Source organism: Lotus japonicus, chromosome 3 (assembly GCF_012489685.1).
Source record: "Lotus japonicus ecotype B-129 chromosome 3, LjGifu_v1.2".
NCBI classification, from domain to species: domain Eukaryota; kingdom Viridiplantae; phylum Streptophyta; class Magnoliopsida; order Fabales; family Fabaceae; genus Lotus; species Lotus japonicus.
In genome coordinates, this window is record NC_080043.1 from 95,975,187 (window position 1) to 96,255,797 (window position 280,611).

General features: G+C 35.4%; 35 protein-coding genes, 1 long non-coding RNA gene and 1 pseudogene across 52 annotated transcripts; 17 read left to right on the forward strand and 20 right to left on the reverse strand.

Annotated features, from left to right (window-relative positions):
- The first annotated feature begins 1,758 nt into the window (after positions 1 to 1,758).
- LOC130747840 (origin of replication complex subunit 3) lies at positions 1,759 to 12,228 on the forward strand. The gene is made up of 17 exons (XM_057600889.1): positions 1,759 to 2,044; positions 2,539 to 2,757; positions 2,923 to 3,097; positions 3,280 to 3,449; positions 3,550 to 3,680; positions 4,021 to 4,294; positions 4,427 to 4,501; positions 5,136 to 5,203; positions 5,297 to 5,387; positions 6,933 to 7,141; positions 7,267 to 7,336; positions 8,527 to 8,612; positions 9,392 to 9,481; positions 10,154 to 10,229; positions 10,947 to 11,074; positions 11,401 to 11,577; positions 12,010 to 12,228. Exons 1-17 carry the CDS (start codon positions 1,982 to 1,984, stop codon positions 12,113 to 12,115), a joined length of 2,208 nt encoding a protein of 735 aa, XP_057456872.1. The 5' UTR covers positions 1,759 to 1,981; the 3' UTR covers positions 12,116 to 12,228.
- Positions 12,229 to 13,034: 806 nt separating this feature from the next.
- LOC130743082 (protein PARTING DANCERS) lies at positions 13,035 to 15,619 on the reverse strand. 4 transcript variants are annotated; one of them, XM_057595199.1, is made up of 8 exons: positions 15,478 to 15,619; positions 14,562 to 14,686; positions 14,381 to 14,469; positions 14,169 to 14,264; positions 13,973 to 14,067; positions 13,859 to 13,899; positions 13,668 to 13,742; positions 13,035 to 13,376 (listed from the first exon to the last, which is right to left on the reverse strand). In XM_057595199.1, exons 1-8 carry the CDS (start codon positions 15,533 to 15,535, stop codon positions 13,308 to 13,310), a joined length of 648 nt encoding a protein of 215 aa, XP_057451182.1. In that variant the 5' UTR covers positions 15,536 to 15,619; the 3' UTR covers positions 13,035 to 13,307. The 4 variants fall into 4 exon arrangements, with proteins under 4 accessions (XP_057451182.1, XP_057451181.1, XP_057451180.1 ...); XM_057595198.1 differs by having other exon boundaries at positions 13,036 to 13,376; positions 13,668 to 13,751; XM_057595197.1 differs by having other exon boundaries at positions 13,037 to 13,401.
- Positions 15,620 to 27,896: 12,277 nt separating this feature from the next.
- On the forward strand, positions 27,897 to 30,898 carry LOC130747841 (probable tocopherol O-methyltransferase, chloroplastic). Of its 2 annotated transcripts, XM_057600891.1 has the most exons (7): positions 27,897 to 28,090; positions 28,287 to 28,557; positions 28,901 to 29,070; positions 29,388 to 29,492; positions 29,782 to 29,985; positions 30,209 to 30,311; positions 30,479 to 30,898. In XM_057600891.1, exons 2-7 carry the CDS (start codon positions 28,356 to 28,358, stop codon positions 30,595 to 30,597), a joined length of 903 nt encoding a protein of 300 aa, XP_057456874.1. In that variant the 5' UTR covers positions 27,897 to 28,090; positions 28,287 to 28,355; the 3' UTR covers positions 30,598 to 30,898. The 2 variants fall into 2 exon arrangements, with proteins under 2 accessions (XP_057456874.1, XP_057456873.1); XM_057600890.1 differs by lacking the exon at positions 27,897 to 28,090 and having other exon boundaries at positions 28,148 to 28,557.
- A 5,541-nt stretch (positions 30,899 to 36,439) lies between these two features.
- Positions 36,440 to 39,339, forward strand: LOC130747846 (uncharacterized). The gene is made up of 4 exons (XM_057600895.1): positions 36,440 to 36,653; positions 37,049 to 37,280; positions 37,454 to 37,558; positions 38,480 to 39,339. The coding sequence occupies exons 2-4, from the start codon at positions 37,097 to 37,099 to the stop codon at positions 39,211 to 39,213; spliced, it is 1,023 nt and encodes a 340-aa protein (XP_057456878.1). The 5' UTR covers positions 36,440 to 36,653; positions 37,049 to 37,096; the 3' UTR covers positions 39,214 to 39,339.
- A 1,073-nt stretch (positions 39,340 to 40,412) lies between these two features.
- On the forward strand, positions 40,413 to 43,558 carry LOC130747842 (disease resistance protein RPP13-like). The gene is made up of 2 exons (XM_057600892.1): positions 40,413 to 43,058; positions 43,152 to 43,558. Exons 1-2 carry the CDS (start codon positions 40,643 to 40,645, stop codon positions 43,436 to 43,438), a joined length of 2,703 nt encoding a protein of 900 aa, XP_057456875.1. The 5' UTR covers positions 40,413 to 40,642; the 3' UTR covers positions 43,439 to 43,558.
- A 1,988-nt stretch (positions 43,559 to 45,546) lies between these two features.
- LOC130747845 (embryogenesis-associated protein EMB8) lies at positions 45,547 to 49,456 on the forward strand. The gene is made up of 8 exons (XM_057600894.1): positions 45,547 to 45,975; positions 46,405 to 46,533; positions 46,633 to 46,764; positions 47,331 to 47,473; positions 47,573 to 47,670; positions 47,759 to 47,853; positions 48,275 to 48,328; positions 48,989 to 49,456. The coding sequence occupies exons 1-8, from the start codon at positions 45,565 to 45,567 to the stop codon at positions 49,193 to 49,195; spliced, it is 1,269 nt and encodes a 422-aa protein (XP_057456877.1). The 5' UTR covers positions 45,547 to 45,564; the 3' UTR covers positions 49,196 to 49,456.
- A 151-nt stretch (positions 49,457 to 49,607) lies between these two features.
- On the reverse strand, positions 49,608 to 51,413 carry LOC130747844 (cytochrome P450 89A2-like). Its single transcript, XM_057600893.1, has 2 exons — positions 50,985 to 51,413; positions 49,608 to 50,818 (listed from the first exon to the last, which is right to left on the reverse strand). Exons 1-2 carry the CDS (start codon positions 51,411 to 51,413, stop codon positions 49,706 to 49,708), a joined length of 1,542 nt encoding a protein of 513 aa, XP_057456876.1. The 3' UTR covers positions 49,608 to 49,705.
- Positions 51,414 to 52,615: 1,202 nt separating this feature from the next.
- LOC130747847 (DNA topoisomerase 1 alpha-like) lies at positions 52,616 to 60,566 on the reverse strand. Its single transcript, XM_057600897.1, has 16 exons — positions 60,409 to 60,566; positions 58,320 to 59,532; positions 57,976 to 58,170; positions 57,296 to 57,376; positions 57,028 to 57,087; positions 56,785 to 56,879; positions 56,510 to 56,666; positions 56,267 to 56,392; positions 55,412 to 55,492; positions 55,155 to 55,245; positions 54,937 to 55,070; positions 54,357 to 54,425; positions 54,166 to 54,255; positions 53,946 to 54,049; positions 53,699 to 53,867; positions 52,616 to 52,933 (listed from the first exon to the last, which is right to left on the reverse strand). The coding sequence occupies exons 2-16, from the start codon at positions 59,487 to 59,489 to the stop codon at positions 52,865 to 52,867; spliced, it is 2,691 nt and encodes an 896-aa protein (XP_057456880.1). The 5' UTR covers positions 59,490 to 59,532; positions 60,409 to 60,566; the 3' UTR covers positions 52,616 to 52,864.
- A 2,509-nt stretch (positions 60,567 to 63,075) lies between these two features.
- Positions 63,076 to 66,077, reverse strand: LOC130747848 (probable receptor-like protein kinase At2g39360). Its single transcript, XM_057600898.1, has one exon. The coding sequence runs from the start codon at positions 65,753 to 65,755 to the stop codon at positions 63,284 to 63,286; it is 2,472 nt and encodes an 823-aa protein (XP_057456881.1). The 5' UTR covers positions 65,756 to 66,077; the 3' UTR covers positions 63,076 to 63,283.
- A 2,917-nt stretch (positions 66,078 to 68,994) lies between these two features.
- Positions 68,995 to 73,795, reverse strand: LOC130747850 (maltose excess protein 1, chloroplastic-like). 2 transcript variants are annotated; one of them, XM_057600900.1, is made up of 9 exons: positions 73,420 to 73,795; positions 73,037 to 73,210; positions 72,265 to 72,555; positions 71,996 to 72,085; positions 71,208 to 71,309; positions 70,991 to 71,109; positions 70,229 to 70,291; positions 70,069 to 70,130; positions 68,995 to 69,395 (listed from the first exon to the last, which is right to left on the reverse strand). In XM_057600900.1, the coding sequence occupies exons 1-9, from the start codon at positions 73,621 to 73,623 to the stop codon at positions 69,298 to 69,300; spliced, it is 1,203 nt and encodes a 400-aa protein (XP_057456883.1). In that variant the 5' UTR covers positions 73,624 to 73,795; the 3' UTR covers positions 68,995 to 69,297. The 2 variants fall into 2 exon arrangements, with proteins under 2 accessions (XP_057456883.1, XP_057456884.1); XM_057600901.1 differs by having other exon boundaries at positions 73,037 to 73,203; positions 73,420 to 73,793.
- Positions 73,796 to 74,827: 1,032 nt separating this feature from the next.
- Positions 74,828 to 80,023, reverse strand: LOC130747849 (RNA polymerase sigma factor sigA). The gene is made up of 10 exons (XM_057600899.1): positions 79,826 to 80,023; positions 78,617 to 79,428; positions 77,627 to 77,825; positions 77,453 to 77,545; positions 77,122 to 77,250; positions 76,650 to 76,703; positions 76,482 to 76,559; positions 76,288 to 76,350; positions 75,700 to 75,812; positions 74,828 to 75,127 (listed from the first exon to the last, which is right to left on the reverse strand). Exons 2-10 carry the CDS (start codon positions 79,306 to 79,308, stop codon positions 75,019 to 75,021), a joined length of 1,530 nt encoding a protein of 509 aa, XP_057456882.1. The 5' UTR covers positions 79,309 to 79,428; positions 79,826 to 80,023; the 3' UTR covers positions 74,828 to 75,018.
- A 5,472-nt stretch (positions 80,024 to 85,495) lies between these two features.
- On the reverse strand, positions 85,496 to 89,196 carry LOC130747851 (putative glycerol-3-phosphate transporter 1). The gene is made up of 3 exons (XM_057600902.1): positions 89,038 to 89,196; positions 86,582 to 87,645; positions 85,496 to 86,412 (listed from the first exon to the last, which is right to left on the reverse strand). Exons 2-3 carry the CDS (start codon positions 87,588 to 87,590, stop codon positions 85,859 to 85,861), a joined length of 1,563 nt encoding a protein of 520 aa, XP_057456885.1. The 5' UTR covers positions 87,591 to 87,645; positions 89,038 to 89,196; the 3' UTR covers positions 85,496 to 85,858.
- Positions 89,197 to 95,270: 6,074 nt separating this feature from the next.
- Positions 95,271 to 97,756, reverse strand: LOC130747852 (uncharacterized). Of its 2 annotated transcripts, XR_009022527.1 has the most exons (4): positions 96,415 to 97,756; positions 96,231 to 96,309; positions 95,942 to 96,032; positions 95,271 to 95,599 (listed from the first exon to the last, which is right to left on the reverse strand). It is a non-coding gene; the product is annotated as an uncharacterized LOC130747852 (long non-coding RNA). The 2 variants fall into 2 exon arrangements; XR_009022526.1 differs by having other exon boundaries at positions 96,231 to 97,756.
- A 748-nt stretch (positions 97,757 to 98,504) lies between these two features.
- On the reverse strand, positions 98,505 to 101,104 carry LOC130747854 (heat shock 22 kDa protein, mitochondrial-like). The gene is made up of 2 exons (XM_057600904.1): positions 100,749 to 101,104; positions 98,505 to 99,102 (listed from the first exon to the last, which is right to left on the reverse strand). Exons 1-2 carry the CDS (start codon positions 100,963 to 100,965, stop codon positions 98,639 to 98,641), a joined length of 681 nt encoding a protein of 226 aa, XP_057456887.1. The 5' UTR covers positions 100,966 to 101,104; the 3' UTR covers positions 98,505 to 98,638.
- A 1,333-nt stretch (positions 101,105 to 102,437) lies between these two features.
- On the forward strand, positions 102,438 to 103,101 carry LOC130747855 (aspartyl protease family protein At5g10770-like; annotated as a pseudogene).
- A 623-nt stretch (positions 103,102 to 103,724) lies between these two features.
- LOC130747853 (F-box/kelch-repeat protein At3g23880-like) lies at positions 103,725 to 105,132 on the reverse strand. Its single transcript, XM_057600903.1, has 2 exons — positions 104,536 to 105,132; positions 103,725 to 104,451 (listed from the first exon to the last, which is right to left on the reverse strand). The coding sequence occupies exons 1-2, from the start codon at positions 105,019 to 105,021 to the stop codon at positions 103,837 to 103,839; spliced, it is 1,101 nt and encodes a 366-aa protein (XP_057456886.1). The 5' UTR covers positions 105,022 to 105,132; the 3' UTR covers positions 103,725 to 103,836.
- Positions 105,133 to 109,811: 4,679 nt separating this feature from the next.
- On the reverse strand, positions 109,812 to 111,114 carry LOC130747856 (heat shock 22 kDa protein, mitochondrial-like). 2 transcript variants are annotated; one of them, XM_057600905.1, is made up of 2 exons: positions 110,828 to 111,114; positions 109,812 to 110,409 (listed from the first exon to the last, which is right to left on the reverse strand). In XM_057600905.1, exons 1-2 carry the CDS (start codon positions 111,036 to 111,038, stop codon positions 109,946 to 109,948), a joined length of 675 nt encoding a protein of 224 aa, XP_057456888.1. In that variant the 5' UTR covers positions 111,039 to 111,114; the 3' UTR covers positions 109,812 to 109,945. The 2 variants fall into 2 exon arrangements, with proteins under 2 accessions (XP_057456888.1, XP_057456889.1); XM_057600906.1 differs by having other exon boundaries at positions 110,831 to 111,113.
- Positions 111,115 to 112,398: 1,284 nt separating this feature from the next.
- LOC130747857 (conserved oligomeric Golgi complex subunit 7) lies at positions 112,399 to 118,351 on the forward strand. Its single transcript, XM_057600907.1, has 10 exons — positions 112,399 to 112,780; positions 113,086 to 113,175; positions 113,268 to 113,387; positions 113,470 to 113,571; positions 113,659 to 113,939; positions 114,205 to 114,350; positions 114,821 to 115,019; positions 115,352 to 116,018; positions 117,003 to 117,329; positions 117,788 to 118,351. Exons 1-10 carry the CDS (start codon positions 112,496 to 112,498, stop codon positions 118,067 to 118,069), a joined length of 2,499 nt encoding a protein of 832 aa, XP_057456890.1. The 5' UTR covers positions 112,399 to 112,495; the 3' UTR covers positions 118,070 to 118,351.
- Positions 118,352 to 122,068: 3,717 nt separating this feature from the next.
- LOC130747859 (small ribosomal subunit protein S13, mitochondrial-like) lies at positions 122,069 to 123,291 on the reverse strand. The gene is made up of 3 exons (XM_057600909.1): positions 123,135 to 123,291; positions 122,830 to 123,063; positions 122,069 to 122,468 (listed from the first exon to the last, which is right to left on the reverse strand). The coding sequence occupies exons 1-3, from the start codon at positions 123,192 to 123,194 to the stop codon at positions 122,316 to 122,318; spliced, it is 447 nt and encodes a 148-aa protein (XP_057456892.1). The 5' UTR covers positions 123,195 to 123,291; the 3' UTR covers positions 122,069 to 122,315.
- A 2,138-nt stretch (positions 123,292 to 125,429) lies between these two features.
- LOC130747858 (uncharacterized) lies at positions 125,430 to 128,460 on the reverse strand. Of its 3 annotated transcripts, XR_009022529.1 has the most exons (9): positions 128,297 to 128,460; positions 128,063 to 128,191; positions 127,656 to 127,695; positions 127,028 to 127,103; positions 126,731 to 126,931; positions 126,351 to 126,557; positions 125,871 to 126,270; positions 125,712 to 125,773; positions 125,430 to 125,618 (listed from the first exon to the last, which is right to left on the reverse strand). XR_009022529.1 is itself a non-coding variant. In XM_057600908.1 (7 exons), exons 1-7 carry the CDS (start codon positions 128,337 to 128,339, stop codon positions 125,932 to 125,934), a joined length of 1,035 nt encoding a protein of 344 aa, XP_057456891.1. In that variant the 5' UTR covers positions 128,340 to 128,460; the 3' UTR covers positions 125,631 to 125,931. The 3 variants fall into 3 exon arrangements, 1 of the variants encoding a protein (XP_057456891.1); XR_009022528.1 differs by lacking the exon at positions 125,430 to 125,618 and having other exon boundaries at positions 125,631 to 125,773; XM_057600908.1 differs by lacking the exon at positions 125,430 to 125,618 and having other exon boundaries at positions 125,631 to 126,270.
- Positions 128,461 to 130,192: 1,732 nt separating this feature from the next.
- On the forward strand, positions 130,193 to 136,818 carry LOC130747860 (altered inheritance rate of mitochondria protein 25). Of its 2 annotated transcripts, none has more exons than XR_009022530.1 (11): positions 130,193 to 130,727; positions 131,419 to 131,505; positions 131,641 to 131,682; positions 131,797 to 131,841; positions 131,950 to 132,015; positions 132,864 to 132,920; positions 133,013 to 133,074; positions 134,582 to 134,702; positions 135,017 to 135,105; positions 135,836 to 135,913; positions 136,005 to 136,064. XR_009022530.1 is itself a non-coding variant. In XM_057600910.1 (11 exons), exons 1-11 carry the CDS (start codon positions 130,410 to 130,412, stop codon positions 136,341 to 136,343), a joined length of 1,014 nt encoding a protein of 337 aa, XP_057456893.1. In that variant the 5' UTR covers positions 130,193 to 130,409; the 3' UTR covers positions 136,344 to 136,818. The 2 variants fall into 2 exon arrangements, 1 of the variants encoding a protein (XP_057456893.1); XM_057600910.1 differs by lacking the exon at positions 135,017 to 135,105 and adding an exon at positions 136,313 to 136,818 and having other exon boundaries at positions 136,005 to 136,111.
- Positions 136,819 to 137,654: 836 nt separating this feature from the next.
- Positions 137,655 to 138,930, forward strand: LOC130747861 (peroxisomal membrane protein 11B). Its single transcript, XM_057600911.1, has 2 exons — positions 137,655 to 137,991; positions 138,139 to 138,930. The coding sequence occupies exons 1-2, from the start codon at positions 137,798 to 137,800 to the stop codon at positions 138,641 to 138,643; spliced, it is 699 nt and encodes a 232-aa protein (XP_057456894.1). The 5' UTR covers positions 137,655 to 137,797; the 3' UTR covers positions 138,644 to 138,930.
- Positions 138,931 to 139,875: 945 nt separating this feature from the next.
- Positions 139,876 to 142,843, forward strand: LOC130747863 (cell number regulator 6-like). The gene is made up of 5 exons (XM_057600913.1): positions 139,876 to 140,024; positions 140,122 to 140,273; positions 140,356 to 140,470; positions 141,297 to 141,574; positions 142,318 to 142,843. The coding sequence occupies exons 2-5, from the start codon at positions 140,160 to 140,162 to the stop codon at positions 142,549 to 142,551; spliced, it is 741 nt and encodes a 246-aa protein (XP_057456896.1). The 5' UTR covers positions 139,876 to 140,024; positions 140,122 to 140,159; the 3' UTR covers positions 142,552 to 142,843.
- Positions 142,844 to 148,624: 5,781 nt separating this feature from the next.
- On the reverse strand, positions 148,625 to 149,368 carry LOC130745097 (putative disease resistance protein At3g14460). Its single transcript, XM_057597242.1, has one exon. The coding sequence runs from the start codon at positions 149,366 to 149,368 to the stop codon at positions 148,625 to 148,627; it is 744 nt and encodes a 247-aa protein (XP_057453225.1).
- Positions 149,369 to 164,288: 14,920 nt separating this feature from the next.
- LOC130745098 (mannan endo-1,4-beta-mannosidase 5-like) lies at positions 164,289 to 168,040 on the reverse strand. The gene is made up of 5 exons (XM_057597243.1): positions 167,684 to 168,040; positions 166,557 to 166,751; positions 166,330 to 166,452; positions 165,668 to 165,870; positions 164,289 to 164,676 (listed from the first exon to the last, which is right to left on the reverse strand). Exons 1-5 carry the CDS (start codon positions 168,038 to 168,040, stop codon positions 164,289 to 164,291), a joined length of 1,266 nt encoding a protein of 421 aa, XP_057453226.1.
- A 4,141-nt stretch (positions 168,041 to 172,181) lies between these two features.
- LOC130747864 (putative nitric oxide synthase) lies at positions 172,182 to 177,725 on the forward strand. Its single transcript, XM_057600914.1, has 13 exons — positions 172,182 to 172,601; positions 172,878 to 173,063; positions 173,597 to 173,683; positions 173,807 to 173,886; positions 174,140 to 174,221; positions 174,825 to 174,845; positions 175,199 to 175,244; positions 175,717 to 175,835; positions 175,934 to 176,047; positions 176,126 to 176,233; positions 176,342 to 176,431; positions 177,041 to 177,150; positions 177,287 to 177,725. The coding sequence occupies exons 1-13, from the start codon at positions 172,236 to 172,238 to the stop codon at positions 177,534 to 177,536; spliced, it is 1,659 nt and encodes a 552-aa protein (XP_057456897.1). The 5' UTR covers positions 172,182 to 172,235; the 3' UTR covers positions 177,537 to 177,725.
- Positions 177,726 to 177,865: 140 nt separating this feature from the next.
- On the forward strand, positions 177,866 to 180,179 carry LOC130747865 (probable aquaporin TIP5-1). Its single transcript, XM_057600915.1, has 3 exons — positions 177,866 to 178,574; positions 178,942 to 179,192; positions 179,516 to 180,179. Exons 1-3 carry the CDS (start codon positions 178,439 to 178,441, stop codon positions 179,891 to 179,893), a joined length of 765 nt encoding a protein of 254 aa, XP_057456898.1. The 5' UTR covers positions 177,866 to 178,438; the 3' UTR covers positions 179,894 to 180,179.
- Positions 180,180 to 183,070: 2,891 nt separating this feature from the next.
- Positions 183,071 to 185,512, reverse strand: LOC130743083 (uncharacterized). The gene is made up of 2 exons (XM_057595200.1): positions 185,437 to 185,512; positions 183,071 to 184,838 (listed from the first exon to the last, which is right to left on the reverse strand). The coding sequence occupies exon 2, from the start codon at positions 184,832 to 184,834 to the stop codon at positions 183,305 to 183,307; it is 1,530 nt and encodes a 509-aa protein (XP_057451183.1). The 5' UTR covers positions 184,835 to 184,838; positions 185,437 to 185,512; the 3' UTR covers positions 183,071 to 183,304.
- Positions 185,513 to 189,746: 4,234 nt separating this feature from the next.
- Positions 189,747 to 190,307, reverse strand: LOC130745099 (GRAS family protein TF80-like). Its single transcript, XM_057597244.1, has one exon. The coding sequence runs from the start codon at positions 190,305 to 190,307 to the stop codon at positions 189,747 to 189,749; it is 561 nt and encodes a 186-aa protein (XP_057453227.1).
- A 23-nt stretch (positions 190,308 to 190,330) lies between these two features.
- On the reverse strand, positions 190,331 to 191,012 carry LOC130745100 (GRAS family protein TF80-like). Its single transcript, XM_057597245.1, has 2 exons — positions 190,458 to 191,012; positions 190,331 to 190,360 (listed from the first exon to the last, which is right to left on the reverse strand). Exons 1-2 carry the CDS (start codon positions 191,010 to 191,012, stop codon positions 190,331 to 190,333), a joined length of 585 nt encoding a protein of 194 aa, XP_057453228.1.
- Positions 191,013 to 193,342: 2,330 nt separating this feature from the next.
- On the forward strand, positions 193,343 to 202,321 carry LOC130747866 (probable inactive purple acid phosphatase 27). The gene is made up of 13 exons (XM_057600916.1): positions 193,343 to 194,011; positions 194,512 to 194,599; positions 197,582 to 197,848; positions 197,959 to 198,067; positions 198,729 to 198,843; positions 199,143 to 199,275; positions 199,391 to 199,578; positions 200,159 to 200,345; positions 200,435 to 200,502; positions 200,908 to 200,998; positions 201,085 to 201,273; positions 201,439 to 201,519; positions 201,861 to 202,321. The coding sequence occupies exons 1-13, from the start codon at positions 193,653 to 193,655 to the stop codon at positions 201,912 to 201,914; spliced, it is 1,929 nt and encodes a 642-aa protein (XP_057456899.1). The 5' UTR covers positions 193,343 to 193,652; the 3' UTR covers positions 201,915 to 202,321.
- Positions 202,322 to 206,464: 4,143 nt separating this feature from the next.
- LOC130747868 (protein JINGUBANG) lies at positions 206,465 to 208,194 on the forward strand. Its single transcript, XM_057600918.1, has one exon. The coding sequence runs from the start codon at positions 206,595 to 206,597 to the stop codon at positions 207,834 to 207,836; it is 1,242 nt and encodes a 413-aa protein (XP_057456901.1). The 5' UTR covers positions 206,465 to 206,594; the 3' UTR covers positions 207,837 to 208,194.
- Positions 208,195 to 209,444: 1,250 nt separating this feature from the next.
- LOC130747867 (ubiquitin carboxyl-terminal hydrolase 24) lies at positions 209,445 to 214,649 on the reverse strand. Its single transcript, XM_057600917.1, has 7 exons — positions 214,261 to 214,649; positions 213,377 to 214,027; positions 212,990 to 213,177; positions 212,161 to 212,408; positions 211,746 to 211,891; positions 210,805 to 210,981; positions 209,445 to 209,934 (listed from the first exon to the last, which is right to left on the reverse strand). The coding sequence occupies exons 1-7, from the start codon at positions 214,273 to 214,275 to the stop codon at positions 209,746 to 209,748; spliced, it is 1,614 nt and encodes a 537-aa protein (XP_057456900.1). The 5' UTR covers positions 214,276 to 214,649; the 3' UTR covers positions 209,445 to 209,745.
- Positions 214,650 to 242,097: 27,448 nt separating this feature from the next.
- LOC130747874 (protein IQ-DOMAIN 11-like) lies at positions 242,098 to 245,872 on the forward strand. Of its 3 annotated transcripts, none has more exons than XM_057600926.1 (6): positions 242,098 to 242,672; positions 242,986 to 243,091; positions 243,175 to 243,498; positions 244,157 to 244,375; positions 244,639 to 244,773; positions 245,133 to 245,872. In XM_057600926.1, the coding sequence occupies exons 2-6, from the start codon at positions 243,017 to 243,019 to the stop codon at positions 245,694 to 245,696; spliced, it is 1,317 nt and encodes a 438-aa protein (XP_057456909.1). In that variant the 5' UTR covers positions 242,098 to 242,672; positions 242,986 to 243,016; the 3' UTR covers positions 245,697 to 245,872. The 3 variants fall into 3 exon arrangements, with proteins under 3 accessions (XP_057456909.1, XP_057456908.1, XP_057456907.1); XM_057600925.1 differs by having other exon boundaries at positions 242,098 to 242,667; positions 242,979 to 243,091; XM_057600924.1 differs by having other exon boundaries at positions 242,099 to 242,667.
- Positions 245,873 to 257,379: 11,507 nt separating this feature from the next.
- LOC130747875 (cytokinin dehydrogenase 6-like) lies at positions 257,380 to 261,480 on the forward strand. Its single transcript, XM_057600927.1, has 6 exons — positions 257,380 to 257,732; positions 257,984 to 259,353; positions 259,778 to 259,905; positions 260,000 to 260,260; positions 260,516 to 260,778; positions 260,872 to 261,480. The coding sequence occupies exons 2-6, from the start codon at positions 258,729 to 258,731 to the stop codon at positions 261,191 to 261,193; spliced, it is 1,599 nt and encodes a 532-aa protein (XP_057456910.1). The 5' UTR covers positions 257,380 to 257,732; positions 257,984 to 258,728; the 3' UTR covers positions 261,194 to 261,480.
- Positions 261,481 to 262,633: 1,153 nt separating this feature from the next.
- Positions 262,634 to 268,498, forward strand: LOC130747876 (putative calcium-transporting ATPase 11, plasma membrane-type). 2 transcript variants are annotated; one of them, XM_057600928.1, is made up of 8 exons: positions 262,634 to 262,816; positions 263,398 to 263,452; positions 263,536 to 263,895; positions 264,154 to 265,748; positions 265,835 to 265,993; positions 266,275 to 266,446; positions 266,528 to 266,832; positions 267,721 to 268,498. In XM_057600928.1, exons 1-8 carry the CDS (start codon positions 262,643 to 262,645, stop codon positions 268,027 to 268,029), a joined length of 3,129 nt encoding a protein of 1,042 aa, XP_057456911.1. In that variant the 5' UTR covers positions 262,634 to 262,642; the 3' UTR covers positions 268,030 to 268,498. The 2 variants fall into 2 exon arrangements, with proteins under 2 accessions (XP_057456911.1, XP_057456912.1); XM_057600929.1 differs by having other exon boundaries at positions 262,643 to 262,816; positions 263,398 to 263,482; positions 263,548 to 263,895.
- Positions 268,499 to 271,172: 2,674 nt separating this feature from the next.
- Positions 271,173 to 275,709, reverse strand: LOC130747877 (zinc finger CCCH domain-containing protein 53-like). 4 transcript variants are annotated; one of them, XM_057600931.1, is made up of 10 exons: positions 275,548 to 275,709; positions 273,962 to 275,063; positions 273,706 to 273,885; positions 273,444 to 273,623; positions 273,265 to 273,353; positions 272,929 to 273,177; positions 272,653 to 272,812; positions 272,265 to 272,480; positions 271,964 to 272,042; positions 271,173 to 271,841 (listed from the first exon to the last, which is right to left on the reverse strand). In XM_057600931.1, exons 2-9 carry the CDS (start codon positions 274,888 to 274,890, stop codon positions 271,979 to 271,981), a joined length of 2,067 nt encoding a protein of 688 aa, XP_057456914.1. In that variant the 5' UTR covers positions 274,891 to 275,063; positions 275,548 to 275,709; the 3' UTR covers positions 271,173 to 271,841; positions 271,964 to 271,978. The 4 variants fall into 4 exon arrangements, with proteins under 4 accessions (XP_057456914.1, XP_057456915.1, XP_057456916.1 ...); XM_057600932.1 differs by having other exon boundaries at positions 275,461 to 275,709; XM_057600933.1 differs by lacking the exon at positions 275,548 to 275,709 and adding an exon at positions 275,194 to 275,355.
- Between the last annotated feature and the right edge of the window lie 4,902 nt (positions 275,710 to 280,611).

Consider the following 280,611-nt stretch of genomic DNA (forward strand, 5'->3'; position numbering starts at 1 on the left):
TTTCATTCTGAAGAGGAACCTTATAAAGATCGTATTGACTTGTGAGTGTGCTATTAATTCATTACAAAGGGACCACAATTACAACACTTGAAACTCATAAGGACCAACTAATAAACTTTCTAAAACTTAAGGACCTATTCTGAATTATCATTTAATTCCAATGCAACTAGTTTAGAAGTTTATTTTTTTGGGTTCAAAAGTCTTAGAAGCTACATAATTCAAACTCTCCCTTAAAGTCACTATGGAGAATCACCTAGCATTGAAATCAACTTCACGCCAAATGAATTGATGGGTGTAATGGGGCGCAAGTCAGCATCAATTTGGAAAGGGAAGCGAGCCGCTTCTAGATGCTGTCGCCAAACATTCTGCTGTTGCTCCATCTGGGCCTGGCAGAAAGGGGGTAAATGCAGACGATCGAGAAGATTGGTGAAGAGCCCACAAAAAGAGATAGAAAGTGAGTGAAAGAGTTTGATGGAATGACCGGATGGAAAAAAGAAGAAGAAACTCGGGTGAACAATTGAGATAAAGGTAAAGGTAAAGACATTAAGATTTAAGGCAGTGGGAACAATTGAGTCTCTATGAAACACACACGAGATGAAATGAACTCACTTAGCAATTAATAATTAATAATGAGACTAATCTTGTAAAAATTTATAAATCATATTAAGCGACTTGAAAATCATAACTAGTTGGTGTCTGACTCTCACTGCCTCTCCATTCTCTCCCTCCAAAATTAACCTGACTCTTTAAATCGGGAGTTAGATTTCCCACCCCTGTTTTAGAATTGCCACCCCATTTAAAAGTGGGGAAAAACCAAAATTGCCCCTCCGTGTTTTAGTCCAGAGGTTGAACATTCGGACTCCTCCAGAGGTTGAAAATTCGGACTCCTCCAGAGGTTGAAAATTCGGACTCTGCTAATATTAGAACAGAACAATCAATTCAGATTCACTTTTAGAACATAACAGAACATCAACACTCGGAGCTTTCAATACATGTGACCCAGAAGCGATACTGAGGTACCCATATCCGACCAAGAATCGCGACCAAGACCAAGAATCACGACACTGAGCTCTCAATACGTGTGACCCAGAAGCGATACTGAGGTACCCATATCCGACCAAGAATCGCGACCAAGACCAAGAATCACGACACTGAGCTCTCAATACGTGTGACCCAGAAGCGATACTGAGGTACCCATATCCGACCAAGAATCGCGACCAAGACCCATGTCCCATATTATTGTCACTGCATTTTCATGTTTCTGTCTTTGTGACAGTATCTGGTTTAAGAGATCCGAATCTTGAAGTTTCATTTTAATCCAGTTTTTCAACTCTCGGACGTCTTAAAAAGGGGGGTGGTAAATTTAATTATCAATCAGTCCGAACCTTATAGTCCTGGAGAGATCCAAAACTTATAGTCCTGGATTGATCCGAAACTTAAAGTCCTGGATCACTCTTACCAAATGCAGCATAATGCAGTAAGTTAAGACCAAACCAAATGCATATTCCTCAATTAAAATCTCAACCACCATCACTGCCTATCACACAACCAACTCTGACCACCATTAATCTTCACCACCAACCCCACCACCAGCTCCATTACTCATTCATCCTACACCATAAATCCCTTTACTTCCTATATTAGTCCCCTATGCACCAAAGACATCCTACACCATTACATTATTTATGTATTGTAATTTTGTTTAAATTGGATTATGTAACTTTTAAATTTTAAAGTCATGTTATTTTTGCTGCAATTGGACTAAAGTCATGTTATTTCAACTGTAATTAAAGAATCCGAACTTATAACTCTCGTACTAGTCCAAAACATCAACCTCTGGACTGGTATAGAGGTTTAAGTCCCGGAGGGTAGTCCCGACATTTTTTTAAAAAGACTAGGGTGGCAATTCTAAAAGAGGGGGTGGGAAATCTAATTCCCTTTAAATCCTCTCCCTCCAACGTTCGTCGTCGATCTCACCGCCATGGCCACCGCTTCATCGAGCGCCGCGTCTCTGGGCGCAACACCCGCAGAGAGAGATCTTCAGGTTCCTCTCTCACCTACCTTCTTCTCGTAACTCACTCTCATGATGTAGTAGATAACTCAAATTAACACTGTTCTACTTCACCATTTTCGGACATTGCTTCGATTCCAATCTTGTTGATGAACCCTATGCGCTTCTGTCTTTGATTTTGATTTCAACTGCTCTGGCTATATATTTTGTATCTAGTGAGAGAACAATAGTGTCGCTGCCAATCGCGTCTGTTCAACCATTCAATTGCTCACTAGGTTTTTCATTGTTTGCCATTTTAAACTTATTACGAATGTCCATAAGAACAATTAGAATAATCGAGCCTCTGTAATCCATTGCAGCAATGCTAGTTAGTGGGCTTCATTTTTTGTTTATATAATGAAGGAAGACAGATAAGAAAGAACCAGTGCATATGTGGAAGTTCGTTCGGTTAAGTTTTTTATTGATTTTCCTCCAAGCTATTACCGGCAGAGTGCTGATTTAGTCCTCATCTGGGTTCCTTTTGATAGCCATTCTTTGTTCTTCATAAAGCGTCAACCGGAAGAAAAGATAGAACGTCGAATGGGCAGGGGAAATTGCGCAAGAGAAACGAGCCGTCTTCATCGTCGCCAAAATGCGGAAAGAAACTGGAAGGAAGTATGTCTGAAGGAGGTGATCGCCTTTTGTTTGAGCAACAGCAGGTTGAAGCTTTTGACATTGTTTGGGCAAAGATTGAATCTACCATTAAGGTCCTCTATTTATCCTCCCCCGTGTTTTGTTTCTTACTAATATTGGTTATTGGTTTTGCTGTATGTTCATGTAGAGATTAGACTTTTATTTATCTATTTATTTTGCATTCTTCACCTCAGCATGATCCAGTAAGAATATTATGAAGAGTCTTCTTTTTATTGCAGGACGTTTTGAGAGATCAAAATGCTAGTGTATTTAACAATATACAACAATGGGTTCTGGAGTGCTTCAATGCTACCAGACTGCTTGGAGAACCTAGCATTGCTGAAGCAACTAGGTCTTTTCCTGTTCTAAATAATACTACTCCCGGGCAGCTGTTCACTGCATTAGTTATTACCAGTAAGTGTTTGTGTTCACATTCTTGGTAAATCCTCTGAAAGCTTTCATTATTGGAAACTGGGAATAATTAAGATTAAGATAGATGTTCATCAATTCTCTCTGCAGCTAAATTGAGTTTCTTTTCATCATCATACTCTATTATGAGGAATGAAAGCTTCCTGAGATTGAATTATAATTGGCAGGAAACATGGAGTTTGTTGATGATATATTGACATTTGAAGAGCTAAGCCATTGCTTGAAATCCCATGGATGCCATGTGGCTATGCTTTCATCACTGGAGTTTTCGTTAAAAAATGGGATTGCTGGTTGCTTGAAAGCTTTATTGCGAGAGTTTCTAGGGTGTGCTATTGACGTGGGTGCTTCTGTGAACTTATTATCTATAATTAAATTAATTTTATCTACTTCCACTGTCTCCTTTACTTATTCCTTTTCTTTATGCTAATGGTAAGCAGACAGCCGATATATCAATCTTAGCATCATGGTATAGAGAACAAGACAGCTACAATAAACCATTGGTGCTGATCATTAATGATTTGGAAAGATGTTGTGGATCAGTCTTAACTGATTTTATCCTGATGTTAAGGTATGTTTAAGCATCTTCTGTAAGAATGTCTGCATGCATATTTGTAATATGATTTTTCATATGTGCGCCTTGAACATTTTATTTGGTTATTCTATTGCTTAGGTCACCTATGGTTGAGGCCTGTCCATGTACATACAATAACAACAACTAACACCTTTTCCTAGTAGGTGGGGTCGGTTACATGTATTCAATGACTTTATTGTGTTCTGCCCCAAACCATTGAGACCTCACCTTGCATATGTTTATTGCTATTATTTGTTTTCTTGTTTCATTGTATAATTGTGAATTTTAGTTAGATGATGTGAATTGGCTTTCATCTTCTTCCACTTTTTTCTGCCAGTGAATGGGTTGTCAAGGTGCCAATTATCTTAATATTTGGAGTTGCAACAACGGTGGATGCTCCAAGAAACATTCTGCCATCACATGCTCTTGAGCATTTGTGCCTCTCTAAGTTTATGCTTGGAGCACCAGCTGAGAGAATGGATGCAATTGTTGAAGCTGTTCTTGTGAAACATTGCACCACATTTAATATAGGTTATAAAGTGGCACTCTTCCTTCGAAACTACTTCATCAACCAGGATGGGACAGTAACATCTTTTATAAGGGCTTTGAAGGTTATTAATATGGTTTTTGCCCTTTTGATTTACTGACTGTTATCTGTATTATCGTTTTATGAATTCCATACACAGTGATGGGAAGTATGACATGGGCTCTTACATGCCATATTCTTTTACTAAATCTTTCAGGTGGCATGCTTATTACATTTCTCTATGGAACCTCTGAGTCTCATACATGGGCAAATACTTGCTGAAGACCAAAAGGTCTCTCTAAAACTCTTCTAATTTTGGAATTGTCTTTCCTGAATTTGCTTTTTCAAATCTGACTTGCTTACAACTTTTATAGCTTTGAAGTTTACTTTTTTACTATGTATTTAACATTTAGCCCAAATTGTTCTTGTTTTTAGTTAGTTTTGTGTTTCATCTGTGCTTCTCGGGACTTAAATTTACACAGTTCAACATATGGATGCGGGTATTTCATCTAAGGTTCAAAGTGCTGGGTGTTCTTGTTAATTAACATTTTTAGCAATACAAACGTCACTATCTCCTTGGTACTCCATTGATTAATTGTAATCAAGCCATAATTGATAGACTGGGTCCAATCTATACATGCAATTTTCTCCCAAACACTATTTCAACATATTGATTGGAGTACTTACTTCCTTCTTCTTCAATCAATACCAATATATGAATCAAATGATCTATCACATTTTGAGTTTTATGGAATTAAATGGAAGTTCATTAGAATTAGGTCCATGGAGAATTACCTTCATTATTTGTTCATATATTTTATTCATCAGAAACTTGCCTAGAAGTCTTTTTTTGTATTTTTTAATAACTCTTAACATTTTTTTTTCTTTTTTATTATGTTAATGGTTTGTTATAAATGGGTTCTCAGGAGGGAAAGTCTGCATTTCTGCCTGAAACTATGTTGAAATACATGGATGAACTTCCATCGTATGCAAGGTATTTATTTATGGTGTACAAATTTCCATGTTCTGGTTTAGATTTTCTTAATGGATATGACAATAAATTCACCTTTTGCTTAAAATTATCTAGGAATCAAATGGATGATCAGACTAAAGAGAGCATGGCTAAGGGTTTGTCAGAATTGGTGACAGTGCAGAAGCTTTGGAGCACTGTGGTTCTCGTAAGATTTAGGAATTGCTTTTAAATCCTTGTGCACTTATAGTCCATTCTTATTGGTCAAATTCCTTTTATTTTTAAGGTCGTTTGATAATCTTTTGTATTATAATTGATAAATTGATCAGCGTAGAAATCTAAACAATCCGATTACTAGCTTTTCAGTACATTATATAATTACTACTGAATAATTTCAAATACAAGAAAAACTAATAAAAAGGGGTACATGCCACCCGATTATAAGGGTCACATTCTTCTTCCCCGTAGAATAACTGACTTCCTCTAGTCCTCTTCAAAGATGTGGTTGCCAAGATGCTAGTCAAAGTGTCAAACTAATGCATTCTTATGAAGATTTGTTATTGGTAGTGGATGCTACCCGTTTGGATCACGAAAAAGAATTATGCACATGACTGGTCCAATGTCGCCTAATAGATACATTTGGTTGAGAAAAGGTATTCTCACGTACTGACAGTGTTTGGAAATTTGTGTAGTTTAGAATATGCATCCTCATCTTTGCTGTATCATCATTGTGAATTTCACACATCAGAGTTTAGGTTTTCTAGGGTAATCATGGATCGAAAAGGGAAGATTGAAGGTTCATCATGTTTATGTGAGGTAAGGGGAGCTGTAGGATTGTGGCTTTAGGTTGAATTGATGGCTGTTTGGATACTATGAATGATACCTGGGGGATTAATGTTTTGGGATTTGACCAGTTAGGGAAAAGGAAGAATGAACTAGGATGCCCTTATATTAATGTATGTCATAGTTTTTTTTGAAAGTGGAAAATATATATATTAATAAATCAAGGTCTGAGAGCATGCCTCTCGAATAGGACAACCAAACGAAACTGATCTGCTACAGAAAAAAGAGCAAATCATCACAAAGACCATGACAAAAATGCCCAAAATGACAAAAGAGATCAAATCTAACAGCCCAGGCAAAAACCACCCTAAACAACACCAAAGCCCAAAAACGAATAAAAGACCTACGCCAAACACCCTCGAACCCGCAAGCAGGATCAAACCAAAGAACCAAGCACCCAACACAAAGCACCAAGACCACTAAGAACCTCCATTTAACCTCGGATGGTTAGATATGAGATGATCAACATAGCTCTGAAGGACTTCATCATCGGTCCCCTTGAAAACAACTCCAACCTGTTTGGCAACTATCAAATCCCTCCTAGATCTCGTCATAATGTATGTATGTCATAGTTATTTGATGATGTTATGATATTACATTATCATGGACGCATCATGTGCCGGCTGCTGATCTTTAATTTTATTTTTGTATGTTTGAGGTTCTTCTCATCTCCCTTTGATGATACTTTTTTCTTGATAATCCCTTTTTTGTGGTGGATGGAAATTCTATTATATTCACCTTGCAAGTAGCTATGCCAGATTGCTAGTGAATTTCATCTGCCTATAAAACGTTGGAAAATGTTCTGTGTTCATTTTGACCTGCCTACTCTGCTAATAAAGTTATTTGGTAATTGGTAGCTCCTTACTTGCCTAAGTGGGAGCTCATGAAACCGATTTTTCCTTTTGTTCAGTGCCTATATGAAGCTGGAAAATATAGCAAAGTGCAATTACTGGATTTGTTGTGTGAAGCACTCAATAAAGATTTGTACCCATTAAGGGATTCAAGTTGTCAGGAGGGGGATGAAAAAGATAATGGAGTGTCCTTGACAAATGAACCCTGTCAACAATATTCTATCATGCAAAGCAATGGTTTTATTTGCCAGATAGGACGCAAAGTGAGGTAGCTAAGAATATGATACTTTGCTAAACTTAACCATCAACTTGTTAACTATGTCACATGAATATATTTTTGTTGTTGGTTTGGTTTAATTCATATATGTAGACTTCTGATTCAAAATTATACAGGGACCTCCCAACAGGAATGCTATATCGGTTGATTGAGAGTTGGGAAAAACTTACTGCAGATATTCCAGAGGTATGTTTACACCTGAACATATGCTTGCTGCGTTAATTTTTTCCAAATTTGATTTTTTTCTTGCGGAGACCATTTTTTTGGAGAAATTTGGATCCAATTGTTGATTATTGGCATCTTGAATGATGAAGTTACTGTTGCCCTCTTTTTAGTGGCTGTCAACAAGAGTTGAGCACGTTAATGTTGAGATATGGTCAAACTAGAGCTGATAAAGGCTTAGGCAATCCTAATTCCTCACCTCATGAGCTAGCTTTTGAGGTTAAGCTAGGCTGAGTCCGCGAGTCCAAATTCTAAGATGGTATTAGACTCTACCATAGATATGGTATTGGACCTGAATTTGTGCCATCATTGTGGAGTGTGGTCCCCTAGCCGCCTTCATTACGGCCATTCCCTGAATTTTCGCCTTCATTGCAGGCCCTTAAGTGCCTTTGTTGCAGCCAAACTAGGCCGCCTACGTTGCAGCCTTCAGTTCTACGAACTCAATGCTCCAGATGTTCAATCTTGAGTGTGACAGAGTGTTAAGATCCCACATCGCCTAGATATATGGGCATATTAGGACTTATAAAGGTTTCGACAATCCTCACCTCATAGCTAGCTTTTAGGGTTGAGTTAAGCCGAATCCAAATTCTATGATTTAGGGTGCCCCATTGACCTTAGCTTGCTGCAATTAATTTGCTGTCAAAGAGAATAAATCTTGTTCTGTTCTGTCCATGTGCCAAAGATTTCTTTGGTGAGCTCCTTCTTTCCATAGTGTGTGAACAAATCTGTGTTGATTGTTATATAATTTGTGGGAGTGGCAAGGACGGTAAATGATTTTGCTTTATACATTGTATAACTTGACTGATTGGTTTGTTTTGCTTCCATATCACTAATTCAAAGGTTTCTGGATTGCTTTCATTTATGATATTTCTTCCTTTATCACAAAATATATTGGGTGGTCAGTTATATTTTATACTTAAGATATATTCTAGACGTTAAGGAGTTAATTTATAAGTTATGTAGGTAATATTTTTGTGATGTAGAGAATAACTGATTTTACGCTTGTGTTTGAAATGACAACTCTAACAATCTTCTATCTGTTTATTTCGTTTTCCCAATTCCTTATTGTAGTCTTTGGGATAGCAAATGCTCAAATTTTCTACAACTTGATTCCTGGTCAAAGCTAATACTTACCGAATACCAATTTGTTGCAGATTCATCAGAAACTGAAAAAGTTGCAATCTTCAGTAGCACGTGAAGGTGGAAAGAGTCCCCGCAAGAGTTCCAAGGACATTTCCAAGTAAGAAACTACTCCTTGTGCTTTATTATTTCCTTGTAGGTTTCTGGGGGCTATACAGCAAGAATGGGAGGTTAAGGGATCCAAGAACTGAGTTATTAGAAAAGAAAGAACTACTAGTATTATTGAATCAAGGGGAATTTCCCTTAACAAACTTAGGAGATAGTCTCTGAGGTTCAAACCCAAATAATGATTAAAGCTGTCTTTATTTTCCGCAAAGACTTCTATATATACTTCTATTCCTAATTAACCCTAACTAATTTCTAACAGACCTACAGCAGTTTTCCTCTTCTGCCCTTCAAGCACGTTTCTTTTTCTTCTTTGTATAAACGATCCACTCTCTTTTGAGGCATCATCATCATTCACATTTTATGGAATATTGAACATTTTGGTGTTAAGTTGTGACTTTTCTAACTATTAAATTACAAGGCACATTTGCTGCTATCAACATTTCCTCATGCTTTGAAGGCATAAACTCATTGATGGGATATACTTATTTTGCCTTTTTCTGGCTGGGTTTTATCAAGTGCCTCTTCTGGGGGGGGGGGGGGGGGGCGTAATTTTGTTGTGTGTGAGAAGGACTGGAAGGTCCTTACTCCTTAATAGCTGCTGTATCGTCTTTTTCGCTTTAGGTTGTCAAGAAGGATTCCTTGTTTAACACTTGCATAATTTTTTTTCTCTAATGGAGTCTTCTTTTAATTATTTTTTTAATGCATGCATGATTAGGCTTCTAGGTTGTTTTTCCTTTTGCGTTAATTATGGCTAACTATTTATATTTTCAGGAGATATACGTCCAGAGTTTCAGTTAACACCGACAAGGACTCAAGAACATTAAACTCCCAAGCTGGTACATTTCTTGATTATTTAATTAGGTAAGGTTTTGCATTGTAACTGTGTTTCATTTCATGTTTAGGCTGATTGATGAAGGAAAACTAGATACGCAATCTTTTATGCTGAATCTATTATCTATATAATATGTTATTGTCAAATACCTGCCTTATCTGCATAATACTAAATATATAAAAGGAAAGGCATACATTGCTACAAAAAGGGCTTGAGTTTTGATCTTCAATAACTGAATGGATTGTTTTTGTTGACATCATTATAATGGTTCTATGCAGAGCTTTACTTATTGCCTTCCTCATGCTGTATAGCTTTGCCCAGAAGTATAATAGAAAAACACCCCTTTTATTGTTATGTATTAATCTGGCATTTCCTCGTTGCTGGTTATAAATTATTGTTAGGAGTTGTTATTAGAACACATGAGTACACAGTACTCGAGTGTATTTTTGCTGACCTCATTGGGTCCTTTAGGGGCAGTTAGCCAGCTGCACAAGTTAGTTATCTAGCTGTTTGTGTTAGTTCTAGTTAGTTAGTAGCTTGTTGTGTAAGCTACTCCTTCAGCTCTATATTAAGAGAACTTCCTTTGTAAATCTGTTAATCATAATACAATTCAGTTAGATTCCCTCTCCCTCTCTCTCTCTCTCTCTCTCTCTGTACCAGTTCTAAGTTTCTAACAGGAGTCATTCTTTTTCATGGAACAGAAATTTTTTGAGGCCCATTGAAGGAATGCCTTTCCATGAATTTTTCTGCTTCAAGAATGTTGAGAAGCTTCAATTGGTAAGAGATCTATATTTTTCACTGTACTGAGCTTCCAGTTTACTCACCCAATTACAGTTGGGATTTATTTTGTGGCCTGATATTACTTTTTGACCCTGCCAGATCATACACTACTCTGACTAACTTATGAATTACTGCAGTTTATCAGAACCTTTCTCTTGTATCACAACTTCTGATTCGTAAATCTTACTTATACGACTAGTACTAGAGTATTAATCCTAATTTGTTTGTTCAGAAATGCAGCTCACTATCATTTGCTGATAGCCTGGATAGAATGATAATATAAATTTTACAACCATGAAATTGTATTTACTCTGTATTAATGTTTTGAATAACTCTGCTCTTTTGTTGGCAACATGTTAACTGTATTCGATATTTTCTACACGTACTTGAGAATTCATTTCTTTTCCAAAGAGTTAGATCACCAAAGCTTTTCACTGTTTCCATGCTCATAAGGTTCCATTTGTTGAGAACTGAGATTCCTTAGCTTAATTTAAGCACTGACTTGCCTTGACTACATTTCATTTTTCTTGAGCATGTTTGATGCATCATGAATGAGACAGAGGTACAGAATGTCCATCTATTTTCACCCTTTTGAAAATGGGTATTTTGGGTCCAGATCTGTATTTAAACTGCAAATAATAAGATTCTATTCCTGCACAGATTTGAAGTTCTTTAGAATCTTTTTAATAAACTTCTTGTTCTTGCTTATTGTAGGTTTTGAATGGGGATCCAAGAAAAAGGATTCAAGTTGATCTGTTGGAGTTCCACAAGATTTTAGGGTGCAGTTGCTGTTACAAGAGTGGCAATGCCCTATTGTCATCCTGGCATGATTCCTCAATTATGTAAGTGTGTGCGTGTGTAATAAAGTGCTTGCTTATGGCATGCTAAAAACTTGTTACTTTTCTTTCTTGGGAGGGTGGGAGTTCGTTCCCAAGTTCAATCAAATCCTATTCCTTCTTACTTACATACTACTGACTTTATAAATCTCTTCTATGTCTTGCTTGGTACTTAGTGGTTGACTTTATTTAACCTGTTCTGCTGTCTTGTATATATGCCTAAATCATGGATATAGAGAGTATGCTTAGACCAACATGGAACTGAGATTTCTTTCATTCAGCTTTGAAGTTCCTAATGGAAGGGTGGAATTGATGTTAATATTTTTGTTCAGGTATTCCCTAGGTCAAGAGCATGGAGATCTTATCAATCTTCATGACTGGTTCCAAGCTTTTAAAACAATTGTTCTTCAAAATACAAATAAAAGGAAACAAAAATCAAAGCAATCCCAGCTCCCAAAGAAGAGAAAGGATATGAATGGATCTGGAAACGAAAATGAAGCATCAATTCAGTATCCTTTATATTTTCTATTTTACAGAGCATCTTTGATAAGCATTAGGCATAACACTTCAGATTTGTGCCATTTATTATTGCATAGACATATGCATTTGAACACGTGAAGAAACTGAAAGATTTGCTTTTTGTTGCGAAATTCTTGATGGAAAAAGTTCAACTTAACAGCTCCATGGCTGAAGTGCATTTGGGTCTGGGGAACTTTAAAAATGTGATCATTTTTGTTAATGTTTGATGAAATATTTGACTGAAAGACCAAGATGAACACTTTAAAACAGTTTAGCAATTGTGCTGCTTGTTTAAATGAGTGAGCATGACTCAGTTTGAGTGGGTAAGTTAGACTTTTCATTTATATATTTCAGTTTTCTATCTTCTCCATCCTATATTGCAATGCATTTTGGTCAAAATCCTTAACCTTGGTTTGTCACAGAGCACGCTTTTGCAGGGCAATAACAGAGCTACAGATCACTGGGCTTATTAGAATGCCCAGCAAAAGACGCCCAGATTTTGTACAAAGAGTAGCATTTGGACTCTGAATCCATGTTTCCCTGATTTAATTTCTTCTTTTGGTATGCTAATTTTATCATTAGAAAAATGTAATATAATATTCTTATATTATCTAATTCATGCTGATTATCTATCTGGATAATTGATACGCCTAATACAAGACCAAACAGAAAAAGAACTGGAATATACAAACTGTCTGCGTGACATTAAGGTTCTACTTAGAAAATCGCTTCATACCAGTGTCTTAGCCCTTAGGCCTACTTCTTTTTATCTAAAGAAGAAAAGAGGCTCCTTCACATACAGAAATTCTATATTATTTTTCTTTTCCCTTTTCTTTGTCTCAATCAATGCGTCTCTTTGAATTTGTGAACTAATGTATATCAATCAATTTTGAAAGAGTAAAAAGCTATTTGGCACCGGTAATTCATAGACGAAGCAGACTGATGGTTTATATTCAATAAGAACTAGAAACAATGCAATGAAGTTGGAAAAAGAAACATAAATGTTACACGTTCAATCAAGTCGTGCATTATGTGGAGGCGATCCATCGTGTCACATAGATTTTTTCATAATGAAGTGACAATTGATCATCACAATTAGGCCACATAGCTTTTTCCATTATGAAATGACAAATAGCCAACTAGGCATATCAATGGGGAGAATGTCGTTTACTTATGTGTTGAGATGCAAATTAGGTAGCACATTTCTTGTCCAAGCATTGTCTCATTCTGATGAGTCTTGGTTTGATTATTATTTACCCTTAAGAATTAAGATTCCAATCTTTGTAATTGCTGATGCTATCCCGGTTTCTAGTTAATGAAATTTGTATTTTCTGTAAATAAAAAAAAAGGCATGTCAATGGGGTGGGAAGGTCGGAAATTAGTTTATGAATAAACTTTTATATCTGCAAATAACATAATTTTAACATTTTTGAATAAGTTTCTTAAATTAGCTTTTGATCTGCTTGTGTCTGTCATGGGAGACAAGATAATAGGGCGTGTTATCACTTATGATGAAACATTAGATAAGATTGGAACTACGAGTCCCTTCATACAGAAGTTAACAAGACCAAGAAAAAATAACAGACCCTACATGAAAACAGTGTAAAGAGCTGCTTATTTTTCAACAAAGTAAAAATTACACCCTGGATTCCAATTTTTCTCTGCCATCAGTTGATCTTAGGACGCAAGTAAAACTCTGGGTCCCTGAGAAACCTTGAAACTATTTCTGCCTTGTCAGTAGAAAGATCAGTGTTTGCCAGAATTTGCTCTTTTGATGCCTTGGCAATTCCTTGGACAGAACCAATAGCACTAAGCTGAATTGAACAATAAGAATAACAAAATAACTCAAACCATATACATGGCTACCATGGTTGCACACATGAAAAATTATTCATGTGTGTACTATCCTCGATAACTAGGAAGAGTAGCACAATCCTAATATGACATCAAAACTTTGTGACGAGTGCAATAATCTATAAATATACAAGACGAATGTACAAACTGTATGTAGCTGTTATGCCTTGGCGAGTTTAAATAGGAAAACTGAATTAAAGAGTTGCCTCATAAGAGAGGAATTTACCGCATTTGCATCATGATTGTCAATGCCAGGGATGCCTGTAACGGCTTTGAGGTAAAAGTCCATTCCTTGCACCAACTGCTTCCTCTTCAAAACAAAAACAAAGTTTGTACATTGATATGCTAGTTTCATACTTCTATTTCGCAAGGGCTCATAGTTGTTAAGTTGTGTGCACTTAGAATCAATCAACTGACCTCAGCTTTCAATTTTTCTCCAATTCTCTCCTGCTTGTATACTGCAATTTGTTGGATAATGAGAAATATGAATTGGAACAGCACATTAAGTTAGTTTAAAGTTTCAGTTTCTACCTCCAGAAGAATGAGCTATTTTTACTATCTTCTCAAACCCCATTTCCAAGTCCTTAACAGGTACAAATGTAGGCTTGCCAATCACCATCCCAAATCTTTACATATCCATAAAAATGGTCCTTGTTTATTCGTTATGCAAGCCATGGATAGCAATTAGCATAATATAACCAACCAGAAGAGTAGTAACAAAACTCACTTGAAATATGATTGAGTAAATGAATCAATTTGTTCTTTTGCTGGGAGTGTGACAACAACATAAAAACGTGAAAATTGAGTCTTCAGTTTCTGAACTCTGCATGAGAAAATTCGAATCAGAGATAAAACAAATCACTCTTAGTCTTTACTCAGTACAAATACTACTCAAACATAAACCAAGGCTAATGACTCCGAAAGAAACAGCTTGGTAACCTGTTGAAGATTGGAGCGACGCAGTTGCAGTCCCAGTTTGTTACAAAAATGAAGGCTACTGACAACCCTCCACAATTGAAAATAAAGTCCTGCAAGGAAACTCCTCAAATTTGAGTGGTGAACCAGTATTTGAAAGAAATGAAAAAAGAAGCCAAAAAAAAAAGCATTAACAGGCTATTACTGGGGCAATTGGCACAAAATTAAGGCGAAAGGAATTGGCACAGAGGAAACTGGAGATAAAATTGATGAAGGATGGATGTTGATCCTCTTTCCATGCATTTCTCATCAGACAGACTCCAGCTGGACCTACAATAATAATGGCCTCATTCTAAACAAGTTAGCAAGAGAATGCATTTACACATGAAACAAAACTCAGCATCAAGCGATCATTAATAAGTAGGGTTAAAACATCATATCTAAGAAGCTAATGCATTAAGACAAGGATCATAAGAATTATTGCAGAGTTTCCACAATAAGTGATCGTTTTAAATCCAGCTTCCACACAGGCACATAGTACACCAGATCCTAGGATCAATCTAATAAGAGTAGCTCTCTTTAGAACATTATTCCTAAAATATGCTCAAATGCCTCATTACAACCCATCTTCCAGTCAAATATTACTTAAGAACATCATATTCGAAGAATGAAAATCGAAATCTAACACGGAGTAAGAGCAATAGATCCCTTCCTCTCAAAAAAATCCAAAATCAAGCCCAAATATTCTTCTACCTAAGATTTTCCTACTTCATTTTCTCCTTTCTTCTTCCCCAAATTAAATCGAAGGGAAAATATAGGTACAAATACAATAGTATGAACTTCTTCGTCAAGTTAGAATCACCGCATAATAAATAAATCCGATTCAAAACTTTGTCAGAGAATCAAAGCAGATCATAAACACTGCCTGCACACACATATAATTACAACAGAGAGAGAGAGAGAATTGATTCGAACTGATTCAGATCTGATTGATTATACATTAAGCGATTCAAACCTAAACCGTTTTCAATCGATGATTATAACTCCTAGTGAAGCAGTATAACTCTTGAGATGAGCGAAATCAACAAATGAAAACCTAATTAAGAAATCTGATTCGGTACCGGAGAATGCGGCATGCGACGGAGTAGAGGTTGTTGAGTCTCTGAGGGATGCTTCCATGCCGACGGCGGAAGGAGGCTGCTGCTACGGCGGCACACGGAGTAGGTAGGTGGTGTTTGTGTTTCCTTTCCCGCGGATATCAGATTTTGTATATATACCCCTCTCTCTCTCTCTCTTCCCGCTCCGTCAACATTTTTTGAATTTTAGTATTCTTTTTTGAAGGAAATAAATAAAAATATTCCAGAAAATAATTTTAGAATGGGAAATAAGGGTAATGTTTCACACCAATTTTTTCTTTTATCTCAGTTTTATTCATTTTTTTTATATGGCATTACTTATTGTATCACTTACTTTTCTTTTTTGTCTTCCAATCTCATATATATAGTTGATGCATTTTAGATAGATAGGAAAATATTAGATTTTCACTTTCAATTTCACCTTACACTTATATAGAGAGATAATGACATAAAAAATGTGATGGGTGTCCTTATGGAAAAAGAATAGAGATTACGAAAGAGAAATTGGCTTGATGGAGAATTATGATCCTCTCAATTGTTAAAAAAAACTTAATTATATAGATGAAGTGAGCTTCAAAGTGAGACTAAATGCTTATGATCCTCTTATACTTGTAGTGCTTTAAATGAATATTTTCCTAAAATTTCAAACCATTGCAGTATATATATATATATATATATATATATATATTTCCTTATAACTTATGCAATATTATCATAAAAACACACGCTCAAGAGATTTTTAAGCATCTTAGATTTAACACCAATGTGTAAAATCAATCACCGGACCATAGAAGATTTCTTTGCTGAATTTAAATGATCTCAAAAGATTAAACAAATCAAGTAGTTTATAATTAATATTAATTTCCATTAGGTTTTTTTTAAGTAGGCAGTGATTTATTAAATCCTAGCACAAGGGGTGCTAGATCCCAATGGCGTATATGAGAAGAAGTCAGTATATGAGAGGGTTGTCACATCTGTGTTGTCAAACTCAGGAGGATTCTACTTTTTATATGGCTATGGTGGAACCGGAAAGACTTTTGTCTGGAACACTTTATCCGCGTCACTTAGATCCAGATGACTAATTGTTCTTAATGTTGCTTCCAGTGGCATAGCATCATTACTCTTGCCTGGAGGCAGAACAGCTCATTCTAAGTTCTGCATTCCATTGGATGCTACAGAGACCTCGACATGTAATATAAAGCAAGGAAGTCTACGAGCAAAGCTTCTACTTGAAACAAGCCTTATCATATGGGATGAAGCTCCAATGTTGAAAAAGTTTTGTTTCGAAGCTCTAGACGTTACACTTCGAGATTTAATGAGGTCGAAAAATGAAGACAACGCTCATAAGCCTTTTGGAGGAAAAGTAGTAATACTTGGAGGTGATTTTAGACAAATACTACCTGTAATAGCTAGAGGAAGCAGACAGGAAATCGTGGAAGCTACTGTAAACTCTTCGTCATTGTGGAAGCATTGCAAAGTTATGAAATTGTCTAAGAACATACGGCTAACCGCAGCTGAGACGGCTGATGAAGCAAAAGATATTAAAGAGTTTGCAGATTGGATACTTAAAATTGGAAATGGCGATCATCCTGATTCCGGCGCAGGAAAGTATGAAGTTCAAATCCCGCCAGATCTGCTCATCCAAATTAGTCCTAACCCATTAATGGAATTTATTAGATATACATATCCTGACCTTTCGGGCAAAATGAAACACCCTCAATTCTTTCAAGATAGAGCAATATTGGCCCCAACACTGGAGGCTGTAGAAATGATAAACACTTACATGCTTGGGATGATAGATGCACCAGAACATGAATATCTGAGCTCCGACTCTGCCTTGCGATCTGATGAGGATTCTGAAATTCAAGGTGAGTGGTTTACCACAGAATTTTTGAATGACACTAAAAGTTCAGGAATGCCTAACCACAAACTTTTATTGAAAGTTGGTACTCCAATCATGCTTTCGAGAAATATAGACCAAGCAGCAGGCTTATGCAATGGAACCAGGTTAATTGTGGATTAACTTGGTGAACGTTTTATTGGTGCAACTGTTATGACGGGAACAAATGTCAATGACAAAGTGCACATTTTAAGAATGGACTTGGTTCCTTCTGATTCCAAATTTCCAATTAAATTCAGAAGAAGACAGTTTCCAATTGCAGTGTGCTTTGCTATGACCATAAACAAAAGTCAAGGATAAACATTATCTCAGGTTGGGCTCTTCCTTCCGAGGCCTGTCTTCACTCATGGTCAGTTATATGTAGCTCTCTCAAAGGTACACTCAAGAAAAGGTCTTAAACTTTGTATACTTGATGAGGCGGGCAAACAACAGACCAGTACTGTAAATGTGGTGTTTAAAGAAGTTTTTGGAAATGTTTGATATAAACAACACAATTTCAATTCATTATTTCATTTTGCTCTACATATATCTTTACACGGTTAGCTTATACAAAAATTACTTATTGATTTATTAAAAAATTACAACATATACTTTCCGTGCAACGCACGGGTACCAGCACTAGTATTATCATAAAAACACACGCTCAAGAGATTTTTAAGCATCTTAGATTTAACACCAATGTGTAAAATCCATCACCGGACCATTGAAGATTTCTTTGCTGAATTTAAATGATCTCAAAAGATTAAACAAATCAAGTAGTTTATAATTAATATTAATTTCCATTAGGTTTTTTTTAAGTAGGCAGTGATTTATTAAATCCTAGCACAAGGGGTGCTAGATCCCAATGGCGGAGCCACGTTGGGGTTGGCCCTCCGAAGGTTCAATTAATATTTGTATATATATGCAACGTTGCAATGACATGAGATTAAAAAATAGAAAAAATGAAAAAGTATATTTCTAACATTATTAATATAACTTAAATACTTATAATACATTTTCAATGAGTCTATAAATTAGTTTAATTATTATTTTGGCCCCCTCATACTATTTTTTCTGGTTCAGTCATTGCTAGAACCCAATACAAAGATTAATTTCCATTAGTCGATATTATTAAAATCAAGGCTTAATTCCACTTTGAGCCCCTGATGTTTCAAAAAGGTGCGGTCTACACCCCCCGTGTATAAAACTTGCGGTCAAGGTCCCTCATGTTTCAAAAACGTGATAACGGTACCCTTCTGTTAGCTTCCGTTAGTTGACCAAACGGAAGTTGCTTCATTAATCCTACGTGGCATTTATTTTTAATTAAGAATTTTTTTCCCCCAAATATTCCCCCCCCCCCCAATTCGACAAACCCGACTCCCCCCAAATCTAACCCTAATTTCACCCAATTATTAAATTCATTAATTCTGAAAAGCAAATTAGTGACGGAAATAATCCGTCACAAACGAAAATGATGATTACCACTGTTCTTCTTCCTTGTCGTCCTCTACCTGAGCCGCAACCACCCATAAACTCAACCCCAACCCCACCCCAGTAAATACAACAACCAGAGATGAAGGAGGAAATGTGTGAGAGAAACAGATCGGGAGTCAGGATGAAGAGGAAAGGTGTGAGAGAAACCCACAACGAGATAACCCTAGAGACCAGATCGAGATCCAGAATGAAGGAGGAAAGGTGCGAGCTTTGAAGCATTCGGGTTCTGGACTCTCGCTCTCTGATAATCTTCATGGCGGTTGAGAAAGGACTAGGTCAATCCTCAATTTCGTGCTTCCTTCATGTTCGACAGATAACTGTTCATTGTCCTCGTTCGATGCAGATGAAAAAAGAGCAAAAAATTGCTTCTGGGTTTCTCTAAATTGCAGCTATGTTTCTCTCATTTTTGGATTCTCCATCTTCTGATTCTGGTTCTGGAATTTTGTTATGGATTCTGGGTGGGAAGAAGATGGTGGGATTGAAGATTTTTTTTGGTTACATCTCGTTCTTTTGGTTTGATTCTGTAAATAACAGAGATGATTTTTGTTTTCAGTAAAAGAAGAAAGTTGAAGATGAAGAACAGAGAGGTAGAGGGAAGGTTCTGGAAAAAGAAGAAGCTTGAAGATGAAGAACATAGACTCTTTAGAGAGAATTTTTGCTTTTACTACTCCCATGGCATTCCTCTGTTTCCTTTGTGACGGATTATTTCCGTCATTGATGAATTTAATAATTCTGTTTTTATTAGAAAATGAATGTTTTTATTAATTAAAGGGTGCCTCGTCAGCATTTCCGTTTGGTCAACTAATGGAAGTGGACGGAAGGGCCCAAAGTTAACGTTTCTGTAACGTTAGGGGCCCTGACCGCACATTTTAAATACGGGGGATGTCAATCGCACATTTTAAAAACATCAGGGGCTCAAAGTGGAATTAAACCTAAAATCAAACATTACACATTCTAATTAATTTATTAATGTTAAGTTGTTAACGCTTGTCTTCTTCTGCGGAGTCTGAGTATGATCTTGATCACTATGAAAATTGAAAAACGGTGGTCTTCTTGACAATTTCAACAACTTGTGCTCATTGGAAGTTAGTTTGATCATTAATGCTTTGTCCGGTGAAAGGCTTAGATCATCTACATTCATCATACTAACTAAAATATCTACACATCATTTTTTCAATTTTCCATAATATCACATTATCTATCCCATTTTACTAACTTTTTACTCCAACTCAACAATTTAAAAGTTTCTATAATGGATCCCACCATCAACATCACATTTGTATATTTTATTATTTATCTCTATTTTAATTAATTGTAAGTGCTTGTAATAAATACAAGCTCACATTTCAAGTCTAGTGTGGAGTATCTATTCCCACATACTCATCTTTGCCATGTTGGAATTGAATTTGTACTCCAATGGTAATAAATACTATATGAGTATGTATTTAACATTAGATACTATCATTGGAGATGCTCTTATAATATCAAACTTATTTTGAATTGAGACATTTACAATGCAAATTAAAAACAACTTTCAAGAATTAATTGTATGGTCTTGCTGTTCCTGGCAATTTTGCAATCCTCCAAGTCCAAGGTGTGGTGATTGTCAGATACCACAATTAGTCGCTGTCTAGCAGTTAATCAATGCGTGCCAAGAACGGCATCAGCACTTAGCTCGATCGGTGCATATGGTCCATGGCTGCTACATTGTCAGTGTCATAAGAATCATAACAACAACATCTCCATCATTAAAACTTTACACCGTGATATAGAACACTACACTGGACAAGGTTAATGCCGATCACTGAATTATCTTTTCATATTTTCATCTTATATAGCTAGCTTACATGAAGGCTAGAATTAGTTGTTTTATTATAACAATTTCTTTTCTTTTTACGGGTTATAATTAATTAATTGATAATTTTATTTTCTATTAGAGGCTATGTTCTATAACTATTACCTTTGTCGGATGGTTTTCTTAATGAAGGGTCCGTGTAAAGTTAATAGTATAAGTTTTTATTATTGTAGCTAACGTTTTCAACAAATGCTTTTCCTAAAATTCAAATTTATATAATCATCTTAACATGAGTCTAACTTGTTTATCATCACATCAAACACTTTATTAGTGAAATTTTCAACTTTCACTTCGAAAAAACTAAAAAGGTGCATAGTTAATTTATATTATTAAAGTATAAAAGTTAAAATAAATCATACACTTGCTATTTTTTTGGTAAGATATTTTTTTAATAAAAATTTCAGAAGTGAGAGAAAATACTAACACCTTCAAATTATATCGTGTATGACATCAGTGACATTTTAGAAAGATCAACAAATGCTCACACTTTTAGTAGGAGCATCAGATAATCTTCTTAACGAGAATTGTTCACCAACTGTTTTATTTTCAAGTTGAAAGTATTTTCCAACTCAATAAAAAAAATTCACTTCTACTTTTTCTGCTTTAAAAATGCACAAAGTGAGTTAAAAATAAACGAACTGATAAAATCTAAACATAACTTTAAGGCTATGTTTGGTTGGGGGAAATGAAAGTTGGAAGGAAAGAAAACACGGAAATTAAGGATGAATTATTATTCATCCCTCGATTTCCGTGTTTTCTTTCCATCCAACTTTCCTTCCCCCAACCAAACATAGCCTAAATAGGGATGGAGATGAGATTTGGATGATAAATAAAAAAATATTTCTTATTAAAAAAAAACACTTTTGCCCCGTGAAAACAATTATTATTATTTTGTCATGACCCCACTTTATGACCTTAGTATCAACTATCAAGGACGAATTAGTACAAAAATATAAAAAAGCTCAATAGCTGGCCACTTTCTTTGCAATTTGTGAAGATGCCTAAAAGTGTGTGGGTCCCGCGAGTTTACTTTCTTTGCTTCGGTGGAATACACTAACACATAAATGCATGTCATTTCTCTAGTCACGGTCTCTTCTTCCTCTTCCTCTCACCAATACCAAACATTAACAATGCGTTAAACACGAGTTATCTCAAATAAAAATAAATCTCACATATTTTGTTTTTGTCTTGATTAAAGTATGCTCTCAACCAATAATTATATGATTAATTTTTTGCCGCACAGTAAATATATTAAGTAGTAAGTGTTGATTATTGACTTTTTTTCATCATAATATTTTTAGGCTAATAACATGCCTATCTAAGGTTTTACAAATATGATTACTATAAAAAATTGAGTAAACAGCCATTTTGGTCCTTGGTTGTGTATAGCTGTGACGGAATGGTCCTCAGCTTTTAAAAATGGTCGTTTTTAATCCTTGAATGTGTTGACGTCGGTCAAGTTAGTCCTTTTTTCAATTTTCCGTTGGTCCCTGAGACGGAAAATGTCAAATGTCACGTTTTTTTACACGTTGGCATCCTACGTGGCTCTCCAATGGTTAGAATGAAAGTAAGTAAACACATTCAGGGACCAAAATGACGGTTTACTTCAAAAAATCACTTAACCATAATCTTCAACCTCATCTTCCCTTCATCCTCAATCTCACCTTCTTCTTTCATCATTTCCATAAAACAAACACAAAATCCTCAAATCTTCATCCTCCATCATCTTGACATAAAACTAAAATCATACCCAAAATAATCTCAATTCTTGTTCGAATCAAACTAAAAACCATACCCAAAATAAAACAAAAAATGAATTAACCATTAAATTGACATAAATCAAACAACATATGCCAACGGAATTTGAATTACACTTGTACAGATTTTTTAAAGTAGACTCGCATAAAAAAAGGGAAATAAAAGATCAAACAGGGGTCAAAAGCCATGAACTTTAAAGTCGTGTGCTAATAACTGGCACAAAATAGTCAGATCAAAGACAAGAAAAAAAAACTTTCTTATTCAATTTTGCTGCAAATTCATTCAATTTTTCCATCCCCAAAAGCTTGGAATAATTTTGTTGTTTGACTTCATCCCCTAAAGCTAAAGCTAGGGGTGCGCGACCTTTCCTTTTTACTTCTCCAAATTTAAGGAACCCAGAAAATGTCATAAACTCTATCTCCCAATTAAACACAAATTTCGTTGTTTGACTTTACCTTCTTTCTCACTTCTCCAATTTCTGAAACCCTAACATCATGAACCAGATCAGCCCACACTACTAGATCTGAAATCACTCGCTAAAAAATGAAGTAGAAAGAGGACCTGTTGAAGGAGCGCATCATCATAACCGGGCCACCACGCCTCCTACCACCGTGCCTGCAACCCCACGTTCTCAGTCCTGTAATGCACCACCTTCTCGCCGAATTTCCAATCAAACCCATCAACGAACCTGCGAGGAGTTTGATGGTGAAAGTGAAATTGTTGTTGGGGGAAATGGGGGTAGGGTTTGGAATTGGGTTCCAGAGGGTGAAATTAGGGTTTGATTCTGGGATTGAAGATGGGAGACAGGATTGGTGGAAGGTGTAGAAGATTAATGCGGCGAGGGAGATGAGGATCAGTGGGAGCATGTGCCTAACCCTAATCCCACCATTGTCCATTGGTAAGGGTTGAAGAAACACTGACAACAAAAAAATAATGAATAAAAAGACCCAAAAATGAAGAATAAGAGATGAGTAACATGAAGTTGAAGAAACACTTTTTTTGGGTTTTTAAAGTTTAATGGTTGAATATGGAAAAATATGATGGAGGATGAAGATTTGGGGATTTTGTGTTTGTTTTCTGGAAATGATGAAAGAAGAAGGTGAGATTGAGGATGAAGGGAAGATGAGGTTGAAGATTATGGTTAAGTGATTTTTTGAAGTAATTCGTCATTTTGATCCCTGAATGTGTTTACTTACTTTCATTCTAACCATTGGAGAGCCACGTAGGATGCCAACGTGTAAAAAAAACGTGACATTTGACATTTTCCGTCTCAGGGACCAACGGAAAATTGAAAAAAGGACTAACTTGACCGACGTCAACACATTCAAGGATTAAAAACGACCATTTTTAAAAGCTGAGGACCATTCCGTCACAGCTATACACAACCAAGAACCAAAATGGCTGTTTACTCATAAAAAATTTCACAATATGGAGTATTAGTATATGTGTGCAGGGGTGCCCGCGCATTAATTTAGTGGAATTGCCTATTTGTACACAAATTTATTTATTCTTACATTGTAAGATCTGAAAACTTTGCTTAAGTAAAAAGTTCAATCTATAGTAGATACATTCTTAACGAGACATTTAATATTTATATCACCCAAATTTAAATTGGGAAAACAATTCAACACACAAACTTTTTATAATAAAATATTGACTACAATATTCAATACACCAACAGGTACCGATTATCCTATTGACCAACAAAAACTTATGTTCTCACTTTTTTAATATTTACTAGTTTGATAGAGTAATGATATATACACACCTCATTTTTTAAACACTCTATTTCTACCTCTTTTTATTTTTATCTCTCTAATTTTATCATCTATCACATCTCATATTTTCTCTCTCTTACTTCTTCTTTTCTTCATATCTCTTTCACCATTCCAACTCTCCACCTCAAAATAGAGGTGTGGATGAAACATTATTCAGTTTGATAATATCAATCAATTTTCATTTATCTATATAACATAAGTACAGTAAAAACCGCAAGAAAGAACGTACATAAGTTACAATTTATTGGCTGTAGCTTGTGAAATCTCTCTCTACATATAGTATGGGCTCTTGTATCCCCACGTTTACTATAATACTACAACTAAAACTTATCAGGATGGGACACACACATGGACATGGGATGTGTCATAATACAACGTAGACTCATGGCAGAGAATCATACTGCAAATTGGAGTAACAAACAAATTAAATAAATAAGATAGATGCACACACGGGAAGTTTGGGACCGAGCTAGAGAGAAGGCATACCACAGTAGTAACAGAAGTTTTTTGTTTTTTTGGAAATAATAACAGACGAAATTACCTGGAAGAAGAAAATTGTTAAGGGTAAAAAGTTTTTAAAAATTGATATATTTGAATTTTTTGTTATACTAAAAGTTAAATTTATAACTTCCATATCTTAATCCCTTTAAATTGAGGAAGTGAATTATAAAGGATAACACACTAATTAACAACAGAGTTTCAAAAAAAAAAACTAATTAACAACAATATATCAATAAAATAGATAGAAGGAAGTTCAAATTATAAAACACAATTCCATCCATTAAAACCCGTTTGTTTTTACTAAAAAAAGGTGATTATGAAACATAATTCATTTATGTTTGTTTACAAATGTAATTAGTGATTTTACTTTAAAAGTGATTTCAAACTATTTGGATATAAATCCATAAAACTACTTTTTCATATAAAATTAAATTAAATATAAAAAATATTTTCATATTAATTTATAAACTCATGGGTTGAATTGAATGTAGATGGGTTTGCTTCTCAATTGGGTGATGAGATAGCAGCAATCCTCAACTCTTTCACCTGAAATGAAAGATGTTGTTGATTCATGCATCTAGAAGTTTTAAGGCATAAGTGGCAGATAAATTGATAAAATTGGCTCAATGGACAATGTTAAATTTGTGTTATGTGACTAATGTGAGACTATCATTATTTACTATTATCGTTTCTGATAGGATAGTTATTCAAAGGATTGTTTTTTATATCTATCTCCTTTGAAGAAAGAAAAAAAAGAAGAGAGAAACAAGCCTAATTCCTAGCTTGCATTGATCCATCCTTTTCACCAATTTCTTCCCCATGTTTACATCAATTCAAGTAAAGCTTAACCCAATACAATAGTTACACTGAAACTCTAGTAAGCTTAGCAGAGTGTATACTATTTAAGAAAGAGATATTTAATCTTACATTATTAGATCCGCATTAGACTTGAGGTTCTAAAGGTATTTTGGTTCAAATTTTTACTTAGTTCATAATATATTTATTAGCTTGATAATATCGTTCAAATTTTTTTAACAGGTATCATGTTATAATTGAAGAATAGTAAAATTTGCAGCAAAGAACCGTACATAGTTTCCAAATTTTTTTGGCTTAGCTTGTGAAATCTCTCTCTACATATAGTATGGTAAAAACATTGTGTTCACACATCATCTTGATGCGAAAGAAGGTGAAAAGATTAAAAAGAGAAAAAATATGAGATATGACATGTGATGTGATATGAAAGAATGAGAAAGATATAAATAAAATTAAATGAAAATAGAGTGGAAAATATTTAAAATGTGAATGAGTAAAAAATTATATAGTATGCACTCTTATAATCCACATTTATTATACTACTAAAACTTATCAGGGAGGGGTCATACGCATGGGAATGAGATAGAGAGAAAAAAGTAAATTAGTCTTGATAGATGATTTGGTTAAAAAAGAAGAGAAAAATATATAGAAAATAAAAGGTGAAAAAATAATGAAAATGTTAATCAATCACGACTCTAACAATTATTAGCACTAATGGCAGAGAAGCATACTGCAAATTGGAGTAACAGACAAATTAAATAAATAAGATAGATGCACACAGGGGAAGGTTGGGACCGAGCTAGAGAGAAAGGCATACCACAAAAGTAACAAAAGTTTTTTTTGTCCTTTTGGAAATAATAACAGAACGAGAAGAAATTACCTGAAAGAATTGTTAAGGGTAAAAAGTTAAAAAAATGGTTACATTCGTTTTTTTTAATATACAAAGAGTTAAATTTATAACTATATATCTTTTTTTTTAAAGGAACTAAACAAATAAAACAGTAATTCCGTCTTAATCTCTTTAAATTGAGGAGGAGAAAAATGAGGATCACAAACTAACAACAGAATATATCAATAAAATAAATAGAACTTCATTCCGTTTTAATCTCTTATTTAGTTCAAATCATAAAACACAATTCCGTCCATTAATTATAGAACGCCTTTGTTTTTACTAAAAACAATTGATTTACCTTTTGCAAAAAAAATCTTATTTTAAGTGATTTTTTGAAAACATAAATCATTTTATGCTTACAAATGTAATTATTAAGTGATTTTTATTTTTAAAAATGATTTTTTTACAAAAGAAGGCAAACTGTTTGGATATAAAACCATAAAATTACTTTTCATTTAAAATTATATTAAAAGGGAAGTGATTTTTATATTAATTTATAATTTTTAGGTGGCATAAAATTAAGCAGAAATAAGTGGGTCTCTGGGTTAAATTGAATACAGATGACAGACAACAGATGGCAGATGACAGTAACCTTCCTTCTCCAGGTGTGTGCTCAACTGGTGGTGTTGTGAGGGCACTGATGACTCTTCTGGTTTGCTTCTCATTTAGGTGATGAAGATGTTTTCCTTACTGAGATAATGGTCATAAAACCGGGCATGTCTTTTCGCTAGTAGAGAGAGTTCAAGAAGGTTTAGTGTGAGTGTGATTGCTCTAAGGTTTGTAGATCTCCTTTCGTCATGGTGGGTTGGGTGCCATTCCGATTTGAAGTGTAGAGATAGCATTGATCCTCAACTATTTCACTTGGATTGGTAGGTGTTGTTGATTCATGCATCTAAAAGTTGCAAGGTAGTAGTAGATAAACAGGTAGAGTTGGCTCATAGACAATGTTCTGAGAGACCCATCCTTCTTCTGTATTTACTATTATTACTTCTGATAAGATAGAGAGGCTCATCCTTCTGCTTTGTTTATTATTATCAGTGATAAGAGAGAGACTCATCCTTCTGTTGTGTTTACTATTATCACTTCTGATAAGACGGTTAGTCAGAAAACTCTAAATAATCTGAAAAAGTTGGCCTCATAAACAATGTTGAGTTTGTGTTTTGGGAGACTCATCCTCCTTCTACTGTGGTTACTATTATTACTCATGATAAGAGAGTTAATCAGGAAACTTTTTTCAATTTATTTTGTTTTGCATGTATCTCTTTTGAAGAAAAAAAAAACCTAAATTCCTAGGGTTTCACCAATTTAAGTAAAGCTTAACTCAACACATTAGTTACAATGAAACTCTAGTAAGCTTAGGAAGAGTGTACACATTACTCTTTAAGAAGGGGAGAAGGGGGTAGATAGATACGTATTAGAGTTGAAGTTGTAAGATATAGTCTGGCCCCCAAAATCAAAGTTTTACTAAGTTGAGCAAGAAGTAAATGTGAAATTCCCACCCACCAAACTTGTCACTAAGCACCTATTAAGTATCCTCAATCAATTGGAATATCCTTTGCTGTTCAATTTTCTTGACTTGGAAAACTGCAACTCCATCCATCGAGATAAGATTTGCTAAATTAAAGCAGGTACCGTTGAGCTCCTTTAATTTATTATATATATTCCTTTCCTTTTTTTAATAAAATTATCGCTTTGGTGGTGGCCACTTGCTGGCAAAGCATGGCCACGATGATGATGTCAATTTTTCCACCACCACCAAGCGTGGCTTCATTATTTATACTATCACACTGCACTCACACAATTCGTGTACAATCAACAACGCAGTTCACAGGTTTTTCTATAAGAACCAGAACACGTGATTGTAGTAGAATTCTGTTAACAGAAGAACGAGAAATGGCGGTGATGGAGGAGAAGAAGCTTTTGCAGACCGGAATCGCTGAGTTCTACGACGAGTCGTCCGGGTTATGGGAAGACATGTGGGGAGACCACATGCATCACGGGTTTTACGAGCAGGATGTCACCGTCTCTGTTTCAGACCACCGTGTTGCTCAGATCCGAATGATTGAAGAGTCTCTTCGTTTTGCTGCACTTTCTGGTAATCTTTCTTATGTGTTTGGTTTTCAGTTTAGAAGTTCCTTTGAGATGTTAAAATTCAATATTAAAATTTGAGATCTCACATTCTATTGCCTTAAATCTGAAAGTAGTTTTGAACCTTCCATCTAATGAAAACACTTTTAAATTGAAAACCAAACATGCATGCATGTAGTACTAAATCTGATTTGATTTGATTTGATTCCATTAATTAAACATTTGTGATTTGATTTGATTGATGAGATGTATGTTTATTTTATTTAATGGTTTGAAATGGAGTGAGGGAGTGAAACTGACACGTAGTAATGATCTGAATCTGTTGTTTGTTTCTGAATGTCTGGTTTCAGAGGATCCAGCTAAAAAGCCAGAGAGTATAGTGGATGTTGGGTGCGGCATAGGAGGCAGTTCTAGGTACCTAGCTAAGAAATTTCAGGCAAAGAGCGTTGGTATCACTCTGAGTCCTGTTCAAGCTCAGAGAGCAAATGCTCTTGCTGCTTCTCAAGGCTTAGCTGACAAGGTCATTCACTGCCATTTTTACTTTTTCATCGCTCTAAAATTCTCAAATTCATTCAGGGACACCTGCACAATGTCACACAATAGACTCTCCAATTAATTACATTATCAGAAATATGATTTTTATGTTACATTATATTCTGAAAATTAGTTTCTTTAATGTAATTTTTGGAGGGTTTACTGATTATGACACTGTGAGTGCATAGGTGTCCACTATATGTCTAGCATTCTCTTTATAAAACTATTCATGTAAACTGAACAAATTTGGGCTTCTACAAAAGTGGCTAATTAATGTTGGCATTCATGTTCATGTGATGGCAGGTTTCCTTTCAAGTTGCTGATGCTCTAGAGCAACCATTCCCTGATGGTCAGTTTGATCTGGTGTGGTCCATGGAGAGTGGAGAGCATATGCCTGACAAACCTAAGGTTTCAATATTTCTCTTAAACACCATTAATTTGTGGTAGAACTGAATATTAATGTTTAAATTGCTTTAACGTAATGCATTTTTGGTGTATATACACCAAAATGAAGAGGATATGAGAAATAAGTGATAAATGTAATATATGAATATGATATATAAGAAAACGGAGAGAAAAACTTGAGTGTTTAGGAAGTGTTGATAATGTTGGCTGAATTGTTCTATAACTTCTGTTTTGTAAGCTGGTAATGTGATCTCACTATCTCAGTTTGTCTGCTTCACACAAAAATTTATAGTTTGTTGGCGAGTTAGCTCGGGTGGCAGCACCAGGTGGGACCATAATAATTGTAACATGGTGCCACCGGGATCTTGGACCAGCTGAAGAATCCCTGCAGCCATGGGAGCAGAATCTCTTGAAGAGGATATGCGATGCATTTTACCTTCCAGCATGGTGCTCAACTGCTGATTATGTCAAATTGCTGGAATCCCATTCACTTCAGGTACACCAAATCAAAAATCCAAAACTCAACTATTTTCAATACATGTTTGGATATACAATGGAAAATCACGGTAGACATAAACATATTTTCTTAGTTTTTGCGAACTATTCACCATAATTTTGACACCCCCTTTGATTTTTCACAATTTATTCAAACATGCACTTAATAGTATTACACACCAAATTGCTTTTAATTAACATGCTGAATATCAATTTCTACTTAGGACATCAAATCAGCAGATTGGTCTCCCTTTGTTGCTCCATTTTGGCCAGCTGTGATACGCTCAGCATTTACATGGAAGGGTCTCACTTCACTGTTGCGCAGTGGTATATATATAACCTCAACATTCACATATATTGTATTCAATCTCATTTTTATTTAAACATTTAACCAGGAACAATACCCTATATATCCATCTTATTCTTCTCTCAAATACCCATCTCCTACTATATAGCACAGGTGTTGATTTGTATGTTGTTATATTTCTGGGCAGGAATGAAAACCATAAAAGGAGCTTTGGCTATGCCATTGATGATAGAAGGATTCAAGAAGGGTGTCATCAAGTTTGCCATTGTTACATGTAGAAAGCCTGAAAATGTGGAGATAGAATAATTTATAGTATTTAATGACTCGAGTTTCCCATTGGTGATTGTTGATGAATAATATATAGTTCAAATATTAGAGGAAGAATAAGATAGAATAAGTAACAGAGGATGAGAATTGTTGACGATAAAACAAGATGTTATTGCTTCTACCAAGTCAAAACCTTTTGGGGGTTATTGGGGTGAGTGAAAATCAAGTGATGCAAGTCAGTTCATGTTGGGGAGCCTGCAATTAAACTAATGTAAGGTCCATTTCTTTAAGATGTTATTGCTTTAGCCTTAAGAGGTGGCAAAATACATTCTTTTCGTCAGATTTGGTTTTTGTTTTAAAGAAAGAAAGAATTTGGTTATTTACTAGGAAGTGGTATCATATGGAATATTGGTTAAATATATAAATAAAATTGGAAAATGATGTAATATAAAGTATATAATAAAATAATAATAATAATAGTAATAATAAACATCTTGTAACCAAAAAAATATTATAATAATGAACTAAAATAAAAGTTAGAGATGTTGAGTAATATGTTGAATTAATGTTTAGTGGAAAGCTATGCATTTAGTGATTAGTGGAGTAATTATGCACGCATTAAATAAGTAGTGGTGACTCTTTGATTATTGTAACATACACATAAGTAATGTGTATGGGATGCTGAAGAAACAAGAAAGTACAAAAAGATTTAGCCCATAACACTTTCTTTTACCCTAATTTTATGTTAAATTATGCAGTAGATATAGCACATATACTATATTTCTCTGTGCGTGTAAGTCTCTATTTCCACCTCTAGAATACCACAAACAAAATTTTTTATTGATAGTTCTCAATTATCTCACTAATTTGATAATTATGAAAAATACAAGTATTTACTTTTAATTGTACTTTTGGTCCCTCTATTTATTTTCACAATTTGGGCCTTCTACTTTAGTGGCTATGCTACTTTGATCTATTTTATTTCTCATTACAATTTAATTTGGGTGCCCAAATTTAGTGATTCACAATATTAATCCCCCTATTTTTTCAATTGTGCAAATATATTCTCATTTCTAACTCTTTATCCAATATTTAATGTAAAGTAGAGGGACCAAAGTAATAAAATTGCAAAAAAAAGCAAGAGGGACTGAAATTGCTGAATAAAATGAGAGGACTAAAATTATGAAAAATATAGTCAAAATCATAGAATTACTAAACTGCAAAACCAAAAGTATAATTTTTTTTTTAGGGTCAACTTCTGTTTCTCATTCAAGAAGAAGCAGATGAAACTGCTGGAGATACATCAAGATTGATCAAGTTTGAGGTCCCAGGGGGATCTTCCTCAATCCAACATTGATCACTAACAGTGAAAGCAAAATGTGCAAGATAATCAGCAACTCTGTTGCCAGACCTCTTGACATGTGAAACAGAGAAAGGATGAAAATTCAAAGACATTGTCCTACAACTTCTAATTACATCATGCAAATATGAGTCTCCTAGTCTATTGCTCTTCCACTGCTGCACTAGGACAAGGGAATCGGTTTCTAGAGCTATCTGTGTGAAGCCAATCTGTCTTGCCCACTCTAGAGCCCACTTAGCCCCAAGCGCTTCAGCCATTGTTGGGTCTTCTTGTGCTTGCCAAACACGGGTAGCTGCAGCCATAGTTTCCCCTTTCTCATTTCTGATAATTGCCCCAAAAGCAGTACCTGTTTGCCGATTTGCCGCATCCACATAGGGCTGAGCACCAAACCCGTTCCGACCCACACCCGATCTACCCGAAGCAAAAAAAGACGAAACAGGCGGATTTTAACGGATAACGGGTTTAGTCGAAACACTGTAGCAGTTTGTAGCGGGTGTATATGGTCGGTATCGGGTGTGGTTAAGAACTTCCATCGGTACCCGAACCAACCCTATACAATATATATATTAGCTAGCTGCACCTATATACTCTATATCTCTCTGACTCTGTGCTTTATGCGTGCCACTAGTATAACATTATGACTTATGCACGGTGTCCAATGTTAATAGTCTCATCAAATGTCATAATTCAATTTACATTTTTTATGAAAAATGTGGAATTACTAGAGCCATGCATCTCGATGTGTCTAATCCAATGGTTCATGTGTCTAAAATTTAAATTTTTAAATTAATTTGAAATGCAGTGTTTGCATTTATGACTCTATCAGTTTATTCCCATCTCACACCACACCCTTTTTATTTCTCTCCCTCTGACGCTCACATATGACATTTCCACCACTGTAATTTTTATTTTCTCCTTCCTCCTTCCTCTCCACCTCTGGGAGACTCGGACAACACCAACTTCACCTTCCACCACTCCAACTTCTTCATTGCCTTGTCCATCACCCTAAGTCATGCCACCATGAAACTGTGACTCACGGCTGCCCTGATGTCGCGAAGGGAGCACCATTTCTTCTTTCCCTCTTCTTCATTTCTCCATGGCGCATAGGCATAGTGAACGTGAAAGCGGTAGATCTGGGACTGTGGGCCTCAATTTTGCACTTGCTAACATCAGATCTGAACATTAGGTGGCAGATTTAAAGAGAGATGCAGTGGATCTCAAATTTGCACTTTGCGATAGTGGATCCGAATCAATCCGCTCGAGGAAACCGTGCAACCGTATAACCCGAAACCGACTCACCCGAAGCATGCCACGGTCGGAAACAAATAGAAATGTTATCTGTTCGGTTACAGTCGGTTGAGACCTTTTTGGCCCGAATTCGACCGTAACCGACCCGTGCTCAGCCCTACATCCACATTCAGCTTGTATTCATTCTGGTCAGGGGGTTTCCAAGTACTAGGCGATTCCTCAATGAAGAAATCATCATGCTTCTGTTCACGGCTGATACAAATCCTTGCTGCCTTCAACAATGTTTGGTAAATGTCCCATAGCTGTCTCTCAAACACCCAAGTGTCGCGTCTTTTCCAAATTGTCCAGGCCAGGTTTAGGACATCAACTTTAATTTCTTGGCTGGGATGTTGGAGAATTTCTTCCAGCCATGCTTTAAAGTTGTCATTAAGGTTTTGGGGTACCTGGAATTCCTAGGTGAGATCCGAACCATATTCTGCATGTTCTGGTACAAGAGAGCAGGGCATGTGTAGTAGTTTCATCTCTTTCTCCACAGAGTTGGCAAGTGGTTTCAAGTTCAATTCCCCTGCGTTTGAGGTTTGTGTAGACCGGCAGCACATCCTTACAAGCCCTCCAAATGAATTCCTTGCAACTTGGTAACACCTCCACAACCCAAATTTTCTTCCACAACTGTGATCCACATGAGTTTGAAGGTCCCGCATCTGCTTGTTCTTGGCCAATCTCTCGCAGTATCTTGTAGCCCCCTTTCACGCTATATTAAACCAAAAGTATAATTAAACCAAATATTTAACGGAAAAAAATCTCATTTAAAAATATATATATATATAATTAAGACTTTATAATTGGAGCAAAGTTATTTCGAATTTTTTTTACCACTTAGAGGGTTTAACTCTCACATCCTCATATATGGATGATTCGAATCTCATTATGTTCAATAAAATCTTAGTTGGTGAGCAATCATTCCCAAAAAGATCTCATATGCTTCCACGATCCTACATTCTTTTTTTTGAAACAATACAATCCTACTTAAATGGGAGTCTCCGCTAATCTCCTCAAATTATTTCAAGGTGTTTCTATCTGTTCTACTTTTTAAAATAATAATAGAGGAAAATGTTGCACATGAGGCACACTATTGATAGAAGCAAGCTCAGAACATTTGCTCTCCAACAATTCAATTGTCATCGTTGTCCTGTACAGCCTGTTCACACCAAGTCGGCAAACTCTTCCTTCTCCCTTGCGGCGATGCAAACCTGAAATAATGTACCCCTAATTTCAAATTCGGATTAACTATAAAATGTTTATGTTTCACACAAAATGAACCAAAAAAAGAAGGAAACTTGTAGCACTTTCCAGGTTTCCCCCACGTTTTGGCAGTGACTGCTGCCTGCAAGAGTATCCATGCCCTTCTACACATTTACTATTATGTGTATCAAACAATAATAAATGTGCATTACTGCATTTAGTTCTTTTTTAAATTTACAAACTTCTTTTTTACGTCAATTAGAGCATCTCCAATTAGGGATGGCACCCGCGCGGGGCGGGGGCGGGGAGTGGCCCCCCATCCCCGTCCCCGCATCTCTCTTTTGTCCCCATCCCCATCCCCATTTTCCACGGCGGGGTAAATTTTTACCCCATCCCCAATCCCCACCTCCCCACGGGTCTCCATGGGGACCATTAACACACCATTAAAAATATAATAAAACTAAATTAAATATAAAAAATACACAAATTTCTTCCTAGACTACAAATGTATAGAAACCACGAATGAGAATAGAACATGTCAAATTCCATGAAAATGTATATTGAAGTTCAAATAACATTGATCAAAATTCATAACATTAAGTCTACAAATAAGAAAATTGACATATAAAATTCAACATTCAATCCAAAAAAATGTGAAGTCTATCATCCAAAATATCTCAAAAGTCAACGCCGAAAAAAAGGTATTATTTCAACATTCAATCCAAAATATTTTTTTTTGAACTCTATATAATTGACTATGATACTTTATATTTTTTATTACCTACTTGACTTTGATTACTAAAGGTATTATTAATTTTTTACATATATATACGGGGCGGGGTCCCCGCGGGGCGGGGAGGGTGATCCCCATCCCCAAATTTGTTTCGGGGGGATTTTTGTCCCCACCCCCACCCCCACAGGGAAAAATTCCCTAGGATCGGGGCCTCAAACGGGGCAGTCCCCACGGGGATCCCCATATACAGGTGGAAATTGTCATCCCTATCTCCAATGCTAGTTCTTATTTCTTAGTTCTTAGCACTATTCATGTGAGCCCGTACTGCCACATGTGCTTAAGCAACTCTTTGCAAATTTTGCTCCAACCATGAGTTCTTAGTTCTTAGTTCTTAGTTCTTAGCATTATTCATTTGGTCCCACAATATCATTATATTAGTAATATTTTTTACTTTCATATAATTTTGATTTAAATTAAAATGCTAATTCAATACCTAAATTAAATCAATTGATGAATGAGAGAGAAAAAATTAACTTTTCATGCTAAGAACTCAAAAAGTAAAACATCTTATATAAGAACCTAGTTCTTATTTTTAAGAACTAAGAACTCCACGTCATCTCCTCCAGTGGTTAAGAACTCAGTTTTTAGTTCTTAACTCAAAAATAAGAACTAAAAACCTTGCATTGGAGATGCTCTTACAAACCAGCCTTATTCTAGGCAAAAACTTCAGAACTTTCATTTCATTTCTCTTCTCATATGCCAATAATGATTTTAAAATTTTGGGGGAAAAACAACCACTTGAACTTGGTTTATAAAAAGCATGTGTGTAGCACGCCGAATAAAGCATGTGTGTTTTTTGATGTGGTTGTTCTGTTGGTAGGAGCCTGGATTCAGAAGCTATAACCATAATATTCTTCTTCTTTTTCGCATCTTTTATTCCTTTTATTTACTCCTATAAGATAATAATTCACACACACTACACTTATCCAATTTTTTCACTCAAATTTTTTTCCTATTTTCATATCACATTACCTATAATATCACACATTTTATCTCTTTACTTCTTATCTCGCTTTTAATCTAATCAGTGAAAATTGAGTGTAGACCAAACATTATTCTCTCGGTGTAAAGACAGAAGCCCCTTATGAAATAATCGTATTCAAGTCAAGAACTCCACATCTTGACGCAGCTAGCTCATTCAATGATATTTTTTTCATCTATAAGACTCCAACACGCGATATTATTTATGGTGAATATTTTGTTTGTTTTCTCTTTAGTTAGCAGTCAAATAATTCATTTTTGTGAAACACAATACTCACACTTTTTTCTCAGCCTCTCTCTTTAACACATTCCATTCCACACACACACAACACAGTGTCTCTTGACTCAGTTCGTTAGCCGCATTTCATACCATAAACAAACCCTTTCTCTGCCTCCTCCGTCGACTCACCATGTCCACCGTCGACTACCACGGCGCCACCGTGCTCCCCTAGACTTCCGCCGTTACCCCAGGTGCACTTCCCGTTCTACCTTCTCTTTTGACTCCTTTTCATTTTTCTGCTTAATTCATTGTTATTGTCGTTCGATTATTAGTATTTTGAAACTGCTATTGCTTTTTGAGTGGTGCTTTTCTCGATTCACTCGCTGTGGATGATGATGTTTGATCTGAGTCAGGAACAGATGAGAAGGGTTTAAGTAGTTTAGATCCTTTTGAGGGTTCTGTGTTTTGTATTCATCGTTTTAATGTTACCCCAAAAATTAGAATCTGATTGAATGATTTTGTTGATGTTTAAATGGGTAGAAATGCGGTTTGATAATTGAAATTTTAACATATACTTTGTGTGCATTGCTGAGCCATGTATGTTTTTCATGTGGTTGAAATGATAATTTGGGTGTTGTTTCTGCAGGTTGTTCCTGGGAACATTTTGTTTTGTTCTGTTGTTTTAACTCTTGAAATGAAACCGCAAAGCAATGGGGTGTCTAGGGTTCATAAGGCAAATAATATTCAAGTTGAAGGGCCTAACTGGATGCTCATTGCTGCTGGTGCTTTGTTGAGTACGTTGTCGGTTCGCCTTGGTTACAAATTGAAGCAGGCACTTGACTCCAAGCCCAAGCAGAATGCAACTACTGTTCAGAAAGGTACTTATGGGAGGATTCCAATCTTCCTGCTTTTTTATGTCTACTTTCTTTATTTAATTCTTTATCCAAAAGTGATAACAATGTTATACTCAAAATGGTTCTGTGATTTGAATGGTTCAGATTTGTCCTTTGTCTTTAGTGGATTCTAACTTTATGTTTTTTTGTAACTACAGGCAATGTAAAATCCTTCAATGCCAGGAAATCTGCAGATTGCTATATGCAGCCCAATGGATTTTCCCAAACACAAGATAATCACGGGTGCTACAGTTTCAATGCAGGTTAATTTGTGCTTTAAAGATGTTTTAGATTTGCCGAGTCTTAAGTTTGAAGTTTGAACAGCTAGTTGTAGTATGTTCTCTGATACCTTTCTTTCTTATTTAGAAATATCTCTTTCTATCACAGGAAATTGCTTTTGAATTTTGAATCATGTTTGAAGTCTATAATAATATCTGCTTATATAATGTTAATTTTTCCTCATATAGTAAAAATGACTTGGGTTTTTCACTGCTTTCCCTATCTTAGTGTACTTGTTCTGTATGAAGTGTTAGCGAGCCTTATTCCACCAATGTGTTATGTTCATCTCTTTACTTGCCTATATTTCTGGAGTTTCATTTTGTCTTATTTACTTCCAGTTGTGCATCACTACTGGCACTTCTATCGAATATCATTGTTGTATGTGCTAAAATACACAGAAATATTGCATAAAGTTAGAGATGTTGGAACTGGTGTGCAGATGCAACTTATTATCTGTACTGGTAAAGTGGGGTAGGAATTGACATGAGGAAATGTTCTAATCAAGCAGATAGGTTTCTGAATGAAATTCTTTAGCTCAGCAATCTAGGACATCTAATATATGATCTTGTCTTTATTGGGAATAATTACATTTGTGAAGATAAAATCGTTTAATTGGTATCAGCAGGTGTAATCCCTTTTGGTTACCAGCATTGATAGGCATACTATACAAATAACTCTGACATACAAACCTGGATTTACTTATATTCCTAAATATGTTTGAGTTGATGAAAAAAGCTTGTCTACTTTGGGGAGTCATTCACAAATTATTAGTAATTATATTTATGGTAGAAAAAATTGGTGATTGCAGTTGGTAAATCTGATACCAATCCCTTCAATGTTTGAGCTTGTTCTGCTATGTTATGTATCTGACCTAGATTTTGTGTCTGTAATAATGTTTTGGACAGGAACTGGAGGTGCTATGGAGCTGAAGTGCCCACCAAATGGCCAGACGCTGAGCGAATTTGATGGGGCCCTCCCTTTGGTGACTGTTCCTGCTGCTGAATTTAGCAAGGAAAATGTTGTCTGGGCATGTTCTCCTGACCGTCTTGAATTGCCTTCAAAGCCATTCCACCATTCAAACTGCTCAGATTCACCATGTGTATCTGAATCTGGTTCTGATATTTTTAGTAAGCGGGAAGTCATACAGAAATTGCGGCAACAATTGAAGAGAAGGGATGATATGATACTGGAAATGCAAGATCAAATATCTGAATTGCGAAATTCACTCAATGGTCAGATGGGGCTTTCTTCTCATTTGCAATTGCAGCTAGATGCTGCAAATAGGGACTTATTTGATGCTGAGAGAGAGATCCAACGGCTAAGGAAAGCGATTGCAGATCATTGTGTTGGACAGGTTCCCATTGACAAATCTTCCACGGTCACAAATTGGTCTTCTGAGACTAGAAATGGCCATTCAAATGGGCATCTTGATGGGGAGAATAATTTAGAGCCCCCCGAAAAAGTGAGGGATGGTGAGGAGAGAGTTGAAATGCTGAAAAGGCAAGTGGGAGAGTTGAAAGAGGTGATAGAAGGAAAAGAATACTTGCTTCAGAGCTACAAAGAGCAAAAGACAGAACTCTCTCTGAAGATCAGAGAATTGCAGCAGAGATTGGATTCTCAGCTGCCTAATATTTTGTAGAAGATGTCAAGTTTGTGAATACTTTGCTTCTTCACTTTTGACAATTCTTCACTTCCTCATTCTTTATTTTCTCACTGTAATTAGCTCAACTTTGATTGTTTGGTATCATATTTTGAGTTTTTGAAATGTGTGCTGCCGAGGAATGAATTAACCGGAGTGCTGGGCATTCAAAATGGCGAGAAGAATCCATATTGGTCTTAGAAATAGAAAATGTTTCTCATTTTCTTAATATTATTTCAACTTTAAAGTACCACTACTATTTATGACAAAATGACCTTTCCCCCTACCTTTGTCTGTTCTTAGGATTGATTGATCATGTGACTGAGAGCTTCATGTTGCTTGTCAAGGATAGTTCATCTGTTCAAGATGGAGTCGTGGTGGGACGAGATTCTCTTGAGTAACATGACCACAGGAGAGATTTCAGTCATCCAAAATATTTTTATTTTTCTTTCAATATATTTGAGATGGCTGAGATCTCTTTCCGATGGTCGAGATGATCCAATCCTGGCTTGTGGTTCTTAGGCATTTTGTCATGTTAATTTTAGGTGGAAAAGGAGATAAACCTGCCAACAAAGAAATGAGCAAATTTTATCCTTTTGTTGTCTGCTAAAATAATGCTTGGCCTTCTTTTGATGTAATCATACCATTGAGCTCTGGCACGTTAGTATTGATTATATACTAACCTGCTAAAAGAAGGTTTGGAGTTTATTCCTAGGATAGCATTGGTAATCTTGTCTGTACCGCTTTTCCTGATTCATTTTGTGCTTATTGCTAATTTCATGTATTCTGAAGCTTTAGGAAGCACTAATGTAACCTGTATCGGGTGGTACTAGGTGCATGATTGTATACATGATATAAAATCACAATAAGCCAACAAAAGTAATTTCATTTTAATTTTTGTGGTTGTACACTAGTGTTTTTAACTTCATAGTGGTTTTTCTACCGTGTATGCAAACATGACCGTCAGCAACTTTATACACAAAGGGATTGACTTCCCATGAAAAACAAGAATTAGTATAATGAGAAAACTTTAGAAAGGCAAATCAAAATAAAAAAGAAAGTGATTAAAGGCAAATAAGTGGAAGGTGCAATTAGGTACCTAACTGGAAGGTGGCATGAAACTTTGTTGTTGACGCAGAGGAGAAAAAAACAAAAGCTTGACCCCAAGTCTTTCTGAACTATTGAGGCACAATTACTTCATAGTTTCCATACAATTTCCCAGATTCCATTTGTGCCTTCCAGCTCCAACCAAACCGTGTTCAAACCTCAGGGAAAATAGATTATATAACTCGTTGCACTGCAGAAATATTGAACAACTCACTAAACATGTTCAGTTTCTCTTCAATTCATCAACCATCAATTTATACTTTCTAAGCAAACAGACACATCTACTCCTCACTCAGTCTTTACACTTGAATTGATCCCTGCAATGGCGGATAGTGTGGTTTGCTTTCTTCTAGAAAACCTGTCTCAATTGCTGGCACATGAAGCTAACTTGCTGTGTGGAGTGGAAGATAGAGTTAGATCCCTCCACAATGAGCTAGAGATTATTAAAGCATTCCTTAAAACCTCTGAAGGGAAGAACAAGAACAACAAGAGAGAGGTTGAACAAAAAGTTATCAGTCAAATCAGAGATGTCGCCCACGTACCAGAGGATGTCATAGACACATTCATCACTAAAATTGCTACGCACAAGAGGAGAAGCGTCATGGGAAAGATGTTCCACGGTGTTGACCACGCAAAGCTGCTCCATGATGTAGCTGAGAAGATAGACAGGATCAAAACCACCATCAATGATATCCATGACAACAGAGTCAAGTATGACTTTGCAGAAAGCATCAATGAACAATCAGCAGCAGCAGTAACAGAGAAGGAGGAGAGGGGGCGGTTGCTGCACAATCGCAGAAGAAAAGTGGAGGAGAAAGATGTTGTGGGGTTTGTCCATGACTCTGAGGTTGTCATCAAAAGGCTCGTGGAAGGTGGTTCGCGATGCAAGGCTGTTTCAATAATTGGTATGGGTGGGTTGGGCAAGACCACCCTTGCCAGAAAAGTCTATAACAGCAACGAGGTGAAGGGACACTTCAATTGTAGAGCATGGGTTTATGTGTCAAACGAGTGTAGAGCTAAGGAGCTTTTGCTTGGCCTTCTTAAGCATTTGATGCCAAACACTGAATATCAATGTAGGAGAGCCAAAAAGAAGGTTAAGAAACACAAGGATGTTGATATGCTTGTAGATTTTTCTAGCTTGAGTGAGGATGAGCTGAAGCAGAAGGTGAGGGAATGCTTGAAGAGGAAAAGGTATCTGCTGGTGCTCGACGACTTGTGGAAAAATCAAGATTGGGATGAGGTGCAAGATGCATTCCCAGACGATAGCAGAGGTAGCAGAATACTAATCACGAGTCGTTTGAAAGAGGTAGCCTTACACACCAGCCAAGATCAAGATCCTCCTTACTACCTTCAATTTCTCACTGAAGAACAAAGTTGGGAGCTTTTCTCCACAAAATTGTTTAGGGAAGATGAGTGCCCTTCTAATCTCGAGCCTCTCGGCAAAGAGATAGTTAAAGGTTGTCGCGGTTTGCCACTTTCAATAGTGGTGCTTGCAGGGCTTCTAGCAAACAAGGAGAAATCACATAGAGAATGGTCCAAGGTGGTAGCCCAAGTCAATTGGTATGTTACTCAGGATGAGACCCAAGTCAAGGACATAGTGCTCAAACTGAGCTATGACAACTTGCCTGCAAGATTGAAGCCATGCTTCCTGTATCTTGGCATATTCCCTGAAGACTTTGAAATCCATGTTAGGCAATTGGTGCAACGTTGGGTTGCCGAGGGATTTATACAAGAAACAAGGAGCCGAGACCCGGATGACGTTGCAGAGGACTACTTGTATGAGCTCATTGATCGTAGCTTGATCCAGGTAGCTGGAGTGAAAAGTAGTGGAGATGTGAAGACATGTCGCATCCATGATCTTCTTCGAGACCTCTGCATATCTGAGAGCAAAGAGGATAAATTTCTCGAGGTTTGCATGGATAATAACATTCTAATCTCGACGAAACCTCGCCGAATGTCCATCCAATGTGGCATGTCTCAATATATTTCTTCAAGCAACAATGGTCATTCATGTGTTCGTTCTTTGTTCTGCTTTGACACGCACTACTATGTTGCTCAGAGTGAGTGGAAATGGCTTTCGAAAGGCTTCAGATTGGTTCGAGTGTTAGATCTGGCAGGGGAGTGCTGCAGAAATATTCCCTCTAGCATGGGGGACTTTATCCACTTAAGGTATTTGAGAATAGAGTCAAAATTTATTAGAAGGATTCCAACATCTATATGCACCCTACGAAATTTACAAACCTTAGACATGGGACCCTCGATCATGATTCACTTAATATCTTTCCCTGGAGATATATGGAAGCTCAAGAATTTAAGGCATCTGCTTACATATGGGCCTATCATGCTACGTGGTCACCACTCAAAAACAAGTGGTGAAGTTATGTGGAATCTTCAAACCATCTCTTTCATTGAACTCAATAGAAAAGCAATATCTCTAATTGAGAAAGGAATGTTCCCCAAACTAAGGAATTTGGGGTTGTGTATCTCCTCAAACTGTGAGGGAAATGTGCCCAAATTGCTGTTGAGCCTCCAACAATTAGACCATTTGAAAAAGTTAAAAATCTCCATCCAAACGAAGGAGTTGGAAGGGAAGAAGATCGGTTCTTGTAGCCCTCGAGAAATGTTACAAAATCTAGAGCATTTGAGTCATTTGAGTGTGTTAAAAATTTATCAAGCCAAGGACCTTCCAATGAATGCAACCTGGTTTCCTCCAAACATTAGGAAGTTAACATTGACAGGTATTAGTAGTTTGAATAATGTATGGATAAATGCTCTGGGAAATCTCACCAAACTCCGAGTTTTAACCTTATCAGGGGGATTTGGTTTTACAGATAAATTTGACCTTGATTGCACAAGTGGGTTCGCTCAACTGCAAGTGTTTCGAATGGAAATTTTGGCAATCCAGAGCTGGAAATTAACCAATGGAGCAATGCCACGCCTTGAAAACATAGTCATCGACAGATGTTATGTTTTGGATAGTCTCCCAAACGAGTTGTGGTCTTTGACTTCTTTAAGAAAAGTGTTGGTCACTAATCCCTCAGAAACAATGGCTCACATGCTAAGGAATTCGGAAATGAAGAATGGATCTGATTATGAACTTGTAGTATATGATAATTGAAACTAAGGTTTGTTCAAGTGAAAAATGTTAGCTACAAAGTTTTTGGTGTATTTTGTTATCAAGGTGTTGTAATCGTAAATTCTAATGATTCTTAATGAATGTTAAAAGATGTTAATCTAAGCTTTAGGGGAGTTGGGTTTGGGGCCCCCCCTATGGGGCTCCGCGCCCCACCTCTTTTTTTTTAACCCATAAATGCCCTACGGAACTTAAACTTCCGTATTCTATAAAATAGAATACGGAAGTTAAAATTCCGTATTATAACTCTGACAGTCATCACCTTTTCCACCATTACTCCTCCCTCCACCAACCCCTCCACCATTACTCCTCCGTCACCAACCCCTCACCAGCCCCCTTAACCCCCTCAATGCCTCCAGACCACCCTCTCTCTCACCCTCTCCTACCTCACTTTCATCCTCACTTCCATTCTTCCTACCACCACCACCAACTCCTTCATTGGCAAGCTCTCCACCATTGGATGCAAAAAGATAGCATTTGAGGTAAGTGTTGTTAGTTGTTTGTTGTATGTTGTTAGTTTAAGTAGTTGAAGTTGTTAGATTAAGTAGTTAGATTAAGTAGATTAAGTAGTTAGAATGATGATTTTCTGAATTCTGAGATGTGTTAAAATACGGAATATAAAGTTTCGGAGTCTATACGGAAATTCATATACCGTATTCAATACGAATTATAAATTTCCGTATTAAATACGAATTATAAAGTTCCGTATTCAATATGGATAATAAAGTTCCGTATTCTCTTCCAGGGATGACAGAATCATTTTTATTTCATGAATCCCAATTGATTGAAGTTGGATTGAACAATGCTCAACCTGAAGAGGTGCCACCACCAGCATTTGTACCCCCGTGTATAAGTATAGATGTCTCGCATTTATTTACAACTGATCAGGTATTCTTTGAACAGATTTTTGCATTGTTTTGAAAGTGTAATATATCAATTCTTATTATGTCTTGATCACCCTTGTTTATGCCTTGTTTGTGTGTTGGGTATGCATCATTGAACAGATTTTCCCTACCCGCGGAGTAGGAACTCGATCAGTAGGCTCAACTGGAGCTGGAGCTGAAGCCTCTACCATGGGCGACTGCATAGAATCAACTGGAGCTGGAGCTGAAGCCTCAACCGCGTGAGAGGTCGCAGCTTGATCGCCGCGCCGGCTAGAAGCATGTAATCGCCGGTGTCTATCCTCTGTAGGCCCCGCATCCTCACTAGCTCGAGACCTCTTTCTGTTCTTCATTCTCACTATATATTCAGAGCAAACATTTTCTAAATAAATTCACTGAATAAATTATACTCGCTCAATTACTAAATTTCTCAATTAAATCTCTAAATAAAATCACTAAATAATTCACGATGTTTATAACTAAATTAAAAACATTTTATAAATTAACTAAGCTAATTAGATTAGGTTTTATAAATAAACTAAGCTAATTATATTAAGTTTTATAAAAACATTTTATAAATTAAGTTTATAACTCTAAACAGACACCAAATACGGAACATTAAGTTTCATATCCAATACGGAACATTAAGTTTCGTATCCAATACGGAACATTAAGTTTCATATTGAATACGGAACATTATGTTCCGTATCGAACCAGAGATCCATTAACGACATTGCATGAATGGAACTCGCCCCAAAGGCCAATTTATACACAATTTCAGCCAACATAACATCTACTTAAGCATAAATCGACTACCCTAGGGTTGCAAGATTCCATAATTCCAAGTTAAATGGTGAATTCAAGTTGAAATCCAAACTTACTTACCTCTAGGTTCAATGCAATGAATGGGGAGAATGGGTTTGATGATGGAGACGATGGTACACTTTCCAGATGATGATTGAGGCAAGGAGATCGTCGGTCTCGAAGATTGGAGAGCAAGGGTTTGAAATGTTTTGGAGCGCTGAAATGGGTTTTGGAAAAACCCCTGTCATTTACATAGTAATATAATACGGAACTTTATATTCCGTATTGAATACGAAATTTAATATTCCGTATTCTTGTAAAGGGGGTTTTTCCGTAATTTCCCCACTTTAAGTGGGGCGCGGAGCCCCATAGGGGGGCCCCAAACCCAACTCCCAAGCTTTAGTTTCCCAACAATAAGGCTTTAACATGGCAAAGTCAGTGATGGCCTCCACGCCATTCCTTTCTTGTCCTCCTCCATACAACAATGCACTAATCAGATCCCTCCACTTGTCTCCTCCTCCTTCTTCCTCTTTCTTCGCCGTAACCATGTCCACCACCACCATCCCACACCCACACCCCTCCTTCGAAATCCTCGGAGGCGCACGTGACCGTTTCCTCCCTGCTCTCCCCTTCTTGGCTCGTCCCTACCACCCTTTCCCCTTCCTTGCTTGGAACCGCCACATAGAGACCATCTTCGCCTCCTTCTTCCGCTCCACCCCCGACGTCAAGCTCCGCCGTCAGTGCCTCAGAACCCAGGACGGCGGCGCTGTCGCTCTTGACTGGGTTTCCGGTGATGACCCAAGTTTACCCCCCGATTCTCCTCTCCTCATTCTGCTGGTTAGTCATAACCCACAAATAATTCGGTATTTGAAAATTGTAGTAATGGGTTTTTATTGCTGGTTTAGCTCAGTGTTAGTTAATTCAGTTTGTTCATTTAGTTATCCTATGCTTACTGTTATAGCTGTTAAAGATGTTAGTTTTGATTCAGCTCAGTGTCAGTTAATTCAGTTGGTCCAGTGAATTATGCTATAGCAGGTGTTAGATTTAATTCAGTTATGGGTTTAGCTCAATTCAGTTAGTTCAGTTAGTCATGATTATCATATATGCACTGCGTATTAGTTGTAGACTTATAGCTGTTTAAGGTGTATGTTTTAATGTTTTTTTTCTGGTAGCTCACAACTGAGTGGATCAGTTTTTTGTCCTTGTATATAGTAGAGATCAGTTTCAGTGACGACTAACACACAAAATTCTCATCATTTCATGCAGCCAGGCCTGACTGGAGGTAGTGGGGATTCTTATGTGAGGCACTTGTTAGCTAGAGCTCGGAGTAAAGGGTGGCGTGTTGTGGTATTCAATAGTCGTGGTTGTGGAGATAGCCCTGTTACCACTCCTCAGGTGAATATTGCTGTTAATCCTGCACAGGGTGTTTTGAATCTGGGTAGAGACCTTCTTTGTTTGTGACACTGACAGTAATGTGTGAACAATGATATGCAGTTCTATTCAGCTTCGTTTTTAGGGGATATGCATGAGGTTGTTTCCCATGTCTCTGCTAGATATCCCGAGGCCAATTTATATGCTGTTGGTTGGTCACTAGGGGCAAACATTCTAGTTCGTTACTTGGGTCAGGTAACACACTCTGCATCAGTAAACCTAATTTCATTTTGGCTAAAGGTTCTGAGATTTATCCTTGTTTATTAATAGATTTATGTATTAAAGATGGATGTTTGTTTTGAGGAGTGAAAATCACCTCACACTTACTAGTTACAACAAAAATTGGGAAAAGGCCATTCAAATTGCACCTCACCATGACAAATTTTGAATACTCCTAGAGCATGAATGAGAGTTTGAAGTGATTTTCCACCCGCTGTCAAGGAAAAGTTAGTGAGAGTTCAAACATTTCTATGATCTATCCCGCTGCACTTTCACTTTCTTTATTTCTCCTTCGTATTTTACACCTGCTCAAACAAGCTTAGCCGCAAATGTGCTAAAAATATTATTTTTAACTTAACCTAATCAAATTGGAAACAAGCATATGCTTTCATTTTATTCACCTGGTTTGTGTTTAATATCTTCTGCTTGTCTTCTCACTTCTAATAACCACGACGAATTAATTTTAGGTAGATCACCTTTGCCATCATCCATTAAATACCACTTCTACCATTGTATTTATAGTTTCCATGTGCTACTTTCAGGAATCCCTCAACAGCCCTATTTCTGGTGCTGTATCATTGTGTAATCCTTTCAATTTGGTTGTGGCAGATGAGGACTTCCGAAAGGGCTTTAACATTGTTTATGACAAGGCTCTTTCAAAGGCTCTCTGCAAGATTTTCAAAAAGTATATACTATTGGTGGTTATTGCAGCTGCTTATTGATGATTCCAATTGCTGGACACGACTGAATCAATAACGAGTCCTATTTTTCTTTTTGGGTGCAGGCATGCTTTACTCTTTGAAGATATAGGTGGTGATTATAATATTCCTATGGCAGCGAACGCCAAGTCTGTTAGGGAGTTTGATGATGGATTGACTCGTGGTATGTGCCCCTACCTAATCGAACTGGATAGATATATCATACTTGTGAACTATTATCTGCTCAGATACTCATCTATAGGGCTTTACAGTTTCTTTTGGATTCAAGTCCGTGGATGAATACTATTCTAATTCAAGCAGCTCGGATTCCATAAAACATGTCCAAACCCCTCTGCTTTGCATCCAGGTAACAAGTTTTGACTTATAAATGTTATTTATGTTCGTATAGTTGTTTAGTTTCATAAAATTGGGTTAACTCCATTTATAGATCAATTTTTGCTTTTATCTCCTAAGTTAATATGATACGGTGTTACCTTTAACGATAATAGCACACTACCTAAATTTCATCAGGCTGACAATTGCCATCCAAAAAATTCTACTTATTTTGGCAATGATTTCATTTTCATAGTGCTGATTCTGCTTTATGTTACAATAAAAAATTAGACGGGACTAAAGACAATGAAGTGTATACAAATTATGAAGTCAATTTGAGCTTTTAGCCCAAGTGGCACTAACCCTAATCTTTAAGACCTGGGGCTTCTTCCACCTCCCCTTGTAAAAAGATAAATAAATTGTTGAACTCAAACAAATCTCTTTCTTTTTTACAGGCAGCCAATGATCCGATTGCTCCAAATAGGGGCATTCCTCGTGAAGATATCAAGGTATGACTGTATGAGTTGGGATTATGAAATTAGTGTTACCACTTACCATTCTATACGTGTTTTGTACTGGTGTATGGTAGATAGGAAAATAGGAAGGGAACAATGGATGGAGATGAAAATATCTCTCTTTTTTTTAACTTCATTTATTGATACATGGACCAAAATTTGGAATTCAAATGCCAACAAACACTATTTCCTTAACACTCCCTTTTGCTACTTTTTTTACTCCCATACTCTGTATTATACTACCAACTACCAAGCATGTGATGATACTTAAGAGCCCGTTTGGATATGGGCTTATTGCTTATCTCATAGAAAAGGCACTAAATAAGCTCCAATATGTGCTCTATGGTTTGCATTTATTCAATCCTCACTCTCTCATATGTGCCAAGCACATTTTTGAGGTTGGGTTACATTGTCATGCCATTTATACAAAAGCATGTGCACAATCTATCTATCAATTAAGTAAGGCTACATGTTAATTTTTACTCTATTTTATTATATATTGTTTGTTTCGAAATCCTTCTACAATTGATTCTAAAGTCATAACCAACTCTGGGGAGGAGTTTATGTATGTAGCTTCTTGGTTTCAGAATTGATTATGTGGAAAAAGAAGCTCTTCCAAACATACTATATAACGGATGCTGTTTATTATGCCAGGAAAATCCAAACTGCTTGTTAATAGTGACACCTAATGGTGGCCATTTGGGATGGGTTGCTGGTGATGAAGCTCCAGTTGGAGCCCCTTGGACTGATCCTCTAGTAATGGATTTTCTTCAACATCTAGAAAATAGAGAAGCAGTTAAAGCCCCAAACACCTCTAGTAACAAAGGAGATAAAGAGACCTTGTACCACCTGCAAGTGTAGTGTGGCGCTTAGCACTTTGCAGGGTGTATATTTCATTTTTTATACATGGAATTCTTGAATATTCTTCAACATATTTGTAGTCCCCGGAAGCAACAGGGATTCTAGCAGAACATGGATGCTCAGAGAAAGTAAATAGAAATAATAATTGTGGAACAAGCTTAGTGCTGTAATTGGCTTAACATTCATTACCTGTAATTTATTTATGGAATTTTCTAAATTGTATTACCTGATTTGTTTTATGAAACTTTATTATTACACTTCTGTAACATTTTTTTATTTTGTGGTTACTGGGATTTCACTCATCACACTGGCTGAAACTGCATGTAGTATTTTATAAATGTGAACGTCCTCACTTTGCCAACCTTTACAACAGGGTTACTTCATAGAAAGAAAAGTAGGTCTTTGAATTAGCCATGACCAATGTAAAGACTTCAGAAGTTTGGAAATTTACACCTTAAACAATGGCAGATTTTTTGTTATGAGCAAAATGATACCGATGACTGAAAATAACTAAAGTCTGGGTAATAATTGAACTTTCAGAGGACTCTTCATCACCACTGTGAATTGCAGCTCTTCTGACAGATCAATGTCATCTCCGTCCATAGCCTTCCACTCAAAATTCCAAACCAAATTGGCTACAAGGTACTCTAAGTGCAGCAATGCCAAACCATAGCCAGGGCACATTCTCCTCCCTGCCCCAAATGGCATCATCTTTATCTCTTTGCTTCCCATTATATCAAAACCTGTGCCTCCATTTTGCTCACTCTTGTCCATGAACCTTTCTGGCTTAAAGGCCAAAGGGTCATCCCAAGCTGTTGGATCTCTCCCAATCTCTGCAACCAAGAAATTAATAGAGGCATAGGTAGGCACCAAAAAGCCATTCAAAATAACATCCTTTGTTACTCTATGAGGAGCCACAAAGTGTAGTGGCGGGTGGCGCCGCAAACCTTCCAAGATCACAGCTTTGAGATATGGCAACTTCTGCAAATCTTCTTCCTTGATTTCATTCTCCTCTCTACCAACCATGACCCCTCTAATTTCCTCCACAAGCCTTTCTTGTATATCCGGGTATTTCACCAAGTTTGCCATGACCCATTCCAATGCTGTTGAAGTAGTATCTGTTGCAGCATTTAGAAACTCTGAGCATAAGGTACAAATTTTACCATCATCCAGTTTTATCCCTTTCTCTTCCTCCTCCAATGCTTCAAAATCCAACAAAGTATCCACATATGACAGAACAAACTCATCTCTACCATTGCTTTGTCTCTCTTCCTTGGCTTTCCTTCGCGCGTTAATATAAGGAATCAACACAGCCTCCTGGTCTCTTCTTAGCTGCAAGAACTCCTTCCACCGATTCCTGAACAATATCCTAGTAATTGGAGGCCAAAAGTTCAAAACATTGTACCTGGAAAAGCTCAAAAGCATAACACGTTGACTATCCCCAATTTCCTGTATTTGCTTCTCATCCAATTTGTCTCCTAAACACATCAAAACCAGCAAGCTGAACATGCCATGTTGAAAATGGTCAATGACTCTTGTGGAGTTTCCATCATGTGATGAAGATTTGAGGCGTTCTAGGAGCATGTCCAACACCCATTTGCGGGCAGGTGCGTAGGACTTGACCTGCGGAGCAAATTCTCAATACTCATGTAATACTGAAGACTCGATCACAATGGGACAATTATCTTCTTTTTTTCGTTGAAATTGGAAATAACTTACCATACATATCAGGTGTTATGCTAAAAGATGGGGGAGTATGTACTACAAGACTACTGAAAAATTTGCTGACCTGTGATGGGTGAAGGATTCTTGAAGTGAGGTTGCGTCGAAGGAGGCGCCAAACGGGGCCATAGAAGCTGAATAGAATGTCATGTTGGTTGCTGCTAATGATCTTTTTTGTGGGAATGGCCTTGGGACGATCTGCAAAGATGGTGCCATTTTGGATCAATGCTTGATGTGCAAGGAATCTGTTGGCAATGAAAATGTCTGTGTCAGAGCCTATGTGAAGAGTGAAGATTGAACCATATTTGGCATGGAGATTTTGAAGAAGTGTTTTAGGATCTTTAGTGAATTGGTGCAGCAATGAAAAGGTGCTAATGATGGGCAATTTGTGAGGCCCTGGAGGGAGTGGAGTATGGGGAAATAGGAGGTTATGAATGACTTTGAGAATATATGAAAGGCAAAGACATGTAATAGTGATGATGAACCAGATCTCCATGTAACTATTCAGCATCAGCAGGTTCTACTCTATTTTGTGATTGAGAAAAAAACACAAGGGTATAGAGGAAGAAAAATACTAGAAGTTACAACAAGAAACGTAAGAAGAGATAGTTATCACCTACGGCTATATCAACACTTGTATTTTTTGTAACGTTCGTAACATTCCTTTGTAACATATAACATTGTTGATAGGGGAAATCTAAAAGGGGTTACTAGAAATTTGAGTGTTACTTTCATGTGTGCTTATAATCTAACAACTATAAACTGATAACATAAACGTTAGGCTTAGCATAGAATTGAATGCTAATGTGTATGTTTACTTAATTGTTTTTCACAAAAAAGGTTTAGCAAGTACTTCGTAACAAGGCAGTATAGACAAACCTCATTAAGGTTATAATTACTATTATAACTCATGATATATCCTAAGATATACACATCGAAATATAATTAGAAAACGTTTATGTCTGAAAAAATTACTTTTTTAATTAAGGAAACCATTTTCTAAATTTTTTTAGGTTTTTGTTTCAGCTTTTGAAAAAAATCATTATTTAAAAAAAATGAAATCAGATTATTTGTAAAAACTACTTTAATTTGCGTATCTGAAAGATCTATCTATTATAATAATAAAAGACTTCAATTAATGTAAAATACACAAATCACTTTATGTTTTTCCTTGATATCTCTAAAATAACTTTTTTTCCAAGACATCTAATTTTTTTTTATTTTTTACTCCGAAATAAAGTCTTAATTAAAAGTTTAAGTTGGATTGTCGTATTCACATTAATTTAGGACACATTATTAATTAGTCGAGTGTACAAATTTTGTGAAAACGACCGTGTATGATGAAATGAGAAAAAAGACACTCAACTAAAAAGTGAGGATGCTAATAAACAAAACTAAAAGGAAAATAATAGATCAAAAAGTTAATTAACTGATTTCTGTATTTTTTTTATAAAGTTTCAGTTATACTTCGACGATTAAATATGATGGTGCACATTTGAACATTAAAAAAATTTACAATCTCATTGAATTGGCAAACCCAAGGTCCATGGTTAGCAAGTGTTTGTGACAACCCTAGGTGGCTCCGCAACTACAACCTTATGACACTTGTATACACGTGATGTGAACAATGTTCATCAGGTTTTAATTAATTAAAAAAATATAATGTAAACAAAATCACATGATAACAACGAAATAAAATGAAACTAAAAAAACTTCACCTCATTTTCCACATTTGGCAATGGGTATCACATTAATATCATATTTATGAATTGTTGAATGTTTAAGCAGAAAACAGGTAAATGGGGAAGGGGCAACTCACCCCCATAATTAGATTAGATGAACTTACAACGTCAGATTTCCGCTAGACTCAACAAAACAGGGAAAAAAAAATTATAAAAAAAGAAATGAGTAAAAAAAGAAATGTTTTATGCCTCCATTCTACAGATCTCAGAATCTGAAGTCAGGGTCCACATCCATAGCCCAAGTGAACTTTGCCAGCAGAGACTTGTTGAAAATCTGAAATCCCAGGTAATTAAGTGCAACAGATTAGTAACAAAAAGAGATGCAGCTAATCAAGCATCAGATCAAAGCTATGTCAGTTTGACCACACATGAGAGCAAGAATGAATATGCAGTATCCAGCCCAATCCTATGAAGTTACTGCTCCAGGCACATATACTTAGGCTGGAAGAGCTTATTTGAGCTAATCTTAAGCAAATGTTTGGATAAGCTTATGAAAATAGCTTATGGCATACCTATAAGCTGTTTTGAGGTTATTTTTATGAATAAGTGCTTATGTGTCCGTTCGGAAGAGCTTGTTATAACTAATCTCATAGCATAAGTGCTTATGCAAGTATTTTGGAGAACTTATGTAAATAGCTTATGACGTATGTATAAGATGTTTTGAACAAGCTCTTATACCTACGTATAACTTATTTGAGCTTATTTCTATAAGCTTATCAAATTAGCTTATGAATAAGTGCTTATGCAATAAGGTTTAATTAACCTGTAACCCAAACACACCCTATATCTACCTATAAGATGTTTTGAGCTTATGAATAATACTTAGGTGATAGGTGCTTACTGCCACTAAGCTATCTACCCAAATGCACACCCATCAGTAAGGAAGTACACAGAGAGTCCTGGACCTCATGCTCTCCAATCCTTGATACTTTTATTTGTTTGTTTTTCTCGGTTCAAGATAAGCAGACATAATCCAAAAAAAGATTGTAACTTCACAGAATACCAATCACTTTAATCTAAAAAGTGAAGAAGCCAACACCTTTTCAATAGGAACCTCGTGTCTCTTGCACCAGGCGACTGTAATCCTGGGATCAAGGTAGTTTATCTTGGATGTGCCTAATGCCACAGTTTTGAGATCTTCTTTTGTCTTCATATCACGCTGCATTTTCTCAATCTTTGCATTGGTTTGAGATATCTTTTTCTCTAGCCTGTATATTGCATAAACCACAATCATACATCACCTTTAAACATGAAATGGTAAAAGGAAGTTAAGAAAGATAAGTTACGCTTCGGAAGACAAGTTCTTCTTCTTCTTTCCATCTGGACTCTTTGAAGGGGGCTTTCCTTTCCTAGCCCTGTCCAAATCCGTTCTTAGCTCCTTCAGAACAGCCTACAACCAAAAGATTAAGCCACCTCCAATAATATGTTAAAAGGTCTTAAAAACCAAATCAACTCTAAATTCAATCATCCAACCCAAGGTTAACAATTTTCAGATATTCTCGTTACCTGAAGTTCATCAAGCTTTTCATTTAACCTTGTCATTTGTGTATCGTGAGATTTTGAAACGCTACGTTGATGATTACAAATGATTGCAACCTGTTATGGAAAAGGCAAGTTGTTACAACTTGAACACAAACAATTAAAATGCCAGAATGCAATATGGTAGGTATAATAAAGCAATAATTAAAGCCAATTACCTGTTTATTTGCATGCTGATAAACAACAATCTTTTCCCCAACATCTCCATCTTTAGTGTCCTTATTCAACTGTTATTACACAAGTCCAGGAAAAATAAATATACAAGTCTATATAATATATGACCCGATAAAATAAAGGATTTATCAAAGCGTTTCAGGGGAGCATAACAATATAGAGGCAAGTAACAATATTGCATTTGTGCTGTCATTATATTGTACATGGATATGTGTACAAAAGTTTTAAATAACCCTACACAGATACAAAGGTAGATCTAATGTTGCACAAACAAATGTGCATTTGGAATATTTAATTCTAATAGAACAGTTGAATCATGGGTATGAACACTATATATGACTCCAATCCTAAATTTGATGATATTGAATATTTCAAATCTAACTAAGGTACACTTTCTTAAATTTGGTGTTGCCATGTCAACCACATTCAACATACAAAGCATTAACAGTTTACACTGACAGTATATAAAAGAACAAAAGAAAAAGACCTAGGAAATAATCCTTTTCTTTTTTCTTTTCCAAGGAATGTGAATTTCAGGATTGTTTAAGCTAAATCTATTTTTACCATATCATCCAATGTGATAGATGCATTGAATGTACGGAAGACTTTTGCTGTTAGACCAGGCATGAGTTCCTTCAGATGTGCATTTAATTTACTTGTATCCAACATGTCAAAAAGATCATCACCACCCTTTTTATCTGAAAATTAAGGGAGGAAAACACTTACACGCTGCAGACGAGAAACATAAAAACAATTGAAGATCAAAATAAAAGGTTTCCCACCTTTTTGGAACTTCAATATTGCATTGTAAACAGGAAGCTCGACCTCAACTGTATTTTCATACTTGATTGAATCTTTACCAAGGAAGTTAAACTGCATTGTAACAGAAAGGAAACAAGTTCACTAATAAGTATAAATGGTACAGGAGCAACTAGACAGCTATTGTTGGAACAATATAAGAGAGGACTTATTAAACTAAGACCTAAAACCAATCAACCCAACCAAAAAAATTAGTGAAAATAATTAGAAACACCAATACCTTCAACTTGTTGGGGGCTTCTCTTGTCACATTCTCCACTTTTAATGTGCAGCAACCAACAGTATCAGCTTCATCATCATCCTAAGCAAATGCCATTGAGAAATGACTAAATTTAATCATTAAAAATCAAAGTAATTGTCTGAAGATAAAAGACATTCAAGCATGTTAGGAAAGCTTATAATAAACTCAAAGAATGCTATACTTTTATTGAATGATTCGATAGGCTCAACCATTGAAAGTGTTATATATTATTAACACAGTTTGATCATCCATAAATACTTTTAAAACAAATTTTCACATAAAGTAGTTGCAGCAAGAAATAAACAATATCTCCAGGACATTCACTAAAAAGGAATCAATACCAGCAAATAGTTCCTTCAGGAAATTCTAATCATAAGTCATGATGATGTCATCTACGACTACAACCTAGTTCAGGCTGTTTTCCATTGTCTTGGAAACATCTTATATAGTTCTTTAAACTATGATCGCAAAAGCAAAATATAAAGGAGAAAGTAGCAAATGATTAGTTTCTCTTTAAAACTTATTAATCTCTGCAACCTAGTTATAGTGTGTTTGGATTCACATTTAATTCTTCTATAATCAATTCTGCTCCCACAAAAGCTACTAAAAGTAGCTTCTCCCAGAATCAATTCCCATTCAAAGTTCCAACGAGACAATCTACCATGTATCCAAACATGCACCAAGTCCTTACCAGTCAAATTTACTTAAAAGATATAATACATTTTTCTAACAATGTGTACATTTGTGTGTGTCTTGACCTCGTGTATGTGTCCATCTTTTAGGGAAGAGGATACCGCAAATGAGAGTAAGAAAGTACATACACAGACGTAATACCTTCTCATTGCCAGCCCTCAGAGCTAGTTTATCAATAAGATAAGTAGCAACAGCTATTTGCTGCTTCGTAATATCTTTACTTGTAAAATCTTTCGTGTATGCCGCTCTAATGTTCCCTATATAATCCTGCACCCAGATGTCAAGAACTACGGTAATTAAAATGGTTCTTTTAACTGCAATCCAAAAATATCATGGGAAAAATATGGAATTTGTAACAAGCTAACAAACAAAGCATAAAAGCACCTTCAACATCCTAGCTTTCTCATACTTTTCCTTGTCACTTTGGCCCTTCAAGGAACTACTAGCTGCCAGAAACACATACTTGAACAACTTTGGATTGATCGGATCATTCCAGAAGGCTAACCATGTAACTGTATTGTCATGTCTTATCTCCTTCCACCTGCAATGGTTACACAGCTCAGTGATTCAAACAAATAAAAGGTTCTGAACTTGGCAGAATATACAATATCAATTTGCTCTTCAAAAAAATTCTCCAAATAGATTTGGAAGAGTAATACCTTTCACCAGGAATAGGACATTCAGGAATTGGTGCATCCTTTCCAATATTAATTACGATATCACTAGGACGAATGCGTCTTTTCAATTTTCCCATCTAATAACATAAATTGCAGAAATAAGTAAACGGTATTAACTGTAGAAGCCAGACAAAACTCTGAGAATGAAGATAGTATTTATGAAATCATTATATCTGAAAAATGCGCATGTATCTTAGTTCCGGTAGTAACATCTATCATAACAACCTTGGGATGCTCTCCACGGCCTCGGAACAATCCTGGTGGTTCAACTCTAAAATTTCCAACCTAAAATGAAGATTTAATAAAAGTTAGTCATCAGTTAAAGTGTTTCTTAATGGTTAAATTCAAAATAACAGCTGGCGTCATGAAGATATATCTAAAGATTAAATTTCAACAGAGAAATGTCACAATTATATAGGAGATACAAGTGCAACTTCATCAGTGCATAACAACTCCCATTATGAATTTGAAAGAGTGAAAGGCAAGATTAAACCTTCTCTTTAACACCATCCACAATAGCCCACGTGTATTTCTCCTCTTGCTTTGTTTTCTCTTCCTTCAGAGCCTTCTTCTCCTGAATAAAGAGAAGACACAAAAGGGTCAATACTTGAAATAATAGTATAAGACATGAATTACGAGCACTAAGGTTAACTAGGTACATATTTGGCACATTTGACATCCATACTGACAAGAAATAGAAATCAGACTAGGTATATAATATTCAATTTTAGTAAAACACTCTACTTTCCTTGAGTAATAACATGATCACCATCAGCCCTGGGAGAACTAATTACATAAAAAAAAACTCTCTAAATACTGGAAGGGAAAACTAGAGATAACTATCCCAAAAACTGAAAGGTAAGAAAGAAATACAGAGAACGAAAAAATGCTGCACCTCTAAGAGTCTAGAAACCTCCCAAAACTTCCTACTAAATTTCTATCTACCTCCTTCACACCCCACTCCTTTCTTTCAGTTCTTATTAACAGAATTCTGTTCTGCCTTCATTTTGCCATGTATGAATTCTATTTTTCCTGTAGTGGGAATTCTATTGTCCTATCTCATTTCAATAAATCTCTGCAAACCTATACGAACTTAAAAAAGCAAATCATGCTCAGAAATATCAACCTCTACTATTATGAAATGAAATTATGTATACCAAGTTATCGACTTACTTCTGTAGTCATTTGTTTCTTCTTTTCCTTTTCAGTTTGGCACCAGTCATAGATCGGGGTAAAGTCACAATCCTTTAAGTTCTGAATTACATGATTTTTTCCTAGCAACTTTCGCCAGTCGTTCCAGAAATTTTCCTTGAACTTATCTTTCAGCATGTAATCTGTATCTCGCATGACCGCATACATTGTAGCAACCTACAAAATAAATTTGAAGCTCATAATACTGTCAAAGCTCAAAGCAAATAGACTTTAGAAGTTGAGAATTTTTTGCATAAAAGTACTTAATTGACTGCAATTCATTGACAAAAGGAATAAGAGCAAAGTTTGCATAGATAGAATCTGACCTCCTCTTGGTCAGCAGTCAAGTCAACTGGTTTCCCCTTATAGAGCATCTTTACCCTATGGGGCTGGTAAGGAGGAGGGAAAATGACACCATTGTGAACCAATGTTGTCCATTTTTTCTGCCCATCACCAGAGCTAGGAAGAAGTTTTGAAGCTTTGGAATATTCTGAACCACTGCCTGATTTTTTTGACTTGAACTTGGCCTGTTTCTTAAAAGATGTTGTGCCAGACTTATTAACTTTAGTAGCCTTTGTCACTGTCTTCTTTATGGAAACTGATTTAGCAGCTGATTTGGCCGAATTCTTTATTCTCTGGGAAATAGGAACATCATCATCATCGTCATCTTCTATCTTCGGCTGGCTTTTTCCAGAGACTTGCTTAGCTTTGGTTGATGCAGCTGAATCTGAAACCTTTGGCTTCTTCATCGAAGAGTTCAAGGAGTTACTGTTATCAATAGGTCTCTTAACTGGTAGTGTAGATGCCCTTTCCTGTTTAATAGTTATGCCAGAACCATTTTGACGCTCTTTCTGAACTTTTGAAATAGGCTTCTTATCAGAATCATCATAGTTACTGCTGGATGTTGCCAAATTAGAATTACGGTTTATCTTTACTGACAAAGGGATATCATCATCATCATCTTCAGAGTCTTCAGAAGACTTCTTGACAACAACAGGGGACGTTTTGTTGTCGTGGTGAGAGTTCACCTTCAACCTAGCACTCAATGGTTTATGATCATCATCGTCCTCTGAATCTTCATCTTTAGAACAATTTTTGATATTTTTTTCCTCCTTAACATTAATGGACATTTTCTGTTCTGAAAGAGTCTTAGGTTTATCCCTCGATGAAACTAACTTTGAATTTGCCAGAGGCAACTTAGCAGATGAGGCGTTGCCAAGTGAATTAGATGCTTTTGAGATACCTACAGAAGCCTTCACGGGTGGTGTTACCTTAGCAGACGGGACAATATTACCTTTCTGCATGCTAGAAGTTTTTCCATTTGAAGAAGGCCCATCAGAATTCTGTCTATATGACGGTCCATCATGGCTTTGAGAAGTTGACTTCCTTACTTCTGAATTCAATTGACTTTTCTTGCTCTTATACCTTTTGAAAACTAATGGTTCATCGTCAAAATTATCTGGCAGATTTGGTTTGTCAGAAGCCTCCACAGCCATTATTCAACTATGGCAAGTGCAGGCAAGTGCATCACATGCAATTCTGGATATAAAAAAAAGTCTTCCATTAAGAAATTAATATACCGAATTACCGATCATCAAGTATCACAGTTCTAAGCAAACTTAAAATGACAACACGAAAAAAATATCATTCATGCAACAGTAACAACACTGTAAGGCAGAGCAGAAGGTTTCAAAGACAACTTACAAGAAAAAGGAAAACAACATCATCCATTCTAAAGCAAATATTATTGAAATCCTGCAGTCAGTTGAAAGTATGAAAACCCATCCCCCTCACTTTCAATCTAAATTGTTGGCAATAACTAAATTAAAACTAACCATAAATATTCATGATGATAATATAAGCTTCCCTACCAAATCAAGAAGAACGCTCCATTATTCATATTTACTCTTGTACAGGAACTTTTTTTGCCAAACATCAACATATGCATAAATAAATAAAAATACATACTTTCAATCATGAATTCATAACACGAAGCTCTTAAAAGCATAATCTCTATGACAAGCGCGATTAAAGTGAACAAGGTACAAGTAAAACATGTTAATCTAAAATTAAACAGAACCCATCAAGAGTGAGACTCTAATGTGAATGGAAATTCAACACCCACAAAACAAAATCATATTTTTAACGGTTTAAACCTATGATGGTGTTGTTATCTGAAGACAGACGATAACAGCAATAATAAAAATTGAAAAAATTACAGAAAAAAATGCATGGAAGAACGAGGTGAAAGGGGGAAAGGGGGGAAATGCAGAACACAAGAAAATCGAAAACATTATATACCGAAAAAGGAGAAATTGAATATGAAATTGATAGAAGCAGCTAAGAGAAGTGATTGCAGAAAGAAAGAAAGAAATAGCGAAGAAGAAGAAGAATATGAAGGGAGCGATTGATTACCGAACGATGAGAATGGTTGCAGCTGAGAGTGGATGAGATGAGATGAGATGAGATAGGGATTTTTGGGGGAGAAGAAGAAGAAGAAGGCAAGGGTGGTAGCTCACAGATACATACAACCAAAGGAGCGAGTTAGGGCGAGTTTAACTCGGGTCAGGCCAATTAATTTGGGAATCACATGTCAAGGATTGGGGACACTTTGGTCACTTAACATTAACATTGTAATTTCTTTCTTTCTTACATAACCTTATTTTTTCACTATTTTTTTTCATATAATTTTATCTTCCATCTCATTAGGGTTAGGGTTGTACACAATCCGAACCGTGCAAAATCACAGGTTGGATCGGATTTTGAGGTATAATCATATTTGAAAGAAGAGAAATCAAGGTGTTTGGTCCTGGTTTCGGGCTCGAGTAAATAGAATATGATTTAATCTTAATATTCAAACATATATAGCTTAAATTTTTTTAACACGAATTTCCTACCTACCCCTCTTTCACTTACTTTCGTTCACCGCTTCGTGCCTTTATTATGTCATACTGCGTCACCTCCTTGCGAAGTCAACGACTATCGTCATCCTCTTCTTTATTCATCAATTCTCTCATCTCTTGATTTGTGTTGTCCTAATATCTAGGTTTTAATCGTTTTTTTAGTGTGGGATTGTGAGTTGTGATCATGGTTTCTTTGTAATACTAAGTACTAATCAAAGTTTCTATGTTAGGACTCATACTACTACTTTCCTTATTGTCGTTTGCTACTTCTACTCGAAGTTTTCTACTTGCATAAGGAAGATGATCATGCAGTAGTAGTAAAAAAATGGTAATATAGTAAATTGAGAGTGCAATTTACCAATTGGCACCCGCTCATGCTAAGGTAACCGCATTCCCTAAAAAATTGTTGTTGTGAGGAGAGAAAATGAAGTTTGTATGTTAATTCTTTAGAGATTCGAGTATTTGTGCATGTATGTATAATATGAATGCTTCTTTGGTGCATATTTATTTTTTTAGAATTTTGGAAGAAAAAAATTTATTATGTTTGTTATGAACTGATTATCTAATTTGAACCAATTCATTCATTGTCAGTTTGAATTCGAGTAGAATGTGTTTAATTCTATTCGAACCAACCTGATTACGTTTGATTGGTTCAGATTCTGATTTTGTCAGGAATCGATTCAAAACGACATGTGTGCACCCTTATATCTCATTTCTACTTTTCTTCACTTATATTTAGACACCTATGACTTGACATAAGTATGAGGTAAGTTAGGTCATTGGCTCATTCTAACGATCTAACCTACTGCAAATCCTAAATACAACCTTCAACACTTACCCTGTGGAGCTTGAGTTTCAACGGACATTGTATTTTCATTTTTAATGTTTCCTTCCTCAACAAATTAACATTGTCATCTATGAAGCACAGACACCTTTAAATTTAGAGTGTCGTGATGTCAGACACCACACATATGTAGACACTTCTTTGTGGGGTCTGAATATTTTTTTTGCTCAAACACTTGAGTTAAGACTTCTTCTTAGGTGGGCACTTATATTAAAATTCAAGTCATCAAAGAAATGCTAATTTGTTAGTTGATGAAATGGAGTTAAAGAATGATGATAATCAAGAAGTAGGCGAAAATCATTAAATAGACTAGCTCATTATTTTGTAAGACAAGTGATTTTTTTTGGTAAAATGATGTCTCTTAGTATTTTTTGTGAAGTCATTGTCACAAAGAATATGAAATTATCTTCATGTTTTAATGTTTTATTTACAAAGAGACTAAAGTGTTATGTCAGAATCGATGCTTTATAAGTTGCCATGCAATATGTAATTCATTCAATTGAGTCAACTTCACAATTATAATTCAATCCAATATGGATCTAACATATCAACTTTTATATATTCACTCATACTTTTTTTTCCATCTCAATTCCACTAATTTCCCCTTCATAATACTTTTTTATTACATCATTTATCAAACATCATATTTTTCTATTTTCTATTCCTTCATTCTTTTTTTTTCTTCCTATTTTCTATTCCTTCATTCTCAAACTAGCTGAGTTTTGGATGAGAATGAATTTCCCCCTAAATTATTTTAGTTGCTTATTTTATTTTCTTCTTTTATTTGGTCAGCCAATGGCTTGATTTTGGATTAGCATATGGGCTTAGTGTATATTTTTGTCCATGGTCGGGCTAAAGAGTCTTTTAGGGCATGTGATTTCGAGCCCGTTCAAAATTGACCCAAACTAGTAAGTCCACGTCTTTACAATACTATGGCTAATGTTTGAAATATATATTTACAAGAAAAATTAAAAATTGCAAGTTAAACCCTTAAAATTAAGGCACTGTGCAATTAATCATTTGAGCTTCCGATTTTCCTTATGCTGACTAACCTTTTGCTTATGTAATCAACAAAGTTTATTAGATTTGAAACCTCACTTTGGCAACTAAGCCACTCAATTTCCTCAGGAGTAACTTTAACCATTATAGCTCCTCCCAAGAAGTGATTATAGGGCTCCCAAAACCAGAACCAAACACATTATAAAACTTGAGATCATGTAATGTTTTCTCTTTCAAAGAGGAATGCCAACTAACAGAATATAATTCTGGAACTGTGTTTTGATGATAAATAGTTAAGAAAAACACAAATTGAGACATCATCATTTACACAAAAAATATTGAAACCAGTGCACGCAATCATATGCTGTATTCATATGCCACAGAGTATATATAAGCAAAGAATTATACTAAATTTGGTGCAAGACAGTATTGGGGGTTTTATGTACATATGCAGGGAACTAATAAGAATCAATTTGAATCAAACCTACTATCATATGTGATGTACTAGAAAGGAAAAAGAAATGCTCTTTCACTGAGTACATATTCAAGGAAGTAGTTGCCTATCCTCCTTCACCATCTGGGCAAAGACCTTGCTCATTGAAACATTAGACATGTCACCAACACTTCCCATGCTGTATTCCATGGCAGATAATCCAGTGTCTGAGCGATGAATTTGGGAGGAAACATCACCACCATGGTTGGATCTCTCATCAACACCTTCCAGCCTCAAAGCATATTCCAAGTGCCACAATACATCTCCCATGCTAGGCCTGTTGATTCCATGTTCTGCCAAGCACTTTTTGGCAGTGTCAACAAATTCATGGAGTGACTCTGACTTTATCTGACCAGAACCTGGAAGGTGATGATCAACAAGTTCCTCAATGGTGCTTCTCTCCTGCCATCTCATTATCCACTCCACCAGGTTCATCTTTTCCCTTGGAAGTGATGGATCAATCACTGGTCTCCCACAAAGGACTTCAAACATGACCACCCCAAATGAGTAAACATCTGACTTTTCTGTCAGCTGCTGTGTGATCAAGTATTCTGGATCAAGATAGCCAAAACTTCCTTTCACTGCTGTGCTGACATATCTCTTATCAATGTCTGGACCAGTCTTTGAAAGACCAAAATCAGCAACTTTAGCCATGAGGTTTTCATCTAGCAGGATATTTGCAGATTTGACATCGCGGTGAATAATCGCCTTGTTAGAGCCTGTGTGAAGATAATGTAATCCTTTAGCTGCTCCTATGCAAATCTCAAGCCTTTGCTTCCAACTTAAGCAGGTTGCATCTGCATTAGATCCGAAAAGATGGTCCTTCAAGCTTCCTTTTTCCATGTACTCGTAAATAATGATCCTCTCACTTTGTTCATTGCAGTAACCAATCAATGATACTAAATGACGATGGCGAAACTGTGACAACATCTCAATTTCAGTCCTAAACTCAGCAAGACCTTGTTGTGACTGGCATGATCCTCTTTTCACGGCTACCTTTGTTTCATCTTTGAAAACTCCCCTGTAAACCTTCCCAAAACCACCACTACCTATGACTAAATCTTCACTGAAATTATCAGTTGCTTCTTGAATCACTGCAAGAGGCAACCGATACCCGATTTTTGAGTTTGTAAAAAAAGCAGTTCCATCATAATTACTAGTAGCACCATGGTCACCCTTTTCATCACCAATATGGAGACTGTTTCTTCTTCTGCTTCTTCTTCTGCAAAGCAGAACGAAAGCTGTAACTATAGCAAAAAAACCAACCACAGATCCAGCCACTAAACCCACTATCAAACCAACTTTTGTCTTGCCATTTTCCTCTGAATCAAAGACCAGACTATCTTTTGAGTTGCTGATTTTCATGATCTCCAATCCATTGAGAATGGCCTCTGGGGAAGATGCTTCACTTATACTGTAGGTACCAACACTAACATTTAAACCATGGCTGGCACCACTAGTCCTAGTAACGGCATCCATGTAATATGGCACACCAGCTTTATCTGATGTTTCTTTGCCAAGATCAACAGTAGAAACAAGCCAAGAGTTAAGATAAACATTGAAGAGAGTGTTTGGGGGCAGGTTCACTATGTCACAGAAATGAAAACGGACGAAATAATCAAAGCCAGGATCTACACTGAAAAGCCAAGTCACATTGATGTTTGTTCTTGGATCTGAACCTGTCCTCAATCTAGTCACAGTACCATACACCGTAGATGGAGCAATATCTTCACTAATGCTTGTTCCATTGAAATTGACTGATGTAATGTTGGATACAATATCCACAAGACCATTGTGTATAATATATCTACCATCAGAGACCCATAAACGCCCCAAAGTATCGTTAAGGGGAGACACTGTTCGATTCCCCATGTTCACCCTGGCAACAGTCTCCAATGCCTTCACCCCCACAACCTTACCATCCCCACCTGGACTCACAATGCTAACATGGTCAGGAATAACCTTGTCAGGGATGGACAAAATTTCTATGGCATTTATGAAGGCAAATGAACCAACAGAAGGTGTGAAACTGAGTTTGAGGTTGCTATCAGTTATATTCAAAGAGTATTCTTTCAGTAAAGAACCACTCTCTACTTGAAAATCCTTCAGCAGTGTGATGTTCTGAGCAGAAACAGAGAATCTTGCAGTGCTCATGTTGTAGTTTCCTGAACTGAAAGGGAAGAAATACAACCTTATCCAATGCCTTCCATGTGTTCTGATTGGGAAAGTGTACTCAGAAACACCTTTGAGGATTCTAGCAGTTTGGTACAGGTTTGAATCAAAAGATGATGGAACTATGGTGAAGTTTGCCTTAGCCAAAGTAAGCTCTGAGGTTGAAAGCAAGTGGGAGGAGGAAGAAGAAGAGTTGTTGTCAGCTTGAAACAACCAAGCCCCCACTTGAGTATTGTTGAGGGATCCACAGTCTATCCTAATGTTGTCTACAGAAACATCTCCAGATGAAATCCATATCAACATAAAGATAGATGAAACCCCAACAAAGAACTTGTAATCCCAAGCACCCATTAAGGACTCAGGAACAGAACCAAACAACTTATATGCAAGAAATTTTGACTAATCACAAAAGAGGGTGAAAACAATGATTCTGCAGAAGTAAAGTGCTATGTGATCATATGAGACTTGAGATGGAGATAAGTACTTACATGAAGTAAAGCAAAAGTTGAAGTAGAGCTGAAAGAAATTTAGATGGCAGAGAGAATCAAGGTAGAAGCTAGGTGGCTTCTCATAAACTATAAATAATGAAGAAGATGAATACTGGTTGTTCAAACAGTAACACGATGCATTAAATAAATAAATAATCCAATAGCAACCCCACGAATACAACAACTTATGAAATATGAATGTCTTGTTTTGACAAATTCATGGAACTAATGTGGTGGGAAAACAACAAATGGAGGTAGAACTACTAATGTAAAGTACTATAATGAAAATTAAATAAATAAAGTGGGTCAAAGTTGTTGAAGCAATATCATGAAGACAGCTAATAGATAGTAGTGTGGTTACAAGGACAGGTTGAGAAATTTTTTTTGTAGATATTTAACTTCAATTCCATTTCTAGAAATCCAAGTATTATTAAATATTAAATCATATTTATAATGAATTCTTCTTTATCATAATCAATTTTAAATCATAATTCTACCCACAATACAACTGATAGATAGTTGAGTTCCTTAAACATTAATTCAAGGTTCAATTTATAGGTGGTGCATACGAAAAATTACTTATTTAAAGAGATCTACTCACTTAATGTGATCTTCAAGTCTCAAGGCGTGACAATACTTAAGAAATAAAAAATAATCAATTCAGTAATTCAAAAATAAATCAATATGAAATTTGAAGGAGAGAGAAGGCTTCTGCCAGTTGAAGGGTTATTGTACTTGTGAGGGTCACAGGATCTGTGAAAGGACAAAAAAAAAGTGCATGATGTTGTCTTTGTCCGAAGTGAGTTCACGCGTTTTTGACAATCAACAGGCAGCACAAACCGGCCACAACATAAGGTGATAAGTACAAATTTGATTTTTTTGGTATTTTATTAGCAAAAACTATGATGGCCTGAGCCACCTTCGATTTATGAACGTTTCAAGAAAATCCAAAATTGAAGCCGTGGTTAAGACTTAAAAGTATAATATTTTTTTTTCTGGGCGGTTAAGACTTAAGAGTATCTTTACATCAGCTAAGAATTTATTTTAAAATAACTTAAAAAAATAATTTATGTCTATAAATAATAATTTACAAGTATCTTAGGGCAATGTGATTTACATGCATCCCTTTTGAGGCAATTGTGCATACAGCATGCTGATAGAGGATAGATCTTTGCTCCGGTTGATGGACAATAGATCTTTCCTCCGCCTACTGTTATGCTTTGTGTTGGTCTGTTGTAATTGTATAGATCGTATGAGTACGTTATCGCTCTACAAGTCGGCTAATACTCCAGATGTTTCACCACAAGATTGGGCGACGAGTATCCTGATGGTCGGCTCAAGGGAGACTGTCAAAACACACATTAAATTAATGTCGCCATTACAATTCACTAAATTCCAGATTAATTACACCATAAGTCAATATGGTACACTTTCTAGGATATGTGTGAGTAAAGACCTTATTTAAACATTTATTCATAAGCTAATTAAAAAACTAAAAACTAAAACATGTTATGGATAAGCATGAATTCTCACTCATAAGTTAATCTAAACAATTTATAGGTAAGTTATAAGCTAGCTCTCACATACTCTTCGCTTATGCTATCAGATAATTCACCAAACAACATCTCTCTGTTTAACTCATTATATCTGTTGTAATTAGGAACCAGAAACAATAACTAGTGTATCAACTAGATCCATATTCAGGTATTTGAGAATATTAGAATATTATAAAATGCAGAGTCGGGTGTGATGGATTTTCCTAAACAATAACAGTTTCAATAGAAGAAAATTAAAATCAACCAATGCTGCAAATGAAAGAATGGAAAATCTGCTAAACTCAGAGAATCAATTACAGGAGAAGCTTCCATTTATAACTTTTACATGCCAAAATTGATTCTAAATAAAAATAAGTTGATCTAAACAGGTAATATCTAGATGAAACTTGCAAACAACATTTAGCAACTTGCAATTCTTTTTGCTTTTATCTTTCACAACTTTCTAGATGTACTGTGTTTCATAACATCTATAGACGCCCACAAAATGGAATATTGTTTGGTCTTAGTCCTAGTTCTAGACCAAATTGTCTTCAAAATTTAAAAATTTCATTTTGTTTCTTCTTTCCCTGTTATATCGTTATCATCAATTGGACAATCAGATGCGAAGACAAAGTTAGTAGTGTGATGTTTTGCCTGGTTGGAGTAACACACATGTTGTACTGTCATCCACAAAAAAAGCAAAAGAAGATATATCTGAGTAGATAATAGTTCAGCTAATACCAAGAAACAAAAGAAAGTGGTCCCTAAATCTGTAAATCAGGGCAATCTTTCCATTGATCAGTAAGGATAACTTACATTTCTTGATATGGGGTTACATTAAGTCAGCTATTTCATACAAACTTGTTATATATCAAACCAATGGTCATCAAGATAAAACCTAAAAAAGAAGGCCATTCCAATCAGGTTACTAATCCACCAATCTATATATAACCTGCAACTTTATTTGTAACTGAATTTAGGTAACCAAATCCATACCACCTACGTCATTCCAGTTGTATAAATAAATGAAAGTTTTAGGAGTCTTAGAAGAACATTGAAGTATAAATTGTTCCAAAAGGAAGAACAGAAAATGTAATAATGAAATACAACAACCAGTACAATTATGAAACGGGATAGTGAAGATACTCAACAAATACTCTAGTCATATGTTCAAACTTTAAAGTCCAAGAGAACTAAATGGGCTGAATTGTAGGCTTAAAAGTTTACTTAGAATTGAGAGTGAATTGAAGTGAGCCTACAGTTTTTTCAAAAGCTTATTGGTCCTGTGGAATCTGTAAAGGATCCTTTGAGTCTATCTGTTTCAATGGGTTTACCAAATTCTGAATTATGCAGGCAGAAGAGACTTATAGCAAGTCTAAAAGGATTCAAATATTCACTGTTTCATTTCATATAAATCATAACATGAGTGCACACCACTCGATGAGATCCGAGTTAAATGTGTAGTTTGTCTAAATTGTTTAAGAATTCATTCAAGTTAATGAAGTGCTATTAAATAGGACTAATATATTTAAAAAAATTGTACAGATTTATTACAACAAAATTTGACTTATATGAAAAGGAATTACTAAATAAGATATTCTAAAGATGGTAACTACAACATTGAAAGAGTGACTGAACAATTAACAGGGATAAGACTCACTTTTAACATTGTATTTGCATCCTCCAGGTCCAGTGTAGTCCTATATGACAGCTTATATGTGAGGTCCCTTGAAAAAGCTAATTACAACATACTCATCTCAATCCAAAGATGTGAGAAGAGGGGTGTTTTTTTTTTTCTCTCTTTTTTGGTAGAGAGTGGTTTGAATTAACATTCACCGTATTATACAGAACATAGATGATTTGAAGCATCTCAAGCTTTATCGTCACGATATCCAAAAACCAAGTCACGTATAGAAGCCAAAGGTGAATTGTGACCATGTACTGCACTATCTCTCCAGAAAGCCATTCCTGTCACAGAAAATGAAATCAGTTGTTCTGCAATTGCGTATTTGAATATATGATAAACTGTTATTACACAAATAGTTATCCCACCTTTATTGTTGATTGTGAAAAGAAAAGTATAATAATTAAAAAGCTAAAGAATTAAATTTCTTCATAATATATTTAGCACCACATTAATGTGGAATGTATTCCCATATCTCTAACAGGAATACCAATTTTTCTAGATTAAACAACATGGTTGCTCAAGACATGGCAAAAAATGAATACTGCGTCACCAACGCTACATTGCAATTAAGTGCATGATTAGATACACGGTGGAAAACTACGGTGAGACCAAAATCATGGTGGACAGTAGTAAAAGCTAAGGGAAGTTGCTTTTGTCCACCGTGGTTTTCCACTGTATATCCAAACATGCACTAAGACTATGTTTGGGTCTCTGTTGGCACCAGTGAAAACAGACATTAACACACACTACAGAGACATAAAGTTTGGGTCTTCTTATAGATTGAGATGAAAGTCCTTTCACGTTACACTCAACCAGTATCCAAACACAAATTAAATCACCATCAGATAACTATTGGAGAAAGTGGGATGCTGTATAAACCATGAGGACATTAGTAACATATGACGCAATATAATAATTTATGTGCCTATGTCAGTGTGTTGCCAAGAGAGTAACCTATCCATGCAACCAAACCGACCGTTGCTGCCAAGAAGAATTCCTTGCTGATAATGTTTAAACTGGAATGAAGGAAAAATATTAGTTTGCAGAAGATAAAAAATTGCTTAAGAGCACCGTCATGAAAATGAAGATGTAAACAGGACCTCTATTAACTTACACAAATAGGCATGCAAGATTCCCATATCCATAGAAAAGGGTAGCCCACGATGAACCAATGAACCTACAACCACAGTTAATTGAACCCATAAAGAGTTGACTTTATATATAGAAGCAATTTCAGAAAATTACAATAACAATGACATTTAAAAATGGAAAATTATAAGCAAGGTAAAGGTGGGTATATCAGTGATCTGCAGTCAATTAATTTCCACTAAAGTGATTATCATTAGAGGCAAATCAAGCAAAAATAACACCAGGGCAATTTGCAACTAAACATCCCTCTACACCATATCTTTATAAAATGTTGTTAAAACTATCATCAAAACAATGTCTTTTTCTATTAGATGGGGTCAGTTACACGGATCAAATAATTATAAACTATTATGAGTTACATTTAATGAAGAACAATGTAAATGAAAATCCTCAGTAATAATTTAGCTTATAGTAAAATTATTGTGAACTATATTACAAAATTGTCATTTAACCGGTATCGTAATTTTTTTTTTCATAAGTACTGTTCCTGGGTATAGAGCTTTGGGTAATATCTTATAAGGTTAGAATTGTTATAGACTATTAGGAGAATAGCTTAAATTGATTTTAACATTATTCGGAAGTGCAGAAGCCCTGTATGAATAATATGATGAATTTGCGACACACAAAAGTTAGACAAACTGTTATCAAATTGTGAGTAAATAAAATTTGGCATTGGCATAATTTGTGATTGATAGAGCATAAAAGTCAATAGAACAAAGAGAATTACCACATTAAATCACGAATAAGGAGGGCACGTGGAAGCAGAAGGCCATTTCCAAGCATAGCAAGCAACATAGAAAAAGCCGACAAGCCTTTCATGTTCTCAGGATTGAGAATATTTGTCCACTGGAGAAACAGAAAAGGGTTGTAATAAAAAATGCATAGGAGATAGTAGATGATTCACACTGCTCTTAAAGCAACCCATCCTCATTTATAATGTTTACCATTTGAGAAACTGGCATCCACATGAAGAGTAATGTAGCTGTCCATCCAGAAATACCTCCAACAAATTTGACACCTTCCTCAGAAAGTTTTCCAGTTCTGGCCTGCAAATCTTAGAGGAAATTCTGAAAGCCTATCCCCCACCCCCTTTTTCAATTCCATCAGATATAATCTAGAAAAAAGACCTTAAATTAAAAGTTTCTTTGTTTCAGTTAACAAATACACATCTAAAAGGAATAATTAGAAAATTTCATTAACTTATTTTGCATGAGCTGGTGAACTCAACTAAGCACTTATGAAAAAATCAGGAAATATAGAGTTCTCTGTTGCACTCATAAAAGTATGCCAGAATGCACTCTGGTATGATCGGGCTAAGGGGATACATCAATTACTTGGGGAGAAATTCTTAAGCAAATAAAGTTCATCTTGAGGTGCATCACTTGTGACAAATAAATATAATTAATCTACTAACAATTATCTTTTACTTAGTCAGAATAATTTCAATTTGGCTAAACAAAATACTATTTGCAAGTTATAATGGGATAGGAAGAAGCACTGGATGTGCCAACAAGATAATTAGGCATATCCCCATGCAACCTGGATTAAGCTTTGAGATTGAGACATGTAGTATGTTTGAAAATGTTTCTTTCTACATCATAATCATTTTTGAAACTCAGAAGCTACTCAGAAAAGCTTCTTCCCAGAATTGATTCTGGTTTCAGAATTAATTGAATAAGGATTTCCAAAATACACATAATCAAAGATAACCCAATGGAAATAAGAAGATTACCATGGTAACAGCCAAGACAGCTAACACAAAAGCAGTAGCCCCAGGCAAGATGCTGTTAGGTATAAAGGGGACGAATGTAGACCACATTATCTGTATCCAGATTGTAAATTAGGCAATGTCAGTTCAGTAGTAAAAGTTATATAACATACAAACTTGAGCAAATGTTGGTGAACTTGTATGCTTAGATCAGTACTTGATTATATGAACAAAGATTGATAAAACATTCTAATTCTATTAATCTTATGGCGAGAGAAGGAAAGCAATATTACTTGGGGAAGCACTGACAAACCCCCAACTGTAATGAAATCCTCCCAGAAGCTCCAGATTCCAGCATTAAGTAAGCCAAAGTAATTCATGAAATTCAGAAAAAGGCCAGACCCTACAATAACTGAAGTCGCTAAAAAGTAAGGCAAAGGCATGGCTTCTGCCAAAGCCAGCTGAGCAATGACAACATAAGTGGAAACTACACCCAATGTCTGAACTACCATTGCTTCCTTCTCTTTCTTCTTGGCAAAGTATGAAAGAAGTGACAGGTTTCCAAGCAAACTAGTAAGCATTCCCTGCATCGAAATCCATGCCATTACCCACCACGAGTTATGAGAGAAATGCACCACTGAGCAGACTATACTAAAGTACAGGAACAAAGGACAACTGAATTTATAAACTTTTGAAACTTAATCATTAATTCAACCAGGGTGTGTCTGCACAAGCTTTTGAAACAACACCTCTTGTTCAAAAGAAGTAAAAGATACTAGAGGAGTGCTAGCAACACACTCTTCTTACCAAAAGAAATAACTACATTCATCTCAAAAGTTTGCATATATTTACAAAATCAGCAGGGGAAAGATAGAACAATCCCATTTTTTGGACACACAGACAGTATCAACCCCCTAAGCACACCTCATTTTTCTACGATAACATATATCACATCTATCACTTCTCTCTTCCTAATATTGGTGTCTACACTCACTTTGGGTTTTCATCAAACATTTTCCAAGATAGAAAGTACAGTAATTTCCAAAATTTAAAGCAATGGCTCACCAGCCAAGGGACAGCTAAGAGAGCAGTTTTATTTCCTGCGGCGAGATTCCGAGCATTGAGCAAAATCTGTGGCATTTGCAGCAAGAGAAAAGGAACATTGGCAGCTGCAGAGAACTTTGCAGTAAGCGAATCCCATTGCTGGTAGCTTTCATCTCTCCCAATGTCAACTGATCCCTTCAAAACAATGCTCAAAGTTAATCAATCTTCCAAAGTTCCCAGTTAAGCTTAACCAAAAAAAAAATGATTTTTACCAAGCACTTAGCTCCATTACACAAAAATCCAATACCCCAGAATTCAGGGTGAGGTGACAGTGAATTGAAGCTAAATGGGTATGGAAATTGGAAGGTGTATGTATGTATGTATGTATGTATGTATGTATGTACCTGCTGATGTGGACGGGGAGCGTCGGAATCAAGGGCATTGAGAGAGAAATTGTGCCGGCGGCGTGGGGAAGCAAAGAGGCGGTGGGCGGTGGAGATATTGGGTGGGCGAGGAAAAGTGAGATATTTGAAGTGTAAAGGGTTGCGATTGTGATGATGTTGAGTTAGGTGTAGTGGAAGTGAAGCAGCATAATAGGACTTGGCCATTAATGTTTGAGTTTCAGTGAATTGATTGATTGTGATGATGATGATGATGATGATGATGATGATGATGATGGTGAATTTGATTGCATTCGATTGAGAGTGAAGAATGAATGAATGAAGAGAGTGTGTGTGTGTGCGGTGGCAAATCTCGAAACAAATACACGTGGGGTTCACTCTTGATATTTGCATCCTTCACTGTTTGTCTGCGTTCAACTACAACATGCACCGTTAGATGCACGGACACAATTTTTCATTTTAATAAACCATGTCATCAAGCAAAAACAAATTGTCAAGCTTGTCATGTATTTCTTTCCTTATATCATGGTTGTTTTAAAATCCCACATATTGAAATTCTTTTGGTTCATGCAATTCAATTATGTGTGTATACGAGCATCAACTTCATACAAAGGTATATGTGTGTGTCAATAAAATCAAAATTAAAAATAACTTCACTTAGTAGTTAGTAGGTCCATCAACGCCTACATCCACATTCATTCAAAGAAACACAGTTCTTAGCATTCTGTGAATATGCTAAAGTTTTAGATGACTACAAGCATCCTCGTCCATATCTTTCACTTTTTTAGTCTTAAGAAAATGTAGAACTCGACCCAAAGCAGTGAATGCCCATTCTGTGAATATGCAACTTCTCTTCTGCTGACACTCAATTAGCGAGGGATACCTAAAATTAGCTCGTCACGGTTATTAGAAGTGAGAACACAAGCAGAAGATATTAAACAAAAACCAGGTGAATAAAATGAAGGCATATGCTTGTATCCAATTTGATTAGGTTAAGGCCCAGTTTGGAAGAGCTTATTTGAGCTTATCTGACAGCATAAGCTCTTATGCCAGTGTTTGGGAGAGCTTATGCAAACAGCTTATGACCTGTCATAAGCTCTTTTCAGCTTATTTTCATAAGCTACTCAGATAGCTTATGAAAAACAGCTTATGCTTATATACAGCTTATTTTTAATTTATTTCAATAAATTTTCAAAAATAGCTTATGAATAAGTGCTTATGTCATAAGCGCTTATGACCATAAGTGCTTAATTAAGCTGCTTTTCCAAACGGGACCTTAGGTCCTCTTTGTACTCATTAACAGTTCATACTATACTACTACTATTTCTCACCATAACTGCAACTAGCTCATGAAACTCATCTATATACATGTCTTCCCTGGAAACTGTCACCAGAGAGGCAGAGATTCATATAATTTAAACCCTCAACATATTTGATAAAACATAATTTTCCCAACAGTCAATATTTTTACAAGGTTTACAAATCTTCAATGTTCCCTTGTATCGTCCTCTTTCATCTATTTTGGACAAGGAAGACAATTTTCTAGGTACATCCTTCCTTTCTGTATATATACACTGTAATATGTCTTCATGAAGAGTTATATCAATGTTTCAATAGCATGGCCTCCATCTCTCTCTTCCTTGCGGCATGTTTTAGTTTCTCCAATGCAACAAGCCCAACTTGCCTTACTCTTTCTCTAGACAATCCTATCCTGCATAACGAACACAACTAGTGTCATGAAACAGAATATGAACTGAGAACAAGAGGGAGGGGGAAGCAGTGCTGTTATGCATGTGCTAAAGAGAAATAAACATCTAACATGACTCAACACGTGTTTGGATCTAAAGGCAAAAGCAATTTTGGGGAGAAGATTCTATGAGTAGCTTCTGGGTTCCAAAATTGACTCTGAGAAAAAATAAGTTGAGTCAAATTTGCTATCAATTTATAGTGTGTTTGAATTCGTGGTGGTACATAATCCAAAGCACAGTAACTCTAAAGCTACACTTTGTAGCTTCTCCACCAAAGTGATTAGGAGACTTCCAACAGGAGAATCAAACACACTATTAGTGTGACCCTTTCAAGCTAATTTCAGCTTAAAACATATAAGTGATATCAATTTGAGAAGAAAACCAGAAAGCTCCAACAAATGGAGTAAACGAGAGCAATGAGTGAGTTATAAAAAAATATGCTATGGATGGATCAAATAAGGTGACGCATAAAATGCAAAATTTTAGTTTCACAAGGGCATTTGAGAAATGATTAGAAAATCACTGTAGAACTTACCGTTTACTAATGTCTTCCCACGTAAGACATTCTTTATCTAATCCATAATAAAGACGAATAATTTCTCTCTCTCGTTCCACAAGGGTCACATTGATGAGTTTGTTCACTTCATCCTGTGAATATTCACAAGTGGTATAAATTATTAATCCTTATGAAAGTGTAGAGCATAAGTGCTGCAATGAAAAAAAAATTAATGAAAAAACAGAAGAGCAACTATTGTGCAGGCTTATCTGTAAAAGAAGTTTAATTTTAGCATTCATAAAAAAAATTGGCCCTATTACTGGAAGAATCTCATCCTGGCTTCAGCAGTAGTTTTTATTAACAAACTATGTTTTAACATAATTTTTAATTTCTATAATAGCATATTTATAATACATCAATGCTGCAATGCTTATAATCATCCTAATGTCATCATATAATCCACTGTGAAAATTATGTAGATATTCTGTGATAGTCCAATGGCATCTACTTGATGTAAATATACTTAAAAAAGGATCAAAATAAAAGAGCATTACAGGATAACAGGTATTCAAACAATCCTATGCTTTGCAATTAAGTCAGGTTTCATTCAGATATTTTCCAAAATACCTTCAGTGTCCACTCATCTACTCCATGCCATGGGATGTTCTCCAGTCGATTATCTGCAATGTACTGCAAGGGGAAGATAAAAAGAATAAGAAGTTGATATTTTTGGTGGAAAAAGAAATAGGCAAAGGAGTAAAAAAAGCTGTTCTAACAATCTTCCTTGATGGACTAGTAGAACAGTATCAATCAACACTTACACAATGATGAGTATCTCCTGGAAGACCATTCAGAGAGGGGAATGCTTCCCTATCAAGCGAGAAAACTTTGCTGATAGCCTGTGATATGTAAATACATAGTGAACAAATGGACAATAGGATATTACACTCAATGTATGAGGATCATGTAGCTCTCAATGATTCTGTTACCTCTGTAGCATTTCTGACTTTCTTTTGGGACATGTTAAGGCTTTTTGCAATTCTCTGCAAAACAAAGGAACAGCTCAGGCCAGTCTATTCGTACTTCAAAGTTTTAAAATTTTTGATACAGACTGCAGTTTCTTTTTTTAAAGTCATGAACAAACTATCCTAAAAGTTTAAGCTGTTAGGTGTGGACACATTATATTTCTAACACACTCTTTCCCACAAGAGCTCATTGCCCTTAATCTGCTGGGAAGCCATGGTGATTGAGTCTTAAGTGGACAATGCAGAGACTCATATACCTTTGTACTTAAATTCAACTGTTTTAAGATAACGGGGCAACAAGGGTCAAACTCCAGAATTCTAAATTACAGAAGAAGTATGCCATGAACCAACTATTTTAAAGTTTAAGATGTTGGGTGAAGCCTCATGAATGACTTTATATTATATTTCTAACGGTGAACCCATTTGGCTGACTTACATCAATAGTTGGAGTAATGCCTCTCTCTTCCAGTCTAAACTTTGCAGTGCGGATCAAAGATAACCTCTCATGCAAATGAGTAGGCAATCTTAATGTTCTCGAATTCTCAACTAGAGCTCTTGAAACCCCCTGTCAGCAGAAAAACATTATTAATGGTGGTTGGACAATTTCGAGTTGTAAAATACCCTTGCATGATACTTATAACACAATTATAGGATTCCATAACTAATGAAAAAAAAAAAAAGAGAAAAGGAATTATGCAAGTACTTCACAGAAAAATCAGCCATAAAAAAACATGTCTGAGAAACTCTCATAAACAAGCAAGCCTCACCTGACGTATCCACCAATAAACATAAGTTGAAATCTTAAACCCTTTTGAAGAATCAAATTTCTCAATCCCACGAAGTAGTCCAATCAAGCCACCCTACAAAGAAAAGAAGCTGAGTATATCAGAACAGAGGAAGCTAGCTCGATATGAGGTTAAAACAAAAATCTATATAATCACCTGAACAAGGTCAGCCATTTCAGCCCCCATATTATCATATCTTTGAGCAATAGACATAACTAATCGAACATTGCTCATAGCCAGCCTTTCTCTTGCCAAAGTACACTCTATCGTTTTTGCTCGTAGTTCAGATCGAGAAATCTTCAATGAAGCTGCAATTTGATCATCTGAGGGTTCACATCCTAATTTTTCCTTCAGTCTGAAACTCATATTAAAGGTTTGCAATGAGTATATGTCAACTATTATTCTCTTTAACGTAAACCCACAACCAAAAGAAGTCAAGTTACCAAGTTATATGGCAGAATTTCCTCATGATATAAAAATAAACAAAGTATTTGAAGAATATGTTTTCTTCATTATAGAAGGCAACTATCTTGTGTAAGAAGTGGATAAATGCATAATGCTTTATTACAACCTTTTCTCCATCCTAACACAATTATCTTAGATTATCTCAGATAAAAAGTACCAATATTTCTGTCTCTACCACTATCAATATATTGTTGAAACTTGAAAGCTAACAAGTATTAATAATGTGAAGGAAATTCGAATTAGTTGCCCACTCTCCACCTCTAAAAAAGTTGTGGCTCAGTATTATATATAAACTTGTCAAGAAAGCTACGGCTCTGGCATTAAGATTAGAGCTTTGAACAGGGAAGTTGTAAGAATTTGAAACCACTAAAATCATAGCTTCACAGAATCAATTGCAAAGAACAAAAGCATATTTTCTTGCCAGGCAAGCTAGAACCAATCTTTACCAATGTGATCATTGATTATTTCCTCTTCAGATTGTTGGATTAAGAGAAACATTCAGGTATAAAACTTCAGCAGCAAAATTGCATTGTAAGCAACAACATTGTATTCTTTCAAGTAAGAGAATCATTAAGTTTTACAATTACAATGACATAACCAACAGGGAAAACTATGAAAAGGAAGAGATTTTTCATCAATTTAATTAGTGAGTAACAAAGGATCAAAAATATAGGCAATTACCTGGACTTATGCTCATCTAAGGAAAGGCCAACTTTAATTTTCTCCGATAGCTTTACAACTTCAGCATGAGAGAGCAATTGCTCACTCACTACACCTTTCACATAGCCCTTCGAACGGTTTTGAAGCAGTTCAGGACTGATCAAGGACCTCATCTGCATAGCATCACAAGCTTGCATCGCAGAGCCAGTTTTACCAGGGATCTTCCTCTTGGTATTTATTCTTCTTTGCCTCGCAGACACCCCGGAACAAGTTACTGCCACTTTCTTACTGCTTTTCTCTTGCCTCGGATGCTCCGTAAGAACTTCTCTCTCACATGAAAGGCTCCACTGCTTTTCAAGCATTGACTTCTGCAGCAAAAGAAGAGCCTCCACAGAGTAACCCAAGTCAGAGCTTTCCACCTCTAAGTCATTAGAATCGCATTCTTGAAACCATGTCTCTGCAGCAGCAGGGACACCATCAACATGTTCCTTAAGAGCCTTGATAGACTGATTCGGCCGATCAGATGCCGGAAAAGCTTGTGTGTAGTCGGATGACTTCTTGGCAACCGTTACCGATTTTGCAGGAACAATCTGATAGTGTGTGGACCCAAAGTCACTGCTACAAGAAAGCTTTTCTATAATATCAGAGTAATAGTAAGATGAACTCAATAGCCTCTTCCCTCCACTGAGTCCAATAACTGCAGCAGTAGCCATTACTCCCCTTCCTATGCACTAAGTATAATTACCATCAAAATTTCCTACTATACCAATGATTCTTAACCGTGCCCCCTCCAAGTATTGCTTTCAGCAACTTCAGAAATCGTTGCTAACCACCTGATAACCCAAAGCATAACCAAAAATAGTCATTACTACTATTATAGCATAACTCATGAATTATTCATCACTTCCTTCCCATAATCAATTCTGAAATTCATAAGCTAGTCAAAAAAACTTCTCCCCAGAATTGATTCTGGCTCCATAATCAATTGTATAAGGATTTATAAATATGCACCAAGTCCCCAAGCTACAATTTATAGCTTTCCAATCACATAATCAAGCATGCTATCAGACCTTATGAAAACAACAACACAAGCACATAGCAAGTAAAACTGGAAGTACCCAAATGAAAACCAACGGATACAAGTAATGGGTTTCAACCAAATTTCAATTTTAAATGGAAAATACAAAATCTACAAACATAGAAAACGGTGTATCGGTGGATGGAGTGTACCTGAATAATAATATATTGAAGTTTGGACAATGATGATTCCCCCAAAAGTGTAGCTTAGCAATATAGAATCATTGAGATTCAGCTCCAGCTGCACACTGGAAATGTTTCACTACAAAACTGTTTGTATGGATCAGTGGATGCAAGGAAATAACGTTGTTGCTGGTATTAGATTTTTCTCTGTTTTTTTTTCTTACTTCTATTTATAATAATTTTGTTTATAAATGAAGTTAATTTAGTTGGAAGAAAATAGAAAATGAAAATGGGAATTTTGAAAAGATAAAGATATGGAAGGAAGAGATGTTATTGGCTGAAACAGATATTGGGACCAGGGTTTTGTGGTGTATGTTGTATTGGCGTTCTCTGCTCTCTTCATTCCACGTTCCCTTTGGACCCAACATTATTTTTTATGTGTTGTTATTTTTCCCATAATTTATTTGGTTTTATGATTCAATGTGATGTAGCTCATAGAAGAAGCTAATCACATGTCCTATGTGATGTTGATAAATCATAAAACACACAACTTTTTAGTCTGATATCACAATTCCAAAATGAATGGATTCAGTACTTCTATTCCTAAAACTATAGACTATTTTTTAACATATTTTTAGTTCTCTATTGAAAAATAAATGATCAAAACAAAAAATCGTATTTTATAAGGACTAAAAACATGTTTACTTCTTTATAAAAAAATAGCAAGGAATCTTCGATGTGCTTGTATACATTATCTATTTAATTTTGATCAGAAATTTATATTTTCTAAGAATGGGTAATTTGTTTTCAAAAAAAAAAAAGAATGGGTAATTTTTATTAATCTTTTGCACGTCTTTTTCTCTCACTAGGTATAATTCAGTAACAATGCTCTAAATATAGATCGGGCTGGTCAGCCCAATCAGGGATCAGTCTAATGACCAATTTGACTAGTTTAAAAAATTATAGAATTGAACTGGTCTAAAATGATAAAAAAATAAATGAAAATCTTCTAAATAAACAACCTATACTAATTTTAAAATTAACTAGTCTAAATTTCTTAGTATTTTGTGTAAATATATTAAATAATATAGTAAACAATACTATAAATATTATTTAATTATTACCGGTTAAACCATAGTTCGATTGTCGAACCTTTGAACCTGTATCCAGGTTAATTTTCAGAATATTTTTCAGTAGTTATTTAAATATGTAAGTTTATGGTATAAATGTCAATTAATATTTTACCATCGCCAATTAAGTTAAATTATTTTAGGAAGAAATGTTATTATTAATTTACTCTTTCAGATATTTCTAATGCAAAATTGTAGAAGGAACAATGGGCCTCTATATCCTTCAACCAAACCTACCACTTAAGGTCGACCTAAGAGAGTAAGAGATATAATATTGTCATGAAATAAGCCCTTCTACAGTTTAATATTGGAGTTCTGCACTTCAATGTAGGCTTTTTAGACAACAAAAAATAATATTTTGGGCTTTGTACTTGGTCTAGTTTTTGATACTCTATGTTTTGTTCATCAATCTTAGTTTTTTTTTAAGGTAATCAATGGTTGGAACAAGTCAAGGGTTAGAATAAATCCGTGGGCTACCCAAACTTCTAAAAACTTAGTAGGTTCTAGCTGAACTGGGCTTCTTATTCTATTTATTTTTATACAACTTTATATGGGCCTGAAACTTTATCTTTTAGCTAGAGGTTGGAAAGGCATTGACACAAACAAAAAGATAGGGAAGGTAAGTGATCATTTCCCTACAATGCTGTGATTTTGTGAGAATCATGTTATTGTGAATCCAAATTCGACCAAAAAAACATTTCTTTTTTGAATTTCATAGCTAGTATCCTTTCAACCAACTATCAACGGATTCTTTTTTTTTCAAATCACATGTAAGATGTATCTTATCCATAAGCAACATCACGCCTATGTGTTTTATAATACTATCCAAGGATATTGTCAACGCTATATATTGTTAGTGTTTAATTTTTTAAACCACATGTATCTTAAGGTGGACAATCATGTTTAGCTCAAGTATAATATCCATGGATTGCAAAGCTCTAACGCAATTGCATTCACTACACCTGAACTTAAACCTCAAACATTTGTTTAAGCTAATAAACAATTTTGTATTAATTTTTTTTTTTTTGTTACAAAATTAATTTATGTGTATGGTAGTCCTTCTTTAAATATGAATAAGAAATTAAACTCATGAGTGATGAGTCATGGCCGAATGCTCAATCTACCCGTTTCTAGACACCACATTCTTATTTGACGTTTTGTAAATAAACAATTGAAGCAGAAGTTTAAAACAAGGGTCTCCCTAATATGCACCACTTTTAGAGTGGTGTAATTTTACACCATTTACTTTGACCGGTTATAACAGGTCAACACATTATTATTTTTTAAAAAAATATCATTACAAATTTATTATATATTAAATTTCTTTAAAAAAAGATATCTTAACCTGTTATAACATGTTAAGAAAAGTGGTGTAAAATTGCACTACTCTAAAAGTGGTGCATATTAGACTTCACGTTAAAACAAACATAATACGTTATTTGATTAAAATATTAACAAATGTAACCTTAGTGGTTGTAGATGAATGAATATATATAGGTTGTGGTGCTGTTGCTAATCACGAGCATGTTTAGCATGTTATTTTATTAGTCTCATTCAACGATTCTCAAACCAATACGTATCTAATTCATGGTTGAGAATTGTTTGGGACACAATTAATATTACCTTGAGTCACAATCATCCCTTTAAAATCACTAACCAATGCTTAGTGACTCTGAGTCACCCCACTATTCATCAGTAAAAATTAAATAAAACAACTACTGAATAAAATATATTACAAGGACAACACATAATGAAGCAGTCCCTATAAATAAATCATGATAACTTCAGCTATTAAATCGTTGATATTGAAGGAACGAACCATTACTATCTATCACAGCTATCGATTTCCTTTGCTTGCATTATTTGTAGCCATAAATAATTTCATCTAGTAGACACTAGACACGCATGCACCTTTGTTTGGATTATGCATAACACCAAGCTATAAGGAACCCTATTTCACGGATAACATTAATTCACAAGTGTCACTCTCACCCTCATTCATTTGACATTTTGTGTGTGTTTGCTTTTAGGTTTTACTTTTAACCAAAAGAATAACTAAAATTTTACAGTATACAGTGTTCAAGAAAAATCATCAAGTTGGCTTTGAGTTCACAAGAAACTAACATAAAACATACATGAATCTGCTCTTGAATAATATTTGCATCATTGTTAACACCAAAATTTCCAGGTTTAGAAAGTAATCATTGAGATATGGTGTACATGGATGCATGGTATATTTTAGTGTAATTTTTACCCTTTACAGCTAAATCATTATTATTTTCCTATATTGGTCGAAAAATGGTATTGTCATTGAGTCGAAACTCATTATACCAAAGTGGTCGAAATATGATATTGGCATTGGGTCGAGAATCATGTGGCACATATTTAAATTGCTAAATGATGATTGAAGTTATATGGTCATATACTAGATTATTATTTCGACCATGTAGTATTTGATAAAGTGGAAATAACATGGTATCATGTTAATGCCAAGGTGCTTAATGTATGGAGTTCAAAGGGAAAACAATGCGGCAAATGCATGGTTCAAGGCACAGACGTGAATACTTGAATTTTAGCTTATCCATTTTACATGTCTTGACATCAATTTCGACAGAGAAATTGTGGCAGTGTTACTCGAAGAAAATATATGAAGCAAAGTGGAAGTCACCACATGCAGCGGTTACAAGAAGTCACCAGAAGAAGCAGAATTAGTGGGAATATTTAGTGACTTAATGGAAGTTACTAGTGACTATTGAAGTGGACTAGTGGAAAATGTGACAATTACTTACTGAAGATGCAACATGAACGTGGTTTGAAAAATGGAAGTGGCTGCAAGTTATTATGTTTGTACTTATGCCAAGTGTATGACTCTAGTGTAAGGAGTTATTTTCTAAGATTTAATCTCTACCGTAGGATCTAGTGGCAGTTTTATTTCTTATTCTATAAGTACCAAATGTGATTGTAAAATTACTCAGACTCACACAATTACTCAAAACTCTCAATGGATGCCTCCAAGTCTCATGTGACATATGGCTACAAAGAGACTAAGAGTGTGTTGTGATTCTCACCTTTTATGTTCAATGCAATTTCATTTCCTTTGCCATTTTGATTTCCTTTTACTTTTTGTTCTTCTTTTTTCCTTTCAATCTTCTACCTTTCTACAATTTTTTCCCTTTTGTTCATGTTGTTCTTCACAAAAACCCGACATTGACATTTAAAACGTCTTCATTAAAGAACCCAGAGAGGACTCCGAATCCGGTCCTTAAATTGCTTTTAGATTCTGTTTGTTTACCAAAATACAGTGTAAACAATCATATACAAACAAAATTATTTTTTCAAGATGATTGTACTAGCAATCTAGCATTAATGCATTGTATACTTTATTAAGGTTGGCAAAAGTTTGTGTCGACTATCAAACAAAAGGAAGGTGCTAGGAAAAGATGACCAATGACAAATTCAAATTCTGATAAACCCCTTAGGGACCACTTAGGACTTGACTAAGATTGCTCTCATTCTCAAGCCTTCTAACAAAATGGATTGGCACGTTCCCAAAAAAATGCATTAATTTGTGGACAATTTTCAATTTGTGCCCACTCCTCAAACCTCACATCACTTTTTGTACCACAGATTTCAATTCTTAAAAATTTGTATCATGTCAGATTTCAAAGCAATCCCATGTACCATCCAAACAACTTTCTGCATACCAATTGTATCCTTTGTTTTAATGAGTTTTTCCTTTACCAAATCATTTTTGTTCAGTAGTATCATACTTTTGTGTACAGGGATTTCTCACTAGACTTGATATGCAACAAACGAATTGGCCTATAGGTTAAAAGGGGAAATTGCAAAGCTGTTCTGGGAAGAAACAATGCGAAACACAGACTGCTTGTTTGAAAATGCTTATACAATTGATTCCAAAGACAATTATTTCTGGTGAGAAGCTTCTTTAAGTAGCTTTTGGGATTCATAAGTGATTATGACGAAATAGAAGTTTATCCAAATATGTCTACATCCAGCCATTGTGCTTCAGTCATTAACAAGCTGAAAAAGAAAGTGATCTTCAAAATTTTAGTACTGTTGTTATGTTAACTTTTGAAGTGTGAAGTTCATGTTAAATTTCCCAGGTTGAGCACAAAGGGCTTGTTAAAGTTAATAGTGTTGGTCAGCTTCTGTAAAATCACCAATGTTATTGACCTACTATCTTCTGATATCAGCACAGCATGGAATGAAAAAAATCCAAGCTGAAAGCAGAGAGAACAAAAGCCAATTAATGCTCCTCAAACTAAAAGATAAAAATCCAACTGAGGAGCTTGAACCAAAATCCACAAAACCATGCAATTTACCAGTTATTTTGTATTTGCAGTTTAGTGCACTCTCATATACCAATGAGGTGGATTTGTGGTTTTTTTTTCTTCTGTTTCTGCATTTTCCAGTTATGGATTTGTTTTTTTTATGCATTTTTGAGCAAGCATGCTATGTAATGTAGTGCTTGAGATATGAAGCATTGTGGTATTTCTCTCTTGGGATTTATCTTATCATCTTTGAACATGTGGCTTTAATCTAATAATCATTGAACAAAAAAGCTAAGATGCCATTGAACAATGGTACAATCAAATTGTAAAATTCACAAGTTTCACTCTTGACCGCCAAGGCAACAATGTGGGTTGCTTCCAAAACTCAAAAACTACAAGAAGTTGTTGAAACACTCGTGTTTAGGAATGACACTACTACTACACTAGAGTTGGTGATTGTGTATATCACATAATGTACAAACAGATAACATCTCAACCTTCTGTCCAATCTTATGAAGAAGGTTAGATGTTAAAGACCCCTTCTCCATTTTTTAACACTTTGAGCATGTCCTTTTTTAATTTAATGACCTGAAACCATAAATGGGGCTTCATACACACTTTTGCTGTGACTCTTTAGATTCTTACACTTCAAGTGGACGTGGTTCCTGTGTTCTATTAGACCTTGACTCTTCAATCTTTGTTGCTACCTCCGCGATTACAAGCCGGGTTAGAAGCAGCCCTGCAACTAGAGCTGCTCCCATCAACATTGTGAAAACTGCACTCCAACTCTTTGCAGATATGTAACCGGTTAACAACGGTCCAATTGCAGCCCCTATGGAACCTGTTCCGTCGATGATAGCTGTGACGGTTGCCAGAGCTCGTGAATTTCCCTTCAATGATTTGTGTGTTCCCAGGTCAGCCGAAACCGCGGTTGTTATGAGAGCGTAAGGACCGTTAACAAACATGCCCGTGACGAACATCAGCGCTCCGTTTACGATCAGGGAAACGTGTCCATAGCTTCGGTAAAAGAAGAGAGCTGGGATTGAACAGTACATGAAACTTGCTGCTGTTATGGCTCTAGCATCTAACCGATCAGAAATGTGGCCAGCTAGAATTCCTCCCAGCACTCCTCCGACATCAAATAAAGTGGATAGGGTTCCTGATGTCTCACTAGATAGATATTTTCCATCAATTGCTGCATTATAACAAACATCAATCAGTAAAGATTTTCATAAGGTACAATTCACTAAGATATTCAAAGTATGGAATTATAATAAGTGTATGATTGTTTTTTGCAATTGGCAAAAAGTAAACTTCAAATTTGCAATCAGGAAGAATTTAAAACAAGAAGGAAGTGCAAGTACCTGTGTGGCTAACATAGAATGGAAGCCAGTAGAGAAATGTGTATGCAACCAACTTTGCAAAGAACAGACAAAGGGCAAAAGGAGCAACCCCAGGAATTTTCCATGCCTCTAGGAACCCAACTGCTTCCCCCACAACTGGAGTTTCTTGCTTTAACAGAGGCTCTGTCACTTCATCTCCACCTTTTTTGGGACAACTATAATCATCTTCCTCTCTATCAGCTCCAGCTAACTCGGGCGACACCGGCAATATAAGGAAAATCACCAAACCAACGAGAGCGGTAATCAGTCCCGGCACAACAAAGGACCAACCCCATCCATATCCCAGCATAGCAGAAGCAATCAAAGAACCAGCAATGTTCCCAACAGAAGTGTGAGCATTCCAAATTCCCATGATCAACCCTCTCTTGCTCTTTCCAAACCAGTTACCCACGACAGCCACTACCGACGGCCATCCAGTGGATTGAAACAATCCAGCAAGCATTTGCACAATTAGATAGTAGTAGAAGTTGTGGATGTTTGCCCAGTACCCTATACCAAATAGTGAAGTGAAAAATCCAGTTCCTAGCATACCCACTGTTAGAAAAATCCTCAAATTACACCGGTCACCGAAATGTCCAGAAAAATACATCCCAAACGCATACACTGCAAGAAAAGCAACATCCAATTCACCAAGAATGGATGTCCCATCTGGTCCATTAAATGGAGCCCAACCAGCTCCAAGATTTGAAGAAACTCTCCTTGATCCAGTTGACTCAGAAACATTATTGGTTAGCCTCAAGGAAAAGAAATTCAATCCTAAATCCTTTGATTGAGGATCAAGGACACTCTTCACAATACTTGTAGTTTTTCTGGTGGCATGATAACTAGCATAAGCTAAAAATGTTACAATCAAAACAATGGCTTGGTGGGTTTTGAAGGAAACAGGACTTCCTTTTAAGCGCTGTAGGACCCTAATCCCAAGGAGCTTACTGCAACTTTTCTCAGGCAACAGTTCTGGTACTGAACCCATGTATCAAATCTTCAACAAAGAGTAAGAAGTTGAATTCCCCCTTATTGGAATTGAACTGCAAAAGTGAAAAAATGAATAAGAATTAATAAACAAAGAGTATGCTACTTTTTCTTTACCAAACAGTCAAACACTAGATTCAGTTTATTAATGACTATCTGATTGCACCATAGAAACCAGTAATAATCACTAGATATATTGAGTTACTGACAGTAAGCCTAGCCATTAATTCAACTTACTACATACTATAATTCATACAAAAGTGCTTTTCTATATATACATCTTAGAAGATCACAAATTTCAAATCCCCTGAGATCTCAAAAATTATTTACTGTGATGATAATAAGTATATGTTTGGAAATCCTTTCTAAAGCAAAAACTCAAAAATTTAAGTAGCTTCTGCGTGCCAGAATTGATTCTGAGAAAAGATAAGCTGATACAAACATACCAAAATCTAAATCTGCGTGCCATAATTGATTCTGAGAAAAGATAAGCTGATACAAACATACCAAAATCTAAACAGCATAAATAACATCTATAGTCAGAAAATTAGAGTCCCATTTGACTCAAACTGAATAACATAAATCTAACTAAAAAGGTAGTAAACTTAGAACATTTAGGATGCTGCATCAGTTTGAAACTGTTCCGGGAACCCTGGCCAAAGACGGACAGGGCACCCGGGACGACCATGGACCCCACAGAACTGTTCCTGTCGAGGGACGGTTTAGGGAGCCTAGAGCACCCTGCTTATGGGACCTACCACCTAAGGTAAGGATAGGGCCTAGGGCCCACCTAATAGGGGTTAACGTAGGCCAACCACCCTAGGGAGTAGGTTGGCTGGCACAGATCCGTAGTGCCCCAAGCCGTTGGATCACTGTTCCACTGCAGCTACCGCAGGTAATCCAACGGCGGGCTTTACCCTGCGTACGAGCCATGCATGACGTTGCATGGCTCCAACCCTAATTTCACCTCCCCTATATAAGAGGAGCACCTCTTCCATTGAAAGGTAACGTATTCTCACTATTCTCATCATTCTCACTACTTCCCTTACTGACTTCAGCATCGGAGTGTCTTGCAGGAGCCCCTCCCGGGACCTTACCAACTCAGGAGTCCTCCCACGCGTCCAGATCCCCCCTCACCTACCCCTCGTCAACCGGTAGCTTGATCACTCCCGGATCAGAAACCTTCGAACTAAATTTGGAAAGAAAATCATCACCATAGATTAAGCAGCTAGATAAATCATAAAACAACAGTTGAGAAATAATAAAACAAAACCCATTGACCCAGTTATCTAGCTCAACGGTATTTGACTATTTACCATCACACACAGAAAAACAAGCAGAATTAGACGCAACGCAGAATCTTCCAGAAAAAACGCAGAGATGGCGATAAAAACTTGAAAGTAAGTGCAATGAAGGTAGAAATCGCATTTGATGAGAAGAAATCATACCCGTGAAGCAAGGAGCAGGTTGACTAGGTGGGGTTCTGCTCAGCTTCGGTGTGAACTCGATGATGATGATGATGAATTGAAAGAAGAAGAAAGAACAAGTCTGAGATTGCGTGACACAAGAAAAGAAAAAACGAGTTTCAAACGCAATGTGGTAACGAGGTATTACTTATGGTTGGCGTTAATATTATTTTATTCCTATCAAAATGTCCGTTTTGGTCCTTCATTAACACCAAATTAATGTTTATTTATTGCTTTGCCTCAACTACTCTTCTACTATAAATAAACCACATCCTGTTCTTGTCAGTTGACCAATTACTCCTCTACCCTGCCATGCCATTATCATGATATTATATTAATCAGATTTTTAAAAATAAAAATTCACATATATATGTATTATTTGGTACATCGAAAAATTAAAAGCAGAAAAAGAAAAACTACAAGGCTAACAAATCTCTAACTAAGATGAGATTAGGCTAAGGAAGAGGTAAGTCCAAGCAAGTATAAGCACATTGCTCATCTGCTCTCATACCTGCAAAACAGTCCGTAGCTTCATTGGCACTTCTATAGTCTAAGGACATCCTCCAGCTGAATACTCTAATAACGATGAAGGAAATCTCAAAGCTCACAGAAATCAGAGACAAATGCATGAAATTGAAACCGGTTGTCCCTCAAGGTTTCCACAAAAACTCACATATGAACATTTATTTTAATAGTACTTTATTTTACATGAATTATAAAATATTAAAATTTTGATACACAATAAGGGTTTGACTTTTGATTATGCATTAGTAGACATTATTGTATACATTTTGACTTTTAAAAATGACGTATGTATTTAATTAACTTATTTTTCTGTCAAAAAAAAAACTTATTGTTTATTATAGAATATGAAATTTTACAAAATAATCATTTTATTTTATCTTTTTTTTACAGAAAAAAAACCTTATAACCAAAAAAAGATTCTATAATTCCTTATTTATTTTTATAAATACCATATAATCCTTGTAATTTGAAATTGTTCCAAGTCTCTCCCTCCCTGAATTGATGAAATGTACTAGAGTCACTCTCAAAGATCCTATTTTGGATAGTATACTATTACCTCAAGTCAGTAATATGGTAACCTGCCAGACCAAAATCCTTTTCTTTAGATCAAGATGTGGACATTGGGAGTGTTTGAAAATAGAGATTAATCAAACGGTTTTGCAATAGGTGTTTATGTGACAAGTTCTTATTTATAAACTAGTTTGATAAAATTGTGGAAATTAAGATGAGTTATAGATAAACATAAACTTTTATTATAAAATAATCTTTTTGGTGCATCGGAAAATATGATAAACTAATCTTAACCGTTTATTGTAAATTATAAGTTATTTCCATAAACTCTTTGTACATGGATTCATTGGTTTGATTTTCCTTTTGAGGAATATTATCAAATGGATATCCATAAACTCTTCAAAACTTAAAAAAATAAGTTGTTTAAAAAACATTAACGTTTTTACCATAAAATAAACTCAGATGAATTTTTTCAAACGTGTTTATCATCCAAATTGCCAACTAATTTCAGTTGTTGAGTTGGGATAAATAAACCTAAAAAATGTTTTCATTACTTCTATAAGTGACTAAGTTATACATGAAGGGCATGAAGGTCAAAGTGGCCACAATTGAAATATTGAATAACCGGTGAGGGCATATTATTATGTAAAAGTGGCCTAACTAGAAAGGGCAAAATGGTCATGCGGTGCCGTCCAATTGGGAAGAATAATAAAGAGTATATTCGAATATCCCACTCGAATTATACCTTACGTGAAGCGGATATTCGCCCCTGCAAACGTGGCCCCATCGATCCTACGTGGAATTTAATAATATGACGTGGCAAAACTAGTCGACAACGAACACCCATTACTTTGCTCATTATGATCTACGTGTCGTGCTTCAAATTGTTTGTTGGCTTCTTCCGTTTTGTTTTCACTAAGATAAAGTGCTAAGAGAGAGACAAGGAAAAAAAACACATCCACTTAGAATAGGTCATTTTATTTAAATGTTAAGTTTGGGCTAATATCACTCTAATTTTAGATTATAAATATCACTAGCAAACCTGAGAGTCTGAGACTATGATGATTTAATCCAAATTTTATGTTGGGTTAGTTGAAGAGCAAATAAAAAATAGATAAGATTGTAATAAAATTATGTGGACCATAAAAATTAACTACATTAACTCGATATATATTGATGATTTTAACCATCGTTAAACATGAAGTATAAAAAAATAACAAGGATTTTTTTGCATAATAGATCATTGCGTAACATTTGTGTGTCTCTATGTTTGTTACTTTTGTGAGTAGTGTAATGCTCAACATATAACATCTATCAAGTGAGAGAGATATTTTTTATGTAAGAGTAAGGGGAGTAATTTCTAGGTGCTTGCTGTGGTACCTTAATTTAAATGAGGGTACGGTATCTTAAATGATGTAAAACCTCTTTATCTCCAATTTTTTTAACTTCTAAAAGTCTCTAGTATAATCATTCATGAGCATTTTAATAGATTATCTCATTATCTTGTCGTTCGCCAGACACCAATTTCCATATTTCACCCTTATTGTGGTTGATAACTCTCTTGTTCTTTCTTCGTATACAATTTCACTTCCACCACTAGTTTCTGACTTAAAAGAGCTACAACAACCGGCATGACGTCTAAGATTCCAACAAAAGTTAAAAGGTCTAATCTTTTCTCTTTCTCTACCCTTAAATTTCACAATTTCATCTAGTCAGGGTACCGTACCCAAAAGAATTTCAGGGTACCACAGAATTTACCTAATTTCTAACCTTTAGATTAAACTTTATTAGAAAACCCTCACGTAACACATAAACTATGATTTTCCTGTTCCACAATTCAGTGCCTTTGTTTTTTCTTCTATCTCTTTCGCTGCTAATGTTTATATAAGTATAAACTAAAACAGTTGAAAATCGCTACTAAACACATATGTGACTAATTAAAACAGTTGAAAATCGCTACTATACATATATGTGACTAAAACAAGTGCAATGGGTATAATTGCAAGAAATTCCAGTGGAGATGGTATGGCTACTGCTACTCACGGCCCGTTGGCGCTCCTTCTTCCCTTGTGGCGGAGGCCATGGCGTTCCGGTGGTGTTTGTCTTTGGCTAGAGACCTTGGATTCTTTAGAGTGATTCTTGAGAGGGATTGTTTGCAACTCTTTGAGGCTTGGAAGCAGAACAAACATGGTGCATATTATTTATTTTCTGTTTTGAATGACTGTAGAGAGTTAGTCTCATCTTTTATTAGTTTTGATTTATCTTTTGTTCGTCGTTCCGGTAACTCAGTAGTTGATTTCTTGGCAAAGAACTCCTCCAAGTTTCCCAACGTTGTTTGGCTTGAAGAGGTTCCGCCAGCTTTGGACCCTTTGGTGGCTTCGGATGTACTAGCCTCTATGGCGATTTGATTTTAATATAATGTTATCTAGTTTCAAAAAAATAGTAAATACATATATGGATTTGATAAGACGAATTCAATCAAGTCTCCATACAACGGAGTTTGTGGAAAGGGAACAATAGAATGTTGGCGGCAAATGATGTTGTGATGGTGTTTGAATGGCTCCGGCGGTTGCCTGCATGTTAGCACTTCGGAGCTAAGTTAGCAAAGGGATAAGCTTAAAGACAATAACTTGAGAGAGATATGTTACCTTTGAAGGGGAAGGAACCTCTTTTATAGTCTGGCCTGAGATTTCAACCTTTGGGTGCGACATTGTTGGGTACGAGAGTTCGGCAATGATTAGTAACCTTGAGTGACGTTTCCTCATAAGAAGGGCTTACTAGTCCTTACTTAGAAGAGGATTATATTCCGAGTCACTAGATTATTGTAAAATTAAGTCGGCATGAGGATATAATAGTTCCATTGCAAACAGTGATCTATTATTTGGTTTTCAAATCCTGTGGATGTAAATTTCAGAAAAATTCTGTGGATGTACTATTTCATACCGTGGCTTGGGAAAACCATTTTTGTCTTTTGCATTGTCGGCTACTAGTATATAAGCCCGTGCTTTGCACGGTGAGTATGTGAGCAGAAATTATTTAATACAACATATTTCCTACATATATAGTACATAATATCTAACTTATTATATGATGCATAAAAGGTATTTTCAACACACTCCATTGCTTGTAAATTAAAACACCAACCAATCAATGAAAAAAAAACAACAGTTGCGAACAATAACTTGACAGGAAACTTACAGGGCATCCTATGGGGTCTTAATGTCGATTTAATACATCAATAAGACCAATTTTTTTACTGGTAAATAAAAAAAGTTAACGTTTCCCCTTCCTTCAATCCATGTGATGTGCATAAGGTTCTCCAACCCCTTCCAAACCTCGCATAACGTAGGCCAAGGAACACTGAGAATTTATAATCAACTTTCTTTCTAGTTGGTCCTCTCAAGAGCCCGTTGTAAACCTCACCGTCACGAAAATATTCATAAACATGTGCAAGCAAGTTCTGCCTGCATCAAAGCAATATAATAAGATCCTTAATTACCAAATAAAAATGTTAAGCAAGTTGGTTAAAACCATACCATCTGACAGAAGCAATCTATTATTTTAGTAGTTCAGTTGTCGTAAATGTTATCAATACAAATCATTATCTTCACGGGATATAAGTCAAGTTTGAGTGATCATAATAAAACAGAAAGAATTCATCAGTGAGCATAAGTGCAACTATTTTAATCCAGAAACCAAAAGAGGTCGGAACAGTAAAAAAAGGAAAAAATTAGAGGGGGGCAAGCATGACCATCATTGGTGAGTTTTGTCACTTTGTTTCTTTGCATCTATTTTTGGACTTCATGTCACTACTCCTATCATTAACACTACTACTGATTCTGTCACTTATCTTTTTATGTTTATTTACATGAAATTTCTTCTTTTAATTGCCACTATCATTTATCTCTTTTATGTCTATTCACATGAAATTTCTTCTTTTAATTGCCACTATCACTTATCTATTTATGTCTATTCACATGAAATTTCTTCTTTTAATTACCACTGTTTTTGGCTCAGTGCATTACTCTTGTGTTTCACATTCAATGTTGATAATAAATATAAAAATCACAATTTAATTGATAAAGGGCATAAAAGAAACCTTATTTTTCAAAAACTTATAACAAAGCTAAAGACAGAGAGTGGAGATGTTGAAAATTATTGAACCACTGCTGTCAACACAATGGTTCACTATATATTTATAAGACAGAGAGTGGAGATGTTGAAAATTATTGAACCACTGGTGTCAACACGTCCTCCACGTGTTGTATCATTACAATTCATACCATCCCGTGCAATGCAAGGACGGTGATAAGAAAATCAAATCAAACAGTCAGCTTTGTGCATATGAAATAGAAAGTTGATGAGGATACTTATATTGAGGACGAAATGGTGAAAACCATTGAATAATATAAAAAAGAGATTATGCATATCTTCTGTTAAGTTGAACCTTGTCTTGCTTTTATCCGTTTTTTTGTGTATGCTTTAATTTGAAGAGGGAAAATAGGAGCATAAATCAGTGCACTACACTAAAATAGATAAGTCAATTCTTGTGACTATATTCTATCCTAAGCTAAATTCAAAGTGAACATGTTAGACCAAATAGATTCCTGTGTGGACCTTATATTTGGCTTTTGCAAGTTTAATTATGGAGAAGTGACTATTTTAAGTCACTCCTCTGAAGCAAGAGGGTGAAATTAATTTTACATGGCTGCTAAAACTCCCACCCTTCTACTAATTTTCAGTGAAAGTTCCTTCTGCTGGGAATGCTAGGAAGAAGGTTTGACACACAATTTGTATGTTGGATGAAAGTGTGTTGCAGGATGAATGATCTCAACACCATTGTTCTGTGAACTCACCCCAGACAACAATATCAAATGCATTAATTACTTCACAGTAATTGCTATTCAGTAGTCAAAAATTCAAAGCAGTGTATTTCTAAAAGAACGCAATTTTATATGATTGAAGTATTAAACATGAACACATGATGCTTGATGATGAACACAAATAACATGGCATAAAGAAATAACAGGGCACACTCAACCCTGAGCATGTGAAGATCATCAGTTGTATTAGTATATAAGCATGGGCTTGATGATGAACACAAACAATTACAGAACCAACTAAAAGTAATTATCATCAGTGAGACTTAATACTAAGGCTCCTAAAGATGAGATCAAACACACACAATATTTCCTTCAGCTTTTGACAGCAAAATCATTAAATTAGAATATTCAATGACAGTCAATTCATACTTACAAACTCATTATTGTACAATACTACCAGTTTAATTAGCCTTGCAAGCTAATTTTTCTAGTGCAAATTAACAGGAAATCAAGGTCTATGTCGATAACTTGTTAGCAACCCGTGCAACAGCATCAGCCCCCACCCTCAGTTCAAAAACATAAAAAAAAGGAACACCATCTGCTTATCACTGCCATTGTAGTGGTGGTTGTGTTTGTTATGGCTTTATTTCTAGCCCTCTTGTTCCTCCCTTACAGTTGAAACCAAACTGCAGAAGAAAAACCAGTGTTAATCCTATTAAAGATACATAGCCATTCAAGGAGAAGATTCTCAGAGAAATAATGGTCAGGAAACATCTAATTCCCTCGCCTTTTTTTATACTTAGCTAACTTCCTAATAACTGAATAACCCATTCACATAATAGATTAACTAACTATGATAGAATATAGCAATTTGCAGTTATCAACAGAAAAATGAAGCAAGTTTTATTCTGAAACTGTCATGAAGAAAGCCAAAGGCTAATAATTTTTTAGTAATAAATTAAAGTAAAACGTAACATGGAGAAAAGCTAGAGACAAAAGACACATAGGCTAATTCTGAAACGCACAACCTCCCACTCTCTTTCTCCAAATTCCAGAAAGTTCTCTTTCTCGTTAACATTCATCCATCCACCTCCTTCTCTTTTCCCAGTAAAAAATCACCTGCATGCATCATGTAGCAAAAAAAGATACATCCCAATCAAAAGAGAGACTTAAATTGGAAAGCAAAATCAAGGCAAGTTGCATGTTTTCAAAAAATTAAAATCAATATTTCTTCCTGTTTATGTATATCATTAACTATACATTCAAGTTCTAAAATCTGGCAGAAAATAGGGACTCATCAATTCAAATTTACACCACCTCATTATCTTCAAACTTGTCTTGCATGGAAGGTGTGGGTGGAGCATAAAAACGATTCCCACTCTCTCACTCTCTTGTTCTGATATATGAAAACAAAGGAGAAGAAGAACAACAAAAAAACGATTGAAAGAAGAAAATGGTCAAAGATAAATGAGCAAAAGGGAGGAGGAGGAGGAGATCTTACCGATGGATTTTTCGGAAGCACCGGGGTTTGGAAGTTGTTGTGTGTGGCTTCACACACAAGATGAAGGAGGCGTTGGCTGGAGGTGGGAAAGCAATTGAGTGTTGGTGGATGGGTGTGGTAGATCTGAAAGCCTTGCTCTTAATTTATATATAGCCGGAAAAAACACAAACCGGGAGCAATACTCTATGTGAAAATGGACTTGAGGTGGATTTCAAATTTCAAATTTTAAAAGTGGGAGAAACATAAGAATTCCAGACAGCTAGCTAGCAGTGGGAACTAGGAAGATCGTGGATAAAACTTTTCAACCGGGAGAAATATTATACAAACATAATATGCAAACATTTGTATATGATCTGAAATATGCATAGTTTGAAAAACATATTTATCCCACAGCTAATAAACATATACATCCCTTACAGCTAAGCTAACAACATTAAAGGGAGCAGAGAAGAATAAACCGTAACAGCCTTGAAAGGAAGCGGGAGAAGCTGACGCGTGGCAAGTTGCTGGGAGAACGCCACGTCGGAATTTTGTCGTTCTAAAGGGCTTGTGTCTAGTATAGATTGGATTTGGAGGATATGGGAATGTTGGTTGCAGAGGTAGGTAGGTGTGAGAAGAAGAATTATTAACGGTTCGCAATGAGTATTTTTTTTCTTTATTAAATTAAATTGACCATTTTTAATAACAACATTTTTTTTTACAGTCATAACAACATTTTTGTTGGTAGAATAGAACTGGTAACCACATGATTTTGTTTAGCCTCGTGAACGTTTAGGCTTTCTGTGTGACCAAACAATTTGGGCTTTTCCCTATATTTAAGCCTCACTAACTTGCACCAAAAAGTGATAGTTAAAATATCACTGAAGTGTATTAAGTTTACATATTTTTAAGCTGTAGTGGCATTCGATGCGGGATTAAGTCCTTTCGATGCAAGTCTAGATGCTGCCATTCGATTGGATTGTCTACCCTTCCTTTCCAAGATCGCGAGCCGGGAAGAGAAACCCCTCCACCGGCGCCATGCTCAGATGCCTTTGAATATGAAGAGGAGGTTTCTCCTGTTAGTGGTTTCTTTCCCTTAAGAGTCTGTCTTTTTTCAGGAGGTTCATAGTTGTAGTGGGACAAGGTTGTTCCCTTGTGATGAGTCTATTCCCCACTACCCTCAATCTGCATTGTATCCTCCGCCTGATTTTTTAGGCTCTTAATGAAACCATTATCCATTGACAAAAAAAAAAAAAGCTGTAGTGGCAGTTAAAATATAAAACTCATAATTTCATTATGGTGTTGGCTGTGGCTGATTTGGTTTTGATTATGTGGTAAAACCATCTTTTGTGGCCAAAGTTTTATATCCCGTTAATGATATGTGTACTACCAAAAATGTATACATCATGAAAATCCTTTTTTTTTTATATATCGCTTTCGTTTACTTCACATTTATCATTTATATTTTTTCTCTTCTTATTTCTCAATAGTGTACTACCTCCATCACGTATGCATCAAACTTTATTGTATATATATTGAGAGTCAACTAAACAAAATTTATTTATTGAGAAAATTGTGTGCAGAGAAAGCCACAGTGCCATCATTTGTTTGCATGTTTGAATTTTGATGGTTTTCAATCACTTGGGAGCATATAATAAATTGTTCTATTCAAGAGAATAATAATACATAAAGTGTTCACTTATATGCCACTTATATGCCATTCCCTGCTTCCACCCCTATTTAGGTTCACGACCGCGTCGTTACCATTTATACTCATTACTCATTAGAGAAGAGTATTTATCATGATATCCTCAAAAACTATCTTAACCATTGACTTCAAAAGTGTAAGCAACTCCTTCAAATCAGAGGGCATTTTAGTCAATCGAAGGATAGGCCCACACTGAAAGAAGACAAGGTTAAGATTTTGGTCAACAATGAGAATGGATGGCATGGCCAAATATGAGCTTTTGGGGTCAACAAAATAGAGTGACAATCACGGATTGAGTTACTCATTAAGTTATTCAGATATCAACAGCTATAATTGGGAAAAAAGAAACAATATTTGAGAGCAGAGCTGGAATTTTCCTCTGATTCATAAGGTAAGAATTAGATTTAACCAACAAGTTAATTCATTACTTTCAACAAAGTTAACAACTGAGGAACAGACACCATTCACAAAATACCCTCAAAAAGCAAGTTCATTCAACAAAGTTATAAGTCACTTGATATATCATCAAAAGTTATTCTAATCAACCGTGACATTGAACACATCACTCCTCTCCTCTTCCTTCATCTTAGGCACAGTGACCTTGAGCACACCATTCTTCATCTCAGCTTTGATCTGATCAATCTTGTAAAGCTTGTCCGGCAAGTCAATCCTGCTGGTGTAGCGAAGACCACCACCAACCTCCTCCTCACTTTCCTTTGGACCTTCACCCCTGATGGTCAGCGTGTTCTGCTCCACAGCAATCTTCACATCCTCTTTTCCCAGCCCAGGCATGTTCACACGCAGAAGCAGAGCATCCTCTGTCTCTCGCGCATCCCAGCCGTTTCGAGCTCCACGAGGGTTGTTCTTGAGCTGATCCACCGTGTTCAAAACCTGGCTCAGACTCCTGGTTGGAGGAGTGATGAAGGGGCTGTTCATGAGCTGATCCACCGTGTTCAGAACCTGGAACAAGCTCCTAGTTGGAGAAAATGGATCATACACATCTGCAATTACACAAACCATGCAAGATCAAACATCACTGAAATCACCACCATTGAGTTCAGAGTAACCAACACAGATCAAAATCAATTACTACATGAAAGATTATAGTAAGTAAAACATGATTATCCATCAAAATCACACATCTATTTACTAATTTTTTCTTCATTTAGGCAAATCAAAGGTAATAATTAGCAACAATCACTGAAAATTCTAATCTAGTTCAAGAAATCGAATCGAAATTGGGGAAAACTCGAATTGAAATCTACTTAGTCACATAAATCCATTCAATCTGGAGTAACATAGCTATAATACGCATGAAATCACAAAACCTAAGAGTGACGGAAACAACAAAACTCATTATTTACAATGGTAAAACCAACTAGCAGACTCAAGTTTTTAGATAAAAAGTATAAAGTATAAGTTCACGATCCTAATACACATATTTCTGTAGAACGGATGTATCGGAACTAAACTAACAGTGAGACTCCAGTTAGCAATTGCTACAGTAAAATAGCACTTGAAATAAACAAATTCAGAATGAAGAGAGTACTTTCAGCATTCCAAATTCCAAGTGGTGTTTGCTTGTGTTCTTGGAAACTGTACTAAGCATTGGCTTGAATAAATGTTATTATCAGTTTTGCTTCGTCCACAATAGAAGACAATAAAATACAAGCTCCAAGGTCAGTGAATTTTTTTACTAAAAAATTTAAAAACAGTATCTGGTTTCTGTATAATAAAAACAACTGGTTAGAGGGAAAGCTGATAATGCTGATTCAAATGTCTCTATTTTGAATAGTTGATGTTCAAATCAACGAACACTCAACAACCAACTACAACGTCTTATCCCAGTTCCCAAGTGACCATGTATAAGGAGGGGAAATGTTCATTGGCAGTGAGATCACCATACTTCTATTCTTGGATTTTAAAGGAAGGTCTTTTACTCTTTTTCCTTAGTCATACTCTGGTGCAGAACAGCAGATTTGGCCTCTCTTTAGTGTTCAGGACATTGTTTACTACTTTACTTCTAGGAATCTGATAGCTCCTGGTATTTACACTTGAGTTATAGAAAAATGTATGCTCTAATTATAGTAACAGAATCAAGAATAATAACAGATAAAAGAGGAAAAAATAGAGACTCAAAGAAGCAAAATGCTACTCTGCCCCAGAGTTACAGCACATTCACAGAGGAATACGAGATCGATTTTGAAATTAGTTTTGCTAGGGGGGTTAGCTTAGTTTCTGCTTGACCTCTAGCTTTCTTAAGAGTTTTTCTTAGGATGATTCCTTATTAGTTATCACCACTCTTTCTACCCCTTCTTCTATTAAAAATGAAAAAAAAGAAATCTATTCAAAACCATTGATCTGTTAACTACTTCCTAGAAGGAATTGTGATATGCTACATTTCCTTCCCAAGGAAGCTGACAAAGTGTTAACTTATTCTATCTCTATGCTCAAGCAACAATGACATTCATACCTTTATATACACAAAGAAAACCCAACCATTCCAAATTCTGGAATCTCAATCCTCCTTTTTACTCTTCCCTTTTCCTTTATGCTTTAACAATAAATTAAACCCTATTCCTAAGAATGAAACCCTTCTATTCATATTTCATAATCATACACACAATAACAATAAATTATCAATTACCTCCAATGGCGATGTAAGGAACACGATGCTGGCCAGAGATGTAGACAGAATCTGAAACAACAGCGTAGAGGGGTGTACCAACCATGGGAAGATTGGCGGAATTCTGAAGAAGCTGGAGAGTGGAAGGTGCCACATTGAGACCATCCTTGAGGAAGAAACTCACTGCAAGCCACGGAAAGCACCTGAATCCTTGCACCCAATAACCCAATTCTTGCATATGCGATCCTCACCTCATGTCACATAATCTAGTCCGAGTGTTTCACAGTGCACTAACACACAAAATCTGGGAGATAGACAAAGATAGGAGAAAACCTGTTTTATTGTTGAAATCCGTAAAAAATACAATACATACGGTCTGGTCCTATTATATGACCTTAATTAACAAAACAAATATAATCTTATCTGGTTACTTGATTAGCAAGTAACCTACTAATATAAGTAATATCTAAAACCAATATCTATAAGTAATTATCTAAAACAGAAGATAATAAAAGATAATTAAATATAACGAACTGAATTATATCGAACAGGTTGGAGGGTATTTAAAGCATTCAATCCTCTAATGCTGCAAATTAAAGACACTAGTTTAACTTTGGCCCCATGCTATAAACTAATATTTTTGTACATTTTTCAGTTGCCTCATTGGTAGGGAAAAGTTTCTGGTTGCTCTAGTGTACCATGTATCTGCTGAGGGAAGAGTAAGAAACTAGCTCATAATCAATTTTGCAGAGCCAGCAAAATAGGATGAGCCTCTTCTGGTTTCTTGTTTTCTCGGCACATCTTGCAATAGCATCTTCTCTAGTGAAGGAATTTGAAGGCATATGCACCTCAACACCTTGCTAGCTATTTCAGAACTTGATTGAAAAGCAAAAAAAATCATTGTGAGATTGTACTATGCTAATATGCCGCACCATAATTAACTTCTAGTGTCCTTTGTTGTCTAGCAGTTTTTAATTTTCTTTAATTTACAAGAATGTTACCTTTGATACCAAATTTAAGACAGCAATGTTTAGAGTTTTTTCAATATTAGAATGAAATTCTGAATTTGTGCTTGTAATTATGAGGTCTAAACTTGCAAACCATCCATTTTGCAGATAGTGATTTGAGGCACAAGCAAGCTGGCATGTAGCTCAATTTGTATCATGTTACAGGTCTTGACTCCTCTCTAAAATCCATATTACCATTTTCATTCTCTGGCATGTTCATAAAAGATGAGGAGCGTGTCAGGTCTCTTTTCCAGATTAGTTAACCATTCAGATACTACCGCCTCTTCTAGATTAGTTAACCATTCAAAGCTTGTGAACACACAATTGAAATCAGGTTTGTCAATAGGCTCAGGAAATTACTATGTAAAAATAGGAATTGGGACCCCTGCTAAGTATTTTACCATGCTTGTAGACACTGGCAGCTCTCTCTCCTGGCTCCAGCTCCAGTGCCAGCCTTGTGTTACATACTATACCATGTGCAGGTTGGCCCCGTCTTCAATTCTTCCACTTCCAAGACCCATAAAACCTTTTCATGTTCATCCTCTCAGTGCTCCTCTCTCAAGGGCTCCATACTCAATGCCCCAAGTTGTTTAAGTGCATCTGGTAACACTTGTTTCTCAATTGGTTATTTCAGTCAAAGATATGCTAACCTTGACTCATATGAGACATAATCAAGTTGTGTATTTGGGTGTGGACAGGACAATCAAGCTCTCCATGTTTGCACAAGTGTCCAGAAAATCAATCTGGTCATGCCTTCTCCTATTGCCTTCCCCGAGAAGGCTTCCCACATCTTTTGCTGCTCCTAACTCTTCCGATGAAGGTTTCTTGTCCATTGGAACGTCGTCATTGACATCAACATCATCATCATCATCATCATACGAGTTCACTCCTTTGGTTAAGAACCCAACGCTTCCCAGCTTATATTGTCTGGAGTTGACAGATATTACTGTGGGAGGAAAGCCATTGGGAGTAGCAGCATCAAGTTACAAGGTGCCTACTATCATAGACTCTGGTACAGTAATTACAAGGCTACCTATGCCAGTTTATATCTCACTGAAGAACAACTCTTTTGTGATGATGATGTCCAAAAAGTATACACAAGCACCAGGAATTTCAATATTGGATTCTTGTTTGAAGGATAGTGTTAATGCCTGAGATTCAAATGATATCTGGTGGGGGTGCTGATCTTCCACTTAAGGCTTATAGTACCCTTATAGCACTTGACAAGGGAGTTACTTGTTTGGCCATTGCTGGAAGCTGAAAATAACCCCATTGCCATTATAGGGAATTATCACCAATAGACATATAAGGTGGCTTATGATGTTGCCAATTCCAAGATTGGATTTGCAGCTGGTGGCTGCCAGTGACCACTCGTACTACTTGTTCCCTGACTATATCAGTTTCAACTCAGAAATAAATCTGGGGTTGGATACAATTTATCAAATGTTGTTTGCAAATATATATGTTGTAATAAATACTAAAGACCTTCTCCTGCAAAGGCTTGTGCTGTCTAGCTATGCAGATAAGAAAAATGACAATTGAATACTCGGATGAAATCTGCAATTGCATTAGATTAAGGCAAGCTTTTACTATGAAAATCGCTCGTGTCCTAATCCTTTTGAACTGATCTGTTATGATTATCTGCTCTGCTACTTTTCTTAATTGTCACTGTTGTTTAGCCTTTTTCTGCATTTAAGTAGGGTAGATAAATTATTTTGTACTATCAATCACACCTTACAATTTGAATGGTTTTAATATATTTTAGCTAAAATAATCCGCTTATGCAAACAAATAAGTTTTCAGTTTAGATAAACACAAAATAACTAACTATATGGAATTATCAACAAATTATGTGCTTATAAAAAAAAATCAACAAATTATGTTCTAAAAGTAATCACTTTTATCTAAGCATATGTCCAAATTATAATAACTAGCATCTTAATCTGCGACCTTTTGAAGCACCAAAGAAGCTTAACAACAGCCAATAAAGTCAGTGACGAATTAGTAAATTTATTAAAGTTAAATAACAGTAATCACCTCTTACATAACATAATAATTAAAGATAAATTGGGAAAAACAAACTGTCACGGATGAGCTTAATCTTAACATGGTGAAACCAGACTCTCTACATAATCATTGGCATCCAACCAAAGTTTGTTGCTGGCAAGTTCAACATATTTCACACTATTATCACTTAGATTATATATGATAACCAATTTCTGTTTTTTGGCGAGCATAAAGATGTGTCCATCTCCACACAAGCATATGAGCCATTGATTAAGATAAAAACGATGATCCCATCGAAGATGTTCGTAACTGATAGTCAGCAAAGGAGTCCAAGACTCTGGAACTCCATACTCACTCATTTTCCAGGCAACAAAATGGGTTCTCTTAAAGTCATAAAAAAGGCAAAGGCAATTCCCCAAAACCTGTATCTCAGCAGAAGGCAGCTCAGAAGTACCCTGAGGTAGTGACAATAACCGGTATGCCTCTTGACGCATGTCAAGGGAAACAATCACCAACTGCTCAAATGGCTCGAATTTGTTTGCTAACCAATTAACACAGCCACCTACAAACAGTCCATTGATTTGACGAAACTCAATTGGGACGTCAGGGACGCTCAAAATCTCTCTCCAACAAGTATCACCGATGGAATGAAGCATTGTTTTGCACAGTCTTAGACCCCGAAGACGAAGCTGAGACACCACCACCACAACCTAGCAAAGAGAGAATAATATAATAAATGATAACATGAGTGAATCAAAGTTATTAATTAAATTGATATTGAAATTTGAACTGACCTTGTAAGTGTCACATGAAACATCATAACCGAACCCAAAATTGAGACTGGAACCCATTGAGGCTAAGGGTGGTGACTTGTCGAACCTCAAGCGCGTGGAAGGGTTACAGGGCCGGAAACAGAAGCCAGGAGCACAATAATCGGCGTGCAAACAGATCAAACCGTTACATGATCCAATGACCTCGTTGTACTCGAACTTGTCCAAACGGAGGCACCTGTCCTGGTCCTGGTCCATAATCGACGAAGGCTCCTCGAGCAAGCGAGGCAGAGAGCACGGAATGAAGGAGGAGTCAGAGGAGGTGAGGATTACGTGGTTGATTTTGAGCGATGTTCTCTCCAATTGCAGTTTGGCGAATGCTTTGTTGTGAGAGATGAGGGATTTCCATGACTTGCAAACGCACTTGAATCGTATCAAGCTCAACACAGGAAGCCATGACAAGATTTCTATTACGAGTTCGGAAGGGAAAACATCGGTTACGATTTCCATCAATCAATCAAAGAGGAACGAACAAGGTTGGTGGCTTGGCTTGGTTGTTCCCAAATACCAAACCTAATCTTAATGTTCTCAAACTTTCCACATCTACAAACTATTTATTTATTTATTTATTTATACAAGATTGATTATTTTTTCGTGGGCCTGCAACAGCTTCAATATGACTTTGTTTCTCGCAAGTTTCAAATTATATATATATATATATACTTTGATAGATAGAATAAGATAAGATTATCGACCAAAAAAAAAGATTACGACATAAGATATAGTTTGAGTTTAATGGATGTGCATCCAATTTTAAATAACTTTTTTATTTAAATAACATATTTCAATTTATTTTTTTAAATTAACCAATTAAATATATAAATTCTAGTTACCTTTTAAAATTCATATATTTGCCCTTAAATAAAAAAATTGCACAAAAAGAATGTCTCTCACTTCATTCAAGTGCAATACTTTTGCTCTCTTATCGCTCTTCCGTCATCTTCCATCCAAAAGTTAACCAAATATTCCATTCAAAATAAATTAAAGAAAAAAATATTTCATGAATTCATCTTCTTCATCACTCTCTTCATAATCCAAAAGTCAACAACATGCCATCTCCACCCAAAGCTACATACCTATGTCCAAAAAAGTTTCATGGGAAAACCATTCACCTCCACCCAAAAATCCATATCCAAAGAGGTTTCGAACCTTGACGTTAGGAAAAATCTAAAGCTTTTTAAAATCTATAAATCTTCTCCTCTTCCACACCCAAGATCAATTTCCACCATCTTCTCCTCTTCCACACCCAAGATCAATTTCCACCACCCTAAACACCTTGTTCTATCCATTGCCAACTGCCATCAAGATGCACCACCATCCCTAAATTGAGTTTCGTGTCTCAATTAGGGTTCAAACCGGCATGGGTATTAGGTCTCAATCCGGATTCGAAGCGTGACATTGATTTGAGTTTCCGAGTATCGAAAAAGAAGACGAAAACAAATCTAATATGAAAAAAAAATATATGGGTTACATGATCACCAAACTAATTTTAATGTCAAAGAATAAACTTTTTTTTCACCCACGGTATCATCACCGTTGGTAGTCATAAGATTAATCCCTCGAGGCGCTGAAATCACGCTAGATGGGTAGACATCTCCCAACAAATGTAGAACTATACGCACCGCATAGAGATTGAATTCTAGACTATATGTCTATAGAACTCAACTATCACCAGGGAATGGATCCCTTGAGTGAAAAAAAAAAACTATATCTTAGTTGAGTTCTATATGTCTTTAGAACTCAACTATCCTCATCGTTGTATGTGACTTTCTAACATCACAACAACAACAACAAAACTCGTTACAATAGCCACCACCACCACCACCTTAACCTTCCTCCTCCTCCTCCTTGCCGCCACCACCACCTCCGTCCATGCCATCGGAGTCAACTACGGCACCCTCGGCGACAACCTCCCTCCACCTGCCGCCGTGGCCAACTTCCTCAAGACACGGACCACCATCGACCGCGTCAAGATCTTCGATGTGAACCCGCAGATCCTCCAGGCTTTCGCCGGCACCGGCATCGGTGTTACTGTCACGGCACCCAACGGCGACATAGCTGCGCTTAGGAACATTGATTCTGCTCGCCAATGGGTTGTGACTCACATCAAGCCGTTTCATCCTCAGACGAGAATCAATGTTGGTAGCGAGGTTCTTCATTGGGGTGATACCAACATGATCCGTGGCCTTGTTCCTGCCATGAGAACTCTCTACTCTGCCCTTCAAGCAGAGGGTATCAGAGACATTAAGGTAATAAACAAAACCCACCTCTATTTTCAGCTGAATTTCATCCAAAAAGTAAATATATAGTTTGCATCTCTCAAGCCTCTGCTTTTTTTAGTCATCTCCTCCTTATAAATCACGTATTTAAAAAAAAGGACCCCAATTTATTATTTAATAAAAATATGATTTGAAAAAGACATTAAATTGAGTTGAATTATGAAAATTTTATTGCACATTAATACTCAGTCAAAATTTTAATTAATTATACCATTAATTATTTTATTCTTTAAATAGTTTTAATTAGTTTTAATTGTTTTTAAATCTTTGTTTTATAATAGAAAAATTAGTGGCAACGTTAAGTTCATTTATTTTTTAAAATTAGTGATTACAAATTGGTTTTAATACCTTAAATACGTTCATTTATTACTGTAATCAATCCAAAAAACCCATCAACTAAACAATTAATTATTAACCTTGCGTCATGGAAAACCACACTAAATACATGATTCAAACTCTATTAGAAATTTCTAACCTTTAGATTAAACTTTATTAGAAAACCCTCACGTAACACATAAACTATGATTTTCCTGTTCCCCAATTCAGTGCCCTTGTTTTTTCTTCTATCTCTTTCGCTGCTAATGTTTATATAAGTATAAACTAATACAGTTGAAAATCGCTACTAAACACATATGTGACTAATTAAAACAGTTGAAAATCGCTACTAAACATATATGTGACAAAAACAGGTGCAATGGGTATAATTGCAAGAAACTCCAGTGGAGATGGTATGGCTGCTGCTACTCACGGGCTCGTTGGCGCTCCTTCTTCCCTTGTGGCGGAGGCCATGGCGTTCCGGTGGTGTTTGTCTTTGGCTAGAGACCTTGGATTCTTTAGAGTGATTCTTGAGACGGATTGTTTGCAACTCTTTGAGGCTTGGAAGCAGAACAAACATGGTGCATCTTATTTATTTTCTGTTTTGAATGACTGTAGAGACTTAGTCTCATCTTTTATTAGTTTTGATTTATCTTTTGTTCGTCGTTCTGGTAACTCAGTAGCTGATTTCTTGGCAAATAACTCCTCCAAGTTTCCCAACGTTGTTTGGCTTGAAGAGGTTCCGCCAGCTTTGGACCCTTTTGGTGGTTTCGGATGTACTGGCCTCTATGGCGATTTGATTTTAATATAATGTTATATAGTTTCAAAAAAATAGTAAATACATATATGGATTTGATAAGACAAATTCAATCAAGTCTCCATACAACAGAGTCTGTGGGAAGGGAACAATAGAATGTTGGCGGCAGACGATGCTGTGACGGTGTTTGAATGGCTCCGGCGGTTGCCTCCACGTTAGCACTTCGGAGCTAAGTTAGCAAAGGGACAAGCTTAAAGAAAATAACTTGAGAGAGGTTGTTGGGTACGAGAGTTCGGCAATGATTAGTAACCTTGAGTGACGTTTCCTTATAAGAAGGGCTTACTAGTCCTTCCTTAGAAGAAGATTAAATTTCGAGTCACTAGATTATTGTAAAATTAAGTCGGCATGAGGATACAATAGTTCCATTGCAAACAGTGATCTATTATTTGGTTTTCAAATCTTGTGGATGTAAATTTCAGAAAAATTCTGTGGATGTACTATTTCATACCGTGGCTTGGGAAAACCATTTTTGACTTTTGCATTGTCGGCTATTGGATTTGGAGGATATGGGAATGTTGGTTGCAGAGGTAGGTAGGTCATAGGTGTGAGGAGAAGAATTATTAACATTTAACGGTTCGCAATGAGTATTTTTTTTTCTTTATTAAATTGACCATTTTTAATAACAACATTTTTGTTGGTAGATTAGAACTGGTTACCACATGATTTTGTTTAGCCTCGTGAACGTTTGGGCTTTCTGTGTGACCAAACAATTTGGGCTTTTCCCTGTATTTAAGCCTCACTAACTTGCACCAAAAAAGTGGTAGTTTTTTTTTTTTTGAAAAGAACCTGCTATCAATTAAATAGGGGCATAGAAGTCAAAAGGTCTGCGGTTACAAAAACATTAACTTCAGGCGGTACCTCCTCAATCCACACCAAACCGGCGTATGAGGCGGCATTCCTGGCCAAAAAGTCTGCAAAAAGTGGTAGTTAAAATATCACTGAAGTGTATTAAGTTTACATATTTTTAAGCTGTAGTGGCAGTTAAAATATAAAACTCATAATTTCATTATGGTGTTGGCTGTGGCTGATTTGGTTTTGATTATGTGGTAAAACCATCTTTTGTGGCCAAAGTTTTATATCCCGTTAATGATATGTGTACTACTAAAAATGTATACATCATGAAAATCCTTTTTTTTTTTTTTTATATATCGCTTTCGTTCACTTCACATTTATCATTTAATATTTTTTCTCTTCTTATTTCTCAATAGTGTACTACCTCCATCAGGTATGCATTAAACTTTATTGTATATATATTGAGAGTCAACTAAACAAAATTTATTTATTGAGAAAATTGTGTGCAGAGAAAGCCACAGTGCCATCATTTGTTTGCATGTTTGAATTTTGATGGTTTTCAATCACTTGGGAGCATATAATAAATTGTTCTATTCAAGAGAATAATAATACATAAAGTGTTCACTTATATGCCACTTATATGCCATTCCCTGCTTCCACCCCTATTTAGGTTCACGACCGCGTCGTTACCATTTATACTCATTAATCATTAGAGAAGAGTATTTATCATGATATCCTCAAAAACTATCTTAACCATTGACTTCAAAAGTGTAAGCAACTCCTTCAAATCAGAGGGCATTTTAGTCAATCGAAGGATAGGCCCACACTGAAAGAAGACAAGGTTAAGATTTTGGTCAACAATGAGAATGGATGGCATGGCCAAATATGAGCTTTTGGGGTCAACAAAATAGAGTGACAATCATGGATTGAGTTGCTCATTAACTTATTCAGATATCAACAGCTATAATTGGGAAAAAAGAAACAATATTTGAGAGCAGAGCTGGAATTTTCCTCTGATTCATAAGGTAAGAATTAGATTTAACCAACAAGTTAATTCATTACTTTCAACAAAGTTAACAACTGAGGAACAGACACCATTCACAAAATACCCTCAAAAAGCAAGTTCATTCAACAAAGTTATAAGTCACTTGATATATCATCAAAAGTTATTCTAATCAACCGTGACATTGAACACATCACTCCTCTCCTCTTCCTTCATCTTAGGCACAGTGACCTTGAGCACACCATTCTTCATCTCAGCTTTGATCTGATCAATCTTGTAAAGCTTGTCCGGCAAGTCAATCCTGCTGGTGTAGCGAAGACCACCACCAACCTCCTCCTCACTTTCCTTTGGACCTTCACCCCTGATGGTCAGCGTGTTCTGCTCCACAGCAATCTTCACATCCTCTTTTCCCAGCCCAGGCATGTTCACACGCAGAAGCAGAGCATCCTCTGTCTCTCGCGCATCCCAGCCGTTTCGAGCTCCACGAGGGTTGTTCTTGAGCTGATCCACCGTGTTCAAAACCTGGCTCAGACTCCTGGTTGGAGGAGTGATGAAGGGGCTGTTCATGAGCTGATCCACCGTGTTCAGAACCTGGAACAAGCTCCTAGTTGGAGAAAATGGATCATACACATCTGCAATTACACAAACCATGCAAGATCAAACATCACTGAAATCACCACCATTGAGTTCAGAGTAACCAACACAGATCAAAATCAATTACTACATGAAAGATTATAGTAAGTAAAACATGATTATCCATCAAAATCACACATATATTTACTAATATTTTCTTCATTTAGGCAAATCAAAGGTAATAATTAGCAACAATCACTGAAAATTCTAATCTAGTTCAAGAAATCGAATCGAAATTGGGGAAAACTCGAATTGAAATCTACTTAGTCACATAAATCCATTCAATCTGGAGTAACATAGCTATAATACGCATGAAATCACAAAACCTAAGAGTGCGGAAACAACAAAACAGTGACTACGGTACTAGCTAGATCGGAATTGAAATGAAATTTGTGATGGAAACGGAGCGATAACGACTACCTGAGAAGAAATCATCGCGGCGTGCAGCGCGACGGTCAGAGCGGCGGTCGACGTCGACGTCGCTTTCATCGGAAGCCTCGTCGTAGCGGCGCATGGCGTTGGTGTTGAAAGAGCGGGAAGCAGAAGCAGTAGCAGCGGGGCGGAAGAGAGACCTGGAGAGGTGGCCGGAGGAGGAGAGGAGGCGCTTCACGGCGAGAGAGGAAGCCATTGTATTGCAGAGGAATGGATCAAGTGAAGAGAGATGTGTGTTGTGGTGTGTGCTTTGGAATGGAGGGAGAGAAGAGTGTGTAGTATATATAGTAGGGCAATGCTGAAGAGTGAAGAGTGTAGAAGGTCCAGAAGGTTCCAGAGTGAAGCAGAGATAATCTGGAAGTTTCTGCTACTACTTGGGGAGCAAGCAAATTTAATACCGATTTTTTTTTTGTTAAATTTGTGTTGGGCCGTATCGAAATGAACAGGCCTACCCACAGAGTATATAATTTCAAAAGAAATTACACTGAAAATTTGGGGAAGAAAAACATTTTTTTTTGTTAAATCATTGTGTATTCATTTGGGCCTGGCCCGTCGTTTATTCAATGAAATCCATGAACCATTGACCCAAAAAAAAGTATGGTGGCATCTACTCTTCAATTGAGACAAACAATCCTCAATTGAAACAATTGATTTATTTTGAGTTTACTAACTTTTCTTTTACATGCTTTCATTTCACAAAAATTTTAAGTCTTGCTTCTTGATTGCTCTCTCTCTTTCACCATCATTTTTTCATTTAGTTTATGAAGGCAAAAGATAATTAAGAAACAAATTATTGGAGTTTTGAGCTCAAGGTAGAAAACCTAAACCTTGCTTAAGGCTATATTTTGTGGGGTTTTGGAGGGGGTGGAGATTGTGGAGTCTTATGAGAACTTAAAAGTCATCCTATTCTCTTATTTGACAATTTTTATAAACAAAGGAAAGAGCTCATATAGATGTTTTTATGAGTTTCACTAAATTGGTTATATTATGGAATTTTGGAATTCCAAATAATGGGAGGACTCACTATTCTTTCCACACCCTTTCTCTCTTCTATATTAAGATGATAATGAGTCTCTAGCCCATTCGATATTTTTCCTGTCAAGATTTGAGAGTCTCAGAGTCGTGTATTAAAAATTGGGTAGGAAATTACGAACGAACCCTTACTTAACTATTTGCAAAAAGAAAAAAAATGAGGGCAATTTTGTCTAAGTAAAAGGATGTTAAGTTTTAACTTACTTCTTATAAAAGAACAAGTGAGTAAGTTAAGAGAAACCTCATCCATTAGAATTGCCACCCCACTAAAATACTCCTGAAGATTAAGTTCTTGAGTGCTTCGGAAGATAAACTTTCGGATCATATCAGTTGGTTTATTTACTACGCAATTAAATTTGACACCCTCATTTTTAAAGGACTTCGAAAGTTTATCTTACGGAGCACTCAAAAACTTAATCTTTCGAAGTATTTTAGTGGGGTGGCAATTCTAATGGATGGGTTGGGAAATCTAATTCCCGTAAGTTAGTATTCCCCATTAAATTTCAATATTGTATCCAAAGTAGTATAATGTTAGAGAAACCTCCATCGATGTTTGTATGTGGCCATTTGGTTTGGAAGGTGAAGAGGGGTTAGCGAGGTACTGCATCGCGCGAAGCGAAGATGATGATAGATTTGGGTCCGTTCTCGAACGAGAACTTCGATCCCAAGAAATGGATCAACTCAGCGAGTCAAACTCGCCACCCTCAGGAATCGTTGGATAAACACCTCGTCGATCTTGAGATGAAGCTCCAGATGCTCTCTGAGGAAATCGCCTCCTCTCTCGAGGACCAAAGCTCCTCCGCTCTCCTCCGCGTCCCCCGCGCCACTCGCGATGTCATCCGCCTCCGCGACGACGCCGTTTCTCTCCGCTCCGCCGTCTCCGCCATCCTCCTTAAGCTCAAGAAGGTACACACGCATATCTCACTCGATAACTGACTTAAACACCGTAGAAATTTCGAATCGGATTAGGATTCAGTTTATCACGTTTACAATTTGGATCCATCGTTTAACTCTTCCATCGCATTGTGCTTGAAGCTGCTTTTGATTTCCTCTGTGCGATACTAGTAGAAAGTAGAGTTTGATAATTTATGAGTCATTATGAACCATTCCATAAGCAATTGAATCCCTCACATTCTGAATTGTGCATTGAGATTTAAGATCTAGTTGAGATCGAGCACGTGAAAATTTGCATTTACTTATTTTGAATTTAGGCAGAGGGTTCATCAGCTGAATCTATAGCGGCACTTGCGAAAGTAGATGTTGTCAAGCAAAGGATGGAAACTGCTTATGAAACGTTGCAGGTAGGGAATGTTAATTTGAAGAATATTGAAATTTTTATATTAAGATTCTCTATGATGAGGCAAACTCAGTTGCTTTTGCATTTTAATGACAGGATGCTGCTGGATTAACTCAATTGAGTTCGACGGTGGAAGATGTGTTTGCTAGTGGTGATCTCCCTCGCGCGGCGGAAACTCTGGCTAACATGAGGCATTGTTTGTCTGCGGTCGGGGAGGTACTAGTTTTCCCCGCTTTGGTTATCTTGAAGTGCCTGAGATTTGGTATTTAGCATTTGGTTGTTTCACACTTTGTATTAGGTGGCTGAATTTGCCAACATAAGAAAGCAACTTGAAGTCTTGGAGGATAGGCTAGACATGATGGTGCAGCCTCGTCTTACAGATGCATTATCCAATCGCAAGGTTCCATATATATTCGGTCAAACCATGGTTTTGTGTCCCATGATATGCGTTCAGTCCCTTGCCTTAACTTTTATTGTTGTTATTCAGGTTGATGCTGCTCAAGATTTGCGAGGAATTCTCATAAGAATTGGAAGGTTTAAGTCTCTGGAATCACAATATGCAAAGGTTCATCTGAAACCAATAAAGCAGCTTTGGGAAGATTTTGTGTCAAGGCAACGAGCTAATAAGTCTGCAAATGAGAAGAACGAAATGGAGAGGATATCAAGTGGCGGTGATTTTCATTCAGCTTCACCTACAATATCATTTTCCAGTTGGTTACCAAACTTTTATGACGAGCTACTACTCTATCTTGAACAAGAATGGAAATGGTACCATTACTAGTGTTAGGTTCTATTACATATTTTGTTTGTTCACATCTATGTATCCCATGTTAACTTTGGCCAGTAAATTTTCAAGCTTCTTCTTTCATGTAAAAATGGTTTGCCATACTGATCTGTACTAAAAACTTGATGCTAATGGACTTACACTTTCCATGTCAACATACTAAAAAAAAAATCAGCTAGCTTAAAATGATATCAACGGAATTTGCATATTGATGTAGTGTGATAAAAGCATTTGAGCTGTTGCTTGCAGGTGTATGGTTGCTTTTCCTGAAGATTATAAAACTCTAGTCCCAAGGCTACTAAGTGAGACCATGGTGGCTATAGGTTCCAGTTTCATATCGCATATCAACCTTGCCATTGGAGAGGCTGTTCCAGAAACAAAAGCACTGGCTAAAGGTTGTTCTTGAATCTTTTAATTGGTTTCCTGTCTGAGAAAAATGTTTGCTTTATTTATATATGTTATAAATTTTACAGCATGTAATATGATAGAGCTTTTCACTATATAATCAACATGTTTTTTGTGCTCATATGTGAGAGTTATTCCTAGTTTACAAGTATAACAATATTTTTCTGTTCTGGGCTCCAATTGATACTGATATCTTACTTGACCATAGCTTACTAATTATTGTCTTTAATCCGAAGTTCCTCGGTTCTTTTGACATCTGTCTCAATGGATCGCAACATCTTGTATTTCATTCCCCTTCCTTCTCTCTTCAAAGTTCAAATTACTTCTAAAATTTGTTTTATAACAGAGTATTCTTGAAGAACCTTGAGATTCTAAGTAACTCTAATAAATCAGTGAATATCTTTTAGCAAAAAAGTGTATGGTAACTACCATTGATATTTTAGCTCATGAATATTTGTAGGTATATTTGATATTTTATCTGGAGATATGCAAAAGGGTATTAAGATTCAGACAAAGCATCTGGAGGTCTTGATCGAATTACACAATATGACGGGGACCTTTGCTAGGAATATTCAGCACTTATTTTCTGGTTCTGATGTACGGGTTTTAATGGATGTGCTGAAAGCTGTATACATGCCATATGAATCATTTAAACAGAGGTAAACCTTTACTTAAATTTAAAGCATAATTCAAAATTTTCTATAAATCATGTTTGTCTGCTAATGCCATTTGACTTAAGGCCTCAGTATCATGAAAGAATTTGGTGGGCCTGTGGGCGAGAATATAACTTCGTTTCTGACAATTTCTTTCTCAAAAATAGAAAAGCAAAATGAGAGGAAAGGAAAAATAAGTTAATAAACTGCCTGGTCTTTTGGCTGGTCTCTTGGTTTGTCATGCATAATATTCCCATAGATAAGTTTATATTAAACCCTTTTCCAATTCTTAGAAATATCCTTGTTTTCATTACTCTAATATTCCCAAATATCTACAGGTACGGACAAATGGAGCGTGCCATTCTCTCCTCTGAAATTGCGGGAGTAGATTTAAGAGGAGCTGTAATTAGAGGGGTGGGAGCCCAAGGAGTTGAACTCAGTGAAACGGTTCGCAGAATGGAGGAGTCTATTCCCCAAGTTATCATACTTCTTGAAGCAGCTGCAGAGAGATGCATCAGCTTCACTGGAGGTTCTGAGGCTGATGAGCTAATTCTTGCCCTTGATGACATAATGTTACAATATATTTCCACTTTGCAAGAAACTCTCAAGTCATTAAGAACTGTCTGCGGTGTGGATTATGGTGGTGATACTGTAAAGAAGGAGATGGAAAAGAAGGACGGACACCAAAATGCTCGAAGAGTTGATTTGAGCTCAAGTGAGGAGGAATGGTCCATGGTCCAGGGGGCATTGCAGATCCTTACCGTTGCAGATAGTTTGACAAGCAGATCTTCTGTCTTTGAAGCATCTTTAAGAGCTACTCTCGCTAGATTGAGCACAACTCTATCCTTCTCAGTATTTGGTTCAAGTTTAGACCAAAACCAAACTATAAATGATAATGAAGATGGGGACCTGTCGGTTGGTGGAAGGGCTGCCTTGGATTTGGCAACACTGCGGCTGGTTGATGTGCCTGAGAAAGCCAGGAAGCTTTTTAACCTTTTGAATCAGGTATATATACGATTTGCTTTATTGCAGTCTCTGTCTCTGTCTCTCTCTCTCTCTCTCTCTCTTTCTCTCTCTCTCTCTCTCTCTTATAAATATTGAGAGTTGAAAGAGCCAAATTATAATGCTAATTTCCACACCCAGGCCTTTTAACGTTCTCTTTTCAAATCTTATTTTCTCCCTCTTTCATAGTGGACTGCTTGCAAATTTAAATTATTCATATTGGTAAATATTATAATTTAAGAAAATCAAATACCCAAGAGTACGGAGTAAAGTTAGATGTTCTTATGAAATTAGTGTCTTTGCCTAGGCCCTTTAATCTATGTTTCCTTTGTTCCATGTCCCTCCTTATCAGGAGGTTAGCAACCATTTTTCTTTTATTTAACTTAAATAGAATTGGATGTTTTGACTGAATGTTGAGCGGTAAAGAGCCAACTAGAAAGTAAACTCTGTTGCGCAGGTGAAAATGCTAAATAGATGAGTGGTTAGACAAGTCCGTAGAGTCATCTTTTCTCTCTAAGTTTTCTTTGACGTTGTCTAACTTTAATTGATGTCGTGGAAACCGTTATCATTATCGCCTTCCCGAATGCTACACAAATTACAATTAGGCAAAGTCGGATGAGTTGTAAAAAGTTGGAGCGTTGCTTAAAATAATAAATGTGTTTCGTTCCAAAGATTAGTTGGCTTCATGGTTGAATTTTGGAGTATTTGGAATTTTTGTATGACTGTTAGAGTTTTTACTTATTTTTTTTCTGTTGGATGGAATACTTTGTTGTTAATTGTCTTAGTTTCTGCATTACAACATCACTCCTTTGGAATTATGATCCCACATAATGTAAGTGTGTTGGACGGCCATTTGTATATCTTAACATTTTCAACAAAAAAAGTGAAAATGGAGATACGACACATTTGGATATCTTATCACTTCGGACATTTCTTTTGTCTTTTTTCGTTTGCATTACATAAAATATCTTTGCTGTTTTTTTGCAGTCTAAAGATCCCCGATTTCATGCACTCCCCATTGCATCTCAAAGAGTTGCGGCGTTTGCAGACACAGTTAATGAACTTGTATATGATGTCCTCATATCTAAAGTACGACAACGTCTTAGTGATGTGTCTCGTTTACCAATTTGGACATCAGTTGAAGAACAAAGTGCTTTCCCTCTCCCTACCTTCAGTGCATACCCACAGTCCTATGTGACTAGTGTTGGTGAATATCTTCTTACTTTACCCCAACAATTGGAGCCACTTGCAGAGGGAATTAACAGTGAAACCAATGATGAAGCGCAGTTCTTTGCAACTGAATGGATGTTCAAGGTAACACAGTATAAAGGAATATCTGTAGTTAGGCTTTGTCTGATTAAATGTGAATCAAGTGCCATTCTTTTCCTTCAATTTGAGTATAAAGAAATATCAGTAGTTAGGCTTTGTCTGATTAAATGTGAATCAAGTGTCATTCTTTTCCTTCGATTTGATCTGAATGTTTCAGCATGAAGCTCATATTATTAACACATCATTAACTTGGTTTCATCTAGATAAACGAGCCTGAGCTCAATGCTGGGCCAATGTGATACTCAGCTAGTTGAGAATTGAAAATTTTCCTTTTCTAACTGCAGTAAAAAAGTTACCAAAAGTAAAGAAGACTAGGTCTTTTAGTTTCTAACTCAGGTTCATGAATTGTGGATGATTCAAAAAATTTGTGATATCATATTTTCTGTCTACACATATGATGTAATGATTAATTGCTCGAACCTTTTCTGTTCATCATGTTTTAGGTTGCAGAGGGAGCAACAGCACTTTACATAGAGCAATTGCGAGGGATTCAGAACATTTCAGATCGTGGAGCGCAGCAGCTGTCTGTGGATATTGAGTATCTCAGTAATGTGCTTTCCGCTCTGTCAATGCCAATTCCTCCAGTTCTAGCTACATTTCAAACTTGTCTTTCTACATCAAGAGACCAGCTAAAAGATCTTTTGAAGACAGATTCAGGAAACCAACTTGATCTACCAACAGCAAACCTTGTGTGTAAGATGCGGCGAGTGAATTTAGATTCATGAATGTTCCTTCCTATCTTCAAGCAATTGAGCATTTCCATCTTCTTCTCCTTTCTAGACATATTTTTGTCTTGCATAGGGCATTCTTTTACATCGGCAACACCTACTTGTAATTTTTTTTTTGGAGTGAATGTAAGTTCTTGCATATCAAATTTGTAATAGTTTCAGAACGCATGCAATCTGCATAATAGCTATATATTGTAAAAGAGGAAGATTAGTAGCATAACAATGACTTGAAAGATCTGAATAATAACAATAATCTTATTTAGTATTTACAATATAAAAGCTCTATTGTAGGCTGTTGTACATGAATTCTAATCCATGAAAGTCAGACAAAAAAAAAAATGAAATACAATATGGTGGTAGGGCTTAGGTGTCAACGAGTCTAGTCAAGTTTTTTTTTTTGAAAAATGTCTAGTCAAGTTTTTTTTTTTGAAAAATAAAATAGAATAAAAGGGGTGATACTCAAGTGTATGTGTCTCAGTCTTAACATATATGAACAATGTAATGGATTCATATTGTTAAAGGAGTGAATGACTGGAGTGAAGGTTTCATCGGTGGAGACCGCAATTCGGTGCTGGAGTGTTTAGATGGTACTTGGATTTCTATCTAGCGTGCCAGGTAGCTTGGATCATGGAAGTGTTTCTAACGGTCATGGTTTACGACGTGCATAGGAGTTGGGTTATAGGGAGAGTGTGTTGTGTGAATCGGATTGCAAAGGTGTAGTGGAGATTCTAACGAGCTCTGTTGATGCTAGTTCTTTCTATGGGCGGGATGTAATTATCCGAGTTCGTGCTATGCTTAATAAAAGCTTTGGGGTGGAGGGTCAATTTGCATCTTGTTCCTAGAGATGGTAATACTGACCGAAGCTTTGGCGTATCAAGCGGTGTAGGGGTGGCTTTCCATATTGTGTCTGGCAATTACCACCTTCTAATATTGTGTCGTTCTTGTGTCAAGACGCTTTAGCTTTGCTTTCTGTCTTTTGTTTTGTTAATTTTCCAAATGTAATAAAAACGGAGTGAATGACCAATCACATCTCTAAGTTGTGGTTATATTTGTTCTCATATTCACTATTCAGTGCTTGTTTGCTTTTACGTTAAGTTGAACGGAACGTGAGTAGACCTTTGAAGATTTTTTCACATTTTTTATTGAGAAAGTGAGATGCAAATTAAAATCACTTTTAATGCAGACTAAACACACACTAACTAAAATAGCAAATAAGCGTTTGACATATATAAATGTTAATCATGTTAGTCCTTAATATTAATATTTTTGGTTGAGATCAACGTTTTCAACGCTGGAAAGAATGACTAATCTCCTCGTCGTGAGTGCTCGCACTAAACGGTTAATGGTTGAGCACAAAATATGCTACATTCTCCAACCTCATGATTTAAAAACAGGGTGAACAACCATCACCCACACCTCGCGGTTCCTCGATGTTGATCCATCTCCATTTGTGCTAACAAATTGAATGATATGGCATCCTTAGTGGCTAGTGCCAACTAAAATGTAAGTTGACGTAGCTTCAAGATATATAAAACTCAAATTCAAATTCCTCCTTTTTTCTGGCCAAGCAGCGATCACCTTCATGGTCGCCTCTATAAAATGGTCCTCTCAATATTTCCCATGAATATGAACCCTCATTACTCCACCACCACCATCCTCCATTTTTGAAAACTACCGTGCCTCCCCAACCTATACTTTCCTGCGAAGGTTGTTCCTTATTTTTACTGGTACAAAAAAGATCCAGTTATATATTACTTATAGATGACATGTTTTCCCCTAGCACCTTTGGACAGGTAAATTGTTTTGTCTGATTAATGTCTATGTTTGTGTGTGTAAGAGAGAGAGAGCCTTAAACGACAATGCCTGCAAATTTGTTGGCATATGGATCTGGTGAATATATTCGTGATGAGCTATAATAAACTGGACAGTCAATCATTTCAGCAATCCAATTATTTTTTCGGTGTTTTATAAATCTTGAGAGTATGTTTGGATATCAACCGATTGAACTAAAGAAAACACATTTCCCTCTTTCCAATTTAAGAAAACTGATGGAACCAGGGAATGTGGTTTTACTTCTCTTTTTTTCCAAGTAAATACACTTTACCATTAATTTTTCAATCAACTCTCGAATTGCCTTGTATCAACCACGGAAATGCTTTCCAAGGTAACTTTGATAAACTCACACCCCTCTTTATCTTCCATCTCATTTACACTTATTTTCTTCTTCATATTTTCCTCTTCTTTTCTCATCATATGATGTGAACAAACCATTTTCCAGCTGGACCAATCACAGAAGACACCCAAACAACATATAGACGAATTTTAATGCTAGACTTTGATGGTGGTGTTTCTTAACATATGATATTAGTATATGGCAGTTCAATCTCCCACACCCAAAGACAAGGGAGATTTGGTTTTGCCCCTTAACATACAATAGTGGGTGTGATAGGCAGGATCTACCTTGAAATTTCTCCAAACAAGCATGAGAATATTTATTCCATGAAATAGTAAAACATTAAAATAAAATCATTTCCCATACCAAAGGTAGCATTCTATAGTATTTATATTTATTTCATTTCTAAAAACACACTACTTTTTTACAGTAGTCAAACTTTATGTTGCAGAACCCATTTTCTTCCTTTAAAAATAGAGACCAGAAAACATAAGTTGATTAACATTCCAAATCGGCACACCAACAGCATAGAGTAAAAGGTAGCAGCAGACATAATGTGAGTGACTACTTCGAAAATCTGTGCAAACAGAAATGATCATGCCATAACTATCTGACAGAAATTGATTCATGTGGTTACACTTCCCCAGCCTCACTTTGGTAAAACTTCTTGTTCTTGTTTGGGCCTCTCTTTTCTCTGCTACCCTCCATCATAATCTAAAGGGTGTTGCATCTGCCACCGTGGGAAACTATCCCCACACCCCCTTTTCCAGAAGCTAGCTATTTATGGTGAAGGGAGAGTTTTTTGGGGTGGCAAAAGCAATGGCTTAATCTAAATAGTAGCCTATCACAATCTAATATCCGGTTGGCTGCTTGTATAATGAATGTGATATACCATGCAATCATTACAAATTAGGCACTAATCATTATTTTTTCTCATTTGTTGTATAATATTACTTCGTACAGGCAAGATTTTTCAAAATAATTTCTACATAATAATAGTATCCTTTCAGATGTCAATGATAGGCCCTTACTCTAGTTTACTCTAGGTGATTTATTGTCTTGTAGAAATTGGATGCAACCTTAAAGCTCAAGAATGTATAGAAACCAGAGCCAATTATTCAAAATTGCAGAAAGCTTATAAGTTGTTTTTGTGCCAGCTTGATAAAAACAACACCATCTTATGCCACATTTCATAATATAGTAGCTTGGTATATTGTTCACATATCATTCAACATCAGCAGTCTTTGTTTACTAGAAGTCTAAAACATTCAATTGCCATGAGCTCAGTGCATTTCACACAATTGAAGCTAAAAGACTGCAAAATAATTGAGCTTTGGGGTACCAACAAATGGGGAGAACACACGAAAAATAGAATTGCACTCAAATAACTGGAATATTTGGAAATCACCAGTTCAAGCTTCTAAGCTAAGTGAAACAGAGTCTGTCAAATAAGCAACCTAAAACCGGAGAACTTGGCCATTAAATCCTGGTAGTAACTCAAATTCCACTCCAAACTGATTCATAATCCACAAAGCATTAAGTAAGCAGAATCTGCTGAAAATCCCAAATTAAGAGCATTTATGTTAATTGAAATAGAGGGGCAGCAGGGAATCAAAACCTAGAGGTCATGTAACTTAGCAGAATATCTTTATTCTAGATAGGTATTTCTGGGTAGAGGGAAAGACTCTTAAATTTGGGTTAAGAAGAGAGGAAGACTGTCTCACATTGTTTCTGCTCTTTCTGAGCAAGTTCTACCAGAATCACATCAGTAACATCAGTATTCAGTAATAAATATTGTATTTAAAAACCCCGATAGCTAATACTAATCAGCAACGACAAGAAACTTGTCAACAAGAAAAATAAGACCAACTGGACGAGACAAAAACAAAAACAAAAACCAGTATTGTTAATTGTTGCAAAGCAAAGATAAACGAACAACAGGCAATTGAAAATGTGAAACTCAATGCTGCAATGGCTCTCAATCATCAAAATAACTAGTGTTAAACAAAACTTATTCGATTAGGCTCAAACTAAGCATCAATCTCAAGAGTTAGTTGAGCAGCACATCACTTATCTTGTCCCTGAATAAGTACGCATAGCCTTCCTGGTTCTAGCATTCGTATGAGTTCGCTGCCCTCGACAGGGTAAGGCGTCGGCGTGCCTAATCCCTCTGTAACACTGAATGCCCACCAACCTAACCACATCTCTCTGAACTAACTTTTTCTGAAACATAGCAACTCAAAAGATAACAATTAGTGCATGTTTTGAAATCCTTTTATAATTGATTCTACAAACAAAATCAATGCTGAGTAAAAGCATGTTTGGAAACCACAATCATATCTATAGCGTCAATTCTACTCGGTTAAAACCAATTCTAACCAGCTAAAATGATATTTGGATGTAGCAGTAAAGCAAAATCAATTCTAGTTGCCACAACAAATACTTGCTTCTTCGTTTCATAACATTACCATCCGCAATTTTAGTATAATCGATTTTGTCCGGAATCAATTCTGCTAACACGAATCCAAGCACATGGAAGGTGCAGAATGAAGTAACAAGTGAAAGAAAGTAGTAGAGAACTCACCAAATCATTTCCAATCAAGTACTTGGCAAGCAATTCACGAAGGGAAAAGAGTTCTCGTTTGCTGAGATCCTTGACATACTTGTTATCAACACCAAGCTCACACACAATGTGATGAGCTTTGGATCGACCAATCCCGTGAATGTGCTGAAGAGCGTACTCGAGACGCTTGTTATCTGGAATCTCTCCTCCAAGACCGCCACCAATGTTGATATTCCGCACCGCCACACCACGAAACTGCACAACAACAAATCGGTTAGGGAAGGTTCGATTGAAATTGAAGCCAAATCGTGATCGGAAAAACTCACCGATAGGTTTTCACGGAGGCGGAGAGCGATATTGGAAACGATTCCGGTCGAACCAAACATGTTTGTTGCAGTTAGGTATTCTGATTTCACACTTTCTCCATGGCGTTTTGTTTCTCCTTTAAATTGAGACTGCCAAACTTAATTCAATTTTTAAATGAAATAAAAATTAATAAATTATTTTTACACTTAAGTCCAATAGATTTTCACCACATCACATCAGAAAATAAACATTAGTTTGAATTATGTCTTAACACCCTAGAGTTTTATTTTTCCTAAGGGGATGTGGATTTTGTCATTTCTCTCCTTTGTGAGAGTTTGTTTTTTTCCATTTATTCGTTGTTGACTTATTGTCTTTAATGTCCACCATCTTCTGTCATCGCTAACTCTACATTTGCCTCCATCGCTTATGTTTTCTACCGCTATCATTTCTGCTCAGTCCCACTTCCACAACTTCCATTGCCGCTCTTTGTTGTCTTTGCCTTCATTTTTTTTTGATAGGCAATAGAAAATTTATATTGAAGCGAAGAACAAGAGGTACTACATTGCTGCATCTGCCACCATCTATGCCATCTTCCTCTCCATCCGTGTGTATTTTTACATTTGTTTAGTTGGATGTACAGGTCTGTAGAGTCATTTTTTCTCTCTAAGTTCTCTTTGACGTTGTCTAACTTTAATTGATGTTGTGGAAACCGTTATCATTATTGCCTTCCCGAATGCGACACAAATTACAATTAGGCAAAGTCGGATGAGTTGTAAAAAGTTGAAGCGTTGCTTAAAATAATAAATGTGTTTCGTTCCAAAGATTAGTTGGCTTCATGGTTGAATTTTGGAGTATTTGGAATTATTATATGACTATTAGAGTTTTTACTTAATTTTTTTGTTGTTGGATGGAATACTTTGTTGTTAATTGTCTTAGTTTCTGCATTACAATATCACTCCTTTGGAATTATGATCCCACATGATGTAAGTGTGTTGGACGGCCATTAGGATATCTTAACATTTTCAACAACAAAAAAAGTGAAAATGGAGATACGACGCATTTTTTAAAACAAAACTTCAACAAAGAACCTTTTTTTTGTTTTGGATAAAATCAGTTTCAAATAAAGCTAAAACAGTCATAACACATTTTTCTAAATACACCCTTCAACATATGGAAATGAAGTTCATGTGTTCAATAGACCAAGTAGATCCTGCAACCAATTTGACCCATTACTTCATTAACAAAAACGAACATATATTTTACCCACTATAAAACTTTGAAAAAAAAAATAATGTGCTAAAAAATACTAACATGAATATTCTTGATTCGATAAGCGCATTTATGCACTATTAAGTATTAAGCCATTTCACGGGATTCACTTTGTACCTAAACAAAACACTGCTTAAATACGAGCGAAGATTCTTGATAGTAACAAGTAAGAAAAAGATATCAAGTAAAGCTGGGTCATCACTCCAAAACTGCTCATTTTATTTAATTACTTGAACTCTTACAAATTTGAAGTAAATGTTTCAGTGTATGCCCCCTCTGTTTATCAACTACCAGTTGAATAATATAAAAAGACGTACTCTATCCTGATATAAAAAAAATGGGCTTAATTTTCATTTGCCGCATAGGAGTCTATTCCTGCAAATTCCACGTCAAGAAACACTCTAGCCATCAAAGATCACAGGGACATTTGTTCCTGAACACCAAATTAAACACTCTTAAACAGATTTGAGAGTAAACTACCTCCAACCACCGAGACAACGGGAAGGATGTTTGTTCACAAATGGAGGCATCCAGAGTCCCAGTTCAATGGTAGTTTTTCATGCAAATGTATATAAATCACCTGACAAAGACAGCAAAATACCTGTATTTGCCAGTCCTACGAATTTTCAATTCAAACAGCACTCTGTAAATCAAGAATTACTTTTATGGATGATGAACTTCACCATCCTGTAATTAACATTCTAGACCAGCTCCCAATTGGTCACAGTAATTCCTTACTTACTATGAGTGGACTACATTCACTTATTATTTCCCCGATGGAAACCCATATCTAAAAGATTATCAGGAGGTAGAAAATAAAGAATTGAATTTGCATTCAGTATTACCATATTGAATGTCATACACCAAATATGTTGTAATATTATGCAATTGATTTGTGAACAGATTAAGTATGTTTACCTATATCTTCTAAACTGGTGCCTTTGGAATGTAGTTCAATGTCAAATGAATGTCAGAAAAGCAGCCTTTTTAAACCTGTGCTGGTTTGTATCAGCTTGAGAAACAGAAGGGATGAAACACAAAAGAAGGGCAAACAAAGCAAGCATTTCTATGATGAATAAATATCAGTCTATTCGTCTCAGGGTATGAGATTCACATGTTACCTCAAAATAAGAGAAAACCATCCCCTCAGCGGCCATGATAATCATTCATGTAATTTTGTGTCTGACATCTTTAATCAATCAAATGATTTCCCAGAAAATGCAAGTAAAGAAAGACTACGCAAAATGTTTCAGAAATGATCATCATAAATATCTTAAATCATGGTGCAAAACAAATTGTATGAAAAGTTACAACAGTGAAATACCTACCTCAACCCATTTCTCCATAAATAATATTGACCAAGGGGAGATTGTACAGTCTCAACAAAGCTCTGGGATGGGAAAAAAAGTAAATTCACCCTTGATGAGGAGAAAACACAAGACTCCAAAAGCACATATTTATGTAAGTCTTGGGATATTAAGGTCTACCTCTTTTAAATTCAAATTCTGATATCTATCATGAAATTCCACTATATGAGCAGACTGGATTTCAAGACCTTCTGTAGCTGTTCTTAACTGGGGAGCGAGACCTGCTCCGATCACGGTACCTGTCCCTGCCTCCATTTCTTCTATTTCCCAATCTAGAGTCCACCCCCCTTCCACCATCTCGATAACCTCTAACATCACGCTCCCGAGACCTTTCACGGTCTGAGTCTCTATCTCTATACCTATCCCGCTCCCTATCTCGATCCTTATCACGATGCTTCTCCCTATCACTTGAATCACCTCGTCTCTTTCTCTCATACTCCTGCTCCTTCCGTTTTCTTCGCTCTTCTGCCTCTCTTTCCCGAGCTAATCTCTCTTCTTCAATAGCTTTCTCCTTAGCAGTCTGAAATACAATGCTAACTTATAACAAGAAAGATTTTATAAATTTTCATTCGCAAAATAGTTCAGGAAAACAAAACTCACCTGAAACTCACTTATGAAGTCGCGAACCATGCCATAACCAACATGCTGCTTTCCTGTGACATGAGACTGAGTCCTCTCTGCAGCATCATTTGCCACAAGAAAGGAACCACAGATCTCACAAAGTGCCATTTTCTTCTCCTGCGCTTGCATTAACTTCTCATTTTGAGGTTGTGTCAAGGCTGTCTTCTCAGTATTAAGTGTATCCACCTGCAAGAGAAACCCCCGCCCAAAAAAAAAATCATGTGAATCAGACTGAAGGTTTTCCAAATCTCTCAAAGATAAATCTTAATTAGTTCATTTTTGTGACTGGGTCCACAGAAACTTAATAAATCATCAGTAGTATATTCAAGAGAAGATAGGGTTAGCATCATTTTCACTACCTTTCTCATTAGAGCTTCAGCTTCATCAACTTTCCCAGCTTCACCAAGAGATTCAACTTGTTCCAGAAGGTTCTTTATTTTCTCCTCCAGCACAGATAGCTGTTCAGATTTTTCAGCTGTCAGAGGTGGTGGTGGTGGTGGCTCCACCTCTTGAGAAAGACGTTCTCGCCCACGTCTTACTTTTCTATCCAAGTCCATCACCTATGATTATTAATAGAAAATATAAAGAATGATTTATCAAACAACAGTAAACTCCTTTGAGTGTTGAGGGGGAATAGCAATAGGTGGGTGACCTACCAATTTCTCACAAAACTGAGCAAGTTCAGCCTCAAATTTGGGTACAAATGCATCATGTCTTGGGGATTTTTCAAAACTGATGTCACCAACACAGTAAAGCCCATTAAATCATAACTCATCTAAACAATTGTAACATGGAAAAAAAATGTACTGAAATTTGTGTTTTCATTTATTGATATATCTTGCAATCGCATGTAAATAATTGACAAAGTAAAATCTGTACAGAATAGAAAATATGTGCGCAGAAGCAACTTAGGTAACAAATGACCATAGCACCGGGAAACATATAATTTATATTGAATATGGTCATTAAACTTTAGAAGGGTTAACAACAATAAATGCTAGGACCTACTTTACGGTGAAATCTAAGTGCAACACAACACTATTCTAGCTCAATCACGTATTAGAAGACTACTAAGGACTTTTTTCAATAAAAGCCTTTGTCTAAACAAAACAAAATTACATCTTCACGCAGACGTGCCTAAAAATCAGAAACGTAATAGTTTTCTCATTAATTTACTTAGAATAGGTGCAAAAAGATTAAATAAGACTAAAGCAGACGACCATCAGAATTCCATGCTGTCATCAACAAAACCTAAATTTCACATGAATAAATTTATTTGTTCACCTTTCTTTCAATTTCTGGTCATGTATTCTCGGGCAAGGTCCTGCGTCAAGTAAGTTAACGCACATTAGATTTAAACAATATAAAACAAGGAAATGTCCAGTCACAGTTATCACAGTAAAAATATCAAAATTCCATGTGGTTGCAGAGGAAATTCAGCAAATATATTATAGGACCTTCCCCCTGAAAATTTCCTATGAATTCATCAAACCCTCATTCAAAATGCTTTAAAATCAAGTCATTGGTTCTCTACATTATTCTATTCCCAGAAGTTAACAATCTAATATAGGAAGCAACACAGTATAGTAGAATTGATCAATGATCAACACAGTGATTTCAAAAATTGTTATGGAATAGATCAATTGAAGCAGGCATTCCCATAAAGCAATTGCAATCAGAACGAAACGCACCCAAATCACTTCGGGTGTTGACGAAGAGATCATGAGGGCAAAACCGAACCATGTAGAATCCACACACTTCCTTGTCGTCCCAGGAGACTTCCTTGAAACCCTTCCTCTCTTCCTCCGTCAAGTTACGAGCTGAATTTAACCACAAAAAAACAAATCAAATTCGAAGTAGTCGATTTCGTGAATTGAAGAAACAAAATCCAGTAACAATTGAGAATCGCGGAGTGAAGAAGGTACCTGATCCCATGAGTTCGTCAAGCAAAGCTCTCTGAGCGTCCATGGCTATGAGATGAGAATGGAGAAGATGGTGAGTGAATGGGAATTGACAAGGATTACGAAATTTGTAGCTAGGGTTTCAGACGTGAAGGCTTTGGAGTTTGGACAATTCTATTGCGTGGAACTTTAACTTTACCCTGAATTTGTTCTACAGTTCTACTTCTTTTTTCACAAAAAAAAAATTAAAAATAAATAATAAATAATTGTCACATGATATGTGGTTAGGCATTGTGAACCCATACATGGGAAAAAATAATGGTGAAAATATCCATAGGCCATAATCTTCTTTATAAAACCACTCTCGGTTACTCAACCCTATTTTACCGTAATCATCGTCTAAATCGACAATCTTTGTGCAAATCATCATCGCAACTACAACATTGTGCTCCTCTTTGTCATTAGCCCACAACTCCAACCACACTCATAGTCATAAGGACATTGTTGTCATTGCTTGATCAGGCCTTATTTCACCTTTGGCGGTGTTGTGTTGAACAAATGAGAAAGTGGTTCCAGTTTAATTTTGTGTAGGGAAGAATTTGAATTAGGTTGCTCTTTCTTTCAATTTGGTTAATTAAAAATGTTTGCCTAGGGTGAGTGGTTGGGCTACACCCTCAATTTTTATTGTTTTATGAGGTGGGTTTGTGAGATCATGCCCTACAAATCACACTTTAATTCAATCGATGGGGCAAGGAGAAGAATCATAGTGGAGGGGGAACATAATGGTGAAAATTGAAACCCGAATTGGTTCATGGCGGAGCTCGAGGGTGAGTGGTCGGATCCACCTTGAACTTTTATATTTTATTGATTGTTTGTGAGATTAGACTCAACATGTATATCATTCTTTACAATAATTTAAAATTTAATTAATATACTCATGTAAGAAAATTACAAATTTGTCACACGTAATGGTATATTATTACTTGATAGTTTATAAATTTACATTTTTTATATATTAATATACTATCTTTCTGATGTAAAAAAAAAAAATCAACGTGATTGATTTTATCCAATATTGATATTTAAATGAAAACTCACAAATATCATAATATATTTGATTGAAATAAGGAAGTTCGTAGGGGCAGTAAAGGTGATTGCGAATAAACTCGAAGTCCTAAATGATGTGAAAAATCACCTATTCCACTAGCATCATTTGGGATTTCCAAAGACTATATTGAGTACTAAAGTAGTTTGTCGTGGTCATATGCTACAAAGTTAAGGCATGCAAACATTGAGAACATTTGCAAAATTTAGTTAGATGAGCTTTCACCCACAGTAGCACCGCGCACCACTAAGGTTTGGAGCATTTTGTGGGTTGTAATATAGTTTGTCCAAAAGCTTTGCAAACTATTCACATTTGTTGATGGCCTAACACTAGGAAAGATATTAATGTTCAATACTTCTCAGGATGCACTCTCTTACCCGTTATCAACCTATATGTGAGGTTTTAAAGAACAAATTGTCAACTTCCTTAAACTACAATTATACTAGTTGCTAGTTAGAACTTAGAAACAAACCAATCACAATTATATTTGAGTGCAAAAGGCATGTGTAATGAATATATTTTTCACACGTACCTAAATATTCCCGAGAGTAATTTGGATAAATAAATTGAATGTAACACTCTAGTCGCACATAACGACACAAATTTATTTAGTACGTTTAGTTTTCACTCATGCGTTTGTTGGAAAAACTAACTCATTTTAATCTTACGGTAACGACACAAATCTTTTCAATACGAGTCTCCAGTGACACACACGCTTTTTGAAACGCAATCAAATATAATATTTCTCTATTATTTCATTTTTTATTATTATTATTATTATTAAGTTAGGAAAAAACAATTCAATGTTTGTACTCATTCCTTACACTTTTTACTAGAGTAATGAAGTAATGATTCGTTTGCAATTTCATGCTCAAACCCGTCGCCGATCATGTCAGGGGGAGGAATCGTCGTCGACACCAACCCTCTCGTAGCATTCTGAATCGACGTTCTTTGGTTATCGTCGTTGATTCATCATCGAGCTGCAATTTTTACTCTAGGTGACTAGTTATTTCTGTTCTAAATCCCGAAAAGATGAATCGATTGAAGGAGGGTTTGCGTTTCCTATCGAAGATCAAGTTTACCAGTCCCCACGATGTCTCTAGGGTTCGTGATTTTCCGATTGTGTCTCGGCGATTCGGAAGCAAAGTGGATTATCAATTGACTAGGGACTTCCTCGTGAAGCTTTGGGTTGCTGATTTCAAAATGAGAAACCCTAGAGGGAGGAGAGGTCAAAATGATGATGGTGATGGTGATGGTGTTACCAGGAGGAGAGGTAAACATGGGGTTGTGAAGCAACCTCCTGTTAGTCAATCTGTCACTGGCTTCTTAGAACCACATTCTCCACAAGAGGTGAATTCTTGTTCTTAGCTTTTTGGCATGCTGCTATGTTTATCTTTGATATAAAGGAAATGTGTTATTGTTTACTGTTAATCTATTGTAGTCATTTCTAGTCAAGTCCAAGTAAAACAAATATTCTGCTACTTTTAGGCTAGTAGAGTTGAACTGTATTATGGTGGTGCTCCAATCATGTAGCTTACAATTACAAATAAGGGTGCAATTGGATAGAGTTTGAGACAAGAGAGAGATCTTCAGGAACTACACTTTCTAGTTTCTAGCTTAACAGAAAAGCACTAAACTATATTTCTAGTTATTTCCCCTCTGAACATACCATCCAATTGTCTTAAAAAAATTTGGACTTATTTTCTTCACTAAACCGTGCAATGAAAGGAGGGATTAGCTTTTAGCTTATAGGAGATTTTGAAATGATTTCGAATTTTGTCCCTAAGTAGGGAAAACCCCTCATAAGTTTATAGGTGTTTATGGAGAAGTCAGATGAGGGATTTTGTGAAAACAGTTGAGGTGTAGAAGCTGATTTCAACTCTTGCAGGAAGCTGTTATTTAAATCTCAGTCATTACAATATCATTTAACTTTTCTTTTCTTGTTAGTACTTGTGAAGAAGTTTATGCAAACATGCCTTGAGTCCTTTTTTGTCAAATTTAACATGGAGATGTAACACTTGCGCTTTCTTGATCTTATTAGGCCATGGTAGCACCTCTGCTTGCCAGGTCCAACTTGCTAATTACCAGAGATATCGAATGGGCAAATCTTGTACTTGGCTTTGAGCAGGTTATTCTCTCTATTCTTTGATGGCTTGTTCCTTTAGCTATATTTGTCACCAGAGCAACTTCGTTAATAGTGTTTTTCATTTACTATCGCTCATGAATTTATGTCTAACTCTGACTTTTTTTGGTTCGGTTGAAGGAAAATCGTTATGCCATTGTTGATGCATGCTACCCCCAGTCGGTTAGTGATGCATTTTATCTACTTTTTCACTACTCTTTAATACCGCCTGCATGTACTTTCTTGACATAGTTCCTATATCGATGGTGACATTGTTTGCTACTTGTCACTATGCAGCCTGTAGGGTTTATGCGTGAACAGAGCAACGTCATTACCAGACAGGTATTGAATTCAATCATATAACTTTCACTTCTTCTACATTGTGTTTCAAGCATCCTCTGGGAAATAAATTTATTTTATTTCATTCCATTTCATCCTTTCTTGTTTCAGTTGCTTCGTCTACGGAGGCCTTTTGTTGCATACATAACTGATGCTATGGGGAATGAACTCTTTAGAGTAAGGAAAATATGTTTTTATATTCACTACTTTTTATGCACATTAAAATCTTATCACCATTCACGCGAGTGACATAAGTAGACGATTTATTTCTCCTTTAGCTTGCGTTGAGGTTATGCTTTTCAATGGGTAGGTTCTGTGACGACCTAAAATCTCAAGCTGTGACTGACTCAGATTAATACCCCTAGCCTGGAAAGCTCAATAACAATGAAATATTTATTAAAATAAAATACTTCATAATTTTATAGAAATGACAGTCTCATGAAATTTCGATGAAAGATGTACTTAAACTAAAGGTCATGAAATTTGCAAATAACCATTTCAAGAAATAACATTCTAACATTATGTAGTTCAAAGAAGTAAGAACATGATTATGACATATCAAGAGATAAAATGTGTGAAAACTAAAATTAACTACAATACAGGTCACACATGATAGAATCATATTCTCAGGGGGCTCCATTTTGTTAATTGCCCTCTCCTCCTAAGGTGGCCTCTCCCCTAGGGACAACGTCATCTAACAGATAATGGCTATACCTTAAAAAAAGCTCTAATATGCAACATTTTTGGAGTGGATGCTTTAGAGCACTGGTCCTAACAAAAAAATCAGCACAAACTTATCTTTGAAGGGAGAAAGCAATGGTTGGGGCTTTAAAGTTCACAAAAAATCTCAAGATAAGTTTGGGATCTGGAAAGAAATGAAACAAAAATGAGAGAGAGGGGGAGGAGAGATAGGAACTGATGGGGAGGGGTCGAGAGCCGAGAAAATGGATGGGTACAATTGAATGAAATGTGGGAGGGGGCCTATGGTACTTTTTTTTTTACTTAAACGAGACAGTCTTTTTCAGGTTCGCAGACCCTTTTGGTGGATAACAAGCTCAATTTATGCGGAAATTGATGGTAAGGTATGCCATTTTTGTTCACCCCCGCATATGGTTGTTCCATTATCAAGTTTTTTTGCAATTTTATTGTTAATTGTGTCAAATCCTCCCTTTAGGAAATTGGAGTAGTTCACAGGCGGTGGCATCTCTGGAGGAGAATCTATGATTTGTACCTAGGGTAATATCAAGATCCTATATTTGTGATTTGTAGTTACTGTGATTAATAGCAAAAATTATGACTTCCTTCACATCCCTTTGTTTCCTTCTAGATCTAAGCATTTTCTTGGGAACAATTTAAGTTGTGTTCAAGGCAACATATTGTGTTATTCAATTCTCTAGAAGCTGAATTCTTATATTATTTCCTAAATAGTGGAATCATTGACATATACTAGAAAAGGGCTGGGGGTGGGAGAGTTGATGTTTTGTGTGAAATAGAAATTTAATCTATTATTCATTTCAATCTCTAAACCCTTTTACCATCAATGGTGGCTTTTATGCTCATTTTGTATCATTTATGTATTAGATCCAATTTGAAATTGCTGCAAAACTAAAAAAGCTACCAGAAGTGATTTAATGGTATATGGGAAGTAATACTAGTTATTTAACAGTATTCAGTTTGACATTTATATTCCAATTTTTTTATAGAGAAGTTGATGTTCTTGGTGCCGATACTAAAACTGTTATCTGTCTATAATCTATTTTTTCCATGAAAGTCAATGAACATTTCAATTTTCTGCTACTATCTTTGCAAATAATTGGGCAGGTGTTCTGCACCTTTTTATTATATAGGCAAAGATGATTTCTTTACTAGCGAAGAGTGCATAATAGGATACTGGTTTAAATAATGAAAATTATAAAACAAAAATAGTCAACTCAGGAGAGCCCTTCAAACCTGTTGCACGTCAAAGATTGAAAATAAAAAAGTAGTCCATCTATATGAGGAAGCTAGAATATTATTCTGTCACAGAAGATATGCGATGGTAGAAATCTACTGTTGAAAGTTGAAGCCTGCCATTATGCTCTGACCACTAAATTCCTGATTGTGTTAGAGAAGCTGCCAATGAGGCAATTTATGGTTAGCCATGCATGATGTATAAATGTCCAATCTAATAATTAAACATCAGTTCTTCAACACAGTTAGCAGTGTAGCCTATCGTTCTGTCTTACTGTGGGGATGCATGCTTATGAACTAGGAAATAGTTTTTCAAGGGCTGTGTGGATGCTTTTGCATAATCAGGAATTCAGGATATTGAGTGTCCTGTATCATCTATTCAAGCAGGGGCATCCTTAAGAGTTCCATTCTAGCATCCTTATTTTTTTGCCATTTTCTCGAAGTTTTTTTAATTTTCCCTTTCTTTAACCATTTATTGTATCCATAAAGTAAAGATAGAACAACTCTTCATATTTGGCTCCACACAGAGATCATCAAATAGTTAATTTTTTTATCGCGTGATCTGAGTCTCTCCTTGACAGGTTCAATTCATTCTGCAGTTCTATTAATGTGTGGTTGTGCTCATGAATAGATATGATGCTGTATATAAATAGTTATTCGAACATGCATGCATAAGTGCTCCTGGCTTTTTTTATTATTATTCTCTTAAATTCTCTTTTTTTTTCTTTTCTCAGAAGCTTCATTAAGTTTGCCTTTTGTATGAAATGCAAGTCTAAAAGAATAAGATTTACAGGAATAAGCAATTTGCGGTGGTTGAGAATCCTGGCTTGTGGAATTGGACATTCACCTTGAAAGATATTAATGGTGAGGTTCTTGGTCAAATAGATCGTGATTGGCGGGGTTTTGGCTTTGAGGTTGGTTTTTGACATTTATCTTTTGTTTTTTTTAGTAAAATGAGTTGTTTTTATCATAGATTAAAGTGCTTGCTTATCGTCCATTGCTCTTATTCTCTTTGGTCATGGACAGTCATTTTTAAACATTCTTTGTAAAATTTCCTTTTCATAATACTCTTTGCATATAATAGGTATTTCGATTGGTTTTGTTCTACAAACTTGGTCCAAATTTATTTACTGGATATTTATAGTGATCAATCAAATTGGCCAAGTTATCTATATTTCTCTTTGCTCTAGGTAAGTGACAATTTTTTTTTTGTGTGTGGATAAGCTAGAAATTACAGAGATAAATTTTGGTTTGCCAGTAAGGGTTGACTTATATGATTGAGCTGCGTGCACAAAAGGGACTTGACTTTGGAATGAGGTGATCCCCCCTTCTAAACCTTTTCTTACCAAAAATAAATTTGTCTCGAATTACTAGTGGGAAAAGAGATAGCTGGGAAAGGAAAGAGCGAAAGCAGAAGAAAGCAGAGTTGGAATCAGTTAACTGATCATATTTACTTGTCTCAGTAGCATGAGAATTGAAGAACTTTATTACGTAAATGTCTTCTGGGAGACTGACCTAATCAGTTTTTTTCACTAGGTTTCGAGGTTCAGGTAACATTGTTTAAGAGAGGGTGGACATTAATGCCACAGTAAAAATGCGCAACAGCCATGCTTAATTTAGTTTTGCCTTTCCAGATCATCTCATTCAAACTGTCCTGGAATGCTCTGGTTAGATATACTATCCATGGTTTAGGATTTGCTTTGACATAGGGTCTTTCCTATATATAGGGAGTTTCAAAACTGTAAGGGTTTAGTTTAGATTTTGCTTTTTTAATTAGTTTTCTCCCATATTCCCTTTCCCTCCTTATTAACTAAAAGAGCAGCCTCTATTGGCTGTGTACCAGATATACTTGCTTGTTTTTTCTTATTTCCCAAGTGCTAGAGTAAACTTTATACCTCCTATGGTACATAAAATTTTCTAATCGTTATTGCGGGGTCGTTTAGCTGAATTGAACTGAAAATTTTCAAGTTCAGTTTTTCAAACATTTTATCTTGTCTATTGAACTTCAAACTTAATGTACAACTTATAATTTTACTGAAATGTGCAGATTTTGACTGATGCTGGTCAGTATGTGATTCGATTTGGGAGCTCTGATCCCAGCTCCAAGATTGGCCTTGCTTCTGCGGTAGAGTCCCCTCTCCCCTGCCTTTATAAAGTTCACTCTCTCCTATTTTTTAGCTAATTTATACAATGTTTTTTTCCTTTCTTTTTTGCAGATTCAGGACCTGGAAGTCAGTCGCCCACTAACCCTTGCCGAGAGAGCTGTAGCAGTAGCACTTGCTATATCACTGGATAATGACTACTTCTCAAGACATGGAGGCTGGTAAGCTATTTGGTTGGTTTTAAGTTGGTGTTTTATGTGAATAAAGTTCTGAGAAAAGGTTCACCTTTTGACCTAGCAGTAGGACTTACATGCACTTTCTTTATCGCCTTTTATAGTCTCATTTTCTTTTTCTGATTGGCCAGTACTAAGAAGTTGGAATTGGTATTGATCTTTTTTCTTTTTATTTCTTTGGTATGTCAGGGGATTGCCATTTATGGCCGTCACTGAGTAAACTTGATTTGACAGAGAGCATCATCTGGTTATCTATGAGCTGCGTAATCTCTGAAGCCATTCTTTACCAGGTAGTTTTGGAAATTGGTGTTCTAAGCTGACACCATGGTTGACTCTATCACATACTCATGGTAGCTGATACAGGGTCCATTTCTTCCTATGACAAAATCACAATTTTAATTCTGGTATTCAACTGGTGTCAATGTTAGTATAGTGGTTGTTATAATTTTCAATATTGTAACCAATGTGACGGGATAATGAGACAAAAACTGATTGATTGAGGGTACACTTTTCTTGCAAAACAAGTTTTCTAGCAAGTAATTGAGTTGCGCAAGGAAGAACTTGTACAAGATAGACCTCAAATCAAATGCTACAAGAGAGAGCTCATTCCACACGCCAGATTTTGGTGGCGCAATTGATGATCAAAAGCTCAAAATGTTATATAATCAATTGAAAGTCAATTAATGCATTTGTAAGTCATTGTCATTCTTCCTTTTTGCATGAGGATCTCTATAGCAACCCTACCCGGGCATTGGGAACAAAGCTTTTCCCATTATGAATGAACCACCGAGATAGGGCCATCAATCCTCTCGTTATCTTATAACATATTTGGATTCATGTTAAAAGTATTTCAAAACCACTGCTACTACAAGAGCTACTACCGATAGCTTCTGTTAGAAGTTTTTCTCATTTATTTTTGATAATCGTGGAAGTTGCAGAGTATTTAAAGTACTCATAAATTTGAGAATTTCTCCTTGTTTGTCGAAGCTTCATAAGACTAAGGCATAAGCTACGATAGTCTTGTTGCTTCTGCACTAAAGCTACCGATGAAGCACACTGCAATAACCTTTTTCTCCGTCTCTCGTTCTTTGTTTATGTTAATATTTTGAGGCTATTTCAGTCACTGTTGTGAAGTTGGTAAGTAGTGACCAGGAAACGTGATTCTGCCCCAAATAAACAAGAGAGTGATGACACGACCCTGAAGGCCGAAACCAAACAACCAATAAAAGTCCAAAATGAATAAATAATAGTTACTGACATAAAAAAAATAGTAGTAATAGTTGATAAGTAATTTTTTGCAGCTAAAAAAAATAACTCTTTGATTTCAATTAATTGACTGCTTATTGATTTTACATTTAAAACAATCAGCAACATATAGGTGCTCTATCACGGACTAATTATTATTTCATTATTACTTATGTAATTGATGTAGAATAAGTTTAACATTTTTATATTATTTTTATTCAAAGCCAAAAAAATATGAATGGATGATCGTATATGAAAGTAAAACAAAGTCTAACCACAAACTTCTCTTATCCAAAAACCAGCTTCTGTGACTCAAATTTAACATTTTCTACAACATTGTCTGGTTAGAACAAAAGACAATGAGCTAGCTCATGCCTCATTCTCTTACTTCATGAACACAACCACAGCCACATTCCTACTCCAAGCATCATGACTGATACAGTGGACAAACTGGTCATCTTCCTAGCAAAGAGAGATGGTATTGACAAGCTTGTCAAGACCTTCCAGTATGTCTCTAAGCTTGTCAACTGGCATGTGGAAGCCACAAACCCTGACATGTCCAAGAGGTTCAAGCAATGGGAAGTTGCCTCAGGTCTCAGCAGAAAAGCCTTCAGAACTGGCAGGTTTCTATTTTCCAAAACTTCTATTGTTTTAGCTTTTCATTTATTTTGCAAAACTTTCAGTTGTTTTAGAAATTCAATATTATTTATCGCATTTTCTTCCACCTGTATTTACTCTTTACTTGTTTTTTCTGGTTCCATCCTGAGCAGGTTCCTGACAGGATTCAATGCTCTTAGGAGAAATCCAGGTTCCAACAACACTCTAAGGCTTCTAGCAGTGCTTTCTAATGCAGGGGAAATGGTTTACTTTTTCTTTGACCATTTTCTTTGGCTGTCAAGGATTGGAACCATAGATGCAAACTTGGCGAAGAAGATGAGCTACATATCAGCCTTTGGTGAGGCTGTGGGGTATGTTTTCTTCATCATAGCTGATTTCATTTTGTTGCAAGAAGGGTTGAAGGCAGAGAGAAAGCTGAAAGAAGGGTCCAAGGAAAAGTCATCATCATCAGAAGAAGAGAAAGAGAATGAGAAAAGGATTCAGAAGATTAGAGGTGATAGGATAATGAGGCTAATGGCTGTGGCTGCAAATGTTGCGGATTTGATCATAGCATTGGCAGAGATTGAGCCTAACCCATTTTGCTGCCACACTGTTTCTCTTGGTATTAGTGGCTTGGTTTCTGCTTGGGCTGGTTGGTATAGAAACTGGCCATCATAAGGCAAATTCGAAGAGTTTTAAATTGTGAATGTGGGCGGAAATTGCAGATTAATGCGGATTGAAACGGCTGCAATTGTGGTCATGATGCTGTTGCGGAGATTTTTAAACTCTTTACATTGCGGCCGGACTGCATTTTGAAACACACTGTAATGTTTCACACCTGAATGAATGTTAAGTTGTTTTGTTTATAAGTATAAACTCTGAAGTTGTTTCTGTTTCCTCTCATGAGTCTAATCTTCAAAATCAATTATAAGGTTATACATAAGATGCCATTGTTTTTTAGACCACAGATCACTTATTTGAATACAATTGATGGACAAAACATATGCAAACGAAACTACACACTAATTACTAACAAGGTTTATAAATCACCTAGAATCACTTTTCCCCCCAAAAAACTACTATAGTAACTTCTTGAATGAGTTTTTGGATACACACTAAATAAGCACAGTAATCTAATTCTAACTTGCTAATTTCGAATTTGCAATCAGGTTAAATATGTTTTTAACGAGTTTTTAAATATATTTTTAGTCCCTGTTAATAAGGGTAAATTAAATTTAATCATTACAATTTTTTTATTATAGCTTTTAGCCTAAACATTAATGAAATATGCAAAGTTGGTTTTCAACCTTCAATTTGTGGCAATTTTTATGCATTAGATGTTTTTTACGGTTAAAAAAGAATTTAATTATGGTTTAAACCGATCGATCGCACGGCGGCTCGTTAATAACAAGTAAGCAAAGCCACTATGTTTGTTCTCGACATTCTAAAAGGCTTTTCAAAGACTTGGAGAGATATCTATTAAAGGTTCTGAACCTATGAATACATGTGTAGTCGTTCATATACATTGTGCAATATTCTAAATTCTTTAATCAAGATATTTTCTCTTTACTCTTTCACTAACTTGAGTGTTGAAGTATCTTCTACCGGTATATTCAGACCGTATCAACGTAGCACCTCCTTACAAACTTGGTTAATCAAGGCCACACACCACCCGTATAGGCAAGGAAAACCAAACAATATCATTTTCAGAAGAATGGTAAAAATATATGCAATAAACTTTCTTTACAAATTAGTGATTACACATATTCAATTGAATCAACCAAAAATCATTCCATACCAAATCAAAACATCAATTTTCAAACTCTCTTTATGACACACTAACTTCACATCTTATAAAACTACATATAATATTTATTTTTATTTATACTATCCAAGAGATGAAAGAGTGTGGTAACTAATGTTGGCAAATTACATGTTGACATTGCAAGACGGTTGACTTGACCAAGACTGAACCGTGGTTAGTTTTTGACTTACCTCCCTCTGTTTCTTCTGAATTTCCGAGATAGATCGAATCAACAGTAACACCATCTCATTTCAGGTACGCAATGTTTTAGGTCTTGTCTGATTTCTCTTCTTCTTCTCGTTGCATTTTCCTCTCTCACCATTCAATTCAATTCAATTCAATTCAATCAAAGCTGGAAGAAGAAGGAGGAATCGATTCCTCTCGAATTCGATGATGGAAGAGAGTAGTAACCAATCGCGTTACGTGAAGCTCACAAAAGACCAGGCTCCTCTCGAAGAAGACATTGTCCCTGGTGAACTCAATCAACCCATCGAGGTTCCTCAGGTCAGAACGATCCATCTTCCCTGGATCTGTAACTTGTTTTGTTGGTTAATTTGCTGATGATGGATTTTTGATGCTTTTGCAGTTGGCTGTTCGCAAGTGCCATGAATGTAGACAGCCTCTACCTGAAAGCTATGCACCTCCTGCTGATGAACCTTGGATGACTGGGATCTTTGCTTGTGCTGAAGACAGGGAAAGTTGTAAGTGATTACATCACTAATCTCTCAATTGCACTTGAATGTAGCTATGGTCCATTTTAGATTACTCCAATAGCAGTTATGGTGTTAATAGTGTGTTTTTTTTTTTCTGTGTCAATGTAATTGTTTCCCATTGATATGATTAAACTCAGTTTTTATAAGTCTACAATGTAGGTCTGTGACTACTCTAAGGCCTCGTTTGGGAGAGCTTATTTGAGCTTATCTCATAACATAAGCGCTTGTGCCAGTATTTGGGACAGCTTATGGCTGTTTTGAGCTTATTTTCATAAGCTACTCATGATAGCTTATGAAAAAGAGCTTAGGCTTATATATAGCTTATTTTCAATTTATTTCAATACATTTTTTAAAATAGCTTGTGAATAAGCGCGCTTATGTCATAAGCGCTTACGGTTGCTTATAACCATAAGAGCTTAATTAAGCTGTTTTCCCAAACGGGGCCTAATACTACTAACATGTTGACTGAGAGTGTGTTTAGTTTATCGTTTGCACTGACGTTCACACACATTCAAGATAAAATGTTAATGGAACTCTTCTTATGAATTGGAACGTACGACTGTTCATGTTGCGCTCAACTGATATGCAAACATGCACCAAGTTATACACTGAAAACTTGCTTCGACTTAATTATCCTCTTACAATCAGAATCTCTTTGTGCTCTGTATGCTCAATTATGGTTGGCCTGTGCCTTACATTGTAATGTGAAGAATTTATATGTACAGTTGTTGTAAAATTTTGCATATTGCGGTGACATTAGACATACTATTGTGGAAAATTGCTTCTTTTAATATTCTTTCACCATTCATTGCAGGCTTGACAGGACTATTTTGTCCTTGTGTATTATTTGGGCGCAATTTCGAGAGCTTGAGAGAAGACGTTCCTTGGACCGGGCCATGCATTTGTCATGCCATTTTTGTTGAAGGTGGCATTTCTCTTGCTATAGCAACTGTAGTTGCGACTTCCGTCATTTCTGGTATTGACCCAGGGACAACATGTCTCATTTATGAGGGTTTATTTTTTACATGGTGGATGTGTGGCATTCATAATGGTCAAGTTCGACAAACACTGCAGAAGAAATATCACTTGAAGGTACATTGGTTGAAGATCTTTCTCACTACAAGTAATGGTCAACTTTAAAGATGTAATGCATGTATATGTGTGTGTTGTCAGATAGCCCTTTGCTGAGAAATATGATTCTGCTTGCTTCAAATTTTGAATATAGAATTGGTTTCTTTTTTTAAAAAATTGTCATGAAGGAGCTTGTTTTGTTAAATACCCTACCGCCTACCGGTATTTTCTCTGAGCAACATTATGCAGTGATAGAAACTGAATATGCATATTGTGACCTATTTAGTTAGAAAGGAAACATAGTTAGGCTTGCTAGTCTGCAATCTTATCATCTAACTATGAAATTCTGAGAGACATTCAGGATTTTTATCTCTTTCTCGATTCTACAAGACGGGAAAGAGAAGCTGATGCTCATGTTGTGTTGCATGCCATCTTAACTGTTATCTGGTGTCACTGGTTGTTTTGTTCTTTCTTGTTTCTCTACAAATGTCATTATCTGTAGAGATAGTTTCACGTTTTACTCAGTTAATGATAACGGGGCCATCTATCCAATGCAAGAGGGGGAAGATAAAGAAATTATAGATGATGTATAGGACAAGCGATAGAGAGAAAAATTGGTTGTATGTGAGGTGTTGATTCTGTTGGGTGTTTAAAAATCAGAACTGGATACTATACTTGATGCATGATATTATTCATTGTTTCTTCTTATATTTATACATAAACGTTATTGTTAAGTATTGGTTGTTTGTATTTTATGACTGCAGAATTCACCTTGTAGTGCATGCTGTGTGCACTGCTGCTTGCACTGGTGTGCCTTGTGTCAGGAGCACAGGGAGATGAAGGGAAGGCTCTCAGACAATGTTTTCTCAGAAATGACTGTTGTGAACCCTCCTCCCATTCAAGAGATGAAGTCTACTGATAATGATGATAAGGAAAATCCTGAAACCTCTTCAGCTAACAACAATGAGCACACTGATTTGGAGATGCATCCTATATAAGCCATAACATTGTTAATACTCAAAGAAACTAAAAGATATTATGTTTCTTATTATACTTTTTTGTAGAAAAAATTTTCCTTAGACCTTTGGCTTGAGTTCTTCTTCCTGTTGCATTCGACATGTTGGCCATTGAAGCAACTCAAATCTGCTTTAGAGAGCCAATTTATGCCGAATCCTAAATTTTTTTTTATGGCTTTTCCAGATTCAAACATTGACCCACCTTTTAAAGGTGGAGTATCTTTTTATTGTTGCCTTTAGGGTTTACTTTTCATCAATTATGTTTTACTGTCAATATTCTAATGTTGTCTTTATATTATCTTAATCATTAAATTGTCGGTATATACTCATGAAGGTAGCTTAGTTTGCAACGCAGACGGATGGTGCGAGAATTGTCGGTATGTACTAGAAGAATTTTTGGTATACAACTCAGTGATAGTCACTCAAAGTTTTCCAAAATTTTATATCATATTCAGAAAATCATCTCATGGGAAATGACAATGCCAAATTGAACGATGTGCATACATTTCTCTTCATAAATATTTAGAGTCTTTTCACATATTAAATACAAATGAAAAGAGAGATAAACATAAAAACTCTATATAATAACATATAAGAAGTTTTCACATTAAAAGACCTAGCAAAGAGTTAAGCTAAGTAATTTAGGATTGTAAATTTTTTGGTCAATTTTTATGGTACTCATAAAAAATAAGAAATTCTATACATTTTGCTTTCATTTACCATGATTTTTCGAATGATAAGATTTTATAATTTGCAATTTTGTTCTCTATGGTCTACATATTAGATTTGAAGATTTCAAATCCTCCTATTTTAATAGGGTACTAGAACAACACCCAATAATCAAAATTTACTAGTAAAAGTAGACGTATACATATCTATTACAAGTTTTCCTTTTTGGACGTTATCTTCTGACTAGTTTTTTCAAGACTATAAACGTGATTATCGGATTCTAGAGGGCGGCTGCTAGAAAACATTTTAATGTATTTTATAATTCAATAGTTGAATATTATCTTTATCTATTATTTTGTACTTATCCATATCCGACTTTTATATATCATATATATAATCCTTATTTAACAGAATCTTCATTATTTTACTCAACCGACCCAATCTAATATGTAATTAGTGGAATGTATTTCTTTGATTGTCATAAAATTTGTTTATCTATTTTCTCCACTAGCCCTTTTTATATATATTTTTTTTCATGTATTAAATTTTAACTAAAACAATAAAAAAAATTCTTCCCATTCACCAAAAAAGGAAAACAATAAAAAAAATATGTCAATTGACTGCTAGTCATTAATCGGTGTGATATTTAAAGATGTATATAAATTATATTTAGATATAATATGTTGCTTTCTAAAAAAATATAATATATATGTAATCTTCGACATGTTAATATTTATTTTATAAAACATATAAATTTGATTTTATTAATTTAAAAATAAATTAAATAAAAAAGAATAAACTAAAAAAGGTTAAGAAATCAATTCGATACCTAATGTGAATTTGACAGGTAGAGATTATGGTATTAGTTAGTATGAATTTCAATGGATTTGATATATATATTAGTATTGTGAAAATTAACTAATTTAAAATTGATATATTAATACAAAGAATAACTTAAAGATTTCATTGGTATAAAATTCAATAACCAATTAATATATGAATTAAATTAAAAAAGGGAAAACGAATAAAAAAATAAAAGAGTTTAGCATAATAATATAGTTATTATAAAACCAAATTATTAGTTATAAACAACTATCGTTACGAGCACCTGCGGCGAGAGGGTTAGTCACGACTGTTGGCGGCGGATACCTAACCTCCATCACCAAAATCATATATTAATATTGTTTTTCTTTGGCTTAATTGGATATTTGGATGGCTAAAGGAATAAATTGTGAAGGCGTTGACAGTGCCAACAGGGACCATAGTGGCTGTGGTGGTGGGTGCATGACAGACTCAGAGATATGCACATCCAAATTTCCTCCTTCTTCTCCTTCTCCTTCTTATTTTCACAGAAAGGAGTCTCAGCGGAAAGCAATTGGAGATGTATTTTATGGGGACGATGACTATGAAGAGATTCATGAACATGAGAAGATGTATTATAAGGAGGATCATGTGATGGAAAGCATGAGAAAGGCATCACAAATCAAAGCAATTAACAAGAAGAAGAAACAGAGGAATAACGACTACTGCTGGAGCTTCTTCCCATGCTTTCGGTTTTTGAAGCTTCTTCTAGGTTGCGGTACCAAGTAACTCATCTTCTTAATTCTAGTGTCTTTGTTTTTTGTGAATTTCATAAGGGATTTGCAATCTAGATTAATAAATTAATACTGTAAATTGATTTTTTATTTTTCAATCACAATTATGTTTAATTTGTTCCACGTTTATTGCACATAGTGTTTCTGGTCCTAGATCAATTAATCAACTTTCATGATCATAGTGATGTTCTTGTTGGGTCTGTTGTGTCTTAAACAGTGGTGAGGAGGAGAGGAGAAAGACCAAGGGAGTTAAAAAGGACATCTTCAGTGAATATTCAATTAATTATTTCTAAAACTGTACAATTTTCATAGGAGTATTAGCTAAGTGAATAATTCGTGATATATAAATATATATTATTTATCAAATTACTTAATTATGCTCGATATTAGTCTAATTAATCTGTTGAATATTAATTTAGGGAAAATTGGGCTACCACCAATGCATTGACCTCTCTCATCATTCATATTTATCAATTTTAGGGGAAAGGGTGGCTCAATAATAATAATCTCACCATAATGCTTTCTATAAAACAATGTCCTTTAAATAATTCGGGGGATGTGAGTGCAAAAATGGTACACTTTCAGGACTTAAGTGCAATTTGTCTTTAATTTAATTCTTAAAATACACATTTACAAATTACAATCACTGTGTTTCTTGCTACCTCTGTCTTTATTTTCCTTCATGCTGACCTCGACCATCTCCAAACAACGATAACAATATTTAATTTTATTATTGTGGATTTGTGGTTGTGGGTGAGAATCACCCACTGTCCTTCGCATTAATATATGGTTAGCAACTTAGCATAATCTATCTTTTTTTTTTGTTAATGTAATTTATCTATTTGAAAAGGAATAAATGATTTGTGTTAGTACTATTTTGATGGTCCATAAATGATTGGCACTTACACACATTGGAAATATTCAGTGTTGTGAGATAAGGTCAGTCTGTTGATTTGTCAAAAGACGACGGATGGTGACTGCCTGCCAGACAGGTGTAAAATAATGGTAATTTATTCATTATTTAGCAACAAATAAATAGTTAGCATAGGATTTGATTGCCTTCATAGGATTTGTTAGTATGTTAGCAACTTGATCCTCTGTTTTAAGTGTCAAACTTCCTTTATCAACTTGATTTCATAGGAAATGAAACATGGTCTCTGCGTGTTTTTGCTTTTCCCACGAACTGAGGAATGTTTAGCTTGATCAATTTTTGACTGGTTGTCTACCTTCAAAGTCATTGGCTTCTATGATCTTAGCTTTAATTCTTGAACCGTGCTAGCTTGGCAAGTTTCATATGAAGGAACAACATATTATTGCCTCACACGAAGACAATGCTATGAGAAATTGCTTCTTGAACTCCAATATTCGTTTTTTTTTTACGGGAACTCCAGTATTCTTGAACCATTGTTACTTCGAAGTGTATTTTGATGACATTGCTCAAAGAGAGTTTGATTGAACGTTGAGGAATAGTGAACTTAAAACTAATCTTTCCCATAAATAGCGTTAAATGTTCTTCTCATGTTCTGGATTGCTTCTCTTGCAATGCTCAACAGTGAAAAGTGGTTGGCTTGTGTACGCGGCGGTGTTGTCCTCGAGCGAAGAGTTAGTACACATGTTACATAAATATTGAACGGATGAACCTATATTTATAGGTTTTGATATCCATGTTCGGAGTCTATTAAATGTGAGAAAGTCTTTAAGTTGAGCTTACTGATGCACGGTTGATTTGGAGCTGTCGTGCTTAAATAGTATATCTCTGTCTTTGTAAAGCTGCTCGAATACTTTGTCAGTCAGGCCGGGGTGGGATGTTCCTAAATCAGGTTGCACGAGCGACCCTCATGACGTCTACTTAAGACCAAATCCTTGTGGGTCAATCACAAGTTCACAACGATGTCAGATCGTATGACTTAAGAGCTGACTGCAACAAATAATAAGACAGAAGTGAAAGATACTTTAAATGTTGTGACATACTAATCTAAAATTAAATTGTAAAATTAATAAAAGGAGCTGTTCATATGCAAGGTAGCATTAGAAAGATTAAGTCTAAGTATAAACTCCCGTTTTAATGTCACCAATAATGTTTTCAATGGGATGATTTCTATGGATTCTCCGTTCCTTTGGTAAATTGGAGTGCACTTGCTCTTGAACTTGAATACTAAGATCTTCAAGTTGATGTTCTAAAAACTAAAAGATTACAAACGAAGAAGGGGTGAATTAGGTTCCAAAAACTATCTCAGACCACTTAAAGCACTTTTAAAATCACTTTTTGCTAGGATTTCCAAGGCTTTTAATTATGAAAATCATTTAAGTTCATAGTAAACACATTTTAGAGATTTATAGAGCCGATTAACTAAGGAACTTGAGCGTTCTTCCTAAGAATTAAAAACCTACTCATAAAGCAATAAAACTAGCTATTACAATCTTCATTCCTCTAAGTAGAGGTTTTTAATTTTTTTTCTTCTTTTTTTTTGGTCAATATTCTTTTTCTTCTTTGTTTTTTTTTTGATAAGACAAAATATTGTATTCAAATATAGCACAAGGGGTGCTAAACTCAAATACAAAAAGAATTGAAAGAAATCAAAAAGAAACTACACCCAAAAGTCAAACAAACTAAAAAGCTAAACATGCAAACAAAGTTGCAACCCAACACAACAAAGAAAATTTCCAACTACCCCAACACCAATTACCACCCATTAAATATGACCAAGCTCACTAAAAGAAACATAGCCCACAAATCATGCAGAACATACGCACAACACTGGATTTGTTGTCCCCTCAAAGAAAGAGTAGCCAAACCCTTTCATATTTACTCTATTCCATTGCTAGGATCTCCATTTTACCAATTCCAACGCAGAATTCCAACAAACAGTCTCTTCTCTAAACACCATCCCATTTCTGATACCCCAAATCGTCCAAACAGTAGCTAGCCAAATAGACAAAAAAAACCCATATTCTGAGTTGAATTCCAACCAAATTTAGACTGCAAAAAATGAGCTCGAAGTGAAACAAGTAGGACCGTTTGGAAGCCCAACCAATTATAACACTGCTTCCATAGCTCGTGCGCTTCTTCCTCTGCGACAAACGTGGTGAGGAACTTCTACAGAAGTTGAAGTTGCTTTTTCTATTTGCCTCTACTGTGCTTAGTGATGTTGAGGAAAAACAGTTTCTTAATCCATTGGTGAAAGGATGGGTTGATGGGCTTAAAGATGATGCCTACGAAGCTGATGATTTATTGGATTATATTTTCACCAAAGCTGGCTTGGAAGCCTCAACAAATTCTCCCGACATTATGGACCGCGTAAAAGATGGTGTAAAATTAATTGCTGGTGTTTTCAAATCGGATGGAGAAGTTTAAAAAGAAATTAAGGGGATAATTGAGAGGCTGGAATCTATATTAGGGTATACGGATCTTATTCTTAAGGAAGGTGGTGTTGGTAAATCATGGCCTTTAGCTTCAACCACAACTTCATTAGTTGATGAAGGAACAATGTTTGGGATGAATTCTGATAAGGAGAAAATTGTTGAATTTTTGTTATCAGACTGCTCTGCTGAAGACATTTTGGCTTTTTGGCAAGCTTGATTTACATGAGATTATGTTTCTTTCAAAAAAAAAAAACAACAATATAGTCATACTTCTGTTTCCTTATATAAATGCTTAACAATATTAGAGTTGTACGTCAAAGTTAAGCAAATATTAGTCCACACATATACATAATTGTTTAGACAAAAAAGAAAATCATTAAAAAAGTAAGTACAGAGATTATAGAATATAATGATGCATAATCAAAAGCCTAATTTAGTGATGGCAATCTTTGATACATTACTTTATCATCAATTTCTATACGTTTAATATGAGACACCTTATGCCACTCTACCCCTCTCGTGTATTTAAGCTTTTTAGCCAACTTTCTGCATTTCTGGATACAAAGAGATCTTACCGAGTCAGGAAGCCCTTGTTCAGGAAAAGATTTTAGCTTGTCACAACAATGAATTGCGAGTGTTTTAAGAGAATTCAGATGTTGAAAACCCTTATCATCTAGCTTCTTGAGACTCTGCATTGTGCCAATGTGCAGAGAGATGACACAGCTAGGAAGCAAATTTTCCTCTGGAAATGACTTCATGCCTATGCGTTCACCTATAAACTGAAAATGAGAGAGATACTCAAGATGAACCAATCCCCAATCCTTTTGTGGTGTAAGTTTGTCACAGTCGGAGATGGAAAGTTGAATTAAACTTGAAGGCATACCCCCATAGGGTAGACATTCAATCTTTGGACATTCATGTAAAAAAAATGTTGCAAGGGATGTGAGAGAGTTCATAGTGGGCAATTTGTTAAGGTCCTTGCAATTGAAAACCAACATGGTGCTTAGATTTGGTGTAGGAAGTCCTTCATCTGGGAAGGACTTCAATCTTGGACAGTCTTTAATCTCTAAAGACTCAAGTGACTCAAGGTTACCACTAAAGCCCTCAGAAAAATTAAATGACAGAAGATTGGGACAATCCCATATACAAAGAACCTTTAGTTGGGGGAACATATCTAAGGTTAATGTCGAGAGAGATTCACAACTATTTCCAATACACAAAAAGTGGAGAAAGGCAAGCTTATGTATTGATTCTAAAGATGGGAGAAGCTCCAATCTTTGGCACTTTTGTATGTAGAGATTTTTTACGGAGGCAGGGTAGGGAAACGATCAATCACCTTGAAGGACCTTTGATGATTGGCATCCTTCAAGTGTTAAGTTGTCTACCATAGGAGGTAGTGACATCAATTCTGATAGACTTGAAATCTTTAAGGATGATTTTTTATCATTAAACAATTTTGAGGACGAAGTTTCTACCTTGACATGAGTTGTTGTGTTGGGTGGATGGCCAACACCTTGTGTGATGAAAGGAATGTCAGCTTGTGAGTCTATTTTCTGTTTCATGCGAGCTTCAACTTGATGACTAACCATGCTAGAGGAAAGTTCCTGTAGTTTTGGATCTTCATGTGCAGGCTTAGGTGCATGACCAATTTGTTAAATCTCACTTAAACAAGAGTCAATGCTCTGCATTGTGCTTGGAAAGCTAGAGTAGGATCTTGTGGTGATTTCATGTACTTCTTCAAAAGTTATACGAATTAATTCTGATGGAACAAAACTTTGAGTCGTGTTTAGAGTAGATTTATTCTTCGACTCCACTGCTTCAAATTTATAATCTTCCACCAAAGAAACTAGAGACGATTTACTCCCACTCAAATTTGAAGATTGTCCTTCAAGCTTCTATAGTTCATCACACATTTGATCCATTACAAACCCTAGAAATTCAATATCTTCTCTAGTTGCAAGAGCAGCCTAAAGGCATGCAATGACATAAGATATCTATGTTTATGCATCAAATAGAATGACATCCATGGGTTAAGCTAAAATATTTGTTGTTATGCAACAGCAAACACTAACCTTAGGAATGTCGTGAGTTCTTAGTTATTCGAAAAGCTTAACAAATGGTGGATGAGGCAACAGAGCCTGCATGTTAGCATTAAGAAAGCATAGATTGGAGTCTTGATCAGATAGCTTTGATGAAGAAACATTAACACTGACCATTTTATGTAGATTCTCCAAGACTTGGATTTCACTTGAAGAAGAGCCAATGTTGTGTGAGGTGCTTGGAAAACCAGTGTACGACCGCTAGGTGATTTCTTCCACCGAGCTGTCCTTAGAAACATGCAGGTTCAAATTTTTAAGAGAATGAATTGGAGGAGGAACACTAACATTATCTCCTCCTGCTTCTTTTGATGAATTTAAGGAGTTCAAAGTTCTCTGAGAAATCATTCTCATAAATGATTTGGGTTCATCTTCACTTTTTGACATCTCACATGAGTCTATCACGCACAAACCCAAAAACAAAACCGACCATTAAAACAAGTGACAATATTTCAAGAAGAAACTTAGAAGATCATTGATTTTCTGTTTCATACAACTCATCACTTGAGAGAGAAAAAAAACTTGTACACTTTCTTCACGCTTCCACCATGGTTTGTGTGATAAGTCAATTTCTCTATGGAATCTTTATTATTTAGTTCGAAAAGATATCTCATTGAGAGCTTCTAAACTACATTTGGCGCAATCACCTTGATGATGCACTTATAGAGATAGAGAAACTGCTTTTGATATATGCCAATGCTATGCTTTCTATTGGTGGGTCGATTGACAAGTCAGAGTCTACATTAGAGCACAGAGATTTTAAGATAGGTACTAGTGATGAAGGTAAGCCACATCCACTAGCTTCAACTACCACTTCATTTGTGGTTGAAGGAATCGTGTATGAAAGAAATGGTGATAATGAGTAGATCATTGATTTTCTATTATCATACAACTCATCACATGAGAGAGAAAAAAGCTTGATCTATTTATGGATGGTTGAAGGTATCTTTCCACAATCGAAAATGGGGTGGAGAATGGAAAACGTAGGAGAACAATGCTTCCAAGAGTTACTATCTTGGTCAGTATTTCAACAGAAACAGCTCAAGAGACATATACCATACATAGTCTTATCAATGATCTAGCAAAGTGTTTTGCTGGTGACTTCTATTACAAGATAGAAAACAATCATCCAAGTATAATTAAAATAAATATTTGTTATTTGTCATATCTACAAGGCATACATGACACCTTGATCCAAAATTTTGAGATCTTCTTTGAATTATAACATCTTAGGGCCTTCTTACCATCCATATTTTCGAAGGTGCATGACTTTGAATAAATTACTCTTATGGTTGCTCATTTATTACGAAAGCTAGAATGTCTATGTATGCTCTATCTGTCTCACTACCTAATTACCACATTGCTAGACTATGTTGGAAACTCAAACCATCTGTGGTATTTGAATATCTCTTATACTGAACTTAGGTATCTACCGGATTCTGTTTGCTATTTGTACAACTTAGAAATGTTCTTGTTGTTAGGTTGTCAAATTCTCACCACGTTACTGGCTAACATGTCAAACCTTGTCAAATCAGGTCATCTTGATACGAATGGAATCAGTGTGAGAAGGATGTGTGCGGGATTTAGTGAAATGTTGACTAATTTTGTTATTAGCAATAATGATGGGGAATCAAAAGTTAGTGAGTTGAGAGAGCCTTTAAAACATCATGGAGCACTTATAATTTTGAATGTGCAGAATATAGCTAATCGAAGGGAAGCCTTAAATGCATGGTTTTGGAGTAAGAAATGTATTCACAAGCTTTAACTTAAGTGGATGACTACAACTAAAAATGTACAAAGTCAAATTACTGTACTCAATGGGCTAGAGTCACATCATGATGTGAAAACACTCTGAATCCAAAACTCCTGAGATCATAAATTTCCAAATTAGATGGGAAGCTCTTCATTCTCTAGCAGGGTGTTTCTACACCTTGATAGCTACGAGAATTGGTCTCCCTAAAGGAACTCACCACATAAAATATGAGAAATGTACAACAAGGGTGGATGAGGCAACAAATCCTGCATGTTAGCATTAAGAAAGCATAGATTGGAGTCTTGATCAGATAGCTTTGATGAAGAAACATTAACACTGACCATTTGATGCAGATTCTCCAAGACTTGGATTTCACTTGAAGAAGAGCCAATGTTGTGTGATGTGCTTGGAAAACCAGTGTAGGACCGCTAGGTGATTTCTTCCACCGAGCTGTCCTTAGAAGCATGCAGGTTCAAATTTTTAAGAGCATGAATTGGAGGAGGAACACTAACATTATCTCCTCCTGCTTCTTTTGATGAATTTAAGGAGTTCATAGTTCTCTGAGAAATCATTCTCAGAAATGATTTGGGTTCATCTTCAGTTTTTGACATCTCACATGAGTCAATCACGCACAAACCCAAAAACAAAACCGACCATTAAAACAAGTGACAGTATTTCAAGAAGAAACTTAGAAGATCATTGATTTTCTGTTTCATACAACTCATCACTTGAGAGAGAAAAAAACTTGTACACTTTCTTCACGCTTCCACCATGGTTTGTGTGATAAGTCAATTTCTCTATGGAATATTTATTATTTAGTTCGAAAGGATATCTCGTTGAGAGCTTCTAAACCACATTTGGCGCAATCACCTTTATGATGCACTTATAGAGATAGAGAAACTGCTTTTGATATATGCCTATGCTATGCTTTCTGTTGGTGGGTCGATTGACAAGTCAGAGTCTACATTAGAGCACAGAGATCTTAAGATAGGTATTAGTGATGAAGGTAAACCACCTCCACTAGCTTCAACTATCACTTCATTTGTGGTTGAATGAATCGTGTATGAAAGAAATGGTGATAATGAGTAGATCATTGATTTTCTATTATCATACAACTCATCACATGAGAGAGAAAAAAGCTTGATCTATTTATGGATGGTTGAAGGTATCTTTCCACAATCGAAAATGGGGTGGAGAATGGAAAACGTAGGAGAACAATGCTTCCAAGAGTTACTATCTTGGTCAGTATTTCAACAGAAACAGCTCAAGAGACATATACCATACATAGTCTTATCAATGATCTAGCAAAGTGTTTTGCTGGTGACTTCTATTACAAGATAGAAAACAATCATCCAAGTATAATTAAAATAAATATTTGTTATTTGTCATATCTACAAGGCATACATGACACCTTGATCCAAAATTTTGAGATCTTCTTTGAATTATAACATCTTAGGGCCTTCTTACCATCCATATTTTCGAAGGTGCATGACTTTGAATAAATTACTCTTATGGTTGCTCATTTATTACGAAAGCTAGAATGTCTATGTATGCTCTATCTGTCTCACTACCTAATTACCACATTGCTAGACTATGTTGGAAACTCAAACCATCTGTGGTATTTGAATATCTCTTATACTGAACTTAGGTATCTACCGGATTCTGTTTGCTATTTGTACAACTTAGAAATGTTCTTGTTGTTAGGTTGTCAAATTCTCACCACGTTACTGGCTAACATGTCAAACCTTGTCAAATCAGGTCATCTTGATACGAATGGAATCAGTGTGAGAAGGATGTGTGCGGGATTTAGTGAAATGTTGACTAATTTTGTTATTAGCAATAATGATGGGGAATCAAAAGTTAGTGAGTTGAGAGAGCCTTTAAAACATCATGGAGCACTTATAATTTTGAATGTGCAGAATATAGCTAATCGAAGGGAAGCCTTAAATGCATGGTTTTGGAGTAAGAAATGTATTCACAAGCTTTAACTTAAGTGGATGACTACAACTAAAAATGTACAAAGTCAAATTACTGTACTCAATGGGCTAGAGTCACATCATGATGTGAAAACACTCTGAATCCAAAACTCCTGAGATCATAAATTTCCAAATTAGATGGGAAGCTCTTCATTCTCTAGCAGGGTGTTTCTACACCTTGATAGCTACGAGAATTGGTCTCCCTAAAGGAACTCACCACATAAAATATGAGAAATGTACAACAAGGGTGGATGAGGCAACAAATCCTGCATGTTAGCATTAAGAAAGCATAGATTGGAGTCTTGATCAGATAGCTTTGATGAAGAAACATTAACACTGACCATTTGATGCAGATTCTCCAAGACTTGGATTTCACTTGAAGAAGAGCCAATGTTGTGTGATGTGCTTGGAAAACCAGTGTAGGACCGCTAGGTGATTTCTTCCACCGAGCTGTCCTTAGAAGCATGCAGGTTCAAATTTTTAAGAGCATGAATTGGAGGAGGAACACTAACATTATCTCCTCCTGCTTCTTTTGATGAATTTAAGGAGTTCATAGTTCTCTGAGAAATCATTCTCAGAAATGATTTGGGTTCATCTTCAGTTTTTGACATCTCACATGAGTCAATCACGCACAAACCCAAAAACAAAACCGACCATTAAAACAAGTGACAGTATTTCAAGAAGAAACTTAGAAGATCATTGATTTTCTGTTTCATACAACTCATCACTTGAGAGAGAAAAAAACTTGTACACTTTCTTCACGCTTCCACCATGGTTTGTGTGATAAGTCAATTTCTCTATGGAATATTTATTATTTAGTTCGAAAGGATATCTCGTTGAGAGCTTCTAAACCACATTTGGCGCAATCACCTTTATGATGCACTTATAGAGATAGAGAAACTGCTTTTGATATATGCCTATGCTATGCTTTCTGTTGGTGGGTCGATTGACAAGTCAGAGTCTACATTAGAGCACAGAGATCTTAAGATAGGTATTAGTGATGAAGGTAAACTACCTCCACTAGCTTCAACTATCACTTCATTTGTGGTTGAATGAATCGTGTATGAAAGAAATGGTGATAATGAGTAGATCATTGATTTTCTATTATCATACAACTCATCACATGAGAGAGAAAAAAGCTTGATCTATTTATGGATGGTTGAAGGTATCTTTCCACAATCGAAAATGGGGTGGAGAATGGAAAACGTAGGAGAACAATGCTTCCAAGAGTTACTATCTTGGTCAGTATTTCAACAGAAACAGCTCAAGAGACATATACCATACATAGTCTTATCAATGATCTAGCAAAGTGTTTTGCTGGTGACTTCTATTACAAGATAGAAAACAATCATCCAAGTATAATTAAAATAAATATTTGTTATTTGTCATATCTACAAGGCATACATGACACCTTGATCCAAAATTTTGAGATCTTCTTTGAATTATAACATCTTAGGGCCTTCTTACCATCCATATTTTCGAAGGTGCATGACTTTGAATAAATTACTCTTATGGTTGCTCATTTATTACGAAAGCTAGAATGTCTATGTATGCTCTATCTGTCTCACTACCTAATTACCACATTGCTAGACTATGTTGGAAACTCAAACCATCTGTGGTATTTGAATATCTCTTATACTGAACTTAGGTATCTACCGGATTCTGTTTGCTATTTGTACAACTTAGAAATGTTCTTGTTGTTAGGTTGTCAAATTCTCACCACGTTACTGGCTAACATGTCAAACCTTGTCAAATCAAGTCATCTTGATACGAATGGAATCAGTGTGAGAAGGATGTGTGCGGGATTTAGTGAAATGTTGACTAATTTTGTTATTAGCAATAATGATGGGGAATCAAAAGTTAGTGAGTTGAGAGAGCCTTTAAAACATCATGGAGCACTTATAATTTTGAACGTGCAGAATATAGCTAATCGAAGGGAAGCCTTAAATGCATGGTTTTGGAGTAAGAAATGTATTCACAAGCTTTAACTCAAGTGGATGACTACAACTAAAAATGTACAAAGTCAAATTACTGTACTCAATGAGCTAGAGTCACATCATGATGTGAAAACACTTTGAATCCAAAACTCCTGAGATCATAAATTTCCAAATTAGATGGGAAGCTCTTCATTCTCTAGCAGGGTGTTTCTACACCTTGATAGCTACGAGAATTGGCCTCCCTAAAGGAACTCACCACATAAAATATGAGAAATGTACAACAAGGGTGGATGAGGCAACAAATCCTGCATGTTAGCATTAAGAAAGCATAGATTGGAGTCTTGATCAGATAGCTTTGATGAAGAAACATTAACACTGACCATTTGATGTAGATTCTCCAAGACTTGGATTTCACTTGAAGAAGAGCCAATGTTGTGTGAGGTGCTTGGAAAACCAGTGTAGGACCGCTAGGTGATTTCTTCCACCGAGTTGTCCTTAGAAGCATGCAGGTTCAAATTTTTAAGAGCATGAATTGGAGGAGGAACACTAACATTATCTCCTCCTGCTTCTTTTGATGAATTTAAGGAGTTCATAGTTTTCTGAGAAATCATTCTCAGCAATGATTTGGGTTCAACTTCACTTTTTGACATCTCACATGAGTCTATCACGCACAAACCCAAAAACAAAACCGACCATTAAAACAAGTGACAGTATTTCAAGAAGAAACTTAGAAGATCATTGATTTTCTGTTTCATACAACTCATCACTTGAGAGAGAAAAAAACTTGTGCACTTTCTTCACGCTTCCACCATGGTTTGTGTGATAAGTCAATTTCTCTATGGAATATTTATTATTTAGTTCGAAAGGATATCTCGTTGAGAGCTTCTAAACCACATTTGGCGCAATCACCTTTATGATGCACTTATAGAGATAGAGAAACTGCTTTTGATATATGCCAATGCTATGCTTTCTGTTGGTGGGTCGATTGACAAGTCAGAGTCTACATTAGAGCACAGAGATCTTAAGATAGGTATTAGTGATGAAGGTAAACCACCTCCACTAGCTTCAACTATCACTTCATTTGTGGTTGAATGAATCGTGTATGAAAGAAATGGTGATAATGAGTAGATCATTGATTTTCTATTATCATACAACTCATCACATGAGAGAGAAAAAAGCTTGATCTATTTATGGATGGTTGAAGGTATCTTTCCACCATGTCAAACCTTGTCAAATCAGGTCATCTTGATACCAATGGAATCAGTGTGAGAAGGATGCGTGCGGGATTTAGTGAAATGTTGACTAATTTTGTTATTAGGAATAATGATGGGGAATCAAAAGTTAGCGAGTTGAGAGAGCCTTTAAAACTTCATTGAGCACTTATAATTTTGAACATGCAGAATATAGCTAATCGAAGGGAAGCTTTAAATGCGTAGTTTTGGAGTAAGAAATGTATTCACAAGCTTAAACTCAAGTGGATGGCTACAACTAATAATGTACAAAGTTAAATTAGTGTACTCAATGGGCTAGAGTCACATCATGATGTTCGAATCCAAAACTCCTGAGATCATAAATTTCCAAATTAGATGGGAAGCTCTTCACTCTCTAGCAAATTGTTTCTACACCTTGATAGCTACGAGAATTGGCCTCCCTAAAGGAACTCATCACATAAAATATGAGAAAAATATGAGAAACGTACAAGTAGGAGGTTACCCGACAAATCGGTCAACTCACCCGACAATTGTCATAAAATTCACAAACATGCCCAAGTGAGAAAAATTGGCAAGTAGGAGGTTGCCCTACCAAATGGGTAAGTTACTCGACCAACTTCCTGCTTCCTTAGAAAAATTACAGATCAATGCATGAGAAACTCTCTGATCCAATTCAATTATTTCAAAATTGAGAGAAAATCTTCATTCTCTAGCAAGTTGTTTCTACACCTCGATGGCGACGAGAATTGCCCTACCTCAAGGAACTCACCACAGAAAATATGAGAAAAGTAGATGAGGTGGGTCTGGAATTCTATGGAAATGTACATGACTTATTCAGATCCTTAAAGGTCATGAAATTCACAAACATTCCCAAATGAGAAAAAGTTGTCAACTAAGGAGATTATCCGACCAAATTCCTTTCTTAGAAAGATTACAAATATATGCATGTGAAACTCTCACGGATCAAATTCCATTATTTCTAAGATTGAAAAAAACTCTTCATTCTCTAGCAAGTAGTTTCTACACCTTAATGGCTGTGAGAATTGCTCTCCCTCAAGGAACTCACCACAGAAAATGAAAAATAGTTATTTAGAAGGTTACCCTACTTACCACAAGTTACCCGACCAACTTCCTTTCTTAGAAAAATTACAGATCAATGCATGTGAAACTCTCACTGATTCAATTCCATTATTTCCAAGATTGAAAGAATTAAAGTTGTGTGTTTGTCATGCATTCAAGTTATTTTTATCTCATGAAAAAATTGCAAGGAGATGAATATGTCTTTAAAAACTCGCTAGAAGAGAGTGCTCGTCTCTAGCCACCATCTCTAGGGATGGCCTCCTAAGTATGCTAACATCTCTTCAAATTTATGAGTGCTGGAATGTACTTCTATTTAATCCTCAAAATTTGCAAGAGTCTCACTCTTACCTTGGCCGTGAAGTTTTATGGTTTACAAGTTGTTGTGATTCTATCACCTCCTTTCCATTATCCCCTTCCCCAAACTTCAAGATCTTCACTAACAAGATTGTAGCAATCTCGAGTTAATTACACATGCTCTAAGCATTTCCAAGTATCTTAAAAACTTGGAACGAAAGGAGTGCTACAAGTTGTCTCGGTTTCTTCAAGAATGCTTCTCTGCTCCACAAAATAAGACACTTCTATTAGCAAATTTCCTAATCTGTTGCGTAAGACTACATGGGTTCTTGAGGCAATGAAATCAATGACTTCCCTAAAAAAGCTTTTGAGTTTGACTACACCGGATTTCATAATGATCCAATACCACAATTAATTAGAGGTACTGTTTTTTTGAGCGTGCTCTATGAGTGCTAGCACCTTCTCTATGCGTAATCGCCTCTCGAATATAGATATTTTTTATTGAGATTACAAAGTAAATTAAATTATACTTGAGAAACAAATGTACTAAAAAATATGAAAAAATTGAAGGGTACGCGAAAGTAACAAAATTGTTATAACTTATTTTTTGTGTATAAAAGATAAATTCGAATTCAAATCTACATAATTTATGGCTGAGCCAAATACAAATTTACTTTGTGAGCTAAGAGAAATGAATGGATTTGCAAGGTGCAAAGGGTCATGATCCAAATCCTCGTGAAGGAGCTAATTTACTAACAATTAACCACTTAAAGCAAGTAATGGAGGCTTTTGTGCTTCTATTTTTTAGTGGAGCATGAATCCATTATGCTGCATTTCGTGATTTGGGTGTTGATCGCGGATTTAAATTGGTTCAAGAGTAGTGGGGGCCTTCGTCGTTGGTTGCTTCTCATTAATCCTTTGTAAGTGCTGCGTGTTTTATTCAGTTTATGTGGAGTATGGTCTGACTTGGTTTCAGTAGCTTTTACGGGCAAAACGGTGGAGGATTTTCATTTTCTCATCTTCTAGAAGGGTCATGCTATCATTCATTTGGCACGAAAATTACAGATCAACACAAAAAATAAAGTTGCGTGTTTGTTGATTGTTTCTCATTAATCCTTAGTAGGTGTTGCGTGTTTTATTCAGTTTATGTGGAGTATGGTCTGACTTTATGGGCAAAAGGGTGGAGGATTTTCATTTTCTCATCTTCTAGAAGGGTCGGTTATCATTCATGTTCTCACCACAGAAAATGAAAAATAGTTATTTAGAAGGTTACCTGACTAACAACAAGTTACCCGACCAACTTCCTTTCTTAGAAAAATTACAGATCAATGCATGTGAAACTCTCACTGATTCATTCCATTATTTCCAAGATTGAAAAAATTAAAGTTGCGTGTTTGTCATGCATTCAAGTTATTTTTATCTCATGAAAAAATAGCAAGGAGATGAATATGTCTTCAAAAACTCGCTAGAAGAGATTGCTCGTCTCTAGCCACCATCTCTAGGGATGGGCTCCCAAGTATGCTAACATCTCTTCAAATTTATAAGTGCTGGAATGTCCTGCTATTTAATCTTCAAAATTTGCAAGAGTCTCACTCTTACCTTGGTCGTGAAGTTTTATGGTTTACAAGTTGTTGTGTTTATATCACCTCATTTCCATTATCCCCTTCCCCAAACTTCAAGATCTTCCCTAACAAGATTGTAGCAATCTCGAGTTAATTACACATGCTCCAAGCATTTCCAAGTATCTTAAAAAATTGGAACGAAAGGAGTGCTCCAAGTTGTCTCAGTTTCTTCAAGTAGGCTTGTCTGCTCCACAAAATAATTAGGAAGTAATTTCCCCTATTCATGGCTAAATTTTAGCGTCAACTAATAGTATCTTCAAAATAAACTACTTTTACACCAAACGTTCTATTAACAATTTAAGTTACTTTATTTTAAGGATTACATGCTTAAGTGATCTCGTATAGGTCCATCATAACACCTCATGAACTCTGGTACCATTTTGCTATAAGGTGTTTATCAAGGTTCATTGCAGCTACACAAAGGAAAAAGCCTTGAAAGAAATATTTCAAAAGTTGTTTACACATTTTATCTAATTATTTTTTGGTTTTCTAGCTACCTTTAAGTTTTAAATAATTTTGCATGGCATGACACTTTTTGAAGGATTCATTATTTTAAATAAATATGTATTATAATTCATCTTACTTTATTTATTCATTCTATATAACATATATTCTATACTTTACAAAAGATCTTACAATCACAAAGCCGACAAATTGTAGTTAAAAGCCGTGTTTTGCAACATCGACTTCTTCTCCAATATTGACTTCCATTTTTTTTACCAAAAATTTAATATTTTTGAAGATTTACATTAACATACTTGGACTATTCAGTGCAATCAAGACTTAATAAACACAACTTTGACAAATGCTCCGATAATTCGAATCACAAAATAACTTTGATAGTTTGCTAAATGATAATTTTACATTTACAAGTTTTTAAATACATTAAATGTTAATCAATTCAAAAATGCTATATTCGTCTCCTATTTAACGGAAAAATAATGAAGGTATGCTAATTGACAGCTTTTATAAACATATATTAATAATAATTTTATAAAAACATTTACTTCTGTATTACCTGTTTTTTTAAAACAATATAATTGGTAGAGTTAATTGCGTATTTAACTCCTGATATTTTTATTAAATGATAACAACATTAAGTACAAAATTCCAATACTTTTATGAATTTTTTTTACCAGAAAACATAATTAATGTTTTTTTTACACATAGAATTAGGTAGGTACATTTAAATGTATTAAATATACATATGTTATTATCATTATTAATATTACAAACAGTTGTTACTACAACAAATTTCTAAATCAACTATTCATTACTACAGCGCACAATATTCATTGTGTATGCTATGATTGAGAAAATTGTGAACACAAATAATTGGTATTATCATGATTGCAAATGTCACAAAGCAACATACTCTGATGGAGCACTATATTTTTGTCCAAAGTGTAACAAACACATCACTCCTACTATACGGTAAACTCCACTTTGAATAAATAAATTATTTTGTTCAATAAACAGTACATTTAGTTTAATTATTGATGTTTACCTAAGGTACAAGTTGTTGATAAATGTTGCTGATAATACTGGATTTGCAACTTTAACAATTTTTGATAGCGATGGTTGTTATCTCCTCAACAAAAAAAGCAACGAAATTTTGGATGAATTGGAAAAGGTAAACATATACAATTCAAATTAAGCACTTTTACATTGAAAAAGTAATTCATAATATATTAATTTATTTCATTTTATTTTAAATAAATTCTAGAACGGCTGGATGGAACACCCACCAAAAGAAATTGTTGATTTAGTACACAAGAAATTTCTTTTCAAGGTCGAAGGGAAGGATAGATTCGGAAAGAGGTTTAAATCAACATTTAATGTCCTGAAAATTTGCATGGACCAAGAAATAATTTCTAAATTCAAATCAAATTTACAAGTGCACATATGATGAAGAAGATCAAGGTGGAAAAGATGTAGTACCATTCCCTTAATGTTGCTTACGCATAAATATCATTTGTGCTCAACTTTGCTTTGTATTTCTTTATTCGCATTGACAATTTCTATTTTTTTTTGGTATATTGACCTCGGTGGTCAATTTGAATCATTTTGACACTTTTTTATATTTCATATATTTACCACGGTTGTCAATTTTTCAATAAATCATTGTCTGTTTGAAAATCTTCGTGCAGAGTAATATATATGTGGTATTCACCCACAAACAAATTGCTATGAAACAACCACAGAACAATTGCCCATTTTTTTTACATTAAACCAATACACTAAACCAACAAAATAACACCAAATATTCTTTAAAAAACTTAAAAATAAAAAACAAAGAACAAAACTGTATTTACTAAATAAATATCAAGAATAAATTCCCTCGTGCAAGGCACGGGTATAAAGCTAGTCTCGAGTTAATTACACATGCTCCAAGCATTTCCAAGTATCTTAAAAAATTGGAACGAAAGGAGTGCTCCAAGTTGTCTCAGTTTCTTCAAGCAGGCTTGTCTGCTCCACAAAATGAGACACTTCTATTAGCAAATTTGCTAATCTGTTGCGTAAGACTACATGGGTTCTTGAGGCAATGAAATCAATGACTTCCCTAAAAAAGCTTATGAGTTTGACTACACCGGAGTTCACAAGGATCCAATACCACAATTAATTAGAGGTATGCGTAATGCCTCTCGAATCTAGATATTTTATTGATATTACAAAGTAAATTAAATTATACTTGAGAAAAAATGTACTAAAAAATAAGAAAAAATTGAAGGGTACGCGAAAGTAAGAAAACTGTTATAACTTATTTTTGTGTGTATAGAAGATAAATTCGAATTCAAATCTACATAAATGGTTGAGCTAAATTCAAATTCACTTGGTAAGCTAAGAGAAATGAATGGATTTGTAGGGTGCAAAGGGTCATGATTCAAATTCTGGTAAAAGAGCTAATTTACTACCAATTAACCACTAAAAGCAAGTAATGGAGGTTTTCGTGCTTCTATTTTTTAGTGGAGCATGAATCCAATATGTTGCATTTCGTGATTTGGGCGTGGATCGCGGATTTAAATTGGTTCTAGAGTGGTGGGGGCCTTCGTAGCTGGTTGCTTCTCATTAATCCTTTGTTGGTGTTGCGTGTTTTATTCAGTTTATGTGGAGTATGGTCTGACTTGGTGCCAGTAGCTTTTATGGACAAAACGGTGGAGGATTTTCATTTTCTCATCTTCTATAAGGGCCATGTTATCATTCATTTGACATCTCTTTTATTTTTTTTTGTATTTCCATTCCCTTTCTATTTCTTTGTTTCATGTTGTGTTTTGGTTCTAGTCCCTTTTGACTAGTTCTCTCCTCTCTTCATTCTAATTGGGTTAGCACCCCCTTATACTGTTTTAAATGCAATAATTTAGTTTATAAAAAAATTAAAATAATAATAATGAAAAATATATAAAGTAACCGAAGTAAACAAAAAGCTCATAAAATAAAGAAAGAAGTGGTGAAGAAGAAGCAGTGCTTGTCGCCGGAGCTCGGTAGGCTGAAGTGCTGAACTCTGAAGGTGTCCTTCCCAGCCGTTATCCCTCTCTCTTGAACCCACCCATGGCTTTGGGGGAAGGATTTGAGGGCAGTGTTTTAAATTGATCACTTCTGTGGGAATTGAACCTGCCTCCTCCGCTCCACCTAAATGATCGATTAAAGTAATATCACCACCAGCTATATGTTTTTTTTTGTTGATATATTTCACGACCAAAAATAAAAATAAAAAATGGACATGTTGTACACAAGTGGATAGGCACATAATAATATATATTATATTCAACAATATCTTATACTTACAAAGACATACACTTATTTCTATTTTAAATTGATCACTTCTGTGGGAATTGAACCTGCCTCCTCCGCTCCACCTAAATGATCGATTAAAGTAATATCACCACCAGCTATATGTTTTTTTTTGTTGATATATTTCACGACCAAAAATAAAAATAAAAAATGGACATGTTGTACACAAGTGGATAGGCACATAATAATATATATTATATTCAACAATATCTTATACTTACAAAGACATACACTTATTTCTATTTTAGTGTTTTTTTTCTTCTTCTTAAAAAACAACAAGCACATTACGTGGCAATATTCAACTTGTTTCTGAAATATTCCCATTCATTGATTAGCTCTTTCTTCCGTGTGACTTGCTCAATGAATGTGCAACTGCAATCATCTTAGAAGACTCTTGAGTTATAACATTGTATGTGGAAGGGTTTTGAGACAAAACTATCGCATATCCATCATCATATCCATCCATTCCTTCATCCAATAGTTGCCACACACAACCGCCAGCAAATGTTCCTCCATTTTGTGCCAAATTGTTGATGTTCGAATACACAACACTCATGAATGAATCTCTTGCATTGATGATGTACCCTGGATATTTATTTGACTTCCCAAATTCAGTGAACACCAATGGCTTCTTCAAAATTGTTCTTGAATCTTCCCAATGACTCGTCATCCATTTTTGCATGAATGCCATTTGAACTGTGTCATTTTGTCCATTCAGCCTGTTACATCCAATTATTATCATTGTTTGTCATGTTAGAAAATAAAAAGTTTTAACTTGATGTGACATGAAATTATGTCATATAGGGGTTGTCTAAATGACCCATGGTAGAATTTGGGTTAAATAACCCATGGTCTAGGTGGACCAATCACATTTAAGATAAATTAGTTGAATTTTTAAAATTTATTTATTAATTTATTTGGGGTTAAATATGATTTAGGTCCCTGACTTATACACATAAATATAAAATGGTACCCGAAAATACACAAAAGCTTTAGTCCTTAATTTTTTTTCACATCTATTTGAGTCCCACAAAAATATCTCATGGTTTGTATTTGCCATAGTTTGTATTTAGCAAAGATAATAGTAATACCACGTAGGTTCAGCTTGCCATAGATTGCTCCTCCTCGTTTGTACTTAGCAAAGACAATATGTCAATATTACCACGTCAATTTCATACAGATGTACAAAACATGAATTTATGAAACATAAAAAGGTGAATTCACGAAGGGTTGCATAAGATAGTTAAGTTACCCATGGCTGCGTTCTTTGATAACCCCATGGTTGTTTAAGCTGGACAATGATTTCAAGGTGAATTTTTAGGTTTTGAAATAATTGTGTGGGGAGGAGGACTAAATTTAATGGAAGAAAATTTTGAGGGATCAATATAGATGTGAAAAATAATTCAAAGGACTAAAACCTTTGCGCTTTTTTTAGGTACCATTTTAGATTATTTGTATAAGTTAGGGATCAAAAACATATTTGACCCTAAATAAATCAATTAATAAATATAGAAAATTCAACCAATTTATCTTAAATGTGATTGGTCCACCTAGATCATGGGTTATTTAACCCAAATTTTACCATGGGTCATTTAGACAACCCCATAAATAAATATATAAGTTTTAATTAACTATGTATAAAAATTAAACTCATTATATAATGGTTTGATTTTTATATAGTGTTATTATATATATACAATATATACTTACCAACTATCAGGATATGCATGGATGGTCGCAAAGTCAATTTCTTTGATGAGATGGTTGGTAATGAAATCTGTACCAACTTGGAAACCAGGATTGTATTGTTTCCTATCTGGGATAGAGTCGCCATAGAATCCTTCCATGCCAACCTCCAACAAGTGTTTTCGGTCTATATATTTCACATAAGGAGCCATCTCTTGAATCCATGCCTGCAAAATTTAACAAGCATGTACAATATATTAGCAATATTGATGAATGACTATATATGAATGGTATTTCAAAAATGTAGTTAAATTAAGGTATTAAAGCTTATGTCAAAAAAAAAGGTATTGTTTAAAAGCTATATGTGGAAATAATTTTTAAAACTAGTTTTTCAGAAAAACAAACTTGAACAATATATTTTACAAAGTTGAAGGACCTATTAAAGTTTGAAAAAAAAACATAAAACATTCTGAATTTCTAGTTTTAAAAATAAAAAATAAGAACTACGTACTTTTAAGAATAATCTTAGAAAACATAACGAGTTTTGTTTGCAGTTTTTGAAATTGTTTCAGTTTTTGAAAATTGATAAAAAAACATGTCAAAAAATGTCTCTAAAAAATATTTTTAAACTCAGAAAACTAAAAAAAAAAAAATCAAAGATGATATTGTGTTAGTTTTAAACATACATTTACAGTCTTTCCAGAGTAATCAACTTGGCTGCGTGGTTCATTAATTAGTTCCCAGGCCATGATGGTTGGTTCATCTCTATAAACTTTTCTAGTGATTGTGTTGAATCTTGTCAGAACCCTCTGCAATACAATCATGCAACAACAAGAAAATGTTAATAACCACTCATTAATTAATTACCTCCATTTTACTTCCAAGTTCCCTTAATATATAATATTTGACCTACTTTGACATGTGCTTTGTAGTAACCCTTTATAATAGGATTTGTGTAGAAGTCATCATCGTTGTTCACAGGAACCCCACTAGTGTTAGCCCACTGCACATACTGAGGTCTTCCTCCAAAATCATTGTAATTGTTGACTAAGCTCAGAATCAAACGCACTCCATATTTTTTCGCTTCTGCTATCACAAAATCCAGAGCCTGCCAATAGCAACCAACAAATTAAAGAAATTCATGTTAGCACATGATTCAAAACACAATAAGTTGTAACAAAAAAAAAACACAATAAGTTCACAAGCTATATTTATAATTTTCTTAATAGAAGTGATTAAAGAAATACTATGACTAATTTAATGGCCACGTTTGTGTCTGCTTAAAAATAAGTGATTTTAAGTTGAATAAAAATTAATTTTATTTTAAGAAATATTTTGAAAATGAGAATTTGGCTATGTTTTTTAATAAAAATAAAAATTATTTTTCACTTAAAAAATTCACTCTATAAACAACTTAAAGAAATAATCAGATTTTGAATTATTATTTTCTTTCTTTCAGATTATGTTTTTTTTTTTTATCAAAAGCTTACACAAACAATTCAAAGTGATTATTTTATGAAAAGCAGGGATAAACAGGTCAAATATCTCATAAAATGAAAGATGTGTAACAACATGTTTAAGTTAGCTTTTATTTTATGAGAATCAATTCTGAAACTCAAAAGCTACTCACTGAAGCTTCTATCACATAAACCTATAATTGATTGAATTGTATAAGTATATATTTTCAACATGTACTAAGTGTATAACCAATATAAATAAATGATTTAGCTAGCTAGGGTCCGTTTTTCATTATTTATTTCGTGATATAATCACTTATTTTCAGAAAAAAATCACTTATAAATGTTTTTAATTAGTTGTTTGTGTATGTTTTTAATAAAAAGCAGAATTTGTAAATCAGATATTTGATTAAAATCACTTATTCTTTAAACAGAAACAAACAAGTTTTTAATCAACTATATATTGTATTATAGCCTATATATTATGTATCACTTGGACTCTAAACTAAACCCTAATGAATTATGACTTTATATATCATTGGTATTCTAGCTAGTATATATGGAACAAGTGAGTATACTAAACCTGAAAGGTAGGCTCATTATATACACCGTGTGACGTTTGTAGAGCTTGGTAGCCACCATCACTGAATGCCCATGTACGACACACAGTGAGACCAGCAGCTGAAGCTTGTCGAAACACATTGGAAACTTTAAATCTTTGGTTTGGATCAGAAGCTACGTTCATCATCCAATAAGAGTTAAACCCATTGAACAAAAACGGCGAGCCGTTTAACACAAACTCAGTGCCGTTGGTTTGAACAAATCCCGGTGGTGTGAAACGGAGAAACCTAGCTTCACAAACAAAGGTTGAAGAAAAGAAAAGGACACCGATTATAAGAGCCATTACACTAGTAAGTGAACTCCTAATAATTCCAACCATTTTTGCTAGGATGAAGAAATATGTAGTTTTGTGATATCTTAACACTGAAGATGATGGTTATTTCGGTGTGAAGATTTGTACCAAGCTTGTTGGGGATTTATAGAAGTGAAAAAGCTAGGGATATAGCTGGGAAGATTGAGATGAAGAATGAAGATAGTAGAACTCAACGGATGATGATGCAAGTAGATGACAAAAATGAACAATATTAAAATTAAAAGGCTAGAGCATTTTCATTAAGCTATGTGTTAGTTGCAGGGGGGGGTATGGAGAGGGTAAAGTAAAGTTACAAAATGTAGCAACTAAACCTCCTCAAGATTAGGATCATGCATGCAAAAAGAACGAACCCAAAGATGTGGCGAATAGATTTTTGGAAGTGCCATTTTTGTGTGCACATTGTAAGCAACAAGAAATGTACTTCCACACCTCTTTTTCCATTTCGTGAGAAATCTAAATCATATCCTCTCCTATGAATATACGTTCCTTCTTTCTTTAATTTCTTTATTCCCTGGTCGTTACTCGTCACTCGATCTCTTTACATATCTTCTAGGCTTTTCTTTTCTTTTTGTTCTTTTAGCCATAGATCAAATGTGTGTTGCGTTGTTTACTCATCGAGTCAAACAAGACATTAACCAACTATATTCTAGATACTTAGAAATAATTCAACTTTTACTTGATCATAAAGATTTTCACACCGTATCATACACTATCTATAACTTAATTATTGAGTAAAAACAAATTAATGATTATATATAAAGTTTAATGAATATGCATTGTTATTATAAAACAGTTATACACTGACAATTTTCAATCACAATGTGTCACGTTGAATGAATAATTAATTTCATTTTTAATTATAATTAAATAAAATTATATTTTCTAACTTGACGTACAGAATTCAATTTGATGATATATATGTAAGTAAAGTTTACATTGACAGTGCACAAACATTTAATCATTATATATAAGTAAAAGATCTTTCATACCAAGATGGAACAATACTAATTTTTACCAATAAGTGACTAATTCAAGTTGTATATATTTGATTACCCTTAAGACCTAAATTAGTCTTGAGTTCATGTTTTGTGGATGGAAAAAGCCTCATTGGGGGAGTTAGCGCTCCACTGTGATGTCAATGTTCTTGACTTGAACATAACTGCCTCCATTGGAGGATACCTGTTGGTTGTTGGCTACCCACTTGATTTCAGGCACAATATCTCAGTCACATTTGGTCACCCAAACTTACCGCCCTAATGGTAATACACTTCAAATATTAAGCACTTCACTTCTATAAATACAAGTTTGATCATTCTCTAATATAAACATAATTCATTTAATTTGCTCACTATTTTCTTCTTAGACTTTGGATTTTTCTTTTTTATTTTAAATTGACATGAGTGTCGAAGTACTTTTTGTAAGTACATCTTCTATCATGTTCGCCGTAAATATTCAACACACCATCATGCTCTCAAGTCTCAACCTAGCACCATCACCATTGAATCAGAGGCGCGCACTTCCTACTCAACTTTTGGAAGATAACAACACCCAGACAACAAGGGCACATACACTTTATTTTTCTTTCCATCTCTCTTCTTATTATATTATATTATAATTAATAACATTTATTAGTTACTTAGTTTTTGTTTATTCTGTAGAAATTCGGGTATGTTAATACTAATATTTTTTTATAAATTTATTTGTCTATTTGTGTAAACATTGGCAACAAATTTTGTCGCATTGTGGTAATTTAGTTATATTTTATAAGATAAATATAGACAACGTAATGTGAAATTAGTATTTATTTTTAAAAACACACACACACATACATACATATATATATATATATATCTATATATATATATGAAACTGTTAATTTGTCGTAAATTTATTTCTTTTCTTTCAGATTTGTTGGAAACTGTCGTGAGGAGAAGTTATTTATTTATATTTCTTTTGAAACTTTTGTATGTTTGCGAAAATGCTTTCGGCTAGAAACAAACAAAAGTGCTCTTGAGAATCTAAAAGTTGAACGTCCAGCTCTGATTCATCTTTCCTCCATCATCGCTATCTTTCTCTATTGGATAAGAATTATGAGTGTACACCCAGGGGATGTAACACCCAATTTCGATAGGAATAAAAAAGAGAAATAAGATATATTCGTGATTGATGATGAATAGCATAGTATTAATACTAAAATTTCAAAATAGTTAAATGTTGAGAGAAGCACAATTTTGAGGATTGAATACAAGAAGTGTTCATAAGAATTGAAGGTCAAAGTGGGTGAGAGAAGTTTAGCATTGCTTAATTATCCAAAAAAGAGAAGTTTAGCATGAATGTTCAAATATAAGAAAAGATCTACAAAAGTTTTAAGGTTTAATTTTTTAGGGGTGCTCAAGCCCAATACATAAAAATGTACCAAAAAAAACCTGATACATAGAAAGCTGAAATAGAGGAGATATATCATATATTAATTACTAAAACTATTTTTTTTTATAAGCTTTTTAATTGGGATGCAACACGAAGACTTCCCAGGAGGTCACTCATCCTAAAACTATTAATGACTAAAACTATATTTATTATGAGAGAGTTAGAACTTAGAAGAGAGATGCAAGAGAGATATTAAAGAAATGAAGTAATCCCTCTTCTTATTCGGTGAAATATTGAGGTGGGGAGAGAGTTTTTGGTGGGACCCACATGTTTTTATGGTCACACAATTGAGGAGAGATAGTCTAATCCATATTTTTTAATTTTTTTTTATGAGTGTTCGGGTTTTCCCACTTTACTGATCACTTTGACGGTCAGAAACAATTTTATATTGAAAATAATTAATTTTAAACCTGAAAAGTAACATTCTTTCTATTCTCACTTTATATCATACAATACAATCTACAAGTTTACACTATCTTTTATCTTTGGCTTTACCTTTTTCTTTCTCCTTATCTTCTCTATTCTCTACTATCTCTTCTCTAACTCTCTCTCATCTACCCAAACAGAGTTTAAAAGACAAGAACTACTTTCAACCGGTGAACTTAAGAATTCCAGAGAGAACGTAAATCAAGTCTTATATTGATCTTAGATATAACTAATTTGATTATTTTGACGCACCCGTACCCCTTGTGTTCCTTTTCATAAATTTGACTTATAAAAAAACGTAAACGGTAAATTTTTTTTTGTTGTTTCTTAAATATGTTTGCATTTTGTTCTTATCAACTGTAAACTAATTTTGTAAAAGGTTTTTTTAGCGTTCACCACAGTTTAGGCGGACATAGTTACTATATTATTCCGAATTAACTATGAGAATAATAAGTTTGTAATTTTGGAATTTTAAAAATATTTTTTCAAGACTTCCCATGGTTTCATAGCCTCTGCAAGGATAAAAAATCAACTCCTATAGGAGGTCTTTGAATTTGCTTTGTGGATGGATATTTGCTCCATTGTTGCTTTCTTGGAGGATAAACAAACGTTATGAGTTTTGTTGAATTCAATTTCGAAGGAGCTTGTGTCAAGTGTTATGATACTGGTTTTGCATGTTATAAACTGAATATGGATCCATAAAATCAAGTCTCAATACATGTTCTTGCCAATTACCCTTAGCCTCTAATCCGTTGTTTCATGAGTGTAAGAAGCAATATTGTCATCACTTTATTCATGATATGTGGCCGGATCCATCCATATTCAGTTCTAATATAGTTGGTTTTCAATTGCACGTTAACTGAAGTATATGTAAGAGGATAATATTAATATATATGTCCATGCCGATCTATCAACTTATCACTCTCTTTTATGTTTCGTGATGGCAAAGTTTAAGAAGAGAAGAAGGAAATAGAATTATGAACCTGCATACATCATGTTATAACCGAAATTCTAGGCCCATTATATATAGTTGATAAAAAAAGAAAAACTCTCTTCCCTTATATAATCTATTTTATTAAAAAAAAAAAAAAACGATGCTTCACAAAAATCTCAAAACTTTCACGAACATGCATATCCGTGACTAGCTTTAATTACTTACTCACGTGAGTGATCGCGATAGAGAGATGATGGAGGGTAAAGGTTGTGATTAAGTGAGAGATTGATGATTAAGTGTTTTTTTGTTTATAATTTAAATTTAGTTTTGATTATTAATCCAATTTGGTTTAAACGGCAAGTCGTTCTAGTGAGAAGTTATTTGTAGAGTTGAGATACAGAAAGCCCTCAGAAAATGGCGCTTAAAACCCTATCCACATTCCTCACACCATTTTCCCTCCCTCCCTCCAAATTCCCCCAACCGTTCACCAAATCTTTCTACATCCTCGGTGAATCCCCGCGCCCTCACAAACCGCGTTTCTCCGCCGCGGAATCCGACGGCACTGGCGCAGCTGCTCCCTCGCCCGGCGAGAAATTCCTCGAACGCCTGCGTTCAATTGAGGCCGCTAATCTCATCCTCAAGGACAACAACAAGAACAGGAAGAAAGAGAAGCCTCTCAAAGCTTCCACTGCCGTCTCTTCCTGCTATGGCTGCGGCGCTCCGTTGCAAACTTCCGACTCCGATGCACCTGGTTATGTCGATCCCCAAACATATCAACTGGTATTGCTTTCTATTAGATGATATTTCATCACATAAACATGATTCATGTCATACTTTAGCTGCATCGATACTTAATTGTAGCTAGCTAGTTATTGATTAGCTAAACAAATCTTTATCAATGGATTGTTTTTTACTCTGATGCACCTGGTTATATCGATCCTGAAACCTATCAATTCGTATTGCTTCATATTATCACATTTCATCACATACTGGTGTGATATGGTTGATACCAAAATGTTGATTGTGTGATATGTGATTGCTGTGTTTATCTTGCAGAAGAAGAGACACCACCAGCTTAGAACAGTACTCTGTAGGAGGTGCAGGCTTTTGTCTCATGGACAGATGATAACTGCTGTTGGAGGACATGGAGGATATTCTGGCGGCAAACAATTTGTTACAGCCGAAGAGCTTCGGGAAAAGTTGTCTCATTTGCGTCGCGTCAAAGCTCTAATTGTCAAATTGGTAAACTAACCACTCCTACATATGTGGAATGGGCTGAACATAATGAATCAATAAAAAATATAAGCTGATATTTTTCGGCAAGTTGAAGCTCGTAGTATACAATCCATAATGATATTGATAGAAAACAATGTGATTTGTAAGCATGGATATTACTCTACAAGTTGTTTTTAGCAACTGGATGGCATATAATTGATGCTTTATGCTTGTATTGTATGTGTGATTAATCATTAAGTTTGAATTTGTTGTACTCATGTTATAATTGTTCCTGGAGACTTTTTGTTGTAAAATCTTACATGGCTCTGGATGCTGAAATTTTGATAAATAATTCAGACAGCAAGTTAATGGTACTGCTATGCTGTGATTTTGTCCAGTAGAATAATCTGTCCACTGAGGCTGAGGCATTAAAACTGTAGTAGAACATTAAACATTTTATAGATTCTGCATTACATACAATTCCTTTCACCTATTTCTAATTAATAGCAATGAATAGCTGAAAGTATTGAAACTTTTTCATCTACCTTGTTGACTTCTAGGTAGACATTGTTGACTTCAATGGCAGTTTTTTGTCTCGTGTGCGAGATCTTGCTGGTGCTAATCCAATAATATTCGTAGTGACTAAGGTAAAAATATGCATGCAGCTTATTATTGTTTTCATTGGGATTTTTTTCTGGGGGCATATGTATGATATGATTTGAATTTACAAATACATAGTTTTATTATTTAAGTGAATGTTCTCTTTGTAGGTTGATCTCCTTCCAAGAGATACTGATCTTAATTGTATTGGGGACTGGGTTGTAGAGGCTACCACAAAGAAGAAGCTCAAGTATGTATCTTCTTTGTGATAAACTAATTATTAACTTTGAATTTACTAATTTGTGGCATCCTGTTCAATTACGTATTTACGCGTTATCATTATCTGAGAGTGAGAAGGAATTTGCCATTTTGCTTGCATTTGGTGTTAAGCATTGCTTGAGATGAGATGTATTCAATTCATACAAATTTATTTTTCTGTGGAACTAATGAACTTTATGACCTCAGTTGATAACTTCTAAATTTTCTTTCTGATTTCTTTGCAGTGTTCTCAGTGTCCATTTGACCAGTTCAAAATCATTGGTTGGAATAGCTGGAGTGATATCAGAAATCCAGAAAGAGAAGAAGGTTATTTTCTCTTTTACGGGTTACCTTTTTTTTTCTTTTTAATTGATTCCATCTCTTAATTGTTTAAGAAATCTAGAGATCTTAATTTTGCCTCTAATATGGCACAAACTTCGTTATCCATGTTTATACAGTTGTTGAATCCGTAAAGATGTTAAGAGTGATTTAAATCATCGTCTGATTGTAATTTTACTGTTAAGTGTTCACTATAAATTGAACTTGCACATGTCATAGGTTATTATTGCTTTTAGAGATACTTGAAGTCGGAAATTATTTGCCAGTTCTCATGTCCAATTAATTATTCCTGTTGTCAAAATCATTAGAAACAATAGCAAATATAGTAATAATGACTTATTATATTTGAATAATAACATAATATGTAATGATGATTTTTCAAATGTCTTTATAATATACATTTGGCAGTGGCACTCCTCAAAACAAGTGATATACAAATGAAGCATACAGAGGAAATGTTATGATGATTTTAGCCTCAAAAGTCTTGAATTGAGCCTCTAAAGAACTACGTAAAGTTTAAGTCACATGTTATCATTGAATCTTTCTTATTTTTCTCTCTACTGAAATCATATTTATTTTCATTTTTTGTAGGCAAGAGATGTGTACATTTTGGTAAGTCTCTGTACTGGAAGTTTCATATGCTTAAGCAGGTTATGATGGACACATGAGCTGATAGATGTTTTTATTAAATTGTTCTGGAATTTGGTTTATCGCAAATAATAGAAGAATGCAGATACTAAATTGTAATCATTTCTTATTTTTCTCTTTCTATTGTAAAATGTGCTAGTCTAAATTTCAGCTCCCACTGCTGTAAGATTGTTTGGCATTTGTATCTCATGTGCGTTACGGAACTTATATTTTCCTGAGTGTGTGTTGGTGTGTATATATAAAACTCTTTCCTTTGATCTGTAAGCTTGTCACCAGTTGAGCCAAGATCTGAATTGACTAAATCTTTTATTTTACAGGGTTCAGCTAATGTTGGGAAATCCGCTTTCATCAATGCTTTACTAAGTAAGTTATTTGTATTAGCATTGAAAATATTAGGATTAAGCTTATTCATTTTCTATGATTCAAAATTTGCTGTTAACGCCAATGATATATTACTTTTATAATATTGATTTATTTTGTTGTCATCGACGGAATTTGGTTTTGCCTTTGTGGTCAATCGTCAATTTCTGCATTGTTCTTAAATACTTCACTTCCATTAGATGCTGAACCATGATAGCTTTAATTTTATTGATGTTCTGGTCAACAGGTTAAACACTTTTATATTGTGTTATACATCTTATGTAAAGCAGATATGTATTATTTGTTTGGTTCTTTTGACTTTCTGCTGTTACTTCAATTTGTGTGCATCTCAATTCTCAAATGAAACTTTGTTGAAATATATTTTTCTGTATTTTCATTACTTTCTTCTTTTGCGTATGAACTTTTCAATTCGAAGATTTCGTCTACATTTTGATTCTTCAATATTTGATATCAGAAACAATGGCTATAAATGATCCAGTGGCCGCAGCTGCACAAAGATACAAACCAATACAATCGGCCGTTCCAGGAACTACCTTAGGGCCAATTCAAATTAATGCTTTCCTCGGTGGAGGGGTATTCCATTCTGATTTATATATTTAGGCTAAACAATTGTTCAATCTTATGGTCTTTTTTAGTTTTTTAATCTGTTTATTTTTCCGTGACTCATGCAGAAACTGTATGACACCCCTGGAGTTCATCTCCACCATAGGCAAACTTCAGTTGTTAATTCTGAAGATCTACCCTCCCTTGCTCCTAAGAGCCGACTGAGGGGCCAATCTTTCCCAGTAATGTTCTGCTCAAATCTTTTCTAGAGATTATATAATCACAAGTGATGCTAATTCTGTCCCCATTGTTATTTCTAGAATTCCGAAGTTCTTTCAGACAATGTAGAGGAAGGTGTTTCGACAGTAAATGGCTTGAATGCATTTTCAATATTTTGGGGAGGTCTTGTTAGAATTGATGTCTTGAAGGTTTTGATTATATACTTCTAAATTTTTACATCATATCATAGGACCATGTATTTATAATTCAGTCCCATTTCCTTGTCTAAATAATGTCATCAGTCCTAATAATTGCAGGTTCTCCCAGAAACAAGATTGACTTTTTACGGGCCTAAGAGACTACCAATTCATGTGGTGCCCACAGAAAAAGCAGATGAGTTTTATAAGGTATTGTGATTCACTCTGTTTAGAGAAACTATGCAAAAGTAAACATGATATGGCCTAAACTGCTCTAGTTAGCAATACAGTTTGAGTTGTTTGTACAACAGCTGTGTTTATTTTTCAGCTCTAAGGATCATTGGAAAAAATAATGATGGTTCAGTTTTTCACATAATGAAAAAAAAATGTAGAATTCCAGTTTATCGTGGAATCTATTGCCATCGGTTTGCAGTTTTTCTGATTCTGGTTTCTATAACATGATTCCTGAACAATAGTAGTACTACTGCTGTTGTTTCATATGTTTTGTTTCCATTAGATTCAATAGAGGTGAAAGCTATTCATTGCTTTGCCCAAACTGGTTTTATTTGTTGTCTTCTCGCCTATTTAGGTCCTAGTGCTCAAATGAGTCAAATTTATTTCGACGTAGGAAGTCTGGTAGCGATATGCAGTGTGCTGTTGTAATATGATAGATCATAGATCTATTAATTTGATTGTTAATCCATATGTTTTCTCCCCGTTCCACTCTTAATGTAAACGGAAATTGGTATTATTACCCATTGTAATTCTAAGGATTTTTGCTTCTCAAATCTGAATGAGGGCTTTGCTTTATTGTCTCAGAAAGAAGTTGGAGTTCTGCTAACCCCACCAATGGGAAGAGAAAAAGCTGAAAACTGGAGAGGACTTGACTCTCAACGTAAATTGCAAATAAAATTCGAAGACACAGAAAGGTAATATTCTGAGTTAGTCCTCTTATAGCAACTTTTTAGCTCATTCTAGTGTTTATCTTTTAGTCGTTTCAGCAAAAAATGTCAAATGTTTATGAGCAGATAAATATGAAATCTCTTGTTTTTTTCTTTTTGGCAGGCCAGCTTGTGATATCGCTATATCAGGTCTAGGATGGTTTACTGTTGAGCCGGTTAGTCGGTCACACAAACTGTCACAACCAGAACCAACAGAGAGTGCTGGGGAATTGGTTTTGGCCGTGCATGTCCCTGGACCTGTTGAGATTTTCATGAGGCCACCATTACCAGTTGGCAAGGCTGGTGCAGAGTGGTATCAGTATAGAGAATTAACGGATAAAGAAGAGCAAATGAGGCCAAAATGGTACTTTTGAATTTTGCATATTATTTTTTTTATTTTTTAAACCTTTATCCCAAATCCCAAACCAACCCATTATAGATGTATTATTATTGGGATCAATTTTCAAGCTGTATAACGATGGGTTCATTTCAAAAGGAGGGGATTTTGAAGATGGCAAAGCAATGCTAGATTTGTAATATGCAGAGTGCTGACATTATTCTTAGACGTCTATTGTCACGAAGGGTAGTTAATGACATGTTCATCGTATTAAATTAAAATTGAACTAACAATTTTTTGAATTGAACTGAGATATTTTACTTACATCACATGGATTTCATTAAAAAAATCTTGAGGTAATGATGAACTTCTTAACAGGGTTGGAAAATGATGGGCAATTATGATATTGGCAGATGTTTGATTAACATGATATTACATAATTTCAATTTTGTAAAGTCGACTTAAGCTAAATATTGTTTACTTGAAATGATATGAATAATATTTCCATGCTAAAATTAAATTTGGAGTGAAATTTAATATGAAGTTTTAATTAAATATATGAATTAATATATTTTTCAACTGTAGTCAAATTAAGAGTAACCATTTTGATTTTATCACATTACCTAGCATGTGGCCAATTTCTTTCACCTAATAATGTTTTTCTTGTTCAGAGGACAAAAAAGGTCGTTTAAATTATTTTTGGTGTCTGCATTTTAATAGGTATTTTATTTTAATAAAGAAACAGAAAAAAAAACATGGCAGTTAAAGGCACCACATTGTTGGCGGTTGTAGTTGGTTATTATTTTGAAACGGTGTGCCTGTATCCGAAGAAACATGTTCTAATCCCATTGTCTTATTTATACATGAACAACGCCATTTGATTTGAGTATTCACTGCTCCTCTGTTTTTCTTCTTCTTCACTCTCTCGCTTAACCAACAATGGCTCCATCTTCTATGACTGTTACTTCCCGTTTTCATGATTCCGTCACCAGAAATGCACTTCGCTCCTATCTCGCTGAGTTTATCTCCACTTTCTTCTTCGTCATTCTCGTCGTTGGTTCTGGAATGGCCTCACGTGAGTACCCTTTGCACCTTTTCTTAATTAATTTACATTTCCTTGCACTTTCATTCATGCATTTGTTCTTCTTTTACAACATGAAATTGATGTATAAACCAACGGAAAAGTTTGAAATAAGAAAATAACAACAAACATAGGGAGTTAGACCAATTTACTTTATGTCATGCTAGTTTTGTGTTAGGCAACGTGCGTTTCTTTGTTGAGCATTCAGTTCTACATTTGGTAGATAACTAATAACGATGTTACTAGTTTTATCGTTACTAGTTATCAAACACTGATAGTTGTAAGAGTGCATCATGTGTTGGCTGTAAAGAGTAGTTTATCTTTTTGGTGTTTTGATTAATTGTTGTGTGAAAAATGACAGGGAAGTTGATGCCTGATGCTTCACTGAACCCAACTAGTCTGGTTGTTTCTGCAATTGCAAATGCTTTTGCTCTGTCCTCTGTTTTGTACATTGCGTGGGACATCTCTGGCGGACACGTCAACCCGGCTCTGACCTTTGCAATGGCGGTGGGAGGCCACATTAGTGTTCCAACTGCACTCTTTTATTGGGTTGCTCAGTTAATAGCCTCTGTCATGGCTTGCCTTGTCCTCAGGGTCATTGTTGTTGGAATGGTAAATTTCCTCCCCTTTTCATTTGGTTAACATCTCTTTTTCAATTTTCATTTTTTACCTTTTGTCATCATCCACTATATGGAAGTTGAATACAATTCTACATTCACACTGTCAAGGAATCTGAGTGGTTAATCATGATCGGTTGACTCGTATTTCATAAGATCGGACGTTTCAGATAAACCTAAAATTTGAGAATGGCTTAGATTCCATGATTGCGCAAATTTAGAAATTTTATGACTGCACCAAATCCAAATTCGTATGTGGGTTGAAGTGTTTAAAAATCAAATTTGTTACTTACTCTCTTCCCTTTGATGTGTTTGCAGCATGTTCCAACATACACTATTGCAGAAGAGATGACAGGTTTTGGAGCATCAGTACTAGAGGGTATCCTGACATTTGTTTTGGTGTACACTGTGTATGCTGCTAGGGACCCTAGGCGTGGTGCATTGAGTTCCACCGGAACACTTGCAGTTGGCTTGATAGTAGGGGCAGGTGTCTTGGCCGCAGGTCCATTCTCCGGCGGATCACTGAACCCGGCTTGTGCTTTCGGTTCGGCCGCCATCGCCGGCAGTTTCAGGAACCAAGCAGTGTATTGGGTTGGACCCTTGATCGGTGCTACCGTAGCTGGCCTTCTTTATGACAATGTGGTGTTCCCTCCTCAGCCTTCAGATTCAATTAGAGGGGTAGAAATTGGGGTGTAATGTTATGTTAATAATATATGGTTGTTGTAGTCTTAATTAGACATGGTATATAGTATTCTTGATAACTTGATTGTAGTGATCACTGAACAACTAGTATGTGATTTTATAGTTGAGTTTCATGTAGGAAGTGTTGTGGACATATTTGACACATTGGCTTGTATAAGTGTATTTTTAAGGGTTAGCAATTTCCCCAGTGGCAAAATTATGTAGTCTTTTTATCACAGATTGTTCATTTGAAAATTCCAAACTCGGTGTAAAGATTTGATTTTTTCGGGAAAAAATTCATAACTATATATGGATAGTTATCCATATGCGGCCATGGAGGCTCTAACTTGAAATCTGACGTGTAGATTGAGCATACAATGCACACACATTAACCATAATATCTTTCTTTGAGTAACAGCTTTTCTGAGGATTGTTAGCTTCCTCGTAGCATCCTGCATCCGACAAATATTTAAACAACTCTATTCAGTTGATGATATCGAGGTTTCAAAATTCAGATGTTACAATTTTCTCAAAGCTAAAAATATCTTGCGATGCTCGTTATATTTCTCTTTAACTCTATCCAAAAACATTGTCGACTTTTGGTCATTTTCCACAATTCAATCCTTTGAAATGTTGAGCTAGGTCGGAAGGAGAAGTTTATCTTCTTCAACACTCCATACATTGTATTTTCCTGAGGTAGGACTCTCTTCCTCTTCGAGGGTCATATTCTCTAGGCGTCCTTGAGTGGAGAATTATGCTAATCAAACGCAAGTGTATCCTCGGGTACGTTCTCCTCACAATCACCAATTTGAGGCCTACGTCAGCGTTGGATTTGGCGGCGGTGAATACATAAAATGATATCCATTTTGAAAATTGTCACTGGTATGAGGTGGTTGGCTTTGAAAGTAAAATGGCAGTGATGGTTGAAATATCAGAAATTGTGAATTTAGAGAATTTTCACCGCTATGAAGTTGTTGGTTTTGCAAAAACAACCATGTAAGCTTGATAACAAATTAAATTCTATGAGAAGAAGAAGTTTTGGAAGTAAATAATAGGGTTAAAAAATTACAATATTTGTACTATTTATTGGGTAAAAAAATAAAGATTTATGTGGTTTTAAAGTGTTGCCAACGTTCAAAAAAGTTGTCCTTGTGGGTAAAAAAAGGATCCAAACATATCTATTTAAAAAAAGTTGCAAAAACAGTAAGAAAACAAAAAAATGGACAAAAATGGAACCCAGTTTTGGAGAAAATAGAAGCAAAACTGGGCTTATGAAACTCAGTGCTTGTTAAATCAGTTTTGAATGTTGTCTCTTTGTATTATATGACACTTTATAAAGCACCAAAGAAATTAAATGAACGTCTCTAATTCAAAATCGAACCGAACGTGAAACTGTTGTTTCATTCAGCTCCTTTACAGAATTAATTAAAAGAGAAAAAAATACATGAAAAAAAAGTGGTCATTTTGGCAATGGAAAAAACTATGTGTCATTTTTTGTGGGGAAGGAACTTAGAATAGAATAAAATTATGTGGGTTTCTTGGGAGGATATTTGCAAAGGTCATCGTTATGGAGGTTTAGGTCTAGCAAAAATTATGCTGGCTTTTGGGAATGGAAAAACAAGGCTATTCTACTTAAATGGGTATGGTGGTTTGGGTGGGTGAAAAATGTTTTTTGGCGGGTGTTATTTTGCAAAAAGTATGGACTATGCTGGAAAAGTGTCAAAATCGATTGATTGCAGATGTGTGTGCTGTCTTGCGTGATTCTGGCATGGTTGGGGACACATTTCGGGATGGGTTGGCTTGCGAGGTTGTGGCGCTGGTTTGTTATTTTGGTCTGATCATTCCCTTACGACTTTTGTTTCCTCATGTGTTTGCTTTGGAAACTTTTAAGCGGGCGACAATTATGAAGTGTGGTACGGTTGTTGGTCACCGTTGATTGTGGAACATAGCTTTTGTTGTGAGTTTTTGGGGTTGGGAACGACAACAATATGATGATTTTAAGGGGCTTTCATGCAACGTAACAGAAATAGCTATGATCCCAAACCTTGTTGTAATGTGATTTGTGGATGAAAAAACTAATCATATGTAAGGTATGAGACTCTTGGTTACTTCCCAATACAAATATATCTAACGTGAAGCTACCACATTAAGCCCATAACCTCAAAATAACTATTAAAGGCCTTATTCTAAAGTTTTCAGTTATGAGAATTAGTTAACGACCGACTATAGAATATCACAGAGTCAGCAAATTACTTGCAATGTTTTTCTTGTATCTTTACAACTGCCCTTCACATTAGTTCACAAGTTAGGTTGGTTTGGTTTCAAATTTGGTACATAGAAGTAATCCATTTCAAACCGAAATGTGACGCCTAACCCAATAAAGAAATGTAGGCTTTTACTATGAAAGAAATTTGTATACATGTAACTGAAACTACGAATATGGAAAGGGTGGTGACCGGTGATTTACCTGAAAAATAAAAATGTTTAAAAAATTCATGTTGTATATGAGAAGTTTTTGTTAGTTGGAATGTATATGAGTAAGTTAGACTACAAAATCCGTTGTTAAAAACCAAAGAAAACATTTACTCAACTCAACATTTCTCTTCAAAATGTAAAATAAGTTATTTAGATTTAAAGAACATTACAATATGTTATATATGTGCAAGTATGTGATCATAATCACAACTGATGATTTTTCATTTAACCATTGTACTAATTGGATTTATGACTCACTCAAGATAAGTAAAATCCAACAAAATAAAGTATGCTGAGGAGGTGCTCTGATCTGTGTTGACTGCAAAGATTTTGAGAAGAGGATTTTACCAATTCATAAAGTAACTATATTTTTGAGATAGAGTTTTGTCGCATATAATAAAAATCTATATGTATCGAACAATTAAAATGTTTGTAGTAAAAAACTGTAAATGCTTGCTTGGTGTAAAAACAATAAAGGGGCATTTCAGTGTGTAGTCTCACGAGTATTTTAGGTGGCGGATGGAGAGAAAAGAAAATCCCCAAAGTGTATTTTAATAAGCCAAAGTAAATCAACATGACTTTTGGGCCCAAATGTACTTATTTTAAGCTCAGTAAAAATTAGCTTCCATATACTGCAGAAGTTGTTTGGTTACCATTTGGTTTTGCCTAAAATGCAGTGTGACAGATTAGTATTTTTTTTTCCATAGGAACAGGAGTGTGACAGATTAGTATGAACTAAATAAGAAGCCTAGATATATATAAAAAAAAAATCAAAGCAAGTTTCTCTTTGATTGAAAAATCAAAAGACACCTTTTTCAAAAAAAAAAAAAAAAAGAACTATTCTCTTTTTCAGAAAAAAATAGGCAAGGGGACAAAAAAGAGTTAACATATTAAGCAAAATCAACAATATCTATTTCAGTTAGATAGTCAAATAAATATTTGAATACTATTCTATGGGAACATGACTTTCCTCTTCCGCGATGTCACTGCCCCATTTTCCAAGTACTTAGTTCCGTCCCTCCATATATATGGTGGCAAGGAATGCAAGTCTGCTCCTTGCTGCAAATTTTCAGATTGAGAAGCAATATATTGCAATGCAGGGTCCAAGTTGGAGCATTGCATTGGCTGTGCATCTCCATCATAATTGCAAAGTGAAGAAGATCCAGGATTTTCTAACTCATGAAAATCTGTACAATAACTAGAACTAGAAGCTCCATTCATGGATGTAGTAGAACTGCTAATGTGGTTAGTCCCTATCTCTGGCAAACAAAGTTCATCAGTTATATATTCATCATCATCATCAAAAAAATTAGCCCAATCCTCATCACTTAGACCAGCCCCATCCACAGCCTCGTCAATTAAAGTACTCCAATCTATTGTCTCATCAAGTTGATTAGTTGAATTTGTACCATCCACAGAAACAAAATCAGCTTGAGTAGTAATATTCATCATACCTTGATTATTTTCCATCAACACTGGCATGTCAGATTGATCATCTGTTGAATTTTCATAGTGAACAATTTGATTTGTGCAATCCACAAGCACATCATGTTGATCATAGCTAACATCCACAATATTCCCATTATCCTCTTCCATCAAAGCAGGCACATCAAGATGATTGGTTGAATCCCCAAAGGTGTTGATTTGGCTTGCACAATTCAAAGGCACCCCAAGTGCTTCATGATTTGTACCAACCACAACCCAATTGTTCTCACTGATCAACATTGGCACATCAAGTACTTGATTTGGTGATATGCCAAAGGTTTGGTTTGCACAATCCATAGGGAAATCAAATTGATTAGTCATATCTTCCTCCAACCCATTATTATTCATTGCCATCTTCATAAGATTTGGATCAAATTGAAGCATTTGAGATTGAGAAGAACCCTCACCATTCTCAAACAGGGAAGATGCTATTGCTAGCTGATTATAACCATGGATAGCTTGATTTTGAGATAAGTATTGCATCATAAGAAAATTGGCTTGTGCAGCTTTTAGCTTGTCCTCCTTCAACATCTTAATACTTTGATCACAAGCTTCAATCTTTGTATCCAAAACAACAATTAAATTCTTCAGCTGCTCTTGTCCTAGACCATTGAGACTTTGATGCCAAATTGGACAATTGGTGTTGAATGTGTCCTTTCTCACATTGGAAATCTTAGATTCCACCAAGTGCTTCTTCGTCTCAAAAAATTCTTCAAGATCAAAGATCTTAACACGAGTTTGATTCTTTTCCTTAGGTTGCTCATACTTTTCAATGAGATATTGCTGCACCACATTAGGGTCTTGGGGCCATGTCACTGGTGGAGCATTGCCAATATTGTCACCATCATAGATAATCAAACAAGCTTCCCCGCCACACATTTCAGAAAATTCAGAAATCATTTTCAGTAATTCATTCTTTCTCCGGTTAAAAGCTAGGTTACGTTCTCTCTCATTCGAGATACGTGACAAGATCAATTTTGGACGAGCCATTTGCATGAACCTAAAGATATTGAAATTGGTTAAGAAAATTACAAAACTTGCAGTCACAAATTAAATTTACAAGAATATAACTATGATTCATTCACCTAATAAGTGTGAACTGTGAACAATTTTTTTTTTTTTGAAATTTAGGGCAATAAAAGAAAAACACCTTACAGTAGAGATAGAATACAAAATGAAATCATACATGAAATTGAATTGTGCAAATTCAAAGAACAAAGTCTTTTCTTTGTAAGCAAAATTGTATTATAGAGGTACTAGGGCTATCTCAACCCATATTATGTACAAAGACACAAAAGATGGAACAAGAGAAAAGCAAAAAAGAAGAGACAATGAATCAGAAACAGAGTACAAAAACAGGGTATTCAATACCCCATGCGCGCTCACAAAACATAAAGGACAGCTAATACTCTTCAGACCCACAACAATCACCAAAACTAAGCCTTCTCATATGGATTCCTCAATCCAAAACAGTTGCTGCAATGGTACCAGCAAAGATAACAGGTGCCAAACTACTTTAAAGAACGAAGTCTTAAAATTTAATTTAAAAAAGTTATTCTACAAATCAAATAAAAGAGAGAGAAGAAAACATCACTTACAGCAAAACTTCTAAAAAGAAGAGTGGCGCTACGTTCTCAATGACGACTAATTGAGAATGGAGGAATATTTGAGAAGTAAAAAATAAAATAACAAATCATGGTTACACTAATAGGTTTTCTTTTTTCAAAACACAATTGCTTAATGGGTCGGTTCAATTGTTTACCTCGGCGACTATAGAGCAGCTATAATTCGGTTTATTGATTCTCTTCTGAATACAATAATTAGGGTTACAGTGTTACAAGTTTATATAGGGATACTAACGATCTAATATTTATATAACATTTTGGGCCCATAAAAAACAATGTGTTATGCTATTGGAGATGGCCCAAGAGAGTTTCCAAGTTCCAACCTAATACAACACCTGATCTCAACCCTAGGCTCTCCAGTTTCCAGAAGCTTGACCGTCTCCAGTCACCTGACGAACAGGTCCTCCAATCAAGCTAGCTATGGCGTCTTTCTACTAGGAAGGTAAACACTTGTTTTCTCTCCCTTCTAATTAAACGGTTTCTTGTTCTTCCATATTCTATATTCGACTCTTCCTCAACATTGTTAATCAATAAATTCCAAATATTTACATGCATGCTGACATATAACTACTTTTGCAGATGATATTAATAAGGAGCAAGATCAAGAACACCAAGACATGAAAGCTATACACAAACAGAAAAGAAAATCAGTTCCAACAATAATTGATAAGCACACTGAAATTCCTGATCATGTATACAACAGCTGGATTAGAAAGCCTCACCCTTCAACTATAAGAAAGCGAAAACAACAGGTTTTGTATATCAGTATATGATTGTTCACTTATCACCCCTCAAATTTTAAGTGTCCAACTCCGGACTAGTTTATTTTCATTTAAAGCGTGCATCTATCTCTGAACCAATGATATTTATGGAGAGCTTAATGTCATAAAATCAGAAAAAGAAAAGTGACTGAAATTACTTATATACTTTGTCATAGAAGGCTGGTTCATCAAAGATACCTGACCTCATGAAGCTACCATCGGTTGTGCGTTGTGAGAAATTTTTTAGAGGTCAGAAGGATGTACATTTTCCAGCACCTCTTCTTGACTTATGGACTGAAAGTGCAGGTAAAGTTTTTTAAAATAATATTAGTTAACAACTTAAGATTGAGAATCTACTTCACCTCTATATTGAAAAACAAACATCATTTTATGCAGAAGACCTTTTTTCAAAACCATCATCTTCACCACCTCCAACAAGAGATAATGAGCTTGTAGATGAACTCCCGGCTAACCCTGACCATGGCTTGATAGGGAATGAAGCTACTCCCAATGCAGGGAAATCTGGTATTGGTTTTTTTCTTCTAAAATAATTGATGAAGTGTATGACTATGAAGTGGAATAATTGTTACTTCAAATGAAATTCTAGGAGGAGACAAGGTACGTTCCTAACATTCTGGCGCGCTGATATAGAAAACATCATGGATTGGTAGACCTTGAGACACTGGCTTAAAGGGCGTCTGGTAAGCTGTCTGAAGTTGATGATTCTACACCAAATGAAGGAAGATTACTTTGTTAAAGTTTTTATAATGAATAGGTTAAAGCTCATTTGGAAAATATGAAGTTGGATCCTTCTTTATTCTCAGTAAATTTCTTTAGGCTCTGTGTTTTTTTCATTCAAATTGTCCAAAGCATTTTTCAATGAATATTATTCCCCCGTTGTTCTATCATGCTCCATGTTTTCGAAGTGTTTGTATAATTTCATTACACTGAGAAAGTAGAGAATTAGGGTTGATTTCAAAATCTTACTGCTGAAAGCTTTTTTGGATCTTTCTACCAAGCATATATATTTTTATGAATATTTGTTGGAGGGTATAACATTGATGTGGTTAAAAAAATAACATCAATCTAGGTTATTAAAGAAAATGAAGAAGAAAAAATGTATGAGGAGAGTGAGCAGGAAATGGTTTTTACGTAGGGGTGGAAACTAGCTTCTTTAAGGCTCTTTTGTGTGGATGGAAGATGGGGGAGAAGAGGAGAGAGAGGGGTTTGGGGGATAGCAGAGGGAAGCTTTGAGTATGGTAGTTCCTCAAAAAATGGTCGAGAAAGGGTAATGGGTGGGAGGAAAATGCAAAACAACTAAATTAAATGAAATATAATTTGAAAGGATTAAATCTGAAGCGAAAATTATATGTGGACGCCTATATGTAACTAGGATTGCCACGTGGACTGATGACTGGATAAAAAATATTTCAACAAATACTTAAGGATATTATAAGGATTATTTTCCATCAAACAAATTTCTTAGGGATTAATAACTGCAAATCTTTTTTATATTAACCATTTTATATTATAATATATAAATCAGAGATAAAAACATATTTAACTCATAAATATATGAGATACTATGGAATCCAATAAAAAATAAAATTAATAAAATGTAACTTTTTTTAAAAGTGATTGGAGCAAAATCTTCTCCAATTACATTATATTTTATTATATTATAACATATTTTTTCATTTAAAATTTTAATAATGATATATAATATATATATATATATATAATATCTATGAATTTAAAACTTTTAACTTAAGTCATAATTTATTCTCTAGTGAAGAAAACCAAGACACGGTGAGAAATGGTGCATGGAAGTTGGTGTATATCAATTTTTTTTTAAGTTAAAAAAATATATAAATATAGATAAAGTTGAGAAATAACCCTCTTAATATGAGTGAGTATAATAATCAAGCCATCGTAAGCTAGCATAAACTCAGCTACTAAAGCAAAAAACCACTAACAACCTCTAAGAACACCAAAAAAACAAGGTGGCTCCAGATGTGGCTTCTATGCCTCCTGCAGCTTCATTTTAATAAATTTCCACTTTAAAAAAAAAAGGTTCGCCGGAGGCATTTTGTTTCAATCTATCTGTTATTATATTGAAGATCAATGGTCACAAATGATTCGTTGGATTCGTTAAAAAAAATTCAGGACAAATATGATTTCATTGCTGAGGTGTTGTTTTGAAGTTCTTGTTATCTTATAGGCGAAAACCACAGGTTTTCTGAACCAGTGATATTTATGGACTTATATGCTCACAAGATACTTCTATTTGTCCTAGCAGGCTGGTTGATCAAAGATACCTGACCTCATGAAGCTACCAGGATGTACACTATCCAGCACCTCTTCTGGACTTGTGGACTAAAAGTGCAGGTAATATAAAGTTTTTCAAGATAATATTAGTTAACAAAGGTTTAGAACCTACTTCACCTCTATATTGAAAAACAAACATCATCTTGTGCAGAACGCCTTCTTCCAAAGCCATCATTAGCTCGTAGGTGAACTCTGAGCTAACCATGACCATGGCTTGTGAGGGAATATAGCTACTTCCAGTGCAGGGAAATCTGGTTATATGGTAACTCTTGATACATTGTAAATTTGGATAACATGTAGTTGAATTCTTCTTTATTCTCATTAAATTTTCTTTCTACCTCCCCAATTCCTAACTTGAATGGGATTTGAAGTTAGATTTTCCTTTTGTAGAAGAAGAGCAGATGAGATAAGAGGTAGTAAACAGTATGCACTATATAACTATTAATTGCAGTAACTAGCCATAACATGCAATTGTCAATCTTCCCATTCACAACACACAGATATACTTAGATTATTATTGTTTTTCCTTCTTCAGATATTATTTCTCTCTCTACTGAACCTTGAGAGTGAGACATGGTTCAAGCTTCAAAAAGAATAACTCAACTCATTTCTCAAAGTGTTTGTTTAACTAATATTTTGTTTACCACAGAAATTATGTTAAAACGAAATTTCACATTGAAAACAAAACAGGCGCTCTGTCTAAAATCCCAACGGCACAACATTACTTGGTTTTAGGGCAGAAGAATCTATTAAACCCAATATAACTAATGAAGCTGATGGAACCAAAGCCAAACAATCCTTTACACATAATCCTTAGTACATGACATAACTGATGCCTCCTTTATCCCCTCCCCTGTCTTGTTTTAAACAGATTATAAAATCCTTACCAATATAGCTCATAAATAAAATGAATCATTGACAAATGGATCCAAATTTATCTGTTATAAAGTGGCATTGTGCACACACAATCAAACATTCTCACTCACACATGCTTGCAATTGCAATTACATCATTACTATTTATTGTAATAAAATAAGGTTACTTCATGTTCCAACAACAGTCTTCTAAGACTATGTGTGGATGTTACTAGATCAGTACCGGTGTAAACAGACATTAGCATCCACTTCAAAACGAATAGTGTAATGAATTGATATGAAAGTTCGCTACATTGTGATCAAGTGATATCCAAGCACATTAAAACTTCCAGGCTGATATAGAAAAGAGAGGTCTTCCCTCCCAACACATAAACAAGCAATTCTTGTCCTGTACAGTATGATATCCACCCACATAGTTTTGCAACAAGGTTTTTGCCTGAATCATCCCATTGGGGCTGATTGATACCATCCCAAATCCAGCCAATTGAAGCCTTGGGATCCATGTCCGAACCACCTCATACCTCTCCTTTCTCTCAACTCCTTCACATGCAATGATGTTCTTTATTTGCTTCCCAAGTAGCATCTTCTCTAGTAATGTTCTGTCCACTAATGTTCTAGGAAAGGTAGCTTCCAAGCAATCAAAGAGTGCACCATAAAATTGCAAAGCATTCTCCATCCTATCTGTCAAAGTAGAGCCATTCACATTGGCTTCTTGCTCAGTGATCACCATCACTTTAGGTTGTAGCTTCCACAGGCCATTTAGAAAACACTCCATCTTAGGTGGACTTAGAGAAAGGGGTGACAATGCTGAATCCGGACTTGAATTGATCTTGTTCTTGTTCTTATTCTGTTTCCCAAGCATTTGTGCATATTGGTTCATTGATGCTTCTGCAGGTGCGTAGTTCATGGTTCTGACCATTTCATCACTAGTGGCTAGAAGAGAGTGAAGTTGAAGTACACAGCTTATTGCAAGTGGCTCTCCCTTCTCCAAAGGCAACTTTTCAAGGTCTAGATTCTCCAAAGTGCTCACAACAGCATTGAATTTGAAATCGAAATTCAACCTCTCAGCTTCTAGTCTCAAATGCAATCCCATCTGTTCTAAGACCTCATACTTCTCATGTATGCATGTAACTTTGATTTTCACATCTGGTGGGTCTGGTAAATGCTCTTTCAAACTCTTCATAAGATAAATCCACTGAGTGGCATCACATGCACTGAGATCAAGGATATTGATAAATTTTTCTTGTCCCATGGCTTCAATGATGGCCTGATTTGTGGTCTTGTATGCAATCTTCAAAAATGGATACAACTCAAAGAAGAAATTTCTTACAAGTTGTTCCTCTGGAGTTGATAATTTTGTTGACAAACTTAGAACTTTTGGTACCCCTCTCAAGTTTTTGCTCACTTGGCAACAAGCTAGTGCCTCACTGAAATAAGTGGCTACCCTTTGCATTGAATCACCTTCTGGGGTTGCAAACTGAGAAATATAGTACAGTCCAATATCTGCATCGATGAAGTTGCATGATTCAGTAAACACTGCAGTGTCTTTCAGAAGATGGACCAGTTTTAAGCCCTTGTCTTCCATTGGAGATACAACTGAATCAATAAAAGAAACTGTGTAAGTGTAAGAGAGTAATGTGTACAAGATAAGATATGATAACAAAATTCAATCACTATCTAGATCGCTAAGTGTAAAACTGATTTTGAGAGAGAGACTTGGTTAGAATTCGACATGATAAGATAATAATTTTCTTTCATAGTCTCACCCTCACTCCAAATCAAATTAGGATATGTGAAGAATCTTACTCATAAGAAGGGCAAATTTCATATTAGAGGTAGAGATCCTATTAATTACCTGAGCCCAATTAATTAGTTGATCAAGGTAGCAAACTCTCAACTTTTATAAAGCTTTTTCAATCCAATTGAGAACTAGGATGAAAAATTCTTAGAGGTTTCGTTTCAATGCCCCCAAGAGAACCGCATATGTATTCTGGTGTTGAGTTTTAAAGGGGTGGGAGCAAAAGGTTGAAGTTCTTGTCATAATCGAATTTCAGAATTTAGCTCTTGGCAACAACGGAAATTTACCAGTAATTGGTTTGTACTGTGTACTTTGTTAGTTGTACAATTTCAGATGCAACTATAGATCGAGTCTGAGATATCTATCTATCCAGAATTGTCTTGTTCACTCCACATAAACATTATTATTGCCCCCAAACTTATAAAATATAAAATATTGGTTCCACCGTAAAATGCGTTAGAATCACTTCTGGTCAGAAACTACAAGTCCTAATTTCTTACACCATATTTGGTTTTGCCGTGCGAAATCTTATAATCACTTCTGAATAAAAAAAACTACAAAGTGTATTTTCTAAAGTTACCGTCGTTATTAGATCAATTTAACAGCAACCTATGTATAAACGAACTAAGTAACAATGTTCTCATTGCTGCTTAGTACATAGTGAATGAAGGGCATCAATTGCTCCAAGCCTTCACAGTCTTAAATGCTGCCAAAAAAGTCATTTGGATTTATGAAAAACGGCATACTCAGAAAAAAGGAGAATGGGACAGAGATTTTGTTCACATTGGAGGAGGAGCCAAATGAGAATAGGACAATATATGTTGACTAGTGTTAGATATATATTAAAGTAGCTGGAATTAATATTTTTAGCACCTGTGTGAGAAAGAATATACTACATCTTTGATATAATCAAACATAGGTGGTTTCATATATAATCAGTTCTTAGTGGTGTTACTTAGGAGTTTCAGCTGCCACAATGTCCCATTAAGTTCAGAGTTTAAATTTTATCATGTCATAGTTAACTTTATTATGGCATGCATCATAATTCCTAAAGTCCAAATAGTTTACTTTTATCAATGGAAAATAAAGGAAAAATATGTAATTTAAGAATTTCTAATAATGGGCTACTAGGTTTGCTTGGGAAGAAAAACTGATTAATTTTTGGGGGACCGGAAAAGTGTGGACACTATCTTTGGGCTTTTCTCTTTTGGGCTTATTCTAATAAGGTGTTTGTTTCTTGATGGAAAAAACCGCATATTTTGTACTCATTTGGTTTGGCATAAATATTATACTTAGTTTAATATACATAGATATAGACTAGCATAAATTAGTTTTCATAAGAAAAAATTATTTTAATAATTAACACCTTTAAGCAGAAAAATATCTTTATGCCTAACTCACTATCAATTATTTCATTAATGTTCCATTGTCAACTACTTAATATAATTAATAGTATATATCAAGACCCAAGTTATCAACACCTGGGAGATATTTTATATAAAGTCGATTTTCTTATGTGAGAATAAAACACAATTATTTAATCTAATTATAAATGGTTAAGATGAAATAATTACATTATTATTTAATGGATCTTCTCAGTACAAGCCTAATCATTAATTTACATTTTTAATGGTGAATATAAAAAAGTGATAAGTTATATATAATTAGCGACTAGCTTGACTTTATTCGCAAGAACAAATCACTTCTCCTCAAGACGAGGGAATATATATTGCTCGTGGTACTAACTAGACTCACTCAAACTTTTTACAATTAATATAATTTTTTGGTTTAACCCAAAGTATCCACCGCCTACAACAATGATTATTCCTTTGGTCGCGGGATGCGGGTGCTCGCACTAAGCCGGCAAGAAACAACTAACCATAAAAATTGTGCTTCATTTCCATTAACAAAGATTAAACTCTCAACCATGGTTAAAGAATAAGGCGAGCAACCACCACGTCACACCTTAACGTACTTAATTAGATGTGTAATTAACTGCAGCGTGCAGCAGCTGCATAGGATGAGGGAGGTATCAGAACTGATTAACGGCAACGTTGTCAATATGTACATAAAGAAAATAAAGAGAGGCGGATAAAAAGAATGAATGAATAAGAAGCTGTAACCAGCCAATTAATTCATGCATCCACCTATTGAATCCATTGAAGGTTTGAATTTGAGCCGACATAACTCGTGTCAATGAAGCAAAGTTCTCCCCCACGTACCGTTTTCCTCTTCTAATAAATCTTCACTTCACATCAAGCATATTTATATCAATGAATCCTCAACTCAATTACCCCACATATTCATTAATGTTCTCTTTATAAAAGCCCCCATATCCTGAGTCTTAATTTAATTCTTCAATCTAAAGCCAACCAACCTACCATAAAGGCTTATTTGGCTTTCTCTTCTTTTTCATCTTCTTCTTCCATGGAATCCTCCAATTGCAATTGGGTTCTCAAACATGTTCCCATTGTTTTACTAGTTCTAACTTTCTTCCTTAATTCTTCAACCTATGCAACTCCAAGTTCTTCATCATCACTTTTGGACCTTGTGGTTGCCAACACCACAACCATGCACCGCAATTTCACTGCGGTATCAAATTTTAGACTCATAAACAGAAGGATTTTGAAGGATTGCTCTGCTTCAAGCCCTTTTGTTCAAGTCAATGTCACCTCCACCACAAACTCTAGCCTCTCAGATGAGGAGTTTGTGACGGTTACAGTCACTGGCGTTTCAAAACCTTCAGATGGTGATTGGGTGGCTATGATCTCACCTTCAAATTCTAAGTAAGAATTCACTAATATACATAAATTTATATATATATATATATATATATGTATTTGGTTTAAAATTGATTTGAGATATAATTAATTTTACTGGTTAAAAGTGAATTGAACGTGAAGTAATTCATGTTTATATATTTATGTGAAATATAGTTGTGAAAAGTTACTATTTACATTTTCATCTCAAAATTGATTTTGAAACTAAAATTTGACTCGTTTGCTTTCTGCATTTTGTTGTCACAAAATCAAGTAAATGACACTACTCACAGTAGTAGCTTTTGAAAATAAGCAATTCAATTGTGAAAATACAGGCCAAATCCCCTAAAATTGATTTTGAGTGGAAAATCAATTCGAACACTTTTAAACGTGAAATTGAACATACCATTAGATGGTAGTGTTCAAACCATTCCTTGGACTGTATTCATACCAATAACATGAAGTTAATGGAGTTTAATTTTTTGGTTTTCTAATTACTGGTACAATGTACATGTTTGTACATGCAGTGTGGAAACTTGTCTCCTCAATGAGTTCTACTATCTACAAACTGGTGACACTTCAAAACTTCCTCTGCTTTGCCATTACCCTGTCAAGGTATGTTCATATGCTTCCTCTGCCTTTGAAATATATTTTAAATTTTCTTCTTTCTATATTGTCATAACATGCCACATAAATGCCGCACCTATTATCTTAGTTGGGTATATGGTGCAAAACTTGCTTATTAATGAATTTGACATCCATTTTTTAACATTTTATCTCCATGCAAACCAGTTTTATTTTTCAATTTTGACTATAATTTTTCTAATTATGTTATCATTTTTAATAGCAGAAATATATATACTTTTTATTTATATTGTCTCTTTCACAAAAACGTGTATGTATTTTAAAATTCTATACTAAATCGAATAAAAAAATGTCAATTTTCTATTTAGATCAATTATTGAATGAAATTTTTTATTTTATTTTTATCTTCCTTCTTTTATCAATAAATAAATTTCTTTACTTCGTTTTTAAGCAAGCAGTTAGAAGTTCGATTTTCAACTTAGGTGAATGAAAAAACTCATTAATTAATATAGCCGCTGTCATTTTGCGCGTTGGCGACGAGATGATGAATAAATAAACTTCTTAATTCAATATTAGACAATATGTGACATTGCAATTCATCATTAATCACACACGCCGTAGCTGACTTAATTAATCTGTTAATCACCCATAGGTTGCCCTTTCTTTCTCAATTCTCAGTGAGTTATAGTTCGACATGCCCTGTTGAATAAGCATTCTCCATCTGTGTGTTCATACACGCTTGCTTTTTTTCAATGGTGCAACCATGTGCACCTTTTCAGTGTTTAATGAGTGTGGCGTTTCATCATTTTGTACATAAACTAGACGTTATTTTCTAGTTTCAACCCAATTTACGCATTTAACCATATCTAAAATATTCTTTATATTATTCGTTTGAGCGCACAATAGAAATCACGATGGACAATCACAAAATTAAATTAAAGTTGTTTTTGTTCACGGTGACTTTGCCTCACCATGCATGATTTTTATGTTGTTAGTGTATATTTTGAAATCGTTCTATAATATGGATGTTCGGCTTCATTTTCATTCATGTTTTTTGTATGCAAGAAGACACATCATATTTTAAGAAATTTTCAATATATATAATAAATTAACTGAATCCACCTTAATTATCGGAATTAAATTTCTTCTTCTGCTACCATATAACTATATATGATGATCATACTTGCTTGCACATTTGGTGACAAAATTAATAACAATTTTGTTTTCATAACCAAGAATGAGAATAGCACATTTGGACGTCAAAGCCAAGAATTGATGTAAACAAACGTGATGATCTCTTGACGTGATTGTCAAAGCGAGGTTACGTCCACGTAATAATTTTATTGATATTGAAAGCTCAAACATGGTTTTCAGAGGCTTAAAATTAGTAATTACTATAAATTTGGTGGAAGTGGAATAAAGGTATATTCCTATTCCATACTACTATATCTGCCACTTTTATGTGTTTGTAATGTCTCAGGATATGATGCTTCCACCTTACCTGGTGAACATGATGCTTACACCTAATTTTTAAAAAGAAATGTATTTTCTTATATATATATTTAGAATTTTGTATGCTTTTTTTTTATTATTATATAAAACTTTGTGATTGTATTTCCTATAAATCACAGCAACAATGACTTAGTACTATTTCTAAAAAATAAACTAAACAAAAATTCCAAGTGAAAATGAAGAGAAAGAATTAGAAATATAATAGATAATATGCTACAAAACTCGAATATAAATGTATTTATTTCCTCTTTTAGTTTATTTTGTTTTTTTTATTTGGTTTGCTTCTTTAACTTTTTTGTTTGGTCAAGATATGTTTTGCTTTGAGTCAAAAGTTTTTCTTGTATGGACAATGGGTGAAAAGTCCAAAAGCAGTAAAAATGGACAATCTTGAATACTACAAGTTGAGAATTTGAGGCCATGGCCATGAGCAACCTTATTTAAGATATGAAAGCAACAACGCATCATAAACGATTAATATTTTGAAAGGTTGAGGTTGAATTCATTACATGTGATTTGATACATTAAGATAGAAGAGTGCTATGGAGAGATGGAGATGCTTCCTTTTTTCTTGTACACGTGTTATCTCTGTCACTGTCATCCATAAATTCCATGCATTTTACAGCTTAAACAAGTAATGAAGTATGGTTGATCATATTATGTTTCATAAAGTCGATACTCACCATACTAGTTCATTAAATAGGCAGCTGAAAGGTACTCTGGCACATGAATGAAAAAAGGAAAACTATAACTTTTAAACTATTTATTTCTTTTTTATTTCATGAGGAGAATATGGGAAATGTGGGAAAATAAAAATATAATCGGGTTTATATGAGGAGCTTAATTTCTATCTATCGAAAGTGTAAATTTTTTTACATAATTATCCAATTAGAATTAATCAATTTAACATGTCATAATTAAACTTGAATTTAAAAATATTTAAAATGAAAAATAAAGTGATATGATTATATGTATGTGAAAAACTCTTTACACTATCGGTCCATACAAATTAATCCTGGAATAATTGAAAATGATATACATTGATACAAAATGATAAATGTATTTATCTATTATTATTTTAAAAGAATATAAGTCATTTTTAGATAAATATATTTTCTCATTTTTCCACTTTACCAAATGAAAAGAAAAAGAGATGTCTTCACATATTCTTGGGGGACATGGTAGATAAATAGTAATGGAGGGGCTTGATTGTAACAATTCAAAAGGTTGAGGGATTAAATCTGCTCAAAAAGTTATTAGATGACTAAAATCACCTATATTGCAAATTCGAGGGATAAAAAATATAATAAAGTTTTTCTTTCATTCAAGAAACATATAACATTATATTTTCTTTGGTTTCATTTTCTCTTCTAATCCAAACAAAGTGTGCCATGAAAAATGAAAAAAGAATTGACACATGTTCATGTGATGATCAATCATGGAATTGTCCTGCATCTTGTAATAATGTTGTTTGTGTGTGCATTTGAATTAACTAAAACATAGGCACAATACATGAAAATGGATCCAGATTACCTCAGTTGCAAAAACAAAGAATGTAAGCAAAACCAGAATGGGAAATCCAGTGTCACAACTTGCAGTGGCTCAATAAAGTTCCATGTTATCAACATAAGAAGTGACATTGAGTTTGTGTTCTTCTCTGGTGGATTCCTGAAACCCTGCATTGTGGGAAGATCCTTGCCTCTTGGTTTTGCTAATCCTAAGAAGCCACTCTATGGCCATCTTTCAAGCATAGATTCAACTGGAACATCAGTATGACATTTCACTGTTCTGCTGCAAATCTTCTGTTAATTTTTTTTTTCCCTCAAATGTGATTAGGAAAGAGCTAAAAACTAATGATTCTAAAATGACTGGTGGTGCAGATGAGATTGACATGGGTTAGTGGAGACAATGAACCTCAGCAAGTCCAGTATGGAGGTGGAAAAACTGTTACATCAGCAGTCACCACATTTTCACAAGATGATATGTGCAGTAAGTAATAAGCTTAACTTTTCCCTACTCATGAGTATTTATTTCATGTATGCTTCTATATAGTTTAGTTTATGAACTAGCATGCCTTGATCAGTTTCTTTTTCTCTTAATCAATTCTGACACCCAAAAGTTATCATTTGTGTGTTTGGCTCCACGTTTAGGATCCTTGTAATCAATTCTCATTGACCAGAATCACTTTTAGATGGTTATATAGATATTTGGCAATAGACTTAGGGAATTGAATTTAGTCCCCAAATCAATTCTGCGGAGAAGCTAGAAAGAGTAACTTCTGCACTGGATATAATGAATTGTGGGATTGCATAATTGGATTTCACAGAGTTACCCTTTCGAAATCACTTTTTCTTTAAACTCATCCAAACTGAAATCACTTCACTCTCAACTCACTTTTACCATAATTAATTTCACCAAATCAATTATATACAAAATCAATTCTGACAATGTTTATTCAAACACGCAAAACTTCTCCCCAGAATTAATTTTTACTTTAAAATCAATTTTAGAAGGATTTTCAAGATGCACTTAGTGAAGTAGTATTCTACACTGTTTTGATAAGGAATATTGGCAGGGGAGCTATTACACTAATTTTAGAATGGTTTTATGATCCTTGATTGATTGTTTTGTTTCAATCTGAAATTAACAGCTTCAGCCCTGCCAAGTCCAGCCAAGGATTTTGGATGGCATGACCCAGGATACATCCATTCAGCAGTTATGACAGGACTTAAGCCTTCAAGTACCTTCTCCTACAAATATGGAAGGTATGAGGTTATGGTTTGAGAAACTTTCTATTCCACCATGTCAGATGCACCAATAACTGATCTGAGATTCATTTTATCCTGAATCTTTGTCAAACTAGTATGAAAAGAACAAGGCTAGTAGGTTACATAATGGAATACTACTTACATCTGAACTGCAAGAGTTGTATTTGTATTTGTGCTCAAATTATTACAAGCAGTTGTGATTGTGCTCATTTGAATTTATAGAAAGAGTTTTTAAATTTAGATAACTGAGAATAGAATCAAACAAGCACTTAATCTTTTTTCTGCTGATGGTCCAGTAACTCAGCTGGTTGGAGTGAGCAAATCCAGTTTTCAACTCCACCTGCTGTAGGATCAGATGAGCTCAAATTCATTACATTTGGTGATATGGGCAAGACTCCTCTTGATGCTTCAGAAGAACACTACATTCAGGTAAACTTCCACTTCAAGTTAACTATCATTTAGAGTTCAAATACATATTGAGATAAGGCACAAGGATTCCAACATCATTATGTTCTGACAAGCTCAATCTTTGTTTTTCAAACAGCCAGGAGCTCTTTCTGTTATTAAAGCTATTGCCAATGATGTAGATTCAAACAATGTAAACTCAGTCTTTCACATTGGAGACATAAGCTATGCAACAGGTTTTCTAGCAGAATGGGATTTCTTCCTTAACCTTATCAAACCAGTAGCTTCCAGAGTTTCATACATGACAGCAATTGGCAATCATGAGAGGTATTAATTGCATCCATGAACCATAATGCTGTCCAATCATTTTAGACAAAAGTTCCCAGATAGTCACTACTTAATGTTCTGCAAATTGTTGACTACTCAGAAGTTAAAATTTAATGCACATATTATTTTCTTTGGATTTTGGCTCCTCAAAGAGTTTAATATCTATGCATTGACATTGTTAAAAAGTTTTACACGGACGTTCAATCAGAACTCACTATTCTGCACATCATCAATAAAGTTAAGTAAGAAACTACTTAAAAGGGAAAAATATGATTGGATGTCTGCGTAAAACTCTTTTCATTGTCGATGCATATAAATTTAATCCATACAACAATTGAAATTTTGAGAACCCCGTAGTTTGCTATATATATGCAAGTATATTATCTCAATACCGACCATTGATTTCTCAATCCATGGTTGTGATAGTTTACACTACCGTCTAAAGTGACTCCTCGGCTCCTTGCTTCAGATGAGTTAAATCCATTTCTATACTCAGAATAATTGAAGTTGTTGGTTTGATGAAAAATAGAAATAATTTTTGGTCTCATGACATAATTACTGGTCTTCTGGTACATATCAGGGATTATATAGATTCTGGTTCAGTTTATGGTACCCCCGACTCTGGTGGTGAATGTGGAGTACCTTATGAAGCATACTTTCCAATGCCCACTGCAGCAAAGGATAAGCCTTGGTACTCAATTGAACAAGCAAGTGTTCATTTTACAGTAATATCAACTGAGCATGACTGGTCAGAAAATTCTGAGCAGGTAAAATGAAGGAGATCATGTTATTTTGTTTCTTATATTTCTAGCTTCAATTAAATAATTATGTAGTATATGTGACTTTTCTTTTGCAGTACGAATGGATGAAAAAGGACATGGCATCAGTTAATAGACAAAATACCCCTTGGCTAGTCTTTATGGGGTTAGTGACTTGCAAATTTCTAAGCCTATTTTCTCAAACTTCATAGTAATCATTGGATTTATCTACTGTTTGGTTTTCCGTTGTGGAACCTCAGAATCAATTTTGATAGAGTAAAATCAACTGTGGATGAAAATATAGATGTTTGAGAGCAATTTTAGAGAATTGATTTCAGTCTCAATCAATTATGGTAGAAGCTAGATAGAGTAGTTTTTGCGTTGAACATAATCAATTGTGAGATTTTATAACTGGATTTCACATTACCTTACAAAAATCACTCTTTTCATAAATGCATCTAAATATAAACCACTTCACTTTCAACTCACTCTTACTATAATCAATTTTACCAAAATCAATTGTGATAACGCTGATCCAAATACGCACTAAGGATGACATTCTTACATGCAGACATAGACCAATGTACACCTCCAGCCATGGATTGTTCTCTACAGACACAAAATTTACTGAAGCTGTGGAGCCATTGCTATTAGAGAATAAGGTTTGCATACCAAGCTCCTTACATAGGCCCTGGTTACAGTTCCTTCTAGTAACAATTGATTGTATTCTATTTTGAACATGAAACAGGTTGACTTAGTTCTTTTTGGTCATGTGCACAACTATGAGAGAACTTGTTCCATCTATCAAAATCAATGCAAAGCCATGCCTACAAAAGACAAAAATGGAGTAGACACATATGATAACAGAAATTACAGTGCCCCTGTTCATGCTGTTATTGGCATGGCTGGCTTCACCTTGGACAAGTTCCCAAACAATGTAACTAACTACTTTTCTTTTCCTCACACTCTCCCCACATTTTCTCTTCATGCAAGAAAATTAGTTAACATCCGTTTGTTCATATATACATTCATAATCTTCTGGACTATTATGCTTATGGCATTTAACCAAGTAATTCACTTGTATGTTCTCTTGCATCTGCAGGTTGAGAGCTGGAGCCTGAAAAGGATTTCTAAGTTTGGTTATTTAAGAGCAAGTGCTACTAAAACAGATTTAAACCTAGAGGTTAGTACTTACATGTTTCTGTTCCAATCTCAATCACTAAAATAGAAAAACAAGTGAGGATAAAAGTTTATTTTTTTCTTTGTTGCATAGGAAAAAAGTTTATTTAATTGTTCATGTATTCAATATACATATGCTTGTTAATTAAGTATTTACAGATTGTTCAACCTGCAACCTCAGTTATATCTGCCAGTCAGATAAAATTACTAATTCCTTGTTTCATACTTATTCATATGTGTGCTTCTTAGAATCACTTGATACTTTCATAATGTTTCTTTATATATGGAAGTTGCATATACAGATATACTTACAAATTATATTGACTATCATCTACTTGATTGCAGTTTGTGATCTCAGATACCAGGGAAGTTAAGGACAGTTTCCACATTACAAAGTGAAAGCTCACTATAAGAAAAAGAACATATAAATAAGCAGGTTTAATATATATAGATTGAGACACACATAAAGACAAATACACAATCATGGTATTGAAAGGCAAAGGATGTCTAGAGACAGTTGCAGAGTCATTTTTTACACTGTATATGGTTGTTCTATCATGTAGGACTCTCTTCTTCAGTCTATGATATCTTGTAGCTCCAACCCAACATCTGTAATTCTTATCCAAATCAGAATGATAATAATATTCCATCTATTCATTTAGAAGCATTTCCATCTTAAATAAAGGAAAAATTGATGATGGGAAATAAGGACTCAGACTTTATGTGATTTATTTATGATTTGTAATCAAGATGTATATGTCACGAAAAGGCACTCATCTAATAAATCATTCTACTTATTTTCATAATTCTAACTTTTTTTTATAATTCTAACTTAAGACTTACCCTGTTCACGATAAATCACTTTTTTTACTTTTTTGTCCATAATGGAACGTCCTTGTTATGGACCCCTTTTTCCATTTGGGCCGGTGGTCCGTTGTTGTTTTTACCACGGGCTGGTGGTCCTTATTTTGCTGTATTCTGACTTTTTCATAACCTCTTTTTTTTTCATTGGCAAAAAAAAATTGTCTAGCTAGAATTCATAAGTGAAGGTGGATAAAATAGTGAATAGCTAAATTGGTTAGTGAAAGTCTGGCACGCCGACAAGTAGTAGTACATTTGATAACAATATCAAATTTACTCTCCATTGTTGTTCAAGTTAGTCTTTAGACCGACGTTTTATATGGTCATAAGTACTAAGTGTATGTTAGTATTTGTGTTACTTTCAAATTAAAAGTAACAATGGATGAAATTTTCAATTATCCACACCATAAATTGTCGAATCAATGTATATACAGTACTTAATTTACAAATAGCTTATATGCAATGAAATTGTAACATTAATTTTCTTTCTACATAAATTATAACATTAATTTTATGAAGTATGCTGCTGGGTTAAAAAATAAAATATCTCATCAAACAATTTAACTTACCAAAAATGTTTTGCTTCATTATATACTTGACCACCACCGACAACATGTCTGTCAGCTTAATGTTAGGAGGAACTATACACAAATTAAGGAATCTTTCATCTTTTTTTAATCTACCTTAGTTATATTTGTTTACTTAGTCTGATTTCTTGTTTCTTAGTATAATATTGGATCAGTTCCCAATTTGAATTCATAAACTATATGATTACCTTCCATTATAATAGAAAAGAACCAGCATAATGATTGCAGAGGAAACCATCTCCATTCAGCTAATATTTTTATTGATTAGAGTCTGCGAAGTCCCATGAATCAAACACTAAAATACTAGTTTGCAATAAGCATCTCTCTTTTTTTCTGAATCTCACATGTAATTACAAAGAAACAAAGTCAAGTTTGTTGTGTTGATGTGATTCATGTGAGCTAACAATAACATCAAATATTGTTGTTGCTTTCTACCAAATCAGATTAAATATGTTGCACTTTTCCAAATTTTCTGACACTTTTTTCCTAAAATTATTTTACTTTGATACTTCTTCTACCCAGGTGTCAATCTTTCAATTGTTGATCAAATTGAAAACTGATTTTGCACAGGTTTAACCAGTAATGTTGTGCCATATATACCAGAAACAGAGATTTTCTATGTTAGCTAAAAAGTATATACTCACGTTTTCAAGAAGGAATTTGTCCACATATATACATTGCTTTCATATAAGGCTAGATTAGTTAAATATCCTATCTTAATATAATTTCAATCTGAGATCAGCTGCAAGGAACTTCTTATGGCCTAAAATTTTATTGATGAATGAGTTACAAGTAACCAATCAGTTTGCACTTTCAACAATATCAAAGTGTCTTGTCACGTTCATGTTTAGATTAATTTCTCTTTTTCTATAAATAATTCTAAATTTCACAAGCTACGTACTTAAAGTGGGGAGCTTCTTTCCAAAATTGATTATGAGTTTAGAATCCATTGTGGAATATTTTTAAACATGCACAACAACAACAAGCTCTAGAGACATGATTAGCGTTAATTGAAAGCCTGTTTATTGTATTTTTCATGTACAGAAAACTTGCTATTAACATGCTTAAATTTGAAGTATTGAGAGGTCAAGACATACGGTAGCAATTGGAGCTTCCTTCAAGTGACGATACCTGGTACTGGTATATGACACATTCTGCAAGTACAAGTTATCAAAAAGCATGATTCTTGACCTCTCATGTGCTGACTACTGAGAGAACTTGGTTTTTTTCCTAGCTAAAACACCTTACCAAATCCACTGCACAAGTAGTACAGCTCCAAATATCAACTTGTACCAACTTTGACATATTTATTATGAAGAGGGATATACTAATCCAAATGTATGAGAAAATTCTAATGAAATAAAGTTTTTTCATGGGTGAATGAAACCAGCAAATTGCATATACTTTACCAACATTTTGTATGCTCCATACAGTCAAAGATTTCAAACTAGCATCTTTTTATTAGTTATTAGTTATAATTAACAAAAAAATACCTTCAATATGATTTAATGCCAAAAAGGAAGGAACTTTTCATTCCCATTTTTTGTGAAACACATTGTTCTCCTGTAAAAGACTTAGGTAGTAATGTTTACATTCAATGTTTTTAATATAAAGAATGGATCATTGCAGCCGACCACTTCCCATTAATTGATTGTTAATTAATCTTTGTAAAGTAGAGAGGGATCAATGCGGCAGTCAATATAGGGGGAGCCTGTGGTCCTAACCACAAACATTAAAATATACAATCCTAAAACTAAGAAAGAAACATTATCTATATAGAAAATTTGAAGTTGGTAACTTTGCACTCTTTGATCTCTTTTTCTTTCATGTAATTCCTCATGAGTAATTTCTGAATAACAAATATACGTGGAGTTAGTTATGTTGACATTATTCTTCTTTTGATTCAAACAATGACAAAAGATGTAGCTCTACCAATCATGTTAAGCATGCATGTCTCTAGCATTCTTATATAGGGGTGACTCCACTTCGATTGGATCTGACAGATTTATACCTATATTTTGATTTTAAAAATGCATAATTAAGAGGGAAGTTACAGACTTACAGGTAAAAAAAATTTAACTTGTTCACTAGTGATCCAACATTATTAGTCATTGATTTAGGATCATCAATTAAAAATCATTATATCAACAATTAAAAACGGTGGATAACAGGTGATCCCTTAAAAAATGGTTCGCCAAATAATCTTTTGAAGAAGGGATGTACATCACCATGATGAGACTATTCAGTCTGAAACTTATATTGAAATATTTGTAAAACCCAGGAAGGAAAAATATGATAAAATGCCAAGAGAATAGAAATTACATAGTCCGATCATTCTTCTTTTTTTTTTATGTCCAAAACATAATTCAATATTTAGTCAAGCAAAGCATAAATCGTCCGTCCCTGAAATATTTTTATTTTGGTGTGTTAAATTGCTCTTATAATTTCAATTTGATTGTAATGAAAACTATAAATCTCTCCAAGAGCCAGACTTCTAAAAAACTAATAATACATACAAAAAAGTGATATTTATCATTTAAAAAGAGACTATTTTATTGATAATTATATGCATACATAAAAAAATGATTAATTAACAAAGTAATATAAGATAAAACCCGATTCATAAAATTGAGTAATGGAGAGTATCTCAAATATGCAATCTTGATTTCTGTCAAAAAAAAAATATGCAATCTTGATTTTAGGAATAACTAACATTATTCCTATATAATCTGAAAACAAATCACAACAATATCTTAAATTAAAATATAAATCTTAACTAAATGACTGCTCTTTAAAAAAAAATGACTGCTCTTATATGAAATTTGACCCTCATCAAGGAGATCTCCCGGCACTCTTACTTAGAATGGGCTTCTGTTGGTCTCTCCAACATGTCACTGATACTCTGATTTTCTTTCTGTTCCACCATTTTAATAAAAAAAAATGCAAGTGGCAACGAATAATTGGTGGAATAAAAAATGACAATAAGATGGACAACAGCTCAAACATGCAAGTGCAACATTATTACATAAAAAGGGACATTGATACTTAAGAAACAGATACAAATGGCAACACAACACCACTCTCTCTCTCTCTCTCTGAAGTCTCAAGTCAAGGTAGCCGTTGCAAATTGCATTGCACCTCACCCCTTATTTCCTAGTCCTACTTTACCTTATACTACTATTTAGTACTCCCTCCGGTCCTATTTATAAGCATGAAAGAGAAGAAAAATCTTGGTCCTTTTTATAAGAACCAAATGAAAGTTTGAGCTATATTAATTATTTTTTTCCAATGATGCCCTTATTAATTCTAAATTGTAAAATGTGTCTCATTAATTATTCTCTCTCTTTCTCACTTTCCAACATTAATAACAAAGGGTAATTTTGGAAGTTTATTTTGATTCAAGACATATTTAATGCATTTTACCTAGTTTAACTACATTTCTTAAACTATGTGAATTTTTTTTTTGTTGCTTATAAATAGGACCGGAGGGAGTATTTATTATCATTATTAACATCAAACTAAACTAACGTTTCTTTCCCTCGTCAACAAGGAATCTCTCTCTCTCTCACTCTCTCCTTTATTTCCTTTTTCAACCGCTCCTCCTCCCCCTCAACCCATTGCCCATCCTTCAATGAATCCAATGAATACCCTCGTTTCAAAATCCAAAATTTTCTCTCCTCCTTCAAGCTATACCACCAGTGGCAGTATCAGCAGCAGCGACAGCGATGAGAGCCCCATCTGCTCTCAACGAATGTCGCTGCTGTCTCTGCCACTGCCATGCAATGCCTGCACTTGCCACCGACAATTGGCCATTCTCTCAGGCCATGTTGGCTCTGTCTCTTGCCTTGCCCTGTGTGGCGAGTTCATTCTCAGCGCTTCACAGGGCAAGGACATCATAGTGTGGCAGCAACCAGATTTGAGGGTGTTTGCCAAATTTGGTCATGGAGATGGCTCCGTCAAGGCACTTGTAACGGTCGGAAACAAGGTTTTCACGGCTCATCAAGATAGCAGGATCAGGGTTTGGAAGGTGTCAAGGAGCTCAGAGAATGTGTTCAAGCTTGTTGACACATTACCCACCACAAAGGACTATTTGGGGAAGTTCATGAAACAGAGCAACTATGTCCAAACCCGGAGGCACCACAAGCGTTTGTGGATTGAGCATGCTGATAGTATCTCTTGTTTAACGGTTTGTAACGGTTTGATTTATTCAGGGTCATGGGACAAGACCCTTAAAGTGTGGAACCTCTCAGATTTGAAGTGTTTGGAGTCAATTAAAGCTCATGATGATGCAATTAATGGGTTGGTAGCAAGTAAAGGGATTGTGTATTCTGCTTCTGCTGATGGGAAGATTAAAGCTTGGGGGAGGAAGGAAGAGAAGAAGGGATTGCATTGTTTGAAAGGGGTTCTGGAGGGTCATAAAGATGTTTCCTTCAACTCTGTGATTGTTTCTGATGATGGGAAATGGGTCTATGGAGGAGGTTCTGATGGTTTTGTTATAGGTTGGGAAGGGTGTGGGAATTTTGAGAATTGGAAGATGGTTTCTGAGACTAAGGCACATGAGATGGCTGTGTTGTGTATGTGCCTAATGGGGGATTTTTTGTGCAGTGGCTCTGCTGATAAAAGCATCGGTATTTGGAAGAGAGAGGCTTTTGGAAAGCTTTGTAAAGTTGGGATCATAAGTGGCCATCAAGGGCCAGTGAAGTGTTTGCAAGCCTCACCCAATAGAATTGGCGGTGGCTTTTTGCTTTACAGTGGGAGCCTTGACAGAAGTGTGAGAGTATGGTGGGTTCCAAGGTATACAGAAGAAGTGGAGGACAACTCTGCGAAGTGCAAACTGAAAGAATCCTTCACCCCCATGTTAGGAACATGTTGAAGGCTGAATAATGAAGCGCAGGATCTTATTTTTACAGTGTCTGTGGTGCTTCCTTCTTGATTTGTTTTCTCCTCATTGGAACTTGTTATACTTTGCAGTTACTTGAGACTCAAACAACAACCAAGTGACCAGCAAAATTGAAGTTTTTTTTTTTTTTTTTCGTTTTTTGAGTCTTGAATATGCTGTTTTGGTTTTCTGGTTTTCATTCCATTTTTTCCAGGTAGCTGGGTGTAGGATTCATAGCAGAGTGGTGTGTGATTATACATTCTTTTTTTCAAAATTTCATTTTTATGTTTCTGTACAATTGTAACTATGCCTACAAAGGATTCAATCAATGGAAATAAATTATGTTCTTTTATTGGATTTGTGATCATGTTGCATGCATTTGTAGTTTAATGAATATGTAACCTTTTTTCAGTGCTTGCTTAGGACAATAATTGTCTCTACGACTCTACTCTCTAGGAAAAGGACTGCAGAATAATGTAGAGTTTATTCATTAGGCGCATTTACTGACTCCAAATATCATATGAGCTCTTTCTTCAGCAGCCAAAATAAATCAAGCAAACAAAACAAGTATTAGAAACAAACAGTTCTGCTATCATACTCATTCATGCTTTGACCTCATCTCTACAAAACAGTTCAGGCATCCTTCATGGACTTCTAACTCTGTTAACTATTATTCTTAGTTTTGAGTTTGTTTACCAGTATCCAAAAGAACTGTTATTGAAGCAAAAGGACAATTGAAACTTATGAATGTTTTTTTTTCATGGGAACCAGCAGGCAGGACATAAAGAAGTAAAGGGGAAGAACATGAAAGTCATGAAAACCAATAGCAACAGCCAATGGAAAACTGATCATGAAGCTTTCAGCTTTCTAATTCTTTGAAAAATGTACACATAATATACCAAGCAAATTTTTTCCTTTTTTGAAAAGGTGATGTTAACCTTATATGTTCCTAAATATAAAATACTTCAGCAATGTTGCTTCTGCAAAACTGATGACCACAATGAGATTGTTTGAGATTACACTTCACAATGACATCTTCCACCGCCCATTTGGTACAGAGAAACTAAAAGCAGCTTAGTTTATCACACTGGACCACATAAAGTCTTGAAAACTAGGGAACTCGTTGCTTTAAATTATCTAAAAAGCCACCATTCAGAAACCAGCAAAAGGGACAACCTAATTTGCGTAGCTCTCCTAAAGCCATATTTTCATTGTTTTGTAGGCAGAATTTGGACACATTAAAGAACATAAGAAATATATTGTATTCATGTTCTTTAGATATTAAAAAGATGCAACCTATTATTTCTGCCAACCTCTGCTTTCTGAGAGAGAAAGAAGAATAATACAAACCTAAGAGCCCTATAAAAGAAATTAAGTAATCATTTGAGCAACAAGTAGAACACTAGAAAGTAAATGCAGGAGCAGGCAGTCTGCAGACAAATTTGAAAGTCCCTCATTTAAAAAAGTTTCAAGCAATAAGGTAGCTGGAAAAGTAACAATTTAAAATGTTAGTTGGGTTTTTCTTTTTGAGCTGCACTTTTGCAATTAAAATCAGATTTCTTAACTCAGTGGGAAACTCCCAATATCTTGCACACCAGCAAATTTTTATCATAGGCAGATTTTTCATATAAGCCTTTAACTGTACTATAATTACATGCCCATGCCCTATACTAGGACTACAAAACTTATCAAGTTGAAAGAACATGAAAAGAATGTTACAACAATTACTCTTATCACACCGTAGATTGGAACGACCATTCATGACATCTTGAAATCTGAGGAGCCTTGAGAGCACACTCACGTTTTCTCCACACAAAACATTAATGGACTGGCAATCCTTTCGGACAGAAGAGAATTTCTCAGGTGCAAAAGGGAGTAGTTAACAACTGAACAATATATGTTTTCATATCTGTTTGTAGAACAGAACATATGCCTGGTCATGGAGCACCTTATTTACTCCAATAGAATAGACAGATGCATCATCAAATCGTAGCCAGAGACCATTAGGGTACTGGGCATCAGCTGTGTAGTGCCCTTTTGAAGGCTCCCTTCCGTGATGAGTAATTGTTGCAACAAGTTCATATTTTCGACCCTGCACAACCATACAAATCTATCAGCCACTATGTCCTCTTCCAATTACCATTAATACTAAGAGTACTAGTTAAATATAAATATAAATCCAGAAGGCAGTGGAAGATAAAGATAAGATACAAGCATTTTTTTTGTTTTTCACCATGATAGATGTGCATGCTTGGTTTTCTGCTGAAAACCAACCCACATTTGGGGTATTGGAAATCGAGATTGCACATTACGCGGTGCCAACGTGAAAGGAAGAAAAAAAAGCCTCGTTGGTGTTTTGTTGGCATCAAAAGAAAACTGAATATGCTTAGTGGATAAGATTGACAAGTCATTTGCGTAGAAGCAGCTTTCAAGAATCCACAAAAGTAAATAAATACTTTCTTAATAAAGAACTTCATGTTTTAATGGTATTAGTAGAAAATATTTACTTAAAAACAGTAGTATATAACTCTTAAATGTGAGGACAGCTTTAACCTTTTCCTGTTTAGCTACAATTACATCACCAAAGAAAAAGCACCAGAAGTTAATTTCTAATTAGACCCTTTCAGGGGACGGAAGTAATAAAAAGAAGTATCCTGTAAGCAATGATCACAATGATGTATCATGCATTTTTTTTAAAAGACGTCATAAATGTTTTATTTTCGGTGAATCCCAAAAATTATCTTAAAAGAACAGAAGGAAGAGAAGTAAATGTTGGTAAAGGAACAAATTTATAATGAAAAATCTGGACAACTCAATTCCTGAAAAGCTAGATCCTTCAGGAAATATTGCATTCTAGTAACTAGAAAGGGTGGCCAGCCATCATTCACCATCACAATCTTAAAGGAAACTAATTCCTGTGTTCAAAACAAAGGGACTGGGATAAAGGGAGATGTTACATCACCTCGGTAGATGCAGAAAAAAGCAACTCACGACGCAAAGTCAACTCAAGAGGAAAGTGCACAGGCTTATGTAACTTGGTGCTTCCCTGGCTTCCATAACCAAAACGCATCAAGTGCAATATCATAATCCGTGGAAGTGTCTGTATCTGCACAGATTTTTTTGCAGTCACAACACCTGGCTGAAAAAGGAAAACTAGTATTCAGTAGCAGTAGCAGAGAGAATATTTTAAAACACAACCAAACACCATTACCAGGCCAGTACAAGGTAGCTATACTATATCAATGGCTAACAGTAAGACTTTTAATGGACATAGAGGCTCTGATGTTATGAATAAACTGTCATAAAAGCTGAAGTTGGGTGAAAGAAACATGAAATGTTTTATCATTACTAACATATTGAAATCCTAACATAAAAATAATTTTTATAATAATAAAACCCAAGCACTCAAAAATATTTAGTCTGTTTGGATAAGAGCTTGTCAAATTTATTTATTTTAATTTTCAAACGAACTTCATTTTGAACAATTGATTTTAGACAAAAATGTATGAGTAAATTGATTTATTGCTTGGTTAGTGTTGATAAAAATCACTTCTATATGTGGAATTATTCATATTTCATATGGGGTACATGTACATGATATGAGTATTTTAAAAGTAGTAATATAAAATACATCATTTTTCTTCAATGAAAAAGTATAAAAGGGAGTAACATAGCAGTTTACATCTTCAAAATGTTGCTTTCACAGAGATGAGTACTGAGTAGTAGCCATGTGCGATGCATACCACCAGTACCGCATCCATTCGAGACTACCAAAAGAATGGGTAATGGCAACAATGCATCATTGTCCACTAATCAAAGCCATAATTGTTTATATACCGAATATGAGTGTTACTGTGTTAGAAACCTAGTTAAGCATTCAAAAATAAATAAAGGGTTAAATACCTTCCCAGTCACTGATGTTCGGTACCCTTCAACAGTTTCCGGTGCAGAAAACAAGTGAAGAGCATCCTCAATAGTGTGGACAGCATCAGGATAAATGTCAAGATGGAGTAAGAGATATGGTTGAATAGTGGCAGAACCTCTATTACCTGAACGGAAGGAAAAAATCATGTTAATGGCCATAATGTATTTTATTTCTTTTCTTTGCTCTCTTTCACTTTTGAGTCTTAACATAAAAAATGGCAGGAAAGGCGAATTGTGGTAACAGCAAAATGTAAAAAGAAAGAACAAGTTCAGAATCACAACTATACAGCATAATGCAACACACCGAGCAGATGAAATTTGACAACATCTTGATGTATATGACAATAAAGACAAACGAATTCTTCACTAACCATTTAAGAGTTATATTTTGTACCTTTAGTTGTCACCAAACTTCTGAGGTCCCCTCCAAAAATACCACTTAACTCTGATGGAACAAAACTTTGAGTCCTTGTTACAGCAGATTTATTCTTTGGCCCCACTGTTTCCCATTCATCATCCTCCACAGAAGAAACTAGGGAAGATCTGCTACCATTAAGACTTGAAGACTGACCTTCAAACTTCAGTAGTTCATCATGCATTTGATCCATTACAAAGCTCAGAAATTCCTGAGCATCTTCCTGCCTGTAAGTGATGTGTTGAAACCAAGTATATCTTAAGATTGCAAGTTCAGAGAGCCAATTACACATCATACTTGGGCATGTGATTGTATTGCACACAAGCACAATTACCATATAACTTACTTAATTTACTAGATCACCGACACGGTAGCTTACTGATAATTATTTAAGTAGCACAGATATAAAGCAAAAACACAATTGAGGAGGAGGAAGAGGATTGAGAAGAAAAGCTATTGACAATTTTAACAATAAATATAAACTCAAAAGGGGGAAACTTTCTAAAGATTGTACATCTCCGTGTAAAGGAAATTACAAACAATCACCCTATAGGCGATAGATTTATAACCATTTCTGAATTACTTTCTGGCAAGGAAATTATGTTTTTAACATATGAATATGATTCCATACAAAAATAAAATAATTGCACATAGATCTTGGTAACTTGAACAGACACATAACTAATATCTCACAAAAAATTAAGTGATTCAACTGAAAAATCTTGCTAGTGGAAATTCTTGCTTTTGGGGGGAAGGGAAGATAAACTTAACAACAGAAATGCTATTAAAAAACCTAATTCTTACCAACCTTGGTCTTCCTGAAATGCTATTTGGCACATCGGGAGTAAAATTTTTCAGAACACCTTCAAACATAACAGGGCAAAATGGCTTTCCAAACTCAAATGAATCAGAATCTTTCTTCTTCAATTGTGTTCCGCTTGGCATGTCAAATTGAGTTAAAAACTCAGCAAATGCTGTCAATGTGGGATAGCCAACCTGATAAATTACAGAGTAATAAGCAAGCCAAATATCAGCTCAACGTTTCCCCTGGTAACAATAGCAATCTAAATGCATGTAATGAAATGACATAACAATATCTGTTTCAAAAATTTTGGACCAAACACGATGATATCCTTGAGTTAAGCAAAAAATCTCAGGCAGCAGTATTATTTGTTATGCAGCAGCAGACACTAACCTTTGGAATGTTACGAGTTCTTAATTCCTGCAAAAGCTGAACAAAAGGAGAACAAGACAATAGGGCTTGCATGGTTGCATTAAGAAAGCATAGATTCCCAGAGTTGATAAGGCCTCGAGGCAGTAGATCCTTAACATGAACAACAGCATGGCAATTAGGTGCCTTTTTCGAGTCTTGATCAGATAGTTTAGATAAAGAATCATCCTCACTGGCAATTTTATGAGCATTCAAGCTTTCATCCTCAGAAGCATAGAGGCTCAAATTTGTAAATTGGTTTGAGGGACCATCTTCATCAAGTGGTTTAACAGAATGCACATTATTTTTTTTAACTTGGTTTGCACTAATCACACTTGAAGGGCTAAGGGAGAAATTGGTAATGCTGCCATTCTCTTTTTTCTCTTTTATACTTCCTGATACTTTAGGAAAGTTACCAGTGATAGCCACCCCATTACATTTCAGAGAATCAGCAGGAGGAACACTATCGGGAGCATTTGATGAATTTAACAGGTTGTTTGACTCAACAGTAACAGAATTCAGAGAACCGAATTGGAGCGGGTGCTTCTTCTCCGCGTGCTTTTCATTTTTACCAGAAGACTTCTTTACCAACAATGATTTGGTTTCATCTTCAGTAAATGACCCAAATAGAAACATCTGCTAAGCATTACACACACAACCAAAAACAAAATTAACAATTAAAACAACTAATTATATATTAAGCAGAAATTGAAAACACAGTGTTAAGATACATATCAATATAGTATTAGAGCAGTTAGTTAAGCTTCATATAGAAGCTTCTATAGTGTCTAGTTAGTTATTGTAAGAGACTATATATACTAACAGTTCTATCATTGAGTTGAATAACAGAATAGTAGCTTAAAACAAACCTTAGAATCACTCATGTTGATGAAGGGACCGAAACTGCAAACCTGAAAGGGAAAAAGTAAATAGAGAAGAGGGTTTGGGTATGGAAACGAGATGGGAATCAAAAAGTAGGGTTTTGGAGGACCCTGAAGGAGCACAAGAGGTGGTGGTAATTGAAGACATGAAAAGGGGAAAAGGTGAGCAGAGGAAGAAGAGAGAGAGCATTTAACAATGGAACCCTCCCTGTTTGAACCTTCGTGACATCAAAACGGAGCATCGACAGGGAGAAGAAGAAGAAAGAGGGTGTTTCTGAAATCGACGATTCTTGAATTAGGGTTAGGGTTATCGGCGAGGAGGATGAATGTTATGGTATTGCTTCTTCTCCTGCTGTTTATTAGGGATGAAAATAGTTGGGCCAATTTTTTAGGCCTATAATATGTTTTAAAACAAAATCATGTCAGATCAATGTTATTATTATTATTAAATAAATAATATTTTATTTTTTTTTATGAATCATGTGGGGTGGGAAAATAAAACATGGCATATAGATCGTAGATACACTATCTAGTAAGAAAAATACAATTACAGCCTAAAGAAGATGGATCTTGTTGTCGCAGTAGTACCAATCAAAATTTGTATGCCTTCATAAGGTGTAAAGTATCATACTTATACAGTTTTAGAATATCTTTTGTGTCGATTGCGATATCAGTTCATTTATGTGCCCGTCCACTATAAGCTTTGTCAGAAATCGCTCAGTGTATGTGTTTCATTACACCGACATTCACTTCTCGCTCTTGTTGGGCCCAGGCGTTACAAATTGCAGAACTGCCGCTACATATTGCTTTGCATTGGCAATTCTTCCAAAATTTGGTGGACTTAACTTCTGTGAATGGAGTGAACAAATTCAGTTTTACATTTGGGGTGATGTATTTTAATTTCTCTTAGATAAGACAAGTCAAGTGTTATTACTGACACAAGCACCGAATAATATAATGTTCATTATAAAAAAATCAAAAAGATTAAGTCTAATGTATATGCAAATTAGTATTGTTTGAAACATTAAGTCTGATTTCCTAAAATTGAAAATGATGAAGTTTGGGGAAAAGTACCGTCAAACTGTTGATCAGTCTCTTACTGGACACTAATGAGTATGATGCACTACTAAAAAAAGTACTTTTCACATCAGTTATTTTTGAGTTTTCACATCGGTTTTCGTCCGATGTGAACAAAGGTGTTCCGGTCTAAATCTCCGGTTAGGGCTAAGCGATTAGGCAATAAAAGTAGAACAAGGCAAAGTAACAAAATGAGTAAAAAGTATTGGATCCCCCACCGCATGGGCGGTGTTTCCTTTATATATTATGAAGTTTTGACCCGTTCGGGTCATGGGTCGCCTGGCCCTATAGTACAAATTCGGTAAGCCCACATGACACAAATATTGTAAGCCCAATAACAGTACACAAGCCCACAAGACACCTAAGCTTAAAAGCCATTTTAAGGGGCAGCGTGTCTTTTAAGTAAGCCCACAATACAATACTCAAAGCCCTTTAACATATAAAGTCAGTAACGCTAAACTTAAGTAACTGTTACATGCAAAAAATGTCACATAATAAACAACATAAGCTTCGCCCTTGTAACCAGCAAAGGAAGCTTCGCCTTTTTCAGCGAACGAAAAGAAGCTTCGCCCTTATCGATTACTGAAATTACTCCACCTGCTCTCTCTTTTAAGATTCTAACTGAGATCTTTTCCTGTCACTTCACTGTCATATTCCTGCCATGATCACAGATAAGATATGCAAATATTTTGAAATTTGAAACCCCATGGTGAAACGACGCCTGACGTTTCCCAAAATTCACCTCCACTCAGCATTTAATTTCCACTGACATAACTCTTATCAAACGGCACAAAAGTAATAATTACCTATTCTCAACTCTATCACACGCAAACCCGTTCCCTTTCCCGAAACGTTTTCAAAGTAAAAATTAAAGGCCCCTAAAGAGACACGTTTCAAAGTTCATCGATTCGGCCTAAAGATGAGTCGACGCGCCTGAAACCCACCAACACTATAAAACGTGACTCGAAATCCTTTTCTTACCATTCTCTACCTTCCCAACTTTTTAGTAACTTTCTCTATAATTCTAAACAATATTCATTGCCTTGCCTCGAGTACTTGAAGAATTTCTGGGAATTTCACCAGAAACGCTTCCCATCTCCTTCCAGATCTTATCACCTCTCGTCCTGGTAATCTCTTCTTCTCTCAAACTTTTACTCATCTTTTCAACTTTACTATCCTGTCTCTCCTGTTTAACTTAAAATCACTCCATCACTTCTCTAAGGATAAATAATTTTCCCCAAAACTTAGAACTTGTTCACCCAACCTACTTCACCATTTACACACAAAAACTCCTACTTGACAAACCCCATTTCTTCTTAATTTTCAGGAAACTTCGCTCTCAAAAATGGTTGCCAAAAATCCTCGTAAATCACCTAAGAAACGTAAAGAACTTCCAGTTGCTGACTCCCTATGGATCTCACGATCAATTGCTACTAGATACAGCGACTTCCACACTATTCTCAAAGTGATGGATTTGATAACCCAATATAATTTTAGGGCTGACGGTAATGATACACATTTAGATATAGTCGTCTGCGCCCCTGATGAACCCTGTTGTTTCGGTGAACCTGACCCGAATGGGAAAAATCACACTTACCTCTTCAAAACCCTATTCCAAGACCTTGAATACAAACTCCCCCTTCCTGACTTTACCTGTTCCTGCTTAACCTTAATGAACATCGCCCCTACCCAGCTTTCTGCTAATGGTTGGGCTTACCTTCGAGCCTTTGAATTATTATGTGTCTGCCTAGGCATAATACCAACTTGCAAGAAGTTTTTCTACTTTTTCGAAACCTCCGGCATGAAGGTGAAGGGCGAATATGTTTCCCTATCCTCTGCCAGGGGGCGTGGGGTGTTTACTCTCTTTAGGAGTAATTTTAAACACTGGAAATCCAAATTTTTCAAAATAAAGGAAAACGAAGAAAGTAAAGATGTCTTCTACTTTGATGACGGAACCCCACGATTCCCTTTCTATTGGACTGATAAGCCCCAACTTATCCATAATATTCCCGAATCCTCTCTTAGCCCCGATGAGAAATATGAGGTTGATTTCTTATCCACAATTCATTTGAACCTTTATGATTTCTATGAAGCATTCAAGAAAAGAAACTTATCCTATTTTGTTGGTAAGAACATTTTTCTTCTTAATATGACTCACCCAAAAATTAATGCAAAACTCCTAACTGCTATTTTCTGCTTTTACATTTTGCAGCGAAGATGTCTCGCCTTTCTGAAGACGATATTCTCCGCTTCCGCCGCGAGCAACAGGCGTTGAAGAAAAAGCAATCTCCTGCCAAGTCCCTAACCGAACCTGAAGGGAGTCACTCTGAGACAGAGAAGAATCCCGCCCCAAAAAGAAGAAAGAAAAACCAAAGTTCGGAAAAGGCTGCTGAGAAAGCCACCATTCAAACTCCGCTGGAAAAATTCACAACCAAAGGGGCGAACCAATATGGTTCCTCAAGCGCTCCACCTCCCTCGTGGAAGAACGAACTGAAAGAATTCGAGGACATGACTTCAGAAGAAATTACTTCCTTATGGGATTCCCGCATCAACTTCAACTCTCTTGTGGAGACCAACCTTGTATTTGAAGCTGATAAGGAAAAGATGAGGAAAATTGGGCTTCAAGAAGCCTGCCAGGCCGTCATGACTAAAAGTTTGGAAATTGCTGCCATTTCCAAGATGATAGAAATTGAGTTCAGCCACTTTGATGGGCTTTCTAACGCTAAGAAGCTGGAAGATAGAGAAAAAGAAAATGAAAAGCTGAAGTCCACAATGAAGTTGTTGGAAAAATCTAACAAAGCCAACGAGAAGAAAGCCGCTGACCTGGCTTTAGAACTTGAAAAATTGAAAAAGACTGTGGAAGAAGGTGAAGCCTTACTGAAGGCGAAGGAAGAAGAAACACAAAAATTGAAGGAAAAGGCGAACTCCTTGGCCTCGGAAAAACAAATTTTGAACAAGACTGTTGATGATCTTACTGCCGAAACGGCATCTTTGAAAGCCTCCATTCTTTCCTAACTCGAGGCTGGCTTTAACAAAGCTAAGGAGCAAATCTTGTTCCTAAATCCTGACGTGCCTATCAAGACTGAAGGCGTTGATCCTTATGCTAGGATCATTGAAGGAAAATTAATCACGCCCAACTTTGATGAGGAAGAAGAAGAACAAGAACAAGAAGAAGAAGAAGACAAGGAGAACAACAACAACAACAACAACAAAGAGGGCGAAGGGGAAAGCAATTGATCCTTCCCCAAGAAAAACTGAAATGATGTTTTGTTTCCGTTGGTCTTATACCAAACGGTTGACTTAGTTTCCTGCTTTTTATTTCCTGCATTTCCCGCTTTCAATTAAGTGTAACGCCCCCCTCTAGTATTAATGCAACAAAGCTTAAGTTTAAAATCTAAGTGTCACCCCTATACTATGCTTTAAAATCACTTATCTTCCTCTAAAATCTCCCATACCTTCTTAAAAAGTAATAACTCAGTAATCTAACTCGAAAGTTATTGTTTTCTCTAAACTTAAAGTACTGCTCTAACAGTATAAGAATATGAAAATAATGTACTGCGAAAATACCTCTCTTCTGGACTCGTTTATCCACAAAGGCGTTGATCTTAACAAGTTGTCTACCTTATAAAGAAGGCTTTGACAGATTCTTACAAAACTTGAAGCCCTGGGCTTATTCAAAATTTTCTGTTTCAAGAAAAAATTGATTTTTCTTTAACAACTATTCTTTGAATTCACAAGGCCTTTGCATTTTGAAGTGAATCAAAAATAAAAGATCAGAAGCGCAATTTGTTCTGATATAGAAATTTGCTCGCTTGGAGACTTTGTGCTTAAGTTGGACAAGCTTAATCCAAGTTAAGGCTATGCTTATGAATTCGTGGTCAAACGCTCTAGTTTTAAGAGACTTACTCTTTCTCAATTGTCTGGAATCGCCCAATTGATAGACCTAAGTTGAAAAGTAACTTAAATGCTAACAAAGCACTCAAGAAATTTTTAAAGGTTATGCCTCGTTAAAAACTCTCCCGCCTGGGGTAGAGAAAAGAGTGCATACCTGTTTTTTCATTAAAAATTAACATCATGCCTCGTTAAAAACTCTCCCTAATGGGTAGAGAAAAGAGTGCATGCTACCAAGTCTTAATAGACAAACCACATAGTCTTGACACTTAAGCAAATACAGAAACCACAAACAATGAACACGACGTAGTCTTTGAACAGAATAACAACACACTGAAACGAAACAAACAGAACACAACTTCAACTGTAGTAATAGCGCAAGTGTTGTGCATTCCATGCCCTTGGAACCCTGCGCCCAGATAACTCCTCCAAGTGGTAAGCCCCTTGCCCCAAATCTCGCAGAATTCTGTATGGACCTTCCCAGTTAGGTGTCAGCTTTGAATCGGTTGGACTTTTTGCCTTTCTGCGTAATACCAAGTCACCCACTTTCATGCTCCTAGGCACCACTCGTGTATTATAACGCCTTTCTGACCTTTGTTTGACTGCAACCTCCCTTAAACGAACTTCTGCTTTTACCTCATCTGCCAAGTTCAAGTCTACTAAAACATTTTCCCGATTCTGGTTCTCTTCATATGTAGCCACTCGAAAAGTCATGTCTTGTATTTCCACTGGAATCATTGCATCAACTCCGTAAGCAAGCTTGAAAGGTGTTTCTCCAGTAGTGGATTGGGGTGTTGTGTTGTAAGCCCAAACCACTGTGATCAATTCATCAGCCCATAATCCTTTTGCTTCGCCCAATCTCTTCTTCACGCCATTCAAAATCACCTTGTTTGCTGCTTCAACATGCCCATTAGATTGTGGGTGTTCCACTGAGGCGAACCTGTTTTCAATTCCCATCTCTGCACAAAAATCTCTGACCTTCTTGCTTGTAAACTGTGTTCCATTATCTGAAACAATGGTTGCTGGCACTCCAAACCTGCAGATTATCTTCCTCCAATAAAATTTTTTAACCTTCTCAGCTGTTATCTTCGCCATTGACTCTGCTTCAATCCACTTTGTGAAATAATCCACCGCCACCAAAACAAACTTGACCTGCGCCCCTGCTGGAGTGAATGGACCCAGAATATCTACGCCCCACATTGCAAATGGCCATGAAGAACTCATTGAACTTAAAACTTCAGGAGGTGCCCTGTGAAGATCAGCAAAAACTTGGCACTTTTCACATTTCTTAACATACTCCATACAATCGCCCTTTAAAGTTGGCCAATAAAATCCTGCCCTCAACACCTTCGAAGCCAAAGATCTTCCTCCTACATGACTGGCACAGACCCCCTCATGCACCTCAAACATAATCCTTTCTGCATCCTCTTTGCTAACACACCTTAACAACGGTACTCCTACGCCCCTCCTGTAAAGTTGTCCGCCCATCATAGTATATCGACTCGCCTCTCGTATTTGGTCCTTTGAAAACAGAGCTAAATCTGACCCATCCGCTTCCAGGCACATTCGAATTCTATCCATCCAATCTAATGCTGCTCCGCCCGTAACCACCATAACATCATCCTCCTTCACACTTGGACCCTTCAAAGTCTCTTGAATTACAGACTTGTTGTTACCTGGTTTCTTCGTGCTTGCAAGTTTGGATAATATGTCAGCCCTTGTATTTTCCTCCCTCGGAACATGATTTACCTGAAACTTGTCCATCTGCTTCAACAATTCTTGAACCTTTATTAAATACTTAGCCAACTGAACGTCCTTCGCCTGATAATCTCCCTTTATCTGATTCGCCACAAGCTGAGAATCAGTTTTTATTACAATACAACGTACATTCATCTCCAAAGCAAGCCTCACCCCAGCTATTATTGCTTCATATTCTGCCTGATTGTTGCTCGCCTTGAAGTCAAACTTAAGAGATTGCTCTATAATTACTCCACCTGGTCCCTCCAAAACTATACCAGCTCCACTTCCTTTCAGATTTGATGACCCATCAACAGACAAGAACCATTCCACCTCTTCTGGTACTTTTTCTTCCGGAGACATCTCATTCACAAAATCTATCAAGCCCTGCGCCTTTATTTGTCCCTTCTTCTCAAATACTATACCAAATTCTGACAATTCGACAGCCCAAGAAACCATACGCCCTGCTAAATCAGGCTTTTGAAGTACTTGGCGTAAGGGAAAGTCAGTTTTGACTTTGATTTGAAAACCTTGAAAATAAGGCCTCAACTTTCGGGCGGTGATAATCAAAGCTAGTGCAACTTTTTCTATTTTTTGATACCTTATCTCAGCCCCTTGTAAAGCATGGCTCACAAAATATATAATTCTCAACTCCTCTTTACATTCTTGCAATAAGACAGAACTCACAGCATTATCTGATATGGAAATGAAAATTGACAACGGAATACCTGGAATTGGTTTTGACAATATGGGAGGCTTAGCTAGATGCTCCTTTAGAGTTTGGAAAGCCCGCTCGCACTCATCTGTCCATTGAAAAGCTTTGTTCTTCCTCAAACACTGAAAGAATGGAGACGCCTTACTCCCTGAGCATGGTAAAAATCGTGATAAGGCCGCAATCCTTCCTGTTAACTTCTGTACTTCTTTCACCGATGTTGGGCTCTGCATTTCTAGAATTGCTTTGCATTTATCCGGATTAACTTCAATTCCCCTCCGAGTAATCATAAAGCCTAAAAATTTTCCACTCTGAATTCCAAAAGAGCATTTTTCCGGATTCAAACGCATGTTATGCTTCCTGACTTCTCCAAAAGCCTCATTTCCTCTGACTTGACCACCATATCATCCACATAAATTTCCATGTTACGCCCCACTTGCTTTTCAAAGACTCTGTCCATCAATCGCTGATAAGTTGCTCCTGCATTCTTAAGCCCAAACGGCATGGTTTGATAACAATAATTCGCTTGGTTCGTCATAAATGCTGTTTTCTCTTCATCTGGCGCATACATTCGAATTTGATGATAGCCCGAGTACGCGTCCATCAAACTCAACATTCCAAATCCCGAAGCCCGATCCACCAACTTATCTATGTTCGGCAATGGATATGAATCCTTTGGACAATGCTTGTTTAAATCCGTATAATCTGTGCACATTCGCCATTTTCCATTACTCTTCTTGACCATGACAGCGTTAGCCAACCAAGTAGGATACTTCACTTCCCTTATAAAACCTGCATCAATTAACTTATTAGTCTCTGTTTTCACCGCCAATGCTTTCTCTTCGCCCATTTTACGCTTCAACTGGGCGATCGGCTTCACTCCAGGGTTCAATGCCAATTTGTGGCAAATGAACTCTGGATCAATTCCTGGAAGATCTTGGGCGCTCCAAGCAAACAAGTCCATGTTCTCAGCTAACAATTGCACCAGTCTGCTTTCCTGGATTGAAGTTAAGTTTACCCCAACCTTCAAATTCCTTTCGCCCACCTTCACTGTCTTTGTTTCCTCTTCTGGAGTCACCTTAAAATCTGAAAAGCCCTCTCTTGGGTCCAAACTAACCTCATCTTGATCAACATCAACTCCAAAAACTCTATGTCCCTCCTTCACTGCTCTTTTTCCCATGTGACCATACTGTTTGAAACTGTCAGAATAGCACTTCCTAGCAACCACCTGATCAGCCTTCAAAGTTCCAACTCCGCCCTTATCCAATGGATACTTAACTGTTAAATGTCTTGTTGAAATAATCGCCCCAAGCTTGTTGAGCGATGGTCTTCCAATAAGCACATTATACGGCGATGTACACTGTACCACGAGAAACTTAATGGCAAAGGCTTTCTCATTTTTACCTTCACCAAACACAGTATTTAGCTCCACATATCCTCTAACAAATACCTTCTCACCTGAAAAACCGACTAACGCCCCATCATACGGTAACAGATCAGTTTCCGTAAGCCCTAACTTTTCAAATGCATCGCCATATATCAAATCTGCAGAACTCCCTTGATCTAACAGTACCCTCTCAATTTCGTAATCAGCAACTTTTAACATCACCACAATGGGATCATCTTCATGAGGCTGTACTCCCTCAAAATCTCTAACAGTAAATGTAATATCGGGCTGATTGATTCCCCAGCTTCCCCAATCGTTTGTATAGACAGCATTAATGGAATGAACATACCTTTTCCTTGAAGAATTAGTCATACCTCCTCCTCGAAATCCTCCAAATATAGAATGAATGCGCCCTTTAGTTTCACCTCCAGCTTGCTTCTTTGGTTCAGACTCTTCAATTTCCTTCCCTGTATCATCACGCTTCGTTGAGGTTCCAGCTCCCTCTGACTCCTTTCGCCCATCCAGTTGACGCATGTAGCCTGCTTTTATTAATGCCTCAATCTCTTTCTTTAGGGTAAAACAATCATCTGTATTGTGTCCCGCGATTCGGTGGTACTCACACCACTTACTCCTGTCCACGTTGCCTGGTGGGCGTTTTGGTTGTTTAGGAAAACGAATTGTGTTCGCCTCCAAACACATGTGCAATGCTTCAGTTAAATTAACCGCGAGTGGGGTCGACTTGTCTTGTTGGTTTCTGGTCCACGTCATCGATCCATAACCACGATTTCCATAAGGTTGAGCACGATTTCGAAAATTAGAGCGGTTATCAAAACGACTTGAATTATTGTAACCTCTCTCTCCTTTTGTAACCGCTCCGCCCGAACGCTGATCGTTAACCACCGCCTTTTTCGAATCTGACTGCTGTTGTTGGCCAGTTACCGCCGCACTCTTACGGTTTCTCTTTATGCGATCACTTTGCTCCTCCCGAATGAAACCCTGTACCCTGCTTCGCAACTCCGCCATTGTCTCCACGGGCTTACGACTCAAACTGCTGTTCAAACTTCCTGATTGAAGACCTAATTCAAAAGCCGCAATGCAAATTTCAGGCATTTTATCCTCCAAATGCACTGACAATTGATTGAAACGCCCCATAAAGGATTGAAGGCTTTCATTATGCCTCTGTTGCAAATTAAACAAGGCTGCTGGAGTCACTTTCTGGGCACGACTAGTTGAAAATTGGGACAAGAATTTCGCCGATAAATCCATGAACCCTGCAATTGAACGCGGTGGGAGCGTTGTAAACCAAGTCATTGCTGACTTCTTAAGAGTTGAAGGAAGCATTTTACACTTCAGAGCATCTGAAGCTCCCACGATAACCATTTTGGTGTTGAAATACACCAAATGATCCTTAGGGTCAGAATCTCCGTAATAAGAATCAAGAACCAAAGTCTTCAAGTTATCTAGAACGGTTGTGTTTGCAATGTCTTCTGTGAACGGTTGGAAATCTACCACCATCTCTGCCATTCTACGATCGCCCTCATGCAAGCCCCGATCTTGGTTGATCTCAGCAAGTTGAGTTTGCAGTTGTTGATTGTGTTGACGGAGATCAGTTAGATCCGCCATGATCTGTTGCAAAATGTCGGGCGGAACATTTTCATGGTTAACATGATTGTCCCTTCCGTTTGCTCCAGATCGATTCACCATTTTTAGTGAGTTTGAAGCCTAGGATTGAATTCCTCGGCCCCACGGTGGGCGCCAATGTTCCGGTCTAAATCTCCGGTTAGGGCTAAGCGATTAGGCAATAAAAGTAGAACAAGGCAAAGTAACAAAATGAGTAAAAAGTATTGGATCCCCCACCGCATGGGCGGTGTTTCCTTTATATATTATGAAGTTTTGACCCGTTCGGGTCATGGGTCGCCTGGCCCTATAGTACAAATTCGGTAAGCCCACATGACACAAATATTGTAAGCCCAATAACAGTACAAAAGGTGATGTGATAAGTCCTCACTTTTCACATCGGTTATACAACCGATGTGAAAAGTACTTTTTCACATCGGACGTCTAATATAACTGATGTGGAATCTACCACTTAAAACTGAACGTACATGATTTCACATCGGTTATTTTGCCAACCGATGTGAAATATATACATTTCACATCAGTTATGTTGCCAACCAATGTATACATTTCACATCGGTTAATGTATATATTTCACATCAGTTGGCAACATAACTGATGTGAAATGTATACATTTCACATCAGTTATGTTGTCAACCGATGTGAAATCTTTTTTTCTTTTTTTTCTTATTTACATATTTTTGCGCTTTTTTCACACTAATTTGAGCCGAATATTTTGACATCACCAATCTTACCTTAGTTTTTTTTGAAAGGAGAAATAAATATATTGATAAAAAAACCTTGGGAACAAACTCTCCCAAGTAAGGATAAAAATCATAGCATCTCTTAAAAGAAAAGAGCAGCATAAAAAAGAAACAATAAAAACAAGAAGCTACAACTTATAACTAACTGATAACAAAAAACAACAAACTGCAGCTGCATAACAACAACATAACACATATCAACATATATTTTTGCTGTCTAAGATCAGATATAGACACCCCTCAAAAAGCCGTAAAGCACCTTTGCCTTCTGCCATACAATCAAACGCACATCAACAAGGATCCAGGTAGACATCACTGGAGTAAATCGCAGCACCCTTTTAGAGTCCTAGCAGCAAGTAACCACCCCTCAAAGGCCATAAAAGACTGAAATTTCTGCATTAACCATCATCTCACAGTACAATAGTTGAAATCACGACAGCAGCTTGCTTGTACACCAAATTCTGAAAACACCGGCATGGACCACAATGGACTAGGAAGCACAACACACCAAGCAATCATATATCAGCAGCAGCAAGCATCAGACATCTTCCACTCACTCACACAATGAAAGCAAAGGTATATCAGTAGCAAAAGCGAACCAGATCAGATGCATCAATTCAGTGCAGAAACAGAAAACCTCCAGTAGCAGAATTGATAAATAAACCTCTGCAGTCCAACCACCTTTAGCACGTCTTATAGGGCTAGTGGTCCTCCTGTACATAAAATTATTCACATGAGAAAAATCAATATATGAACATCACACTGAAGATTTGTCAAAATAGATAAATTTTCCACTAGTATAATGGGAGTTAGCTACTATTGAAGAATGGGAAATTAAGCCAATGCCAGATAGGCATAAAACATGCAGTCGAGCAAGCTTCCCTCAAGGTTCAATAGGATGATCACATTTCTAAGTTGAGGCTCCATAGCACTGATGCAAATTCACATCACTCCACAAAATTGACCTGAGAGAAGCTTGATTTGCAGGAGCTCATATATATAGAAAAGAATCACAGATAGATTAGTTTTAAAGATATTACCATGTTTTCCATCCTATGCACCTTAAAATCCTTAAGCTTGCTTTCCAAATCCAGCAAGTGACTGCTAAAAAATAGAATACTCCTTCCTCTCCAAATCCCTTCTTAATCCTTGCTGCCACATTTTAGAGTGAACTTTGTTATTAAAATAGTGAAACATATAATCTTTCAAAAACTAAGTTTGATTAATAATAAAATTCATTGAACAAACAGCACCCCTTACCTCAAGTTCTAAATTAGAATCTACTTCCCTCGTGTAAGTTATAGGCATCAGAATTGGTTGTAATAATTTCAGAACCATTTTCCTCCATGATAACATCAGAATTGTTACCGCCACAACCAAAAAGGTCAGGTGATTTCCTGATATGTTTGTTCCTTCTTATAGATGCATTCTAGATTGCATAAGATGATGTGTTGCCACCATTACTTGCACCATCGTTACAAGTACAACAAAGTTTTTGGACCCGTTCTGCAGAGCAATAAAGGCCAGAATTTGGATCACAATAATAGCCCAAACTGCTGCTGTAATAGTACCTGGACCATTATATTGATGTCAGATCAAGTTTTCAACAGAGCTTTTTGATAAAAAGATTCATTTAAAGAAAGAAGAATCGAGTACTAAACTAATTTTTTATGGCACTGCAATATAGGTGACCTAATGTCACATTTGTCAGATTATTTCCAAAAAAGAAGAGGGAAGAGAAGAGTCATACCCAGAAGATTCATCATATACATAATCATTTTGCAATGCTTCACCTGGAAAGAAAAGTAGAACCATGTCAAATAAAAAACTTGTCAGATAAAAATCAGCAACAAAATTTCCAATTCAGATGTCAATTTGTTGTGGTAATATATTTACCCTCTTTACCAGAATTTATGGCATCTGATGATGGTTGACTAACAGTACTATTTTCATCAGTAGATGGCTTAGTGTTAGCAGGCTCATCATCGTCGGCAAACATATCAACGTGGATTTGAAGTCCCTATGGCAGTAGTCAATATAGAGGCCACACCAGAATCCTGACCATCAGAAAGGAATTTTTCCTCCCCATTCAGATAAAAATTCCCTTCACCTAAGTGCAGAGATGTGCCTTTTCCTTTTGCCCGGGCAACCTTCTCATATCCTTCTGAAAAAGGAAGATTATAAAAGGCATATGCTTTGAGCAATTAGTTACCCTTCTTTTCTGCTCATAAACATATGTCAGTATCATCATCGAAGGAAAGAGAAGAGACAAAGAAAATGTTGAAATTAAATCCAGCTGAGGACCAACTTCCCAAAATCCAAAGCTTAAGATGGAGGCTCGAAAAATGGTTTCTCTGATACTTAGAATTGACAAACACTATGATATAGAGAAGCTAATTTCATCTCATATCATGACCATATTTGTAGCAATCTCTTTTAATAACTAACATGACAAACTAAAATTTCAGATTTCAAATGAGAAATACTATCAAACCAAACCAAATTTCAGAATAATGACTTTCAGCGAGATAAAATACCAAATAACTTGTATATTATCAAACCTATCCAAAATGACATTTAAGCATAATCAAATGAACCAAAACCAGAGGTAATGAGGACAAACATGTTCTTGGTGAACTCTTGAATTTGCCTTCCAATTCTCTGCCAACTTAAATGAAGCTAAACCAAAACTTTCATTGATGTACAATGTCACCAACTTATCATCATCCATTTAGAAGAAAAATAATCAATAACTTCATAATCAAACTAATATGCATTTGGTATGCAAGCGAGGGAAACTCTCAGCTGGTAGGATCTTCACTTCAAACACATCTCCTAAACCCACAAGAATTTTCACAAAAGACCCAAAAGCTATGTCCACAATGTTAAAAGTGTCTCCTCCAAAGAATTTCACAAAACTGAACAAGAGCAGTCTGGAACACAAATTGATTACCTTGATAGTGTCGAAGCAGGAGCGGCGGCGAGTCACAGAGCAAGAGCGGTGGCGAGTCACAGCAGGAGCGGCGTCGATTCAAAGCAGGAACGGAAACTGAACAAGAGCAATCTGGAACACAAATCGATTCGAAGCAGGAACACAAAACCAACGGTGCCACCACCAACGGAAGAGTCGAAGGGGGTTTAAGATTAGGGTTTTGATTCACATCTCAAGAATAGAATCCCAGGAACGGAAACTGAATTACAGTAACAGAATCGAATTGAGAAGAAGAAAATATACGTCGATAAAAAAAGAAGCAAAAACACCATTGTACCTGAGCGAGCTTCTCGAAGCCAAACGCACAACAATCGGTAGGAGGGCGTAGAGGGTAACTGAGGGAAGGCGCGGCGGATTCGGAGGGCGAGGGGTGGGGCTGGGAGTCGGAGGAGAGGAATGAGAGGTCGAGGTGATTGACGTGGCGGAAGGAGGTCGGGAAACGGTGGAGGAAGCTCCGGCGTTAGAATCTCACGAGAGGTGATGGTTGTGACTTGTGAGCGAGTTCTCGAAGAAGAAGAAGAGAGGGACTTAGGTTTTTTCGTGAATGGATGAAGTACTTTTCACATCAGTTATAATATAACCGATGTTAAAACTAAAGAAGAGAGAGACTTTTCCCAATAGTTATTTTATAACCGATGTAAAAAGTACTTCATTAAAATTTCAAAAATGCCACCGCATTTAGCTTTCACATCGGTTACTGTAACAACCGTTGTAAAAAATGTTTACTAATTACTTTTCACATCAGACATATTCCCAACTGATGTGAAAACTCTCATAAAAGTTCACTATAATTTTAATATTGCTACCGTGTTATCTTTTACATCAGTTATTGCATCCACCGATGTAAAAACTCAGATGTAGAATGTATATTTTCTAATAGTGATGGTTCTCGTACCATGCATGAACATGACATTTGAATGACAAAAACTGCAGCAATACCTAAGATATTGAAAATGAATATGCATGAAAAAACTTATTGTATAATTGATATCAAACTCACCATCGTCTCAATATGATCATTTCCAAATAAACTATAACATCATGAAAGATAAATGGAATGTGCATGAATTGCATAATATGCTAGTTTAAGAGGAAACTAATAGTCAATGAATCATTCCATAAATTATGTTAACCATCAAGATTCAAGAAGTTAGAAAGGAAACCGATAAGAAATGAGAGGGACTCTTAGATCAATGAGGAATTTTCTTCTCAGACCACAAGAATGGAACGTCACGACAACAAATGTCATTTATGTAGAAAGATCGGTCATTTCCAAAATGATTGTCCAAGACACAAGGCTTGGTTTGAAAGAAAGGTAAGACTCGTGTGTTTTGTATGTTTTGAATCAAAGATAGCAAAAGTTCCTTATAATACTTGGGGATTGATTTTAGGTGTACTATCCATGTATATAACACGAGGTGGCCTTCCCGACGACCGAAGGACCTTGTTCGTAGACAAAGCTGATTCGAAATTCCAATTTCTGTCTCTGCTTTCTAAACTGTCTTTCTTGATGCAGAGATTCCTTATAATATGAACTATAATACCAAATAAAAATTGTCTTTATGAAAAGTAGAGTGAAGATTCTATTATTGCGTTTTAAATACACACGCAAATAATAACAAGTGCACTCGCAGAAGGAATATTAGAATGAACCCAAGAGATGAAGTGACGACTAACTGACTAACTTCAAAGGTCTTTTTGAAATGTCTTTGGAGTTAGTCAGTTAGTCGTCACTTCATTATCAAGGAAAATAAAAATTTGTTTGTTATGACATGTAAGTAAAATAAAAAAGCAAATAACATGGGCTTATGTTATATTTGAGCGGGCCCTAAGAAGGGGATATGTATGGGCTAGTAGTGGCTTACCAAGAAAATATAGTATCTATTTACCAATCTAGCTTAATTTGAACTAGTGTAATCTATTTTCAAAAATTCAATATGATATCAATCGTATATAGAAAAATATGACATTGTTTTTTCTTGGTTAATACGACGTCATCATTTATTTATTTATTATTATTATTATTATTATTTAAATTGTAGACAAATAAATTTGTAGTGGTCAAAACTCGGTCACTAGTTTGTTATTAAAACTCCACAAATAAACTACTATTCCCTCCGTTTCTAATTAATTGTATATAAAGAAAAGAAACACAATTATTAAAAAAATTCAATTAATTTTGTTAAATTTTTTAAAATAGTATTTATTTTCTTATTTTACCATTTAAAATGTACTAGTATAGCAGCCCGTGCCATGCACGGGTAGCTTTTTTTGAAATTTTGTAAAATTATTATATTTAAAATAATTGTGGTAAAATTATATTTTAACTAATTATGATATATTTCTAATCTTTAAATTTTCGTGTGCATGAAACTTAGATTATCATTTATCTTTTATAAGATATGTATAAAAATATTTCAAGTTTACATATGTTTGGGAATAAATTTTATGAAAATATGAAATTTTACTTTACAACATTGGGCCCAAAAATAATTAAATGTAACACACATATATTTCTAAAACAAAAGGTTTTTTAATGAAACAATTAAAGGTTTATTTTTTGGTCGAATACAATTAAAGGTATGTACAAAGGTTCTCATGAGTTAGTAAGCACACACAGCCCTAGAAAAACCCAAAACCAATCCAAGCCCTAAACAGCCAACCAACCTAAAGAATAAAAAGAAAAACTCAATTAACCTTTATTAGTTTTTTTTGAACGTAACCTTTATTACCTAAATCCTGAAGAATCATCTCTTCATTATTTATTATATTATCATACTTTTATTTACATTCGCCCCACAAATTATTGAAAAAGTTTGAAAAATTATTAAAATTATATTATTCATATTTTAAACATGAAAATATTTTCATGTAAAATATTTTCCACCTAAAAATTTTATACCCTAAAATTTAAACACAAATAAATGTAAAAAATATATATCTTCTAATCATTGTACCATATATTATAATATTATGCTTTTATATATTTTCATTCCTAAAAGTTTTCAAAAAAGTACTCATATTATATTCTCAAATATTTTTTCCTAGTTTAAATATGAAAATATTTTCATGCAAATGTCACTCACCGTAGTCGCCTTTTTCCCATACTACACATCTTTACTATCATACATTTATTCCTTTTTATATATATTTCCTATTAAAATTTATGAAAAAGACTACTTAAAATGTTTAAAAACTATATTAGTTTAAACATGAACTTTTTCAGGTAAAATGTTCCTCCCGTAGAATCTTTCAAAACATATTACTCCTTGTGTAAGTATTTTTCCTATATATATAGAATCCTCAAAATAGTAAAAAAAAAACATACTAAAGTGTTCTTACAAATTACCCGCAAAAGCATTTTACCTTGTAATTTAAATGGTAATAAATAATATATATATATATATATATATATATATATATATAATTCTTTTGGTATAACAAAAATTTAAATTATACCCTTCAGATCAATCCCTAAACCTTCTCATCCCCAGCGCATATGTCTATCATCTCTTCCACTTGAGCTATCATCTGAGGACAAATAATATATGCTAAAATATGTTTTCTATCCCTAAAAATTTGGGGTCTTTGGCTTAAGCCCCTCAAAAATATATTTTTAGAAAAACACCCCTATTTAGAAAATAATACTGAACTTTTGGTCCCTTTCGTTACCTTCAATCCATTGAGTGCTGAATCACTAAACGGATGGAAGGTGAAGGCAGGAGGGGCTGAAACCTCAATATTATTTTTTATTTATGGGTTTTTTTCAAAAAAAAATAATAATTAGAGGGACCTAAACCAAAGAACCCTAATTTAAAGGATAAAAACATATTTATGCCAATAATATATTTTAATCCTCATACCAAAACATATTAAACTTTATATATATATATATATATATATATACTTTCAAAATTATTTAAATAATTTGACTAAATTACCGAAATTATATTTTAAAAAATTTATTCATTATTTTTAAAATTACGAAATAGTAATTAAAATTATGAAAAATGTTCTTCCGATGTGGGAGATTTTAATACACATTACTCACCGTCAAAGTATTTTTTCTATAAAAGTATTTTTATAGTAAAATATCACTCATAATGGTAGCTTTTTCCCTGAACAAAATATTTTAACTGTCACGTTTTAATTTCTTTTTATATATTTAATCTTAAAATGATTATTTCTAAAATTATGAAAAAACGTTCAACATGATTTTTTTCATGAAAAATGTTCTTTATGGGTGCTTTTAATATTACACCACGTGAAAATATTTTTTCTATCAAATTATCATGCTTATATATAAAAAAAAATACCCATGGATAATTTTTTGGTATATTAGAAAGATACATTACACCCTCAGGAATTGATCTCTGGACTTCCCTCACTCAACTCATATGTTCCTAAGTTCTTATTGCTTGAGTTATCATTCTGAGTCAACTCACAAGTAAATTATAAGAACATTCTAGTAATTGTTTGAATATTTTGAGGATTATATATAAATATAATATCAAAAAAAAATTATGTATTTATTTCTAAAATTATTTAAACAATTTTGACTTAATTACCAAATTTATATTAGAAATTACCTAGTAATTTAAATATAAGTGAATGTATTTTTTAGTACATCTGAAATATAAATTGCACCCTCCAATGATTTATCCTGGACCTCTCCCACCCAACTCATATGTTTCCTAACTCTTACCACTTGAGCTATTATTCGAAGACATATAAGTGAATGTATAAATATGCATATATATATTTTACTAATTTTTTGGATTGTTATTATCTTCTCGTTGTAGTACTGTATAGATATGAAGAGGGCCTTAAAAAACAAATGGTAAAATTATCGAATTTTTTTTAAGAAAATTAAGTTATGAGATTTCAACGAAATTTTTGTTATCCAAAACCTATAACTGTCCCTTGAATGTTTTCAAAAAAATTGGTTGCTCATGAAAATATATCTCACTTGATCTAACAGTCTAGAAAATATTCAAAGTTCTAACATAATCGAGACATGTATTAGTGGAGCCTTTATTTTTTTAATTTTAAATCTCGATTTTCCTTCTAATGTGTTTTTATTTTTTTGACGGTCCTTCAAATGTGTTAATCATCCAGCATTAGTTCATATATCATTCAGGGACCTATACCTAGTATTTTAGTTGTGCATAAAACCTACCTTTTTATAAATTTTTATTATTAAATCATCTATTAAAGATTAAGTCTTCACAATAAAAAAATATTATATTAATTGATACTACTGAAAAAATAATTTAAGGACTTCAGCTGTCTTTTACATCCAATAATAACTGCAAGCCAGAAGCTCCTTCAAGGCCAGGGATGACCATAAAGCCATAAAACCAATGGATTGTGCAATGGTGTTTAATGACGCATCTTCCTATGACAATTGTATTCTCAAACATCAGAGCCTGTCTACTTAACCACGAAAATTGTCATACATCATATCATATGGCATGTTGCCGTCTTCCAAAGCTCTTCATACCTTGCCCTGTTTACTGAAACCATGTTGCAAATGACATTCCCTTGTTTAAATCTCAACATTTTTTCTCTTCTATAGGTTGGTAACCTCTGCTATTCAATGTGTTATATGACTTCCAGCCACATCTGAAATTGCAAGAACAAAATATCAGAATCTTGAAAAAATACAAAAGATGATTAAGTGAGCCCCTTCCTGCCACTGTTAGGACAAATAAAAACATAATTTTCAGGTTTCTTTCACTTGACTGCACAAAATTTCACTGCAACCAAAAAGCATAACTGTCAAAGGAAACTAACTGATCCAAGCACAAAAAACATAATTTTGCAATCAATAAATCCAACTTAGATAAACTCAGCAGTGCTCCATCGTTACCATTAGTAAACACTGCCAATAATTTACCTAAATAAAACACTCATTAAATAAGTTCAATAGTGCTCCATCCTTATCATCAGGAAAGGAAGCCATCAATAAATCAAATCATTTTCCATTAATAAAGTTCAATGGTTCTTTGAAGATCTTTATTTAAAATAAAATGGACCTGCTTGAAATGCTGATTGTTTATCAGTATCACCCAATTCCATTATAAACAATACATACTTTCATTTGCCACTCACATTAAAACTTGATTAGACAAAAAACAGTGAACAATAAAGGAAACCCCTAACTCCTGCACTTGGACTTTTCCATGGTCCCTGATAGCAACAGAAGAAAATAAATTTACTTCAGCAAACCATGGCACATAAATTCTTATGTTAAAATTCAAATAGCAAAATACATTTGCTTTCAGCTTCGTGCTTATGTTCCAAATTAATGTTCCTAAATTATTGTCTTACTGAATCAAGAACTATAATTATTCAATCCTCTTGCTTCTCTATATAACTTCCACTAACCATTCTGCATTATCCCTAATACCCATAATCTTGCTGAATAAAGAACCAAAATCATTCAAAGAAAATCCATTCAGTTAAGTGAATCCTAATGTTATTTTTCAATTCGCTGACCCAAAGAATGTATCACTTCCTACTAACCCAAAGAATGTATCACTTCCTCCTCTTTAGCTAATGTCACCTGAAATAAGTTCAAACTAAAATGGGTTGCAGAGAAAAGGAACACCAGCGAACAAAATATATTTAAAACACGGATAAAATAACAGAGAACCACTTTTCACATCTCCACCACCCATCAACCCATCAATAACATTATCTAGCTAAATCCTTTATTTCAATTCAAAAGATGCTAGAATCAGATAAGATGAGGAAAAGAAAGAGGAACACATACTTTCAGAAGCAAGTAAAAACGGATACATCCTATCAGCATAGTGTAGCGTCCCAAAGTCCCCTCTCACACAGTTATTGCCTCGAATCGTTGCGGCCTTACCCTTTATCGTTAAGCCTCACCCTGTGAAAAAAATTCATGATTAAAAGGTGTCGATAAGAATGGTGAAGACAGCCTCGCAATTATATAGTAGAGAAGCACATAGTAGAATTATTACTCCGATACGGTCATTGTTTTCTACCTTATATGCTAGGATTAGTTGGAGGGGGAAGTGATCAGTTGCAAAACAACTCCATCAACTCATCTCTATTTATAGTACGCCAAGGAAAGTTACAAAGTTGCATGCAAAGTACAGAAGATGATACTCTTAGATCAGAAAGCAAAGAGAAGAAAAATAGAGCAAGATTCACAAACCCACCCAGATCCTCCTTACTATGAACTGATGTCCTCTGCAGGCTCCATGTCCAATCACCGTTGCCAAATCCAGAGAAGTCCCCTTCCGCCACTTTCATCTCCCCATCCAACTTTGTCTTCAAGAAATCCTGCCAGCCATCCCTCAAAAAATAAGAATTAATCAACAAAAAATAGATGAAAACAAATGTTCGAGAAGACAGGAAAAAAAACTGAATTAAGAGAAAAAAAAATAGATAACAGGGATGATGAAGAAAATATTCTTTGATGAACAAATTTGACGTACTTGTAATTGCTCCTTTTAATGAGCTATAGAAGGAAAGATTTTAAACAGATGATTAGAATTAGATTGAATGAAGTTGAGAGCTAAATATCAAGCCCTTCAAAGCTTCACTATTTAAAGGAATCAAGTAAAAATAACGTGCTTGAAACTGGTTGAACAATACATAAAGACAGAGTAGGATTCATAGGAGATATCATGGCAAACACATGGCTAGGGCACGCATGGTGAAGAAAAAGTCTGTATCACCTTCTTGAAATTCACGAATAAGTAACCAAAAACACACGTTTGCACTGCAGCTGAATGATGACAAATTTTGATTGGCTGCCATGGACGGTTGGAGATAAATTAGGCAATAATAACCTAAACCTAGTTTTAAAAAGCTATTATTATTTTATTTTTAAATACAGCCTGGATATATTGCAACACATGCTGTTTTTTATTTTCAAATATAGCCTGGATGAAGACCGATTTTTTTTTAAATCAATTTCCACAAATCTTTCCAAAAAAAAAATTCCACACTAAAACATACTTTTTGAATTGATTTATAATCTTTAATACTTTTTTAATACTAAAAAATATTTTCCATCAAAACAAAATACTAAAAAAATATAATCTTGTCAATAAATTAAATCTTTAATGCAATATATTTATTCTTTAAAAAAATAATGACTTCTAAATTGTCAATCAAATTAACGTTAAATGCAATAAATTTTATATATGCAATGAATTGTCAACCAGTTTAAAAATTTCTTGATAAGAGATATTCTGATTCTTTTAGAAAAATGTTGAACCAATTAAATTTGAAACAAAGCACACTGATAGGTTGTTTGGGCGGTTAGAGGGAAAGTGGGCCATAATAATCTAGATATAGGTATAGAAAAGTAGTTTATTTATTTAATTATTTATGAAATACAGCTGTAATTCAATTGAAAACAGATTCAATACATATTGCATCTCAATCCTTGTTTCACCACGTGTTGAATTCTAGGACTTGCCTAAAATAGTAATTCGAATTTCATTTAGAATTTTTTTTAACAATTCTGCTAACGTGGCGCAAGATCGGGGTGGGTTTCTCCAATGACACGTGGCAAACTTTCCTTCTAATGGTTTCTCCTTTTATTTATATTGAGATTTTTTATCTTCTCATTCAATTTTTTCACAAGGGCGTTATTTGAAAAATATTAATAATACAATATTAAAATTCTAAGTGTATAAATATATAAGAAAATTTTCTCCATGCGAAAAAAAGTAGTATTAACCATTGTTGTCAATCTCTAGAGATATCTCTTAATCTCTTACGAGATTACGATACAAAAAACGAGACTAGCGGAGGGTAATAACTGTTTTTTCAAATCTCGGCTGATATCTCGAGATATCTCTTAATCTCGTGTAATATCGCGAGATTACCACGAGATTACGAGATTAGCTTGTTTTGTTAAAAATTTCAAAAAAAAATGTTTTGTCTAAGGCTATTTCAGTTATTTAACCCACAAATTTTAGGGTTTTCACTCATCTCTGTCATTCTTGCCACCCAACTCTATAGTTCTTTCCACTTCTTCTCTCATCTCTGCGTGCGCAGCCTACATTCATCCTCTCGCGCGACCACCAACGCAACTTCCTCCTCCTTTTGATGAAATCCAATCTGATGATGAATGGATAACTAAAGAGGTAGATGTAGAGGAGAATGATATTGATGGTCATGATGATATTGTGGATATCATTGAATTAGTTCAAGACAACATTGAGAATTTAGTTCTTGATCCTAATGTTGGAGGGTCTAAGTCTATCTCATTTAAGGAAGAACTTGATGGTGATGATAGAGATGGTGATTCTAGTTGTCCTAAATTCGACGGTGTTGTAGGATTTTAAATTTGGATGACGTGTGACTTATTTGTTCTTTTTTTAAGTTTATCCTAACTTGTATTGATGTTTTGTTAACTTGTTATGACTTATGTACCTTAGGTTTGATATTTGGTAATTTTATGCATGATTTTAATTGTCATTGTTGGATAATTTGGATAATTTTTAGTACTATTAGTGTGACTTAATCATTATTATAGTTTTAAAAGTATTATTTTTGCACGAGGTGAGATTACGTTACGAGATTACATCCCCTCCACGAGATTAGGTAATCTCTAGAGATTGACAACCATGGTATTAACAACCTGTTATGTCTCAGAGGGTGTTTTCCTCTTCTCAGTTCTCTTTTGAAAAAAACTCTCTCCTGGTCTCGCCGTGTTGTTGCTGGCCGCGTGCCTTCTTTCTGTTTTCGTTTATCTTGTTGCTTTATTTACACTGTATTAGCTTGTCTTTTTGATCTGTACTGGTACTTTCGCTGTGTTTTCCAGCGCTTTTTCCAATATGTCTACTGCCTTTTACCTCTCAAAAAAAAAACAACATGTTATGAAAAAAATTGTCATTACAAAATAAAGACTTTTAAGTTTGGGTCCATTTACCATACACAAGAATTTTCTTGTGTAAGGTTACACAACTCTCACTTTTACCTACTATGATAGGTTTTCAGGTCATTGATATTTTTCATTTAAAAATATATATATTTACTACCTCCTCCTCTCCACCACCTTCCTCCCCTCAACCTCCACCGTCCGCCGCCGACACCACCACCATATTTTCTCCAGATTCACCGAATCCTTTCTTCAAACCTTCCTTCCTTCAAACTCACCAGAAAACTTCCTTCAAGCCACCAATCTGAACCAGATCCTAAAGGGGTGTTGCAGAGAGAATCTAATTGGATAAGGGTAATTGAGAATTTTATTGGAGTTGAAGGAGGAGGATTTTGGAGGGATGTTTGATTCACGTTCTTCTCACTGCGTTACCACCGTACCCCGTCATCGCCCTTTCCCCATCGCCAGCGAAGTCACGACCTTCTTTCTCAGGTTGTTTTCTCTCTCCCAGACCTGCTCTGTTCTGATTGCTTCCAAATTTTTGCTGTTGTTGTTCCAGCATTGAACCCTCTCTATCTGTTTGTGTGAAAATTAGGGGAAAGAAAGGGGAAGAAGTGGATTCCAAGCATGATAATGGGTCTACAGATGGTCTTTGAACCCATTTATCGTAAATCCTACAAGAGCAAGATATGATGTAAAATTCTGGAAGAGTAGACTATGTTGTTGAGTTAAATCAATCACGAAGTGCCCTCCTTCATATGAGTTAAATCAATTCTACGGGTGGTTTTGTTTTTGTTTATGGGTTTTGATTAGGGTGGTTTTAATTTTTCTGGGCAGAAACCAAACTTCCTCTTCCTCCTCCTCATTGTTTGAGCAAACCCAACATTTCAGATCTGCAAATGACAGAGATCGAGCAAACCCAGCATTGCAGGGAGGAGAGAAGGAAGGGGGTGGAGTTGGTGGTGGAGGAAGGAGGGGTCGGCTGTGGCAGTGTCGACAGTGGTGCCGGCGGCGGATGATGTGGAGGTTGAGGGGAGGAAGGTGGTGGAGAAGGGAGAGAAAATAAATATATATTTTTTAAAATTAAAAAGAGTGACCTGCTGAGAAACCTGTAATAATGGGTAAAATTAGATTTGTGCAACCCTGCACAAGGAAAAAGTTGTGTACACTAAATGAACCCTTTAAGTTTAACTATAAAAAAAGACTAGTTGTACTCTTTAAATAAAAATTACACTACAATGAATACCTTTTTATTATAAAAAAATACAGTAAGTGCATATGTTTGGTTGATGTCGATGTTAATGTGGTTTCACATCTCAAGTCATTAGCAGTGAAGTTATAATTTAACACATTGAATTTAACACGAATTAGAGAAATGAATTTTTATTACGTAAAATTTAATGTAGATCCACATTGATCGAGTTTACTTAAAAATCTAAACACACTAATTTAATAAAATTTCACCCTAATAACACTAGTTATAACACTTGCTTTTGGTACCTAGGGAGGTTCGGAATCTCCATTGGAATAGATTTTGTCTTTTAACTCTATAGTTCACGACTTCACGTTACATATTTTTCAATTGATGTGCCGTAGATTTCATTTTCATTCACCATTTGCTGTCCGCTACTATGTGTTGAATCTTGATCCCTATATTTGCTCAAGAAATGGTGTCCCTATGAACTCTCATTCGACAAGGCTAACAAAACCTGCTTCATTAGTCTATTTTCCACTAGACAAATATGTTTCCTCATCAACACTGAAAAGTCGTTTTTAAGTAACCTCTAGTGTGACAAACTCTACTTTTGGCTTTCTATTAGCCAATGAAATTATGAAAAAATGTGTCACATCAAATAATTGTAGATCACTCCGATACTCACTTTTATAGAGGTTTCTAACCGTTATACAATAGGAAAGTTATTTTGTTTTTACACTTTGTGACAGTAAAAAACTTGAGTGATCGAATCTTATTTAGTAATACATATATTCCAAACTCACTAAATAGTCTTCTCCCTCCACTTCACAATTTTTGAAATGATGGAGTGAGAATGTATTATGACAAGTCCTCTTTTTGGGTCCTTTTACAGCTGTCTTCCCTTGTTATATCCCAAATTTCCTTTGTTTTCTTCCTCACATTCCCTACCCTTTGCACATTGCTTGTCTAGAGAGTCCACACTCTTCAATTATGTACATCCCCACCTATCCCTACAACAACCTGTAACAATGTCTCCTAATACTTGTGTAAAGCTGTGTGGCACTATAAGCTAACCGTACATGTTCACATATTCATATAAAATATAAGTACACACATATTTGAGTGTCAAGTAGAGTGAACACTTGTTATTGTTTAAATTGATATTTCACATTCGAGCATCTATAAATATAATTATGTTAAATATTTGGTAGAGAAATTTTAAGTTTATAGTGATTTTATCCGGTTTAAACACGATTGCTTAATTGAAGATATATGTGATTTAAATAATTAAAGGATAAATATGGTAAAAAATAAAAGAAGAAATAGAAGTGATAAACTTAATATATAACATTATAATGTGATGTGAAGTGATTGACTGAGACAAAACTATGTTATGAGTTAATGCTATATTTACAATATAATGGTATTCAATTCAAATGCTATATTTACCTCTTAAAAATTCTTATATCACATCATCTAAGTAATATTTGGTAATGTGTTAAATTTTGGGTCCCTTTATATATATTTTTTCTCCGTGGTTTTCTTTGTTAATTTACTGGTGCAGCCTGCTTTCAAGCTCTCGTGGCATCCCAACACTTCCCTAACAATAGGAAAAAACAAATATAGTGAAAAATAAGATCTATGTTGATAAACCCCCTCAAGTGCCCTACCTTGCAAATGCATCCTTACTTTCTATTACGCTTTGCAGCCCCGGTGTCCACGCGACTTGGTTATGCATTAGCCTCATTGACTAGTCCCAAACGAATAATGCAATGCCGACGTGACGTTACCACCTACACTGCTCATTTATATTCAAGAGACATGGTTGGAAGACTATATATGATATCAGTTGATAAAAATCTTGAGCTAGATAATCATACCACTAAAGCTACCTCTTATAGTTGGAGAGAAAAGTTCCTTATATATGAATTACGAGCTTTGCATAAGAATCTCATATTTTTATATTGGAGTCAAATCTCATATTTTATCTTGCAATGAAACCTAACATATGTGGCATGTTATTACAATTTGTACGTTTAAATATTAGAATCCTATTCATATCAATGTAGTTGATGTGACGACACTGCACACATGCTACCTGTGTAGGATGAAAGAAAGGCAAGTGTGAGTGTCATTAATATAAAAAAAAAATAGATGAGCTTAAGCCTAGTGCCAATGCTATATTCTACTACTGAGTAATGTTACTCACACACCTCTCTTTTTGTTTTGAGGTGTGTGAGGTGGAATGATGAGAGAGATAGGAAGAAAAGAAAAAGTAAGAGAGAGAAAGTATGAAATGTGATAGATGGTAAGAGAAGAAAAATAAAAACAAAAAGAGGTGGAAATGAAGTGTTTTAAAAATGAGGTGTGTATATATCATTACTCTCTACTACTACCTAACATTAAGATAACATTGTGACAAGTGTCATGTGATGCAAAGAAATTCCTAAGATGACCATACACTTCAGATCTTTATTTCTATTTTGTACAAGAAGTTATTATTTGCTAGCCATACGTATACTTTATTCACAATGTATATCTTGACCCTCTCTATCAGCAAATTGGCAAGCACAGAAAATGAAAGGCTATTGTTGCTTTCCATGTTTCCTATTTCATGATTAGATCAGAGCAGGGTGAAAGGCTAGTGTTGTCATTTCAGACCCAACATACACATGAACATGCCTGCTACAGTTGGAAAAGAGAAAGAAAATAAGAATGAAGCCAAGAGAAATAGAGAAGAGCTCATTATTCATTCAGAGGCATGAAAACAAAGTGACTATATGTGCAACACTAGCTCTTGGAGACCCACTTTTGGAACAGAGGAAGTTGAATGCTATGCATGATTGATTGCATTTGCATATAAAAATCATATCCACTTCACAAGAATTTCTGAGAGCTAAGATTTTCTGCTCCACAAGAGGAAAAAATCTTGATATCTGTGCACATTTTACTTGATGAAAATCCATCCAAATTTCCACATTCTTGATTTGAGTAACTGATACTATTATAAAAGAATGTTTGCTTGTTTCAAGGCTATTTCTATTTCATCTGAATTTAATGACTGCATCATCACAGCACTTGCTTCCATGCATCAATCTCTCTGAAACGGTGGCTCTTGTCCTTTCTTTGGAGATTTCAAACAAACATGTGTAAGGCAATAACTTTGATCTCAGTTCAAATCTGCACAATTTTCCAACTATCTTGGCCTGTGTGCACTGATGTATAATTTTCTCTGAAATCAATGTTCTGATCATTCATGTACCTGGATTTATAACTTCTTGTGCAAATAAGAATCAAATTTCATGACAAGTTCTGAAAACTGTTCTGTCTTTTTGGACAAGTCTGATGTTTGATTTGTAGTGTTGTGCAATTACATTACTTAAATCAATGCTTATTCACCACTCAATTGCACATTTCATACATCTTGTGCACAAGAGGATGCTTATGGGAAATTTTTCAGATCACAGGCTTTGAAGTTGTCCTATGTCATATTGTTAAATGGCCAAGAAGAAGAGCTGGTTTAATTTGGTGAAGAGGTTCTTTATATGGGACACTCATTCCACACAAGAGAAGGTACATAAAATCTTATGCTTTTTTGAACTTAAATCTTCAATTATGATTGTGTTTCTCACGAGATAGAAAATCTCTTTTTCCAGAAGGAGAGAAAAAGGAAATGGGTATTTGGAAGGCTAAAGAGCAAGAGATTACCTTCAATTACAGCTCCACCACCACCATCAAAAGAAACAACACTAAGTGAAGCAGAGGAGAAACAGAGCAAACAGGGGAGGAACAGAGCTACTGCTGCTGAGGCTGTTCTGCTCACTGATGTCTCACAATCTTCACATGAATGTCAAGAAAACTCAAAAGAATCTCTACTTGTTAAAAATATGAATAGTGCTCCTCAATCCATATACCAGTGCCAGAGGGAGATTAGAGAATCTGCTGCCATCAAAATCCAAACTGCATTCCGGGGTTACCTGGTGAGTTTGTTCAAGAAATGCTCTTTGATATGTGTCGGTCAAAATCCTCTTTGCATAATATTTGCCCTTTCTGCTAAATTACTTAGTCATGGATTTAGATTATCTTGAGAAAAAATAATATGATTAATGATAGAAAAACTGAAGTATTAGAAGCTAAAGCTTGTTAGCAATTTAAGAAATTTACAAGATTTCCTCCACCATCTGGTGAGCTCACAAATTAAACTCCAGAGAAAGTAGAAGACCGTGTTTGAAAGTGTTTATTTGATGTTATGTTATAGGATTAACACTCATGTAAGTGTCTAAGCATTTGGATGAGTTTATTTGAGCTTATCTTACACCATAGCACTTATGTAAGTGTCTAAGTAACCTTACAAAAATAGCTTTTGACAAACATGAGTTGTTTTGAGCTTATTTTCATATGGTGCTCACATTAGCTTATGATTGAGTGTTTATACCTACAAAATTTTTTGAGCTTGTTTTAATAAACTTGTCAAATTAGTTTGTGAATAAACGCTTAATTAAGCTGTTTACACAAACGTGCTGAATTGAGTGAAGATTAAAGAAAGTAGCAATGGGAATTATAAGTAGAAGAAACCAAGGTCACTTTGCTAGTGTGTAGGTACTATTCTCTTATTCACTGACTGCTAAGGCATTACAGGCAAAGAAGGCTTTGAGGGCATTGAAAGGAATAGTAAAGCTTCAAGCTATCATTCGTGGCAGAGCAGTGAGACGCCAAGCTATGAGTACTCTCAAGTGCTTGCAGTCCATTGTAAGTATCCAGTCAAAAGTCTGTGCAAGGAGATTCCAAATGGTGGAAGGAAAATGGGACTTCACTGAAAATGAAGAGATGCAAGATTCTAAAGACAAGATAATTAGGGTGAGTATAACAGGTTATATACTTATATAACATGTTTGGATTAACTTCTCTTTATTGGAATCAAATCTGAGAAGCTACCCACAGAAACTTCTTCCCAAAATTGATTACGTATTAGAATCAATTATAGAAGAGTTTCAAAACATGGTCATAGTACACATAATTAGCTCAATTTACATTGCAAACACAAAGTCACACTGCATAAGCCACATTCTGCTCTTTATCATGGGAGTTTATGAAAGTGCATTGTTGCTATTTTTTTTCAGATGGACTCAAACAGTGAAAGAAAATGGGATCACAGAACTTTATTAAAGGAAGAGGTAGATGCTTCTTTCATAAGCAAGAAAGAAGCAAGTCTCAAGAGAGAAAGAATAAAAGAGTACTACTCATTTAACCATAGAGTAAGCTTCTACCTCTTACATATATTTGTGCTTGGTTCTTTTGCACATTATAAGACTTGTTTGATTTCCTTCTCAGTTTTCTATATTTAAAAACGGTTTTCAGAAACAATTTTAAAACCTCTTTTTCGAAAGAGAAAATGAATAAAAAAAATAATACGGTTTGAACGAGATGTTTTGCAAAACTGAAAAATCTGTAACTTAAGAACTAAGAACACAAATTTAGAAAACATTGTTTGGGGATTCAGCTTTAAAAATTGAAAATTAGAACTATTTTAAAGATAAGACGAAAACTGTTCTACAAAACAGTAATAAGAAAGACACTTAAGATTCTCGAACTAACCAACAAAAACCCTGATTAGAGGTCAGCGGAGACGGATAGAAGTAAAGTAAATGGAAGATGGAGGTACTGGCTGGATCAGTGGGTAGATACACAGCTTTCCAAAAGCAAAGAACTTGAGGATTTAGACTCAGTTTTCAGCTCACATTCTAGAGCTGGGGAGGAACATGAAGGAAGGAAACTTAAGCTGAGAAGTACTCGAAGACAAAATCCAGTTGAAGGATTAGATTCTCCATCAAGAAAATCTTTTCCTCACAGGAGGCAGTGTTCAGTGGGAGAAGACCACTCATTTTCTTCAACCTCTCCTGCAACTCCAGCATACATGGCTGCAACTGAATCAGCAAGAGCCAAAGCAAGATTAACAAGCTCCCCAAAAGCAAGATCTGGGAATTTGGACACATACTCTGATAGCTATTCACCTTCCAAGAAAAAGCTACCAATTGTATCTTCTGTTAACCAGCAAAGATCTCCAAGCTTCAAGGGCCTTTCAGTGCCTATAAAATCAAGCAGGACTATAAAGGATCTCAGCATTAATTCAGACTGTTCATCACTGCCTAATTGGGATCGCCCAAGTTCCTTCAAATGAAGCTATGAATGCTGATGTTGCTTGAATTAGCAACATTCCTTGTATCATGGTAGGGCTTGAAGTGCAAAAATTGTTTATAACTATGTCTGATGTATCATGTATATGTGATTGGATGTTATTTTGGTTAAGAGTTGAACATTTATTTGACAGAAAGTAGTTCATTTTTTTGTTGATTAGATGATTAGTCGTATGCTTTAAGCCATTGAAGACTCATTTTTCAAACAAGCAATTTTTTTCCTTCAGGGTTCTCATTCTCATCTTATTCAATATTTTTATTTATAACACAAGTAAATTCATAGTTTGAGTGGGCTAAGCCTACATGGTTTTGCATCCAAGATTAGTGTCGACACATTTTACTTAGTACTAGCAATTAGCAAATCCCACTCAAATCAACCTTAAAGTACAAATTCATTAACGCCTTGAAATTCAAAATATTCAGTACAAAATATACAAGTAGTGCTAGCTAACCTTACTCAAATCAACCTTAAGTACAATTTTTTTGGCGGATTTGATATTTAAAATATTCAGAACAACCATAAGCAAATATACAAGTAGTGCTAGCTAATCGGACTCAAACCCCTAAGTACAAATTTATTTGTGACTTGAACAACCATAAGCAAATATACAAGTAGTGCTGGCTAACCTCACTCAAATCAACCTTAAGTACAAATTTATTGGTGGCTTGATATTTGATATTCAAAATATTTAGAACAACCGTACGCAAATATCAAGTAAAAACATGGTTCATGAGTGGAGCAATATTTTGAGTTGCCCATTTTAAATGCTTTTTCACAATTTGCTGAACTTGACCTCGACCCCATCCGCTGGAGCTGGATGTGAAAGATAAATGATATCTGCGTTTGGATTAACAAGCTCCCACCTGAATTAATTTAATTAAAGTATATGAAAAAACACTATTAGAGAAATACCTTGTTATGATGAATGACTATTATACATATGATGAAACTTTAATTACTTGTATCCTTGGACAGATGATGAAGCAGAAGTGCAAGTTGAATTTTGGCAAGATTGTTTCCTGGGCATAGTCTTTGTCCAGCGCCAAACACTTGGTTTGTCCCAGGCTTTGGTGGCTCCTGAAAATTATAAAGTATGCATATATAACTTATTATTATCTTTTGAAAAGTAAATTTACCAAAAAAAAAGATTTACTAAAGTAATCACACAAATGAACAAACTCCATAAAATACATACATTCCATCTTTCTGGATTGAAATACATCGGATCCTCAAAGTTTTCTGGGTTTGTATGAATATACCGAAGGAAGGCAATTACGTACACTCCATCCATTTGGTATTTTATAACCTACAAAGATAGTGAACTTTTAGTTAGTAGTTGGTCTTAACTCTTAACTCATCAACTGGTAAGGTTAGCGGAGACTACCAAAAGTAACAAAAGTTTGTAGTAGATAAATAAGATGAGTGCTAGGAAGTAGGAACACATGACAAGCCCGTAATCACATTCCTTAAAATTGACCTATTTTTAAAAAGGCAAAATATTAGTTTCACTTAAAAAAAAGGGTTAAAAATCATACTAAACTCTGACCTAGGTCCCTTTCCGGAAAAATCATTGGAAAAAAGTCATCTTCTTTGTAAATTGTTTGGAGCAGGTCACTCGCCGGAGCCCGGAGCTCCGACGAGTGATATAATGACATGCTGACAGGAATAAATGTGCTGACATTGATTAAAAAAAAAAATCTTTTACACATAGGAAAATAAATAAATTAAAAGACTCCAAATTTTTTTCTAATTCGCGAATGACCCTTACCCCAACTTTCCCAATTCTCCTAATCCCTTAATTCAGAAAATCATCCCCAAATTAAACCCAACTCCCCCCTGTTCTTCATCCCACTGATTGAAAAATCCAGATTTCCAACCCAAAAATCATCTCTTTGCTTGCCTATATTTCTTCAGTTTCATTTTGTCTTATTTACTTCCAGTTGTGCATCACTACTGGCACATCTATCGAATGTCATTGTTACGTGTGCTACACAGAAATATTGCATTTATGATCAGCAATGTGAGGTAGGAATTGACATGAGGAAATGTTCTAATCAAGCAGATGAGTTTCCGAATGAAATTCTTTAGCTCAGCAATCTAGGACATCTAATATATGATCTTGTCTTTATTGGGAACAATTGCATTTGTGAAGATAAAATCGTTTAATTGGGTATCAGCAGGTGTAATTTCTTTTGTTAAGCAGCATTGATAGGCAAACTATACAAACAAGCCTGGATTTAGTTATACTCCTAAATATGTTTGAGTTGATGAGAAAAGCTTGTCTACTTTATGGGTAGAAAGAATTGGTGATTGCAGTTTGTAAATCTGATTCCACACTCTAGTTAGCATGATGTAAATGCATGCACGCACGCCGCATGCGCACACACAAAATGCTAAAATGACATTGTTGTCGCTGTAACATCAGTTTTTTGGATGATGTGTCCCTTTCTTAGAGCATCTCCAATGGGAGTGTCTCACATTAAAGAAAAGAGACTCTTCCACTAGTGTCTCACATCATTGGAGAGAAACTTTTCTTTTACCTTGTCTAATTTGGGTGTAGTAGTGTAGACACTTTTCTCTCATGTGTCTCTCATAAATATGTTCATATAAAATATTATTATATTTACTTATCATTTAATCACCCAAAGTATGTAGTTGATTGTGGGGTCTACAAGAGAAACTTTTAAGAGTTTTTGGGTTGGAGTAAAAAATTAGTAAGTGGTTTAGATGATGTGACACTATGAAAAATTGTAAAGAATGAAGTGTAGACACTCTAGTAAATGTGATGGATAAAGATGCTCTTATGCAAAGCTGATTTTGCTAACTCTCACTCACTAGTATTGAGACTGAATGTGTAATTCAAAATGTAGTTTGACCTTAATTAATGATCATTAGTTATTACATTTAGGATTCATGAACTTCTTAATGTCCTGTTATTATTTTTCCTGAAGAAAAAATTAGACCCAATTTATCAAAAAAAAAGGCCCTAAAACAAAAGAAAAGAGCCGGTTCCATCCATCTCAGCTTCTTATTAGGCCCGTAATATTTTTGGCCCAAAAAAACATACGACACGTTATGACCAAATACACATTAGTCGGATGTTTTAATTATCTAATTTATGGTTTGATCGTGCGTTGTGTATGAAAAAGTATTTATTTGAAACTCTCTACTCACTTAATTTGATTTTTGAACCTCGAATAAATTAATCTGTCTTATGACTGCTTGTGGGATAACTTTTTGAAAAAAAAATCATTAAGTTGGTGATTAATAATACAATTGGTGGCGAAGCAAATGAACCTCTTTAGTCTTTAATTTATAATGGTTGTCTACTTACTTTATTCAAAACAAAAATAAAGGAAAGAAACAATCGCTATGAGCTTCTAGAGCTCGTAATAACTAATAATAAGAGTTAAAAATTGCTACACTGAAAAATGATGTGAGGATCGAAGAAAGTGAACATTGATGAGGGGAACTTGTTTATATGTGTAATTTTAAAATTGATTTAAGTTTAATTAATAATTTCATTGTTGCTGACTACTCACTAGTGTCCCACATTTTTTGTTCTCACTGTAGGTTTCACGAGGAATCAACTCATGCAATTCTGATCGTAATAATTTGAAAAAGGACAAAAAATATCTAATAAAAAATCATGATCAAAAGCATATAATTCTTCGGCTGAAACTATTTAAATACCAATAATTGTAGGGCTAAAGAACAACTGAACAGGTTAAATACATAAAGTAAATCACACACATGCAATTATCATGACAATTAGGAAAGCGTGTTATTAACACACTTTGCCCACTTAATTTCAAGATACAAAATAAAAAAGTGGTATCAGAGTAAGAAAAAACATCAGCATTATGTAGTAATACTCATAAATTTGAAGGGTTAATTATATGATTTTAAGAGTGAAGTGAATTTGCTCTCTTCAAAAAAATTTCATAGTTTTTTATCCTTAACCTGAAATATGTGAAGTTAGTCATCGTGGCATTTTTAACCGCTACAAAATGAACAACAAATACTAACTTCAAACATTTCATAAATGTTGAGAACTAAATGACATAATTTTTTTTGGAAGAAACAAATTCAATCACCCATATTACCCATATTTTATAAGGATTAAAAGCACATTTAGCTGCAAATTATAATATTAGCAAGTTAAATTATCCCATTCATTGATCGTAACTATACATGCATAATACTTGAGACAACTATTTTACATAAACAATCAACAGTAGGGGAGTCAACCCGCCGCTCCTCTACCAACACGATGCATTTGAGAAATGTGCTGGATGATAATACCACCGTGTCGTTGTGTATTCTAAGTAGGAGGTTCCTTGATGTTGCTTTGTGTATTGTTACTTTTAGTGTTTTTCTTTTCTTTTCTCCTACTTGTATTGGGTTTGAAGTACCCCTTGTATTTCATTTCAATATATTCCTTAATGCCATAGCCTTATCCAAAAAAAAACCACCATGCCCCATTTTTGGATTAGCAAGTTGGCCCACTAAAAAACATAAAAAAAAATTAATGGGTATTCATCGTCAGTGTAAAATTTGTTTATACAGACAACTAATTAATTTCCACCGAAATTTATTTTAATTTTAATTAAATTAAAAACAAATTTAACTGTTCATCCTACATGACATGGTGTGATAGGATGACAGTGTAAAATCATTTTACACAAACAATGCATATCCATTAAACTCAAAAATAAATTGAAATAATACTTACACTCAACTCAACACGAGTTTGGTTGCTCACAAGTAGATTGGCTAAAATAGCTTTAAAATACAAAAAGTTGACAATAATATTAAAAATATTAAATTTCAGAAGGAAAAAAAAAAACTAATCCGACATACCAATACACCCCATTATCAACCCATTTCATGGTAAGTCAGTCAGTGCAAGTCAAAAATGGTTCATGGGTTTGAAAACTCGCCCCTTTTGCTTAAAAATCGTTGTGACGCCCCTACTAAATAGTGTAGATGTCTCATATATCATATTTTTTAAGATCTTTTTTCTTATCACATTATATATCATATTAATTACTTTTCTTTTTCTTATATGCTATCATACATTTTCGTGCTTGAAAATAATATGTTTGACCATACTTATTACACATGGAACGCTTACATGTGGTGCTCAAGTCTATGACTCTATTGAACTTACACGTTCTCAAGTTCCTAATAATTTGTTATTTGAAAGCGAATGTGTGTCGACCACTATGGTTGAGTCTTCTAACTTTGAAGCATGGCTTCAACTGATCAAGCACTGGTCGTTGGACATAGACCTAACCAACATATATATTTAATTTCAGAGCTTGCCCATGAGTTTCATCCATGAGACAAATTCCTAAGCCATATTGCGGCCCATAAGCATTTCAGCACCAATAATCGATCATGAGTGAAAATGACTCATGAAGCATCTTGGAGGCAGTCTAATTTTAAGAAGTCATTCTAAAAATTAGTACAATATTAATTAAAAGTGAATCAGCTCATATGAAAATTTTAACATATTGTTAAAATTGTCTTTATCTCTTTATTCATTTTTATTATTAAATATATGAAAAGATTTAAATATTTTTAAAAATAGATAAATATAAAGTTTCACATTACAATATCATGTGAATATGTGATATAAGAGTACAATGTATTTTCATTCATTCTAGATGGTCTTCATAGATGTAAGAATTTACACGTTGAAAATTGAAAATGTTTACCAGAGTAGTCTACCCTTTATAATTATTCGAAAATGACATTAAGTTTGGATCATTTATGCAACTTTTCAAATGTGAACAAAATTAGAGTCAGGTATTATAATTTGAATTGATAGATTGGCATGCATGTCACTAGTCACTACTGGTGTTCTAGTACCATTAATTGCAATATATAGAGAGCCACTCACTTTCTGGTTCATACTACTGCGTATGGTTGGCTCAAAGCACCTTTTTTTGCATGTTGGATCTTGGCCATCGTGGGTTTTGTTAAAAAAATGGTAGAATTGAGAGAAAACACCTCTAGACTACCGAGCAGGGCGCCAGTGACATTTTGGGGAGGCCAGCAAATGCCCACTCCTAGAAGAAGCGCAGGGGATCTCCCCGAGGAGGGTTGCCCACCAACTGAGATTTTACTGACCCCAGGGGGATTCGAACCCTCAACCTTTGGGAGGTGAGAGCTAAACCCGGAACCTGAAGCCAGTTGTGCCAACCCATGTTATTTATGTGCAAGTTATTTGGATCAGCAATGCTAGAGTTGTTTTGCCTTAGTAGCCGGCTGGAACAAGGTTGTGCTTTGTTCCCTTCATCAAACTAATATATAACATAGAGACATAATCAAGCAAAATAAAACCCATACAAATCAACATTCAATTTTTTTTAAGAAAACAGAAATATATTCCATAATAATGAGGAAATAGATAAGGTTTACAACCCTCCTCAAAGGGATCAAAAAATGGCCAAGCCAAACAATAACCAACAACAAACACCTAGAAAACAATCAAAACAAACAACAAAAACCCATGCACAAGTTCCCCAACAATAGAAAAAACCCTAAAAAAGAAGCCACAAACAACCAACAAAACAAATCAGAGAGGACAGATCATAAAAGCAGCTCAAACATTCAAATTATGTTAAGCAAAATAAAGCTCACAAATCAAATTAACATACGAATCATACATATGCTAAGTCTTCCTTAACATATCTTATTCGTTCCACTGTGGCAAATCAATTCTATTCGATACGTCTATCATAGAGAGACATAACCTAGCAAAATAAAAATCATGAAAATCATCAATCAGAATATGTTAAGATAAATAAAACTCACAAATCAAATGCTTATTAATAATAATTAAATCAAATCATCAAAACAACAAAGGTAGTGGATGCGGTGACGAGTGACGACAAAACAGTACGAGGCAACACGCGAAAGTGGGAGGGAGGTGTCGTGCGACAATGGGAGTAGGGCAATGACATGACAGTAGGGTCAGGTGACAGAGGTAGGAGAGAGGAAGAAGCAGATCTGGTGGAAAAGGGAGAAGAGGTGACTAAGGATGGCGGAGGAGGAGTGAGGGGCTGCCAAGTGGCGTCTTCAGATGGAGAGCGAGGGGTGTCGAAGGAGGGTAGAGTGAGAGGGTAACAAAGGATGAGGGAGGGGCTGAGGGAGATGGTGAGGGCCTGGTGACGTAACAGAGGAAGAGGGGGCGAATCTTGCCGTCATTAGAGGGAAGGTGCTGAAGTGAGGGTTGTAGGAGGGAGGGTGAGAAACGTCGGATGAGAGTGAAGAGCCCACAGAGAGAGATAGAGAGTGAGTGAAAAGGTTTGATGGAATGAGAGAGAAATGATGTATATGAAAGATGGAGCTGAGAAATCGATGATGATTCAAGTCGGTTAGGCTGACGTTATCTTTCGCAACTACGAATTGGGTCATACCCAGTTGACATTAAGTTGGCCGGTGAATGTAGCGACAACCCCCAACCGCAAGTAATTGATAATTGTTGACGCTATGTTCCCCGATAAATTAGTTTTTGTTTCAACCGACGGTAAATTTAAATGAGTTTTTTTTACACTTTGCTTCAACTTAGCGTTGATGCAACCGACGCTAAAAAGTCAAAATTAGCGCCAACGTTGGCGCTATTTCTTGACTTTAAAATGATTGTTTCTTATAGTGGATGGAACACAATGGAACAACACAAAACAATATATAATGGAACGAAACGAATTGAGATGGAATGGAATAAAAATGGTTTTTCAATGTGTGGATATTTATGATGAAACCGAACAGATATATCATTGTATTTTTTGGATAATGGATGAAACATAATGAATTCTTATTTTTAAACATTAATATCAAATACATAATATAATATGAGTAGAAAAATAATTTATAATTTTATTATTTATGGAGGTCTCCATTCAATCTCCTTCCCTCTAAATTGATGGAAATAAAAATTAATTATAAGTAGTGAAATCAGATGGAATGAGTTTTATCCCTTCCATCTTATTAGATTCTCTTTAACAAAACCATATAACATAACATAAAACCATGTTGTCCCGGAGGGTTAGCTCAAGTGGTAAGAGTTAGATGACATAAGGATTGGGGGAGGAAAAGGTTCAGGGTTTAAATCCTGGAAGAGAAGTTTGAAGGGATTTTCTAACTGATTAACAACTAACCACTAACATTTGCCTATAAAAAAAAAATTAATCGAAAGATAGCCTAATAAAGACTAAAGAGTGTGAATATGAATGAAAGAAAAAGTGGATTTAACTAACTATACTTTAATTTGATTCATTCTCTTTCGTGCGTGCCTTACTGAAATTTTCTTTTGCTTTAGAAATTTCAATCACAAAAGTGATGGGTTCACAAAACATATTTATATACTTAATGATTTTGTTAATATATAAGCAAATGCATGCTTTAGAACTGATCATGCACAATGCACTTAGGTAAATCACATTTTACCTTCTTACACCCGTTCACGTTTTACATACTTGACTTCAACTTTTTGCAATATATACTTTGATAACATTTCGGAACTTTTAAATTGTGTAAATTCTGTTTTTGCAATATCTATCTGAATTAGATGATGCTCTTGATCTAATGCTCAAGTTAATATGAGAGTATTGGGAGAGAAGTTTTAAGCCATAAAAGAACAATGTGATAGTAAGATGAGTAATAGTTATGTAAGGGAGGAATCAAGCACGTATTTATAGGCGTGGTAAAAATTGTGTTTGAGACGTTGTGCTTTTTTATGTGCCGTAAGTAATCTTGTAGTGGTGTTACAAACATGCTGACTTAAGTCCGCTCAACTGTAAGTTGGATGATATGAAATTCGCTTGTAGTCATCTCAGCTAGCTAACATAAGTCCACTTAGTTGTAGATCGTTTAAACCACCTCGAACACGATATTAGGCCTGATGGCTTTTTGAGCCAACCATTACAAATTCTATCAATAAAATGTGTATGGTATAACCTTAAATATAATTTTCTGAAAAAAAAAAGGAAGAAGGGGTGGTTGTGAAAGTTGATGAGAGGAGAAAGAGGAAGAAGAGAAAAAGAGGATAGGAGGTGAAAGATAAAAAAATAATTAAATAAATTTTAAAATAACCGTAAGTAATATGAGAAGTTCGCGTTAACTGGTTGTATGAGCACAAACTTACTTATTTAAATTAAAAAAATTGTGAATGACAAAAAATTATAAAAAAAATTGGAACCTATTTGAATTTAAACATACATGTCAGAACCATTAAATGTAATTTGTTTTCCATTGGAAAAAACAGTATTCCACTTCATTATACACATTCCTTTAAATAATCCAAAGAATGGAACCCTTTATTTTCATTCCATCCCTTTACATCATTACAAAGTACAAACTATAACGTAGGTGTCTTTAAGCTCTTACGAAATGAATTCCAAATTTCATTTTCACCGGCCATGGTTTTTATGTTGGTGATGATGATAAAGCTTAATTACTCACGACAGCACTGGGCAAGAAAAAAGTTAGTATTAAGATTTGATCTCTCCTACTCTTGAGATGAGATAAAGAGATCTATCAAAGTGTAATAAAGAGGGATATGAAACATGATAAGAGCATATTTGATATGACCATTTTGTTCATTCTAAAATCAATTGTGTCCTACTGGCCCATCTAAATACATATATTTTCTCCCTGTCACAAGATGAGAGGAAGAATTCTGAATTCACTGTATAAAATCATATTTCAAAACCATCTGATTAAAATTAGACAACTCAAATTTAAAGAGATTGGTTGTAATTTTCAATTTAAGTCATCCGATCTTTAATGGAATGTTTTAGACCGCTGCCTTCATTAATTCAGAATTCTATGACTACAGAAAATCTAGATTCACGCTGACATGGCTCTTATGTGGCGGTGCAGGGAATCTGATGTGTCATTCTTGTCTTATTTTGCTAATCAATCAAATGATACAACTAGTATAAGATGATTTCCTCCTGGCCGCCCATTGATTGTGAAGAGTGACAATTGTCCAGTGTTCAAAATTTTCACTGCCAAAAAGGGGGATTCTGCTCTCCAAAATCTAAACATCAATGAGCACAACAGGCCCCATGATGTGGCAAGTCTATCACTATATTTGTTATGGAGTATTCCCACATGATAATTATTACTCTACTAATTAACAATAAATTTTGTCTTGATGTCTTTACTTTATTGTAGCTAGTTTCCTTCTAAAAAAGATTAGGTTTTCCACCACAAAGACCATGTCAATTGTGTTCACATTTTCACACTACTATGCCTAACAGGAACCGTTTGTGCTTAAGGCAAATTTAACAACCATAATCTAATACGATTTTAAAAAAATTGCTTGAAACGTGTGCATGAACATTGAGGTCCTCTTGGATGGCTTAAAAATTGTATTTAATGATCTTGTTGCGTTTCATGTCAGTGATTATGTCATTTTCATGCCAATGAATCCTTAATAGATTCCGTGTATACTAACAAAAGAAAACGAGTTCATGCACTAAGAAATACGTCTAAATATTAATTGAATGCAATGTGAACTGTGACATAAGAAATTTTTTCATTTATTTTAATTTGAAGTTAGTGTTAACACTTGTTTGCACTCATGTTAATCCAAACATAGCCAAATGCGTCAATTACTAGTGCAAAGACATGCAACCATAATCCTTTTATATAATTGAATATAGGGTTGTACAAAAGGGTAAAATGTGGAGTAATTGAAAAACCAATGTACAAAAGGGTAAAATGTGGAGTAATTCGAAGTGAGTGTTAACACCTGTTTGCACTCATGTCAATCCAATCATAGCCAAACGCGTCAAGTACTAGTGCAAATACATGCAACCATAATCCTTTTATATAATTGTACAAAAGGGTAAAATGTAGAGTAATTGAAGAACCAATGTAGCATTTATCTACTTCATAATTTGTTATATATGCACATGTATTTTATCACAATCTCAATTGGTTATAACTTTTTAACTTAGTTAGTGGAAAGGGACTTAAGTCATTGTTGATCATAACTCCTCATTTTTCTTTCTGAACTGCAGTAGAAGTGAAACCCACAGAATATAACAACATAGAGAGGGAAAATAAAATAAAATCCATATTCCATAGTAACATAACTGGAATCCATAAAATTTAAATAGAATTGTCTCCTTCCAACTTCACTTTGAGAAACTTGTGGAGGAGAGTAAGAGGAAGAGAGAACTGAACTCACACCATCCATTATTGCTGTTTATATGTTTTTTTCTCAAAAACAGGAGGCATGGGTACTGTAACCCACAGGCCATTACCCATAGATGAATGTTTTCTATATGGAATAATGGAGGTTTTTCCAGGACCACATAAATCCCATCCATGTCACAACACAATTTAAACAGAAGATCACGAAATCATTTTTTGCCAATTTGATGAAGAGACAAAATGATTTGGGCATAATAGAGAAAAAGGGGTAAGATGCTGATGCTGCACTAGTAACAATATGCAAAACTTTTCATTGGACCAAGATACAAGTTGCAAAGAAAACACAAAGAAAACACTAAAGTTAGAGTAGTACTAGTATCAGAATATAAATGCCTCCCTAAAACATAAAAAAAGTAAAGAAGGTATAGACAAGAGAATCACTCAAAACTTGTCCAATAGTTTGGTACTGAAGATTTGAAATGATAGCAGCATCAGTGCAGTTGTAATTGTGCATACTTCAGCTTATATGTAAGTAGCAGTCTTTCATTTTTTTCCTCTCAAACTCCCTCTCCAATTTTCCCTTTTTTTTGGTTAGTGTCCACCACGAGGTTCCCAAACATGTATCATGTTTTGGCCTGCCCAAATAGCTAATAGGCTCATCATCGTCCTAGTCGGCCCAAAGGACGCCGAGTTGGTTGGCCAAGATGACCTAAACCAAAATAAAGTTTTAACTCGTCCAAACTGGCTAGCCGAGCAAAGGTAAGCAGCCATAGAGTTAATGATTCAAAGACTGCTCAAGCAAAGCTATCATCACGAAAGCTGCTAACAATGACTAAAAAAGGTTAGTAGCTTCATTGTCACTCATATTTTACTCTGTTTGATCATTCCATAACTCAAGCATTGCTAATTTGCTTACATATTGCTCTTTTAAGACTACGACTTGAGCGTCAGAGTGTCTTTTGCATGTACATCTCCGCCTCATACTCTATCGTGCACCACCACTTAGTACAACAAGTACAATTTTGACACATCACCATGTAATCTTGTGATTGCTTCTTAACTGACATATCACGATTTTATTGGTGGGACAAGAAATTGAGACAGCAAGAGGTCCCCACCTGACCAATCAAGTGCAAGAGCCATAGTCCCTCCCAAGAACAAAATGAATGAAGACTTCACGTGTCTGATGGACCAACACATAACCCACCGAGTCCAACTTCATCACTCTCTTTCTCACTCACTCCTAATGAATTCAAAGCAAGCCTCATGTCCTTCTCATCCAATCTAATAGCAGGATACGCGATGTTTACATTCCGACAACAATGGACTCAATACCAACACTTGAGCATACGTGTAAGGTGGACAGGAAGTACCAGCCTAAAGGGGAAAAGAGAAATGAGCACTGTGGAAAAAGCAAGGACTCATTTCTAAATTGGGAAAATTGTCCTTAAGTTGGCTAATGAACAGGAACTTGAATACACGTCTTTCTTCCATGTTTTAAGATGTGATTATGATCACAACTGTTTGGAAAAGTTGAAGATTTGAGAAATCTCTTTTTGTTGTTACTTTTCTTACTCAACTTGGCTTCTCTATGATGGCTATAGCTTCTTATTTAAACAAGCTACCCCTAAAGAAGATCCCAAAACTTCTTCCTGCAAAGTTAGCAGTCCACATACGCATTCTCATAAAAGGGTTGACTTAGCCACCCTCTAACTTCTTTAAATTCTGGCCCAAACCTTCAATTCCATCAAATCCCTTCACTTTCACAAAGAAACAACACCTTCAATATCAAACAAGCAGCTTATTAATTCCTCTTCAACTACCTTGTAACAGAAAAATGAGATACCATTACCAACCATTTAGTCTTGTTGGGGAACACAACATTATGTTCCTCAGAAGCTTCATCATCTTGTTTCTTAGTTGCATAGTCATTAGGCTTAGCTTGTGTCTTTCAAGTATCCCTTCCACACTAAAAACACTTCCCCTTAATTTAAATTTTGATGAAGCTAGCCTAAGGCATGCAGCCAGGGACTTTGGTAACAGGTACCAACACCATCCAATGGCAGTGCTGCATCCAGAATCAGTTCCTGATATAGCTGCCACCATAAAGCATATCTGGCTCATGGGACCTAGCTCTCATCTCACTGTTGCAGCCAGAGGCCATGGCCACTCACTGCAGGGCCAGGCACAAGCTCATGGAGGAATAGTGATCAACATGGAATCACTCAAGGTTAAAGAAATGCAGGTATATGGAGGAAATTCTCCATATGTGGATGTCTCAGGTGGGGAACTGTGGATAAACATCCTGCATGAGACTCTGAGATACGGTTATGCACCAAGATCATGGACAGATTACCTTCATCTTACAGTTGGTGGCACTCTCTCCAATGCTGGTGTTAGTGGTCAGGCATTTAAGCACGGTCCCCAGATAAGCAATGTTCAGCAGCTGGAGATTGTTACAGGTTTGTTTGTAAAGCCATCTAGTAAATCGTTGAACACCATAAAGCCCATTCTGATGCTGACCAAAGAGCACTTATTGAAACTTATCCAATCTTCTTTTTTTATAGATAGGCTCCAATAAGTGGTCTTTAGTCTGTATCCAAACGGGATGACCAGGTCAAGAGAGTGGAGAAGGATAATCAATTGTGTAATGAGAATTACATAAAACAGCTACCGTTTTCTCTTTCCTGAACTAATAACTCAATTGAACCTGAAATAATAGCTACTACTAGCTCCTTCTCCCACAAGATTCCTAGTTGATGATTTGACCTTGGTGACATATGAAAGTTTCTCTGATTATTGGTGTCAAATAAGTTTTCAACAAGAAAATGTCTTTTCTGTTTATTCTCTTTTGAGGAATGAAAGATGGAAAATATACAACTGCAGGAACAGGGGAGGTGGTAAACTGTTCTAAGGAGCATAATGGGGAACTCTTTCACAGTGCTCTTGGGGGGCTCGGTCAGTTTGGCATTATAACCAGGGCAAGAATTCTCCTAGAACCAGCACCTACCAAGGTAATGAATCAGGGACTATATCAAAAGCAAGGTTTTTGGATTTTAATCATTGATTTGAAAGCTCATCACATAAAATTTCTTTCTCTTGGAACAGGTAAAGTGGATTAGAGTGCTATACTCAGACTTCTCAGCTTTCACAAGAGACCAAGAGCAATTAATATCTGCAGAAAATGCATTTGATTACATTGAAGGATTTGTGATAATAAACAGAACTGGTCTGCTAAATAACTGGAGATCCTCCTTCAATCCACAAGACCCAGTTCAAGCTAGTCATTTCAAGTCAGAGGGAAGAACACTCTACTGCCTAGAATTGGCCAAATACTTCAGCTTGGAAGAAATAGATGTAGTAAATCAGGTGAGGCAAGCAAATTTTTATGAAAATAAATAGATAGTTAATTCACTCATTCATATTACATGTAGTTATCATCATATTCCTACAGAAAAACCATTAGCATGTTTAGTTACATGGTTAAATGATATAGAATTACTTATGGTTACAAGCTACAAATCAAAGCTTCTGAGTAAACGTTACTTGAATTATGCAAAGTCTTTTAAACAAACATGCACTGTTTCAACTGTCTCTCACTATGTTTCTTTTATTTTTATGCAGGAAGTTGAGAGAGACCTGTCCTATTTAAGCTATATCCCATCAACCCTTTTTCTAACAGAAGTCACATATGTAGATTTCTTAGACAGGGTGCATGTATCCGAGGTCAAATTGCGTTCAAAAGGCTTGTGGGATGTTCCACACCCATGGCTCAATCTCTTTATACCAAAAAGCAAAATACACAGTTTCGCACAAGTCGTATTCGGGAACATCCTCAAAGAAACAAGCAATGGTCCTGTCCTTATCTACCCAGTAAACAAATCAAAGTAATGGTTTACAAAACATTAACTCTACCAATATCTTTTAAGCCATCATTATTTAATTGACTTTATTTAATGTGTATTATATGTTGTTTTCAGGTGGGACAACAGAACTTCTGTTGCTATTCCAGATGAAGATATTTTCTACCTAGTGGCATTTCTTACCTCTGCTGTCCCTTCTTCCAATGGAACTGATGGTCTAGAATATATACTAAGTCAGAATAAAAGGATTTTAGAATACTGTGAAAGAGCACAACTTGGAGCAAAGCAATATTTACCCCACCACAGTACACAGGAAGAATGGAGGGACCATTTTGGTTCCAAGTGGGAAGCATTTCTGAAAAGAAAATCTCTTTATGACCCACTAGCAATACTTGCTCCTGGCCAAGGAATATTTCAAAAAACAGTATCTTTCTCATGACTGCAAGCTCCACAATTTATTATTAATAATAATCTGAAAAAACAAAAAAATGCCCCTCATGTGACATATGCAACAATGAAATTGTTCTATGCTCACAAGGAAATTAGAGAAAAAAAGATTAAAAAAAAGGTAGTGGTGAGATTAATTAAAAAAATTGTATGTGTATGTATCAGTTTTCCAATGCAGCAAATTCCAGCTGAGACTAGGTCAAAAAATTGAATCAGATATTTCAGACATGGAAGATGCTTGTAATGTTGATACAAATAGTAAGGTTCATAACTTCTGTACATATTTTCACAAAACAAAGTTTACTTATCAAAGAACTCATGAATATGATCAGTGCCAGAAATTAAAGAATGTATGTGCCAATTTTGCAAGCATTCCCTTTTTAATTTACTCTCTTTCTCTATCTCTCAAGCAGCCATAAGCCTATTGTGATGAACAACAAGTGCATATAAAACATGAATAACACAGAAATTGATAATCTAGGTACCTGTCCTGTATGTATGTGCTTGAATTGAAATTGCACGAGAGGAGTGAGATTCTTTAACAACACAATGCAAGTTTTGTGCGTAAGAACGAAACAGAAACACAATGCACAGAGGGTATAAGAAAAAGTCAAAAAACAACTACTATTGACCCAAACAAGGTAAAATTCAAATTCGATTTTAGTTTTTGGACCAAAGTATGGCCCAAGTATAAACTTTAGATTTCTAAAAGGGGTTAATTTTGGTAACCATCACCCCCAAATCTCACCCTCTGTAGTAAATACCTATATTGCCCTCATTTTTATTCTTTTTGCCATCATCTAGGACTATACATTTCTAGGATATATTTATTGTTATGAAAGCAACTAGGTTTTAAAACACAGACCCACAAAATTCGGCTCCAATGGTGAAAACTTTGTCGAGCGAAAATGAAAAGCAGATGGGAGGGAAAGCCGAAACTAAATGAAAACGGGGAAGTAAACTTAGCGAAACTTACCTGAATGTGATGAAGATCGAAGAAGAAAAAAAAAGGGTGATGAAGGTAGAAGAAGAAGATATTGAAAGAGAAAAGTTGAGTGGGAGTAAGAGTGAGTTGGGGTGCGAGTGCGGGAATGAGGAAAATTAAGAGTGTATGAGAAATGTGATTTTAGATAAAGGGGTATTTGAGGGTTTTCAAATGTAGGGATGGTGGAAATTGGAGCGGTGAATTGGAAAAATGAACACATTTCTCAAATCACATACATAGTTGAAATTAAATGAATGAAATTGGGTGTGTTGAGTCTCGTATTGGAAATAAGAACACTTGGTGTTGGTGGCAATTGTTTCTCTCTTGTTCGCGCCATTTGCGGTAATGTTTGAAAGTTTCTTCCTCTTTTTATTCTTTCATAATAATAAGTTAATACTTAATAACAACAACAACAAGAGTGTGATTGATTGTGATCAGTGTGTGAGTGAGTGAGCAATGGAGCGGTACCTGAGAGAAAACTTCCACGTTCAGCCCAAGCGCCCTCCAGAGGAAGCACTTCGCCGATGGAGATCCGCAGTCTCCGTCGTCAAGAACCCCCGCCGCCGCTTCCGCAATGTGGCCAATCTCGCCCAACGTGCAGAAGCCGATCGGAAGCGCAAGAAGCTCCAGGTTTTGATATTATGGTCAAATTAAGTACTCAAATCAATATAAATTTGTTGTAACAATCCCATTCAAATTACTTTTACACGAGCCTCGATAGACCTACCTACTTAATGTGATCTCTGAGCCTTGGAAGGATTAGTCTCATTGCTGGCTGCCGACTGTGGGATAACTTGGGAAACCAAATTACTTTTACACGATGATTGACAGCAAAGTGGATCCTTTCCTCTATGATCAATTGATCATACTTCAGTTTTGAACAATTTCATGTGCACACAAAATTCATTAACACAAAATTATCATTCCTTTTTTTTTTTTCTTTGAATAGAACTTTAAAGAGAAGAGACGTTATCCATTGACCATTCCACGGTTAATTAGTGTCACTTAATGGTGTGAATAAACTTTATCAATACGCTATAATGTTTAGTCTCTTTTAACGGTTGGTCTATTGAAAGTACAACGTATATCAGCTTGCTAGAAGCAGAAAACATACAGGATATGAATTCCACTTTCTTCTAAACGTTGTGTTACATGCATTTATTATCTGTCTCTCTAACACACTTTGCATATGTTTCAACCATCTTGACCAGGAAAAGATACGGGTAGCTCTCTATGTGCAAAAGGCAGCGTTGCATTTTATAAACGGTATCTACATTCAATACCTTTCACTTCACTGTTTCTTTGTTGATGTTCTGTTCTGTTACATTTCTTTTCATTCTCATTCACAGCTGGGAGCCAAGTTAGTGGTGGCTACATGCTCTCCAAAGAGGTCCATGAAGCAGGTTTCCGAATCGAGCCAGATGAATTAGCCTCCATTGTTCGGTCCCACGACACAAAATCTTTGGAACACCATAAGGGAGTTGAAGGATTAGCAGAAGCTCTCCGTGTGTCATTGCAAGACGGCATCAGTTCACACGATGTAGAACACAGACAGAAAACCTATGGTTTTAACCGCTTTACGGAGAAGCCCTCCAGAAGTTTTTGGATGTTCGTTTGGGATGCAATGCAAGATTTAACTCTAATTATCCTCATGGTATGTGCTGTGGTTTCAGTAGGTGTTGGAATCTCAACTGAAGGTTGGCCAAAAGGTATTGCTAGATTTGAGTGATGTGAGACTTTTCTCTTTCTAGCTATAACAACCTAGTTAATCATGATAAATTCTTAGTAATGATGTCATAGTATTTCTTGACTGAGTTTCTCTATGCCCAATGGCATCCTAAATTCACGCCGTCAATGAATCTGATCTTAATGAATGACTTAGATAACTTGAATGCGTGAACTCAAATCATGTTTTCTCCCATATTCTTGTAACCATGTTGTCTTCATGTCCTCTCTTTTATTAACAGGTATGTATGATGGAGTGGGAATCATACTGTGTATTCTTTTAGTGGTCTTTGTCACTTCAATCAGTGACTACAAACAGTCTTTACAATTCAAGGATTTGGATAAAGAAAAGAAAAATGTCAGCATTCAAGTTACAAGAGATAGTAGGAGGCAAAAGGTTTCAATTTATGATCTAGTGGTAGGAGATGTGGTTCATCTCTCAATTGGAGACATAGTTCCTGCAGATGGTTTATTCATATCAGGGTTTAGCTTATTGATTGATGAGTCAAGTTTATCAGGTGAGAGTGAGGCTGTGAATGCTGATCAACAGAAGCCTTTTCTTCTATCTGGAACCACAGTGCAAGATGGCTCTGCTAAAATGCTAGTGACTTCGGTTGGTATGAGAACTGAATGGGGAAGGTTGATGGCAACTCTGAATGAAGGAGGAGATGATGAGACACCCCTTCAGGTTAAATTGAATGGGGTTGCAACCATTATTGGAAAAATAGGCTTGGGTTTTGCCTTGTTGACATTCCTTGTTCTTACTGGTAGGTTTTTGTTTGAGAAAATAGTGGACCACAAGATCACAGAATGGGGTCTAGATGATGCATCTAAGCTTCTCAATTTCTTTGCAACTGCTGTCATTATAATAGTTGTGGCAGTTCCTGAGGGGTTACCTTTGGCAGTGACACTAAGCCTTGCATTTGCAATGAAGAAACTAATGCAAGATAAGGCACTAGTCAGGCACCTCGCTGCATGTGAGACAATGGGTTCTGCTGGTTGCATTTGCACAGACAAGACTGGGACTTTAACTACAAATCACATGGTTGTAGATAAAATATGGATTTGCCAACATACCAAGATAATTCAAAGAGGCAACAATGATGATGTGTTGAAAAAATCCATTTCTGAACAGATATTTGATCTCTTTTTGCAGTCCATATTCCAAAACACTGGCTCAGAGGTAGTCAAAGGGCAAGATGGAAAAACCAAGGTCATGGGTACTCCCACAGAGTCAGCATTGTTGGAACTTGGTTTGCTTTTGGGAGGTGATTCCAAGTTCTATAATAACAAGTATAAGATAGTAAAAGTTGAGCCTTTCAATTCAATCAAAAAAAAGATGTCAGTTCTTGTGTCTCTTCCTGATGGTACCAACAAGTATAGAGCATTTTGCAAAGGAGCATCAGAAATAGTTCTAAAAATGTGTGACAAAGTTGTTAGTGAAGACGGCAAAGTCGTAGATTTGAACGAGCAACAGAGAAACAGCATCACAGAAGTTATCAATGGTTTTGCTTCTGAGGCTCTGAGAACACTCGGCATAGCCTTCAAGGATGTTGAAGGATCATCCTCTGGAGGAGATAATAACATTCCTGAGGATAAGTACACGTTGATTGCAATTATTGGGATCAAGGATCCAGTGAGGCCTGGTGTAAAAGAAGCTGTGAAGACTTGTTTAGATGCTGGGATAATTGTTAGAATGGTAACTGGTGACAACATAAATACTGCTAAAGCAATAGCTAAAGAATGTGGCATCTTGACTGATGGATTGGCGATAGAGGGACCGGATTTCCGGAACAAGACTCAGCAAGAAATGGAAGAGATAATTCCCAAAATACAGGTTATATTACTCTTCATTGGATGCTCCTTTTGATGTTTAGCAAAGATGGTGTGTTTATAAAGTGGTTGCTTAATTAATGTGTGTAGGTAATGGCTCGATCTTTGCCTCTTGACAAACACACTTTGGTGACCCGTTTGAGGAATGACTTTAATGAAGTTGTGGCAGTAACTGGTGATGGGACCAACGATGCTCCAGCGTTGCATGAGGCTGATATTGGACTTGCTATGGGCATTGCTGGAACTGAGGTTTGTCACTAGCACAATCCATGTATTTACCACTTGTCCCATCTTAGAATATGTGCCATTACCCGCTTGCTTTCTCTCTTCCATTAATTACACAACAAAGGAATTGGACCACCCTTTAGAAGACATTTGTTCTCACTTTAAACCTACAATACTATACCCACTTCCAACACTAGTAGGTTACTAATACCAGTCGAGTGTAACATTAATGTGTCTCCTAATCAATTTATTTTAGTAGTTATGTAGCAATATTGGTTGAACATGTTAACTTCCATGATCTCCAGGTAGCAAAAGAGAATGCTGATGTGATTGTAATGGATGATAACTTCGCCACCATAGTGAATGTTGCCAGATGGGGTCGTTCTGTTTACATTAACATACAAAAATTTGTCCAGTTCCAGTTAACAGTTAATGTTGTAGCTCTCATGCTGAACTTCATTTCAGCTTGTGTGTCAGGTATTGGATAATACAGCAAACTTTATAAGACACTATTTATATGTCACATTAAATTTGGGTGACTAATCATAAGAATTTCAGGCTCTGCTCCTCTTACTGCTGTTCAAATGCTTTGGGTGAATATGATCATGGACACTCTAGGAGCATTGGCATTGGCTACAGAACCTCCCCATGATGGGCTAATGAAAAGGCCACCTATTGGAAGGAATGCCAAATTCATCACTGGGGTCATGTGGAGGAACATAATTGGTCAGAGCATCTATCAAATTATTGTCCTTTTGATTCTCAAATTTAAAGGAAAACAGATTCTCAAGCTCAATGGACCTGAAGAGGATGCCACCTCTGTTCTGAATACAGTAATATTCAACACCTTTGTGTTTTGCCAGGTACCTGATCATTAGCCTTCAGTTTTGCATTTTTTTTCTCCCCTCATGTACTCCATGGCACGTTTTTCTTAAGAACTACGTGTGTGATAGGATCACAATTGATTTTGGTACAAAAGTGGCATGAACTTGGTTATAAGTCAATTTATTTACGTTTAGATACATTTATGAAAAGTATGATTTTTGTAGGTAATGTTGTGAAATCCAATTGTAGAAATCTCACAATTGATCATATGATCTCTAACTTCTAGGAGAATTGATTTTAGGGTTAAAATCAATTCTCCAAATTGATTAATTGATTTATGTCATCCAAAATTGATTTACTCTATCAAAATTGATCCTAGGGTTCCTGCATAACAAAACGCATTTCCTCACGAGGAAATTGTTATCTTCTGATTCTCATATTCTACTTCATCTAAGTATTAATTTGTGATAGTACTAACTGTGTGTTTAGATCAGCGTTATCATAATTGATTGATTGTAGATATAGTTGATTTGGATCAAATTAATTATGATCAAGGTGAGTTTAAAGTGATGCGATATATGTTTGCATTGATTTACAAGAAAAGTGATTTTTATATAAAACAGTGTGAAATATAGTTGTAAAATCTCACAATTCTATTCACATCGGAAGCTAGGATTTGTAACTTCATCCTAAAATTTATATTGAAGCTAGAATCAAGTATGAAAGAAAACATTTAAACACCTAAAAATTATTCTGACTTAAAAAAAAAATCAATTCTAACATTTATAAATGTAGAACAAGATGGTCGATTGTTACTTTATATGCTGGGCTTTGTTACTTAATATTGTTCATTCATCATGAGTCACTAATTAATCTACTTCTATAATTCAAGAATTATTCATTCCTTTCATCTGGTAAATTAATAGGTATTCAATGAGGTAAACAGCCGTGAGATGGAGAAAATTGATGTTTTCACCAACATGTTCAGCAGCTGGATTTTCTTGATGGTCATGGCCTCAACGGTATTCTTTCAAGTCATAATAGTTCAGTATCTTGGTGCTTTTGCTCAAACAGTTCCACTGAGCCAGGAGTTATGGCTAACCAGTGTCATGATTGGTGCGGTAAGTTTACTCGTAGCTGTTGTCCTCAAGTGCATCCCAGCTCCTGTGAGTAATTACATCACCGCCCATCACGATGGTTACGAGCAGCTCCCCACCGGACCAGAGCTCGCATGAATGTGTACCTGGTCCGATTTCCGGTAAAAAAAATTATAATCACTTTCGTAAAGTTACAAATTATAGCTTCAGACGTGCTTTGGATTGTGCGGCTACCGCTGATCCAAAGACACTATTAGTAATAATTTTTAACACATTTTTTTCCATAAAGTTAGATATCATATCTTTACCTTTTTCTTCCCCTCTCACCTCTCACCTATGCTACCCTTTCATCTCCCCTTTTAGTCATTTCAGAAAACCTCTTTTTGCTTGTAGTGATAACATAGTTTGGTAGTAAAGGTATAGTGGAGCCAAATTAGGTGGTTGAGTTTGGAAAGTTACATGTCCTCACTCCTCAACTTATTTTATGTTCAAGATTACTGATCAAAATGTGTAGCATGTTAATTTAATGAACATTGCATCGAAGATCCAATTTAATTAACTTTAGCTTATGACCATAGTTTTTAGTTTTATTGCTATGTTCTATTCTATATCTATTCAACCACATGCATACTAAATTAAAAAAAGAAAACACAAACATGTGAGTCTACGTGTTCTTAGATAAGGATACATTATTGAAACAAGCTCACATTTAACAATGACAACTTCAATTTATTATTTTATGTGAATACTTTAGAGTTTAGACAACTCAATAATAACAAATATTTGCATTTTGCTAAAATATATATATATTTGCGAGTATCCTGCATATGCATATTTAGAAAACCTGTTTATAAGTCGTTTAAAAGAATTGATTTCAAATCTAAAACCAAATATGATATGAAATCAATTCTGCTACGCTTAAAGCTAGAGAGAATAACTTTTACGTCAAACATAATAACATAATTAACTAATTGTGAGATTTTAGTATTTTACAATCAAATTTCACAACATAATCCAATGAGACTCATTTTTTCATAAATCTATCCAAACATAAATATATTTAATTTTGTCAAAGTCGCTAATCCAAACATGTACTCATTCATCCGTTTAAAAAACACAACAAATCTTTCTTTTGTCCATTTCTGCAATCTACCAGCATACCACATTCTATCTTATCTTCAAACTTGAGTCGTGAGAAGGTGCTAAGGTGTTTATGTCGAGTGCATGTGCAATTTAAACTTGCCTATTATAACATGAATATTCTTGTAAAACACTGTGGCAACTTGGTCATGCAGTGCACAGTACACCATAGCTTTGACCTTTCAAAATAAAATTGTTTTGAATCACCGTCCTTGAATCTTATAGGATCTTGTTTTTCATTAGTGGATTTGTGGTTTCAATTATTTGATGCATGTTAACGCCATTTCTGACTTGAAAAGAACCAGCAAAGCAAACATGGTTTTTGGCAAATGTGAATAATGTCTGATCTCTGATGGAACAATTAAATGATTTTTTTTTCTATTAATTTTTTTTTTCTTCTATCTTTCATGTCTGTTTCAACTTCAAAACTTAGCCTCAAAGATTTTGTTTACCAAAACAATGCAATCCATGACAAGCTATATTTATTACGTGGAAAGAATTATAATAGCAAATCCTAAATTCTCCCAAATAAATATACGAATTTACGAAATTAAAGGACTTCTATAAAGGGCATATGACAACACTAGGAAACAGAAGAGATGATGATGCAATGTAATACATTATTGCAAATTGCATTTGAATAATTCTAACTAGTTTTTTTATTAAAAAGATAGAAATATTCATTAAAAATATTCTAACTAACAAAGCCTGTAATGCTGTCATTAGACAACAGTAAAAACTGTATGTATTAAACTGCATCTAAATTTTGTCCGTTTATAAATTGGGATTATATGGTAAAATCTAACAAAATGAAGGTGTAAGTAAACCTTATTTAGGCTGAGTATTAGACCCTATTTTACCAAGATCAACGTTTAGAAATTTTGTAATCACTTTTGTTACCCCAGACTATTTTGAGCAATTTTTCTCAAAATCAATTCTCCTTCTATAGTAAAAAGTCAAATTAAACTCTTAAAGTTTATCATTGCATATAAAAAATAACCTGTAATGAATACACGCTTACACCTCAAATCATTGATAAGTGACCAACATTCTTATCATGATTGTGCTGTGACACTTATTTCTTACAAGACAGTGCAACAGAGTCCAAATTTAAAGACTTGGTGAAGGTAAGAAAAAGTTGTCTATTTTCATTGTAATTCTCCGCATGAGATATTTGAAAAATTTGCACAAGGCAAGTTGTTCTGTTCTCACACTCACACCTGTAAAATAAATAGTTTTCCGGCTAAGAGATTTATGATGCAATCCGACCACAAACACTGCACAGGCAAAGCGTACAACCTCAACCTCTTTCATCATTGACCACGTTTTCCAAATCCTAAGACCCCACAATGTAGACACATGGCACATTCAGGACCATGACACATGCCAACATGTCCTTATCAAACAGGGAACATGATTATTTTTTATGAACACATTAAAGACAATCTAGTTCATGTGTACCGGTCACTATTCGTAAGTCACCATTAATGAAATATATTGTTCTATATGTGCCCCTTAATGCCTTCAATTGGATCAATTTAGCAACCAACCAACATCATGGTTTGTGCTACACTGTACTGTGGTTTTCAAATTTCAACCTCCCCCCCCCCCCCCCTTTATTACCTCCGGAACATCTTCACAAACACCTAGGACTCTTGAAACTTAAATGAAAGTACAAAGGTGAAAATTTTAATCAAGAGCACAGTAATTCATAAGGCCACAGAGCCCAAAAGATTCAACTGGCTAGTTTTGTCATACGTGTGGGCATCTACTCTAACTTTTAGATCTATGCATGTCCTTTCCTGTCATGAAAGAGAAACTATAGCCTCTCTCTCTCTATATATATCTATATATAAAAATATATGTCATGAAAGAGAAAGTAGCATCACTCACATGGGTAGGGGCTGGTGGGTAGGGCCCATACACACAACCTGGCTATTTTATAAATGTGCATGGCCCAGTTGCAGTGTCAGCATACCCCATGTGATGGAGTGTTTTGTGGACCCCTTTCTCTCCTCTCCAATAATGGCAAAAATTAGACAAATCCCACAAATTTTACAACGAAAAATAATTGCACGAACAAAGAGACAAATTTTCCTTTAAAACCAAAAAGCTCAGAAGAGGAGAGGCAAATAGACCAATTAGCCTAACAACTCGCTTTTAATTTCTTCTTTCTAAATCCTGTTCTCTTTTTTGTCTGGTAACAACACAAGGGGGTTGGTTGGTTGATAACTGTGTATTACAATTAATAAGTAGAAGTACACAAGCTTAATTGCAACATATGAACAATTAAGCAATCCCCTCTTCCCTCCTGGCCCTCAAACTCATCCTACCAATTATGGAGTAATTTTTTGAATCAGCCTTGTAGTTACACATCTCTGCATTTTACTGTTTAACCACTTCATCTGTTCATGCTTTCTCTGAGTAAAGCTTCAGCTGTACAAAGACTTGAGAGTTGAAACCTACAACAACATAGGACTAACAACAACCTAAACTGCTACATCCACCAGGGGGTGTTAAAAGGATGAAGAAAATACAACATTGATTCTTTCTGTTATTTTTAACCTGTGGTTCAGCTACTACAGATATGAGAGGAAGAAAATGGTACAATAATGCTGCTAACTAAAGAAAGTGAAATGTCTGCCCCACTTCCTTTACTGAAACTGCTTTTAACGTATGCACTTTTGTATGGTAGTAAGTAGTATAGTATTGATAATTGATGGTGGTGATGATGGTGATGGCCGCGGTGGCGGTGATTCTCTACAGATTTGTTATATGTCCTGATTTGTTTGTTTGGTCAAGTTCAATTCCTGTGAACAATTCGCAAAAAAGACCAAACCGACTTCTAAATTTAATAAACTAAACAACAAAACTTGAAGACAAAAAAATGCAAATAAGACTCTTTTCACATAAAGATCCAGAGTTACTTTACCTGAGCCACAAGAAACTAAATGCCAATCGGCCCACCGGTGCCGGCAAACATCCCAATAGTTCCACGGCCGGAAGAGAACCTAAAGTCCAGACCAAGATCATCAAAAGTCATAAAATTAGAATCATCTTCTAATTCATCAGAATAAATTCTACAACCCAGAAGCTTCTCACAGAAGCAGAAGCATCTCCTCAAAATGGAATTGAATTTTACTTTAGAATCAATAATTGAAGAGTTCACAAAAATGCACTTTATGGAGGCTGACAATAATGGACATGAAAAGCAAATGTGTGACATCAGTTACCTTGGTAATTGGCAGTTAAAGGATTTAAAAGACCCCATATCAAGAGCAGATGCTGATGGTGGAAGTAATGTGCTGGTACCAGATTTAGAGTTGGCAGATGTAGCTGAGGCATCTGAACAAATGGCCTCAATAGGTCCATTGGAGAATGGAGCCACAAAGTCTCCACCAGCTTTTGTGGGGGAAGCAAAAGGGCTATCAGGGAGATTATGCTCCAAACTGCAATTAAATACAACAACATACTTTAAATGACAATCAAAGTTGAGATAAATGGTAAAACTGAATAAATGCAGAGATTTTCTGGCATGGACTAAAAGAGAAACTTGATGCAAAAAGTTGCTTACTATACTTGTACCCTTTTAGTTATTCTACATGAGAATAGGTTTCATACCATTCTTGCAAATCAAATTCTTCATGACTTGAGCTCTGCTTGCTACTGCCTTCACTATCTCCATTCTCCCCATTGACAACAACTTCTTCTCTGCCAACTGAAATTTGCTGACCAACAGAAGCACATACAGTACTAGCAGGAGCAGAACTTGAACCATTCTCTGGAATCAAATAACAATAACCCCAAAACCAATTCATTCCACTTCCCAAAAAGCACCAAGTTCAAAAGCAGTTGCAATCAAACAGCATGTAAAGTGAAAGGGAGACAATAATATACCATCTGAGGCGTCTGAGCTTCGGTGGAATGAAGGAAGAACAAGATTTTGGTTGAACATATTAGGAGAGTGGGTTGGGGAAGGAATTGGACTTCCAGAGGAAAAAGCACGTTGGTGTTGCTTCTTGATGTCGAGAAGTTGCAGCCCCATTAACCTCCTACTTTGGAGCTCAAGAGCTTGCTGCAGATCAGCTTGCTCTTCTAACTTCCTCCTCCACAGCATGTCTTGAGTATTGTAGAACATTCTACCTCCTGAAAACATAGAAGAATAATTTTAAGATCACATGCTCTGAAGAAACAAAAACATTGATGGAAGGTTAAGTTAAAGCATTAACATACCAAGGTTAAGATCATATTGTTCTCTAGCATCTAGTCCTGTAGGAGTACCACAAGGTGAAAAATCTCTATCTACCTGTTGCTGTTGCTTCCTGCAAACCAAGAGTAACATGAGCACATTTCAAAAAGCATGTGTCAAACAATGGTAACAAGAGACTAGAAAGATAGGGGGCTGCCTGTACCTGTCTGGGACTTTGCCCTTCTCCTTGTAAGGCTTAACTAGCACTCTAGCATCACACACAAAATGAGGGTTTCCTTTGGATAGAATGAGCTTAACAGTCTCAGCATAAACAAAGGTAACAAAACCAAACATGCGCTTCTGCTGGTATGGGATCCTCACATCTTGAACAGGTCCAAAAATGCTTCAAAGAAAAAACAAAGTTAAAAACTGTAAACATTTCATGCATGCTAACTTGTTAGAAGCTTTTACACAACAATAGCAACCTGAAGTAATTCGAAACATCTTCTTCTCTGAAAGTGCTATCAGCTGGGAAGGTCAAGTAGATCTGTCTAGAAGCTGGGTTAACCATCCCAGGACTGTTCAAAGAGAAATCATTTCTTTCAAGCCTGGATCTTCCAAACTTGTGCAAATCCTCACTCATCATAAGAGCTGCAGCTGCTGCCCTGCAATTATCATCAATCAAACATTAAAACTTTGCAGCTTAAGCACCCTACCAAAGCACTCAAAATTTTGTTTTACCTTTGAGTGTCATTCTGTTGCTGCTGCAAAAGCAAATTCATGCACTTAGATGAGTAAGGGAAAGTGGAAGAAGCCATGAGCTGAGAAGTAGCAGCAGCCAATCTTTGTTGCTGAACAGATTTAGATCTGAGTAGCTCATGGCACTGGTCCATCATCTCAATCTTGCTGGGAGACCCAACAATTGCAGCACCATCACCATCACCAAGTCCTCCATGAAGGAACCTGCAACTAGTACCATTTTTACAGTACCCTCTTGCAAAGTAAAGGCAAGGCTTCCACCCCAACCCTGAATTTGGGTCCTCAGAACCCAAACAAGCATCATTGACAGAGCAACTCCTCCTGTGAAGAGACCCTCCCCAGCCATAGGAAGGAAAGAGACCAGAGTCTGTGGGACTTGAAGACAAGTCAGAGTGAGAGTAGAACAAATCAGGATTGTTGTTTTTGTGAGCAAGAGTAGGAGAACCATCATTCAAGAAAGAAAGCTGGTCTTGAAGCTGAAAATCATCCACTACTGGATCTGAACTTCCATTTGGGTAGAAAGGTAAGGAAGATGATGGACTCATCAAATCCTCTGGGTTATGAAGCTCTGACATTGAAGAAGACCAAGAAGGGTTTGGGATAGTGAGAGATGGAGGAAGGTTGATCCCACTGAACCTTGAAGAAGAAGTGGAACTACTTTGCCTTGAAAGGAAAGGAGAAGGAGATGGAGGAGTTGAAGGTGTTGGCGGAGAGTTCGAGGGAAATCCTAACTCCTTTCTGGCTTTGATAATCACAGAGTGAAGAAGAGCTTCAGGACCAAATGCTAATCTTATCATCTCCTTCTCACCATGGTCTTGAAGCAGAAGCACCCCCATGATTTTGGCAGCGTTTTCAGGGTCCAAGTTTTGGATCCTTGAAAACACAATCCTAGTAGCTTCGTAAGAATCCATGGGGGGTTGAAAAGGCTGTTCCTTTGTTTCACAACAAACTAAAAAAAACAAATTTTTGTTGTGAGTTGAGTGTGTTTGTGTCTCTCTCTCTCTCTCTATCTATTCTCCATTGACACAAGCCTACCTACCAAGTTGAGATGAGTGGTGGCATAGAGTGTTTCTTTCTGATATTCCTGCGAAGCAGAACAAGAGAAAAGAGAAGCAAGTTAAAGAAGAAAAAGGAAGCAAGAAAGTGAAGTGATAAAAGTAGTATTCTCGTGTGGTTGATTAATTAATAGGAGTTGGATGCCACCAAAGAGTTACCTTTGATAAAAGGAAAAAGAAAGAGAGACAGAAGATGGTGGTTGAATTTCTGTATAAAGCAAGAATGAATAGTGGAAACTAGTTTGCAGATGCAACAAAAGAAGAAAACTAACAAACAAACAAACAAACAAGAACAAGTTGACTCTTTTTTTCCTTTTATTTCCTCTTCCCCCTCTTTTGTTAAGTTAAGCTCCTTCTAAAAATCTACTTTGTTTTCCAAATTAAATTTGAAATACAAACATGAGAAGAAGAGTACTGTCCTCCTACCCATGAAAGGATTTAACCTTCTCTCTCTTTGTTACTATCTTTGAAGACAGTTTATTTTCCACTCACACAATGGCAGTCAACACTTACTCCAAAAGCTAAACCACCGCCTTATGACATGGTTGGTAGCAGATGATGCAGCAAGAAGCAGCAGAACAGAATAAGAACCATCAATTGCCTCACTCACTCACTCACTGCCCCTGCTATGACTTTTATGGGGCTCTGAGCTGCAAGACTGGTCTGGAGTTGAATGCTTCAGCTCTTTCTCAGTTACCCTTTATATTTCTCTCACCCTCTACAGCCAATCTACGTATGTACCATGTTTGGTGTTGTTACATCAAATGATTTAATTTAGAGTTAATTATAATCCACTACTGTTTTAAATTTCAAACTTATTTAAATATTACATGTCACTCCATTTACTTAGGTAATAGAATTTTTAATATAACATGACAAAATATTCTATTTAACTATGATTAACTAGTTGATTAGCAATAAAAATATTATAATCTGACTAAATATAATCCCAATCTGGATTTTAACATTTTTTTTTGTTACCCCAATTGCCTTTTAACATTAACCTTTCAAAATTTATATTTATGTATAAGACGACACATTCACATGATGGAAGGTCTTTAAAAAAATCAACTGCTGAAATCAGTTTGTCATGGATTATATTACATTTATTGCAAAAGGGGTCACAAGACAGTAAGAAACTTGGAAAAGCCATAAAATAAAATTGCTAAATTATCCATTCACCTTGCCTGATTGTTCCAGCCACGTATACCAAGTATACAACAGTTGAAGTCCTTTCTTAGTAGGGCAGTGATAACATAACCTTGCCTCTCTTCATACTTTCACTTATCAAATATGACTAGATAAATCCTGAACTCTGTTCCCTGTTTGTTACCATACAACCCAAATCAATTTATATAACTGTAGATGCACTAGTAATATTATAGTGAACAAAGTTTTTTAAGAAAATATTGATTATCCTTACTAAAATCCCTTGTTACAGTACAAAAAATCATGTTGCATATTGCATATCCTTACTACAATCTAACCATACACACAATTGAAAATCTGGTTCCCATTTGGGCTTCACTTGCATGAGTTTCAGCTTTGGAGATCAATTATCATTACACCAATAGACATTTCAGTATGATAATCGATCATAGTTTTAATTGACATTCTTCTAGTTTTCAAATAAAACCCTAGCTAATGCCCCCTAAACCCCAATTTTCAGAAAGCAAAGGGAGAAGAAAAACCTGAGAAAAACCATAAATCACCAATTCAGCGGTGGTAGATACACGCCGCAACAAAGAGAGTGAACAGAGCACGGCCATGGCGAGCTGTTGCGCGGCAGCAACCGTTATCATGAAGAATACCAAACCTCTCTGGCTTGACTCTCCGAAGGGTTTGTCTAGTCATTTAAACATTTCTATTAAATATGTTTTTTATAAACTCTCATCTAAAATACATTTTATATATAGTTTTAAATTTCTGAAGAAATTTGTTTCATTGAAAATATTACTTAGGACATATAAAACATTTATGAATTTTTTTCTTTTCAAAATTACCAATTCATTTGACAATTAAAATCAATTATAGTTATTCACGTGTTATTTTCATATTATTTTTAGTCCTTTAAAAGGAAAAATGACGAGTGACTAAATTTGATAAAAGAGGATTTTGAATAACTAAAACTGATGTGAAAATTACACGTATACATCTATATTTGACTAAGAAGTACCATGTGGACTGATGATTAGGTAAAAAAATACTTCAAACATGTTTATGATGTCATAAAAAAATTGAGGGAGTCATAAAAATTATTTTCAATAAAAAAATTCAAGGGCCAAAAATATATTTAACCTGTACTTTTTTTTTTTAACCCGCAAGGAATCGATCACTGGACTTTTCCCGACCCAACTCATATGTCCCCGACTTTTATTAAGCCTTTATTCATCGGTCTCTAATTTTTTTCTACTTTTAACTACGGCCAACTTAGTGGGTTTAATAAAAAAATTCTAAATACTAACTTAACATAAGTCAATAATTATTTAGCGACTTAAAAATGAGGTGGTGTGTAGTTTTGTAGCATATTTGGAGTTTAGTGCTATATTGAGAAAACTCATAGTTATGAATTACAAATATACAATCTACTTTATAATTTAATTTATGGTTTATTTTGTATACTTGTTCCAGAAGCATATGAAGGAAAAATTATTGTGGATAGAGGTAATTTCTTATTTCATTGTGATTTTAATTTCACCATAGTTATCAAATAAATTTGAAAACATGTTCATAGTGCATGTTTGGATAAATGTTGAAAAATTAGGGTGCAGTACGTCAAAGTCACGATAAACAATCTCAAATGCTAAGGAAAATTACTTATGCTCACTCTGGTTTTGCCTCAGAGTGATTTTTCATTGTCTACTCAAGCATGCATATAATATGTCTTTAGAAGTGATTATTACAAGACTCAAGAATGCAAATGTAAAAACACTAATTAAGTAATTACAACTTCATATTATAAGTGATCATACACTTCTTGCCGCATAAACAAACAAGATGTACGATATCCTTTTCATATGAATATAAGAGGAAGAAATATAACAGAAAAGTTGGATATTTTAAGTTGTTGAAAATCAAGAAAAAGAATGGAGGATGAAAGAAAAAATTGAGAGTAATAAAAACGAGTATAAGAAATAATTATTATTATATCCTTTACATATAAATCTTTACAAAGAATTTATACCTTATTGACATTATTATTTTACTATAATTATAAATTTAAAATATTACATAAATTAATTTAAACACTTGATAATATTAATATAATTTTTTTATCTCTAAACTTATTATTATAACATAATTAATTTTAAATAAACTTAACTAATTACATATGAATTAGTAAATAAAATGCACTCACGTGAACACTAACCAGAAGTATAGCAAGAGACTAGAGAGCAGAAAACAAAATGGCATTTTCGTACCTTTGCTACAAACCCTTCTCCATGCCCATTTTCTCACCTGGGGGTGGGGAAAACTAGCATTGTACTGTTCATGTTCATGTACGGTTTTCCTTCTCCACCCAATTTCTTGTGTCTCCCAAACAATCAAAGATACTCGTTTTTCAGTCATTTTTCTCCCTACTTACATATTCCTTTCATACTCCACCTAAACAAACAAAGCATACATGATTGTTATCCATGAACCAATTTTTAAGTACACTTTTGGTCTTTTATATAATGTGATGGTTTAATTTGGATATTTGCGGCTTAAAACAAGTGGACTTGATCTCCGAATCCTTGACATGTGAAAATTTTGGTCATTCTTTCCAAATTTCGTCAAATTACTAATGTTTTGTTTGGTTGAGATATGAGGAAGAGAGGAGATATTCTTTCCAAATTTCGTCAAATTACTAATGTTTTGTTTGGTTGAGATATGAGGAAGAGAGGAGATAAAAGATGAGTATGTATAGATAGAAATAGGTGAATAATAGAGTGGATTATGTAAGTTATATGATCCAAACTAGTAGAAATACATAAGAAAGAAATAAAAATAAGGCTAAAAAGCATTTTTGGCCCCTGATGTTTCAAGTTTTTGCAAATTCTGCCCCTACTCTATTTTTGTCGACGTTTCTACCCCTCATATTTTCAAACATGCACCGTCTACCCCTCCGTCAGTCAGGCTTTCTCAGAAGAGGTTGCTGAGTGGATTGGAAAGATGAAGATGAGTATATGAAGTTAATGATGATCAAGAAAATGATATAAATTAAATTTTCTTGATGTATATATCAATTATGTATGTAACTGAACTAGTTAAATGCATATTTTGCTACTTACAAATCTTGAGTTTGAATCTCCCATGCCCATTTTTCCAATTTCACTTGTAATTTCCACGTGGCATGTCCAAAAAATATTTAAAAAAAAGTCAAATCAGCTCATTCCGTTAGTTTTTTAACGTTTGACTGACAGAGGGGTGGACAGTGCACTGTTTAAAAACATGAGGGGTATAAACATCGACAAAAATAGGGTAAGGGCAGAATTTGCACAAACTTGAAACATCAGGGGCGAAAAATGTTTTTTAGCCTAAAAATAATGATGTGTATCTATCTCATTTTATTTGGTTGTATAGAGATAAATAAAAGAGACCAAGTAATTTCTTTTATAAACAAATTTAGCAACTTCAAAGTATGATTTCAAAAAAAAAACCTTCAAATTATAAGATTTCGCGGATACCTAAACTCTCGTTGCAATCTTCCCCTACAAAAAACCTCATCTGTACTTCTTTCTTTCTTTGGCAACTCCAACGATCCCTCTCCAACACCAAAATTGCTGCCTTGAAACTCTTCACCAAACCACCTCTAAAACCTCCACTTTAATTTTCTTCTCCACCCTCAACATTGTTGCTTCTTTATCAAGTCAACAGGAAGTGCAGAGGTTACTAAGATGGAGGGTGAAGGTGGCATGGACCAATTTGACCACCCTAGCTAGCAACCTATCCAAAGCCACATTACATTTTCTTTTTTGAAAGGAGCCACATTACATTTTCAGGGACGACGTTACTTGCAACTTTCAATATTTGGGAGAAAACTGTTTTAATTCCACGTGGGCTTTCCAAGTTGGCAAAAAATGTGTCAAGTCAACCTCTCCATTGAGTCCATTCAGGGTCTAATTAGACCAACGTTTACCAATTTTTGGGACTACATGAGCCATTTCGCAAGTAAAGGGATGAACTTGTGAGCAAGTTTCACTTTCAAGACCTAATTGACCATTAACTAAAATTTCAACCCTTTCACCCTCACTTTTACCTTAGGTGCATTTTCACTAACACCTAGGAGTCTTGAAACTTGAATGAAAGTAAAAGGTGAAAATTTCAATCAAATGCACAGTAACTCACACGGACTCTGCCACACACATTCATAAGGCCACAGAGCCCAAAAGATTCCAGTAACTGGCTAGTTTTGTCATACGTGTGGGCATCTACTCTTACTTTTAGACATGTGCATGTCCTTTCCTGTCATGAAAGTGAAACTATAGCCTCTCTCTCAATCTCTATATCTATATACTCCATATATAAAACATATATCATGAAAGAGAAAGTGGCATCACTCACATGGGTAGGAGCTGGTGGGTAGGGCCCATA

Bases quoted from the DNA above. Each gene is read 5' to 3' on its own strand.
- LOC130747866 (XM_057600916.1), top strand. From the start codon at position 193,653: ATGGAATCCTCCAATTGCAATTGGGTTCTCAAACATGTTCCCATTGTT. The intron at 194,012-194,511 runs GTAAGAATTCAC...TTGTACATGCAG, and splicing joins ATCTCACCTTCAAATTCTAA to TGTGGAAACTTGTCTCCTCA. The intron at 200,503-200,907 runs GTTAGTGACTTG...TCTTACATGCAG, and splicing joins CCTTGGCTAGTCTTTATGGG to ACATAGACCAATGTACACCT.
- LOC130747867 (XM_057600917.1), bottom strand. The intron at 210,982-211,745 runs GTATTTAACCCT...TTCCTTTTTCAG, and splicing joins GAACATCAGTGACTGGGAAG to CCAGGTGTTGTGACTGCAAA. The intron at 209,935-210,804 runs GTGATGTAACAT...ATGGTTGTGCAG, and splicing joins TTTTTTCTGCATCTACCGAG to GGTCGAAAATATGAACTTGT.
- LOC130747841 (XM_057600890.1), top strand. From the start codon at position 28,182: ATGGCCACGATGATGATGTCAATTTTTCCACCACCACCAAGCGTGGCT. The intron at 28,558-28,900 runs GTAATCTTTCTT...GTCTGGTTTCAG, and splicing joins TCGTTTTGCTGCACTTTCTG to AGGATCCAGCTAAAAAGCCA. The intron at 29,986-30,208 runs GTACACCAAATC...ATTTCTACTTAG, and splicing joins TGGAATCCCATTCACTTCAG to GACATCAAATCAGCAGATTG.
- LOC130747868 (XM_057600918.1), top strand. From the start codon at position 206,595: ATGAATCCAATGAATACCCTCGTTTCAAAATCCAAAATTTTCTCTCCT.
- LOC130747846 (XM_057600895.1), top strand. From the start codon at position 37,097: ATGAAACCGCAAAGCAATGGGGTGTCTAGGGTTCATAAGGCAAATAAT. The intron at 37,281-37,453 runs GTACTTATGGGA...TTGTAACTACAG, and splicing joins TGCAACTACTGTTCAGAAAG to GCAATGTAAAATCCTTCAAT. The intron at 37,559-38,479 runs GTTAATTTGTGC...TGTTTTGGACAG, and splicing joins GTGCTACAGTTTCAATGCAG to GAACTGGAGGTGCTATGGAG.
- LOC130747857 (XM_057600907.1), top strand. From the start codon at position 112,496: ATGATGATAGATTTGGGTCCGTTCTCGAACGAGAACTTCGATCCCAAG. The intron at 113,940-114,204 runs GTACCATTACTA...TGTTGCTTGCAG, and splicing joins CTTGAACAAGAATGGAAATG to GTGTATGGTTGCTTTTCCTG. The intron at 115,020-115,351 runs GTAAACCTTTAC...AAATATCTACAG, and splicing joins TATGAATCATTTAAACAGAG to GTACGGACAAATGGAGCGTG.
- LOC130747864 (XM_057600914.1), top strand. From the start codon at position 172,236: ATGGCGCTTAAAACCCTATCCACATTCCTCACACCATTTTCCCTCCCT. The intron at 173,064-173,596 runs GTAAACTAACCA...GTTGACTTCTAG, and splicing joins AAGCTCTAATTGTCAAATTG to GTAGACATTGTTGACTTCAA. The intron at 176,234-176,341 runs GTTTTGATTATA...TAATAATTGCAG, and splicing joins TTAGAATTGATGTCTTGAAG to GTTCTCCCAGAAACAAGATT.
- LOC130747859 (XM_057600909.1), bottom strand. From the start codon at position 123,194: ATGTTTGGTTCGACCGGAATCGTTTCCAATATCGCTCTCCGCCTCCGT. The intron at 123,064-123,134 runs GTGAGTTTTTCC...GTTGTTGTGCAG, and splicing joins GCCTCCGTGAAAACCTATCG to TTTCGTGGTGTGGCGGTGCG. The intron at 122,469-122,829 runs GTGAGTTCTCTA...GCTATGTTTCAG, and splicing joins ACTTGATTGGAAATGATTTG to AAAAAGTTAGTTCAGAGAGA.
- LOC130747858 (XM_057600908.1), bottom strand. From the start codon at position 128,339: ATGGACGCTCAGAGAGCTTTGCTTGACGAACTCATGGGATCAG. The intron at 127,104-127,655 runs GTGAACAAATAA...TGGTGACATCAG, and splicing joins GACCAGAAATTGAAAGAAAG to TTTTGAAAAATCCCCAAGAC. The intron at 126,558-126,730 runs GTAGTGAAAATG...TTTCTCTTGCAG, and splicing joins CTGAAGCTCTAATGAGAAAG to GTGGATACACTTAATACTGA.
- LOC130743082 (XM_057595196.1), bottom strand. From the start codon at position 15,535: ATGGAAGCATCCCTCAGAGACTCAACAACCTCTACTCCGTCGCATGCC. The intron at 13,900-13,972 runs GTAGAAACTGAA...AACAAATTGCAG, and splicing joins AATAGCTCATTCTTCTGGAG to TATACAAGCAGGAGAGAATT. The intron at 13,752-13,858 runs GTCAGTTGATTG...TTTGTTTTGAAG, and splicing joins GAGAAAAATTGAAAGCTGAG to AGGAAGCAGTTGGTGCAAGG.
- LOC130747861 (XM_057600911.1), top strand. From the start codon at position 137,798: ATGACTGATACAGTGGACAAACTGGTCATCTTCCTAGCAAAGAGAGAT. The intron at 137,992-138,138 runs GTTTCTATTTTC...CATCCTGAGCAG, and splicing joins AAAGCCTTCAGAACTGGCAG to GTTCCTGACAGGATTCAATG.
- LOC130745099 (XM_057597244.1), bottom strand. From the start codon at position 190,307: ATGAACCAATATGCACAAATGCTTGGGAAACAGAATAAGAACAAGAAC.
- LOC130747854 (XM_057600904.1), bottom strand. From the start codon at position 100,965: ATGCAAGAATTGGGTTATTGGGTGCAAGGATTCAGGTGCTTTCCGTGG. The intron at 99,103-100,748 runs GTAATTGATAAT...GTGTAATTGCAG, and splicing joins TCCTTACATCGCCATTGGAG to ATGTGTATGATCCATTTTCT.
- LOC130747874 (XM_057600926.1), top strand. From the start codon at position 243,017: ATGGCCAAGAAGAAGAGCTGGTTTAATTTGGTGAAGAGGTTCTTTATA. The intron at 243,092-243,174 runs GTACATAAAATC...CTCTTTTTCCAG, and splicing joins CTCATTCCACACAAGAGAAG to AAGGAGAGAAAAAGGAAATG. The intron at 243,499-244,156 runs GTGAGTTTGTTC...AAGGCATTACAG, and splicing joins CTGCATTCCGGGGTTACCTG to GCAAAGAAGGCTTTGAGGGC.
- LOC130747856 (XM_057600905.1), bottom strand. From the start codon at position 111,038: ATGGCTTCCTCTCTCGCCGTGAAGCGCCTCCTCTCCTCCTCCGGCCAC. The intron at 110,410-110,827 runs GTCGTTATCGCT...GTGTAATTGCAG, and splicing joins CGATGATTTCTTCTCAGGTA to ATGTGTATGATCCATTTTCT.
- LOC130747853 (XM_057600903.1), bottom strand. From the start codon at position 105,021: ATGGAAATCGTAACCGATGTTTTCCCTTCCGAACTCGTAATAGAAATC. The intron at 104,452-104,535 runs GTCAGTTCAAAT...TCTCTTTGCTAG, and splicing joins TTTCATGTGACACTTACAAG to GTTGTGGTGGTGGTGTCTCA.
- LOC130747847 (XM_057600897.1), bottom strand. From the start codon at position 59,489: ATGGCTGTGGAGGCTTCTGACAAACCAAATCTGCCAGATAATTTTGAC. The intron at 56,880-57,027 runs GTTGTTATGATA...TTATGTTATTAG, and splicing joins GCCGTGGAGAGCATCCCAAG to ATGGGAAAATTGAAAAGACG. The intron at 56,667-56,784 runs GTATTACTCTTC...TAACCATTGCAG, and splicing joins TGTCCTATTCCTGGTGAAAG to GTGGAAGGAGATAAGACATG.
- LOC130747840 (XM_057600889.1), top strand. From the start codon at position 1,982: ATGGCCACCGCTTCATCGAGCGCCGCGTCTCTGGGCGCAACACCCGCA. The intron at 3,098-3,279 runs GTAAGTGTTTGT...TATAATTGGCAG, and splicing joins CACTGCATTAGTTATTACCA to GAAACATGGAGTTTGTTGAT. The intron at 7,142-7,266 runs GTAGCTAAGAAT...AAAATTATACAG, and splicing joins CAGATAGGACGCAAAGTGAG to GGACCTCCCAACAGGAATGC.
- LOC130745098 (XM_057597243.1), bottom strand. From the start codon at position 168,040: ATGGTTGGAATTATTAGGAGTTCACTTACTAGTGTAATGGCTCTTATA. The intron at 166,752-167,683 runs GTTTAGTATACT...TGCTATTGGCAG, and splicing joins ATAATGAGCCTACCTTTCAG to GCTCTGGATTTTGTGATAGC. The intron at 165,871-166,329 runs GTATGTTTAAAA...TAAATTTTGCAG, and splicing joins ACTCTGGAAAGACTGTAAAT to GCATGGATTCAAGAGATGGC.
- LOC130747849 (XM_057600899.1), bottom strand. From the start codon at position 79,308: ATGGCTACTGCTGCAGTTATTGGACTCAGTGGAGGGAAGAGGCTATTG. The intron at 77,826-78,616 runs GTAATTGCCTAT...TATGAGTTTCAG, and splicing joins TTAGATGAGCATAAGTCCAG to ACTGAAGGAAAAATTAGGAT. The intron at 76,351-76,481 runs GTAAGTGTTGAT...TTCCCCTTGCAG, and splicing joins CAGGAGATACTCATCATTGT to TACATTGCAGATAATCGACT.
- LOC130747850 (XM_057600900.1), bottom strand. From the start codon at position 73,623: ATGGCCAAGTCCTATTATGCTGCTTCACTTCCACTACACCTAACTCAA. The intron at 72,556-73,036 runs GTGAGCCATTGC...ATTTCGATGCAG, and splicing joins TCTTAGCTGTCCCTTGGCTG to GGAATGCTTACTAGTTTGCT. The intron at 69,396-70,068 runs GTTACTCTCTTG...TTTCTGTGACAG, and splicing joins CGGTTTGGTTGCATGGATAG to GAATGGCTTTCTGGAGAGAT.
- LOC130747848 (XM_057600898.1), bottom strand. From the start codon at position 65,755: ATGGGTGCTTGGGATTACAAGTTCTTTGTTGGGGTTTCATCTATCTTT.
- LOC130747845 (XM_057600894.1), top strand. From the start codon at position 45,565: ATGGCAAAGTCAGTGATGGCCTCCACGCCATTCCTTTCTTGTCCTCCT. The intron at 45,976-46,404 runs GTTAGTCATAAC...CATTTCATGCAG, and splicing joins CTCCTCTCCTCATTCTGCTG to CCAGGCCTGACTGGAGGTAG. The intron at 48,329-48,988 runs GTATGACTGTAT...TTATTATGCCAG, and splicing joins TTCCTCGTGAAGATATCAAG to GAAAATCCAAACTGCTTGTT.
- LOC130747842 (XM_057600892.1), top strand. From the start codon at position 40,643: ATGGCGGATAGTGTGGTTTGCTTTCTTCTAGAAAACCTGTCTCAATTG. The intron at 43,059-43,151 runs GTATTAGTAGTT...TTGGTTTTACAG, and splicing joins TAGGAAGTTAACATTGACAG to ATAAATTTGACCTTGATTGC.
- LOC130745100 (XM_057597245.1), bottom strand. From the start codon at position 191,012: ATGGAAGACAAGGGCTTAAAACTGGTCCATCTTCTGAAAGACACTGCA. The intron at 190,361-190,457 runs GTGAGCACTTTG...ACTCTCTTCTAG, and splicing joins ATTTCAAATTCAATGCTGTT to CCACTAGTGATGAAATGGTC.
- LOC130747860 (XM_057600910.1), top strand. From the start codon at position 130,410: ATGAATCGATTGAAGGAGGGTTTGCGTTTCCTATCGAAGATCAAGTTT. The intron at 130,728-131,418 runs GTGAATTCTTGT...TGATCTTATTAG, and splicing joins AACCACATTCTCCACAAGAG to GCCATGGTAGCACCTCTGCT. The intron at 132,016-132,863 runs GTAAGGAAAATA...AGTCTTTTTCAG, and splicing joins TGGGGAATGAACTCTTTAGA to GTTCGCAGACCCTTTTGGTG.
- LOC130747865 (XM_057600915.1), top strand. From the start codon at position 178,439: ATGGCTCCATCTTCTATGACTGTTACTTCCCGTTTTCATGATTCCGTC. The intron at 178,575-178,941 runs GTGAGTACCCTT...GAAAAATGACAG, and splicing joins TGGTTCTGGAATGGCCTCAC to GGAAGTTGATGCCTGATGCT. The intron at 179,193-179,515 runs GTAAATTTCCTC...ATGTGTTTGCAG, and splicing joins GGGTCATTGTTGTTGGAATG to CATGTTCCAACATACACTAT.
- LOC130743083 (XM_057595200.1), bottom strand. From the start codon at position 184,834: ATGCAAATGGCTCGTCCAAAATTGATCTTGTCACGTATCTCGAATGAG.
- LOC130747875 (XM_057600927.1), top strand. From the start codon at position 258,729: ATGAGATACCATTACCAACCATTTAGTCTTGTTGGGGAACACAACATT. The intron at 259,906-259,999 runs GTAATGAATCAG...CTCTTGGAACAG, and splicing joins TAGAACCAGCACCTACCAAG to GTAAAGTGGATTAGAGTGCT. The intron at 260,261-260,515 runs GTGAGGCAAGCA...ATTTTTATGCAG, and splicing joins AAATAGATGTAGTAAATCAG to GAAGTTGAGAGAGACCTGTC.
- LOC130747877 (XM_057600931.1), bottom strand. From the start codon at position 274,890: ATGGATTCTTACGAAGCTACTAGGATTGTGTTTTCAAGGATCCAAAAC. The intron at 273,624-273,705 runs GTTGCTATTGTT...TTTTCTTTGAAG, and splicing joins GATGTTTCGAATTACTTCAG to CATTTTTGGACCTGTTCAAG. The intron at 272,481-272,652 runs GTATGAAACCTA...ATTTAATTGCAG, and splicing joins GAATTTGATTTGCAAGAATG to TTTGGAGCATAATCTCCCTG.
- LOC130747876 (XM_057600929.1), top strand. From the start codon at position 262,643: ATGGAGCGGTACCTGAGAGAAAACTTCCACGTTCAGCCCAAGCGCCCT. The intron at 266,447-266,527 runs GTATTGGATAAT...TAAGAATTTCAG, and splicing joins CATTTCAGCTTGTGTGTCAG to GCTCTGCTCCTCTTACTGCT. The intron at 266,833-267,720 runs GTACCTGATCAT...GTAAATTAATAG, and splicing joins ACACCTTTGTGTTTTGCCAG to GTATTCAATGAGGTAAACAG.
- LOC130745097 (XM_057597242.1), bottom strand. From the start codon at position 149,368: ATGTTCCCCCAACTAAAGGTTCTTTGTATATGGGATTGTCCCAATCTT.
- LOC130747844 (XM_057600893.1), bottom strand. From the start codon at position 51,413: ATGGAGATCTGGTTCATCATCACTATTACATGTCTTTGCCTTTCATAT. The intron at 50,819-50,984 runs GTCAGCAAATTT...TTTGCTCCGCAG, and splicing joins GAATCCTTCACCCATCACAG to GTCAAGTCCTACGCACCTGC.
- LOC130747851 (XM_057600902.1), bottom strand. From the start codon at position 87,590: ATGGGTTCAGTACCAGAACTGTTGCCTGAGAAAAGTTGCAGTAAGCTC. The intron at 86,413-86,581 runs GTACTTGCACTT...GTTATAATGCAG, and splicing joins ATTCTATGTTAGCCACACAG to CAATTGATGGAAAATATCTA.
- LOC130747863 (XM_057600913.1), top strand. From the start codon at position 140,160: ATGATGGAAGAGAGTAGTAACCAATCGCGTTACGTGAAGCTCACAAAA. The intron at 140,274-140,355 runs GTCAGAACGATC...ATGCTTTTGCAG, and splicing joins AACCCATCGAGGTTCCTCAG to TTGGCTGTTCGCAAGTGCCA. The intron at 140,471-141,296 runs GTAAGTGATTAC...CATTCATTGCAG, and splicing joins TGCTGAAGACAGGGAAAGTT to GCTTGACAGGACTATTTTGT.